Below are 288,358 nucleotides of genomic sequence, written 5' to 3'. Positions count from 1 at the left end.
CTTTTAAGACACTGTCATGTGACTCTTCTGCTTTCTGCCCTGACTGAGATGCTCTGATTGTTGTGTGATTTTACTCTAAAAGGGTGTATCTGGTCCTAAAATATGTTAAGTGTCCAGAGCTTTCTTACTCATCCTAGGGGTCCTTTTTTAAAAAAAAAAAAAAATTGATTCAGCTGGATAGAGCTAAAGACCAGGCAGGGGGCAGAAGTGAGAATTAGTCCATTTTTGGTTTCCAGGTGAAGTAGAATCACACACTCCAGTATTCTTTTCTCTGTCCCTAAATTTGAATTCAAATGAAGATGGTCTATTGAATAAGTAAGTCAGAGACCTGAGACACAAGGTAGACTAGTGGTTCTCAAAGTATGGCCCTTGACCAGCAGCCTCAGCCTTACCTGGGAATGTGTTAGAAATGCCCATTCTCAGGCCCCACCCCAAACCTACTAGACTCAGGTTCTCTGTAGCCAGGGCTCGGCAACCAGTGTGTGAACATGCCCCCATGTGATTCTGCTACAGGCTGAAGTTTGAGAAGCACTGGGTTACAGTCTAGATAACTGTATTAGTCAGGGCTTTCCAGAGAAACAGAGCCAGTGGGCTATATATAGATATCCGTAAGAGGAATTTATTACAGGAATTGGCTCAGCAGAGATGGGGCTGAGAAGTCCCACAATCTGCCATCTGCGAGCTGGAGAACCAAGAAAACCAGCAGTGTAATTCAAACAGAATCCAAAGACCTGATAACCAGGGGGCTGATGGAGTGAGTCCTGATCTGAGCATCATACAGATTTATTCCTTTCCCTTCATTGGTTCATGCAATCACTGTTTCATTTCATCAATATTTTATGGGGGATTTGCCAGATATTGTTCTATATGCTGGGATGATAAAGCAGTCAAGGTTTCTGCTCTTACACAGAGTTGCAGATAAAACACAGGATGCCCAGTTAAATTTGAATCTCAGATAAACAATGAAAACATTTTTTTTTTAGTAAAAGATTGTTCCAAGTGTTGCATGAAACACTCAAAATTATTGTTTATCTGAAATTTGAATGTAACTGGGTGCCTTGTATTTTTATTTGCTAAAGCTGGCAGTATTACTCTTGGGGTACTTATATTCTTGTGGGGAATGCAGACCAAAAAAAGTACACTAATTTAAAGAAGCAGTGCTTTTCAGTGGTGATGTGTCCAATTGAGAAATAAAAATGTGTAATATGATGGAGAGTAGCTTGGTTAAGCTAGTTAAAGAAATCCTCTCTAAGGAGCTGGTAGCCAGTTACGTGTAGCTCTGAGGGGAGAAAATTCTAGAGAAAAGGAACAATTTAGTGCAAAGTCCCTATGACAAGAAAGATCTTAATATGTCCTAGGCATTGGCTAAAAGACAGCATGGATGAGCATAGTGAGGGAGAGAGGCCAAAGATGGGCATGGAGAGGCAAACAGGAGCTCATCCCAAAGGGCTTAGCAGCCAGAGTAAGGAGTAAAATTTACTCTCTCACTGAAGAATGTTTAAGCACAGGGGAGTTGCAAGACTGGCTTTGTGATTTTAGACAATATCCTAGCTTCTGCAAGGTGAATGGTTTGTAGAAGGAGCAAGAATGGGAAGTAGGGACGTGAGTCAGGAAGGGCTTGTTGAGGTCCAGGGAGGAGATGGTACCAGTTGTGACATGGGTGGTAGCAATGGATATGGGAAGAAATGGACAAATTCAGGATAAGTTTTGGAGAGGAGTTGACAGGACTTGCTAATGGATGGCATGCAGTGGGTGGAGGGAAAGGGAACAACATGGGTGATGGTGCTTTTTACTGAGATGAAAGAAGAAGACTGGGGTGGGCAGGTTTGGGACAGAGGAAACTGACTTTCTTTTTGGACAGGTTGCATTTAAGAAATCTATTAGCTATTCAAGTTAGGAAATTGAATGCATGATTTCAGGGCTAGAGATATAAATCTGGGAACTATCAGCACATACATAGTATTTAAAGTATTGGACCAATTAATACTTTGGGATTAATACTAAGGGAGCATTTGTAGATAAAGGGGCAAAGAGGACACTCTGACACTTAAAGGTCAAACCAACGAGGAGACAACAAGGGAGCTGAGGTAGGACAAAACCAGATAATTATGTTCCTTAAAAGCCAAGGGGAAAAATCCAAGAGTAGGTGGGAGTGGTCATTTGTGTTAAAAAGTCAAATAGAATAAAGACAGAAATGCGATCATTGGATTTACAACATAGAGGTCAGTGCAACATTTAAAAGAGCAGTTCTGATGGAACAATGAGGTCAGAATCCTATTTGGAGTAGGTCGTGGGAATGAATGGAGATGAATAGGTAGAGGCACCCATTACGGAGAACTCTTCAGAGAAGTCTTACTGTGTAGTGGAGAGAAGTAGTGTTGATAGTTGGAGAAGGATTGAGGAACAAAGGGAAAAAAATAGCAATGAAAAACTAGGACATATTGAATGTTGACAAGACTGATCTAATAGGAGAGAAATTGATGCTGCAAGAGAGAAGAGAAAACGCAGGAGTGAAATCCTTGAAGAAGAGGGGATAAGATTTACAGCATCAGGAAGGAGTTGCCCTTTGATATGAACAAGGTGGGTTTATCTGTTGTAATAAGAGAGAAGGCACAAAGAATAGATTCCGATGCAGGTAGATTTGGAGGACAGTAAGGAAGTCCCAGGTGGAAGTACTTTTTATTCAACATCAGCTTCATCACAAAAATTGTGCTTGTGAAGAGTATTGTGGCTCTGCGTATATATATTTGCAAATTATGTCAACTACCACTTCTGTTGAATTGAAGACTATCACACCTTGATTGGATGCAATTACAAATTCTGTGTTTGCCATGAATGATTTCAAATATATTTTTGCTCTATTCAGCTTCTTTAAAAAAAAATGGTTTTAAAAATTAACCATAACATTGAATCTACTTTCTTAACAAAATGTTGTGTATAGTGTTAACTATATGAACATTGTTGTCAAGCAGATTTCTAAAACCTCGTGTTAGATGAATGAAATTTTTTGCCTATTGAGCAACTCATTTCCCCCACTCCCAGTCGCCAGGAAGCACTATCGTATTCTCTCCTTCTGTGAGTTTGACTACTTTGGCACCTTGTTCAAGTGGAATCATGGAGTATTTGTAGTTCTGTAACCAGCTTATTTCATTTAACATAAAGTCACACATTGCAATATTTCCTTCCCTTTTTAAGGCTGAAAAATATTCCACTCTATGTATATACCATCTTTGGTTGATCCTTTCACCTGTCCACGGACATTTGAGTTGTTTCCATCTCTTGGCTATTGCGAACAATGCTGCAGTGAACATGGGTTGGAAATATCTCTTTGAGATCCTGCTTTCAGTGCTTTAGGATAAATACTCAGAAGTGGGATTGCTGGATCCCATGGTAGTTCTAGTTTTAATTTTTTGAGGAACCTCCATCCTGTTTCCATAGTGGCTGCACCAACTCACATTTCCACCAACAGTGTACATTCCAATTCCTCCACATCCTTATCAACGCTGATATTTTCTGTTTATTTTGTAATGGCCATTCTAATGGGTATGAGGTGATAACTCATTGTGATTTTTTTTCTTTTGTTTGTTTGTTTGTTTTTTTGGGGCGCATCCACAGCATATGGAGGTTCCCAGGCTAGGGGTCAAATAGGAGCTATAGCCACTGGCCTATGCCAGAGCCACAGCAGCACCAGATCTGAGCCACATCTGTGACCTACACCACAGCTCCTGGCAATGCCAAATCCTTAACCCACTGATCAAGGCCAGGGGTCGAACCTGTGTCCTCATGGATGCTAGTCAGATTCATTTCCGCTGAGCCATGAAGGAAACTCCCTCATTGTGATTTTAGATTGGCATTTACCTCATGATTAGTGATGTTGAGCATCTTTTCATACACTTATTGGTTATTTGCATGTTTTCTTTGGAGAAATGTCTATTCAGCACCTTTTCCCATTTTTTAAATTGGGTTATTTCAGAGGCTTTTTGGGTTTTGTTTTTGTTTTGTTTTCTTGAGTTGTAGGAGTTCCTTATATTTTTTGAATTTTTTTTTAGGGCCACACCCACGGCATATGGAGGTTCCCAGGCTAGGGGGTTGAATTGGAGCTGCAACTGCCTGCCTACACCACAGTCACAGGAATGCAGGATCTGAGCTGGATCTGCGACCTACACCACAGCTCATCATAATGCCAGATCCTTAACCCATTGATCAAAGCCAGGGATCGAACCCACAACCTCGGATTCGCTTCTGCTGCACCACAACGGGAACTCCTATATTTTCAATTTTAACTCCTTATCAGATACATGCTTCACAAATATTTTCTCCCATTCTGTGTTGCCTTTTCATTCTGTGGATTGTTTCCTTTGCTGCACAGAAACTCGTTAGTTTATTATAGTCCCACTTATCTATTTTTGCTTGGTTGCCTGTACTTTTGGTTTCATCTGAGAAACCATTGCCAAGACCATTTGGCTTATTACCAATATTAAGGGTAAATGTATTTTTCATGGTGCAGTACTCCTCCAAAAATTAATCTACATTTTCCCTGCAAAAACAAATCTTTTTTTAATGATGATCTCTTACACTGAATTTACAATAGAATTAGCAATAACATCAAACATTCCATCTTTAATAGAATAAACTACTAAAATTTACACTGATTCCATGAATTGTATGAAACAATAGCAACAAAAACATCCATTATTGGACTAAACTTTTCTTTTAAAACATGATGACACTACATCAAACTACTGTCATTAACCATTTGCAAAGTCTTGCTGCTGCTAATGGAGCCAACAAAAATGATGATTGCCTCATCTCTCATATCTGCAGGAAAATTCGAAATAAAAAGGAGCGAAATTAGGAGAACAGTCATTTGATATAAACAAAAAGCCATGCTTCACAGAGTGACGTAAATGAAGCTGCATATGTTGTATTGGTGTTTTGGGGTAATAACTACTTAAAGTCACTTCTTAAATAGCAACTTGAAAGAGTTGCTGATATTTCTTCAGTAGGTTTGTGCCTTCTGGTTTTTGTTGGTCAGTGACAGAATGGCAACTCCCAAGGTGGATGACAGATGTTAACAAACATTTTGACCAAGCCGTTTAAGGGGCCCACTCCCTGGGTTACTAATGAGACCAGTGTTTCTTATTCTGGTCCTTATATGTTACCTGCTTATTCTCTCTGAAAGCTTTTCAGATTTTTTTTTTTTCTTTTCAGGGCTGCACATGCCCTAAAGTTCCCATGCTAGGGGTCAAATCAGAGCTACAGCTGCAGGCCTACACCACAGCTCACAGCAATCCCACTGAGCAAGGCCAGGGATTGAATCCTAATCCTTATGAATACTAGTCGGGTTGTTAACTGCTGAGCCATGAAGGGAACTCCCTTTTTTTTTGTTTGTTTGTTTGTTTTTTAGGGCCAAACCCAGGGCATATGGAAGTTCCCAGGCTAAGAGTTGAATCTGAGCTACAGCCCTGGCCTACATCACAGCCAAGCAGCTTGGGATCTGAGCCACCTCTATGAGCTATACCACAGCTCACTGAAACACCAGATCCTTAACCCACTGAGGGAGGCCAGGGATTGAACCTGAATCCTCATGGATGCTAGTCAGACTTGTTTCCCCTGAGCTACGATGTGGGAACTCACAGATTTTCAGATATTTTTTTAAAAAAATCTCTGGTATCTTAAATTTTATAATGCTATGGTTCATTGTGAGCTTTTTTTTTTTTCCATTCTAGCTGCTCAGTGGGACCTTTAAATTTGGGAAGACAAGCTTATTTCTGTAGTTGAGATTGCCAATTGCCTACCTTATACATCTTTCCTTCTTTCTTACTAATGGAATATCTGTGCACAGGATGGCAACATGCCTAATTAGAGTTCCCCAGCCATACTTGTTGGCAGGTGCAGTCATGTGACACAGTTCAGTCCCCTGAGATGGAAGCTGGAGTCATAGATGGCATGAATGATTTTGCCTCTCTTTGTCTGGAGACAAACACAGCTGCAAGGACTGAGCTGGGAAGAGCATGGCAGCAGCTAACCAGTTTCCCCTGGGCCTCCTTGTTGCCGGGCTCTGGGGAACACCACTCACACTATATAATCTGTGCAATGATGGTTTCCTAGAGTCTGCAGTGCAGTAACCCTGCAGAGAAAGCCATGCACCAGTGCACTGTCTCAGGGGGTGAGGAGCAGTTGCCTGTCTTCTATGGCTTCCAAGAGTCTTGTTCTTTTCTGTGTGGCTTTGTAGTCTTCCCTCTACTGTGCTTCGTGTCTCCTGGATTAGAGTATCTATGGTTAAGCCTCCTCAGAGGGCAAGTCTGTCATCTGCTGGGTGGTAGAGGACTAGTGGACCTGGCTGTGGGGCCGGGGAGAGGATCCGGGGTCTAGCTCCTTCTTATGTGTGAATCCTCTTGTTTTCAGCCCCATCCCCCTCCTGGGTTCAGAGATGTCTGATGCTTCCAGATCCTTAGCCTTTTGAGGATTCATTCTGGATTCCACTTATGGTTTATTGACTTCCTCAGGCATAGGCACTTCATAGAGTGGAGAAAACTGAAACTAAACCAGATGCCATTATTATCTTCCAAAATTTTGTTGATTTGGGGGGGGGGGCATTTCCCCTCTCATTTGCTTCCTCTTCTCTCATTCCTTAATGGATCTTAGTGGATGTGAGAGGGAGTAAAGATAAAGGTGTGCAGCGTTAACCTGAGGTTGACAGGTGCAGGTGAGACGGCAAGCCCAGGTGAGTCCTTCTCAGCATCTAAGCTGAGAAACCTCAGGCTTATCCCACACCCTAACCATGTGAACTAAAAAGGAATAGTAAGTTATGAAGAAAAACATTAATTCACAGTTTTGTCGAAAGATGCCTAAGCCTAAAGAAACAACAGTCTAAAAGAGTTACCAAGTTTCCTCTTGAATGATCAATAAAGCAGCTGTATGGAGTTAACAACAATAAGAACAATAAGAACACTCTACTCAGGGCTACCGGTCTCCCAGCCCATTGTCTTTCCATTAGACCCACATTGCCTCACAGATGCTGCTGCTGCTGCTGAAGATGAAAATGGTGGCAATGAAAGCTGACACTGACATGGCACTTAGCATATACCTAGCATGTTTAATATTTTAATCCTCACCACATCATTTCCTACTCTTCTTATACCCAACAGGATAACAAGGCACAGAGCAGTTAAGAAACTTGCACCAGTTCACATAGCTAGAATTGTTCAAATAGAATAAATGGTTAATGTTTTAATGGTTCAAAGCCAGGTTCTGAACAAGAAGTCCTTCTCTAGGGGCTCTGCTTGTGCAAATGCACTACAGACAAAAATACTTGAATTTATACATCACCTGACAATGTCGAAAGCAATCTCACTTGATCTCATCTAATCCCCTCAGTCCCACTGTACAGTTGAAAAAACTGAAGCCCATCTGACTTCAGATAGTACTAGTAAGGTGATGAACTATTTTAGCTAGTGACACACTGATGTACGTTGTTTTGAAGATTTCCAGAGTCTTGTAGCCCTCAGCTCAGTTCTTTCATTGGCTCATTTTGATGATTGTGAACATTCATTTACGCAAAATTCCAAGAAGAGGCATTAGAAAGGCAATATGAGTACTCAAGTGCAAGTCGTAAATTGTTGGGTTAAGCCTCAGAAAGTATTTACCCATAGAAATAACATGAGTCACGGTGTGTAAGTGGTAAGTAGGTGCGTAAGCAAACCCGCTAGTGCCAGAATGTTATTCCTGTTACCAGAGTCACTGCAGCACTCCAGGGCCTGGGGTAAAGAGGAGCCCAGGCAGGAAGAGGAGGGCCTGGTGGCAGTGGCAGCGCACCCCCTGGACTGATGGAGCATGGAAAAGCCAATTCCAGCCAGGCACACTTTACCCATAATGGTCCCACACAGACCCATGCCATGTAAGTGCAGGCGATTACAATTTGCTGTTGAACCAAAGAGATTTCCTGGAATAACACACACATACCCCGCATCTAAGGGGCATGGAAACCTTCTTTCTAGGCTGAAGGAACCAAAGGTGGAGAGAGGTCAAATGACAGGGCAGAGAGCCATTGGTTGAAGGAACACTTTGTCCAAATAAGGCTGATTTCCCAAAAGAATTCTGCTTCTTTGCCTCTAGCTGTGGGGCCCATAGTTTTACTATTAACCTCCAAACCTTGTATAATTAGAGGCTCTGTTGTTCCAGGGTGACATTAGGAGAATCTCATATTCTGAGCTAATGTCATCCATCATCATAAGTAGAGAGTTCCGTGTTTCATAAGTTAGGGATGTTTTGGGGATAAAGCACTTACCATCTTGACCCAGGGTAAGAGCTGGGCATGATCATGCTTTAAGGGATTAATTTGATTAATTATAGCCCTAATTGTCACTCATTCATTCTGTTATTCATCTATCTCCTTTGCTCATTCTAAAAATTATGTGAAGTAAACAAATATGAGGATGGTGATGGTGATGATTTGAGTTCATGGATCCCTTGCATCTTCTGCAGTTGTAGGAGAATAAGCATTTCTGTTCAGCAGGCTAATTCTTCCTATTGCCAGGGCTCAGAGATTGTTCTATTTTACTTTGTATTTTTTTCTGAGAGAGATTAAATAGGTCTTACAACCCAACCTGACTCCTGGCCCCAAGTGTCCCTTATGTTTATTAACAGAGGGGATCTGAGAAGAGATCAGCCATCTTCAATTCTAGAAGATTTGGAATGACTGGCAGAAGTGATCAACATAGCCTTCAGGGCCCTGCAGCTGCAATGTTGAGAGACTAGTATGTTTCAAAGTCTTCGAATAAGCAATATCCACTTGAGAGATTTTTCTCCTTCTTTTTATTATTTTGGCCATATGCACAGCACATAGAAGTTCCCGGGCCAGGGATCCAACCCATACCACAGCACTGACCCCAGCCACTGCAATGACAATACTGGATCCTTAACCTGCTGCACCAGAGAACTTCAGATTTTTTTTTTTTTGTCTTTTTGCCTTTTCTAGGGCCGCTCCCGTGGCATATGGAGGTTCCCAGGCTAGGGGTCTAATCGGAGCTGTAGCTATCGGCCTACACCAGAGCCACAGCAATGCCGGATCCTTGACCGAGGGATCGAATCCGCAACCTCATGGTTTCTAGTCAGATTTGTTATCCATTGCGCCACAATGGGAACTCCAGATTTTTCTTATTTTGAGCTCAAAACAAACCACAGAAAATTAGATGCACTTTGAATCATTTGATCCCTGCTCAGGAGTCAAACTGAGGGCTTCATGGTCCTTCCCTCCAAGATGAGGTTGCTCAGTGACAAGCCATTATCATGGTCCAGGCCATCCATCCATTCTCACAGCATTACCAGTAGTGACAGCTGGTAGGCTGCCCAAAGGGAGATAGATTCTCTTTTTACTTCGTTGAGATAATTGAGGACAAATTTTGTCACAAAGTGTTTCCTTCTACTTCTTACCCTTTCAGGCTATATAATGTTCTACATCTAAAATCTGTCCTGTCTTTTTGTTTGTTTGTTTCAAGGACAACATTTCCACCCATGTTCTGTCCCTCAATTCTTTCAACTCCTGCAAAAAAAAAAATTTAACTGAGGTGAAATTCACATAACATAAAATTAACCATTTTAAAGTGAACCATTAGTGGCATTTAGTACATTCACAAAGTTGTTTAACCATTCCCTCTATCTAGTTCTGAAAATATTTTTATCACCACAAAAGAAAACCCCATACCTGTTAAGAACTCAACAGCAATTTCTACCTCTTCCTAGCCCCTGGCAACCACCAGTCTGCTTCCTGACTTTATAGATTTACCTATTCTATATATTTCATATAAATGAAATCATATTATAAGTGACCTTTTGTGTCTGGCTTCTTTCACTTGGCATAATGTTTTTGAGGTTCATCTTCATTGGAGCATGTATCAGTACTTCAATATTTTTAAAGGCTGAGTAATATTTCATTATATGTATATACCATCATTTGTTTATTCATTCATTAATGGACATTTTTGATTCTACCTCCTGGCTGTCATGAACAATGCTGCTATGAACATTCCTGAACAGTATTTAAGTATTTGTTTTATTTTTTATTTAAAAATATTTAAAGTATAGTTGATTTACAGTGTTATACCAATTTCTGCTATACACATATATGTATACATTTTAAAAAATATTATTTTCCATCATGATCTATCCCAGAAGATTGTATAGAGTTCCCTGTGCTATACAATAGGTACTTGTTGTTTATCCATTCTAAATGTAATGGTCTTCATCTACTAACCCCAAACTCCCAGTCCATCCCAATCCCACCCCTTCCCCCCTTGGCAGCCACAAGTCTGTTCTCCATGACTGTGAGTCTGTTTCTGTTTTGTAGATAGGTTCATTTGTGCCATATTTTAGATTCCACATATAAATGATATTATATGGTATTTGTCTTTCTCTTTCTGACTGCACTTAGTATGATAATATCTGGTTGAATCCATATTGCTTTTTAAAATTCTTTTAAATATATACCTAGGAATAGAATTTCTATGTCATATATTAATGCTATGTTTAACTTATTAAGGAACCACCAAAATATTTTCTACAGTGGCTGAAACGTTGTACATTTCCACCAGCAATGTACAAGTGTTCCGTTTTCTCTACATCTTCATCAGAAATGAAAATTTTTAGGTCATTCTAGCTAAAGATTGTCAGTTCACCATTCTTTTTAAAGAATTAACTTTTGGTTTCACTGATGCTCTGTTATGGTTTTCTTATTGCCTACTTCAATGATCTCTGCTCTAATCTTATTTCCTTCCTTCTATTGGCTTTGTGTTTGGCTTGCTTTTTTTTTTTTTTTCTTCTAGTTCCTTAAGGTGAAAGTTAGGTTATTGCTTCGAGATCTTTTTTATTGTAGGCAATTATGGCTACAAGTTTCCCTCTGAGCACTGCTTTCACTGCATCCCATAAGTATTTGTATGTTGTCTTTTTGTTTGCATTTCTTTTAAGGTATGTTCTAATCTCACATGTGATTTCTTCTTTGACCCCTTGCTTGTTTAAGAGCATGTTGTTTAATTTCCCCATATTTGGGGATTTTCCAGTTTTCCTTCTCTTACTGATTTTTAACAGTATGCTGTGGTCTGGGGAGCTACTTTGCGTGATTTCAGTCTTTTGAAATTTGCTGAGGTTGTTTCTGTGGACTTATGTATAGTCTATTTTGGAGAATGTTCCATGTACACTTGAAGAATATGTATTCTGCTATTATTGGTGTAGTATTATATAAACTACACTTGGAGCCAAAATAAACAAACACACAATTTCCTAATTGTTCCTAAGTTCCTAAAGAACTTCTCCAACTCTGCCTTAGCCTTCCCCTTGCTAGTATGGAGCCCAAAGATCAGCCAGAATTGCAAGGAATTGTTCATTCAGTTCTTTTCTGAGCATGCATCTGGCCCTGGGCTTGTGCGTTGTGCTTCAGATTCCCCAGTATAAAGTAGCCCTTCAGAGTATTGCTCTCCTTCTTTCCCCAAGAATCTTCCTTCTTGGCCTCTTCCTTCCCAGTCTTTGGGTTTGTTTGCTGCTTGCCTGGTCCTCCTTCCCTCGGCCCAGACATCTACACACTGTCTATGTGTTTACATGTTTTTTGCCATTTCTGTGATGTCACTCACCTGCCTGTTAGATTTTGATCCATCCCTTCATTTCTCTAATTTCCCTCAATATTCCCCTTTCCTCTCCTATCTTTCTTTAGATGACAAATGATTCTAGTCTCACGCATTAAAAAAGACAAACATCTCTGTCCAAAGTCTCCCCTCTCTGAAGAGTTGCCTGCATCCTCTCTCCTTTTCAACATCCTTTTACCCCACAAACATCTGCAATCTGGTCTCTATGAAAACTCTGCTCCTTAAAGAATACACGTGACTTCCCAACTGCTCTGAGTAAGAGTGCATTTATTTATTTATTTATTTATTTTTGGCCAAGCCTGTGGCATGTGAAAGTTCCCTGGCAAGGGATCAAACCTGGGCCACAGCAGCAACCCAAGCTGCTGCAGTGATGTCAGGTCCTTAACCCACTGTGTCACAAGAGAACTCCTCCTTACCATGGGGTGTCTCAGTGTCTTTTTCTTTGACTGGGTTGAAAGTTTCTTGTATAACCGTCACTTGGCTTCATTCCTTCCTCATTGTTGATCCTCAAAGTTAATGGCATGAATGAATAAATAATGGCATACAGATCCCTGCCCCCCCTTCCTGGGGGAAAGGACTGGGAAAGGAGAAATTAGAGGCAATAATTAGAAATAATTATGAGAAGTGTTTCAAACAGAAAACATTATACTGGTAGTTTTCTGATTTTTTAATCACGATATTGGAATTATTTTTAAGAGTAGTATTTCACCTTTATGGAATTCTAAAATGGAAGGGACTATCAGAAGTCATCTGTACCAACCTCCAGTTTTTAAAATACAATAACTTTTTTAATGGTCATTTAAATAATGCCTTTAAAAATAGTTTCATGTTAAACCATCATTGGACAGTGGGCTTTCTAATATCCAGACCAGCTGAACTAAAACTGTTGAGCTGAAATGCCAAAATAAGTTTAAAGGAAAGGACTGAAGAAGGTTTGGTGTGGAGAAGATATGTCATTGCCTGGTAACCTACCAGCAGTGTTTGCCATAGGCTTGCCCCTGTTGCCCGACATTGGAGATAGCTGGGAGCAAGGAACCTTGCTTGTAGAGGTACTCTTAGCTCTGTCACCAGGAGGACATCTATTTTATTTGCCTTCCTCACTCCTGCTGTTTATCAGATTAGTTAATAATGATTTTAAAATATCCAAGATTGGTAATCACTATTAAATTTCCAACACACTGGAAGGAATTTTACATTGTATGGAGATGCAGAGGGTAGAGGAGAGAGAGAGATTAGACACAAACAAAACAAATCATTGTACTCCCTAGTCTGGTGAAAGGAGAAGGAAGAGTGATGTTTAATCCTCCCTGGATAGCTAAGAAAGAACAAAGAAAGAGCAACAGGTAGAAAGACACTTGGTTTTTTTGCTGCTGAGGATGAAATACTAAGGCATACACATAACATCACCTGTTAAGTAACCAAACTCGAAACCAGAATTGGGCCACCAAACATCACCATCATCATCAGAATGAATAATGAACCAGGTCTGGGGGTTCCCTGGTGGCTCAGCGGGTTAAGGATCTGGCATTATCACTGCTGTGGCCAAGGTTTGATCCCTGGCCCAGGAACTTCCACATGCCATGGGTGGGGCCAAAACAAACCCCCAAACCCAAATCTGTCATACTGGCCAGAAAGTCATTTCCACATCTATGTAGAAGTAGCAGAGGGGAGAAAGCTGTCAGAGTTGGAATTGTGGGGATGGCAGTAAAATCGTCCAAAGGATGGATGTAAACAAAAAATTGAAAATGGTAGTAGAGGAGTTCCCGTCATGGCTCAGTGGTTAATGAATCCGACTAGGAACCATGAGGTTGCGGATTCGATTCCTGGCCTTGCTCAGTGGGTTAAGGATCTGGTGTTGCCGTGAGCTGTGGTGTGGGTCATAGACACGGCTCAGATCCTGTGTTGCTGTGGCTCTGGTGTAGGCTGGTGGCTATGGCTTCGGTTCCTAGCCTGGGAACTCCCTATGCTGCGGGAGCAGCCCAAGAAATGGCAAAAAGACAAAAAAAAAAAAAGAAAATGGTAGTAGAAAAAAAAGTGAAACATTAATATGACACAGAGATTCTTAACCAGGAGTGATTGCCACTGGAGGGACATTTGGCTATGTCTGGAGCAATTTTTGGTGGTCACAACTGTGTGGGGACAAGGGATCTGGTAGGGAGAGGCCAGGGACACTGCTCAAATCATACAATCCAAGGGGTAGAGAATCATCCAGTCTAAAACGTCAGCTGTGCTATGGTTGACAAATCCTGACCTAAGGCAATAGTTCAACCTCATAACCCCAGGGAGACTGAATTTACCAAGAGCCACAGGACAAGTTTCCTCCTTAACCTGATCAAGTAGTGAGGCCAACTTGAGCCAGTTTACAAGATGCCGATTCCACGTCCTTCAACCTCACATTTGTGGCTTGAAATAGGTGAGTTATACTGTGGAAGTCGGCACATACCACAAAGCAGGCAGGGCTTTGTGCCACCACACTCCAGACCCTGGAAAGTTGATTTTAAACATTTACTACTACATCACTGCTTCTGAGCTACTGGAGGAATGAGACTAACCCTCTGGCCTTCCTATCCACCACCCCCCACTTCCCCCGTCCTTCCTTCCTCCCTCCGTCTTCCTCTCTCCATTTTTCAAGGGTACTCCCCTTAAACACACATGAGAGTCTCTAAATCCTTAATTCTCATGTTCCAGCCTGAGGTGCCCAGAGGAGAACATATATCAGTATCACCTGGAGGTCTTGTTAAACTGTAGATATGGGTCCCACATTGAGTTTCAGATTCAGTAGTTTTCTGGGACCCACAACTCAGCATTTCTCATAAGTTCCCCAGGTGAATTTGGTGCTCGTCTGGGGACCATGTTTTGGGGACCACATTTTGAGGACCACGCTCCATACCCTTTGAGAACAGCCTCGCTGACTCCCATCACTCTGTCTCTGGGAAGCAGTTCAGTGGGATTTAAGGAGTTTCCACTTTTTTCAAATACTTGACATAAATGTAACATTGCAAGATGAGAACCATCACCTTGGTTGGGCTGCCTGTATTTTTACTCATTTTATTTTTCTGGCCTTGGATCCTTTCAAGATGAATCTTGGGATTATCATGCATGGCAGTGAAATAATCTCCAATGTGGAAGGCTAAGTAATAGGGAGAGTTTGCAGGCTCCAGCCAGAGCCTCTCTATGCCTTGTGACCACCGGTTCAAGGAACATAGAAACCTTTTGACAAGGACATTTTCTAAAAAATATGAAAAAAAAAGTTCAAAAGTGGAATAACTGAAAAAATATAAGTTAAAAAGTTTAAGATAGGGGAGATCAGAAAAAGATGGATTTTCAAAGTGCTGGTGGGAAGCGATTGTGGCTGTCACTGTCACAGGTGCCACACATCCCGGATATGGCTGTCTTTACGGGCACCCTTTGTTCATGCTCCAGACCAGCTTCAAAGCTGGGCTCTGCTCCTCCCCAGTTCCTGTGGAGAAGATGCCAGCCTGAGGCAGGAGTGAGCTGTGCAAAGTGTGCAGACTGTGAGAAGGGTTTACATCACATACCACTCAGCGTTTCACTCCCCACGTTCCCCAGCCGTCATCTGTTTCCCAGTTTCTCTGCTTGGCTTCCAGCTACCGAGCCTTACTCTCTCTTCAGCCACTCTCTCCGCGCAGCCAAGTGGAAATCACGGCTGCCCTTTTCTTGGTGATGCTAAACAGTTTTTCCAGCCCTGCCACCAGCTGGCCCAGGCTCACAGAAGACTCAGGAGAGCACCAAAGCAGGCCACTTGCAGAGGGATTTTATCATGAGTCCCAGCAGGAACAGATGGAGCACTCTGGGGTAAATTGAGGAGAATTTAATTGAGGGGCCATTTACAAAGGCGTAGGCAGGGTTTCTGGGAAACAACTCTGAGGTAGGAAGAGTGGGCTGACTTACTGCCCTGTGGCAAGCAGAATTCTACGATGCCCTCCAGTGAGTCATGGCCTCGTTGAGAATCTCCTGCCCTTGAATGTGGACAGACCCTGTGGTTTGCCTCTAGCCAGCGGAATACAGTAGACGCGAAGGATTTCGCTCTTGTGGTTAAGTTATGGTGTGAGGCTCTATCTGGCCATTGGGGCAGAGTCTCCTGCTGGCCTGGAGGAGGTGGGCTGCCCTGTTGGGAAGGGCCACATAGCAGGGAAGCGGGGGTGGCCTCTAAGTGCTGAGAGGGGCCCCTAGCTGACAGGCAGCAAGAAAGCAGGAACCTCAGGCCTATAACTACAAGAAACTTAATTCTGTCAATAACATGAGAGCTTAGAAGAACACACCAGGCTCCAGAAGTAGAGTCTGGCCCACACCTAAGTTGCTGCCTTGGGAGTCCCTGAGCAGAGGACCCAGCTGAGCCAGGCCCAGACCCCTGACTCTTAGGAACTGTATTATGGACTAAATGTTTGTCCCAACACCTTGGTTCAAATCCAAGTCCTAACCTCCAATATGATGCTGTTAGAAGGTGGGGCCTTTATGAAGTGATCAGGTCAGGAGGGTAGAACCCTTGGGAATGGATTAGTGCCTTATCAAAGAGGCCCGGAGAGCCCTCTTGCCCTTTCTGCTCTCTGAGGACAGTGAGAAGGCAGCCCCCTGCCACTGGAAGAGGGCCCTCAGCAGAAACCTCCACACAGGCACCCCAGCCTCAGACTTCCAGCCTCCAGAGCTGTGAGCAAAGACTTTCTGCTATTTATAAGCCACTCTATCTCTGGTGCTTTGTTATAGCAGCCTGATTGGATTAAGACAATGTGAAATAATGAATGCATGTTGTTAAGGCCACTGCATCTGTGATGATGTGTTAGGCAGCAATAGATAACTACGGCATACCCTGGAGACCCCCAGAGGCAAGGGGAAGGAGCAGTCACCCAAACTCAAAGAGAGGCCAAACTGATGAGAGCTGTGGCCTTCATAGGCACAGCCAACCAGTGGTGGCCTGAGAGAGGGACAGCTGGGGGATGAGGGCCCTGACCTCACCTTTGCCCCCCTCCCTCCGGGAGTTCTCCCATTAGCAAACGCAGCCAGAAGGCAGCAGGGCAGAGACAGGTGGTACAGTCTGACGGCTTGGTGTCTTGTGGCATAAAGCATGTGGAGACGGGGGTACTCAGAGTCAGAGGGGCAAATGGAAATACAGCTGGCACCAGGGCTTCTTAGGCCGGCTATGGGAAAAGAAGGGCTTTCCTTCATCTTGTTACCTATATAAATGGACAGAAACAAAAACAAAACAAACAAAAAAACACTGAGAGTTAAGGTTTTTGGTTCCATGGTAGAATTAGTAAATAAAAGTATCCTAAAAACTAAAATCACTTAAATCTTGACTTTGTTAAGGGGGCTAATCAAAGCATATCTTTATATGACTTACTTTACTCAAGAGACCTCATATTATAATCACATTTTAGACCCTAGCATAGTTTAAGGTCTGCAAAGAGAATTCACGTAATAAGGCTGGTTGTAAATCACACAGCTGTGTAGTTACTGGGTAAATGAGATGGTCTCCAGAGAACAGTTACACTGTTATTATTTTTTTTCCTAGTTATTATTCCTTAGAAGATACAATTTATTCACTGCTCTGTTAAGAAGGGATTTGTTTGTTTAAATTTATTCACTGCATCTTTATAGCTGTAGAGTGGAAGACTTGTTTGAGTTTCCTAGGGCTGCCATGACAAAAGACCACCAACTGGACATCTTAAACAACAAAAATGTGTTTTTTGCACAGTTCTGGAGACCTCAAGTTCAAGACCAACACATCCAAAGGGTCATTTTTTTTTCTGAGGGCTGTAAATGGGGAACGTGTTCTATGCCTCTTCCTGAGCTTCTGGTAGCCTTAGGCATTCCTTGGCTTCACTTTGCTTTCTCTCTACAAGTGTCTGTCCCTATGTCTAAATTTCTAGTGTTTTGTTTTGTTTTGTTTTTCTTATAAGGACAGTTATATTGGATTAGAGCCCACTCTGATGACCTCATCTTAAGCTAATCATCTGCAAAGACCCTATTTCCAAATAAGGTTACAGTCACAAGTACTGGAGATTAGGAGTTGAATAGCTTTGGAGGGGGAAAAGTAATTCAACCCACAAGAGGATCTAATTCCAGCCTACAGTTTAAAAGCAAAGCCTTCTTCAAGTAGCCAGTTTGAAGACCCCAGTGAATCCTCATTTGTTGCTGGTGAGAAATTAAAATGGTACAACCACTTTGAAAAACAGTATAACAGTTTCTTAACAAGGTAGACATACACCTACCCTGTTTCCCAGCTGTTCCATTCCTAGGGATCTACCCAAGAGAAATGAATGACATAGGTGTACACAAATCTCACATATAATGCTGTACACAACAGTGTCACTCATGACAGCCCCAAACCGGGAACCCTTGAAATGTCTGTCCCCGAATGGACAGAAACTGTATGGTATAACAATGTGATGGAATATTACTCAGCTGTAAATAGGAGCAAACTTTTGACACGTCATGACATGCAGGAACCTCCAACACATTATGATAAGAGGATGAAGCCCTTTACAAAGACCATACCCTGTATGATTCCATTTATAGGAAATGCCCAGAAAAGGTGAACCTATAGAGACAGAAACTAGATTAGTGGCTTCCTGGGTCTGGGAGTGGGAGTGAGGCATATCTGTAAACAGGCAGGAGGGATCTTATTGCTGAGATGAAAGCATTCAAAAACTGGGTTACAGGAGTTTCTATCCTGGATCAGAGGAAACAAATCTGACTGGTATCCATGGGGACACAGGTTCAATCCCTGGCTCTGCTCAGTGGGTTAAGGATCCAGGATTGCCATGAGCTGTGGTGCAGGTCACAGATGCAGCTGGGATCTACTGTTGCTATGGCTGTGGCGTAGGTTCCTCTAGCCTGGGCACCTCCATTTATCATGGGTGCAGCCCTAAAAAGCAAAATAAAACAACAAAAAACTGGGTTGCAGTGAGGGTCGCACAAGTCAGTAAGCTGACTACAAACCATTTAATTGTAGCCTTAAAATGAGTGAATGTTATAATATGTAAATTACATTTCAATACAGTTGTTTAAAGGGAAAACTCTCAGCATCCATAAAGTTCAAATCATACTCTTTTATCATTTATGGGATATTCTTCAGCAGCATGTTAAATATACCAAAGTCCTCAAGTCAAAACAAAACAAAACACAAGGTCCAAGACAGCATGTTTGTGCTTGTATGTGCATAGACATTTTTTCTGGAAGGTAACACAAGGGATTGGTAATAGTGGTTTTCCCTGAGGAGTGGGAATGAGCTGAGGACTTTTCCCTGTAAATCCGTTGGTATCTTTAGAATTTGGTATCATGTATATTTTCAAAAACACGAGTTATTAAACATCAACATTTTTTTAAAAAGTATCAGTACACCACAAACCAAAATATATACTCAACATCAGAAATGACCTTCCAGAAAATAAAAATTGTGGCTTTTTCTCCCCATGGACAAGGCTGTTCCTTAATAAGTGATCCTTCCAGATCTGATATTTGGCCCTTTGTGCTAGGAGTAGTTTATTCATCTCTACCAATGAGCTGTTTTCAGCAGGGGGCTACATTTTAATTACGTGGTCATGCTCAATATCAGAGATTTATGTCTTTCTGGTCTGCTCTACTCACTTTATCCAGGGAAATTGGTAAATATCCTTTCATGCAAACTGTTCCAGGGAAAGATACTACATAAACATTAAGTCATTAAAATAATAAATGTGATTGGGAGGTAGGTGGAGAGGCCCTATGTTTGCACTCTTTTTGTTGTACTTGAAGAGCCAGAGTTAAAAGGGGAAAATAATGTTACATTATTTGCTTTTCTTTTTAACAATGTTGGCTGCTATGGAGGACCTTATGTTACTATTTATTGATCTCTCTTTATTCCCTCTTTGTTGTTGTTCTAAGGGTAAGAACAGGTGTATGTTTTTTCCTAAGTGCAGTAAGATGGCATCATAGAAGAGATTTCTATAATGAAGCAGTTGATTTAAAAAAAAAAAAAAAGGAGTTCCCGTCGTGGCGCAGTGGTTAACGAATCTGACTAGGAACCATGAGGTTGCGGGTTCGGTCCCTGCCCTTGCTCAGTGGGTTAACGATCCAGCGTTGCCGTGAGCTGTGGTATAGGTTGCAGACGCGTCTCGGATCCCGCGTTGCTGTGGCTCTGGCGTAGGCCGGTGGCTACAGCTCCGATTCGACCCCTAGCCTGGGAACCTCCATATGCCATGAGAGTGGCCCAAGAAACAGCAAAAAGACAAAAAAAAAAAAAAAAAAAAGACAGAAAACCGGAGTTCCCATTGTGGCTCAGGGGTTATGAACCCGACTAGTATCCATGAGGAGGCAGGTTTGGTCCCTGGCCTCACTCACTGAGTTAAGGATCCAGCCTTGCTGTGACTTGTGGTGTAGGTCACAGACATGGCTCGAATCTGGCATTGCTGTGGCTGTGGTGTAGGTCGGCAGGTGCAGCTCTGATTCAGCCCCTGGCCTGGGAACTTCCATATGCTTCAGGCGCAGCCCCCACCAAAAGGCAGGGGGACTAAACTGACCAGTCTTAGAATACTTTAAAGACTCCAAACACATCAGTCATTCCTTCCTTCCCAAGCTTCCTTCTGAGCTGTGTGGTCCTGGTTGCTGTAGGCTCTGTACAGAATGAGCTCTTTGTTGTCAGACTCCTCTGCTGAAATAATATTCTGTAATTGCTCAGTCCTCTATGGCCTGAGAAAACTCACCAGCATCACATTTGGGAAACTCTTGCCTCGTCCAGCTCATCCTCATATCTGGCCAGTCAGACAAGCAGACAAAAGGCATTAGGGCCTTTGCATGGAGCAGTTCTAGTGCACTTACAGAGGTGTGTACTTGGGAGTGGGTAGGGGAAGGTGTTATTATTTTCTGAAAAATTTGTTTCTTTAAATTCAGTGCTTTTAAAAATGAGATTTTTATTCAGATTAGTTTCAGCCAAAGGAAAGAAAGTACAGAGAAGCATTCATTAATGATGAGGCTTCCTGCTGGTCTCAAGCAAGTCTCTTTCTAAAGCAGGAGGCACAAAAATTGATCCAGCCCTAATGTGCCCCAGTTAATTTTCTAGGGCATTATTTATTTGCTTACTGATGTGCTGTCATATGATTCTTATATGCAGTCACCAAAAAGTAAAGATGCTAAAACTTCTAGTTTGCAACTATGATTTCTACTTCAGAGAACATGGAAAAATAGCAGTTAACAGGTAAGGACATCTAATCGCAGTCAGACCTCACAATTCCTATTTAAGCTTTCCAATTATCTGAACTGTTAAAATTAAATGTTCCCCTGAATAAATTGATGTATATGAATCCGTAAAATATATGTGGGTAAACTTAATCATCTACTTTTTTTTTTATAAAACAAAATATATTGGTAGTTCACATTACCTATTGAAATAACCTGGTAACATTGTTTTAAAGTAAATTCTTCCCCAGGTTTTTTTTTTTTTTTTCCCCTGATCCTTTCTGCTCTAAGTATTTTGATTACTGGTTTCTAGTCCTTGTCCCAACAATGGATAACTATTAGCAGCTCTGAAATAGAGGAGTCATGGAAAGGGGGTGCCAGCTCAGTCAAAGATGTAATCAGATCCATATCTAGCTTTTCTTGCTTTCTGTCTCCAAACCCAAAGTCATGTGGCAAATAAACACAGGAGCTGATTCCAACTGGCTCTCTTGCACTTGACCTGTGCACTTGACCAGTGCACTTGACCACTGTGCTCTAGTGATCAAGTGTGACTCCTTTTTGCCACCCTTACTCATTCTGGAAATTATTATTTTGCCAAACATTTGCAAACCTGTGGTGTGAGATGGCATGAGGGTAGTACCAGAGGAGATTTAAAAGCATTTTCTCTGTGCCCTCCTTCCAGGTGAAACACGCTGACTGATAACTGGTGCCTAGGAAAGCTTGTGACCCCCAAATGTGACAGGAATAATAAGTGCCCATGTTGTTTTCCACTGGGAATAGAGTTATAAGTAACAAACAAGTAAAATGTTGAGGGCTACAAGTCCTTGCCTAAAGTGGAAACTGGGAAATAATTTCCCAGGTCCAATGCCCCCACTGGAAATGGATCACTTAAAAATTTTTTTCCACGGAGTTCCTGTCATGGCTCAGTGGTTAATGAATCCGACTAGGGACCATGAGGTTGTGGGTTCGATCCCTGGCCTCGCTCAGTGGGTTAAGGATCCAGCGTTGCTGTGAGCTGTGGTGTAGGTCGCAGATGAGGCTCAGATCCTGAGTTGCTGTGGCTCTGGCTAGGCCAGGGCTACAGCTTGGATTAGACCCCTAGCCTGGGAACCTCCATGTGCTGAGGATGCGGCCCTAGAAAGACAAAAAGACAAAATAAAATAAAAATTTTTTCCAGTGTTTTTCAATAACACATTTTATGCTTTTTATATTCCAAATAAGACCTCAAAATCATTACATATTGCAGTTTGGAGAAAGCCTCACCTTATCTTTGAATTTAGGAAGACAGAGAACTTTACTATTAAGACAAAGAGAAATACAATTATGTGAATAATGTGGGGTAAAATTCTGTATATAAAATGAATATTTACTCAGGATTAGTGGAACTAATATTTATTCCACAGATCAGCTACATGCAAATGAATAAAAGGTATTTAGGCGGAAAGACTTCTGAGCTTGTGTGATTGATAGAATTTTATTGTTTATGGAAAAGTTAATTTTCTAATAAAAGTTAGTATGCTTGCACTGAGAGAGTGAACAAAAAAGAGAGAAAAGCATGGCCACTATAATCAATATAAAAAGAACTGAGTTTGATGTCTGCAAAGCTAGGAGGTAATAACAAATACCCAGAGAGGAGTTCCTGTCGTGGCTCAGTGGTTAACGAATCCGACTAGGAACCATGAGGTTTCAGGTTCCATCCCTGGCCTGGCTCAGTGGGTTTGGGAACCAGCATTGCCATGAGCTGTGGTACAGGTCGTAGACATGGCTCGGATCCCGCGTTGCTGTGGCTCTGGCGTAGGCCAGCGGCTACAACTCCAATTAGACCCCTAGCCTGGGAACCTCCATTTACCTCGGGTGTGGCCCTAGAAAAGACAAAACAAAAACAAAAACAAACAAAGAAAAAACCATAGAATTAATCTCCATATGTATTCTAGTTGTTTGCTCAGATACAAACTCTATACTACTTGGAAGGATAGCTATATTACCTCATGGATTTTAGAAGAGATTTTAAAAGAGAAAAGTTGGCAATAAGAGTCTGCACGTGTGGCAAAAATTTGATGGTTTTTAGAAGCACACCTGCCTAAAATCCCAAATCTCTTACTTATTAGCTAGGTGAACTTAGACTCAGTGGAACCATAATGAACTTCAGTTTCCTCATCTGTTGAATGGGAACATTCACTCCTCACTCAGTCATTTAACAAACACTTATTATATGCTGCCAATGTGCCAACCACTGTTCTGGGCACTAGAAACACAGAAATAAAGAACAACAACAACAGCCCAGCCTTAAGGACTATGGATCCCAGTGGGAAAAGAGAAAGACAACAAATTCACCAATAAATAAATACATAATATGTCAAGCGATAACAAATGCTGCCTTAGTTTCCTTGGGCTGCCAAATACAACAAACTGAGCAGTGTGAAAAGGCAGAAATGTGTGCTCTCACAGTTCTGGAGTCTGGAAGTCTAAAGTAAGTGTGTTGGCAGGGCCAGAAGGTTCTAAAGAGCCCTTCCTGGAGTTCCCGTCGTGGCGCAGCAGAAACGAATCCAACTAGGAACCATGAGGTTGTGGGTTCAATCCCTGGCCTCACTCAGTAGGTTAAGGATCCAGCGTTGCCATGAGCTGTGGTGTAGGTCATAGACACAGCTTGGATCTGGCATTGCTGTGGCTGTGGCGTAGTCTGGCAGCCATAGCTCCAATTGGACTCCTAGACTCCTAGCCTGGGAATGTCCACATGCCGTGGGTATGGCCCTAAGGAGACAAAAGACCAAAAAAAAAAAAAAAAAGAAGAAGAAGAGCCCTTCCTTGCCTCCTCCCATCTTCTGGTGACTGCTGCAATCCTTGGCATCCTTGGGCTAACACCTATATCTCTCCATCTTTGCTTCACAGTCACATGACCTTCCTTTATCTCTGTGTGTCTTCTTATAAGGACACCCATCCTACTGGATTCAGGGCCCAACCTAATCCGACATAACCTCATTTTAAAAGCTGCCCACATCTGCAAAGACCATTTCCAAATAAAGTCACCTTGTGGGTGGACATGAATTTGGGGAGAACACTTTTTTAAAATTTTTATTTAATGGCTGTACCAGCAGCATGTGGACGTTCCTGGGCCAGGGATTGAATCCAAGCTGCAACTGTGACCTAACCCACAGCTGCAGCAATACCGTATCTTTTAACCCACTGCATCAGGCCAGGGATCCAACCTGCACCTCCGCCTAGACCTGAGGCCCTGCAGTCAGATTCTTAACCCATTGTGCCACAGGAGGAACTCCTGAGGGGACACTCTTCAACTCAGTACAGAGGCTAAGAGGGGGAATAAAGCAGGTTCAGGGGTCAAGCACAGGGGAGGTGCTGTTTATTGGGGGGGGGGGGGGGTCATTTGTGAGGAAGCCGTCAGGCAGTGAGTGAGGGAGTCTTGTCGCTCCTCCAGGACACAAGCACCCAGACAAAGGACAGCACAGTAGTGCAGAGTCCAGAGGGGGAGCCTATTTGGTGGCTTCAGGGGACACTCAGGATCACTGGATGGCTGGGGCAGAGTGAGGCAGCAGGAGGTGAGACTGTTAGAGGGGAGCTGGAGGGCAGCCAGGAGCAGGGCGCTATATCCCCTGGTAGACCAAGAGGAGGATTTTGGAGTAAGCCTACCTTCCAGGAATTTTGCGAGGATGAAGTGTGGTACTTTGTTAAGCACTTAAGAGTACCCAGCATGCGGAAGTGTCGCTTCTCCCCCATGGGGCTTGTCTTACCTTCCCCACTCTCAGCACATTGAGAAATTTCTCTCTGGGTTTGGTTTGACTGACTCCTCTCCTCCAGCTGAGAAGTTCTTTTCTACTTAGCCAGTCACCTGATAAGGGATCTGACATTTTCTCATTGCTGAAGGGATGGCATCTCAGGGCTGGTATCAGTTAAACTCCAGCAAGTAACCTTTCCTAAGGAGGACACCTGCTAAACCAGGATACCAGCAGAGCAAGTTTCTACCTGCAAAACCTGCAGAGCAAGGATAGCCACTCTGGTTGGAAATAAACCTCCTGTCCTAGATTCTGTCTTCACCCCTAGCCTCTGAAGATTCTCCATGCACACTGGAGAGGAGCACGGGTAGATTCTAGCAAAGCATCCTGTGTCTTTTATTTCCAAAGTGGCCCAACGACTGACTTAAGTCAGTGCACCTTGGATGTCTACATATCATTTAAAACTGGTCTTATCATTGTACTTTTTGGTTGAAAACCATTTTAATAAGTGAAAAGGGTGTAAGGTGATGTTATGTGTGAATCTATTGCCCACAGGTGAATCCCCATCCTACCCCTAGGACTGTCTGTCAAACATCAAAAACATTTGCAAATTTCTAATTCATCTGTGCCAATTTCATCCCTCCCTTATTTGTGTTTGAAATATATGTATTGGAATGATGTTTCAGCTACTCACTGCTTTATAGAAGGTCCCATGATTTGTTTGGGAAAACAGGCATCTAACAGTGGTGTTAGGAGGCATTCTACTGCTGCACTCCAGAAACTCTGACCTGGGGACTCAGGAAAAACTTCTTCCCTCCCCCCACCCCCTCCCACTCCCAGATTATTAATTTGGTTGACACCTCAGGGAAGAAACTGCTAAATATACTGGCACAATTTTTTTTTTTTTTTTGTCCTCTTAGGGCCGCACCTGCAGCATATGGAGGTTCCCAGGCTAGGGGTCTAATTCGAGCTGTAGCTGCCAGCCTACGCCAGAGCCACAGCAATGCCAGTTCCAAGTCGCATCTTCGACCTACCCCACAGGTCACGGCAGTGCTGGATCCTTAACCCACTGAGCAAGGCCAGGGATCGAACCCGCAACCTCATGGCTCCTAGCCGGATTCATTTCCGCTGAGCCACAACAGGAACTCCCAAAAGTGTTTTTTAACCAGGTTCTTTGGAGCGTCATTAATGGACCTGAGTGAGCTTTTCTGAATTCCATATTGAAACTATTCTTCTAACCATTTGTCTCTCTGCTACATCTGTGAGGGAAATGTCTGGAAGACAGCAGTAACTGAAACAAGCAAATGGGGAGGCTCAGCAGGAAAGCGTCACGGTGGGCTTTGGAGAAACATGAAACTAGACCTTTTGTTGTCTTGCATCTGTTTGGAGAGCGTGGAAGTGTGTAGCAAAATCTCTGCTAGAAAGAGGAGATCATTTGTGGAGTGATTAGGGAACATTTGCTACCAATTATGCTTTTTGCCCTGAAGCCAAGTCCTGAATTTGACTCAGCAAAATGAAATAGTGAACTCTTTCACCAAGGTTGCTTTCATCTTAAGATAGATTAATATAACATTTGCTATTTCTAACGTAGCCTTTGACATGCCCAACAAGGAGAAGCAGCTTCCTCTCGTTAGTGTTCTTGCGCTTCCGTCTTGTTGGGGAATGCCAATAACACCAAAGCCTGGGATGGGCAGCCAATCACCGGGGAAGTGCAGCCAAAAGGAAGAGCCCGGCCAAGTCCTGAACTTCAGTTTAAACGCTCATCTCTGACACAGACAATGCCATCCCTTGTGTGGGAAACAAAACAGGGACAGGGCTTTGTATGGGATTGGGAATGACAATATGCCCTAAGATTTGCATTCTTATTAATGCAGGGTTTGTGTGACTGCTCCATGAAAGACAACTGTGTACTTACTGAAAACAGGGTCACAGTCATTGTGTAGTGTCCTGGAAAAATACAGGATCCTTCCAAACCCCCCCCCCCTTTTTTTTTAAATTTAAGGCTCATTAAAGTGTGTAAACGTAACTGTTAGATTAGAATACTTTTTTTAGAAATTTTTCATTGTTTATTCTAATGGTCCAGGCTTCTTTGACCCCCCCTGGGCACTTGACCGTGATCACACTTCCCTTCCCCCCCTTAATGAAACTCATATTTTCCTTGGTTTTCTTGGTTGCTCTTTTAATGGAGTCTCTTTCTCCTCTGACACTCTAAATGGCATTTATAAAATGTTTGTCTTCAAGCCCTCTTCTCTTTTTTTATCCCTCAGCATCCTTTTTCTTATAGAGCTAATTCTCTTCCAATCTAAACAGATGCAAAATCTGTCTCTGTTCTAAACCTTATCTTGTCTCCTGAATACTGATGTCTTATTTCTCATCGCCCTAATATCTTGCTTCAACTGTAACTGAAACTTGATTTTTTTTTTGTCTTTTGTCCTTTTAGGGCTGCTCCCACAGTACATGGAGGTTCCCAGGCTAGGAGTTGGAACTGCCGCCACCGGCCTATGCCAGACCCACAGCAATGCCAGATCCGAGCCACGTCTGTGACCCACACCACAGCTCATGGCAACGCCGGATCCTTAACCCACTGAGCAAGGCCAGGGATCACACCCGCAACCCCATGGTTCCCAGTCAGACTCGCCTTCACTGCGCCACAACGGGAACTCCTGAAACTTGATTTTAAATCACCTTATTTCCCCTCTTTCTCTCTGTCCAGAAGAAACTATTGCCCTTCTGATTTTTAAGATTAATTTTTGTTTTCATCAGTGTTCTGCAGAATGAGTCCTATCTTCATAACCTGGCAGTTCCCTGTTCCTCATTTCCTTCTCCAAAAGCAAATGCTTTCAATCCTTTTAGCTTTCCCCCCATGGTATTTCCTCCTTGTCCCAACCTGTCTGTGTTGCTGCTTCTTGCGTTTTTCCATTTTAGGGATGATCTATCTTATCACCACCACATATGTGCACACTCTATCCATGTATCCGTCTCAAATACTTAAATCACAGTTTTGGTTAGACCGATTTTCAATGAGTCTTTTGATCATAGACCTGCATGCTGCTGAGTAATGTAGTATTTTTAAGACTATTTTTCTTTTCTTCTAAAACTTTGTTTTCCCTGAACTTAACAATTGTCTCAGTTTTTCATTTGCTTGGTTGTCTTATTTAACTACAGGAATTAAACCCCAAACTCTCCACCAGAAGAACAAATATCTTTTCATTGTGTTGGAAGCCACCAGGCGTTTTTGTCAACTTTATCCTGTGGAAGCATCTTCTGAGGAGCTTTCTGACCTTCTCTACCCCAGATCTCAGAGGCTCCCTTCACCATCAACCGAGGGACCCTCTTTCCCATCCTTGAATTGGTATCTGTGTTTTCTGGATCCCCTAATTTCCTATTTCTTGGCTGACATCTTCATTTCTTTGTAGCAAATTCTTCAGGAGGTTCCTGAGACAAAGAAAGACAAAGAAACGGATAAGTCAAGTTTGAGGGACTTTGCATATCTAAGTGTCTTTATTCTACCCTAACTCTTTTTAGTTTTCTCCCTCCCTCCTTCCCTCCCTCTCTCTAACTCTCCTTTCCTTTTTTTCTTACCTTAACTTATAATTAGTTTTTTGACCAAGCAAAGGTTTCTAAGTTGAGAGTCATTTCTCTTCAGAGATGTAAAGGTATTATTACTCCGTTGTCTGCTCTTTTGCTCCTGAGGAATCTAAAGCAACTCTGATTCCTCAGACTTTGACTATAACTTGTTTTTTCCCCAATGGAAACTTCAGATTTTTTTTCTTTGTCCCTAATATTCTGAAGTTTCATGATAATGTGCTTTGATCTAGATCCTTTTTTTTTTTTTTTTAAATCTACTATGTTGGGACTGTGTGGGCTCTGGAATCTAAAAACTTATATCCTTTACTTCTAGAAAAATTATTTTTTATGACTTCTATTTCCTACTCTTTGGATATTGACCCTTCTGCTAAATTTCTTCTCTGCCTCAACTTTTCTCCCACAGTTTCTATTGAAATTTTCATTTCTTCTATCCCATTTTAATTTTAAAAAGCTCTTTCTTCTCCTTTCCTTCTGTATACCCTCTTGTTCTTGTTTCATCCAGGCCATGTTCTCTCTTTTCTGAAGACATCATTGAGTAGTTTTCAAAAGTCTGTTTCCTTCAAGTTGCCTTTTTTAGCTTGATTCCCCTTAACTGTGAACGGTTTTCCTCAGGTTTCATTCTGGAGGGTCTGCTCCTCCTTAGGGGTGAAGCTGTGTGCACACAGCCCCCCAACTGAGGGCTTTGCAGCAGAGTAACCAGGCTGGGCTCTTGGTGGGTGTCCTGAGGAAGGCTGACCACATGCCCCTGAGAGGGACCTTTTATGAATATTGTGAGTTTGGCAGCGAGAGCCCTGGGCAGGGCCACTACGAGTCCATGCCAGGCTTTGTGAGAACTATTACACGATGCCTTGTCTGGGAGGCAGCTTGGCAGGACCAGGGCTTGGTGATCAGATGTTACCTTCTGGAGAATGAGGAAAAGGTGCCAGAGCCTGCACCAGGGCCGTAGCTGGTGAGGGAGCAGGAGCTGAGTCTGGGGTCCACTCAGCCCTCAGCCAGTGCCCTGTGCAGCCCTAAATGTTTGCAACTGCGCATGACGGTTTGGGGCCTGGAGGCTGGGGAGAGAAAAAGGATGGGGCTTGTAAAATGTCACTTTAATCTCAACTTCAATTGTGCTTCGTGTCCCCATCCCAACACTCTCCATTTTAACTGCTTTTCGCAGAGAATAAACCCTGAAGTGTTTGACGGAAGGAAGCCGAAGGTTACAGGAGATCTAGCCATGTCATTGCTTCCTAAATGGATCAGCAGCCTCCTCTTTTTAAGCCCCACCTTTACTTCCTTCAGAAGAGCCTAGTGTCAGGGTTCCTGTGTCTGTAAAAAGTTCTATCTTGCAAAGGAGGCATCCTCTCAGCTTTCCCCTCTGCTGCCTCAGAATCCTGTTTCTTGCTTCTGTCCAGTCACCACTCATTCTGCAGGTTTTCAGCTTCCAATATATTTTTGAGCTTCTTCATTCTTTCTTCCTATTGTCTATCTATCTGTCATCATCATCATCATCATTTTTAAAGTCCACGACCATTTTTTGTGGAATATCTTGAGAGATCAGTTAAATATTTCACCCTGCTTTCTTTAGCCAGAAAGTTGTCTTGTTATTAATAGAAGTTGTGTATAGGATGATTTTATGACTGTTTTTTTCCTCAAAGTTTCTCCCCCATATTTTTCCTTCACCATTTCTCCTTGGTCTTTCCCTGGTCTTTTCCCAGGGTTAACACGGTGATAACCAGTTTCTGGGGTGTGTGTACACATGGATAGTTGTTCTGTCGTGTTGAATCGTGCTGCAGACATTCAGTGTAGATGACCTGTTTTTCTTGCACACCTGGACTCCTTGGCCAGTTTACTAACTTTCATACCGTCCTTGAAAAACTGGGACTCCATCATTCTTGGAGATGGACATCACAAACTTTGCATTTCTGTGTTAGCAGATTGGAAGGAGAAGACATTAAGACGCATCTTCCAACAAATAGGTAAATGCATTGAGGTGCCTCTGATGTTTTTTGTTGGATGAGAAGCCACAAGAGGACTGAACTTTGTTGGTGACAAGCAGGATGATCTCTGATTTTTTTGTTGTTGTTGTTGGTGCACTTGGACACCCAGCATAAAAAAATGGAGTCAAGGCATCATGGATTTGTATAGATGAGAACATGAAATCCAGAGAGGTAAATATCACACAGTAAGTTAGCCGTCTGCTCTGCTATGACTAACTTCTCCTTGTCCCGCAGGACCCAGTTCAGCTTGACCTCTTCTAGGAAACCTTCCTTCACCGCCAGCTCTCGCTTGTGGGTTCATTTGGGCATCTATATCAGATGCTCCCAGAACAACGTGTACTTATCTCCATTACTGAAGAGACCATCTTTTTCCTAGACAAAGTGGGTCAATGCTTATTCTTTGGCTCCCTTCCGATGATAACAGTCCTTCTCATAAGACCTTCTTTGAGACAGTTATGTTACCACACATTGACAGAGCTGCAACACACTATAATCACTTTGGTTGAACTCGGATAATTTTTAGGTCTCTGTGGCAATATAGTTACATCCTAGTATGGGGTATTTCTACAAATGTTTACTTTCAATTATTCTTTTGTTTCAGGGATTTTGTCTTCAAATTCTGTGAATGGGAGCACTTAATTAGAACCTCCTCCATCCTGTTGATGTTTGTCACTTATCTGTCTCCTGGATTTGTTGGGAGAATCAGGTGAGGTGAGGTGTACATAAAAATCCTTCATCAATAGGAATGTGCTATAAAGATACAAGGCATTATTTTTGCAACACATTCTATACTATATTTATAGTCCAACCTGAAAGAAACATTTGGTGGATTAGAAAATGACCTTTAGGAGTTCCCATTGTGGTGCAGTGGTTAACAAATCTGACTAGGAACCATGAGGTTGAGGGTTTGATCCCTGGCCTCATGCAGTGGATTAAGGATCCGGCGTTGCCATGAGCTGTGGTGTAGGTCGCAGACGTAGCTCGGATCTGGCATTTCTGTGGCTCTGGCGTAGGCCGGTGGCTACAGCTCCGATTAGACCCCTAGCCTGGGAACCTCCATATGCTGTAGGTGCAGTCCTAGAAAAAGGCAAAAAGACAAAAAAAGAAAAAAAAAGAAAAAGAAAATGACCTTTAATTTGGGAAAAAACTCAATACTTTAATAGACCTTTATATATAATTTTAATGTAAGGTATCTTTTTATGTATATAAAAGAACGATAGCTATAGTTTTATTAGTTTTTCTTTCCTTCAATTTTTAGTGGGCTTAAGATTTTTTCATTTCAAAGTATCTATCCAATGTTAATAAATAAATCAAGCTTGTTTTTGCTCAGTTTATATAAATATTATGATCATTTTGCAACTATAATTTAAAATAGAACTGAAGTAGACTGCAGATACCATAACATACTGTGTATTAATTGATGTTTATTCTAGAAATTTGATGTAGTTTCCTGAGTCTTTCAATCTTGGATTAGAGTCTCCAACCTTTAAAAAAAATTAAATATATTAACTAAAGTTTGTTTTTTCCTCACTGTGTTTTGGTATCACTATTCATTATAAATCTTTTCAATCGCCTTTGATTATAATAGTATTTATGTACTTACATTTGAGTTGGGAAAATATAAATTAAGCTTTCTTACTCTATTATCCTTCAGTGCCCTTTGCCTGATTTAAATCTAATATGCATTAATTTCACAGTTAGGTTTTTATACTTTTAAGCACCAGAAGCAAAGTAGGTCATAATTCTAGAAAATCTATGTTAATATTAGTATTAACCTTTAGAATACCAAAAAGGCATAATGATAAAATGTTCATTCTTTGTAATATTCTGGGGGCAAAAAAACCCTATTGTCAGATTTTGAGTTTTTCTTATTTTTTAAATTTAAAAAACAATATTCCAATTCAGTGGAATAGTCAGCTCCCTTCTCCTGTCTTTGCTGCCTCTGTCCTTCTTTCCACTTCCAGATTATGCAATTCTAAAAGACAGAAGGCATTCCAGTTTAAGTTGACTGCTGACGAAGAGTTGAGTGCATCTGCTTTTATAGGAGCAATGCTTCTTGAAAGTGGGCATTTCCTCTTCAAAAGCTATTAGATCCAAGAGGAGAAAGTCTGTGGATGATGTGGCCATCACCCTATTCCTCGTACTTAGCAAAGTGCCTGGCACATAGTAGATGCTCAGTCAGACTTTCTTGAATGAATTAATCTGCATCTGGACCGTCACAATAATTTGGATCATATTATTGTATTGCCCAGGGCCAATCAATACAACGGATTTTAGGTCCAGATCTATAAGTTCACATGGAACTCAAAACAAGGAGACACACATCCTAGTCCATGTGCTTTTGTACAAAATATTTATCTTATAGGAAAAATGTAGAAATTAAGACTCATGGACGGACTTGCAAATTAAATGCCATTCTACTGCTCTTCCAGCTTTTGCTGCCAATTTTCACATTGTCTCCATATATTCACCCCAGCTTTGTCCTTCCCCAGCCCATCCTACCCAACAACCCCTTGTTTCCTGTCCTACATGACCAGAGCCCAGAGTTTTAGGCAACGAACATGTTAAATAAATCCAATGTTCCTATGTCTTAGACAAAAAGACAAAACCTTTTATTAAAGATTATGCATAGAGTACAATGAATTTATACACCTTCAAGCCACAATCAGATTGAGAAATAGAATATTTATCAGAAGTCCAGGAGCCCTTCTAGTCACTGTGCCAGGCCAAGGTGAACTTCTAGTCTGATTCTGTCATATTAGTTTTGTTTATTGTTTTTTAAAAATTGTGTTAAAATGTACATAATGTAGAATTCACTGTTCATATTTTACTTGTTATTATTATTTTTCTAATTTTTAGGGCTGCACCTGTGGCATATTGAAGTTCCCCAACTAGGGGTGGAATCGGAGCTACAGCTGCCAGCCTACACCACAGCCACAGTAACACCAGATCCGAGCCACATTTGCAACCTACACCATAGCTCACAGCAACGCCGGATCCTTAACCTACTGAGCAAGGCCAGGGATTCAACCTGTGTCCTCATGGATGCTAGTCAGATTCATTTCCCCTGAGCCAAGATGAGAATTCATATGTTTCTATTTAAGTGTTAAGTATATTTACACAGATGTGCAACCAATCTCTAGAATTCTTGTCATCTTAGAAAAGTCAAGACTGTAATCTTGAAATAATAATTTCCCATCTCCCCTTCCCTAGCCCTTGGCAACCACCATTCTACTTTCTGTCTGTATACATTTGACTGTTCTAGATACCTCATAAAAGTGAGGTATAGGAGTTCCTGTCGTGGCGCAGTGGTTAACTAATCCAACTAGGAACCATGAGGTTGTGGGTTCAATCCCTGCCCTTGCTCAGTGGGTTAAGGATCCGGCGTTGCCATGAGCTGTGGTGTAGGTTGCAGACGCGGCTCAGATCCCACGTTGCTGTGGCTCTGGCGTAGGCCGGGAACTACAGCTCCGATTCGACCCCTGGCCTGGGAACCTCCATATGCCGCGGGAACAGCCCTAGAAATGGCAAAAAGACACACACACACACACACACAAAAAGTGAGGTATATTTTTGTCTTCTGGCTTATTTCACAGTTTTGCCTATTCTTAAACTTGATTCAAATACATAGGGTCATATAATATGTGCTCCTTCATGTCTTTTTTTTGCTCAACATAATGTCTTCAAGAAGCATCCCTGTTGCTGCCTGTTTCAGTAACGTGTTCTTTTTCACTTCTAGGTAGTCTTCCATGGTATTATTATATGCCACAATTTATTTATCCATTCTCCTTTGGTGGACAGTTGGGTTGTTATCCATATTTTGGCTATTTATGAATGAAAATACTATACATATTCATATTTTTCTACTTATCTTTTGGTGGACATATTTACTCATTTCTCTTGGGCATCATGCCTGGGAGTGAAATTTGGCATATGTTAAGCCTTAATAGATACTGTCAGTTTTCCAGAGTAGAATGCAGGAGAACACGAATTGCTCTATAATCTTACCAGCATTTGGCAGTGTCATTCTTAATTTTAGCCTTTTTAAGATGTGTACTAGTGTCTAATGCAGTTTTATTTTATTTTGTTTTTTTGGCTGCATCTGTGGCATATGGAAGTTCCTGGGCCAGAGATCTAATCAGAGCCTCGTCTGCAAACTATGCCACAGTTGTGGCAACACTGGATCCTTAACCCATTGTGCTATAGCAGGAATTCTCTAGTTCTATTCTATGGCAATTCCAACTTACAGGCATGGTACATTCTGCAAAATTACAACTTTCTAAAGGTTGGAGAAAAAATCAAAAACTGGATTCTCCTTTCCAAAATGAAAATGCATCCAAGTTAAACAGGCAAGGAAGACTTTATTTAAGGCTATAGCAATAATGGAGACAGATCAGAACTCAGTCCGAACTCAAGTCCGTTGCAGCAGAGGGCAGTAGGGTTTATAAGTGTTGGGGTGAGCAAGTGGAAAAGTACTGGAGGATCTTAGGCCATCTGTGTCAGCTAATTGACTTTATCCAGAGGAAAATAAACTTCTTGTATTTGTATGAAAGGAGGCAGTTTTGCAAGTTGGAGCAAGACATCACTAGAGTTAGGCTCCTCTTCTCCCATGGGAACCAGGAAATATCACCTCACCTCCTTTGAGGATGAAATTTCAAAGGGGTGGCTCCCAGGTCTTTTAGAAAGATATATCTGAGTTCTAAAACTGGCAAAAGCCTTATTAAAAATTTACATCTATCTCAGATGAGTAGAGAATCAATAATCATAAGTTTTCTAAAGAAAATGCTCTACATAAAGGAAGGTCAGGGGTTGCCATCAGGAAGAAACTTTATGAGGCTGAATCCAGCTGAGGTTGAATCCAACCTTAGGGTTGTCTTGGTCACCTTCCCTGAGACATAGTGAAGATGTACTTTGTAAATTCACGCTAGAGTTGCTGCCTCCTCCCTGTGCTGACTAACTTATCTGCCTGCAAGTGGGTTGAGCTTTGCAAGAGTGCCAACTTGGCTAGGATGCCAGCAGCTTGAGCTGCTTTGGGGGCTGATGGAACACAAGCCCAAGGCTATCAGAATTTCAGGAGGGCAAGTACAGCTGCTAGTAGTTGTCAGCTGCTGGGTGTGAGTTTGACACCTCCTTCCCTCGGTGCAGCAGAAAGAACTTCCATTCGGCTGTGGTTCAGAGCTAGATGACACTGGCCATATATGTTTGCCTGGAGTGAGGACTGGGGGCCTCCATGGGTGACATTGTGGAGGTCTGTGTTTTTCTCCAAGGTATAAGGTACCACATACCTCACCTGAGCTTTTCATAGAGCCACTTCCATGCAGATCTCAGGAACACAGCCGGATCTGGGACTTGTCATTTTTCCTTGTTTCAGCTCCTCTCTGTCTCCTGCACCCCCGTCCTTGCAACAGTGCTCCCTCTGGCACCTCCTCATTCCAGGCCTAGGAAAGTTTCACATTCTAGGCAAGAGAAATAGTGAATCTGGGGAGTTCACCAAATGGCTTGTCTGGAAAGAATCTGCATGTGTCAGGAAGCGAAGCAGCAAGGCTAAAAGGGATCAACAAGGAGAGGCAAGAGAGACAATTCTGGTAGTTCCGGGAGCCTAGCTGGTGTCGTGTTCTGTGTTGGGGTTGTGCCTGGACAGAAAGATGAAGATAACTGTGGTCCTGTTTTCTCCCAGCCTCCAGGGGAACCATTCCCAGAAGGTTTACCCTTTATTTATTTCATATTTAAACAAAAATATGAAAAAAATAAAGCCCATCAGAAACCAAATACCCAACACTCCTGGGGTTTCTAGGAGTGATTGAAACAAAATTGTCTCGCTTGACCTATTTGTCATCAGAAAGTACAGCTGTGGGGAAGAGGTAAGGGAGGGGGGGTGTGTCAGTGAAAAGCTTCTTTTCTTGGGCTGCATTCTTTTGTTGTTGTCTTTTTAGAGCCGCATCCATGAAATATGGAGGTCCCCAGGCTAGGGGTCAAATCAGAGCTACAGCTGCTGGCCTACACCACAGCCACAGCAACACGGGATCTGAGCCGTGTCTGCAACCTACATCACAGCTCATGGCAACACCAGATCCTTAACCCACTGAGCGAGGCCAGGGATTGAACCTTCATCCTCATGGATGCCAGTCAGATTTGTTTCCTCTGAGCCATGATGGGAACTCCCAGCTGCATTTTTGAATCATGTTTGGTAGCTTGGCCCTTTCACCTGGGTCCGGTACCCAGTTTTTAAAAATATTAATACTCATTTTTTAACATAACAATACAAAGGAATGATGAGCAATTTTTAAAAAGAATCAACGGCAGCAAATGAAATCCCCAAACACCCTCTCTCACTGAGGGAGAGTTTGGTCCATGCTACCCAAGCTCTAGGGATTGGGCCACCAAATTTGTTGCCCTAATCTTGGTGTCAGAAAGCTTAGGCTTCTATCTTTGCTTAGTTCCATTCTAGCTGTGTGACCTTAGAAAAGATACTGAATCTTTCTGAGCTCTTTACAATGGGAATCATGTATAACTTGTGAAGGGGTCAAAGGGAGTAAATTAGAAAATATATGTGACAGGTCTGGCAGTGCCCCTGGCATGGGGCTGTCAGATAAAATACAGGACACAAGGTTAAGTTCAAATCTCAGATAAACAGCAAATTTTTTTCCATAAAAGTATGTCCAAATATTGCAATTACTGGATGTCTTGTATTTTATTTACTAAATCTGTCCACCGCATCCTAGGATGTTATAGGTACTTGATAAATGTTTCCTCATTTCCACTTCCTCACAAGCTCATCTAAAAAGGACTTCAGACACCGCCTGATTTAAATGTTGCTAAATTGTGGTTGAAGGATGGGGCGACAAAGAAAGATGACTGTAGAAAAATCAGCTATAACCGTGTTATTATTTCCACAAGGAGAGCAGTACCAAAAATAGCACAAAAATACTGCAGACCAGCGTATTGTCCTACCTGATCATTCATTCTTTATGCTGTGCTTAAATAAATCATGTTTTCTAAAATGATGCATTTCTATCCAGAAATTTAAGTTAGGTTTATGATGTGGTTTTGAATGAGAAGAACAGGATAGAAGATTGTAATTACATTTTGATCTCCACTACATTAAAATGCACAGAAAAAAGTCTAGGAGGAAATATGCGAAAATACCTCGGAGTCATTGGATTTTTTTGCTCCTCCTTGCATCTTTTTCCTCCCATAGTTTTGTGTAGTTGCATTGTTTTCTCTTTTCTTGGTCTTTTTATGGCTGCACCAGTGGCATATGGGAGTTCCCAGGCTAGGGGTTGAATCGGCCTACACCACAGCCACAGCAACGTGGGATCTGCTGAACCGAGTCTGTGACCTATACCACAGCTCACTGGCAACACCGGATCCTTAACCTCCTGAGTAAGGCCAGGGATTGAACCCACAAGCCCGCATCCTCATGGATTCTAATAGGGTTTGTTACCACTGAGCCACAATGGGAACTCCTATTTTTTATGTTTTAATTAAAGTATAGTTGATTTACAATGTGGTGCCAATTTTTGTTGTACAGCAAAGTTAACCAGACAGGCAGAGAGACAGACAGACAGACAGACAGACAGACAGACAGACACACACACACACACACACATTCCTTTCTTATATTTCCTTCCATCATGGTCCACCACAAGAGATTGGATACAGTTCCCTGTGCTATACGTAGGACCTCATTGCCCATCCATTCTAAATGTCGTAGTTTGCATCTACTAACCCCAAACTCCCAGTCCATCCCATTCCCACCCTTCTCCCCCTTGGCAACCACAAATCTGTTCTCGATGTCTGTGAGTCTGTTTCTGTTTTGTAGATAGGTTCATTTGTGCCATATTTTAGATTCCACATATAAATGATATCGTGTGGTATTTGTCTTTTTCTGACTTCATTTAGTATGATCGCCCCTAATTGTATCCATGTTGCTGTAAATGGCATTATTTTGTTCTTTTTTATGGCTGGTGGTATTCCATTGTATATATGTACCACATTTTTTTTTTTTTTTTTAGGACTGCACTTGTGGCAAATGGAAGTTCCCTGGCTAGAGGTCAAATTGGAGCTGCACCTGCTGGCCACAGCCACAGCAATGCAGAATCCAAGATGGATCTGTGACCTACATCACAGCTTGCAGCAATGCCCGATCCTTAACCCACTGAGCAAGGCAGGGATCGAAGCTGCATCCTCATGGATACCACTTAGGTTCTTAACCTGCTAAGCCCCAATGGGAGCTCCTTATGTGTATCATATCTTAATCCATTCATCTGTTGATGTACATTTAGGTTGTTTCCATGTCTTGGCCATTGTGAATAGTGCTGCTGTGAACATAGGGATGCATATATCTTTCTGAATTGTAGTTTGATCTGGATATATGCCCAGGAGTGGGATTGCTGGATCATATGGTAGGTCTATATTTAGTTTTCTGAGGAACCTCTATATTGTTTTCCATAGTGATTGTACCAATTTACATTCCCACCAACAGTGTATCCTCCTTACATCTTTACAGTTTTCAACATTGCCCAAATATTCTATAATGAACTGATTACTCTTAGAATAAGTAATGCTTAAAGTTCTTTTTAAAATTAGATTAGGTTTATAATTTATCAATTATATTAAATTATAAATAAGCATTTTAATGAATTCAACAAGAGGTAATAAACAACCTAAGTTTAAACTTTTAATTATGGACAAAACAGAAATTCAGATTGTAACAAAACCATAGAGTCGATCTTTAAAAAAGCTTTGTTCTGAAGTATAAAACAAACAGGAAAGTGTACAAAACACAAATGGACAGCTGAACACGTTTTTAAAAAAAAAAGACCTAGGTACCCACGTAGGTCAATACGCAGAACATTGTTGGTGTCCCAGATGCCCCTCCCCCATCATGTGCCTTTTTCCACTTGCTTCCATCAGTTGGTTTGTGTTGTTTACTTCCTTTTCCTTGTATTTCATATTTACCACCTAAATTGTATCCCTAAAATACATAGCTTAGTTTGGCTTGTTCCTGAACTTGATATAAATGGGATCATATGGCAAGTATTCTGCTGTGTCTGGCTTCTTTCACCCAACATGCTTTTAAAGTTCGTTCATATTACCTAGCATTGTAATAATTTATTCATTGTTGTTGACTTGATATTTTTGTATAGGACTATACTACCACTTAGATTTATTTATTTTGCTGTTGATGGCCATTCGGGCTGATTCCACATCTTAACGCTGTGAACTGCTATCACTCCCCTTGTCTGTGCCTCCTGGTGCACGTGTGCTCACTGGACTAAACTGCTAACTTCTGTGAGCTGACTTTGTGCCAAGGAGTCTCGTACTTATCCGTGACCATAGAAGGAAAAATGGATAAAGACCCTAGAATTTAGAAGTCTCAAGCTGGGGATTTTATGGTCATGGATCGGCTCCTATTCGTGACAAATTCCTATTTCAAATGACTGAAAACCCAGCACTTTTCTTAAATGTCAGAATAAATCTGCTGTTATTTTTAATGCATTAAAAATTCCTTTAAATGGCAAGAATCAGTCTTAAAAGCCTTTTTCTTTCAAATTAACATCTTCTAAATGTGAAGGCTTCTGCTTTGTGACTAACAAAAACATTCGCCAATATTCCAAATTAGACTTTTGCTTTTAGACAAAATCAGATTTTTTTTTTTTTTTGAGCTGGATGAGATTTTAGAGACACTATCTGGTTCAACTCCTTCATTTTATAAATCAGTAACTGAAGCCTCCTTGAGGTCAAATACCTTCCGAAGGTCATAGTTAACTAGATAGAATAGAACCAGAACTAGAATGAGGACTTCTGACTTCCAACCTTGTGTATTATCACACTCCCCCAAAGTATTATACAAAGCCACCTTCCAAACTATGGGATGTGTAGAAGACTGAGAATGTTATTTGGCCCTTGGCACCATCGTTATATCTGACTACCTGATCCCCTCTGCCTGATTTTCCTGGCATCCCATTTTTACCGCAGAGTTATGGTAAGATTACACATAAATCTTTGGCACTGGTGCAGTGGTCGGTTTTTATTATTTTGATCCATCTGGCAACAGATGGTTGTAAATTGTAAAATTCCTGAAAGTCACAGCTCTGTATTTACCATAAGCATTTATTACTGCCAGTAGAAGGGGTGGGGAGGGGCAGTACTGGAGATAGTAACTCTTTGCAGACTCTACCACTGTGATTCCCAGATGCCATTCTGAGATCTGGTACTGGTTTGGGATGGTATTTTTCTTTCCTTGCTTTTTTTTGGCTGTGCCCGTGGCATGTGGAAGTTCTGGGGCCAGGAGTCAAACCTGTGCCGTAGCAGTGACCCAAGCTGCTGCAGTGACAACACTGGATCCTTGACCTGCTGCACCACAAAAGAATTCCCAGGGATAGCATTTTTCTTGATCCGTGGTAACAAGAGAGAGAGAGAGAGAGAGGAAAAAAAAAAAAAAAGAATATGGTAAACAGTTTTTCATAAGATTATCTTTGTTCAATTTAAAGGGTCTACCTTTTATGCCAAGATAAGTCTTTCCTACTTTTTTGTTTTAAATGTATTCTTATGGTATTTATGGTTTCAAAATGTTTTTGAGGGCAATGCTTACAACTGTTTCAGTTCCTGGCATGGTGCCTGACATAAAACAGGCACTCAAAAAATACTTACATGAGATGGCCAAAAAACACATGAAAAGATGTTCAACATCACTCAGTATTAGAGAGATGCAAATCAAAACTACTGTGAGGTACCACCTTACACCAGCCAGAATGGCCATCATCAAAAAGTCTACAAACAATAAGTGCTGGAGAGGGTATGGAGAAAAACAAACCCTATTACACTGTTGGTGAGATTGTAAATTGGTGCAACTGTGGAAAACAGTATGGAGATTTCTCAGAAAACTAAACATAGAACTACCATTTGATCGAGCAATCCCACACTTGGGCATCTATCTGGAGAAAACCATGACTCGAAAAGACATATGTACGCCAGTGTTCATTGCAGCACTATTTGCAATAGCCAAGACATGGAAACAACCTAAATGTCCATCAACAGAGGAGTGGATCAAGAAGATGTGGTACATATATACAATGGAATATTACTCAGCCATTAAAAGGAATGAAATATCGGCATTTTTAAAAGCATGGATGGACCTAGAAATTATCATGCTAAGTGAAGTCAGTCAGACAATGAAACACCAACATCAAATGCTTTCACTGACATGTGGAATCTGAAAAAAGGACACAGTGAATTTCTTTGCAGAACAGATACTGACTCACAGACTTTGAAAAACTTGTGGTTTCCAAAGGAAACAGTTTGGGGGATGGGGGGAGGCACTGGGGGTGTGGGATGGAAATCCTATAAAATTGGATTGTGATGATCATTGTACAACTATAAATGTAATAAATTAATTGAGTAATAAAAATAAAAAAATAAAATTCCATTCCTTTAACAGATATGTGGCTATTCATTTTTAAAACGTGCCCTTGAATCATGCTTGCTAAATGTGTTTTTCAAAGAAATGCATCCATTTCAATTAAGTTATTGAACATATTTTTATAATTTCTTTATTATAATCTCTTGTCATAGCATCTCTAGTGATCAGTATTCTATTCTCTGATAATGGTAATAAATGTTTTCCCCTCCTTTTTCTTGATTATAATCAGCAGGGATGCATCAGTTCATTTTTTTCATAAAAGAAAAAAATAAACTTTGACATGACATTAAAAAAAAAACTTAAATGAGTGAGTAATAAGTAAATAACCTTAGTTTGGTCACTAATTTCTTTGGTGGGGGGAACCCTGTGGGGGGAGGATTTTACAAATCTAGAAGTCTGATAAATTTCAGATTTTCCATCTTGAGTAGCAAAACAAAACACCCAGTGTACTGGAGTGTCCCCCCAAAACTGGCATTTACCTGGCACCTTGGAAGGTAACTTTATTTAGAAATAGGGTCTTTGCAGATGCAGGCAAGTTAAGGTGAGTTCATAGTGAATTAGAATGGGCCCTGGTTCAGAGACTGGTGTCGTTCTTAGAAGAGGGATATTTGGACATGAGACTCAGGGAGAAGGTGTGTGATGACAGACAGCAGAGGAAAGAGACTCTAGTAAGGTGGCTCCAAGACCTTACTTGGAGGAATGCTGGCAACTACCAGAAGCTGGACCAGGCAAGAAAGGATCCCCTCACCCCAGCCCTAGCCTTCAGAAGGAGCATGGTCCTGCCAACACCTTGATTTTAGACTTTCAGACTGTGAGAGGAGAAATTTTGGTTGTTTGAGCCATCTGGTTCCTGGTACTTTGCTATGGTAGCCCCAAGAAATAAAGAGATCCAGGAGTTCCGCTGAGGGGAAATAGAGGAGAAAGAGCAGGATTCCTAGGGATTCAGTGTGTCTCCTATAAATCTATTTTTGGGGAAAAAAAAAAAAAAAACCACACACACGAGAAACCCAGGGTATAATGAATGACTCTAAGTATAGGGGAATCATCTGGAGGATACCTTTCTATTTTTAACCATGGACAGTTTAGGGGGAAATGCTTTGGGATGATATAGGAAGGATTTTTGCTAGCTATGAATCTTGATGGAAAGAGATAGTAAGCATTTGTTAGAACCAAAAACGGGTTTCTAAAACCTGGGCAAAAATTTACACTTTTTTTTTTTTCTTTTTAGGACTGTAGTCTTGGCATATGGAAGTTCCCAGGCTCAGGGTTGAATTGGAGTTACAGCTGCCGGCCTATGCCACAGCCACAGCAATGCCAGATCTGAGCCACATCTGAGACCTACACCACAGCTCATGGCAACGCCGAATCCTTAACCCACTGATGGAGGCCAGGGATTGAACCCAAATCCTCATGGATACTAATCGGATTCATTTCTGCTGTGCCAAAACAGGAACTCCTACACATTTTAAAATGTATTAATGTTATGAAAGCCCAGTGTTTAAAACAATTGTATGATGAATTTATATGAGAAAAAAATAAAGAATACTTTGGGAAGAAATATTTATACCCTAATATGTAATTTAGATTTTCACATATCCCATTTACCTAAAATAAGAACCATCTATGTAAAAGAAGAGAATAGGTCAATTTTAACTAAATCTTTAAAAAAATGACAATGCCTGTAAGTAAGCTTCCTTAGGGTAGGTGTTTTTATCTATATTATTTACTGGGGGTAAATGGTGCCTACATATAAAAGTTTAATAAATACTTGTTGAATGACTGTCCCAGGTATTTTATATTGTTCCTGGAAGTGGTGGGGGTACATATCTCTATTTCTCAGTCTAATACTTCATTATTGTGATGAGTAACACTTCTGTTTATTTCTGTGAGGCAGGATATGAGGAATAAGAAAAAAGACAAAGAATTATGGGATTAAAAAGGGTTCACTAAAATCTGAAAAGTTATCAAGCCATAGCTATAAAGTAGACGACCTAAAATGATTGTGGCAATCTAAGCTCTGGATAGAGTTCAGATGATAAGTTTGCGAGGGAGGGGTGAGGCTTCAGAGAGCCCAGAAGGTCTTGTCCTGCCAATGAGCAGGGAGCATATGAGTTCAGTTTGGCCACGTGGGGCCCATTTAGTGCACTAGAGCAGTAATTTGCTAAATGGGTCCCTCATAGTAAAAAAGAACGCGTAAATAGTGAGCAATTTAGGGATGGTAAACCACTAGTAGCTCAAAGGATATAAAAATGTGAAACTATAATTAGATTCCTTGTTCATAATGTACTAACTAAATGTATTACATTGTGTATTGCATCTTTCTCAGTTTATTTCTGGACACAGCTGAGCCCTTAACAATTCAGACTGAAACCATCCCCCCATCAATTCATGCCTCCATTAAAATTCCAACTGCTTATATTAGGAAAAAAAATTCCAAAGATGGTTTCTTTTATCTTGGATCTAAGGATGCAAACAGGGATTAACCTAGATACAAAACATAGCAAGTCAGTTATAAATCACAGAGCATAACATAAACTGTGGCAGTAAATTGAAAATTATGTTCTCTTTTTCTATACTTAGCTGTGAAAATATTTTAACAAGTTGGCATCAGGGTTTGTAACTTTTACATCTGTTGCTTCTTTGGGGGATTATCTTTTAGCATTTGAAGATATGATTCTTTGAAAAGTGTGGCTAGTCAGAAATGTGTTATTAGATTGTATATTTGGAAAATTTTAAATTGGGAGGGGGGCTTGTTTGTGAGTTACCTGGTTTCAAGATATTGGCCTATTCCCCACTCTGCTTTCAAGAGGGAGAAGCCACTATCTGGAAAATATTTGTCCCTAACTGAAATCTTTTTCTTGTTCAGAGAAACTGTACAGTGTAGGTTGGCTTGGATGGTCTGGATGATGTTTCATGATACTAGCAAACAAGTTTCATTGCCCTTATCATTGTTATTTCAACTACGAGGTTCCAGTTGGTGTTCAAGGGACTGTCTATCCTTTTTTTTTGAAATTTGTTTTTATTTTTATTTTTTGGACATTTATTTGTTTCTTTTTTGGCTGCCCCTGGCAGATGCCATTCCCCAGTCAGGTGTCAGATCCAAGCTGCAGTTGTGACTAAAGCCACAGCTGTGGCAACACCAGATCCTTAACCCACTATGCAGGGTTGGGGATGGAAGCTGCGTCACAGTGATCCCATTACACCACAGTGGGAACTCCTGGACTGTCTATTCTTTATGAACTCTTCTTTCTTTCTCTCTTTCCTCTAACACCCAAGTTTAGTTAATTTATTGAAGGTTTGGAGGTAAAATGAAGGATGGATCACACTGTGAACCCTTGTTCTTCTGCTCTTTCTTCAGCTCTGGTTTTTGTTATTTTAGATACAAGCAAATATAATGTCTTTTAGATGAGTGTCACTAAGCCTGAAATAGTTTATTATATTTTAAAAATTATATTCTGGGAGTTCCCGTCGTGGCGCAGTGGTTAACGAATCCGACTAGGAACCATGAGGTTGCGGGTTCGGTCCCTGCCCTTGCTCAGTGGGTTAATGATCTGGCGTTGCCGTGAGCTGTGGTGTAGGTTGCAGACGCGGCTCGGATCCCGCGTTGCTGTGGCTCTGGCATAGGCCGGTGGCTACAGCTCCGATTCGACCCCTAGCCCGGGAACCTCCATATGCCGTGGGAGCGGCCCAAGAAATAGCAAAAAAAAAAAAAAAAAAAAGACAAAAAAAATTATATTCTGCATTCTTCCTCTTCACCAAAAAACTTCTCCCAAACCAAACTCACTATTTTCTGAGGCTGGAATATATTTCCTTTTTCTTCGTGTTGAGATACCTTAACATTATTCATTATTCCCTTCCTCCTGCCAATTTTGTAATCCCTCAAACCAAGTCTAACAGGTGTGCATGATGACTCTCCAGCTCCTCCCCCTCTAATATGTTGAATACTAAATTCTCCAGGCAATGTTTTTACTTTCATTTTCCCCCTTGGGGGATTTTTTTTTGGTTATAAATTTAAGCATAAACAAAATTCCTAGAGGCAAAAAGGGCAGCATTGTGGCAACTGTGTAAAGCTAAACAACAGAATGTGGAGTTAGATTGAGTACAGTGTTATAATTTCTTAGAGAGGATGCAAATGGACATTGTGCCAATGATTACAGTATTTACAATTAGAACAAACTTCCTTGAGTTTGTTACATTAGCTGAATAAATATAACTCTAGAAAGCAAATATATGGGAGTTAATATATATTTCTGAATACAGAAAAAAAGAGGTTTATTGGAAATCAACTAAGGAACTAACCAATATAAAGAAATATAAATAGTTCATGTTTTAGTACTGAAACTGAATGTGCTCTTTGTTTTTTTAAACCTTTTAAAAGGAAGGCTAGGAGTTCTCGTCGTGGCGCAGTGGTTAACGAATCCGACTAGGAACCATGAGGTTGCGGGTTCGGTCCCTGCCCTTGCTCAGTGGGTTAACGATCTGGCGTTGGCGTGAGCTGTGGTGTAGGTTGCAGACGAGGCTCGGATCCCGCGTTGCTGTGGCTCTGGCGTAGGCCGGTGGCCACAGCTCCAATTCAACCCCTAGCCTGGGAACCTCCATATGCCACGGGAGCAGTCCAAGAAATAGCAACAACAACAACAACAACAAAGACAAATAAATAAATAAAATAAAAGGAAGGCTAAATTTAAATACCATTTTTTTTTTCATTTTTAGGATAGTTTGGGTTATGTGCTACTCAAGGTAATGAAATGCATTGGTGCAGTTGAAATTCATCTTTAATATTACCTCTTTCTCTGCCTCTTTACTGTCTTTCAGACACTGATCCTTCAGCAAGCAATCAGTTTCACTCATTCCATAAAATTTTATCCAAAGTGAAGTCTCTATTGTTGGACTTCCCAGACTAGGTTAGTTCCCCTTGTTTTATTTTTGCTGCTTCCTATGGAATCCGGTATTTTTCCCTCCTCTACATCCCTCTCACTGTTGAATGTCTTTCTTCCTTATCTGTAAGCTCTATGAAGGCAAGGACAGTATCTGATTTATTCACCTGCTGTAATAGAATTCCTGGCATATGTTTATAATTATTTGCATTCTCCCTAATTTAAAAAATGTAACTTTGTGCTGTTCATTGAATTGAAATGGAATAATTATTAGTTTCATGAGGACAAGAGGAAATATAGAATAGAAAAATATGGAAATTCATTCAAAATAAAAACATAGAAAATCATTTTCAGGAACTTCAAGAATCGATACTTATTTTTCATCCTCTTCACTGAAACTGTGTAGATTATCTAAGTACAACTTTCCCTGCGCTTATTAGTTTGTTCTTTGAGCTACAATTTCCAGTTTCTCTCTCTTTCTCCTTCCCTCTCTTTCTTTCCCTTCCTTTTTCCTCAACACCCGCCCCCATCCCCAACTCATCCCCAAATTTAGTAACTTCAATGAAATTAAGGTAGGTTCCGGATAGTATGCAGTTGAAAAAGGCGCATGCGTAGTAAACTCAGTTTATAAAACAGTATGGAGAAATGGTAATTCAATTTAAACGGTTTACTAAATTCTTTTTAATAATAAGCTACCCTAGTTACTTAAAATACTGTTTTAACTGACAGAGAATGCAGCTTTTTAGCCCACAACTAAACACTGTAGCCGTAGAAGATAATTTTTTCTGAATACTGAAAGAAAAAAAGAAAACTTTAAGAACACACAGGACCTGCCCATCTCCTATTCCACCGTGTCTCCATTCCAACGTTTCCTCTACTTTTAATCGTTTTCTGTGTCATGAAGTTACTTCAGACCTTAAGATCAATCGGGAAAAGTGAGATCCCAGCCCCTTGCCTTTTTTCTCCTCAGATGTAGGATCGGCTCGGAGTTGCACGATTTCCACCAGGCACGTTGAAAGCATGGCCAAGTTAGAATTTGCTGACACTGCCTATCTTCCCTGGCCTTGAATACTTGGGGGGGTAAATAATTGGCTTTGACTGCCAATTATCTTGTGCTGTGGATGTGTATTTGTATCTCATACAATGGGTGGTGGAGATGAAGACAAAGGACCTGGGACCTTCGTACAGTTTAGAGTTTCTCAAAGTCCTCTTTCAATTAGCAGGAAAAAACAAAGTCTCTGGGGAGTGGGAGTAGGCGGGTTAGATATAAGTTTATGAACAAGAACATTCCGACCACCGAGTTCAACAGCAGAGGGCACAATACCCACTGTCCATCGCCAGCTGCTGTTTGCAAGGAGGGACTTAGTCTAAGGATCTCTGGGGTTTGTAGTTCGCCACGTTCCCCTCGGGCACATCCATCAGCGCACCAGAACCACAACTCCCAAGGTGCACTGCGCGCCCCTGTCTTGGCACCGCCCCTTCTCTAAGGCCCGCGCAGGAACCTCCCGGGAAACTGCTCCTCAGCCCCGCCCTCTACGCACGCGTCACGTTTGTTTACCCTGAAGCCCCGCCTCGCCGCCGTCCTATGCTCTCCCCTGTCCTCTCTGGAATGCCGTCATGCAGGCGATGCATATTCATGAAGACCCCGAGGAGCTCCCGCCCCGCCCGCCTCCCCGCTCCCGGCACGTGATTAATATTCAATGAGCCCACTTCGAGGCTGGTTATCCAGGGTGAGGTGGGGGAACGGGCGGGGCCTACGCTGGGGAGCCCGCGACCGGGGCGGGGAGGGCGTGTGTGTGTGTGTGTGTGTGTGTGGTGGGGGGGGGGGCGGTGGCGGTGAGGCCAGCGGGCGGGCGCGCGCGCGGGATGGAACACCGAGACACCGACGGAATGCTCCGAATTGCCACATAATCCTCTGGAACGGCCGTGCCGAACGCCATTGGACTCTCACTTCTCCCCGCTCCGCCGCCGTCTCCCACCTTCGCCTCCCCGCCTCGCTCTCCGCCCGCTGCCTCCGGAGCTGGGGGGGAAGCGCGAAGCCCCACTGCAATGGAGCCCGCCGCCGCGGCTACGGCGCAGCGACTCCCAGAGACCAGCAGGGAGGACCAGGCTCCGGCGGCGGCGGCGGCGGCGGGAGCCGGGGGCTGCCGGAGCACGGAGCCCGCGCTGACCCTGGCGGCCCCGAGCGGCGGTGCGCGGGACGAGGCCCCCGGCGAGGCGCAGCCGGGGCCGCTGCCTAGCCGGGCGGGAGGCACGGGTCGCAGGAGGCGGCGGGGCGCGCCCCAGCCCACCGCCAGCGGGGCTGCCCCGGTGCCCGGGGCCGGTGGCGGTGCCAACTCCCTGCTGCTGCGGAGAGGGCGGTTGAAGAGGAATCTGTCCGCGGCAGCCGCCGCCTCGTCCTCGTCGTCGTCCTCCTCGTCGTCGTCGTCGTCCGCGGCTGCCGCCTCGAACTCCCCCAGCACTGCCGGTCTCCCAGCCTCCTGCTCGGCCTCGGCGTCGCTGTGCACACGGAGCCTGGACAGGAAGACTCTGCTCCTGAAGCACCGGCAGATGCTGCAGCTGCAGCCGTCGGACCGGGACTGGGTGCGGCACCAGCTCCAGCGGGGCTGCGTGCACGTCTTCGACCGCCACATGGCTTCGACCTACCTGCGCCCTGTGCTCTGCACGCTGGACACCACGGCGGGAGAGGTGGCCGCCCGCCTGCTCCAGGTGGGCCACAAAGGCGGCGGAGTGGTGAAGGTGCTGGGCAAGGGGCCCCCCGACGCCGGTTCCCGGCTCCCGACAGCGGAGCCGCGGGACTTGGGGCCCCAGCGCGGAAGCAACGGGCTGGCTGCCGTCGGGGGGTCGTCGCGCGCGCCTCCAGCCGACCTGCCGCTGCCCAGCGCCCGGGACGGGTGGGAGCGTCACGCCTCCCGCGCCAGTCCCGCGCCCTCGGACTCCAGTCCCGGCGAGCCGGGTGTCCCGCGGCCCCTAGATTGCGCGGCCACGGGCCCGTCCTCCGACACCGAGAGCTTCAGCCTGAGCCCCAGCGCCGAGAGTGTGTCGGACCGGCTAGATCCCTACAGCAGCGGCGGCGGTTCCTCGTCGTCGTCGGAGGAGCTCGAGATCGACTCGGCTCCAGCCCCGATGGGGCCTCCGGGACAGCCCCGCCTGCCTGGCCGCTCCGCGCACCCCAGGCATGGAGGGGGCGCCCGGCCACCTTCCCTGTTGGCTTCGCCTCCGTCGCAGCCGAAAGCCTCGAGGGGCGTCGAGGGCCCGGTAGCTGCTGCCCTCGATCCGCCTCGGGAGGAGAATGTGGTGGCAGCGGCGGCCCTCGGCCGCCCCCAGTCAACCTCGGGAGGGGACGGGGAGACCTCGGAAAAGGCGCCTCCGCCGCCCACCCTGTACGTGCAGCTCCACGGAGAGACCACTCGGCGCCTGGAGGCGGATGAGAAGCCATTGCAGATCCAAAATGACTACCTCTTCCAGCTGGGATTTGGGGAGTTGTGGAGGGTGCAGGAGGAAGGCATGGACTCGGAGATCGGCTGCCTCATCCGCTTCTATGCAGGTAAGGAAATCACCTGCACTTTGGAAGTGGGAGGATAAGCACTTCCAGGTCCGGAGAAACGTCTGCTCAGACCCGGAGACAGCGCGGGCCCTCGGGAGTCTTTGTTACTTTCCCCAGCTTCACGTGCCGTCTGTGTAATAGTGAATTGAGCAGATTTAAAATCCGTGAGGTTTTGTCAGTTTCAGGGCTCCGAGGTTGAGAAGCAACGTGGGAGAGGTGGAAAGGCAGCCACCAGGAAATACAGGAAGCAGACGCTCCTGAAAGAGGCAGTGGGGCATGTAACAATGAAGGCGCTTCCTTCGGGCCTCTGCCCACGGGCTGGTTGGGTTTGAGGCAGTTGGGGATTTCAGGTGAACTATCACGTGCAAGTAATACCTAGAGAGGAAAATGATTCTGGAACACACTCCCTTACGTCTGCCTGTCCGCAGCTTGCCATTCCATCCTGGGAGCTCGCCCCTCGTCAGGTCAGCGGGAGCCCTCCTTCACTTTGCCCATTTTGCCCTCTTAGTCCTGGATAGAGCTTGGCAGATAGATCCACTTTACTTTTGCTCAGTGCTTTGTGACTTTGTTTCCTCTGCAAGTTTGATTCTTGCATCAAAAGTGGGTTTGTCCATTTCTGTTTCTTTCTTCTATCCTTGATAGCCAGCACTGACCATAGCTTTGTGACTTGCAATAGGGATGTAGAGAATTGCCGTGAGATTTTAAGTGGCCGTTGTCTCTTTAGTGTGATCTAAAATCCTCCTCATTCTTTTTTAATTTCAAGGTTAAAAGTCTTTAATTTTTTTCCTAGGATTTATTCCAGTTTTGTTGAGATATAATTGATATATTAGATCAAATTCTTGACTGGAGGGACATGTTTCTCTTTTGGTTAAAGACTTGGTACTAAATTAGGGAGCTATAGATCCAGGTTATTTTTGAGCTTAATAAGTTGTTTGCATCCTTTTTCTCCTCTGTTTCAAGAATTACGTTCTTAGTGATAAAGAATTTTATTTAAAACCAAGTTAGCATAACAAAATTAAATCAGGAAAGTAATTAGATTCCCCATATTTACTATTCTAGGTTGTACGTGGTGGTGGGAAAATAATCCGCACTTGTAATTTCATTAATATGAAGCCATTCTTTCTATTTCAATAGACTTTTGTGCCAACTTGTGTTCTAGTAGTTAGTTTGAATGAAGAAATCTTTACTCCCTCGTTGAAATATGCACGACTGGAGCATGCCTGGTGAGATGCTCCTATACATTTAATTGAGGTTTTTCTGTAATTCAAGAGGATTTTGGATGGATTTTTGCCTCCTAAAGAAAACTGTATCACAATACAAGAGCATATGTAGTAGCTGAAAATAATAATATCCCAACCATGGGACAAGCCTTGAAAAGTTTACGGTCTAGAAAATAGGTGGTTTTTTTTTTTTTTTTCATGTAGGAGCAACAGTTATATCCTGTATAGCTCATGTAATTTGTAAAATACTGTTATTTTTACAATGGCATTAATGGTAATCACACTTGGAGTGAGACTATTCTGTTAACATGAGAACGATAAATGCCCTTGTAACCCATTACATTGAAGGAAATTTATATAAAGCAAGCTACATGTTCAAAAAGCAGTATTGAACATACTTTGCATAGAAAGAGCTCTGCATCTCTTCTTTTCCTCATAATGGAATTGTTGATCACGATAAATATCCATGGGCAGGGTTTTAAGTGTCATAGTCATGACATTTAAATCTTTGCTTTTCCTTGGTTGTCTCTTCAAGTGTGTCTAAAATGTTCTAAGCGGATAATTTATAGGTTTGTTTTTTTAAAAACTTATCTCAATATAAAGGTGACATCTTTCTGGTTAAATCTTAAATTTCTGGTGTGCTCATTTTAATCTTTTTGTTTTGTTCTTTATGAAAAGCAGTAATTGTTACTTCATTCTGAACTTATTTGATTTATTTCTATATGCACAGCGTAAATACATAACATAACTCTGAATATGCTCATAAAAATAATAAAATGGGGAAGCCACACACAGCTCCAACCTGTTCTTGAATAATGAAGGCAGTTTGCAGGTCCTAGAAGGAAGACGCCTGATTGTCATAAAGATGCCTACTTGCTTATTTTATACAAAGCTGAGTTTATTTTAGGTCTAAGTTAATACACTGAACTTCTTCGCTGTGTTCATTCATTTGCCATAGAATAAAATTTAGCATATAGTGAGTCCACTTGTACTTTTGCATAGAATTTTAGTTATTGATGGACAAAAGGACTTTGTTATAAGGTGGTCCCACTTATCATGGGAACATTGTCAGGACTTCGAATGTAGTGAAGGTTTGCACGAAGCTGGTGGAGATTCCTAGAAATTACCATTGTGCTGTATTGGAATGTAGGACACCCAACAGGAAAGTGTTCCATTTTGGTAGTAATTCTTTTTCCTTAAGAGAGTGGACATTTGTTTTAAGAGGGTGTTGTGTACTGTGTTCATTTTTTAATAATTTTATACGTAACTTACTCTTAAAAGTACTGCTGCATATCTTTTGCTTATCTGTATAGTTGGATTTAAGGATAGATTAGGAAGTTGCCTTTGAAGACTTTTGAATATTCTCCTATATCTGAGTTGAGCTCGTTATATGTTGTCTATCTAGTTTATCTGATTTATCAGCTGCTTTTTTTTTTTTTTTTTTGAGAAGTTCTTATCCAGTGGAGAGCTTTCACTCTTGAGGGTCACCTTCCAATTAAATTTTAGTATTTATAACCTGGCCCAAATATTCTTAAAAGGATTTGAAAGCCATTTGTGGTTGCTTTGAATATTTAAATGTTTATTTTGGTAAAGTGAAAGTCTTTAATGAGCTAGAAGTCTTTGGACAAATAGTATATCTAATTGCAGAGCTGATGAAAACAGTTTAAAAGTTGTTACTGCACCTTGCAAGCAACCATTCTCTTAGCTGATTTAAAATCTGAAAATATTTAATTATGGCTTTATCTGAAGTGACTTGTATTAAGTATGTTAGATACATTAACATTTATTTTCCCTTTAAGATCAGCCATCTTAAATTTTACCTGAAACAGTAATTTTAGGCTAAAAAAATTCAAGAATTTAGGTTGCTTGACATTAAGTGATGTACTGCAAAACGTTAATGAGTTTGTTATGTTTTGGACTCCTGGTGGTGGAGGGATCTGAGTTCTTGATCAAGGGCAATATTAAACTATATTTTTTATATTTTTTGACTCTTTTCTATTGCCTTTTAGATTTAATCACCTAGATATTTAGTTCAAATTGTAATAGTGGGAAAGGATGTTGACAGAGTGGAGAGTACACCCACTGTGCCTAGTGGACCTTGGGTAAGATGCTTTTATATGTGACTTCTCAGGATGGCTCAAGAGAATGGACTCCTCACTCTCTCATATTTCTTCTCTTTTTCTCTTCTGGGTATGATCAAACCTTACATGGTTTTCCTACATGGAAGCCAAGAAGGGGTGGTTCAGCATTAAGCTGTAATATTGACGAGCAGTCTCTTAGTACTATAATTACAGCAGTATTGGGTAACGTTGTATGAACATGTGACCCCAGTGTGTGCTCAAGCAGTCCTGTTAAGAATAAAGGATTCGACTTTTCTCTTTGTTGCTTTTCGTATTTAAATTTATTTATTGTTTTTGATGTAAAAATGCATGCTGTCTTGTCCTTCGTAACTATGATTTGATAATGTCTTAATATGTTGGGTTTATCATCTTCAAAAATCTTGAAGGGCGTTCACATAAATTATCTCATTTATCCTTTCAGAAACATTATTAGGGAGGAGTTGGTGTCAGTCCTCTTTTCAGATGGAGAAACTGGTGCATAGAGAATTTTGATTCTTGCTTGTGGTTTTTCAGTTCTTGGCAGAGTTGCGAAGAGAGAGCATGGATATTCTGTTTTATAATTATATTATTTTCCATGAATCAATGCTGAATTTCATTTACACTTGAATCTTTCATATGGTTAAAAGCATTCAGAAAATATTCTTTTTGTTGGTAATGAGGTGATAGTATCCTCTAGTCCAAAGAGATATATATTCCTTGTGAAATATGGATGGATTTATTTTTATCGTGCTGCCTTTAAAAACGTAAAGAAAACATAAAACATAATAGAAGCAAGACTGGTAAATAGACAATACAGGAAGAATACTAAAATGTTCTAAATATTGTGGTTGCAAATAATCATGCATGCATTTGAATTGCTAAGAAATAAAGTTTACCTGATGATTCTTTATTCTTTTATTCAGGTATGCCTCAGTTGTTAAGCTATAAATATTCATTGCGTACAGAGCATTAACACCTTATCTGAAAATTGGATAACTTTTGAGGATGGAGGTGTGACATTTCAGTTCCTTTATAAAATATAGCTGTACTTGTAAAGTATTGAAAATACTTGTAAAGTATGGAAAATACCTAAAATGAAAGGATTGTGTAAATATTTCATTTTAAAGCAAATTTATTTGTACTTTAGTGATTGGTAGTTCTTTATTAATGTCACTGTGCTATTCAGCTTTTATCATTCATATCTCTTATAGATCTAGAGAGTAAGCTATTCTCCCTGAATTTTATAATTATCCCTAAATGATGTGTTTTTTATTGTGCTCATTGAAATAATCGTGTTGAGAGGAGATGAGTGTAAATAAGTTTATAAAGTTTCTGGTTGAAAGTTTTATCTTTTTGTTCTTATAAGATTGTTAAAACAACCACCTTCAATTATTGGTTTAGCCAACATTTTTACTATTTTTTTAAAGTGTAAGGTGCTTTTGTTGTTTCATTCTCTTTTTTAAGAGTGCTGAATTTGATTTATTGGTAATATAAGATTCATCGACATTGTATATGATCCAAGGCTAGTATAACACTGGGCATTTTAACATTTAACATTTGTTGAACTGAATTTGTGGAATTTTGTCAAGCAGCTGGTGGTATGTGCCCTGCATCTTCAGCCTTCCTTCCTGTTTGGGTCCCCAGGGATTGTGTTAAACACACAGCCGTACAGAGGCATTTCTCCCATGGCAGGAGATTTTAAGATGCACTACACACTATTAATATCTTTTCTTTCACATGAGTGAAGCTGTATGTGAATTTTGAGAGAGTTCTCAAAGTTTTCTTAGCGTTAACAGGTGTTTTTTCCCCTCTTTTCAAAGGCATCTCTTACCTCAACTTTGAGGTGGATTTAATGAGACATCTGTCAAAGAGGCATCTTAGATTTAATGATTTTGTTATGTGCCAGAGTTGAACACGGTTCAGTCTTTCTGGACAGGAGAAGGGTTTAATTCTTGTACTGTGAAAATTGAGGGGTCCTGAAACCACTCAATAGAAAAGCTTTTCCTTTAAAGATGCCTGAGATTTTGAAAAAGAGAAAGAGATGTTATCAAAATGTCCAAAATAGTCTGGGAAAATGAAGCCTTTTTTTAAAAGTCCCACCTTCCAAAACCTGTTCCATCCCTTTAATCCCAGGCGTCTGGTACAGCACTGGTAATGAGGGGTTTTGAATCTGGGCTCATGTCCTTCTGCTTTGGGGGCAAACTTTTTTATACTTACCTCTGGTTTTCTAAAGATAGTATAATTAAAAAACAAAATTGACTGTATGGATTCTTTAGGCATATTGAGTATTTATAACGTAAGTCTTTGTGACTTGTGTTTCAATTTGCTATAAAACTTCCAGTTCTAGACTTTGGAAAATTTTGATAAATTGAAACTCACAGGTCTGGGAAAAATGGACTTTAATGTTATTTCGATTAAAGAATAAGGGGGTATTTGGTTAACTATGAAATAGCAGCTATTTCAAGTTGTGTCATAATTGTGCGTTAGAATCAAGAATAACAACAGTAACTGGATTATTGAAGTGTTATTACATGTTGATTTGGAGGTGGAATGGTTCTGTTATATAAATAGAGAATATATACTTGGTATCCCTTTTAATATGTTAAATGAAACAAAGCATAACCCCAGCTCATAATGCCACGTTGATGCTGAAATAATTGTTTCCCTGCTGTATTTTTACATTTGAGATTGCTTTAATACATTGTAAAAGGTATTTAATGATAAAGCGTCGTATGAAGGTAGAAGTCCAGTGGCTTTGTGAATTTGGAGCCTAGGTGGTCTATGTGAAATGGAGTGAAATACTCTATTTATTTGTAGCTTGTACGCATATTATGAGTTTGTAAATATCAGTGCTTAAGCAAAAACAAACAAAAAAATCCAGAATTGTTGGCATATATTTTTTTCAAATGAAGCTTGCTAGAAGTAAATTAGTTTCATTTCCAGTTGTGTGAAAACATTCAGTTGAAGACTGAATGAAATTTGAAATAATTTGGTTTTGGACCATTTCAATAATGAATGAAAAAATCTAATTAGAAAATTGAGATAATTTGAATTGGTTGGTTTTGTTTTTAGTTCTTTTCCCCCCAAATTCTTTTCAAGCAGGAAGAGTTTTGTTATTTGTTGCTGTCTGTTGCTACTGACTCATACATCTGATGAAGAGCAGGGAGGAGAATGAATCTTCATATACCTACCTGCCTCCACTAATAATATGTTAGAATGTTTGGGCTTTCTTTTACCATATGAGGCATGTTTTAAAATACAGCGAAAGAAAGTATGAACTATACTTTTTCATTGCCTATTTCGTAATTATAATCAGTTCACTCCTGACACATGGTCCAAAGAGCTAAATTTTATGCACAGGAGCAGTTTCTGGGCTTCATTGTCATGTATTAGAAATATACATAAATGTATATAAAGAATTCTTTTTTTCCCCCTATCCATTTATTTTGAGAGCTTTTTGACTATACTTCAGCACTTGAATGGATGCCATCTATCTCTTATGATTTTTTAGTTTGGCGGATGTTTCCTGGGGTCAGGTGAAAGTAATTGTTCTTTTCAAAAACAACTTTGGAAGGAATTTGTACCGTTTTAATCTTACACTCTGATTGAGAGAAAATGGTCTGTAATTAAAGAAACTAGCCTGAGAGTTGGGAAACTTGGTATGACTTTGGGCATTCATTTTAACCTATCCTAGGCTTTGATTTCCTCATCAGTAAATGATGAGCTTGGACTAGAGTAAGTCTAAGATCTCTTCCAACCTGTACCCTCTGGGGCTCCATTAGAGAGCCTGTTCTTCAAATTAGAAGGACTAAAGTTTGCAGTTGTTTTAAGTTCTGTTAGACCTATCCATGGGTTTGAAAGCAGTCAAATCCCCTGCCTTTTGCCATGGAGAAAGGAATGGGCTTGGACCTGCTAGACACAGGTCAACCTGAGGTTGCCAACCAACACAGAATATCTTGGGACTAATGGCAGAATAATGTTTGATTCACCCTCTCCCACATAGCCCTACTCTTCAAAGAGGAATTTAGCACAGATAGAGATTAATTTAAAGAAATATATCTTTTCAAAAGTTAAAGTAAGATTCTTTTCTTAAGTTGACTTATAAAATAAGACACTTTTATAATCCAGTTTATATAGTTTACTGTAGTGATAACTCTGTCCTGAGGAATTCAAATATGCAAATATGCTACTGGATCATTAGCTTTAATTCCTGGTGAGCTCTATATGCCTGTCGACTTGTGCCTGGAGTCGGTAGAAGAAAAAGCACTTAAAGAAAATGAAATTTTTGTGTTATTTTGAGAAGAGAATTTAAGATCCCAGAGAGCTCCTAACTTCTGTATTTTTATAGATGAGGAAAGCAAGCCCCATAGAGGTTAAGGGTCTGATCCAAGATTGCTGATCACATCAGTTTCAGAGTTAGGAATAGCACCCAGGGGCTTGTCTGTCTGTCTAGGGTTCTTATTTTCCCACACTGTGTATACTTACTTTCTTTGGATCCTCCTTTATTTGGTATTCAGAATGGAAGCTTAAAAATTGAGTGTGCTTTGCAAATTTGGTGCTTTCTCTATTACTTCAGGGTGTTGGTAATTTCTTTTCATTCAAATCAGTGCTTTTGAGAGGTTACATATCACTTTGACAGATTACGGGTGGGCTTCTAAGGGTACAGTTGGATTTTTTATTCACAGAGAGGAAATTAGATTTCATCGGTGATGTTACCCTTTGGGGGATTTATAATAGAACTTTAATCTAAATTTTAATCTAAACTAAATTTATGATAGAACATTGGCTGAAAAGAGTTACAGTGCTAGAAAGTCAGAAACTCAATGGTGATTTGTACTTTAAAGTTGAAATTATTAGAAGAATGGAAATGTTGGAAAAAAGCAATCATTGAATTCTTAAAAAAATATTTGGAAGAAAAATTTAAGAATAGATTATGAAAAAAAGTCCCATTCAGAGGTGTGTTCATTAAAAAGATTCAGCTTTCATTATGTTCTTTAATTTTTTAAGAAGCAGGAAAGAACCAGTTGTCCCCACACTTTTTGTTGGATAATTGAATATTTCTTCAGTGATTTAAACTGTCAATTTTAAATCAATTTATGCCTCTTTTTAAATGGATAGGCATTTATATCATCCTTACCATATGCTAGGCACTCTTGTAAGTGATTTATACATATTAACTCATTTAATCCTTATAACAAGCATTTGAGGTAGGTAATATAACCACCGGAGGGTTACAGATAGAGCAACTGAGTTACAAAGCAGTTTAATTTAAGTACCTTGTGTGGATTTGTCTATCAAGCAAGGCACAGGCAGAATGCAAGTCCAGGCATTTACTGCTAGAGTTAACTAGTTAACTATGTAGTAATAGCTTGATTTACTGAATGTTGAAAAATGTGTCCTTAGTAACCTTCTGGGGCTAGTTTGGGCATATTGGCACTTGGGAAACATGGACTTTGAAGTAGCTGAGGCTTCGGCTTGTGTTCTGCTGATGCCCCTGACCCCAGAGCTCTACTTCCCTCTTCTCCGTAGAAAGAGGTAATACCTATGTGCTACGTAGGGCTGTTGAGAAGATCAGATGACATGAGGGGAAGTGCCTAGGACAGCAGGACTGGGTATAAACCAGGCTCTTGGCTTTGGGTGGAAAGAGCATTGATGGAGGAACTAGGACCCAGATTTGATTGTGGGTTGCTTCTTTACCTGATGTGAGACCTATAATGAACCCCCGTAATCTCCTTAAGCCTCATTTATTAGAGAGAGAGAGAAAGGTGATTAAAACAAAAATCTGTCTCAGAGAACTTTGTGAGGTTCAGATTTGATGATATATGTGCAAGTGCTTTGTAAACTGAGATGTTATACAACTGTAGTCTGGTGTTGTTATTTTTAGCAATGGTTAATTGCCACAAATGTTAATTAGAGGTACTTAGGGCTCATTAAGGAAGATGGGATATGCTGTTGCTCAGTCACACTGGCAAACTATACACTTTCACTCATTCATTCATTGAATCCAGTAATTATTATGAGTACCTACTGTGTCAGAAATGCTTTTGATTCAAAGATGACTATTTTACTATTCTAGGATCCCTTGAAATATTTGTAGATACGAGGGCATGTTTGTGGAAACCAAAAAGCCAACGTGTTGAATATAAAGGTGGAAAGTGTTCTGATAGGGGCAGTGGGGGACACGGATGACAGCAGCGGCAATAAAGGAGAGGCTCCTGACTCCATTATCCCCAGAAGGCCCCTGAGGCATCTTGAAGGACCAGATAGAGTAGATTCTTGCTATAGTTATGGAATCCTGAATTGTCTGAGAAGCAACCATAAATTACTAAGTAGTTCAGAGTCCAGTCATACTGAGTTTAGGATTAGTAACTCTAGCTTAGTCCGTTAAGATTGACCAACCCTTTCTATCTAGGCCTTTTTATCCATTTGAATCATTTGGGCTTCATTAGGTATCACAAGTTTGTGAGGGTCTAAATTCTGGGTTATGCAAATAATTTTTGCTTTTTTGAAAAGAAAACGCACATGTGCACATGCTCAAGTTTGCCCTGAAGCCTGCTAGGGGGCTTGCTGTACACTTGAAAGACATTCTCCTCTTTTTGTAAGGCCTGTGAGGGTTTTCTTTCTTCAGATTATGAGGTTTATGGGAAATGCTATTTATCTTCTGAGGATGCAGGTACTTTCTTTTGGTTTAATGTCATGTAGACCAGCTACATTCATGTAAAATTTGGAAAATGATGAATTGATCATAACCTGGGTGTATTGTTTTTGTCTTTGCCCATCTACTATCTGGGTGAAGAAATTTTTTTTCAAAAACTTCTGTGTGGATTGGGAAGAAACACAATTCTTAAGTGTTCATATAAATATAACTATTTTATCCATGGCTGTAAAACGTGTCTACACCAGTGGCAAGTTAAGTCTTTACTGAAGGCCTGTTTACAAATTTCTTTTACATGGAAGGCAAATGTCTTTGTGAATTATTGTCTCTTGTAGTAGTGTGCATCACAATGCTGGAAAAGATCTTTATTTTGCTTTTAAAGTTAGTTTTAAAATTATGATAAACATCCTGTTAAAAAATTATGCAGATCCTGTCTGACTAAAATGTCATGGTTCTAATTCAAATGAAAATACTTCTGATTCAGACTAATCAACATTCAGGTTAATTACCTGCCAGTGTGTATTTTCCACGGTCATTTGCACCTTTCTGCCCTCTGTGGCAAATTTTTATAGAGATCTCAGTTAGCTCATTAGAGTAATATCAACACTGGACAAGGTGATTTTCATGGATGATATTAACATTAATGTTAGCATCAGTGTAATCATAAGAAAGTTACTAGCCTTTGTGTTTATAAAATAGTTGCTAAAAATCCCTTGTAACTAAGTCATAAGAGGAACTTGGTGTTTTTAACCAAAATCTGAATAGTTTTGTCCTATTGATAAATATAATGACAAAAGTTCTATGAACAGACATCTTGGAACTGCGGAAGAAGATAATGTCCTTATGACAATACTACACAAAAGTCCATTTCTGAGAGTAGGGGTCATCTTGTAGTCACTATATTTGGAATGCTTGTTATCTAACTCAAATTGACTTGCACCTGCTAATAAAGAATTGGGAGTTGTCATTGCCTTCTGCCTCTGTAGATGTGCATAAGATGCCCCACCCCATCACCCCAACCAAACAACAAAATGATCGATAGCTTCTTTGTTCTAAGAAAATAATAGACTAATCCAAGTGGCATTAACCTCCAGATAACACTGATGGATCTAGGGAAGTGGTGTTCGTTTATCTTTAAGGTACTGTCATAAGCGCAACTCTATATACCCCCTTGCATAGTATCTTCTTTATCTTTTAGAAACATTTGTAATATTGGAGTAGACTAAACCAGAAATATCTATAGATAGCTGCTGATAGCTGGTGAATGCAATAATTGACATAATACCTGCTAGGATATAGCTTTGCCAAGCCTCACAGGTGAAAGATGGGTGACAACATCATGGGTATCTCAGGAAGAATATAGAATCCGAACACTGGCGGGGACCACGAAGCATCTAGTCAGTTTCTTCCCTAGCACAGAAATCTGCTTAACCATTCCTGGTTGATGGTCATCTGGCTTCTGCTTGTTGTCTCTTGCTAGATACTTTATTCCAAGACAGCACTGAGTGGAAATCTTGTTCCTTGAAATGTGATCTGTGGACCAGCATCATCAGTGTTTCCTGGGAGTGTGTTGGAAGTGCGGACTCTCAGGCCTCATCTCAGACTTACTGAATAATGGGCATTTTAACAAGCTCCTTAGATGATTTGTTTGCACAGTTCAGTTTAAGAAGTGCTAGTGTTGGATGAAATAGGAGTGAGAGAGATTAGAATTGGAGGAGGGAAACCATTAGGAGCTTGTATGGTTCACTGAGATACTGAGGGCTTGAACTAGAGCAGTGGAGAGAGAAAAGGAGACAGATGTTTTCATTATCCTAGGACTCACTAGCTAATACAGAAGCTTGTAGATGACCTTTGTACTTTGAGTGATGGGAGAATTATGGGTCAATTCATGAAAGTAGGAAGCAGGAGTTGTGTGGGGGTATCACTGATTAATTCAGTCAAGCCTGGGGGTCAGGTACTCTGGTTAGAAGTTGGTGATATGAAAATGAATGAAGGTGTGTCTCCTGCTCTTGATTATTTACAAATATTTTGCAGTTGAAGATGGATTTTACTGAGGATGAGTTTGAAATGGTCCTGTGCTTTAAGCTAACAATGGTCATTCATTTATCTGGTAAATGGAGCTGGCTCACCATCCAGCTTCCAAATCTCCGTGGGCCCTTTTGCTTTCTACTGTTTATTGTATATATGGCAACTCTCAGGAAGGTGATACAAATATTATTTATTTACTTGGTTTTCTTATAAGAGCCTTTTTTTTTCCACACTCAAATGCTAATGGGGCTATAGCCATGGATTGAGGTGAAGAGGTCTAATGAGTGATTATATTAAAGTTTTGATGTTCTTGGGATGAATGCCTTTTGAATGTTGAGGCTTTCCTTTCTGGTGGTATATATCGGGACGGAATTTGCGTAAACGATTACAGTAAAACTTGATGCCTTAATGAAGGCATTTACAGAATACCAAGTGAGCCCAGAAGCCAATCAAACCAACTCTCCCTGGAATGTTCAGGAAAGGCTTCCTGAACAGGACTCCCTGGGTGAATGGGGGACTAGCAGTGCATGAAAAGGGCATGTCAGGAACTAAAACAGGAATGAAAGGGCACGATGTGTGTAGGGATGGGGGGTAATTGGAATGGCGGGATGTTAGGTGATGAGATTAAAAGTGGTAGGAGATGAGGTTTAAAAGGAGATTGGGACCAGATGATGAAAGGCCTCATATGCTAAGAACTTGACTTGATAAGCAGTGGGAACTTCTGAGCATTTTCAAGTGGAGGGTGACATGATTAGATTTGTATTATACAGTATTAACTGGTAGGCAGCTGGAAGATGGATTGGAAAGAGTCAGGGGGCCTTAGTTAGTTAAGGGGCATTTAGTAAACATTTAAAACACTCTGTTTGGAGCTGGAGATCCAACCAGAGAATGGCCTTGCCTCTAGGAGTTTAGCCTAGTAAGAAAGAAATAATTGTAATGTAGAGTATGCTTTTTTGAGGTTTGTACAATGTGGTTGTCGTACCAGATAAGGAATTTATTGACTCTGCTGCGGATGGGGTAGTGGGAGGTGATTTTGAATATCAGAAAGAGTAGGCCAGGAGTAGGGATGGGTGAGACCAAGGGTCTGTATGTGGGAGGTCTTGACTAGATCTGGACTTGGTCCCTGCGGGCATGGCAGTTGTTTAGAACATAGAATTCTTGGGTTGGGGGAGAAGAAATAGTTCATGATTTGTTATTCATTCCTGAAGTAACTTGAGTATGTCTTCCACGTCAGGAAGTGTGTCACTGTATTCCATGCCAGAGATACAGTGTGAACAGGACCAATAGGGTTTTGTGTGTCAGGCTGCCTTGGAGGTTTCTAGTTTGCTTGACTCTAATCCCATCAACCACAGGCAGAATATAGGAGCAGGAATTGGCTTTGGGTGAGGGGGAGAGATGGAGAATTAGATTTTAAATGTGTTAAATTTAAAGTACCTGGAAGATATCCAGGTATGTCTGAAGAGCTCAGGAATTATCTATTTAGGAGTTGTTCAATTCTTTGGATTGAATGCAATTGCTCAATTGATCACATGGGCAGCATGAGGAGAAGGCTGAGTAAGCAACTCTGAAGAATGTCTATTTTTAATATTTTTTTGGCTGTACCTGCAGCTTGTGAAAATTCCCAGCCAGGGATCGAACCCATGCCACAGCAGTGACCCGAGTTTCTACGGTGACAATGCCAGGTCCTTAACCCAGCGAGCCACGAGGGAATTCTAAGAATGTCTATATTTTTAAATATAGTGGTAATAGATTATGTTGGTGAAAGAATTCAGATATAAAATAGAGACACTGTATGACATTTATATGAAGAACAGGAAAAACTAATTTTTGGTGATAGATCATAATAGTTGTTACCTTTCAGGAGGTTATTGATGAAATGATTAATGATGGCTTGAGCCATCTGCTGTTGATAATGTTCTTTGTATTTTTCTGGGCTTTATTGTTCTAGGTATAAGTCTATACAAAATTGTTTTGACTGTACCCTTATGGTTTGTGTGCTTTACTGGATGTAAACTATACCTCAGTAGAAAGAAGGGAAGAGGCCCTGAAGGAGGAAACTTGAGCATTGTTTCTTATATCCTGAAGGGAGAAAGTGAGAGCAGAAAGGCTAAGGATGATGGATGGAGAGGGAAAAGTAAACAAGGGAAAGTCCTGCGAGAAGAGAGATGGGCAGAATCATGAATACCCAGTGGTGTTAACCATGGGCAGGAAGAAGGCCACCTTCTTCTTCTTTTCCTCCTTCTGCTTGTTCTTCTTCCTCTTCTTTTTTCCTTTTTTTTGGCTGTACCTGAGGCATGTGCAAGTTCCTGGGCCAGGAACTGAACATGCACCACAGTAGTGACAGTGCCAGATCCTTAACTCTCCTTAATGTGCTGTGCCACAGGTCACTTGTTTCTTTTGAGACAGTTTAGGAAAACAGGTGAAGATAAAGATTCATTTAAGTGATATTCAGGAAGTTGGGTCTTAATTTTCTTAGTTGGAGAAGGTAAGGAGAAGTCAAGTTTCAATATTTACTGTAATAAGCTTTTTTTTTTTTTTTCCAGCTAATCATAGTCTATACTGTTTTGTTTTTTTTGTTTTTTTTTTGTGTGTAATTTCAGTCTACACTGCATTTTCTGTAGGTTGATCCTTTCTCAACTATTCTGATGTATCTTAGTGCATGGGAAGGGCAGGGTGGATGGAAAACTAGAGGTGGAGGAAATGATTGCCAAACTCAGTTGTACAGGTTTGACTATGCTTGCATTGGGCAGGTTTGTTTTGATAGCACAGTTTAGGTTCCCTCCTCTCAATTTCTAAGTGTGTGTTTGAGGTGGGGGTGGGAATGGTGTGTGTAGGTGTGGAAACATGATGGTCAAAAACCTTCAGAAAAGTTACAGCTTTGATAAAGCTGGGGCCTAACTTCCTTTGTGTCCTTTTTCCTTTCTATTTAAAAATCATTACAGAGTAATAAAACTTATGAGATAGTTTTTTTTTTTTTTTCTCTCTCATGACTGTTGATACTTACAGATATAAAAGCTGGTTTTGAAGAATGTGTTTTCCATTCTTGGAATGTCAAAATGACTTTCGGCTTGAATCTGTTTATAAAGTGAGCATGAAAATGATAAATTTTAAATTTCTAGATATAAGTCATATTATATAGAGGACAGTTGTTCTTAAATAAGAAATACTGCTAAGAAACCATGTTAAACCTATCATTTTTCTCTTGTAATTGTGATTATGAAACAAATGAAAAACAAGCAGTTGGATTGTTCTTAATACTATAATTGCTTAAATATTTACTGAAGCATCTAGATCATCTGGTTATATTATATTCCAGTTGCAAAGTTGGTTTCTCTAAATTTTTTATGATGTTTTGGGGAATAGGATAGAAACTTTTGAGAAAGAAGCAATTGTTAACTCTTCATATCAAATATGGTGAATTGTCAAATAGCATTAATGTTGGGGATTTTAAAAAAGGACTTGTTTTTGGAGAGCCTGGTGGAATGGCAGTAGAGTGTCTTTTTGTTTTGTTTTGTTGGCTTTTTTTACTTGCCTGGGATCGTATTTATTGGACTGGCAGCGTTGGCCCCGAATTTTGTTTATGTTCAAAAGTCACTGATCGATGTGATTGAATCTGTTTTTCTATCATCAGCCTTGTCAATTCAAACGTTACGGGGTGCTTCCCTTCCAAGGCATAGGTGTTGAAAGGTTGAGGGGAAAGTTGAGTCAGACAGATTCTCCGCCTCTTCAGAAGCTTTAGTCAAACTGAACAAGGACAGATGATTGTAAAACAGAGCAGAGAAAGACAGTACAAAGGAGTTTTCCCTCCTTGCTTTCTTACAGATAGCTTTTGAACCTTGTGTCTGTTAACACGCCAGTCTGTGACAAGACAGTCCCTGCCCTCATGACTTTACAGAAAGGAGGAGACTTGTCAAACAAATCTTTATAGAAATAATCATTTAATTGTGATCGTATGGCGTGCCATTAAGGAAAAATGCAGCGTATTTTATAGCAGTGAACCCTTGTCGTTTAAGCTGAGGTCTGAGGGATGATTAGTGCTTGAGGTATAGGGTACATGAGAGTGTTCCAGATTGGGGAACGGTAAGCTTGAAGGCCCAGAGGTAGGGAGCCCAGCATGTTTAAGGACTAGGAAGGAATCCTTTGGGTATCGTGTAGGGAGTGAGAGTTTCACGAGGCAAGGCTGGAGAAATAGTCAGGGCCAGGTTGTGGGTGTGTGTGGTCTGGAGCCAAGTTCAGAGTGCTTTGGTCATCATAATTCCTTCCCCTCCCCCCACCCTTTAAGTGAAATTCAGAGTAGATAGATAGATATGCACATTTGATTCTGTCTGGCTGTAAGAGCCTTAAGGCCACAGTTAGTGTTTTGGAATTGATTTTTTTTTTTTGGTCTTTTTTGTTGTTGTTGTTGTTGATGTTGCTGTTTCTTGTTTCTTGGGCCACTCTCGTGGCATATGGAGGTTCCCAGGCTAGGGGTTGAATCGGAGCTGTAGCCACCGGCCTACGCCAGAGCCACAGCAACGCGGGATCGGAGCCGCGTCTGCAACCTACACCACAGCTCACGACAATGCCAGATCGTTAACCCACTGAGCAAGGGCAGGGACGGAACCCGCAACCTCATGGTTCCTAGTCGGATTCGTTAACCACTGCGCCACGACGGGAACTCCCTGGAATTGATTTTAAGAATAGTAGTAAACCATTCCGTTGAGTTAATCAAACATTTAGATTTGTCTCTTTGACAGGTGCCATGACTATCATTTTATAACTTCCTTTCATTTTATCAGTAAGAGGAATAAAGGTAGAATAAAAGTAACTCTGTCTTTTCTGTATTTGCTAAACTGTTCTATTCTGGACACCTGAGAACAGCCATTTCTCTGTCCTTCCTGAATACACTCCCTGCATGTGCTGTCATCTCTCTAGCTTTACCTGGCCACCGAGGGCTCCACCTGCTCCGCACTGGGAGTCTAAGATGGGCCCAAATTACATGGGGCTGTGGTCTGATAATAAAGGCATAGCCTTTTTTTTTTTTTTTTTCTTTTTACTGGCCTTACATTAATTTTTAGAGAAGGCTTTATTTTCCCCTCTTTTTTGTTCCACCCCAGCCCACTTATTTTCCCTTTCCTAGAAAAGGAAAATTACTATCTCTCATTGAATGAGTATATAAACATTCCCTGTTGTATACCCCAGCTTCCCCAAATCACCCCCAGCAATTAAGCCGCGTTGAATATCAAGCATGTTTGATTGGGGAAATTAAAAAACACCAATTCAGTGTGTTCTCTTGGCGCTTTAGGAGCCGATTTTCATTTTAATGAAGTTGAAGTTGGGATACAGTGTTAAAATTTTTATGTCCTGTTAGGGAGACATTCAGTGAGATTATACCTTCTTAGGATTTCTTTTTCGTACACTTTTTATCCATAAATGAAAGAGATCCTAGGGTCATTTGTGCACAAAATCAATTATTTTTCAATTAAGGGCAGGTTAATTAGTTTCTTTATAGTTATTATTGAAGCTATTATTCTCTCTTCTCCCTTTACCCTCTTAGTCATCTTTTGAATCATTTTCATACTTTTTATGGGATCAAGTGATAGTATACAGGAAAGAGGTAAAAACAGATTTTTTTTTTCTTCATTTTTATGGTTGCACATGCAGCATATGGAAGTTCCCTGGGTAGGGGTTGAATCAGAGCTGCAGCCACTGGCCACAGCCACAGCCACAGCAACACTGGATCCCTGACCTACTGAGCGAGGCCAAGGATCAAACCCATATCCTCCTGGATACTAGTCAGGTTAGTTACTACTGAGCCACAAATGGGAGCAGTTCTTTACTGTAGGATTTTTGTTGTTCCGGAAAATCATTTTGAAAAGTAGGCAAAGTAGAACTCCTTAAGTACTCATTGCCCAGCATCAGCAGTCACCTACTCAAGGCCAGTCTTATTTTACTTCAAACCCCTCCTGCCTGGATTACTTTGAAGCAAATCCTAGACATCATATCATCTCATCTGTACATTTCTCTAAATCTGAATATCCCTGAAACATAAGCACTCCTCTTTTTCTTTTTATGGCTGCACTTTTGGCATAGGGACTTTCCTGGGCTAGGGGTTGGATTGGAGCTGCAGCTGCTGGCCTATGCCACTGCTGGCCTCTGCCACTGCTATGGCAACACCAGATCTGAGCCGCCTCTGTGACCTGTGCTGTAACTTGGGGCAATTCGGGATCGTTAACCCACTGAGTGAGGCCAGGGATCGAACTCTTATCTTCATGGGTCCCTAACCCGTTGAGCCATAATGGGAACTCTAGCATTCTTCTTTAAAAACAACCATGATACTGTTGTTTTGTTTTAAAAAAATTAATGGTAATTCCTATTTTTCAACAGAGTTAGTATTCAGATTTCCAGTTGTTAAATTGTTTGAATTATGATCCAAAGGTGGTCACTATCTTGTGATTTTTTTTTTTCCTCTTTTAATTTTAGGTTTCCAGCTCTCCCTCCTTCCTTCCCTCTCCTTTCTCTACCTTCTCTCCCCACTCCCTCTCTTTCACTTGCAGTTTACTTGTTGAAAAAAAAGAACGGGTTATTTGTTCTGTAGAGTTTCCCATAGGCTGAATTTTTGTGACTACATCTCTGTGGTATAAACAGAAAGTTTGGGGGTATATGCTGTTTTTTGTTTTTTCATTTTTCCTTTTTCCGTAACTTTTACAGACTTGACCAAGAAAGATAAATTGGGTCATCTTTTGGAGGACTCAGGACAGTAGTCCAAAACTAGTAGTTCACATGTTGCTCACAGACCTGTTGTGTTTGATGGACATGGTTAAGGTATTTTCAAATTAATTGTTACCGGTTCAACATTGTAAACTTTCTCATAAAAGTCTAGATTTTTGTTTTTCTTCTTTTTCTTCTTTTAATCAGAAAATCCAGGCTTTCTGGGCTTCTGCAACGATGCCCGCAGGTATAAGCTGATAAGTGGTGGCACCTCCCCCCCGAAGGTGCCTGCCCTCTCTAAGGACCTGAGTGCTTCACTCATGTGGGCTTCCCCACCTGATCCCAAAGGGCTGGTAGGGTTTGTGAATCCTACTTTAGAGCAAAAGGAGTCACTTGTATCTGCATAGTCTCACTTAAATTCTGTGCATGTTAATTTACTTCTAATTTTTTGCTACATGTTTTATAAGCTAGTATTTCGGCTGTTTTACTGTCTAACAGTGTTTATTTAGGTAAAGGTCAGAGTGCCAGCTGATATTCCCACTGTACTTTATATATCTAAGACTCATTCAGTGCACCGTAAGAATTTATTCTCATGCCCTATAAAAATTGGTGTTTATAGTTTTAAAGCCTAACAGAACGCTTGGTATATAGTGTGTACTTAGTGAATTCTTGTTGAATGAGTGAAGGAAGAAAGGAACCAGTAAGCAAAGTACCAGATAAAACATGGGAAGAGAAAAGAAACTGTAATACATATCTACATTTGAATCTCAGTGGTGTTTGTCCCTCTACTTGATTAGCATATATTATCAGAAAGTGATCATAATTATGGTGTGTTATACTGCGCTATACAATATTAGAAATAACTTTTCTGTAGATTTGCAAATGTTTTCCCATAAATTAATAACAGGTAAATCAGGCATAGATTTATTAATAAGAGATTTCAATTTATTTGTGGTTTGGAGAACACCCTCGCTGGGTTTTCCTATTGTGCTCTGAGAATTTGGATTTTAATCTTCCCTGTGGTTTGTGTCCTGTGTTAACAAGGACTTGTAGCAAGTGTGAAAAAGAAAAGCAGTTCTTTATGGACAGAACTTACAGACTTGAGGATCCTTTATGAAGTGTATCTGGCATAATCTGGCAAGGTTTTTAAACCTGGCAATTGGATATTACTGTAAATAATAATTTTAAAATGCTGTTGTGTTTTAGGGTTTAATAATCTTCATTTATATTAAACTAACACATAATTTAAAAAGCCTGCTTGAACTTTTCCTTGCTTACTGAGAGACACCTTTTATAAAGAGTGTAGGTGAGATCAAGTACTCTGCACTTTGCCTCCAGAAGGATATTTAATTTGTCAGGAGTAAAAAAGAGCAAGAAAAATAAAGATGTGTTATCAGTAGTATGCTCTAGCACAGTCTATAGTCTTAGTACATAGTGATAATTAATGAAAATGTAGTTTGGGAATTTGTTTTTCCATTTAATTTGATTTATTTCTAATTGATAAACTTTATAAAGTTAATGCTATGAGAAGTTTATTTTTGAAATCATGAAAGGAGTATCGATTTACCGATTACTTTTCTGTACGTAGAGATCTTACAGTGTTGTTTTTTTCTCCCTTTAATCTGTGGAATGTGTGATAAATTATATATTTAGATTTTTCTGATGTTAAGTGATCCATGCATTTTCTTTTCTTTTCTTTTTTAGCTGTGCTGTAGCATATGGAGTTCTTGGGCCAGGGGTCAAGTCTGAGCTGGAGCTGCAGCCTGTGCCACAGCTGGCAACGCTGGATCCTTAGCCCACTGGGCCTGGCTGGGGATTGGACCTGTGGCTCTGCTAGCTACAGAGATACCATTGATCCGTTGTGCCACAGTGGGAACTTCATCCCACAGTGGGAACTCCATTCATGCATTTTTGAAATTTAAAGAATTATCTTGCTGAATTCAGTTAGCTAATATCTTATTTAGTAGTATTTTATTTGTATTATGCAAGTGGAATTTGCTTAAACTTCCTTTCTTGAATTGCTCTTCCCTGTTTTGGTTTCAGAGTTAAACTGCCTCAGAAGGCAAATATTCCCTCTTTTAATTTTTTTGGGGGGGAGGGGATGAATCTGTTATCTGTTAGTTCCTTGAATGTTTTGTAGAACTTGCTTGAACTTTCTGGACCTGGTAGCTTTTCTAGTGGTGTTTCCATTTATCTAATGGTTATCGCTATATTCAGGTTTTGTAATTCTTCTATAGTCAGTTTTGGGAAGATAGCTTATTAATTTCTAGCCTTTCTTTTCTAAGACTGTATTTTAGTCAGTTTGGGCTGTTATAACAAAGTACCATAAACTGGGTGGGTTATAAATAACAGAAATTTATTTCTCATGGTGCCGGAGACTAGAAGTCTAAGATCAGGGTGCCAGCATGGTTGGGTTCTGGTGAGAACCCTCTTCTATAACCTTCCATGTTATAGACTACTGACTTCTGTTATATCCTAAAGGGGAGAGGGAGCTATCTGGGTTGTTTGTAAGGGCTGTTCCCGTTCAGGGGAGGTGTACCATCCTGACGTAATCATCTCCCAAAGGCCCCCACCTCCTAATGCTATTAGTTTGGAGATTAGATTTCACCACAGGAATCTTGGGGGGTGGGTGGTGTGGAAACCATACCAGTCTATAGCAGACTATGAATATCTCTTTAATAAACTGCTTCAGTTCATCCCACACATTTTATTTTATTTTATTTATTTATTTCGTCTTTTTGCCATTTCTTGGGCCGCTCCTGCGGCATATGGAGTTTCCCAGGCTAGGGGTCTAATTGGAGCTGTAGCTGCCAGCCTATGCCAGAGCCACAGCAACGCGGGATCGGAGCCGCGTCTGCAACCTACACCACAGCTCACGACAATGCCAGATCATTAACCCACTGAGCAAGGGCAGGGATCGAACCCGCAACCTCATGGTTCCTAGTCGGATTCGTTAACCACTGCGCCACGATGGGAACTCCCCACACATTTTAATATGAGGTATATTAGTTTTCATTTGATATGCAGCTCAGTTCTAAATATTTTGTAATTTTATTGTGTTCTTTCCCTTTATTTTGAAGGGCATTTCAATGTTTTCAAATACATCAGCATTTAAAAAGTCTAAAATGTATCATTTATTTCTAATTTTGGGGCATACTTGTCAGAGAGAGTGCCTGTATGATTACTGATTCTTTGGTATTTGTGGAAGTTGACATTGTGCCCTGTCAAAAATTGGTTACAATATGAAAAAATACGTAGGAGAAAGTATAAGTTCTAGGAACTTAGGGATAACATTTGGTTAACTAATTTCTTTCTTTCAATCTTTCTCTTTCCTTACCAGCTTTCCTCTTTCCTGTTGCATTAATTTCCTAGTGCTGTCATAGAAAAATACCACAGACTCGGTGGTTTAAACTCCAGACATATCTTTTCTCACAGTTCTGGAGGTTAGACGTCCAGGATCAAGGGCAAGTTTGGTTTCTTCTGAGGGCTCTCATCTTGGCTTACAGAGGCCGTCTTCTTGCTGTGTCCTTACATAAGTGTTTTCTCTGTGCACTTGCAACCCTGGTGTCCCCTTGTGTGTCCAAATTTCCTCTTATAAGTATGCCAGTCAGTTTGGATTAGGGCCCACCTTAATGGCCTCTTAACTTAATCACCTCTTTAAAGAACCTCATCACCAAATACAGCTAAGTTCTGAGGAGCAGGGTTTAAACCTTCAAAATATGAATTAGGCTGGGGGTGGGGAACAGTGGGGACACAGCTCCTAATACCCATGATACCCATCTTCCAACTTCTTTTAGTCAAAGGGTCTGTTGATTGCCACTATGTGCAGATGTATGTTCACTGGGGATGTAGTTGGGAATGAGACAGAGGTAGTTCATGTTCTCATGAGGCTTACAGTCTTAGAGAAATTTAGTGATAATTTCTCTCCTTCCTTCCTTCCCCCCACTTCTTCCCTGCACACACACACACACACACACACACACACACACACACACACACACACACTCTCTCTCTCTCTCTCTCTTTCTCTCTCGTGCTCGCGCACATACATGCATTCACTGCATTTGTTTTTTGTTTGTTAGTATAATCACTCTATTTTACATACGGAGAGAAAAAATCTTTTATAGGTTGGAAAACCTGGGACTTCCATTTTTATCATTTTTCTTAGTGCTGTACTCATTCAACTCGTTTCTGAATTTCTGACTATTGAATTTTTGTCTTTTGCATTTATTACTCTCTTCTTTTTCCTGTATTTCCAGGTACTGGTGTGACATGTTGCTGACAGTTTTAATCATAGCAGGGTGTATTTCTTAGGGTTTTATACATTGCTGGGATCCCTACTTTCTTCTGCAATTCATTAGTACTTTTTTGGGAGGGAAGTAGGCTGCATCTCAGAACTGTCTCCTCTTCCCTTTTTAAAGTTTTAGATCTCAAGTCACCACATTTTGGTTGGTGAGCCTAAGCAGAATGAAAAGAAAGAAAAATTGAAAAGGTTTGTTATTATTTCTTAGGTACCCCTGGTTCCTCTGGTGCCCAAAGTGAGAGCTGTGGGTTTTTTTTTGTGATTGTTTTGTTTTGTTTTTAATGCAGCGTTAACTCCCATTTGATTTTTGAGTACTGCAGCTCAGGTGAAGGTGATCCACTGTGAATCTTGGATTGATTCTGAGAACAACTGCACACCTGACTGAGGTATGAATAAAGCTCTTTCCACTACTTAGTCATAAGTCTAGTGGGCAGAATTGGTCTAGAAACACTTTCTAGTATTATTATTAAGATTTTAAAAGTAAGTGTGAAGCATATGGGTGTTTGTGGAAGGAAGGGAGTTGTCTTTCCGTTTGAACAGTCTCGGAAATTACTTCTGTGGGAATGTATAAAGGAACAAAACTCCAAGGTGCCTCAGAATTTGGGCAAGAGAGAATTTGCACTTCTTGAGGGTGGGTTAAATTATTATATCTAGATAACTTCCTCATGAAATGTTTGTCTAAGAGTAAGAACAGCATCAGCTCAAGGGGAGAAATGGGGAGCATGTAAGGGAGAGTCGTCTGGCCTTGTTAGTGCAGTCCTTGGGAAAGGCTTTCATCTGTGTGCTGCCTAATTATACTGTAAAATAAAAGACTGAATCTATTAAATAGCCCGGGCCTTTGTGTGGCTCCTGAATTCCTTTAATTTAGTGGCTGCATAGAAGCTTTATTCAGAGCATTCATAGTCCTGTACTATCTTTCCTGTCTAGATGCCAGGTCCTATTCATGGTGTTCTCACTGCAGGAAGTTCTCACATTCATTTGGGGTGGATGAGGAGGGGGAGGGAAAAGATGGGGGGAGGCAAAGGACTGTGAGGATCTTTTTTTTCCCCGTCTATTTCCTGCTTTGCTCCTTAAAACAAAACAAAACCTCAAACAAAAAGCAAACTCAAGAAGATAGCTATAAAGGAAATTCTCAAGTGACTCAATGGATTGATAACTCCTGGTAAATCACAGCAAAGTTGTTCTGCCTCTGGCATCTATTTACAAATAGTACTAGAACACCCAGAAAAAGCGTTTTGGGTCAGATGAGGGTAGGAGGCATTGGAAGAATAGATGGCAGTGTGTTCCAAAGGATTTATTTCCTTCAACTGAATATATTTTAAAGGATTCTTTTTTTTTTTTTTTGTAAAGAATAGCTCTAAGGTTGTATTAGCAGTCAAGTTGGGAGCTGACACACAGAAGCAAGAAAGGAGTTCAAGTGAACATCTGAAAATCTAAGCAGGGGAATATAAAGAGGCCAAGGAATGCCTTTTATCCCCTCCTTGTGCAGGTTTTTAAAAAATTAAGTATTATTTTAGATTTGGTTTGGATATGTGACCTTTGATTATTAGATGGTGAGTTGTTGCTTATGTTTCCATTTTTTAAAAACAGGTATGCATTTAGGGAAGAGAACTGGAATGATCTGGGTTTTGTTTTGTTTTGAGAGACTAGTGAGGGTGGAAAACAAAGTAATGATGAGTGTAGATGGACTCTTGAGAGTAAATAAATAGTGTGCCAGTTCTGAATTGCCAGGATGTTATCTTAGTTAATGGGTAGTTCTATAAACCAGTTTGATCTTGTTGAGTTTTTTTTTTTTTGCCTAGAAATCTTGATAAATGAAATGGAGAAATTATCAGAGGGTGGTTCATGTTAAATTCTATTCTTGTTACACATGTAGTGTCTTTTTCAGGACGTTTGGATATGTGGTATCATTTTAAGTTTTTGATATGTTGTCTCAATTGGTCCTTATCATAGCTGACAAGGCAGTTAAAAAATAAAATCAAACAACTCTTGATTGTTTTACAATCTCTGTAAAGCCTCCAGTGGAAAACAGGAGTGAATAATTAGATGAGAACTAAGGGAAGGTGGAGAATTTAGTTGCTGTACTGTGTTTTGTACTAAAAATAAATTTAAAAAAAAATTATAAACACACACAAAAAATAGCCAGGGATTGAATCTACATCACAGCAGTCACCTGAGCTGCTGCAGTGACATCGCCAGATCTTTAACCTGCTGTGCCACAAGAGAACTCCAAAGGGCCTATTTTCTTTTTCTTTCTTTTTTTTTTTGTCTTTTTGTCTTTTTAGGGCTGCACCAGAGGCATATGGAGGTTCCCAGGCTAGGGGTTGAATTGGAGCTGTAGCCACTGATCTATGCCAGAGCCACAGCAACACTGGATCTGAGCCACGTTTGCAACCTACACCCCAGCTCATGGCAACGCCGGATCCTTAACCCACTGAGTGAGGCCAGGGGTCGAACCTGCGTCCTCATGGATGCTAGTCAGGTTGGTTAACCACTGAGCCATGATGAGAACTCCCCAAAGGGCCTATTTTCATTTCTCATACTTGTATGTACCTTCTGGGGTGTTCCAGGCATTGTTAGGCACAGGGAGAGGATGTAAACGTGAAAGACTGGGCCCCTGCTGCTCAAAAACCCCCCTTGGCCATACCTTGTACAGGTATTGCCTAAGAGTGGTGTGTGCCAGATGCTGTGGGGCACAGAGAAGGAAGGAACCACTCAGCCAGGGGAGGCAGAGAAGCCATCTTCACAGAGACATGAAATTAAATAAGTGAATGGTGTGAAATTAAACTCATAGAGGATGTCTAGAAGATAGTGGGGTTTTACCAGATGAAGGAAGTTGGGATGCTAGCATTGTTTTAGGCGGAGGGAGGAAACTTGTACAGAGGCTCTGGGGCATTGCATTGAGGGAGTGTGCAGAGTTTGGGAAAGTGGTCAGTTTCATGTGGCAGGAACGAAGACTGCACTGGAAGGGATGAAATGTTGGAGTCAGTTTGGTAGAAGCACTCATTATGTGAAGACCCTGTGTGCTCTGTTATGTAGAGTGTGGGCTTTATTTTGTAGGCACGGGGAAACCTTGTAGGTGAGTGGCAGAGTGAGGAAGATTACTTTAGGGCAGACTAAGGACCTAAGGAGATGCTTTAGAAGGTTGGCTGTTGAAGTGAATTTGAGAGAGAAGGAGGCAATGAGAATGGAAAAGGAGATTAAGGAAATGAAGTTCAGAGCCGCTGAGAAAAAGAGCATACAGATTTTGGTGGAGGTAGGATGAGGACTTAAGAGAAAAGAAAAGAAAATTGAGACTGGATTCCAGCTCCAATGGAAATGAAGAAGACTAAAAGTGCAAGATTGAGGAGGTATGGGGGGGGGGCATTTCTGTGTTTTCACTTGCTCCTGAGGCTCAGAAAGATCAAGAATCTTAAGTTCATACAAGTAGGTTTGTGGCAGGGTGAGTATGCAACTCTAGTCTTAGACTGCGCTGCTGAATATGGCTTTATGGGCTGTGCACTGCACACCTTCGGGGTGGGGTACATAGATGAGGATATGAATTCTAGAGCTGGGCTGCTCCTAAAACAGAAGAGGCATAGATGCTTTTGATAAAATTTCAATAAAACGCTATTTTATTTAATCCTTGTAATAACATGTCTAGATGGTATAATTATTTTAAAGAACCTGAGTGGTTAGGAAATTGATGTGTTCCATTTTGGGTATGTTGAACTTGTTGACCACAGTAGTATATTTGGAGTTGATCTTTTACTGAAGAAGAGAAAATGCATTGTTAGAAACTAGATTACGTATTTTATCATTTTTAACTGGTCCAGATAGATACTGTTCGAGGATTAAAGAGGAAGCACTTAGCAAATTTATTCTCAGATGAAGCAAGACTTGTTTTATGGTAAAAGCTCTCTTAGCTGACCTCTGTCCACTTTCTGTAGCACTGTCTCAGCAGTGTAGGGAGGCTATTTACTGGTATGACTGTGGTTCTCTCCTGCCAATTGAGTTGAATTATATTGGCTCCATCTTCAAAATATGACCAGGATTTAACTTAATCTCCACGGTTGCCTCCTCAGTTCACGTCTTACCATGTCTCTCCTGGATTTATTATAATAGCCTCTTAATATCCTATCTCCCTGCTTCCCAACCAAATGAACCTGATAGAATTAAAGTTAGATCATGTTCACTCTTCTCCAAACTCTAAAGGTTTCTATCTCAGAGTAAAGGACAAAGTCCTTACTAATTCCTAGAACAGTGCTTGGCTTGAGCTGGGCACTCAGCATTTGTTGAGTGAATGAATGGCTCCCACTTTAAAGAAACAGAAACAATGTTTTAGATAATGCATTATGAGTTTATACTTGGCTATGCATCAAAAGATTGATAAATTAATACACATTTATATTTTATGTTAAAATGTATTTGTTTTAGTATATTCATATTATTGTAAATCTTTTCATTTTATAACATTTATCATTTAAAACAAAAAGGCCTTTTTATTGTTAATCAACTGGGTCTCTATAAATCATATAAAACTTACCATATATATGTAGAGTTTGATTAGAGGAAGATAACTGAGGTTTTTTTTCAATAATAATTAGTATGATAGCTATCATGTTTTGAACTGATACAATGTCTCATAGGCTTTGCGAGTATTTTTGCTATCTGGTCCTGTTCCCTGACAGATGTCTGAATCCTTTATTCACTGCCAATAAGAATTTGATCAATTCTGTGTCAAGAAATGTGTGTAGATTCATTCAGGTGCCCTGCTCAATAAGTGGGGCTTGCAAAGTTCATTAGGTACTGATAATAGCATAAACATTGAAACAGGACACATCATACCCATGTCATTGAACTTCACCTTACTCAGGACTTGGCGTCACTTGTTTATATACCTTCCAATTAGAGTAATAAAAGAGTAGTTTCCTCAAGATAATGACTTTACAAGTTTGGCTTTTTTTTTCCCCTCTGCAACTTTGCTTAGTGAAATAGACTGTTTTGTAAAATTTCTTATCATGGGTAAGAAAAAAATACACCACAGTGATTTTTGATGCTCTGGGATTGAGGCTTTTGCTTGAAGTACTTTTGCTTGAAGTCAGGTTTTTAGAAGTTGAGTTGATTTCCTTGAGCTGTCCCCTATTTCTGATTCTCCATGAGGGCTGTGTGGTAGCAGCTTCTTGTAGCCTTTGAGGCTGCTGGTCCCACCCTCCCTCTTTCCTAATCAAGCAGCTGTTCTTATGAGCCGGTTTCCCATCTCACCTCCAGGGCAAGTATGCCCATCGTGCTCTGTTGCAGATATGGGCCTCTCCCTGTGCCTGAGCTGCTTGCTCAGCTGTTCCTGTTTTGCCATGGAATTCCTTTCATCGTTGTACAACAGGCATTCCCCGTCACCTGTCACTCTGTCAGACTGTGCTTGGGGCCAGGGCCAGGCGGTTGTTGTATATAAATGTTGGGGTAGCAATAGGGTGTATCTGTGCACACATGAATGTGTCTAGGGTCTTGTCTGCAAGTTTGGTCACTCCTAGAGGTGTGGCGGCTTCTGCCTCCATACTTTCTGAACTGTTTTTTCACCAGAAGTCTATGTAGTAAAATGTGTTTGGCTGTGGAAGAAGGCTTTCTGGTGAGAGGGATGAGTTTTGCAGATATGCCCAGAGAGGGGCAGGTGCTTTGTAGAGTATGGTGGAATGCACCAAAAAGTGTCAGAGTTAACAGCCTACTTTAGGTTGACAGATACTGTCAGAGGTAGGGCCCTCCTGACAGAAACATCAGAAGGCAGGGCTGCTCAGCTGTTGCATCAAGGGGTAATGGAAGCTGTTATTTGTCTTCTAATTTGCTGTAAGGGTAACTTAATGACATACTCAGTGTACCAAATTCCATGGGTAAATTAAAAGAGGAAAAATGCAAGTTGAGGTGGTGGTTTTTTGTAATGTGTGACAGAAAGCATCAAATTGTTGTAGCTTTTCTAGGATCCCTTTTGGGCATTTAGGACCAAAATAGGCTTCTTAAAATTAACAACTGACAGATTCTTGTTTTTGAGTTAGCCAGCTAGCGTTTTGAAATAACTGATGTAGTCAAATGAGCTGATAATTGTTTTTTTGTAGTCTAAAAAGGTTTAGACATTTTATATTCATTTATTGTCCTCTGGATAGATGATCATTATGATCCTTTCACTCAGTAGATATGGAAAAGTTGCAAAGTGCTTTATTTTGTGGCTGTCTAGAATGCCCCGTTAAGTTCTGTCAGCCCCTTTGGCTCATTCTTTTCTTTTTTTCAGGTTCTTACCAATACCAGTTTTATCCATAAGTAATTCCTTTCCCTGGAATGAAGAAGGGGGAGTTTAGATAGAAAGTTGCTTTGATATTAATTTGTAACTAGGTTTGTTTTATGGAACTGGGTGCTTACTGCTTGGAGTTTTGTAGAAGGTATTATTCTCTCTTCAGGCGCAGTTCTATCATTTTCCCTTAGCCATCTCTTTTTGCCATTTCCTTACATCTTGATAGGCAAACAGAAATATGATTTGTGAGTTTTTTGTTTTCCTTTTTACTTGTGCTAACTGGGAACTCAGGTTAATGTTTCTTTTGTTTGCTTTAATTTTTATTTTAAAATAAAATGTATTAGACTAGCTTATGTTACACTGAACATTCCCAGATGATTTTAGTGGCTTAAAATATAAAGGTTTAATTCCTACTCATGTTATATTTACTCATTGTGGCTTGCCAATGGGTGGGAGTGAGAGGGGATCTGCAGATTATTACTCAGGCATCCAGGCTGATGGAGCAAATGCTGCAATCTGGAACGTTGCAAGCTGCCATGCAAAGGGAAGAGAGAGTTCTGGAGGGCTTCATCTCTCATGGCTTAAGTGACATGGCCCCACCCAACCACAGGGAGCCAAGAAAAGTAATTCTGTCAAGTGCCCAAAAGGACAGGCCCCATGGTATGGGTCATTTAGGATGCCTCTGGCTGCCAGTAATGGACAGCTTGAATCAAGACAGCTTAAAACATAAGAGAATGTAGTATTTCACAACACTGAGAATCTAAAAGTTGGTGGGGTCCAGACAACAGGTGGTATGATCAGGAACTCATTGATAAATATCAAGGACTTGAGTCCTTTCAGTCTCTCACCTCCACCAGGTAGGCTTCCTTGTTGGTCAGAAGCTACTTTAGCAGTTCCAATTAGCATTTCCAGAAATGATAATGTCTGTAGAAGAACAGAACACAGGAGGAAACCCTTTTTTTTTTTTTTTTTTTAATAGGAATTCTTCCCAGAAGCCCCCAGTTAGATTTTCTCATGTTTCATTGGGAAGAACTGTTGTCACATGTCCATTCTAGAGCAGTTACCATGATTGGTTTAGAATCACACTCTACTTGTTGGAGTAGAAGTAGGGTTAACTTTCCCCTGAAGCACGTGACTATGGGCAGGAGAGGTGGATGCTTAAACAAAAGTGGCCTTAGGTCAAGAAGGGGGATGTAGAATGAGTCACTAACAATGTCTGCTACATTCTGTGCAGCCTGGATGTATATGGTGGAGGCTTTCATTCCTAGAAGTGATGAGAGATAGTCATTTTAGTCTTTTTTTTTCCTTTTTTTTTTTTTTTTTTTTTTTCTTTTAGGGCCACACCTGCAGCATATGAAAGTTCCCAGGCTAGGGGTTGAATTGGAGCTGCAGCTGCTGGCCTACACTGCAGCTTGTGGCAATGCTGGATCCTTAACCCACTGATCAAGGCCAGGGATCAAACCCACATCCTCATGGGCACTATGTCAGGTTCTTAACCGGTTGAGCCACAACCAGAACGCCCATTTTTGTCATTTTTTTTTTCTTGGTGTAAAATGGTTACATAGAAGAGAGATTTGAGTGGACAAGGGATAATCTTAACTTTAAAACCTCTTTTTCAAATAGTTCAGCAGATATAAAGTAAGACTTTTTTTTTTTAATTTTAAACAAAAGTCAACATTGAATGCATAGCACTGTGAGAGGTGCCAGGTGATATATTGTAGAAAAGACAAGGCCTAAAATGTGTCACCTGTCATCAGTTTATAGAACTCCCACCTGATCAGACACCTACATGGAGCAAACTGGAAATGGGCCATTGCTTCTAGTATCTCTAAAACTGTTCATTTTTCTTGGATGAGATAAAACTCTAGTGTAAAGTTAATTAGTTTTTATTTCATTTCTTATTCTCTATAGAGATGTATCAGCAATGTTGTAGTGATTTTTCCTGCTGTGTTTCAAATAAGGCTTGATTTTTTTTGAGGTTTTGGAAAAGATGTGTTCCAGTTTCTCCTTATCTCTCTTGTGCAGACTAGACTGGTGATACTTCCACCCATTTGTATGGGATGGCCACATTTTAACTTCTGAAACCCTTCTTTTCTGCTCTCATAGTTGAACATCACTCTTCCATCCAGCATCTGAGATACCCAGAAAGGGTGCTGATCCCTAAAGCAGGCAATGTGTTGGTGGAGGTGTGCTTTATCTCTTAATAGCTTTTTGTTTGTTGTTTTCTTTCTCATTCTTTAGCAGAACTCCAGGGCTCCGGCCTGCTGTTCCTCTACTGGTAAAGAATAACTACCTGTGACTGCCTTGGTGCTTGCGATGGGCCACCCTGTGCTTTTTTCCAAATTTGCCTTTTAGCTTTCAGCCCTCCTTCTTGGCTCACTCTTTCACCTGCTTGTAGACCTGTAGGAACAGATCAACCTCTGAGTAGTACTTCCTGCAAATACCTTTTCATCTTGCGTATTTGGCTCTAGACCCATAAAGTATTTGTTTTTGTGAGCAAGGCCTTTTTCATTTGTGTGTTTAGGGTTTGAAAGAAATGTGTTCCATTAGTTTTCATCTGGAAAATTCCAAATTATGGACACTTCTAAATAAATCCTCATAGATTATAGAATGATGGAGTCAGCTTGCATTTTGACCCCATGAATTGGTTTCATAGGTGTAAAGTGCCTTTTTTCCTCAGTACTTGAAAATTATTCTGCAAATGTGAAGTCTGTTATTATCAGAAAGCTATTATCCTTTTATTCTTTTTCCCTATTCTAAGAAAATTTATTATGCTTTGAATGGTAAAATTACTTGATTGTAGTGGTGAACTCTTTTTTTTTTTTAACCTTTTAGGGTATATTTAGCAAAGTAAATCATACCCTTTTCATCCAGTAGTTAATAACATAGCTTAAAAAAAAAAAAAAGGCGGAGTTCCCGTCGTGGCACAGTGGTCAACGAATCCGACTAGGAACCATGAGGTTGCAGGTTCCGTCCCTGCCCTTGCTCAGTGGGTTAACGATCCGGCGTTGCCGTGAGCTGTGGTGTAGGTTGCAGACGCGGCTCGGATCCCGCGTTGCTGTGGCTCTGGCGTAGGCCGGTGGCTACAGCTCCGATTCAACCCCTAGCCTGGGAACCTCCATATGCCGCGGGAGCAGTCCAAGAAATAGCAACAACAACAACAACAAAAAAGACAAAAGACAGAAAAAAAAAGGCAATGGACCACCTCATTCAGAGCCAAGATGAGAAAATGGGCATAGAGAAGCTAAGTAACTTAAGATTTTGCAGCTGGTAGATGGGTAACTTTCTGTTTTCAGTCATGGTATTATGCTGCTAGTCTCTTCATATCTTCCTATAGCTTTTTTTTTTTCCTTGTTCTTTTTAATGTTTTTTCTTTTCATATATTTCATTTCTTGTTTAGAAAAGATGAGGGGAAGGTCAGAACCATGTATTTCTTCTACATTTTCACTCTTAGGCTGGTGACTATTAGAACTCTTTTTTTTTTTTTTAAAAAAAAAAAAAAAAAAGCAGATAAGACAAAAGCAAAACCTTTATTTCTCTGCCTTTTTGGGTAGCTACAGATTCCCATAATTACCAAAGGAAAAAAACTAGGTTTTTTTGCTATGATAAAGAGCCTCTGGTATCTTAACTTTCTAAGTATTATTTAGTGAATTCATCTGAGGCAGAGATGAAACATCTTCTTAAGTTTATTATTTTCCTCAGTAAATCTATTGCAGAAAAAATTTCAGTTAATGTCCACACTTGAATTTTACATGTGGAAAACCTCTGCCACTGAAAGGAACTATTTTCTTAAGAGTTTTTTTTTTTTGTTTTGTTTTGTTTTTTAATAACATCTTGGAGTTCCCGTCATGGTGCAGTGGTTAACGAATCCGACTAGGAACCATGAGGTTGTGAATTTGATCCCTGGCCTTGCTCAGTGGGTTAAGGATCCAGCGTTGCCATGAGCTGTGGTGTAGGTTGCAGACGCCGCTCGGATCCCGAGTTGCTGTGGCTCTGGTGTAAGCCGGTGGCTACAGCTCCAATTAGACCCCTAGTCTGGGAACCTCTGTATGCTGCGGGAGCGGCCCAAGAAATGGCAAAAAGACAAAAAAAGAAAATAATAGTAAGATCTCCTCTTTCCGTCTCATCTCTGAAAATTCTTTCCTTCTGAGGATAATGAATGCAAATTAACTTCTTTTCGTACAGTGATTTCAGTGATAATGGGGTTGTAAGGTTAAAGCTCTGTGCTGAATGGAGGCTTTCTTTGAATCCCCTTATTTCTAAACCAAAAAAGAAGTAAACTTTTACATCTGATACCTATGTAATGTTTATAGAACCGACTGTGATGTTCGTGAGTCAGTACAAGATTTATATGGAAATGTTTATTGGTTGAATTTTTGAGTCTCCTTTGTGGGACATGTCAAGGGCGGAAAGAACAGTCCTTAAGATAATTTACAGCTGCTTAAAAAAAAAATCACCTAAATGACAAAGTGTTTTAGTTGATGTGATAGGATCCACATTAGGGGTTTGAGTGCTTTTAACGGTGTGGAGCGTACAAAGTGGCCATGTCATTTAGTAGGAACATTCCTGTAGAAGAAGCAGAGGGGAAAAAAATTATTTTGAGACCTCAAATAAAGCTTGGAAAAGTGTTTTCCTTTTTTTCAGCAAGCTTAAAGAAAAAAAATATTGCCATCTACCTGTCAAATGAAAACATCTTTTAACTCCTAGGCCATTTTGTACTTTGAGATTCTGTTGTGTTCTTTGACGGTGCAACAGATTGGGAGTGCATTTAGAGGTGGGAAGAGTTACCTATACTGGATATATTCTCATTGTATCTTTTGCTTAAATAATGTTAGTTAAAATCTCTTAAACATATGAAATATTTTTGTTTTAATTTCAGGATCTTAAAATATAACACATTGATATGCTTACTTGGCTATGTTTTGTTGCATAAGATCAAGGATTAATCAAAAATGACTAATTGTATACTGGGTTGGCAAACCCACACTGTAGTGTACTGGTTTTGGAGATCAGTTTCTTTCACCGTGATGTGTGGATCTCACTGATGTTTGTTGGTCTTTTGTGACTTATCCTACTTATTTGTTTGTAAACTCTAGACTACTTTCCTTTTGGGCCTATAGGAGAGATGGTTTAAACTAGTGATAGTCCCGTTTTGGTTTTAAAAAATAAACCACTTCAGGTACTTGTGCTTACAGTGAACAGCCATCAAAATACTGAAATAATTGGAAAAAGCATAAGTTTAATCATTCAAAACCTTTTCTGATGTTTTTACCCTGCCCGGTAATTAGATTTTTAGCTTGTCAACATTTAAGCCTCCCAAATATCTAAATGTAAATTACAAAATAAAATTATTTTTCATGTATTGGAAATTTCAGATTTATCTTCCTGTTTATTTAAATTTTTGATGTTGCTTCAGAACTATTGTGTATATACTTGTATGTATCTTTTTAGGAATATCAATTTATTTCCGAGACATATTAGAACTTTATTGACAAGATGGTATGAGCCTGGGATTGCCCACCACTACCCAAATAAATATTACTTGGTTCAGAATTGGTGATATTACAGAGTTTCTATATATACTCAGCGGCTTAACTGAATCACTTAAGAGTAGTTTAATGCCTGGGCATTAAAAATGCTGCTAAATAATTGGTTTGTTCTCCCACCCTCCCTTTTTCCTCTTTTGTTCTCTTGAACTTTGGGAAATTCAAAACCAAAGAAATTGAGAGTGAAACATATTGCTAATACCTTATTTTGGCTTAGCCTAAACAGACTTGTGATTCTTCTCCTTCATAGTCTTCCAGCTGTTCTCAGACCTGTGCCTCACTGCCCTTTGGGTTCCATACCTGTCTATTTCTATTTCTGGTGGAAAAGGTAGTAGTGCCTCCAAAGAGTAGTTGCAGTATAACAGTTCCAAAGGCTAGATGCTAGGGGTCCACAGATTTATATTGTTTGAGCAGGACATGTTTAATTTAAAAAATTTAGTTGTCAGTATTTTTAACAAATGAGTTTATTTTCAATATCTCTCAGAAAGTTTGGCAAACATCAGGCCCACGTTTCTGCATGAAGTGAAGCATAGTGCCTTCTTAGAAAACACAGTCTCCTGTTCCCCAGTTCCGTGAATTCCCTTTATTTTCTATTTCTTGGCTGCCTCCGTCCCCTCCCCCCCACCATGCAGGCATTTCCAAATTGCAATCCTGTTGTAGAAGAATACTCTGGCCACAGATGCTTCCCCCTTTTTGTGGCATTAGATTTTCTACCTTTACTGCTGTTGATTCTGTGCTCACTATGTCTTATAAACTGCTGAAAAAATTGTTATGATTTTGGGAGGTGGATATACTTGGTTTTGAATCCTAGTTTTCCCATTTTCTTAGCTGGGTGTCTCTAGATGAGTTTTACATCACACACCAGATTCCTTGTATTTGGATGGGTGTAGTTACCACCTCATGGAGTGGTTGTGGTCCTAAGTGCACCATTCTTCCTATTTATTACCTTGCTTGTTTTTTTCCTCCACTTCCACTCTCCCCAAACGGTATGTTTTGTATTATCGTTGCTTGTTATTATTAGTGGCTTGCTTAGCAAAACTTAGTGAAATGTGCAACGATACTCTTGGAATGGGTGTCCATCTGATGTTTTTAATGAGGACATATGTGCAGATTGTCTGGAGATGAATAAAGCTAAAGGTGAAGATTTACCTTTAGATAAATACAATATACCATCAATACACCATATCTTTTAATATTCTAAGAAGTATGGTTATTGTTAAATAGTATATATCCTAAGCTAAAAATTTTAGAATGTAGTTTTTTTTTTTTTTTAAATGCGAGAGTATCAACAACATAATGAAAAAGAAATATAAACATTCTGCAAATTTGGAAAAAGAAATAATACATGTTTCTGTAAGCATTTTTAAAAGATTCAGAAAATATTAGGTTCTGTTTTCATTTATTAGATCTAAGACCTAATAAAGAACTAATAGTTTTTACTTAGTATGTGATAACTTAAGTGATAGCATTTATTTATTAACAGTATTGATTCTTAATATATTATAGGTGCTATGAGAGTATTCTTGACTTCTGGCTAAATAGAAGCCTGTTTTTGTTCTAGAAAATTAATTATCTGTGTTTGTAAAGCTGCGATTTTGATGTATTTTGAAGCTAGTCCAACTCATTCATTGATAGTTGAAGAGACAGGAACTTAAAGAGAGGGGCTTGATTGTTTAGGATTCTGCAAGTACAAGTATGTAATTATCAGCTGAACATGAACTATGACTCAGGTCTTCTCCATTCAGTTTATATTTTTCTTGTAACTCCTCATTAACTGGAAAAAAAACAAAACAAAATCCAAGTGTTTTTCTAGAAATCACTTCTGTTTGGATGTTACATGATTTTCACATAGATTTATGCTTTGAAGTGAAGTTTTAGACATTAGAACAGTTTTGTTTTGTTTCGTTTTGTTGTTGTTTTTTTTTCAGGGCCGCACCCGAGGCATATGGAGGTTCCCAGGCTAGGGGTCAAATCGGAGCTATAGTTGCTGGCCTCCACCACAGCCACAGCAACACAGGATCAGAGCCACATCTGCGATCTACACCACAGCTTACACCAACGCCAGATCCTCAACCTCATGGTTCCTAGTCGGATTCGTTTCCGCTGTGCCACGACAGGAACTCCTGGAAGTGACCTTCTTAATGGGAATAGTAATAGTACTTAGCTCATTGAGTTTTGGGAAGGTTTAAATGAGTTAATAGTTGTAAAATTCTTGGAACAATGCTCCTGGTGTGTAGGAAACACTCAGTAGATGCTAGTCTTCATTATTATTTGCTGTTTGACATATCCAGTAATATCTTTGTCTCTTGCCTCCTTTAATTATTGACAGTGTTTGACACCGAGGATCATCTCATCTTTTTAAAATGCTTTTCTCTTCCCTTGGCTGCTGTGACACTTTAATGTTCTTGTTCTTTTCCACTGTCATATTGACCATTTTCAGCTCCTTTATTAGTTTCTGTTCCACTTGTACTTTTTTTTTTGTCTTTTTAGGGCTGTGCATGCAGCATATGGAGGTTCCCAGGCCAGGGGTCAAATGTGAGCTGTAGCCGCTGGCCTACGCCACAGCCACAGCAACACAGGATCTGAGCTGCGTCTGTGACCTACACCACAGCTCATGGCAACTCTGGATTCTTAACCCACTTAGTGAGGCCAGGGATCCAACCTGTGTCCTCAGGGATGCTAGTCAGATTCATTTCCACTGAACCATGACGGGAACTCCCCACTTGTCCTTTAAATGTAAATATTTACCATGGTTCTCTCCATCTAAGTGTCTTGTACTCAGATTGCTGTTTGTGCGTTTTTCTTTTTGCCTAATGCTATTACATTCTCTGAGTCATTCAAGATTGTTACCTTGAAATCCTCCAAAGTTCTGTGTTCTTTACTTTCTTTCTTCAGATCATCCCCAAATCTAACCTTTTTGCAAATCCTCTTGATAGCAACTCTGTCATTGAATGTATAGCCTTGTCATGTTCATTGGCATCGTCCTGTTTGGGGTCTCAGGTCTTTCAACTTTACCCTCTCCATATTGCTGCCAGAGTTGTCTCTCTTAAAGCTTAGCTGTGATGTAACTCCTGTTACCTGAAGTGGTAGGCGCCAAAGAGGGGTGCTTGCCTTATAGGGAGAACGCAAAAAGATATATTTGGATGTGGGGAAAAAATGTTAAAGCTTGTGTTTATGTTTCCATGAAGCTTTCCTAATATTTGATGTATGCATTGACATTAGATCTATAAGTGATTGGGTCCTGTGTCTTGAAATATCCCAAGGAAAGGATGCAGATGAGTTAATAGCCCTGCATTGTTTGTTACTTTTCAGCATTTTGCAGTCTGTTACAGATGATTTGCTTGTACAGGTGAATTTATAGAGTATATCAGTTTTTAATAAGCAAATGTTCTCAAAATGATAAGTGACATTTAAAGTTTTCTACAAAATAGTAGGATTGAAGATAGTATTAATGATGTACGAGTTTTGGATGAGGGGAGAGGAAAAGTGTTTCAGAGAACAGTGTGGGGGACTTGGGAACATCATGCTGGATTTGAGGGGCATGGTCCCTTTGGTGATGTGTGTTGGATGGGAACCTATTTTCTTCTGGTTCTGTGATTGCCTGTGTGGGATAGGCATTCATTAGGATAATACTCCCGACCTTGCTAGGGAACCCTCCCCTCCCCATCCCTAGGGCAGGGGAAATGACTTATGTTTCTGGAGTTTGGAAAAAGGAACAGGGCCTGTCTGGTTCAGCTCATCATTTCCTGCAGAGAGCCTGAATTCTGCCCTGCCCATTCATGCTCTCCCTTTTCCAGGGCAGGCCTCTACAGGAAGGCCTGTGGCTACTGAGCTGTACTGGTGACTGAGTGGATAAATTGGCCTAATTCTGGGCTGAAATAGTAGCAAGACCACTTGACAAACTGACCTAAGCTACCTTATCCAACCAATGTTTTATTAGTAATAAAGCTGATGTTTCAGTCTCCATTTGCCTGGCTTTCCTGTATGTTTCTCATTGGTTCTAAATTTTGCTGGGGTCAGGGAGGGGGTTTGTGTATGTGAAATGAATAGGAATGTTAAGTACTGGACCTCTTTCACTTCAACACCAGAGCCTCCATCTCTAAAAGTAAGTCACTAATCACTAACTCTGAGGGTTGTTTTATGAGGGCAAAAGACATAGAAGTTATTGAAAAATAAACTCTCTGCACATGTATAGATTTATAAATATTCTTGAGAGTAGACAGTAGAAAGTAGAAACAAGCTTGGACCTGTTACTTTTATAATTAACTTCCACAGATTAAATCCCAGCTCCTGCAGCCACCCCCTGCCAAATCTCTGGGTTACTGGAAGGGATGGTAGTGGTGATGGCTTGGGAGATTGGGCGGGGTGGGGGGATGTAGTGGAAATAGCAAATGAAAAAGATCTCACTTCGAGTATAATATAGGTATCAAGCTCTAAATTGTATTATGATATCAGAATATTCGAATGAGGCAATATCAGGTCGAGAAAATTTCCCAACAGAAATGAGGAATGTTAAAATAAATCATTTCAAGGGAAAGTACTAAAGCAGTTTGCCTCAGCTTTCCAAATGTACCACAGTGTTATTTGGCCCTCTCTCTCACAGTGGGAAGTGTGCTTGTTTTGGATTATGAGAGCAAAACCACAATTCCTGCTCCTACTTGAGAAAGTCCTAGAATTTGAGTGAATGCACCCGTTACTATGTAAGATTAGAAGGAAAACCACTTTGCAGTTTTCTGTTGGATTTGATCCTTTCCTCCATACATAAAAAGAATACAGGCGGTTTCCTTGTGGTGCAGCGGATTAGGGACCCGGTGTTGCCACTGCTTTATCTTGGGATGGTGTCGCGGTACCGGTTCAGTCTCTGGCCTGGGAACTTCCATATGTTGCAGGTGCAGCCAAAAACAAACAAACAAAAAACAAAGAGAAAAAAAGAAAAGATACAGCCCGTATATGGCAAAACCCAATTCAGTTTTTGAGAGTTATTATAAATGAAGTGATTTAATGGTTTGGAGCGTGACTCACCTGTGGTATAGGCATGAAATCCTCAGTAATGACTCATGAGAGTTGTTGCTCTCACAGAGTTTTGGAACATAGGGACTGACCTCTGTCTGAAATATGTATATTTAGTTGCATATCTGACTAGTAGGTAAGTAGGTAACAACTGTTTGAATCTGGTGGTAGCATGTGTTTGAGGGCATAAAGGAGAAGATAAGGTGTATGCTTTTGTCCCTCCACCCCAAATCTGGTTTGATAGAGCACGATAGCAAAAACTAATCAGTTCAAGGAGTGGACCCTTTATCCCAGAAGATAAAGAACAAAAGATGCTAAGATGCTGTATTGGCTAGTTAACCACATAGAATGTAGAAAAGGGGGTTGATGTGAGACTCAGGTCGTTTTAGGGCTCCTGGGAGAGGGATGAGAATCAGTAGTACTTCTGTATTTGGGAAGAAGGGTGTTGCCAAGAAGCTCTGTTTTGTAAATTTGTTTAATGTCTATTTTAGAAAGAAACTTACCCAGAGAAGTCTAAAGTTATAAGTTTGAGAACTGCAGCGTAGTCAAGTCACAGCTTGGATGAAAATTTTCAGCTGTTATGATGAAAGAAAAACAAATGAAAAAATTTGCAAAGACAACATTCTCTCCTATCCTTCAAGCCCAAATCAGTGAGTAGACACCTTGAGAACCAGAAATTAGGTACAATGGAGAAGATCCAAAACCAGAACCAGACCTGACCTGTAAGGCAGGAAGTACAGCCTTATTGAGCCTCAATTGAAAACACCTCAACAATGATATCATTGCTGGGGCTGGAGGAGGCTATTTTATAACTCCCTGGAATATGAGTTTAAAAATTGCATTACTCTGTACACAGCAGAAACAACAACAAAAGACTGTTTTAACCTCACTCACATATCTGGATTATAGACAAAAACAGGAAGTGGGCAGAAAAAATTCTCTGAATAGCCCAAATTAATGTCAGTAAGCCTTACTGAGCTCAGATTTCATTATCTTTAAATATAATCCTGCTAAGCTTGGTTTTATAGTTATATTAGAAATATGCAATTGGGAAAGAGACTCCTATAGGCGCTCGCAGTGATAGTATCAGGCAAGTATGTGGATGGGGATGAAAAATTATATTATTACCTAATAATGAAAAAGGAGATGAAAAAATACTGTAGAAGCAAATACAAGGATTTTAAATCTCAAAAGCTGGTTCTTGGGGGATAAGACAGAAATTTTAGGGGTTCCTGCTATGGTGCAGTATGTTAAGAATCTGACTGTAGTGGGTCACTGCAAAGGTGCAGGTTCCATCCTTGACCTGGTGCAGGGAATTAAAGAATACAGTGTTGTTGGAGCTGCGGTGTAGTTTGTAGCCCTGGCTTGGAGTCAGTCCCTGGCCTGGGAACTTCCATATGCTTGGGTGTGGCCATTAAAAAAAAAAAGACAAACATTTCATATATTAGTAATAACCCTTTAGGCATCAGAACTACAATTAAGTTATAGACATCAAGGCAATGGTTTATATGTTGTGTTCTCTAGAGGAGTGGTGTTAGTGGGAAGGGCACTCGTTGGCCATCATGGCTGTGTAAAATGATTGCTAATAATAAAGATAATGGTAAAGATTGAGGGGAAGGATAACTCTGATGTGTAGAAAATCATTAAGGATTGCATAGTGACTTAGCATTCTATGTACCAGAGATGATCATTCAGTTGAAAGAAACAAAGTCAAGTATGATTTGAAGTTGTAGGTTAGAAATACATTTGAATTTTAATGGGCTGTTGGATGTAAATTTTGACTAAAATTTTTAGTGTTTTGGAGTCAGAAGTTTGGAGATAGGAAGGATCTTAACAGAAGATTTCATGTAATCCCTGGTTTCCAGGCTGTTTTACTGAGTTTTGAAGCCTCTCATAAAAATTATTGGCCAGTTGGGAAAAAAAAAAAAGATTCTGATTTTGAAATGAGTAGAATAATTAGCTGTGATTGCTATGAGGGAAGATAAGCAGTCCTAATTTTCAGCAAACTCTTGTTTAATCATGCTAGGATTCAAAAGTATACATTCTGTCTTTCTAAAAGACATTTTTTAAACTTTCACAGAGCTGACTCAAAGCTACTTTATCTTCCATGTATCAGGAAAATTAAATCCATTACTATTTACTATCTGGATTCAATGGCGCCTAAATTTTTTTTTTTGTCTTTTTAAGCCATTTTACAAATAATTTACAGAGCAATAAAAATATAATGAGAAACAGCTTTATTAGGACTTTTAAGTAAGAATTTAAGCGTAGCAAACCCAAATTCTTATTCCATGTTTTCTAGGTTGTTAAGATATGTACATCCAAAGTGGGTGACATTCTCTGAATACAACTAATGGCTCACCATCTGTTTCGCATGAATCTAGAAATAGTAATCTTGTAAATAGAGACTCCATATTTCAAATATATCTGATAGCTCATCATTGCTTCTTGTTCTTTTTGCACTTGCATCATTAAAGGCCATGTTTGAGGAATTTTTTGGAGTCATGGACAACCCATAGTTCTGTTGAAGAGAAGAAGGCTTTACTCCATAATTGCAAAACATTTTTATTCTTAGCCTTCTAAATGCCAATTTTCATGGTCAATCTAATGAATATTTTCATTTCTAAATACATATTTGTGTATTTCCTTCAAGTCTTCAACATGTCAACTTGTGTAATGACTTCTTTTGTCAGTTTTCTTCTCTTTGCCATTATGGGCAGAAAATGAAAAATTCTGGGTTCCTAACTTTTCAATGAAAGGCTAAGAGCAGATGATAAAAAGAGTTAGTGCCTATAGTCTGAAACTCTTGAAAAATCTTGCGGTACTTTGGACAATGTAATGAAAAAACTGAAGGATGATACAGTAGTGACAATTTGGCTTCATTATTATGTCATTCTACTCTAGGTGATTCCACTTTTTTTTAAAGTATAGTTGGGAGTAATTAGTAATATGAAATTATCTGAGGGTGATTTGTAAGCATAGCAGGATGTTTTCAGATACAGGAAAAATAAGATCATTAAGGTTCCATTATGTATCTTAGATTTATAAAATAGTCCATTGGACCCATCTGGTAATTGCAAGGTAATAAATTTTATTCTGTTTTTAAAAATAGTTTTTCTCAGAGTTCCCATTGTGGCTCAGTGGTAACGACCCTGACTAATAACCACAAGAATATGGTCCCCGCTCATTGGGTTAAGGATCAGGGAGTTGCCCATGAGCTGAGGCATGGGTTGCAGATGTGGCTCAGATCCACTGTTGGCTGTGGCTATGGCGTAGGCCGGCGGTTGTGGCATAGGCTGGCAGCTCCAGCTCCAATTTGACTGCTAGGCTGAGAACCTCCATTTGCCACGGGTGTGGGCCTAAAAGAAATTATTTTAAAAAGTTTTTCTGATTGTTCTTTGGAAGACCTCTAAGAAAGAATAAGTCATGAAACACAAGGTTTACAAATAGTTAGAACTGCTTGAAAAAGAAACTCGAAAACTAAACTTGGTCACAGTGGACTGCCTTGGTGATAAGGGCCAGCTGAGATGGTAGGCAGTATGTGATGTCTTCGAGGTGAATTCCAGAAACAGTATGAGTGAGAGACGTCTGAATCTGGTCACACTGGAAATTCTAGGCTGTTTGTGTTCAGAGAGTCTCCTTTCAGTTTTAGTTTCTGTGGTTCTGCTGAGTTGGATCTACTCTAAGATAGTCTACACCACCTTTTAATTAAAACATTTTTTTTGATACTTCATAGGTTTTAGCTGCAAAATTTTAAGAAATACAATGGGACGTATATGTTAGCTAGTCCAGGTATCAGTCAGAGTTAGAACGGCAGGACTTTGTCAAAAGCCTTCAAGACATGTTTTGAGCTTTATGCATCAGCAAATAATTTTTTTTTTTGGCATTTCCTGTAGGCTTTGATTTAATTTTCCTTTATTGTCTCATTGAAATTTCAGAGACCAGTGTTGTAAGAACTTTGGCTATGTGTAATATTTTCTTGTTTATTTGTGTGTCCTCCTTGTTTATGCTTCTTTGTCACCACAAGAAGCCAGATTTTGGGGGAGGGACTATTAAATATTTTTCAGGGAGGAGAGGAGGTGGGTATTCTGTTCCTAGCCAAAATTTAGAGTATTTTAACTCTGAGGAAGCTTAAAGAAATGAAAAGATATTGCTGATGCAGCTGCGAATTTGGTAAATGACACAACCTTCTTGTGACATAGGTATCACTTCACTGGTTCATTCTGCTTGTTGTCCAGAATCTGATGAGCTGGGCTAGATTCAAGGCCCTGTAAGATGTGGTCCCTAGGGAGTCTTTTTTTCTCTTCCCACATATTACTTACTGTAGGTGAATGAAACCGGTTTTGCTTTCTTAAGATATTTCCATACTGCTGGGCACATGACATGGCATGGGGAAGTGGAAGGGATTGGAGTCAGGTCAACTTGATTTCGAGCCGTACTCAGCTGCCAACGGATGTTTAACCTTAGGCAAGTCACTTGGTGTCTCTGAGCCTCTCAGTCGTCATCTATAAATAGATTGCAAAATTGTGATGTTCAATGAGATGATAAATGTGAAAGCTTTTGATAGAGGTCTCTTAGAAAATCATCTATTCTGTTACTCTTGACTGAACTAACACATGATGATCCCTTTTTTTAAAAGAGGCAACACACACACATTTAATAGTAAATTTGAAAGTTGTCTTAACTCTTTGAGATGATTATTTAAAATAACAATTCCACTTGTCTTCTTGATCGCCTGTTTAGAAACCTTGCCCTTCTCTTGCCAATCTGCCTACATTGTGAGCTAATTCTCTCAGGCTATAAAAGCATTCATTTTTTTCTTTGTATAAGTCAAACAAAGTAATATTGCAAGTAAAATAAATAGCACAAGCAGAATTCAAGCAAACAAAAATAACTCCTCAAAAACCCCCACCAAAATGCTTCTTGGTTCTCAGTCTTATTGCTAAACCTTTTTTTTCTTCCTATTTTAAGTAGCTTCTTCAAAAAATAACTGTGACACTATTGTTGCTTTAAAACGTTTCCTTTCCTTTGTAAAACTGACTTCAGTGCAGCTTTCAGTCCTTCTACTACACTGAAACTGCTCTCTCTGAGGTCATGAAAGACCCAGTGGCATAATCCATGGGACACCACAAGGCATTCTTTTCTTGTTATCTTGTTCTCATTCAGTCTGTCCCTGGCCATTTTTTTATTGGTTTTGTGTATACAGCTCCCAAAGCTGCATATGGCTCAGATTTGTCTTTAGAAGCCTAGATTCAGATTCATTGGCTTTCTTGGCATTACCACGAGACATCTCCAATAAACCATAACTTAATTCGATTGAAGTTAAATCCACTTCATCATGTACCTCTTCTTGTATTAGTGATTTCAGCTAATGACACTATCATTCACTCAGTTGCCAAATTTAGGTGTGCTTGATTGAGCTATGACTTATGTACAGTAGACTGTACTCATTTAAAGTATATAATTTGATCAATTGTGACACATAAACACCTGTGAAATGACCAACATGGTCAAGATACAAAATATTTCTACCCCCCTGAAAAGTGTTCTCATGTCAATTCGCAATCACTTCATCCTTCCTTTACCCTGTCCCTAGAAACTACTGATCTTCTTTCAGTCACTATAGACTAGTTTTGCATTTATATAATTTTATAAAAATTAACTCATAGGCCATGTCAGTCAGGGTTCTCCAAAGAAAGAAAATTAAGAGGATGGAGATATAAACATGTAAAAGATTTATTTTAAGGAATTGTTTCACATGATTATAGGGGCTGGCAAGTCCAAAATATTCAGGGCAGGCTGGAAACTTTTGGAAGAGTTATAGTTTTTTTGATTGTTGTTTTTGAGGGCCTCACCTGCAGCATATGGAAGTTCCCAGGCTAGGGGTCAAATTGGAGCTGCAGCTGCCAGCCTACACCACAGCAACGCCAGATCCGAGCCACATCTGTGACCTACACCATAGTTCATGGCAACACTGGATCCTTAACCCACTGAGTGGGGCTGGGGATCGAACCCTCATCCTCATGGATACTAGTTGGGTTCGGTACCCTTGAGCCACAAGGAGAACTCCAGGTTGTTGCAGTCTTAAGTTTGAAGTCTCTATGGCAGCCAGTAGGCTGGAGACTCAGACATGAGTTGCATTATGGCCTTGGGTCTAAAATCTATAGGGCAGGCTGGAAATTCAGACAGGGTTTCTCTATTGCCTTAAGGCAGAATTCCTTCTTCTTTGGGACACCTCAGTTTTTGTTCTTATGGCCTTCAACTCTACGTAATTGGATATCATATGTTGTAAATTTCTTCTTCAGAAAGATCTCCCCCCCCTTTTTTTCCTCCTGGATAAAACTATTTCTTTTAAATTCTTTTGTCTATGTTGAAGCCTTCATTGTCTTTGACCTTCACATTAAAATATCTTTCTCCTTGATAGGCTATGTATGGTGTTTTCCTTCTCCAATCTGTTTCTCTAATGCCACAGATTATTATTCTAAACTTTAATCTGTTCATTTTATTCCCTGCTGAAAAATCCTCAGTACCTATCCATTTTCCCTAAGTTGCCTAAGCTAACTGGTGTCTCCTGATGGAATTTTCATATTTTAGAATATGGCCTGGAGAGAGAGTGATCAGACAGATTTCTACGGAAAGGAATAATCCCCAGCTTAGAGAACTCAGGCATGTCTTTAATTATTATATTTACCACAGTCTGTTTTGTCATTATTTATTTTACTAGCCTGAACATACTGCCTTTGATATTCTCCCAGCTCCTAACAGACCACTGTAACATAGGAGGCTTTCATACTGTTTTTTGTTTTTTTGCTTTTTAGGGCCACACTCTCAGCATATGGATGTTCCCAGGCTAGGGGGTCTAAGCGGAACTATAGCTGCTGGCCTTCACCACAGCCACAGCAACTCAGGATCTGAGCCGTGCCCACAGCTCACGGCAATGCTGGATCCTTAACCCGCTGATCGAGGCCAGGGATTGAACCTGGAACTTTATGGTTCCTAGTCAGATTCATTTCTGCTGCACCATGATAGAAACTCCTGTTTTGTTTTGTTTTTAGGGGATAATCAGATAACTTTAGGAATTAAAACACCAGTGGTGGAAATAATTAAATGGAAGAGAAGATTAGGCAGCCAATAATTTTTGGATGCTATATTATTTTTTAAAATCTTATAGTTTTATATTTAGAAGCCCAGATTTAAAGAGAATAATCAGGAAGAGTAAATATAGTCTTCAATTTAAGAAGTAACTTTTGATGAACTAGCAGTGAAATATTTGTTGAAGAGAATGATGAGAGTATTATTGGTTGATTATTCTGAATTTTTTTCCGACATATTGTGTACTGTGTTCTATCAGGGCCTTGTTTTGGTTTGAGACATAGTTTTCTAAGCAGCAGGATTATGTATTTTTAGAAATGTAGTAGCATGTGTTCAAATTGAGTTTGTTCTTTACAGGATTTTTAAAAATGGAGGTAGCATTAGGGTTTTAACTGGCATCTCCTTAAACTGTTTAAGTTTATTCCATATAGTACACAGGCTAAATAGCCAGGAGATAGAATATTTTAGCCTGTAGAAGTAATGTGTGTTAATACATTGATTTAATGTTTGTAGCTTGACGGTATGGTGTAGATTTCGAGTCATTCCTTAGTATGTTTGCTCGAACTATGCTATGGAAATATTTCGAATTAAACCTTCTGATTGCTGTGGTCCCATGAGGTTAGCAATGGGCTTGTACATTTTTAGTTCAGGGAATGAGAGTTGCTGGGGGTGATAAACTCAAAGGCGTGTTTAGAAATTGTAATGATTCTGTTGTATTCATAAGTAATCAGATCCTGTTGTGCTCCTATTAAGAACCTTCAAGGGTTTCCCATTTCACTTAGAATGAAATCCAAACACCCTACCATACCTGCAAGCTCCTGCCTGCCTCTCAGCCTTGTCTCCTATTCCTCTTCCCCTCATTAGGCTGGCTTCAGTTCCTCGGCTCACTGAGCATGCCACTTCTTTCCCTCCTTGGCCTTTGTACTTGCAGTCACCTCTGCCCGTAATCCTCTTCCCTTAGACCTTTTCCAGTCTCAGATCAAATGTCACCTCCTCCGAGAGGTCTTCACTAGTGTCTCTTCCCCAGTGACCCCACTCAATTTCACTGTTCTTATTGTCTCCACAGTACTTCTCACTGTCCCTCTCGTTGGTCAGTAATTCTCAGCAGAGCCTGCACCTTGCTGTTTGTTACTTCCCTCACTGCCACGTCCCTATGCAGGGAGATACTTAGCAGGTGCTTTGTAAGTGTTCAGAGGAATGGATGTAGTCCTTGTAATTATCCTCACTGAATCAAAGTGGTAAGTTAAAAACATGTGACTGAACAGCTACTAATTCGTACAGTTGTCTGTTTAAATTACTCAATAATTGATTCATCTTTTCATTACGTAGTACGGAATTCAATTATGGTAGAAACAGATACTGTCTATTGTGGCTGGAGCTGGTATGCAGATACAAGCATCTATCTTTTGTTCAATTTGTCGGCTCATGATTTCTTCAGTTCTTTAAGAGAGATAACTGAATAATATGTAGTTTTAAAGTTTTAAGTTTATAGTATAGAGGCTTTCTGGAAATTGCTGAAATGTCATTAGGTCATTTTTTTTTTTTTTAAATTAAGTTAAATCATGGCTAAGGCAAGGTGGTAGATTGAGTGCATACTGCCCTGGAGGTCAGGAGTTCCACGCTCTCGTTTTAGTTCTTTCAGTGGTCAGCTCTCCACATGAATCTTTTGGCCCTCATTTCTCTAATTTATATAGTGATGGGGTTAATTGAAATGGTCTTAAATGTCTGTTATCTTTTTATAACGTATTTGTGATTTCAGGCATGAACGTGTCCTTTTTTCACTTTTGGGCATTTTTATAGGTTGTATGGAAAGTCAGGTTTGTTTAGTTTATCAGAACATTAAAACATCTAAAGTGGTCTGGTTTGTTTCACTTGGTTTTTTTGGCGGGGGGGGGGAAGGTGGCACCAGTGATAAATACTATATGTGACTTTATTGGAAGTATTGATTTTAAAGTGATAGCATTATGTAAATAGATAATAAAAGTATGTCTTTAGAATGCTTATTTTGGCCTTATCACTGTTGCAAGGATTCCATCCTTTTTCTTCTTTGGAAATCATTGAAGAATTTTATAATTGACTTGGCATAATGTGTCCTACTTTAGCATGTCACTTTTATTTAAAGTTCATATAATTCTTCATGGACATTAGATACATAACAGTTTTAAGAAATACTATAGATTATTATATCCTATTCTATATTCTGTAGTTCTCTGATCCTGAAACTTCAGCAGGGGCATCAAAATTGCCTCTAGGATTTCTTATAACAGATTGTTGCCCCATCCTGAGTTTCTGATTCAGTAGGTCTAGGAAGGGACTTGAGAACTTAGATTTCTAACAAGTTTGCAGGTAAAGCTGATACTGCTAGTCTGAAGCCAACACTTTGCAAACTACTGCTGTAGTTAGTTGGTCAAGTTCTTTATTTGTACTTCCTGCCAACATCTTGATCCGGAAGAGTCTGATTCCTCCATATTGTATAGTGATGCATTGCAACAGTTACGGCCTCTTTCCCTTTTTACCTTGTGGTCATTTGATTCCTTGGTATCATAAGATACCTCACATCCTTTCTAGTTTCCTGGTAGGTGTGAGATGTAACAAATGTTGTTAATAGGAGCTGGAAGCCTGAAGGGCAACATTCTGCCAGTAGTTTAACTTTTCAGATTATGTGTTTAAATGGGAAAAACATGCATTTAGAGGTGATAGGCTATTTATTCTTGTTAGTTTGACAGCACTGGCTTTAGAATCAGAAATACTTTGTCTCACTGCTTATTGGCTATTTGAGTTTGGGAAAATGACAAAATTTTTTTTTTTTGTCTTTTTGCCATTTCTTGGGCTGCTCCCTTGGTATATGGAGGTTCCCAGGCTAGGGGTCCAATCGGAGCTGTAGCCGCCAGCCTACGCCAGAGCCACAGCAATGCGGGATCCGAGCCGCGTCTGCGACCCACACCACAGCTCACGGCAACGCCAGATCGTTAACCCACTGAGCAAGGGCAGGGATCAAACCCACAACCTCATGGTTCCTAGTCGGATTCGGATTCGTTAACCACTGAGCCACGATGGGAACTCCGACAAAACATTTTTGAATCTTAGTTTCCTTCTTTCTAAAATGGTTTGATAATATTTGCTTTATAGGATTTTTGTGAGAACTTAATTAAATAAGGTGTATAAAGTACTTCATAGAGACTTAATAACTGGTGGCTTTATGAAAGGTCATGTGTCAGTCTAAATGGCCTTAACATCCATATAGTTTTCTATCAGAGTGCTGTTCATGTCTTGCCTTAATGTGGGTTGTTCCCCCATTCGACTTGCAGGAGCCTGGCCAGGGGCAGCAGACAGAGAATGTCTCCTGTTTGCACAGCTCTCTTACTTGTTTGGAAAGGCTGTGTCTTGTTCCTATCTAACCTGGCCCTGTATCCTTGGGCACTTAGCTCCAGGTTCAAGCCCTTTCTTCTCTGAGGATCTGTTGTGGCCTGTTTCTCTGATTCTGATCCTCACTGTGTTCTGTGTTGATTTTCTGCTCCTCTTTCTGGCTCCACATGAAAATCTATGTATTGGGAGGTATGTAGCTCCACCTTTACCTGGGATAGGATCATTTTTTTGGGTGACAAAGTTGACTCTTCTCATCTTTGAAGATGTCTCTCAAAATGTTTTTGGCATTCCTGTTGTGGCTTAGTGGGTTACAAACCTGACTAGTAACCATGAGGATGCGAGTTCCATCCTTGGCCTTGCTCAGTAAAAGATCCAGTGTTGCTGTGAGCTTTGGCATGAGTGCAGACACAGCTCGGATCTTTCATTGCTGTGGTTGTGTTGTAGGCTGGCAGCTGCAGCTCCACTTTGACCCCTAGCCTGGGAACCTCCATATGCTGCAGGTACAGCCCTAAAAAAAAGGCAAAAAAAAAATGTGTATGATTTTAATTTTTCTAGATTCAAAGAGTCTAGTGCATTTTTTTCTTGTGTGTTTTAAGGTCCAGTTTTCATACTGGATGTTCGGTAGACACATAGCCCAATGAAAAGAACTTTTAAGTTACCATATGTTCTCTTAAAAGATATTATTTCTGACTGTGATTTTTGTTGATTGGAAGTGGAGATCCCTGAGGGAAGTTTTGGCTGCTAACAAATGTTTTGTGAGAAAGTGCCAGTTGCTCCCATCACACATTGTGCTTGGTGACCGTGTTAGGGGTTCAGTGACTTTTCATTGTTGTTTTACATTCTGTTTTTGGATATGACCATGAATTCTCTCTTGTCCTAAGGCCTTTTGTAATGGTATATTTTCAGCCATGTTTATGATTTCATGCTTTTCAGAAACAGAAGAGGTTTGTCTTTGTTATGTATTTATGCAAATACTTTGCTTCCTATTTCTTTTTCAGTGTACCAGTGCTTATCTGGTTGATGTTGGGGGGGGGGGTGTAGTATCTCCGCAAATATATATGAGTCTGACTGAGCAATTGTCTCCTAATCATGATTTTGCTTTCATTTACAAGTATGTGGCAAGACTTAGGGAGAGAGAACTGGAGCATCAGATGTAGACTGCCATTTACTTATGTAGTTTAAAAATGTATATGATAGCTGCGAAGAGCAAGATATAGTAGTTTTACTTATTGAATTGGGATATTTGCAGTCAAATGTTCGAACCCTGAGCAATGTCTCCTGAATTGGGATATTTGAGTATTGGTAGGATAATTCAGGATTTGGAACTGTATTATTGCCTAAAAAAATGTTACTTTTTATCATTGTATCTATGTGATACTATAGTCTAAAGGATTGAATAATACATAGTGGAGCTCTTCCTGCCATTTATATATTCTTGCTTAAAACTGTTTTATTATAGTATATGCATACAATATACAAATTTAATTTACCTGAATTCAGTTAAATATTCACTCCATCTTTTGGATAAACTGTAAATGTTGTATGTGTCAAACAATTTATAAATAAAGGAATTTACAAGGGTAATTTCAATAGTAAGTGCTTTTTAGACTCTTCTTTATGGACTTTAATATCTATCCCTGAGTAAGATGCAACCAAGAGTAGAAGTAGCAAAGATAATGATTTTCAGTGTTGAAAATTATATAGCAAAGAGCAATGTACTAGTAATTTTTGACAGATTAAGATCAGATGGTTTTGGAGCAAAGCGCTATTTGTTTTTTTGTCTTCCAGTCTGCTTTTTGGCATCTGGTTGCTCTGGAATAAAATGAATTTATTTGCTTATATAACATTTTGAACACTTACCATGGCTTGTGTTGATTTCAGCTCATAGGTAAATAGCTTCAGTGAAAGTTTATGAGAATCTTTTAAATAGTTTGGGGACCAATAAAACATTCTCCTTGCCAGGAGATGGAAATAGTACCCACAAATGCTACTCATGCTAAATAAAACTTGATGAGGTAGAATATTTGTTTTTGGAGTTTAAAAAAATTAAAGAAAGGTAAGCTGAGACACCTGTGTAGTTACTCAGTTTTGCTGCTTCTCCTCACAAGCCTTTAGGTAAAGGCTATATTGTAATGGTTATTGAAACAAGAGGCTATTGTACTGCAGTCCTGAAATGAATATCTCTTCTGATCCATGAATACCACCATTATCAACACTTGAAGCCTTGAAAAAAAGCTTTTCTTTTGCCCTTTCTTCTTGGTGCATTTTTTTCCCTTTAGAGCAGCTACCAGTTTACATTTAGGAATACAGCCTAATAACTTACATCTTAACCTAATTAAATTGTCTTTCATATGGGGTGAAATGTGTGACTGTAGGCATAACAGTCCCCATAATGCAAAGGAAAAGGGAATATTTATATTTGTCTTTTAGGAAACTCATACTTCTCAAATTTTCCATCTGATTTCTCATTCGAGGGGCTGAGAATAAGAAAAGGGCCACAGCAAGGAGGAGCATCCTGTCTGCAAGCTAGCTAGTCAGAGCCCAAGCAGCTGGGTGTTCTAGGAACTTCAGACCCAGCCTCATGGTCTTCAAAGTTTTTAATCTTTAAAACTTGAGACAGTGGGAAGACTCTTGACTGATTACGCTTTCCTCTTCCTAGACTTTGTATAGAAGCAGACAAATAGTGGGCTATCTGTAAAACATTTCTCATTTGGGGCAATTTTGCCTTTCAGGACACTTTTTTTGGTTGTCAAACTAGGGGGGCCATTCCTGGCATCTCTTGTCATAAATTTCCTATAATACACAGAGTAGCACCTCAAGAAAGAATCATTTAGCCCCAAATGTCAGTAGTTTCACAGTTGAGAAACCTGCTGCTAAAGCATCATCTCAGAGAGAGAACAGAGATTCTAGTGTGCTCTTCTCACCCCGAAGGGTAGTTCAATGAAAGCAAGCAAGAAGAGATTGTAATTTTAGCTCCTACCTTAGAATGATAGAATAGAAATAGGTGAGCTATGGTTAAGTCATGACACAAGTTTGTGGTCTCATCTACAACTCTTCATCTTAGAGGGAAGAAAAGTTTACTAAGTTCCAGTGCAGGCCACCTTGCAGTTCAGTGAGTGGTGCAAATTCAGAGACTGCTAAAGCCACAGATTTGTCTTTGTGCTGAAGAAAAGAGGGAATCATCACCAAAAAACTCTCACTTGACTTGAAAAATGAGATATAGCCAGCTTCAGTATGTGTTACATTGTTGGATCTACATTTTCCTGTCATTTCATTCAGTCTTAATTTGACTTTTTTCGAGTGAGCTGGAACAGAGCACAGATCTACTTGCACTGACACTTAAATCCACAGAAGATTCCAAGCTCTCGTTTTTTGGAATTTAGTAATTGTGGCTTCCTTTTTGACATAGTTGCCATAATCGAGAAATTGAAGCATGGCCTGCTAAGGGCAAAATGAGTCACTGAAGTAAAAAAAATATATATAGATATTTGTGGAAAAAGATTAATATGACATAAGTGCTAAGGGAAGGGAGAATAATTTGAAAACTCATTATTTATAACTCGAGGGAAATAAATCGTAGTTCCAAAATTATGTTGTTGTAAAACATGGAAAACCAGATAATTGGTATGTTTTTCTGTTTGACTCTCAATTTTAGGGGACTCTAATTGATGCATTGTTTATATTGTTCACTAAATACAGCGTTTGGATGATAGGGAGGGAGTGGAGAATGCATGTGATAGTAGCTCAGAGATGTGCAGTGCTTCTCCCCCCAAACAATTACAGTGCAGCGGCTGCCAATGGTGATGTCACAGTCAGCAGATAAAGAGCCATTTAAGATTCTTTATAACCATCATTAGAAGGACAGAGAGAATTTGTGCAAAATCTGAAGCAGTATTAAGATTCTTATGGTGTTCCTCTGTTTTGTTGCCTTAAGTGATGTTTTCAACATTTATTTACTTATATAATTTATAAATTATGTTTAACATCATCCAGGAAAAGAGTTTTGTTTATAGGGGGCAAAGCAGTTGCTGTCTTTGTTAGAGCAGAAGCAGAAATTCAAACAGTATTTTTGATCTGAATAGAGAAAATAATGGTGGTTTCTAGCACTAATGTGACGGTTAGAGACGGCATTGAGTAAGACTGACCTACCTAGATTGTAAAATTTAATCCAGTTTATAGATGTGTAACATCCCTTGGGGGAGAGGAAAATGGCATTGACATAGACTTAAATGGTGTATGAGGTGAAAAAAGCTTCCATGTAGGTGGGAAGAGGCTAACTTTAAAACTAATTTTCCAAATGCCGAAAGGCCTTCACCATCAGCTGTACACTGTGCTTTTTTTGCTGAGATTTTGGCATGTCTTTTTCCTGGATCGTTTCCTTCTTGCTGGATTTGGAGCTTAAGTTAGAAAGGAGTATGCTGTCTAACATTTCTGTTACAGAGAAGAGGAAACCATGCCTTCGTTTGGCATGGCAGGATCAGGCAGTGCATGGAGAAGAGTGGTGAGTCTCGAGAGCTAGGTAAGTTAGTCCTTGAATTGAATTTTATCTCAGTATCTTCAGTCCATAGCATAGTATATGACCCAAAATAAGGACTTTTAGATGACTTAGTCTAGCCTGATGTGCTTTAGTTTTTCTTTCTACTGTCTTGGTATTCATTTTCTTTCTTTCTCCATCTGTCTGTCTCTCTTAAACTGATGGTCTAAGGCAGAAGCAGTATGAAAAAGAGGGTGATAAAAGATATATTTAAGAAGGAGTAATCTCCCTGTAAATATTCACCTGTCACCACCTATAAATTATTACAGTTACTAAGTCATCTAAAAGTCCTTCGTTTAGGTTTAGAGATGTTGCACAATATATGGTAAATAGTAGAGCTGGGATTTGATCCCAAGTCTGGAGGATTCCAAAGCAAGCGCCTCTCTCTCCTTTTTTTTTTTTTTTTTTACAGTATTCTGCATTTTGTAGTGCCTTGGAATTCTACCAAGGACAAGACTGATGCTTATCTCTGTATCTCCATAATTTAACAAATTTAGTTATAGAGAGAGGCAGAAAAAATGTTTGTTAAAGGATTCGTTTCAGTCTAGAAACGAATTTTCTTTGGAGGAATAGATGAAAAAAAGGAAGATTTGGGGCCCGACTTAGGGATAAGATGGAAGCAGAGAGAAGTTAACACTCGTGGTATCTATGGTGTGTGCCTGGCGCTGGTAAGGCCCTGCCAGGAGGGAAACGTAAATTGAAAATTCGGTGCCTGAGTAGTGAAAGCAGGGCCACTGCTTATAGATGTGTCATCTCTTACTGAACAACCCCACAGGGTGCCGTTCACAGTGTAGTCTGTGAAGGGGCCTCCTGAGTTGTGCAGGGTGTGGCTGGGTGCAGTGTCTTGCATGATGAGCATCTAGGTGTGTGCCTTGAGGGGAAGAGCGGACCTGCTACAGGTGCACATGTGTCTTTCTAGAAAAAGAAAGAGAAGTACTGGGAAGCGTAAAAATCAGAGTTACCATCAAAAACAAAGCAAAAACAAAAAAATCCCAACTCAGTTAAAAATGAGCAATGGATTCAAATTGACATTTCTCTAAAGAAGATATATAAATGGCTAATACGCACATTAAAAAAAATGCTCAATATCACCAATCATTAGGGAAATGCAAATCAAAACACGATACCACCTCATACTCACTAGTACGGCTTCTATAAAACAACAGTGCTGGAGTTCCCGTCGTGGCGCAGTGGTTAACGAATCCGACTAGAAACCATGAGGTTGCAGGTTCGATCCCTGCCCTTGCTCAGTGGGTTGACGATCTGGCGTTGCCGTGAGCTGTGATGTAGGTCGCAGACGCGGCTCGGATCCTGCGTTGCTGTGGCTCTGGCATAGGCTGGCAGCTACAGCTCCGATTGGACCCCTAGCCTGGGAACCTCCATATGCTGTGGGAGCGGCCCAAGAAATGGCAAAATGACAAAAAAAATAATAAATAAAAAAATAAAAAAACAGTGTTGTCGAAGATATGGAGAAATTGAAACCCATGTGCACTGTTGATGAGGATGTGAAATGGTGCCGTTGTGATGGAAAACAATATGGCAGGTACTAGAAAAATTAAAAATAAAGTTACCGTATGATACAGCACTTCCACGTCTGGGTGTATATATACCCAAAAGAATTGAAAGGAGAGCCTGGAATAGATACTTTTACATATCTATGTGTTCATAACATTATTCACAATAGCCAAAAGATGAAAACAACTCGTGTCCATTGATGGATGGATGGGTAAACAAAATGTATTTCAGCCTTAAAAAGAAGGAAATTCTGACACATGCTACCATATGGATGACCCTTGAGGATATGATGCTACGTGAAATGAACTGGCTCCAAAAAGGACAAATGATTCCATTTATATAAGGTACCTAGCATTGGCAAATTCATGGAGACAGAAAGTAGAATAGTGGTTCCCTGGGGGCTGGTGGCGGGGAGGGAAATAGGGAGTTAGTGTTTAATGGATACAGGGTTTTAGCTTGGGATGAAAAAGTCCTGCAGGTGGATGGTGGTAATGGTTGTACAACTCAATGCCACAGAGCTGTACACTTAAAAGTGATTAAGATGGTAAATTTTATGTTGTGTATTTTACTACAATAAAAAAGAAGTAACTCCTCCCATAAACTTTGTTGTCATTTTCTCTTTTTGCCACAGACATTTCATTTAAATATATAATTGTCTTGATCAGTATTAAGGAGAACAGTCATCTATAATTTAAGAATGCAATTTACAGAGTTCCCATTGCAGCTCAGCAGGTAAGAACCCAACATAGTGTCTGTGGGGATTTGGGTTCTATCCCTGGCTTTACCCAGTGGATTAAGGATCCGGTGTTGCTGCAAGCTATGGCATAGGTCACAGATGTTTGGATCTGGTGTTCCTGTGGCTGTGGCTTAGGCCTTTAGCTGCAGCTCCAATTCCATTCTTAGTCCAGGAATTTCCATATGCCACAGGCACAGCCCTTAAAAAAATGCAGTTTATAAACTGAGGTAGAAAATGTTAATGTTGACTTTTCCCACATCCACACTTAAAGAATGCCTGGATCTGTTGCCCGTAATAGCAGTTACATTTGGTAGAATTAATTTGGAAAAATGGCACTCATGGCCTTTTCATTCACAGTCTGTTCTGACTTTTCCTACTAAACAGCCTCCTCTCAAAGTTGCACAGTTTCCAATTGTGTCAAACAAGTGATGACATGTGTCTTTGTGCCTTTTGAATAGTTTGTGTTGAGTTTATTTAAGAAGATTGGAGCTAGTATTTGGGCAGCTGATTGAAAAAGTTGGTTGAAGCAGAACATGAAATGCCTTAAGGTAATGTTTTATACTTTGCTTATACCAAACTGTGTGGGGATATGGAGTTAGGATACCTTTAAAGCAGTGTTTTGAAGAAAGGATCCAAGAGGAACAAAGAGCAGTCATTTCTAGTGTAGTATTCCTAGACAGATAGATAGTTCTAAGAACTAAATCAGGAATAGACTGTCTTTTTAGTTCTTGTCTCAATCAGGGGAGTAGATTTTTTTATTAGTAGCTTTGCTCTTCCTCCAACCCCCATTTACAGTTTGTCCATAAATCTATTTTAATATTATATTGTTAATTTATTCACCTTGTTGAGTTTCTCCAAAGCATTCAGTTTAGTTTTTTGTTCTCATTGTTCTTATTGCTTCTTAGGGCTGTACCTGTGGCACATGGAAGTTTCCAGGCTAGGGGTTGAATAGGAGCCACAGCTGCTGGCCTATGCTACAGTCACAGCAATACCAGATCTGGACTGTGTCTTTAACCTACACCACCACAGCTCACAGCAACGCCAGATCCTTAACCCACTGAGTGGGACCGGGGATTGAACCCGTGTCCTCATAGATACTAGTCAGGTTTGTTACTGCTGAGCCACAGCAGGACCTCCCAGTTTAGTTTTTATAGAAGTAACTTTTCCTTTTATATTCATATTTTCCTATTTATATAAAAATTAATATAATTACAAATACAGTTGGCATTACAGATTTGATTTGAACCTACTACTCAGGTGTGGGTAGAAATGTGCTCTGAGGCCATGGGGGCCTCAGAGTGTCGTGGACTTCACTGGTATGTTTTACTGAAGGAGTAGAACTGTGGTTAATCTGGTGGGTTGGTTAAAAGGAGATTGGTTGAGAGAGTGTTGTTTTTTTTTAAATTTTTTAATTACTTGAATTTTATTACATTTATAGTTGTACACCGATCATCAAGCGAGTGTTTTCTTTGTCAGAGTCTTTATCAAGTCTTTTGCCTTTGGGAGAATGTTTCTAGTTTTATCAGATCTCAGTGGCAATAGTGTTCATTCAGTACCCTCCTGTTATAAACATTTCATGTCTGGTTTATGTTATGTGATATTTTTCCAATAATTTGTCAGTGAAGAAGTTCGGCCAGTAGCATTTCTATCTGTTTAAGGCTGTGGTCTCTTGAGCTCCGCTGAGAGGCCTGTTTATGTTTGCTTTCTTTAAATTCCTTTGAACCAGTTGATTATAGAAGACTCTGGATGGTATCTCTGGGAGGTGGGTGGCTTTTACTGCCCAGGTGTTGTGTCATTTGGCACACTCATATTTTTCTGCATGAGGTGGATTCTGGGAGTGTAGGAAGAAGCCGAGGTAGTAAAGCATGAACTGGAAAAGTGGGAAGAAGGAGGGGTGACTGTCGTCAGAGATGGCCAGGACCAGGCAGCACCCAAGGTGGGGGTGTGATCCTACTGTAGTCACCACTGGTGAGCCTGACATGAAGTCAGCCCCTCCCCTTCTCACTGTATATTGGAAGTGTGCCTTCTGGCAAAAGGTAAAAGCTTTTCCCTTTTGTATGCTATTTATAACAGAGCATCATTTTATATGATTCAAATGAGTTTTCAAAAATACGTGGATAGTGAGAGGTTTTTTTTTTTTTTTTTTTTTTAACCTCAGGGCTGTTCTCATTTCAATCTACTGTGGTCTGTCACCATAAACCATAGTTAAAACTTGTTGTATCTTGTGTTTTAAAACACCAATCTTGAATTTAAAATAACCATATCAAGTCGTTGATAAGGCACAGCTTCTGTTTTTGATACTGAATGGATAAACCTAAAACAGACAGATTTATGTGAAAAGATATTCTGGATTCCAAAGAAAAGATGGTTTATTTAGGGAGTTCCTGTCTTGGCTCAGTGGTTAACTAATCCAACTAGGAACCAAGAGGTTGCAGGTTCGATCCTTGGCCTTGCTCAGTAGGTTAAGGCTCTGGCGTAGGCCAGTGGCTACAGCTCTGATTCAACCCCTAGCTTGGGAAGCTTCATGTGCCACGGGAGTGGCTCTAGAAAAGGCAAAAAGACAAAAAAAAAAAAAAAGATGGTTTTTCTTTTGCTTAGCAAATTGCTCTTGATTTTTGAAGTATGATTAACTCCAATTATCTTTATATAGCCTGTAGGCAAGTAGAAATTTCTAGAATATTTTGACCACTCCTACCCATTCTTTCCTTATTGTCTTTCCTCTTGTAGCCCTTAGTTATTATATGTGTTTGTGGAGTGCAGACTGATGTTAATTTTGGCCTAAGCTTTGGAAAAACCACATTAAAGGATGATTTTCTTTGGAGTATCCAGAATTTTGCGTATCATTCTTTCCTTAGCATTTCTATTAGCATTCTTAATTGGTTGTATGCAGAAACTTCTTTTTCTCTTGTTATTATTTTTTTTTTTACTATTTGTATTCTTATGTCTATTTCTGTAATTTCTGTATTGTGCAAAGGGAACCAGTTCGTTCAGGCTCTTCTATCTTTGTGTTAACAAATAAGGAGAAGTGAAAAACCAGCTTTAACCTACTATTGAGGTAGCTAGCATTATTTCCTATCACGGAGGTGTTGATGGTGTGGCAGGGAAGGCCATAAAACTAAACAAAGCTACATCAAGGCTTGTGTCAGCAGTAAACTAGCCCGGGAGGGCAGCTCTGATACCATGTCAGCTGAACGCATGTGGGAATGTGGGAGAGGAAAATTGACTAAAAATACTTTAGGAGTCTGAACTACACAGTATAATTTCTTTCTGTGAGCATTAGCAAATATATATATAGACTTTTTGTTTTCACAGAAACAAACGTTAGCATTGAACATTTCATATAAGCAGGAAGGATTGCTGTCCTTAGAGATTCATTGCTTCAGAAGTCTGAGATGTGTAGGTGACTGTGTGTGTATGTGTTGTATATCAATCAAATAAGATAGGTAGTTGTTTTTTAGTGAAAGCAAAACAGTGCACTTGTTTTTGAAGAAGCTAACACACAAGCATATCTCAGATTTTGTAAAATCTGAAACCTTTACTAGAATTTTTTAGGCTGTTTTGTTGTTGTTTTTGGGTTTTTTTTTTTTTTTTTGCTGTTTTAGGACTGTACCTGTGGCACATGGAGGTTCCCAGGCTAGGGGTCGAATCACAGCTGTAGCCACCAGCCTACGCCACAGGCACAGCCACACGAGATCCAAGTCATGTCTGCAACCTACACCATAGCTCATGGCAATGCTGGATCCTTAACCACTGAGTGAGGCCAGGGATCGAACCCACATCCTCATGGATCCTAGTCGGGTTCGTTAACCGCCGAGCCACTAAGGAAACTCCAGGCTGTTTTAGAAATGGTTTAATCTAGAAGTGAAATACTGATCCCTGTCCTGAAGGTTACAGGTGCAGGAGGAAAGCACAGTGGCAGTGGGGGCCCACACCTTCTACCCTTCATCAGCGTCTCCTTACTCAGCACCAGACCTTCTGCGTCTCTGATATCTAGTCTCTAGGTACTTCTGTCCTGCTGTCTGGCTACTGGTTCTTCATGCTGTAATTCCCTGATGCTCATTGGGAACATAGCTTTTATCTGTGGCTGCAGAAATTCTGACTCATGAAGATAAATAGTTCCAGGCTGCATTTGAGACCAATTACATTTGTATGCAATGTCTATGCGCTTGTGCGCGCGCCCGCACACACACACACACACACACACACACTCGCGCGTGCGCGCTAAACATACAAACCTCTAGTGCTTTCTTAGTAACAACTTGAATTCTCTGGCTTTTTCGTTTCTTTAGCACATTACATATGCCATTTATTGTTGCTATAGTCCTGTGAGTAAGTATACCTATTTCCCAGCTAATTTTTAAGTACGTTCTGTGTGAGGCTAGTGATTTGGTGATAAAATAGTAAATAGGAATAATAGGACATAGATTGCATACATAATCACTGCCTTCACATTTTTTCAGTTTGGAAAGAATTTTATAAATAAGTTAAATATAGATACTCTCCTGTTTGGTTATCAGGCAGCGTTATCAATTGCACACACAACCTTAAGCCAGGAGGCTAGTAAAGAGCTTCTTAAGCAGCCCAGATAGACGCTATAGAATTTAAGTGCAAGCATTTGGATTATCTCAGAAATAGCAGTGATCAAATGGGAGCCAGCCAGCCTGGGACCTTAGTTTTCCCAGAGGACATTTTTATAAATGCCATTTATTATATTCTTACATACCCTTTAATAATAATGACTCAAGGCAATCAAGAAAAAGTATTCACCATTTATTTGATTTTTGACAAGGCAGAGCAAGTTATGGCATATTCAAAAGTATTGGAATAAAACGTATTGCCAAAAGAAAGAATTTTTGAACATCTATAAAGCTTAGTAAACAGCACTTAATCCCTGGGTTTGGGGAAGCCAAGATATTGTTCCAACTACTACAAGGATTTACAATGTTCCAGAGAATGTCATAAGCTTTACATGGGAGAGGAAAAGGGTCCCAAAGTAACTTTTGATGGAGGAGAATATGCTGGAGTGTGCAGTGGGGAGGAACCCAGGCAGGAGAGGTAGTTAGGCGGCTGTTGACATAATTGGGGGTGGGGAAGAGGAGTGGGGAGTTAAGGTCAGGAACTTGAACCTGGGTGGTGGCATGGGGAGGGGAGTGGAGGGAAGGCTGCAAGAGATACTGTGAAGGCTGCAGGTTGAAGTGATTAAGGGGGTATGGATGACAACAGGTAGGGAGGTTTTAAAGGCGACTCCAGGTTTTGCAGCTCTTGGGTCTGGGAGAATGTTTTCTCCTGTTGCAAAAATGGGACAGCCAGCTGCTTTTGCAGTGAGGGAGACTGCTTTGTTTTTGGTGGTGAGTTGAGGAGCTGGCTGGAGACCTGGCAGGCCTTTGGCCTTGAGGTCCCGTAGCTCTAAAAGGCTCTTTTCAGCCCTTCCAAGACAAGCGAAGACAGGCGTGCTTTCATTGTTGCCTTGGTAAGTACTTAGTAATTATTGGTTGGTTTGTAGTTCTTTTGAGTTTTGTGGGATGATTGGACTTGCTTGAGACAAATTTTGTTCAGTTACATAGTCTTTGCTTTGTAAAAAGTTGATAATTAGGCCTGTTCACGTACTTGGAAAGTGGGAACAGAAACTGAGGCAGGCAAGTGAGCCTGAGTTTGCTGAAAGTCTCAAGTTTTTTCTTGAAATATTATATAAAATTTCTTTTCTAGTCCATGATGTTTATTTTACGTAATTTTAAAAATATAAAAGTATTAATAATTGCCATCAATCCAAAATGATGTTTCCTACCACGTTTCTCTGTAGCTCTGCTTGGTTCTTCTTGGTTCTGCATAAGGATGCTTTATTTGAGCTGCAAAGGGAAATGCAGTTTCCTGTCAACAGTTGACAGCTCTTTTGGTACATCATTGAATGTTCGTGCTGTTTTGTTTCTATGATCTTTGGACAAATGTTCTAAATTAGTGAAGCATTATGAAATTCTGTTAGGAAAACAAGGTAGTACAGCTTATATTATTGAAACTTTCTTGTGGCTGGATTTATAATAGGTTAATAGGAATGACTATTAATTGAAGTGACTAGTTAAGACTTTTTATTAAAAATGGTGCTTTTTATTGAAATGGCTAATTGGTAATTATAGATACTATCATTTAATGGTTAAGAATCCAAGTGGAGGAATACCCATTATGGCTCAGTGGTAATGAACCAAGCTAGTATCCGTGAGGATGTGGGTTTGATACCTGTCCTTACTCAGTGTGTTAAGGATCTGAGCTGCCATGAGTGTTGTGTAGGTTGCAGATGCAGCTCGAATCCCGTGTTGCTGTGCCTGTGTTGTAAGCCAGCAGATGCAGTTCCAATCCTACGCTTAGATGGGGGAACTTCCATATGTGGGTACAGCCCTAAAAAGGAGGGGAGAAGAAAAAAGGAATCCAAATGGATAAAGAAGTGGATGTGAGGAAGTCAGACCTTAGATGACTTGGATTAATATCTTTTTAAAAAATTGCTACCCTGCAAATTAATGAGCACACTGCTTTTTCCTGGAGTGAAACACTTTCTCTCTTTATAAAGAAATCCCCTCCCCCCCCAGATGTAATCAGCTTGGATTCATATAGCCACGGAAAATATTTTTTTTTACAAACTCTAGCATATGTTTTTCTATTCAGAGTGAATAAATCAAATCCATCCTTCCATACTACAACCTTGTTTCAAATGAATGCTATAGAAATAGGAAACTAAACTCAAAGGAAGTGCATAGTTCTGGCTAAGCTTTGCTTCTAGACTTGGAGAGTTTTCCATCTGTCAAAGTGCTGGAGCCTAAAGGCAATTTAGAAAAGAAGTATTTTCTCAGGCATACCTTATCGAACCTCTAATGATTATTTTTCAGTGTTAGAGTAAAACTGTAATTTGCTATCACATTTGTGCTCCATGCAGTCTGATGTGAAATAGTTGATTTTATGCTGATGTTCTTCTTGGCACAACTGATTTTCCGTAATTTTTTCTAATGACATTACTTTTTTTCTGCTTTTTCTCTCTTCTCACTTTCTTCTATCCTACCCCACCTCACTTTTTTTTCTTTTTTTCTTTTTTTAAATCAGTGCATTCTGACGACCTCTCTAAATATGGGCTTTCCTGGATCAAATGCAAAGGAGCATCCTTGATAAAGGAATTGAAAAATGTGTCCTCTCTTTCATTATCAAGCCTTGAGTTTGATTACTTTTTACAGTTGAGCAATCAAGTAAGGTTTTTCTTTTTTTTGTTTCCCTTTTTTCTTACTTCTCTTTTGAAAGTGCGGGTTTTCCCCTAAATTTGATGCTTGTAAGTATCACACAAAGAAATTCTCTTGCAATTAAGAATAAAAATTACCTATCGAGATAGAGATGAAAGCATAATTCCATTAGAAAATCTGTATAAGATATATCCAGTGACTGTACATTACAAGGGGGTACTTGTCATGACCTGCATGTTGCCTAGCTATTTGCATAGAAAAGTCAGTTCTGAAAAATGATTTAATAAATTAATTGGATGGGATTTTACTAAGAAACATGGCTTTTGCACACTTTAAAAGGACTTCCTAACAGTAATCAGTACATATAAGAAATTATATGCACGTAAAATTTTTTCTTCTTTAACTCGGAGATGCTCGCATCTGCCTGCTATAGAGCGTTGACAGCAAATCCTATTCATTCACTAAGTACTGTGAGGTGGAGATGAGTGAGACAAGCCCTGTCTTGGAAAACATTCTCATGCAGATGTTTCAGCCAAGTTTTATAAGAGAAGAAGGGTGGTTAACTTGGTGGAGGAGGTAAGGAGGAACATTCCAAGCAGAGGGACATCTGTGAGACATGAGAAGATATTACGGTGTTTGGGTACTGCAGATGAATCTAGTGTGACTAGAGGGATGGGCGGCTGAAACAGAACATACAGAGAGGTGAACCTGCAAAGGTCAGCAGGGATAGGGTCCTGAAAAACTTCCTTTTTGTCCTGAAAGTTTAGGTGAGCCAGTATTGTCCAGTGGTTAAGAGCATGGCTCTGGGTTGGATCCTAGCTTTGCTTACTCCTGACCTGCTCTGTGACCTGCTCTGTGCTTTGCTCTCTTGCCTTCTCAGTAAATGTGAGCTGAGTAAAAATTTGAGCTCAGTAAAAATGAGGAAGCCAGAGAGAAAATATACAAGGAGGAAAAGCTTCTGGGGTGGGAAGAAGGTGAGTTTAATTTGGATTTGGATTTCATGTATTTGTGGGCCTTCCTGGGAGAGAGGTCCAGCTTCCAGTTGGGTACCAATAAATAGTTCATGAGAGATCTGTGCTACCTTGAGATGTGGGAGTTAAGAGTGAAGTCACAGAAGTGAGTAGAGGTGAAGAGCCTGAGAAGCCAGAGCTGAAAATCACCCACATTTATAGAACCCTCCCTCCCATATTTAGAGAACTTAATGATGGGGACTTCCACAAGAAGGGATCCTGTAAAAAAGATTAGCAAGGAATTTTGAGAAATCAAAGACAACTGAAGAACAAGATGTCGTAGAAATTGGAGGACACAATCTTTAGGGCATTAGCCTGCTGTGGCTGCCTTTGCCTGGCAAAGCAATAAAGCTGGGGTTTTTTTTGTTTGTTTGTTTGTTGTTTTTTCTCCTTTGCCTCCCCCTCCTCTGACCCCCAAAAAAGAATGTCACAGAAATCAGGATGGGATGGAGTGGGGCTGAGGCTTAGGAGAGTGGTTCAAAAGGGAGCATGTTATGGAATAGTGGGGACTAGTACATGGAAGGTAAAGGTTGGAATTGAGTGCTTTTCAAGTAAACTTAGCCCTGGAGGCAGGGGGAGGCTCTTTATATTAAGAGTCCCTGCCCCACTACCTATTGGTCTGTGGTGGAGGCTCTTCAGCAGTCTCCTGCCAAAGCCTCCCAGTAGTTTTAGCTCTACTTGGAATCTTGGGACCAAGCTTGCCCAAAGACCAAGCTCTTTGCCTTGCTTTGGGGGCTCTTTTTCTCCCCCACAAACTCAACTAACTCCTTCCCTTCCTCCTTTCTTCCCTTCCTCTCCCTCCCACATTGAACACCTCTCTGCGTTCCCTCCCAGCACTTACTTGCTTGGAGAATGAGGTTCTACCTTTTCCTTTCAGTCCTCCCTAAGTCTATGAATAAATCTTCTAATGAGTTTTTACCACCTACTGTTGATTCACTCTCGTGTCACCTTGCCTACCTGTTTGAACCATCTCATTCTAATGCCAGATTCATCTGGTGATGGAGCTTGCTCTTTTGGTTGTGTAGCCTTGGCCATTCCAAGTACTGTCTGGTCCTTTGTCCAGTCTCCTATAGTTTGCAACACAGCTCTACCACCACAACAACCATGACCAGTATTTGTTGAACATGGACCTTTATATACATATATTATAACATCAATTTAGTTAACAGTGATTGAATGCTTCCTGTGTATCAGGCGGTCTGCCACATAACTGCAGGTGTGTGATTTAGATGGCATTTTAATGGCATTTTAATCTGTTTTACACATGAATAAACTGAGACTTGGTTTAGTAACTTTTGCAACTCCTCACAGGAAAGGTGAGCCAGCACTCAAACCCAGGTTTGTCTGAGTCCGAAGCCTATTCTCTTAATAGTCGTACCATGTTGACAGTTCCTGCTCTACCTGCTTTGCTTTGGTCTAGTTGAATGTTTCTCAACCTGGGGTCCATTGGCCTATTGTTTGATTTCCATTGCCTCCAAGTCTACTTCAAACCTGAGCTTTTCAAGTTTGGTTTCCTGATACAGTTGGGTCTCTGTTGTTGCTGTCCACATGTACAGTGACTTTTGCCGTAACTAATGAATTTGCTTTCCTGCAAGGTAAATTTTGTTTAAGAAATTTTAAATCAGTATTTTTATTCTGGGCGTAAGTGGCTCTATGCATGATTGTGATAAGCCTTCTTTAAAAACTTAAGTAGAAATGTCAAAAACATACACATGTAATATGTATTTGAAGTGCTTGTTTTTGTTTTGCGTTTCGAGGTGGGAGAGGAAGCTTGAAATCCTTGCCTAGAACTAGATCCTTGCCTAGTATATATACTAGTTTGGTTTTGGAGATGAGAAAGAATGACTTTTCATTCCATAAGCATGTTTTTTGTGTGTGTGTGAAGAATTTATTATTGTTTTAATCTGCATTTCACAATTTAAAGTACTAGTTGTTTTTTTTTTAAACACAACTTACTTGAATTTTATTTATAGATTGATTGTTGTGATGACAAAAACGGGTGAAGGACCCAAAACTGCCCCTTGTTATTTAAATACCCAGAGTGGACTTTGTAGGCCTGGGGTTTGCAATGCTGGGGAGGATGAATTTTTACTGAGTAGCAATACTTTTACTTTCATAATCACATTAAGGATTATTAAGCAAATGAAGTAGAAAACAAAACTATTCTTTTGAGACAACAGAGTAGGAAGTAGAGAAAGTGGAAATGGTGGACTTTACACGGTGTAGCCCCAAACCGCTTCATTATCCATCAGTTCCACCTTATTTTGGAATCTGCCTTAATAGTGCTTTAGGACAACAGTTGGCAATTTTTTTCTGTAGAGGGCTGGATAGGAAATATTTTAGGTTTTCCAGGTTGCATATTGCATATTCTTATTTGTTTTTGTTTTACAACTCCTTAAAATTGTACTTTAAAAACCTAAGAATCAGTCTGAGCTCATCAGCCATACAAAAAACAAGCCCTGGGCTGGACTTGGCCCCGGGCAGTGGTTTGCTGACCCTTGCTCTATGGGAACCTTTTCAGTTAAGCCCTTTGATCACTTGAAATCAGTGTAAGCTCACCTTCCATTCCATCCTCCACGAAATGTAGAATCCCCTTTCCACCTCCAGTATCCTCTTGCTCCTCTGACTCTCAGACTTTTAGTGTAGCCTGTCTAGCCCTTCCTTTCCAGGTTCACCCTGTAAGCTAAACCCCTGTTGCTCTGTTGCCTGGATTATTACAGCAGTTGCCTCCTGTGCAGGTTTTTCTGCTTCTGGTCTTCTACTGGTCTACATTGACCTATACACAGCTCTTGAAGGTATGTTCTGGAAATATTGTATGACACTGAAACTCCTCCTTCTCTCTTTTTGAAAGGTTACCCAGCTTCTCATCACAGAACACTTTTCTTATTTCTTTCCTATGTGAACATTTATATTTATAAAGCAGGTTATATCTTGTGATTACTTTCTGGACATGCCTAAAATTGTTGGTCATAATGGATTTTGTTCAAGTACATTGTTAAATGTCAATTCCAGGTTTGTAAGACTTAGGGGTAAAATTCAGAGGCTCTAATAATAATGGTAAATGTGAAGTGTCAGTCACTGTACTTTACAGATATGTTGGCCTCCTTAGCCTTCACGACACCCTAATGAGGAAGGTACTTTGTTTTTACCATTTTTTAGACATAGAGGTAGTCAGCAGCAGTGGTAGGATTCATGTCTAGGCTCTCTGGGGCCAGAATCCATGTTTTTGAACCAATGTACTATATGACTTCCGCAATGAATTAGGAGTTAAAGGAAAGATTTGAATCTAGTAGAGGAAAGGAAGGAATCACTCAAACAGCTTTAACCTTCATCTCTTTCCCTGCCAAGGTCCCAGCTCTCTTTGTATTTTGTTGTTTTGCCAGATAGTTTGTGAACTTGGCTGAACTTCATAGATGGAAGCATTTGAATGTTTAAAATAGGGAAGAGTTGAAGGTTATCAGAACAGAAAAAGTACAGCTCTCTTCCTGGAGCACAGTCAGGTGCATTTAGATAAAATGTGCTGAAGACTCTCTCCGTAGGCACAGAGAAGAGAAAGCATTTGAACATGATTATTCATTGTGAAAATTTGTTAAAAACATCAACAAAGCACTGTTTTGGTCAGCCATCTGCTGGAAGATAGAAACGAACATGTTAAGAATTTACAGTTATTTCAGAAAACTGTTGATTACTGTTTTTTTCGGGGATTGCATATTGTCATCTGGATTGTTAATTGCTTGGGAGGAGAAATTCTATTTTCTGTTTCTTTTGCAATCTAAGCCCAAATTGCCATTTCTTAGAATTGTGTATATAGGTGGGTGTTCTTTGAATGTTGACCAAGTGAGATACAGTTATCTGATCTTACTGGACAATAGTTAACCCATTCGTTTCAGTTAAATCCTTAGATACTTGAGGTAAAGAAAGCTAATAAATAAAATCCTTACTTTTCAATCTGTTTGGTTAGGAGTAGATTATTCTTTTGTAACTAAAACACTTTTTATCTTAATAAAGCATATCTTAAATATTAGCCAGCCATTCATTTCATGGCTTTATATTGTAGCCACAATGTGTTGGGTGTTGAATGACTTCTCTGCTGTAGGCACTGTTGTAGGTGCTTAGGCTACAGCCAAGAAATAAAATAAAGATTAGTGTCCCCATGAAGCTTATATTCTAAAGGAGGAAGAGATCATAAGTATAATACAGAATTAAATTATATATTAAATAATAGACACAATGGAAAAAAGAAAAAGTAGAGCAGGTAAGGTGTGCCAACACAGGAGGAGGCAGACTGTGGTGGTATAAGCAGGGTGGTCCGAGCAGCCTCATTGTGATTTAAGCAAAGATTTGAAGGAAATGAAGGAATAAGACAAGTGGCTAATTAACTGTAATGCTTGTCACCTCTTATTTTATTACTATTCTTCAGCTTGTTGTAGATGGACCATGATTAAATTTGAGTCCCTATTTTATTTCACCAGTATAATCTGTGATGGCTTAGTGTACATTGTGGAACCCTCTGCCACCATAATCAGAGCAAATAAATTATGGCTTTAGAGCTTGTGTTGCATAAATGTAATTTCTTTGGGCTAACTATAGCTTTTGTGGTTTGATTACTTTTCGCAAGTGCAGTCATCTTTTAGAACTTACTCGAAAATTACTAATATTGTGTACAGTGGGGTCTCACCTTTTTCTTTTTTTTTAACTCTATATTGATCACATGTAGTGCATACAAACTCTCACCTTTAAGATCTTTCATTATACGCAGCTAAAATCTCTCTCATGGGAGGGGACATGAGGATGCTGAAGAATGGGGCGTTTCTGTAGGGGAGCATGTAAAAGAAGGTGGGGTCTCTATTGTCAAAGACAATCTCAGTTTTGATATTTGCCTTGGTTCCAATTATTTGTGGTTTTTTTAGAGTTTATTTTATCAACCTAGGATCCTTTATTGGCCTTATTTTTTTAGAGTGCCTAGAAGGTATTGGGTACTGGGCTGCCTCATCTCGATATTTGCAGTCTCTGCCTTAGTAGTAAGTCTTTGTAAACTCTGATAACATTAATCCTGAGGAATAAGCATTTCTTATCACTGCTGGTAGGAGATGTGCCAGCAGAGAGATACTCAACTGAAGTTTCTTTTATGGAGTCTTTTTATTGTCTGCTTTCACTTAATCAGAAATTTCCCTTCTTGATATTTGTGTACATTGAGTTGAATTAAAGCTAATTTTTAATATAATTATCCAAAGCAATTAATTCTTAACTGTAAGTTTTTCCCAGGTGACATACTTTACTTGGTAGGGTTGGTTGGCACTGAAGAGCTGCATCAAACAAAAACTGTCTTTATATAATAATACAACTTCACTACCAAAATTATTCATTTGGACAAGTGAGACAAATATGTCAGTAAGTAATTATAAAGTACCTGGATAATTTAGTATTTGGGATGAGCTTACACTTGGGTAAGTGTGCCAACATTTAACTTAAAAATAGGATCCTGGGTCTCTAGAGTAAGCTGACTTATGCAGTCTGTTGTAAAACTGTTGAATGAGTCTAAGGATTCTGTTTTGGTTCTCATTTTCCTAAAACAATTTTCTAATACAACTTCATTAGTATTTTACTAATACTAATTAGTAAAATAAAACACTACCATTTGTACTGATGGTGATTGTATTTACTTAAGCCTATAAATTTCAAAACGTAAATTTTATACACAGATTTAAAAAAATTGTCAGCACTATACATTGTAAATTAAATTATTTAAAAATTGTCTTATTGCTAGTAATGCTTGTTATAGCCAGCTGGTGAGAAGAGTACTTCTCTGTAGGTGTGTTCTGATTTCTTTAGTTATTGTATCTGCCGTCTAATAAAAAGCTCACTTTATTAAATGCTTTCTCTGATGCCTGACATTGATCTAAATGCTGCACAGGTGACTTAACTTCACCCTCACAACAATCTGTTTTGATGTAATCTTCATTTTATAGCTAAGGAAATTGAATCCAGAGAGGGTGAGTGTATTCATTCATTTATTCACCTACTATGTTTTGAGTTTATACTATGTGCCAGGCATTGTTCTAGATGCTGTATTGACCAGAGACATGAAAACAAAGAACTCTTTTTTTTTTTACCCTTACCATTAGGGAGCTGTTAAGGAACTTAGCCAAAGTTGCAGGGCTTCCAAGGACAGAACTAGGATTTGGCCCAAGGGAGTCTTGAGTCCACAGCCTGAAGCTATGGGACATACCACTTATTTTTATGGCCAGTTTCCCTTCTTTCTTACCAAGTCTTAAGCATTTACCTTTTCGTACCTATTTCCTGCCTTTTATATTCACCTTTTCTCTCATATTCACGTTCTCATGCCACTGAGGCTGTCATTCCTTGTCTCTAGGAACACTACTGACTTTGTGCTGTTTTGCTTTATGTCTACAACATTTATATTTTTACTTCCTCTGCCTCCCTCTTCCCCTTGCTTTACCTCTTTTCCTTTTCACCTTCTTTTTCCTTTATTCCCCTGACTACCTTCCTTCCTTGCCAGAATGTTTGCTAGCACCTACAGGCAAAGGAGGGCTGGGAAACTAGCAGACCCAGTAGGACACGGAGGGCCAGAGAAAAGTACAGCAAACTCATCAGTGGTTGGTTAGGGAGAGGATAGATGGTGTGTTCTGGTAAAGAGGGAGAGTGCTGGATCTGCTGGGCTGAGGGGCAGGAGAGCAGCTGAGCCAACCTAGAAAGCACATAAGAGAGACCTGAGTCTCCTTGGAAGTGGGTATAGTGGGGAAGGGGACAGATTAAATTCCATGGAAGGAAAGAACAGAGTGGAGCCTGAGCAAGTGGGGATTAAACCTCCCAAATAGAAAATATGGCTTTACTAATTTTAATAATTGAAACTATTCTGAGCATTGCAGTTACAGCAATTGTGGCTCTGGAACATCATTGCATCTAACTAGGTAAGAGAGGTAGCAAGACACAGACTACAAAATGCAGCTGAATTAATTTCATTTCTAATCTCCTAATGAGGGCTAAATGTCATAGATAAAACAAGCCCTTAAATACTGGTTGAACTGAAAGTAATTTGGTCTCTTAGAGTTTTTTTTCCTGTTTTAATGCGTACATGCATGTTTTCATCCATCTTTCTACTGTTTGCCAGGCACTGAGAATGTATAAATAAATGAGACAGTGCCCACTCTAGGCACTTGAAACTTAGTTGGGCAGACATATAAATGACAGCTTTTAAAGTTAGGTGTAAGGAGTTTAAGTAGAAACCTTTAGTTGCTTATATTTCAGGTACACGCCCCCCCATTCTGTGGCTTGTTTTTTCCTCTCACTTAATGGGGTCTTTTCTTCCCCTATTTTGTTTTATTTTATTAAAGTATAGTTGGTTTAGTGTTGTGCCAATTTCTGCTGAACAGCACAGTGATCCAGTTCCACAGACACACACACAGACACACACACACACATTCATTCTTTTTCTTATATTTATGTTCTATCACATACTGTCCCAAGAGGTAATAGTTTGCATCTACTAACCTCACACTCCCAGTCCATTCCACTCCCTCCTCCCTCCCCCCTTGGCAATGTCAAGTTTGTTCTCCATGTCTGTGAGTCTGTTTCTGTTTTGTAGATAGGTTCATTTGTATCATATTTGAGATTCCATATATAGGTGATGTCATATAGTATTTGTCTTTCTCTTTCTTAGTATGAGAATCTCTTGTTGCATTCATGTTGCTGCAAATGGAATTGTTTCATATTTTTTTATGACCAAGTAGTATTCCATTGTATATATGTACCACATCTTCTTAATCCATTCATCTGTTGATGGACATTTAAGTTTCCATGCCTTGGCTATAGTGAATAGTGCTGCAGTGAACATACACGAGTGCATGTATCTTTTTGAATTATAGTTTTATCTGGATATATATCAAGAGTGAGATTGTGGATCATTGGATGGTTCTATATTTAGTTTTCTGAGGAACCACCATACTGTTATCCTTAGTGGTTGCACCAATTTACGTTCCTGCCAACAGCATAGGAGTTTTTTTTTTTTTCTCTGTTCCCTTTCCAGCATTTGTTATTTATAGACTTAATCATGTTTTTCGATGGCTGACATTCTTGATTTTAATATATCCTAATAAGTCCACCTATTCCTTATGATGATTTCTTTTTGTGACCTATGTAAGAAATCTTTGCTTATATCCAGATCATATAGATGTTCTCATAGGTTAATGTCTCCTTATAGTATAAGGTAGAGGTCAAGATTCTTTTTTTTTTCTTTCTTCATTCATATGGATAGCCAGGATTGATTTTTCAGTTTCAAATCATGTGGAATAAAATATTTCAAAATGTTTTATCTAATTCAATCTCATCTACAAATGATTTAAAATGACTTAACATACTCTCTTAATTGAAATAAGGGTCTATTTCTGCTGTAGTATCCAAAATTGCACACAAACTGGTTTTTCTGCCCGCTCATTCACTTCTATTCACCTGTAGAGAACAAAACAAAAACACAAGCTCAAGAGTTTCATGTAGTGTCTTTCCCCTCAGAAATCATATCTTTTTGTTGGACATAAGAAATATTCTCTAACTTTGAGGTCATCATTGTGTGTTCGGATATATAGACAAATGGAGAATAGGTAGATAAAATTTTAGGTAAGTTTATCAGGAAAACTGATTTCTTTTACCTGACTCCTTTCTATTTCATCCTTCTAGACTGATTTATAGTGATTCCAAAAAGGATTTATTGATAGATTCAGGAGGAACTGAAACCTATGTTATTTTTCCTAGTATTTATTATTTATACTTTTTCTGTTCTTCTGCCATCCCCATTTTTGGTCATAAAGCATAAAAATTGTGGTAAGCAAGTATATTAGACTTTCACATTATGGGCTAGTTGATTTCTTTTTTGGTTATTGTTGTTTTATTGGTCTTTAAGATTTTGAGAAAACTTCTTTCTTCTGAAAGTAGATAATGCTCACTTCCAAGGGGAAATATTTTATAGGGAAATAAAAAGATTTTAAATAATGATTTTATTGTGTATACACTATTTCTCTTAGTAGTTGGACTATATAAGTATTGTTTGCAATGCTGAAATGTTATCTTTGAGGATCAGTAACATCTGTTTTGAAATTCATAATTTCCTATTTATCTAAACAGAACTTTGCCCTTAGATCTTAGTCTGAGATTATATCCTTTAACTCTAAAGCTCTTAAGCATAGCTTTATTATCCCTATAAATTTGTTTGGGATTATATGAATTGAAGTGTTGTCTAAAGGAGATAAGATAGAGTCAGTAGTTTTTTTGAAGAAACTCCAAGAAATAAAAATGTTGAGGTGAATACTCAGTTCATCAGGAATCAGTTTGAATTAGTATGTTATCTACTCAAAAGTTGTCAGCTTTTAGTTTAAAATCGTTTTTATAAATAAAAGTTGCTCTTACTCTGTTTCATAATAAAATTTAGTACATTTTAGTGTAAGATGAATTTTAGTGTAGGATGAATATATTATATTAGTGTAGGTGAATATATTAATGTTTTTCAAGTTAATTTATTTTAGAGTAAGATGAACATATTAATCATGTTTTTTCAAGTTAATAATAATTAGGGATTATTGTAGTATACAGCCACTAAACTTTCTTCTTTGTCATATGAAAAGGAAACTCTCATATCTTTATAACATAGTTGTTGGTAAAATGCAAGAGATAGTTTTGATGGTGAAGGAGAGTTTTGTTTTGTTTTGTTTTGTCTTTTTTTTTTTTTGCCTTTTCTTGATCCACTCCCGCGGCATATAGAGGTTCCCAGGCTAGGGGTCTAATCAGAGCTGCAGCCACTGGCCTACACCAGAGCCACAGCAACTCGGGATCTGAGCTGCATCTGTGACCTACACCACAGCTCATGGCAACGCCGGATCCTTGACCCACTGAACAAGGCCAGGGATCCAACCCTAAACCTCATGGTTCCTAGTCAGATTCGTTAACCACTGCGCCACGACAGGAACTCCTAGAGTTCTTATTAAACATAGTCAATCTTAGTTTGTCTACAAAATTCTGTTTTCCAATAATTGTATTTACCCTAAAAGCCAAGGACATAGAATTAAGGGATTAGGCTAAAATTTTAAGTAAATTTTAATTGTATGCATTGATCATTTGTTCTAAGGCTTATGATTTTGAGGGTAAAAGCATAAACAAGAAGATAGCAGTAACATATTCACATAGTTGATAAACTAAACTAGAACTAAGTCATTGTGTATGTGGATTATTCTGAGGTGAGCATTTAGAGGTAATTGGTTCAGCGGTCTGTTCCGAACTCTCCTTCTATGTGGGAGGAGGGGAGTGAGTGAGTCCAGTGGGGTAAAGAGGGCATGCAGTTGTGTAGGATTCCACACCCGGACCACTCCAGCATGCATTCATTTTCAGAGGTGAGCAACATTTTCTTCCCCTGACAGGACTGGATTTCTTCTCCATTCGAACCTGCAAGCTGAATGGCTCAAGTTAAGACTGAAGGTGCAAGATAAGCAGAGGCCAATAAACGAGAACTGATCGAATGAAAAACATTCATTCTTCAAGTCTTGGTGCAAAAAAAGATAGTCATATGACCACAGAGTTAATATCGCTGTTGCAAAGCAGCAGTGTTGGCAATGATATATGTGGGAAATGAAAGATTTTTTTTTAATTTAGTATAAGAAATGGATGGAGTTTGTCACATTCAGAGTCTCTTAGAAAATTTTATGCTTGGTTGTCTTTGATCACTGTAGTGTATAATTTTGTATCCATAACTAGTAATTAGTTTTTCTCTGCTCCTAAAAATGTGAAAGTTTTTAATTTATTATCTTTGTGAAGCACAATTTTTGAATAGACTTGATTGGTTGTAAATCTACACTTCTTTCTGAAGAGTCTGTGAGCTGGATTGTTCTTCTTTGTCTTGTTTTGCCATTATACTGTAAGTAATTGAGAGTTTCTTTTATATCTGGTTTATTATTAGAAAATACCACATATACATTGAATTTTTATCATCACTAGAAGTGTTTTTGTATTTTCTTATCTTCAGCTAGTTCAATTAATTTGTTTAGACTTTTATTGAATGTCTCTGTGTGTTTGTCGTTGGTCTAGGTCATCTGAGAATAAAAAAGTGAATGGCGTTATTTTTGCTCCTGAACTAACAGAAGAAAGAAAGGTTAATGATGTTAATGTTATAGGAATCATGCCTGAAGTATGAAGTATATGTAAAGTGTTATGGGAAGAAGATGAAGGAGAAATTAATTCAGTAGGCAAAGAAAGGCACAGATATGGGCAGTTACGCAGGGCCTTGAAGGATGAGTAAAGATTGGTTTTCTGATTAAAATGCAGACTTTAAGATGAGTGTGTTTTATTTGAATTATTTAGGCCGAATTCCATTACAGCAAACACAATGTATCTGAATATCTGAATACTCCTCTCCTCTCAGACTTTCTGTCAGCAGTCTTCTTAGATTAAAAAATATTGTTTTAGGAGTTCCCATCACGTCTCAACGAAAATGAATCTGATTAGCATCCATGATGCAGGTTCAATCCTTGGCCTCCCTTACTGGGTTAAGGATCTGGTGTTGCTGTTGTCGTGAGCTCTGGTGTAGGTCGCAGATGTGACTTGGATCTGGTGTTACTGTGGCTGTGTTGTAGGCTGGCAGCTACAGCTCTGATTGGACCCCTAGCCTGGGAACCTCCATATGCTGTGGGTACAGCCCTAAAAAAAAACGAACAAACAAAAAAGCTCAAATAATCCTGAGTAAGATTTCCATAAAAGAGATTTGAGCAGACTTGAAACATTTTTAAAAATATGCAGTTATAGTACTGATCCGTACTTTCAGTGTGATTTTAATAAATCCATACTTTTTCTGAAAATAAGTTAATTCATTTTCAGATTTTTTTTAGTTTGTGTGTGTATGTGTTCTCTTGCTATCCTGTTGATTCAGGATTTTTTTTTGTCCTTGCTGTCAGATTTTATCTAAGCTGATGAAACATAATACGTAGATTAATTCCACTGTATGATATAATTTAAAATTTACACTCATTGTAAATTAGTGAATTAACTGTATTAAGTACTGATAGCCAAGAATAATGCCATTTAAAACGGTTTATAGGAGTTCTCTCATGGCTCAGTAGGTTAAGGATCTGGCATTGTCACTGTTGTGGCTCTGGTTATAGCTGTGGCACGGGTTTGATCCCTGGCTTGGCAACTTCCACATACCGAAGATGTATTAAAAAAAAAATTAGGAGTTCCCGTCATGGCGCAGTGGTTAATGAATCCGACTAGGAACCATGAGGTTTCAGGTTCGGTCCCTGCCCTTGCTCAGTGGGTTAATGATCCAGCGTTTCTGTGAGCTGTGGTGTAGGTTGCAGATGCGGCTCGGATCCCATGTTGCTGTGGCTCTGGCGTAGGCCAGTGGCTACAGCTCTGATTCGACCCCTAGCCTGAGAACCTCCATATGCCGCAGGAACGGCCCAAAGAAATAGCAAAAAGAAAAAAAAAAATTAAAGTAAAATAAAACTGCTTATAATTGTTAAAATGGATAATAACAGTTCCAAATTCCAAATGTGAAAAGCCAAAATTAATATAGAAGCTTTTAGGTGGTTAGCCTCAGAAGTCAGTGATTTAGACTAGTGGGTGAACAGAAATAGTCAGGGATAATATTTAGGGGTGGGAATGGGTACAACTAGTTCAGAGGCCTTGGAACAAGTTGGCCTCTGTGACTGGGAGGATATGGGCCAGGGCAAGTGTGATAGGACAGTGGGTTAGAGAGTTAGTACAGGGCCAGGTCAGTAGAACCTGCTAGGCTAGTACAGACTTTGGCTTTTACTCCAAGTGTGATCTGAGCTGTCTTTAAAAGTATGATTCTGAGAGAACAGACTAGTGTGAGCCAAGGGCAGAAACAAAAAGACCAGCTAGCAGGCTGAGGTAAAACCTTCAGAGGGATGGTGGTAACCCATCAGTGTAGAGGGTAACAAAGTTAAAAATAGCCATGTTGAGCTTCTGGATGTATTTCAAAGGTAGGGCATAGGTGGAGCTTGTATTGCATCCGGGGTATGTGAGAGAAGAGCCAAGGAAGATGATGTGGGTTTAGAAGGAAGGATGGGATTGCCTTTTCCAAAAATGGGTTAATCATGAAAAGCAGGAGGAGACGTTCAAGTAGGGATGTACAGTAGAGAGTTGGGCAAAGGAAACTGGAGCTCAAGGGAAAACTGGATTGGAGATACCAATTTGAGAAGTCCACAGTCTGATGTGGTGAATCCATACTTTGAATTCCATTCATGCATGTAATCATGTAATTATCACACTAATTATGTGTAAGCAGATACTTGTTAATAGTTCCCTTATGCTAAGTACCTGTCTAAAATAATCACTTTTGTTTGGAATCAGTATCTGATGTGATTCCCTAATGCACTGTACCTTTTCTGTCATGGTTTCTATCAAATTATATTGTAATTGCCTGGTTATCTTACTAGATTGTATAGTTTTTAAGAATTGGAATCTGTCTTCTTGCTGGGTATAGAGGTGCTCATGTAGATCACATAGAACTCAGTATGTGAGGACTAGAACACTAAGTTTTACTAAATTTGAAGTTTTAGGAATATGTATCTCATGACAGCTAGAAATCACCTTTTTCCATTTTTGCACAAAACTTTGTTTCTGCAAATAAACAAAAACTGGATTTTCTTTACTTTCTTTTCTCCCTGCAGGAATTACCTTTGGGGAGACAGAGCTTGTGTGGTATCACAATGGAAATTAAGTCACAACCATGTAACTTTTTTTTAGTGATTTTTATTTTTTCCATCATAGTTGGTTTACAGTGTTCTGTGAATTTCTACTGTACAGCACAGTGACCTAGTCATACATGTATATACACAATCTTTTTTTTTTTTTTTTCGGCTTTTCAGGGCCAAACCTCTGAGCCTATGGCGTATGGAAGTTCCCAGGCTATAGCTGCCTAATGGAGGTCGAATCAGAGCTACAGATGCTGGCCTACACCACAGCCACAGCAACGCATATATATACATTCTTTTTTTCACATTGTTCTCCATCATGTTCAGTTCCTTGTGCTATACAGCAAGATCTCATTGCTTATCCACTCCAAATGCAGTAGTTTGCATGTGTTAACCCAGACTCCATGTAACTTTTTATTTTTTTATTTTTGTGCTTTTTAGGGATGCACGCAGAGCATATGGAGGTTCCCAGGCTAAGGGTTGAATTAGAGCTACAGCTGCTCGCCTGTGCCACAGCCACAGCAACACCAGATCTGAGCCGCATCTTGCACCACAGGTCACGGCATCGCTGGACTCTTAACCCACTGAGCGAGGCCAGGGATGGAACCTGCAACCTCATGATTCCTAGTCGGATTTGTTTCCTCTGCGCCACAATGGGAACTCCCATGTAACTTTTTAAAGGACTCCAAATCATTCATTTGAGAGAAGTTCACAGTGGCCGTAATGTGGCTATCTTTTTCTATCCAAAGTTGAGTCTTTCTGAAGGATATACATAGAGTGTAGGCACTAGAAAGATTGTAAAGATGAAAATGTCATATTTTTCCTCTCAGCATTAATTATTCATATTATAATGCTACAGTTAGGTGAATAGAAAGGAACATCCTTCTGATCTTGAAAAACTTGATTTTAGCAGATTGCACACAGGAATGATCAATATATTAAAGAGACACATCTGGTGCAGTTCCTCTGTCTTCTTACAGGAGAAAATAGCTCCGGTAAAAGGTAGAACAACATTAAAGGAACTATCACCATTATTTGCAAAAGGAAGGAACACTAAGGAGCCACCCTAAACATAAATGATTCATAAAAACATCTGAGGAATGATTAGTATGTAAATCATAGAAAGCTGGAGTTTCCGTCGTAGCACAGCTGAAATGAATCTGACTAGGAACAATGAGGTTGCGGGTTTGATCCCTGGCCTCATTCAGTGGGTTAAGGATCCGGTGTTGCCGTGAGCTGTGGTGTAGGTTCCAGATGCTTGGATCCCGAGTTGCATGGCTGTGGCATAGGCCAGCAGCTGTAGCTCCGATTGGACCCCTAGCCTGGGAACCTCCATATGCTGCGGATATGGCCCTAAAAAGCAAAAAAAAAAACAAAAAATCAAAAAAAAAAAAAAAACCACCCAGAAAGCTGTAACTTTGTACCAAGAAGGATCCTTAATAATCCAGTGTGTATGTGTGTTTTCTCATGGGAGCTCTTTCTTTAAAGGAAATACTATTCAGATGACTCCCTTTTAAAATAAATAACTGCTTTATTAGGAGTTGGTTGGGGGAAAGATGGGACTTAAGGCAACTGAGGACACAGTTTTGGTAGCCACTGATCTAATCAGATTTTCCTGCTTTCTGTCCCCATTTGAGAGACTAAAGGGCTATAGAAGTAATATGATTTATTTAAAATCTTAGAGCTAGTTAGTGGCAAATCCAAATCTAGAATTCGTGTTTCCTAACTTTCAATTCCATCTTACTTTCTTAATTCTCATTTTAGAGTTTAATATTTTATTTAAAGTAATGTTAATATATGTATCACTAGCCTTTATTTAAAACTGGGAAAGCTGTTCTGATATTAAGTTAAAGACTTTTTTCCTTTATAAATCCATGAGAGGAACCAAAGTCAATCCCCAAGGCATGAACAAAAAGCACATAATTTTGTTTTGGTTGAGTTTTACTTGGGTACTTTGATGTGGACTCAGAGGTCTTGTAGGTGAAAGATTGTACAGAGCTAGCACAAATATAGCAGTAGATGTTTAGTCAATAGCACAAAACTCTGGGATATGCTGCTGTGGTGGAGAGCCTGTTCTGTGCCATTGGACCAAGTCCTGGTGAAAGCATGACCTTGTCTGTCTGTCTTAAAAGAGCTACATGATGTGCTGGCTTTGTAGATTTATTTGTGAAGGCACATGGTATTGATGGGAACTGAAGGGACTTCCACAATTTACAGAAATCAAACTTTTTGCTTTTTTTTAACTGTAATGTTGAAATTGAAGAAAATCTCCACTGTTTTGTGTTTTTTTTTAGCTGTGGCATATGGAAGTTCCCAGGCTAGTGGTCCAATTGGAGCTACAGCTGCTGGGCCTGTACCACAACAACTCGGGATCCAAGCCACATCTGTGACCTACACCACAGCTCATGGAAATGCTGGATCCTTAACCCACTGAGTGGGGCCAGGGATCGAACCTATACCCTCATGAATCCTAGTCAGGTTCGTTAACCACTGTGCCATGAAAGGGAACTCCCTCTCCACTGTTTTTAACTGGTAATTTTGGAAAACTTTATTTCTCTTTCTTCGTTTACAAGAGATAACTTAACGGGAAACAGTAACAAAATAAATTAGGTTTATTTCTGTTTCCTACTTTTTGTCACATTCTGTGCCAGTTGCTAATCTTGAAAGATGAGTAAGACATGGCTGCTGCCTTCAGGGAGTTTACAGTCAAAGAAATTGTGGGTGGAAAGGTAAGGTGGGGAGGGCTGGGGTAAAGATATGGATATAGTGGTATGGGACAAAGAAGCACTTCTGCCCTTGGGAGGTAGGGGTTGGGGAGGGCTTTGCAGAGGAATCCTCATTTCAGCTGGGCCCTGAAAGATAAGTAGGATCTCACCTGGTGGAGATGATAATGGCACAGGAGAAGTGGTTCATCACACACACAGCCCTCTCACCTCCCCTCACTTCTTCAGTCCTCTTTCCTCTCTGTTTTCCTCTACCCTCCTTTTAACAAAGGTGTAATCCCTTACTAGACACCATCATGAGTTTCCTAGGACCATGCTTAGTATGGCAGGGTGATAATGACTCCCAAAGGTATGTCCATGTCCTAATCCTTGGAATTGTGAATGTTATGTTATTTGGGAAAAAAGGTCTATGCAGATGTGATTAAGCTAAGGTTTTTGAGATGGGATGATTATCCTGAATTATCCAGGAGGACCCTGATTCCAATCCACAAGTGTTCTGATAAGGGAGATTTGAGACACACAGAGAAGATGGGAAGACAGAGACTGGAGTTATGTGGCTACAAGCCAAGGAATACTGATCGCTTTCAGAAGCTAGAAGGGACTAGGAACAAATTCTTCTCCAAGACTCTGGAGGGAGCACAGCTCTCCCGACACCTGTTTACTGAGGCTGTTGTAACAAATTACCACAAATTGAGTGATTTAAAACAACAGAAATTTGTTCTTTCACAGGTTTGGAGGCTGTAAGTGCTCCAGTCCCTCTGAAGGCTTCCTTGTCTTCCTAGCTTCTAGTAGTTCTGGCAATCCTTGGTGTTCCCTGGCTTTGCACTTGTCCGTCTCTCCAGTCTCTATCTCTGTTGTCACATGGCCATTTTCCCTCTCTGTGACTGTGTCCAAGTTTCCCTCATCTTCTAAGGACACTAGTCATTGGGTTAAGGCCTATCCTAATCCAGTACGACCGTTTCTTAACTTCGTTGCCTTTGCAAAGACCTTCTTTCTGTGTTAGGTTGCACTCACCAGTACCAGGGGTTAGGACTTGAACATATCTTTTGGGGAAACGCAGTTCTGCTCTTAGCAGAGGAGGTGGATGGCTGCCACAGTGACTGAAAGACCTGGCATAGTGGGTCAAAGGATCCGGCATTTGAGCAGCTGTGGAATAGATCACAGTTGTAGTGTATTTGCAGCTGAGGTTTAGATTCAGTCCATGGCCTGGGAACTACCATATGCCATGGGTATGGCCATTAAAAAAAAAAAAAAAAAAAAAAAAAAGGAAAGATGACAGCTGTTAGATTCAAGCTGTATTTGGGGGATAGAGGTGATTGGATTTGCTGAAAATAATGAGGGAAAGAGGGAAATGGAGGATGATTTTTCTGTGTGTGTGTGTGTGTGTAGTTACTGACCCAAGGTAGTGAGAATGTTAGATTTATAGTGATGACCTTGAATACATTTAAGTGATTAAAAATGTTATCGACGTTTCTCAGCGCAGCTTACAAGTAATTGAGTGCTGGGTACTATTTTTTTTGGTGATTTTTTCATCCTGGATGTTGATTAAATGAATGTGTATGCTGAATAAGTAAGTTCTGTTCAGTGTTTTACAACCAGCATGCACATTGTTTGTACCTTTGTTGACATTTTAGTTCACCTTCCAGTTGGTTTATTTAATTGACGGGTGCCAACTTTATTTGGAGTTGTGAAATTTAACAACAAAAAAATGAAATTGAAAAACTGTGTAAGACTGTGATAGTGTGCAGGGTTAATGTTTGTGGTTTTTAAGTCCTCTTCGAGTACTAAGGGCTTCTCTTGAGGACAGTTAAATAAACAATGAGGTTTGTTTAACTTAGAGGGAAGTGAAGTGCTAACACTGTCAGTCTACTAATGTACCGATTATTGGGTTTCAGCCAAGCCGTGGCCTTCAACAGACAGAAATTACAGAATGCTTCATGTGTTTTTAGTAGTTTTGAGTTTCCAGACTTAATGCTTAGAGACAATACTTTTGTTTTCTGGAGCATTTGCCTTTAACACTTAAAAGTCAAAATGCCATATTGTGCCTTGCAATCTTTTTGGAGCTCTGCTCCAAAACAAGAATTGTTTGATCTTAGGTGATACTACATGATTGAGTTTTAATATGTAAGTTTAATATATCAAAAATATACTCTGAAAATACTAAAAAGGTAGTATAAATATTTAATAATCAATTTTTTTAAAACTATAAAATCAGAGAAAATTAGACTTGTTTAGGTCAGATATCAAAAGTGTAGTAGGAGTCCTCCCAAAATTAATGTCCACTCAGAACCTCAGAATGTGACCTGAGGGTTGTTGCAGATTTAATTAGTTAAGATGGGGTCATATTAAAGTGGGCCCTAAATCCAGTGACTGGTGTCCTTACAAGGAGAGAAGAGAAGACACAGAGAGACACATAGAAGAAGGCCATGTGAAGATGGGGATTAAGGCTGGAATTATGTTGCTCAAGCCAGGGAGCATCAGGGATTGCCTACAGCCACCAAAAACCAAAGAGAGAGGCACAGGGCCTGCTCCCTCAGAGCTTCCAGAAGGAACAGTCCCACTACACCTTGATTTCAGGTTTTTAGACTCCACAACTATGGAAAATACATTTCTGTTGTTTCAGGATATCCAATTTGTGGTAGTTTGTTATGGCAGACCTAAGCAACTTAACACGGAGAGTTTAGGATTCCAAGACCAGTTTTCATTGAAATGAAAGATGGGCATTTGATGTTCTCAGAGCCAACTCTTACCTGGTTTTCCTGATCCTTAGAGTCACTCTTCTTGATGATTGGCCGATATTGTGGTAACTGTAAGAAGTGTGCTAGTGTTTCATCCCCCTGCCCCTCCCAGTGACAGGAAGCGTGACAGATCACAGCCCTTTTCCTTTGTCTCTCAGAAGAAAGACGAAATGTGGCCACTTAACTTATGTTTATTGGTGTTCCCAGGTCTAGAGATTTGCTCATGGGATATGATAGCAGTTTATTTCAGTTCCAGCTAGGGTGAAATTTTGGCTTGAATATAACTGTTAGGGAAGTTTTAGCTACTACAGCAACCAACCATGCTGATCTTATGTTTTAGCATAATAAAAGTTTCCTTTGTTCTCCTGGTCAGTTCCATTGCTGATGTTTCTATTCAAGCAGCTCCAACCCAAGTGACTCAGCAATCTGGGCTCCTTCCATATTGTGGTTCAATCTCCTCTTGAGCCTCCTCAGAGAATTCTACTGGACCATCTTTGTCCGGCTAGCCAGTGGTTCAGGAGCTTGTGAAAGAGCACGTGTGATATAGGTCATGTTTTCTTGGCCAGAACCAGTTGCATGGCTCTACCTGAATTCCAAGAAAGACTGAGAAATGTAGTTATTATGTGTGCCCAGGAAAATGGAAGTGGGATTTATGAATATACAGCCAGTCTTTTCAAAAATACCACATGTAATACATGCTAGCATATGCAAAATAGCATTTTGGTACATTCATAATAAATTATCTCAATGTATTTTGTAACCACGAAGCTTTTATTTTGTCTTATTATTTTGGATGTGGAATTTAGGTTTTTCTGGTGTATGTTGTCATTCCTCTCAAATTCCCCTGGGTATTTTGAGAAATGACATTTTATAATTTCTTGCTCTACTGGCATTAAGACTTCGCTTTTATAATTTAGGGTTGAAAAGTATGATGTACCTGGGATTGCAATATAATTGTAAGTAAATCCATTATAATAATATATTGCTTCTATAAATCATGATGAAAATGAAGAGCTCACTTGTGAATTTCTGATATAAAGTTCCATAGACCTAGAAACCCATGTTTCTCAAGTTTTTGTTCTGCCACTTTATTTATAGTCTGGAGAATGAGCTAGCGAATACTTCTTTCCTATTGTCAGCAAGATTTGGAGACGGATTTTGCTCTCTAATTTCCAGGATGTAAAAATGATAAATGGACATTATTCCTGTTGTAAACATAAACCTTTCATTTATCCTTCTTTCTGATCCTTCTTGGTGTGATCTCTGTTACTCATCTTTTTGTCAGACTTGCTTTGTTTGAATGATTATGTATGTATCTGTTTATTATCAGACTCATAATGTACTTTATGATGAAAATAAGGGCAGGCTATTTTTTCGAAACTGTCTGTATAACTAATTCAGTGGGCTTTCATTTGCCCTTGATAATACCCCTTTTCCTTAAAAAATAAATAAATAAAAAATTCCCTATGTTTCTAGAGAAGCTCCAAATATTTGGCTGATAATTCCAGGCAAATGTTTTTTCCTTTGTAATATAAACTGAAGATTCTTAGAGGCTAAGAAGTTTTTTTTTTTTTTTGCTATTTCTTGAGCCGCTCCCGCAGCATATGGAGGTTCCCAGGCTAGGGGTCCAATCGGAGCTGTAGCCACTGTCCCAGGCCAGAGCCACAGCAACGCGAGATCCGAGCTGTGTCTGCAACCTACACCACAGCTCACGGCAACGCCGGATTGTTAACCCACTGAGCGAGGCCGGGGACCGAACCCACAACCTCATGGTTCCTAGTCGGATTCGTTAACCACTGCGCCATGACGGGAACTCCTAGGAAGTTTGTTTTGCGCCACCACTTTTCTCTCCTGTCCTTTCCTTTTTCCAAACCCATTGCTATAGCCTTGAGAACTGGCTGTTTTCTTTGGCCTAAACCTAGGAGTGATTTCATGTATGCAGCAGGTACTTGTTGAGCACTTAGGTATTCCAGATATTGTGCTAGGCTTTGGACCTGCACGTAGGAAAGAGCCATAGCTAGTAGATTGTGTATCAGCAAGCCAAGGGGAGTTCCCTTCGTGGCTCAGTGGTTAATGAATCCGACTAGGAACCATGAGGTTGTGGGTTCTGTCCCCGGCCTCGCTCAGTGGGTGAAGGATCCAGCATTGCTGTGAGCTGTGGTGTAGGTCACAGACGCGGCTCAGATCCCGCGTTGCTGTGGCTCTGGCGTAGGCCTGTGGCTACAGCTCCGATTTGACCCCTAGCCTGGGAACCTCCATATGCTGCGGGTACGGCCCCAGAAAAGATAAAAAAAAAAACCAACAAAACAAAAAAACAAAAAACAAGCCAAGGGATGTGGTTAGCTGGAGAACTGTAGAGCACAGGAAGACTGGAGCCTTGGGGTTCTTGATCCCTTTAAAAATCAAAAAACTTGTGAATAACTTCCTTGGTTACCAGGGAATTAAATCAGTATCCTAGATCTGAAAGACTTAATAAATAGCTTTTATGAGAGCAAGCATTATAAAATCCACGCTAGTCAATTACAGCTATTTCCTTTTCATTCTAGTTTGGAAATGCATTTTTATCTATTGCTAGATGTTTTGCTGCTCCTTATAGTCACAGTTAGTGAGGTATGGCAGAGTAAGCTTTCCCTCTTTCTCCTATTTGGTGAAAAGCTGTTCCTTTTAGGTGTTGGGAGCAGAGAGGAAAAACAGCGTGGAGTCCTAGATAAAATTAGAATGGTATTTGTCTCTGTACAAATACAAAAGTTTTCACCAGAAAAATTATAGGATTTTTTTTTCTTTTACTTTTTAAGTCTATTTTCTTTTAATCATTTTTTTAAAAAGTAGTGACTTCACATGTATTATTCAAACACAGCTACCGGTATAAACAATGTGAAACCTACTTCCATTGTGGATAATGGATGAGGGTTTATTTTTATTAAAAATATGGCCTAGTGTGCTCTTTTTTCTTTCACGTGTTCTTGGGATGTCTGGAAAGTTTATTCATTCCTTTGGGGAAAATATTTAGTAGTGGAAACATGCTAATTTTTGCTTATTTTGAGTCAGAGTTGCTGGCTAAGAAGGAAGAACTGGTAACATTGAAGAGGGATCAGGAGTCGTAAAAAAAAAAAAAGTCATACATTTAATTTAGCAATTCATAGAATTGAATTGAATTCAAGAATGAACAAATGGGTAAATAAGTGATAGTTTATGGAGTATCTTGCAAGTCCTGTTTTTTTTTTTTTTTTGGTCTTGTTTTTTTCTAGGGCCGCACCCACGACATTTGGAGGTTCCCAGGCTAGGGGTCTAATCAGAGCTGTAGCCACCGGCCTACGCCACAGCCACAGCAACTTGGGATCCGAGGCTTGTCTGCGACCTACACCTCAGCTCACGGCAATGCCGAATCCGTAACCTACTGAGCGAAGCCAGGGATCAAAGCTGCAACCTTGTGGTTCCTAGTCAGATTTGTTAACCACATGCCATGGCGGGAACTCCTTGCAAGTCTTTCAAATAGAAAGGCTGAGAAATTGGGAAAGTATATGATACAATTTGTGGAGGCTAAAGCAGGAGACAGAATGGTGTACATGGTATAAGTATGTGAACAATTTGCAAATTCTTTAAAAAAGTGGAAAAGCTCACCAAAATGTTTATATTGTGAAGCAAGTGGGATTATGTTATTTTTCTCCCATTTCTCCCATTTCTTTTAAAACTTTTAATGGTAAGAATGGTATTTAGAATAATGATTGAAAATAATTTAAGTGGATATGTGGATTCTGTGTGTAGTTCTGATAAAGTTAAAAATAAAGATCTTCAGAATTCTGTGGTGCAGCAGGTTAAGGATCCGCTGTTGTCACTGCCTCGTCTCGTGTCACTGCTGTGGCGAAGGTTCCATCCCAGGAACCTCTGCATGCTATGCTCACTGCCAAAACAAACAAACAGACAAAATTAGAAAAATATAGATCTTGACGTTTCCTGTAAGTAAATCATAGGAATAAGCTAATTGTGGGAGGTTTTGTAATTTTTTAAAAGAAATTTCTAAATGTTGAAGGAGAGTCTGTGATGGGTGAGTTTTTTGTATTTCTGAGGTTACATTTGTACAAAATAGTTTAAGGACAGTTTTAGAACTTCTGAATTTAGACTCAACATCTTTGACATAATCAACCTTGTAGGGAGAAGAGTGAGTAGTCAACTGAATGTTATCTACTTGTGTGGAGAGGAGTGGAAAGTAACATTTTTTTAAGAAATTGTTTTGCTTGTGAAATCTTTGTTTTTGTTTATAAAAATCATGTTATACATTATCATTGTATATTACAAAGTGGAAAGTAAACTCTAACCCCACCTCCTAGAGAGAACTGTGGAAAAGAGTTTTGAATCACATTGCATCTTCTGTGATTGTGTAGCCATTGTTCTTTGTCATCAGGTCAAATTATCTTGGCTGAAGTCTGTTCTTCACAGCAAAGCAGACTGAAATGTCGTTTTGTTTTGCTTTGTTTTGTTTTAAACTGTGTCTTAGGAGAGAGGAATAGTGGTGTGGATTATCCAAAAATTATTCATGCTTGATTTTAGAGTTTTTACTGCTTGTGTGTGTGTGTCTGCTAGAACTTCCCTAACAGAAGCATCTCACAGTGAGCCCTTGACTCAGCAGGAGCTGTGGGGCTGTCTGGCTTCATCATCATGATTTCCACACCCACAGCAGTGTGCATCACCCCTGACACAAGTCACAGTTTGTGTCTACAGGAGGCAGTCAGTATATTGTTTATTCTTTTGAGAGCAGATACAGTAAGTACGGGTATTTTGGACCTTAAGCACTCTCAGATTTAATATTTTGTCACTCCTGAGGCCTCTGAAGCCTCACGATATATAGTAATTTGTAATTTTTCTGAGGCCCAAGTTTGACTCAAGCCTACCCTGAGGCCTGCTGCCCATCTTTGTCATCTCAGCAATGTTCAGCTGTTTCTCCTCACAAATGGTGTTTTGTGCCTTAATGCTTGTGCCTTATGACATTATTCTTTGTGGAGAAGTACCACAAAAATAAAGGCAGCTGGGAAAGCAGGTGATGAAAATTCTGAAGTCTACCAAAGCGATGGTTTTTAGCCAGAAAACAGAAGTTGTAGGTAATTTAAGAATGTTGAATGTGGTAGAAGCCTAACAAACTTATGGACCTGAACAAGCCTGCTATTCATTATAAGGGAAATGACAACAAAAAAGTTAGTGAGACCATTTCAGTGATTGTTTTAGCCAAGGGGGAAGAAATGCTCATCAAATGAGAAAGAAAACTCAAGAAAATGTGAAAAAGCTGTTAAGGTATGGTCTGGTTATTACACAAGAAAGATGAGGCTACCATTTCTGGGAAGTAACAGATGGTGAAGACATTGAACTGACAGGTGCAGGTTGATTTGATGAAATTTTTCAAATATGTGTGTGTTGGGGGCGGGGTTGGTACCAAATATGAAGTTAATAAGGGGAGGCCACACCAGCTAGCCATGTCTTGCTCTTAGAACTGAGCTGAAGAAGCTCATAAAGCAGGGAAAGGTTATAGTCTCTATGAATATAAAATTGGAATGAAACCCACATTTGAAGAAAATATCTTCTCTAAATACATGTTCCAAGAAGAGACATGAGCATCAGATATTCAGACAACTAAGGAATAATTTTGATGATGGAGTGAAGGTAACTTTAAAGGTGCCTGGGAAATGAATCTCATTCCTTGTGAGGACAGAAGGCAGGGGAAGAATGGAGGGAAGAGGAGGGTGTAAAAGGCAACACCTGCTCTCTAGTTCATTCCCAGCTGCCTCTCTTGTCTTCTCCCCAAATTGATTTACCTGCTCCTTTGGTCAACGTTATTCAGCCAGATGCTGGTGACCCACCAGGTCAAAAAGACATTAGTAATTTAATACTGTAACTCAGTGGGTCTCAAATCGTGGTCCTCAGACATGCAGATCAGCAAAATCTTTGGCCCCCACCCAGAATTACTGAGTCAGAAATTCTGCAGTCCATTTATTGCAAGGCCTTCCCAGTGGTTTTGGTACATGCTAAAGTTCAGGGCCCTCCGCTGTAGCTTGTCTTCATGTGGCATTTCCTTCCAGCATTTTAATTTAATATCATTTGTTATATTTTACACACAATGTATACTCACAGTGATCATCTTTGTCACTTCGATTTTTCCGATTTTTTTAATGTATGGCTGATTTTACTGTATATTAGAGTTTGCTTTTGTGGATTTTTAAAAAGAATTACTTTGGCCCTATATTTACAGAATCTGTAGGAGTGTGAAGGGCTAGCTCACATTTTGCAGGCACGGTTTTAATGAGTATTATAGGGGAATTATGAGCTCTAGTCATATGTAGAAACTTAGAGGAAGGTTTGGGGCATGACGTTTCTCAGGGCTAAGGGTCTACCCTAATTTGGGAGATATAAATAAAACTAATCAATTGAGTAGCTGTCAGTAAGAAGCAAGATTTACTGGACAGTTGATTTTATGTATTTTGATCTGATGGATAAATTAACCTCCCCTATTCTATTTAAGCAGCTGGTGGTGGTTGTTTCCATTAGCTAAAAGCAACTAGTCTTAAGTCGGTTTCGAAGCTCCCGCCAGCACACCTTGCTGAGCTTGCTTAGCCTTTCAGCTCAGAGACAAAATTCCCAAGTGCCGGTTCAGTGTGCAGGTCCTTAGACCTTTTTATGGGGTCATCTAAATCCTTCTGCCAGCTCTTGAAATGAGCCTGGGCAGCTAATTTAATTCAGTGTATCACTGCAGGTAGTCAAGAAGGATTTAAGGATTTATTTGCAATAAAGAACATGCTTTAGAACTTTATCAGTCTAAGCTCTAAAAGTAGAGAAGGTGAGGTGAGAGTTGAGTGTTTTCACTTATTCCTGACCATTTTCAGCTCCAGGGAAATTCTTCCAGGGAATTCATGGTGAATTCTTCCATTAACTCTTAGGTAGTAATCTTTTTTTTTTTTCTTTTGGTTTTTAGTTTTTAGTGGCATATTATCGTGAATACTTTCATTCCTTAAAGTTTTGGAAATTGTAATTGCTTGATGTCCTGCTCTTATTCCTGTTTTCGACTTTCAGGTGACACTAGATCATCACTAGGTTAGACAAAGTCCAATATATATTTTTGTAGTTCTTTTTAAATTTGTTTAGGGAAATGTGTTGTTAATGTTTCGCTATGTTCAGTTAAGTAGAACTAAGTGAAACCAACACAGTAGAGTTGTATTAGTTATTGCCTCAAAACAGTGGCTTAAAGCAACACACATTTAAGATCTCATAATTTCTCTGAGTCAGGAATTCTGGAGTGGCTTAGCTGAGTAGTTCTGGCTGGAGGCAGTCATGAAGTCTGTAGCCAAGATGTCTTAGGGCACAGTTCTGTGGGCTTGACAGGTACTGGAGGATCTTTCCAATGTGGCTCGCTCATGTGGATGCCGAAGAGAGGCCTCAGTTCCTTATTGGCTGTTGGCAGGAAGTTTCAGTTCCTCACCTTATTCGCTTTCTCTTAGAGTTCCTGCAGTATCCTCATGACATGGCAGCTGGCTTCCTCAGAGGGAGTGATCCCAGAGAGGACAAGGTGGAAGCTCTTTGCCTTTCATGACCTTTTGGAAGTCATGAGCAGCCATTGATCGGCTACATTCTGTTTGTTAGAAGTGAGTCAAGCAAAAGGAAATGGGATTAGGCTCCACTTTTGAAGGGAAGAATTTTTTAAAAATTGTGGACATATTTAAAAATTACCAGTGATAGACACAATGATATCTTTAGCAAAGACATCTAATTGACAAAAACAATATTGTACTTATTTCTATATTGTTCAGTGGTTTTTTAGTGAAGGCAGGTGCCTCTGCCTGATATGTTTCTGAAACTTCTCAGATTTTCCACAATTGAATATTAAAAGTGTTGATTGGAAAATAGAGTTGGAGAGGGGCAGGACTCCAAGTCTAAGCATCTTTATAGCCAAAATACTAATAAAAATAATGATGAATACCTCAGGAGAAAACCTGGACAGCCTAGGCAGGTAGCTTATTGCTGCTGGAAGTGGTTACCTTAGAGAATATTAAAGATATGCAATAACAGAAGGGTGGAAATGCTGGCTTCTGGGCATTGAGAGGGTGCATTTACTTTATTTTTGAAAGTTATAATTCCACTTCCAATATTCTGGCTCTCCTTGCCTGGAGTAAATCCTTGTGGGCCAATGCTAAGCATATTATACTGACTTCATTCTGCTATTTATGATCATATCTGAGTTAATTGGTATTAATGAAACACAAATTGTAGCAGAACAGACTATGGTTAGTTTTCCTTAAGTAAACACTTCTCCTCTAATCATGTTTATTAATTTGTTTAGTAAAAGTCCCTGCTGATAGATAAAACAGAAGTAGACTTCAATTTCAGAAGCTCCTTGTCAAAACTCTTAAGAAAGTTCCAAAGCAGTGATGTTTTACTATATTCTTCACCGCCCACCCAAGTTGAAATCCTCTCACCTTGAAGAATAACATTTAAGCTTAGGCTTTAAACTAAAGCCTAGAGATGAGAAGGAGAAGAAAGAGAAGAAGAAGAAAAGAAATGAGCAAAACCTCAGAATCTCATTTTTAAAAATAGAGGGGTTTGTCTGATCATTGCAGCAGTCTCTGCTCTTTGATCCAGACTACTATTTATATAGGGCTTGTTAAAACACAGATTACGGACTTCATCCCCAAAGATGCCAATTCTGTAGTTCTAGGGTGATAAGTTTCCAGGTGACTCTGGTACTACTTGTCCTGGGACCATATTTTTAGAACCATTGTATCTGTCCTACTCCTATTTGGGTCAACAAAGAAGGCTATTTTAGAATTCTCAGTCAGTATCTTTCCTTTCTTTTCCTTTCCTTTCCTTTCCTTCCTTTCCTTTCCTTTCCTTTCCTTTCCTTTCCTTTCCTTTCCTTTCCTTCCTTTTAGGGCCACACCCACAGCATATGGAAGTTCCCATACTAGGGCTCAAATCAGAGCTATAGCTTTTGGCCCATGCCACAGCTACAGCAACAGGGAATCTGAGCCACAACTGCAACCTACACCACAGCTCACAGCAATGCTGGATCCTTAACCCGCTGAGTGAGGCCAGGGATCGAACCTTTTCCTCATGGTTACTGGTTGGATTCATTTCTGCCGCACCACAAGAGGAACTCTCCAGTCAAGATTTTTCTATCGAGTAGTTCCATCCATTTATCTTGGCTCTATCTGGTAAGGTTGAAGTTCTGATATTTGTGACAAAGTAGAGAGATTAATGAACTCCACATTATTCTATGTACATTTGTTTTTGAGAGATAGTATAGTGACTTCCAGCTTAACCAGAAGTGAATTGTTAAGAAGCCCAGACTATTTAGATTAATACTTACAAATATGGAAGTCAAGAAGGACCTCTGGGGGTGGGTGGGGGAACAACTTACCACAGAGTATATCCTTTACTTTGAAAAAGGGTGGGGAGCTAACTTTAGGCCTATTGTTTTAGGATTGAATGTAAAATTAGGCAATAAATTAGAAGTTCTTTATATACTCATTACTGTCAATAATTGGAAAAGAAGAGCCAAAGAACTATGTTAATCCTGAAGTTTGTAGCCATATTTGGACAAGGGCAGATAGCTCTTTTAGTCCACTAGTCCCACAGGGCCTCTCTGAATTTCTGAATACAGTAGTATATTGATAATCTACACTCTAAAGAATTTTCTTTTTAAGGGCCACACACACAGCACATTGGAGTTCTCAGGCTGGGGGTTTAGCTGCAGCTGCAGCTGCTGGCCTACATCACAGCCACAGCAACGCCAGATCCAGGCCACATATGTGACCTTTACCACAGATCACGGCAACGCCAGATCCTTAACCCACTGAGTGAGGCCAGGGGTTGAACCTATCCTTATGGGACACTGGTCGGGTTCCTAACCCACTGAGCCACAATGGGAACTCCTAAAGAAAATATTTAATTATGTTAAACATACTTGTATAATTTATGAAAGTGAACAGTGGGTATTAGAAAAAGTTAAATTTAAATACATGGCACTTTGTTCCAGCCAAAACAGAGTAACAGACTTCATTTACTCTTTAAAGGAAGAAACAACTAAAAATCTGATGAAAGATATGAAACAGCTTTTAGACATTGGACATCAGGCAGCACAGGACACAAAACCCTACAATAAATATACCTCTTGGGGATGAGAAACAAAACCCTACAGAAATGTACTCCGTAAGTGATGATGGGAGAGAGTTCCAGGCCTCAGTTTCAGGAGGAGGAATTTGGTCAGAGCCTGATGTTCACCCTTAGTACAGGAGTCGGAGCTGGGAGTCCATTGAAGCTAAAGAGCTTGAGTGTACCGAGTAGACTGTTGTAGAGAAAAAAGCTGCTCACAGAGTCCTGGAGTTGTACAAGGAGTCATCACTGAGCCTTTAGCCGAGTGCCTGCCAATCAGTGCATGTATGTGAAACTATCCAAGGCCTGGGCTAAAAAGCACTGAAAAGGAGCAGAGGGAATAAACCTTGAGGCTCACCCAGGGCCAGGCATAGTTCATGTTCCTACCGGCCAGAGTGAAAAATCTTATCATTTTAAGGGTATCACAGAATTGCTTGCTAATATTGCTGTCATAACTCTAGACTTAAGGCTTATATGACAAACCTTAGAAAGCAAGCCTTATAAAAACCAAACTGTTTTCAATTAACTGTGTCCCAGTACAAAACTCCATAATATTCATATAAAGACAAAAATATCCAGCAGTTAGCAAGATAATGACTAGCATCCAGACAGAGATTACTCAATGTGCAAAGAAGCAGGAAAATATGACCCATGAGAGAAAACAATAAAACAAAACTGACTCAGGAATGATGCGGATGATAGAATTAGTTGACAAGGACATTTAAGCATCTATTATAATTATGTTCCATATATTCATGCAGGTAAAAGAAAGCATATTAAGGAGTGACATGGACATTATATACGTGTGTGTGTGTGTATGTATGTGTGTACCCACATATACTTACATTGAATATCTGGAGATAAAAAGTACACTGGATTGAATTAAAAGTATATTAAACACTGCAAAAGAAAAGATGAGTGAACCTGAAAGAACAATATACCAGAATGCAGCTAAAACAGTGCTTAGAATGAAGTTTATAGCGCTTAAATGCTTATATTAAGAAAAAGAAAAATCCCAATTCAGTGACCTCAGTTTCTGTATTACGAAAATAGGAAAAAATAAGCCTAAATTAATTCTAAAATTAGTGAGAGAAACGAGAATAAGAACAGAAATAAATGAAACCAAAAACAGAAAAAGGGAACAAAACCAAAAGTTGGTTCTTTAAGATGTTTGATAAAATTGGTTATCTTTTAATCAGACTGATCAAGAAAAGATAGAGAAGTTCCCGTCGTGGCACAGTGGAACCGAATCCGACTGGGGACCATGAGGTTGCTGGTTCAATCCCTGGCCTCCCTCAGTGGGTTGAGGATCCTGCGTTGCCGTGGTGTAGGTCCCAGATGCGGTTCGGATCTGGCATTGCTATGGCTGTAGCCGAGGCTGGACATCTGTAGCTCTGATTAGACCCCTAGCCTGGGAACCTCCATATGCTGCGGGTGTGACCGTAAGAAGACAAAAAGACAAAAAAAAAAAAAAAAAAGAAAAGAAAAGAGTCATGTTACCAATATCAGAAATGAGAGAGGTGACATCACTACAGATTTTTATTGATAGTCATAGCATAGAAAGAAAATACTGTAACTTTATGTTAACCATATGAAAACTTAAATGGACAAACTTTTGAAAAGTGAAACTACTAAAGCTTACTCAAGAGTAACTAGATAATGGAATAGCATAAACCTAACTCCAATAAAGAAATTGAAATTATAGTTAAACCCCCAGCACATGCATGTGTGCACACACACACCCATCAAAAAACAAACAAAACCAGGAAAAAAAGACTCCAGGTCCAGAAGGCTTCACTGGGGAATTCAGCCAGATGTTTAAGGATTGAATAATACCAATTCTATCCAAACTGTTTCAGAAAAATAGAGGAAAGAATACTTCAACTCAGTCTATGATGCCAGCATTATCCTGACCCCTGAAACCAAAGCCAGAAAAAGAAATGATGAAAAAAGAAAGTGTGGGAGTTCCTGTCGTGGCTCTATGGTTAACTAATCCGACTAGGAACCATGAGGTTTCAGGTTTAATCCCTGCCCTTGCTCAGTGGGTTAAGGATCTGGCGCTGCCGTGAGCTGTGGCGTAGGTCACAGACACAGCTTGGATCCCAAGTTGCTGTGGCTGTGGTGTAGCCTCTACAGCTGGGATTAGACCCCTAGCCTGGGAACCTCCATGTGCTAAAGGAGCAGACCTAGAAAAGGCAAAAAGACCAAAAAAAAAAAGTGTGATGCAACAATATGTAAAAATTATAGTATGTGACAACTAAGTGCGATTTATCCTGGGAATGCCAAACTAGTTTAACATTTAAGCAGCATTAGATTTATCATGGTCTTCTCAAAGATGGCAGAAGCGGCATTTGAATAATTCTAACATTTCTTTCTGATTAAAAAAACAACTTATTAAATTAGGAAGAGAAGGGAACTTGATAAAAAGGCATCTGTGAAAAACATAATTAGTACTGTTTTATTTTTAATTGAAGTACAGTTGGTTTATAATGTGTTACTGGTGTATGGGAAATATATACACACACGCACACACACAGTTTTTGAGATTATTTTCTTTTTTTTCTTTTTGGTCTTTTTGCCTTTTCTAGGCAAAAAGAAATATATACACACACGCACACACACAGTTTTTGAGATTATTTTCTTTTTTTTCTTTTTGGTCTTTTTGCCTTTTCTAGGTGCACCCGTGGCATATGGAGGTTCCCAGGCTAGGGATCTAATTGGAGCTGTAGCTGCCGCCTACGCCACAGCCATAGCAACTCAGGATCCGAGCCATGTCTGCTACCTATACCAGAGCTCATGGCAACGCTGGATCCTTAACCCACTGAGTGAGGCCAGGGATTGAACCCAAAACCTCATGCTTCCTAGTCGGATTCATTTCTGATGCTCCATGACAGGAACTCCTTGAGATTCTTTTCCATTGTAGGTTATTGAATATAGTTTCCTGGATCAATTCATATTATTTTTAATGGTGAAAAACTGAATGCTACCCCTCTAAGATTAGGAAAATGGAAAGGATGTCTGCTTTCACTAGTTCTGTTCAGTATTGTATGGAAGGTTCTAGCTAGTACTGTGAGGTAAGAAAAAGAAATATAAGACATCCAAATTGCAGGTGAAGAAGTAAAACTAACATTCTTCACAGAAGTGGACTCATACTACTTGATTTCAAGACTAGATTCAATAATCAGGATATTGTGATATTGGCCAAAGATAGACAAATAGTTGAGTAGAATAGAAATAACCGAAAAACCGGCCCACCTAACTGTGGTCAATAGAATTTTAATATGGTTCTTTCTTGGATGAATGGTATGGATAACTCCATAGGAATGATCAGAATGAATGGATAATTCTATTGCTACAGAATGGTTGGGTAATGGATAATCTTTTTAACAACTGGTTCTGGAATAAGTTAGATAGCCATTCATCAAAAAACAGTAACAGAGAGCCCCTGAACTTCTACTTATTTCTTGCTGTGTACAAAAATTTAACTTGAAATGAATCATGGACCTGAATGTAAGAATTAAAACTATAGAACTTCTAGAAGAAAACATAGAAAATCTTAGTGACCCTGAGTTTGTCAGAGTTCTTAAGTACAACACAAAAAGCACTAATTATGAAAGATAAATTGTTGGACTTCATTAAAATGGAAACATTTACTTTCCCAAAGTACTGTCAAGAAAACTGAAAAGCAAGCCAAACTGGGAGAACATATTTGCAAATTATCTATCTGACAAAGGACTTATATTCAGAACCTATGAGGAACTCACTTCAATTAAAATTGGACACAAGATTTGAATTAGTCACCTCAGCAAAGAAAGTATATGAATTGCAGATAAGCTCTTAAAAAAGATCTTCAGCATCATTAGTCATTACAGGAATGCACATTTAATCTAAATGAGATAAATTCCACTTCATGTGCCCTAGAACAGGTAAAAGTGTTGACAAGCAGGTAGGGCAACTGGAACGCTCCTGCACTGGTGATGATCAAGTAAAATGGTACAGCCCAGCCATTGCAGTCCTGCGTGTTTGCCCAAGATAAATAAAAGCATGAGCCCAAGAGTGTTTATACCCATGTTCTTAGTCAAAATAGGCCAAAAATTTGGAAAAAATCCACATGTCCATCAGCAGATGAATGGTTAAACAAAACAGGATAAATCCATGGAATGGAACACTACTCAATAATAAAAAGGAGTGAACTCTTGGCATACTCAACAACAGTGACAAAAAGTGACAAAAAGCAGATCAGCAGTTGCCTGAGCATGGGAGGCCCTAGGTGGGGATGGGAGAGAAGGGGAGAGAAAAACCGTAGCACCAGGAAACTGTTGGGTGGTGATCAGTGTGCTCATTTTCCAGCAGTGGTTTTATAGGTGTATATATGTCAAGTCTTATGAAATCGCCATGTGCTGAGTAAAAGAGAGAAAGTATGTTTTAAATCACTTTCTATTGTGGTCAGGTTTCTCTCTCAGCTTGAAATATTTGCTTGAATGCTTTTGCTGTCCCTCTTTCCTCCTAGATCTTAAATACAAGAAATGCCTTAAACCTATCGGAAATTTCTGAAGTGAAAGCTACAGCAGTGGCTCCAACTTTAAATCGGCAGGCATTGGTTCCTTGTGTGATGTCAGTATTTATTAGTGCATAGGACAATTGGAATTCCTCTGAATTGAGAAGTTTCAGAATTGGCAAAGGTTAAATAATTCTTATGTCATAGAATAAGGAAGTCTGACTTAACAGGTGTGCATTGGGTGATTGCCCAGGTAAATATGCTCAGTCATCTCATATTCCCCAGAAGTCTGGTTGGTACAAGGCCTAGACCTGAGAGTTTGTGCCTGATCTGGAACACCTAGGGAAGGAACAGACAAGGAGGATATTTAAATTCACTCAGAGCAAGATAAGAGGGATTTGATTCAGACTGGGATGTCTAGGATTTTCCAAGGACAGACTCACCTTATCTTTAGGCTCTGAGACTATTCAGCCCCTTGGGAATTTTTCTAACTAGGGAATAAAAAGCCAGTCTCCACTGATGTCTCCATAATTTTCTCTTATGTATCCCTTCCAGCCTTAGTCCTCTCTCTCTGGTGATTTGCTCTGGGGCTTTCTCAAAGATTTTTGTGGAATTGGAGAATTGAAGAACTTTTCCTTATGTACTCCTGTTGTCTTTTTCTTCAGTCTCTAATTACTCACAGATCCACATAAATGTGATGTGTTAACAGTTGAGAATTGAAGCCACTCTCTGATGTGGCTGAATAAAGTGCCTGCTTCTTTGCATTTGTGTGTGTGTGTGTGTGTGTGTGTGTGTGTGTGTGTGTGTGTGCGCGCGCGCGCATAACTCGTTAGATCAGATCTCTTGTTAGAGAATGTTAGTGTATTACAGTCATGGAAATTGGATTTTGGAAATCCAGTTGCTTGTTGTCCATTATTTTTAGTCTTGTACATACCTTTCAGTTTTCTTCTGAATCACTTCTTCTGTCCCACTTCTTCCCTACAGGAAGAGAGCCTATAATATAGAAAGGAGATCTTAGACTAGGAGTCTGGGCATCTTTTTCTGTGGGTGTAAATGAACTTGTGTAGAATGGGACAAGTGAATAAGTGGTCTGATCTATCACTGGCAGCCTTTGGCAAGTTACATCTATTTTGACATCTCCTGGGCCTTCTATCCTTTCGTGAGTGTGTTAGCATTTGGTGGTCAGACAACTCAGTGGATCTCTCTGCTAGCTTATGGTTGTTTGCTGGGCTCTGGTTCAAAAAATTGTTAGACTAGTCTAACTGTTAGACTTTATTCTAGCCCAGCCCCAGCAAATTTATGTAGTGTGCAGTATATATTTTATAAAAAAATTCTGATATATGGGGAGAAAGAGGAAGTGAAATTCAGATCTGCTGGTTTTGTTATTTGCAGACATTTCTGCCCAAAGGTATGCATTGGCAGGGTTGTCTCTGGATTTTCTTGAGATCTGTTTTTGGTGCTGCTGCTCTTGCTGTTTCCTTCTCCAGTAGGTACTTGGCATTTATGTCAATTTTTAATATTCATAAGAGTATAATCTCTTTTAAATCTGTTTCTTCTGCTAGTCCTTGGCAACCAGGCAAACTTCCAAATAAATATAACCCTTCTGACTTTTGACTTGATCGAGGATACATGTCCCCTACTAATTTATTTCAGAGCATGGGCTTCAGTACTCTAATAAATATTAAGTATCTGGAAGTAGGAAACCTTTTCTTCTTGTTTATATACAACTCCATTTCCATCACTTATTAATCATAGTAGTTCTCTCATTCAGTTGATGGGACTTGTCTGAATGTCATCCTGCCAAATTCATTTCCATCTGGGAAATGAAGACTCTTCAGATCTGTCTCAGCTCTCTCTTTGTCTCTGAGTCCCAGTGCACCTTTCTCTGTCTCTGTTCCCTCTGTGGGTCACAAGCACTGCAGCACACCATTCTTCCTAGATTGGTATTAAGTTTGTCTTTGAGGATTTAGCCTGTGTTTATTGAACAGTATTTTCTTACTAGAAAAATCATTCATTTTTAATTGTCTTCTTAAAAGTAAATGCACATTGAATATCTGTAGGAGGAAGAATATCAGCAGCTAATTCCATTAAAACATTAGTTTCATTAAATGCTAGATTTCAAATGTTATCTAAGTCTGAAATATTTTCTTCATAGTGTACTTAAATTACTCTAGTGTTCATGAAAATCTTGAAGTTATTTCATTTTTAAATGTAAAATTAAATTGTGGAATATAGCAGAAAATAAAATGTGGGTGACAACAGAAGAATTAAAATGGCTTTTTCCTAAGGCCTTAAGGAAGAAGCACTGCTTCTTCACCTGATGTTGAAAGGTACAGGTGGAGTAGGTATGGTAGTTCTTATCATGATTGCATTATTACAGGTTTCAGATTCTCTCAGTTATAGATTGTTTCCTTATAATTATTTTCCGTTTCCAAGTAATTTATCTGGTATGCTAACAAGTAGCCAAAAACTCATTTCTTTAAGACTAAAATGTTTGCTTGTGTTTGTTGCAGGAAAACCTCACAGCATCGGTAGCTCTGAACGGATTCAGCTCTCAGGAATGTATAATGTCCGTAAAGGCAAGATGCAGTTGCCAGTGAACCGATGGACCAGACGCCAAGTCATCCTGTGTGGGACCTGTCTAATAGTATCATCTGTGAAAGACAGCTTGACCGGAAAGATGCACGTTCTGCCACTAATTGGGGGAAAAGTAAGTTTAAAACAGACCAAATGCTAACAGGTTTCCCAGCATCAATAAGAAGCTTACTCTGAGCAATTTCTGTAATAGAGGGTGGATGGGTTTTGACCCATCACTCCTGTGTACCTCCACCAGTGGGCATCTTTGGTTGGTGGAGTGGCAACTAACAGTGCCATTGGCTCAAGTGAGACCCTGGTGATGTTAACTTCATTAGTACATACACCTTACCTATGGGACTGAAAAATAGAGCAACTAGAATTTCACTGTTGTATTTCAGATTGTGGGTGATAAATTATTGTTTATGAGAAGACATCTTTTGATGTCGTGAGCATGTATTTTGTAATATAGTCTAGTGATCCCCAAGTTTATGACCTTAGCATCCTTTGGGTGTGCTTATCGAAGATTAGATTCTCTAGCAGGAGTCTGATCCTGCTTCGCTTACCTGTCTATTTGTGTTTAGTGACCAGTGCGGTTAGCACTTTTAGTTTATCTCGATGACTCTTCATGGTTTTTGAAGCTGAAATACTACTCATTTTGGAGAAAACCTGTGATACAGTTGATAGATATTTCCGACACCCCGGCTGCTTTTCTTTGGGCATGTTAACTATTTTTTTCCTATCGTTTATAAGCTAGAAAGAACCAGATTGCTTAGGAAAATGTTACATTCTTTTCTTTGCCAGATTTATTTATAAATTCCAAGCATTGGTAGAGGAGTATCATTACCATGATTATATGTCAGTTTCCTGATTCTTGTTAATAAGGGGGAAGGCAGATTTGGATGAAGAAATAGGTTTTTGGAAATTGGGGGCATATTAAAATTGTTTTTTCTTTGTCACTTTCCCCCTGAATGCGCATAGGAAAGGAGACAGGACATGGAAAATATAAAGAGGAAAAATGATAGGAAACACCCACTTTTGTTAAAATGAACCTTTTTTAATTGGCAAAGGTTTGATTTGTTGGTTCCAGAGATGAGAAATGAAGAAAGAAAGACCAGATGTGTATAGTAATGATGGTTTTGATGTTCAGCTGCCGTGTAGCAAGTTCATTCTTCATTCATACATTTAAACTAGTCTTTCCTTATGAGGAAGTAGCCCATATCATTTTTTTCTGTCAGTTATTTTTTTTTTTGTCAGTTATGTTACTCTTAAGACTAATAGTTGATCATTAAAAAAAATAGATTTGGCTAGTCTTCAAGGTGTGTGTAGGTCTGTTTCATTCATCAGTTTTGAATCATGGCTTCTTTTGTCTGAGCACTGGAGATTTGGTGATAGTTTATTACTGGAGATCTTGTAATAAACTTGATGGATTATTGAAAACTTGGTCATCATCATTACTTCCATAAGTCATCATTAAGAATGCATATTTAATGTTTGATGCCTTGTTAGGTGAACAATTTCTTTCTTCTCTATGATGTTAGGTATTTGCATAGGCAAATTTAATGTAACTATTCATTAAATATCCTCTGCGGGGAAGTCTCTTTGCTTGGTGTCTTAGAAATACCAGGATGAGTAAGTCACCATCCCTGCCTTTCAGTAGCTTATTAATTCACTATCTGGAGATGAAGGATGGACCACAACAATATCTGCCTTATGAGAGGTGCAGAGAAGTAGTATGGGAGATAAGAGGAAGGAGAGATTACATTTTGTGGGGCTGGGGGGAGGGATGGGGGAATCAGATGATTTTATAATAAAGGAGGTTATCAATTATGGTAGAACTTGAAGAGTGAAAAATCTCTTGACAAAGAAGGAGATGGTCAGAAAGATCGATTGTACTCAGAGAAGCAGAGACAGGAAAGCAGAGGAATGTTCAGATAGGGTCAGAAGATCTAGTTATAATTACCATTTTCATTCAGAGCAAGAGACAAGTTCTGTTTCCCAGGCCTCTTATTGGATGCACTTCTGTCATTGAGTGAATTGAAAGTTAATAGCTTCTTTTTCTCACAGACAGACCTTGTGAAACCTGTTTTGTGCTACACCTTTAAGAGTAATTGAGTACACTGAAAAATTGAGTCTTTTAAAACCTGTTGATAACCAAATTAGGAAAAAGTAATTCACTCTTTGCAATCTTGATTTTTTATTAATGTTTGTTCCTTTTCTCATTGTGTTCTGTTGTTAAAAACTGAGAGTAAATAGAAAGGCTTTCTCCCCCGCCCCCCCCCATAAAAAGACCAAGAAATGAGGTGTGAAATAGATGGGTCATAACCCAGCTGTAATTCCTGTGATAGTCAAATTTGACACACCGTTAGAGCATGATCATTAGTTTACATTTTCAAATGTAGAATTCCAAATATGAAGTTAAATAAAGCTCTATTAAAATTTAATTACTGAATGACATTTAATAAATGATTTTATTCATTGTGCAGTAATTTTAATTTGTCATTTAAACTTTAACATAAAATTTTAGGTAACTTATTTTATTTTTATTTTATTTTATTTATTTATTTTTGATTTTTTTTTTTTTTTAGGGCCACACACACGGTATATGGAAGTTCCCAGGCTAGAGGTCGAATTGGAGCTACAGCTGCTGGCTTACACCACAGCCACAGCAATGCAGGATCTGTGCTGTTTCTGTGACCTACCCCACAGCTTGGGGCAACGCCAGATCCCTGACCCACTGAGCGAGGCCAGGGATCAAACCCACATCCTCATGGATACTAGTCAGATTTGTTTCCGCCGTACCACAATGGAAACTCCTGGCTTATTTTAGTAATACTTTAGTATTTGTTAAGTTATGAAGCATAATAATTTGAGTAACTGTTAGCTTACTACTCAATTTAGGAATTAGAGCACATCGATACCAGTGTTTCTACCTAAATTCTCTTTGTATCTACCCCCTTGCCTCCTTCTACCCCAGAGGAGTCCACTAGCCTAGAACATGTATTAATTTTCTTACTTTTTTAAAATAAATTTCATCATATATGTTTTGCTTGGTTTTGATCTACATAAAAATGGTATTGTCCTGCATGTGATTTTCTGTAATTGAATTTTTTCACTCAATTATCTTTTATAATAAGATTCTGTGTTATATGGTTTTCATTTCTGTATAATGTTCCACTGTATAAATGTTCCAAATTTCCATGATTTCTTAAGTGTTTTTTCTTGTTGATGGACGTATGGGTTGATTCTAGTTTTTGGTTATAAATACTGCTGCTGAGATAGCCTTATTTTGATAGGTTTCCTGGTATAGAAATAGTTTTTCTAGGGCAGTAGTTATCAACTCTTGTTACTGTGCCTGAAGGGGACATTTGATGACATGTGCAAGTGTTTTGATTGTCAAATTATTAGATTGATGTAAGCTAAGTTATGATGTGGTAACAAAACCCCCCAGATCTCAGTGACATATCATAATAGTTATTTCTCATTCACACCATTTGTTCAATGTGGGTTGGTAGAGATTTTTTTTTGCAAATAATTATGTAGAGACCCAGCCTGATAGAGACTCTGCTCTTTTTTATTTTATTATTATTTTTTTATGCCTTACTTTATTATTTATTTATTTATTTATTTATTTTTTGTCTGTTGTCTTTTGAGGGCTGCACCAGAGGCTTATGGAGGTTCCCAGGCAAGGAGTCTAATCAGAGCTGTAGCCGTTGGCCTACACCACAGCTTACAGCAATGCTGGATCCTTAACCCACTGAGCAAGGCCAGGGATGGAACCCACAACCTCATGGTTCCCAGGAAGATTCGTTTCTGCTGCACCACAATGGGAACTCCTCTACTCTACTCTCTTTTAATTATAGTATTTGTATCATGTGGCTTCCTGTGTTGCTGAGGGGAAGAGATAACTGGAGGGTTGTTAACTGGCTCTTGTATATTTGGTAGAAGACAGGACACATGCCACTTCTGCCCATGGCTCATTGGCCAGGACTAGTCAGTCACATGACTATACCTTAATTGCAAAGGTTCTGGGAAAAGTAGATAGTGTGGTTAATACCAGTATCTTTTGCTAGAAAGGGACACTGTTGGCATTCATAGGGCAGGGGCTCAGAGTAAAATGTCATGCAAAGTATTAGACAGTTCTGATAATGTACACAAAGAATTATTCAATCCAAAATTTCTGTAATGACATCCTTGAGAAATACTGCTTTTGGGTACATACTTAGGAGTGTAGTCACTGGGCTACAGGGCATAGATACACATTTACTTTTACAAGATGATATCAAATTGTTTTCCAAGGTTTTTGCAGCATTTTACACTCACATCAGGATACAAGTATTCCCTTTTCTCTAGATCTTTACTGACCTTTATTGAGGTATAATTGACATACAGCATAATGCACATTTTGACAACAATTTGATAACTATATTATGCTCCTGTGAGTATAGTTTGATAGATATACACAGCCATTAAACCATCACACCATCAAGATGGTGATCATAGCACCCTCAAAAATTCCCCTGTGCTCCTTTGTATCTTCTGTCCCCTGTTTTCCACTTACCTCTCTCACTTCCCAAAAAACAGCCTGATTTCTGTCAATATAGATCAGTTTAAATAGCATTTTAAAAAAATTATATTTTCTCTTTGGTATATAGAGATGTGGTTGGTTTCTGAATATGGATTTTAAGTCTAGCTACCTTGCTAAATTTTCTTATTTATTCCATTATAATGTCTCTAGATTCTTCAGAATCTGCTATGTAGCAAATCATCTCATATTCAATCAATGATGATTTCCATTCTTCTGTAATACATTTCTCTGTCTTATTGTAATGGCCAGGATTCTAGTATGGTATGAATAGAAACAGTAGATACTTATCGATCATCTTAGAGTGATATCTCATCATTAATGTTGAAGTTTGCTTTAGCTGTTTGATGAATACCCTTTGTTGGCTTAAGTGAGTTATTTGTGTTCTTGGTTTGCTAAGAGTTTTTATCATGAATGATGAATGGATGTTGAATGGTATCAGATGCTGTTTTTGCAACTGTAGGGATCATATGATTTCTTCTTTAATATGCTAATGTGATTAATGACTTTATAGTTCCAATAATGTTAAATCATCTTTCCTTTCCTGAGGTAAATCCAAAGTGTTCTTGATATATTTTTTTCTGTATTACTGGAATCTGATGGAACATATTTTGTTCAATGTAAGTGTTCATGATTAAGGTTGGCCTATAATTTTCCTTTCTTTGACTGTTGTGATCTGTTTTTGGTTACATGGGCCTCATGGAATAGGTTGGGGTGCTTTTTGTTTTTTGTTTGGTGGATGAGTTTGTAAAAGTTTGGAAGGTATCTGGTTTTTGGAATTTTGGTAAAACTCACCTATAAAACCATATGGGCCTGATATTACCTTGATATTTTTTTAAAAATTCATTCACTTTCTTAAATGGTAATAAGGCTATTTAGGCCTTCTGTTTTGTTTTTTTTTCCTTGACTTAGTGTTGATAAAATATATATTTCTAAAAATTTGCCACAGAATTATTGATAATAGTCTCTTTTTAATCCTTGCTTGATCTGAAGTGTCTCCCTTTTCATTGTTAATATTATTTATATCTGTCTTCAGTTGATATCATTGATCAATATCAATTGATACTCAATTTTGTTAGCCTTTTCAAAGAAACACTATTTTGGTTTGTTAATGTTCTCTGTTATATATTTGTTTTTTTTTCATTTCACTAATTTATGCTTTTTACAATCACCTTCACTCTTTGAGTTCACTTAGTTTTTGTTTTCGATATTTTTCCCTGAGTTTTTGAGATACATCCCAATTAAATTAATTTTCTGCCTACTTTTCTAATATGAGTACTTAAAATCTTAAATTTTCTGTATCTGTTTTTATTGGATTCCATTAATTTCTATATATCGTGGGGTTTTTTTTAATGGTTTAGTTCTAAGAATTTTAAAATTTTGATTATGATTTTTTCAAAACTTAGTTATTATTAACTTTATAAACATATATAGATTTTGAATTGATGTCTTTATTATTGATTTGTGACTTAATTTTATTTTGGTCCCAGGACTTAGTCCGTGTGATACTGATCTTTTCAAAGTTTTACACACTGTGACTTGATTTGTGGTTATTTTTATAAACGAAACATAGGAAACATTAATTCTGTGAGTAAAACTTAGGAGTTTGTGTAATGTCGTGATACTTTATTGTTTGCACTTTTTCTCCCTATGAAGAATTTACTGGGAGTGGAAATTTGATTTGACTACATCACTGCATTATTAGGACTTGAAATTTCTCATAGTAGGGTTTTACTTCAGGTTAATCTCAATTTCACAATAAATTTTTAAAAACTTATTTAAGATGCTTGACGACTTTTTTTTTATAGAAAGGTGTAATTTAGAGTAATACAAAAGTCCCCTAAGTAAAAATCCACCTGAAATAAAAATTCTTAAGTAAAAGTCCTCTCAAGAGGAAGTTAGAACCCCAGGGCCGAATTGTGAGGGTATAGAAAGATAAGAAAGGGAAGGAAGAAGAGAATTTCACTGCTGTGGGGAAATCTAAGATAAAACTCCCCCTTTTTGGTGTCCTTCTAATTCAGATTGGTTGGTCTGAGTTAGGAACTTACGTGTCTTAAGTAATAAGAGGAACACATACAGGAGAGATGCAAATCTGTGCATCTAATCTCTAATCTAAGGTACAGTCAATGAGCTATGTAAATGTTATGCTTTCTGACTTGTTTTTGTCACTCTGTTTGTTTTTATAGGTAGAAGAAGTGAAAAAGCACCAGCACTGCTTAGCCTTTAGCTCCTCTGGACCCCAAAGCCAGACTTACTACATTTGTTTTGATACCTTCACAGAGTATTTAAGGTGGCTTCGACAAGTCTCCAAGGTAAGCACTTAAATAAGAATTTTGTTTTGGGTGACTAAAGGATTGCTTCTGCTTTACAAAATATAGTTACACACTTAATTTTTTTTTCAGATACTGCCAGTAGTAATTTTTGTTTTTTTTAAAAAGTTCATTTGGGCAAAAAGTAGCTTTTTAAAAATTGTGTTGTGCTAGTTAAACTTAAAAAAAGAGAGAGAATTCAGTGAGTATCAGTGGGTAGACTGTCATGTCATGTTATAGAGAAAGAACATAAGGTTGAGACTCTTTCAGGGACTGGCCCAGGGTAGGACAACTACAAAACCACAAAATACCCAGAGAATTGTCACAAATTTCCCCTTTTCCTCTGACTATTTTTTCTTATAATTATGTCTAATTTTGTACCATCTCCCTTTCACCTTCTCACCGTCTGCCTTTTGAATGATTTAATTTCTTTTGTCATTTTAATTATTTTACCGTTTTATGGTCCTCTGATTAAATAAGATCACCATGACCCATGAAACAAAATACCTGTGTGTGTGTTGTGTGTAATGGAAAATAGGATAATGTGATAAATAAGATAAATGCTGATATTTCTGGTGCTGTTTTTACATCACATTTGTAGAATTGTGTACAGTGGGTTAGATGGCAGTACTTTGTGCCTTAGTTTTGGGTGTGTTTATGAAATGATGAAATCTCCCTGGGGTACAGAAGCGTTACAATTAAATTTGCTTTCACATTTTAAAATTTATAATCCAGTTTGTTATCCAAGTTCAGTGTGACTCAGGCTCTACCACGTGATATAATTATTTGTCAAGCGAATGAATAAGGAATAACTTTGTAAAGCAGTTAACAGAAAATTAGAAATTATGTCCAAAAAAATCTTTTAAAAATATTTTCTATTATTTATTTGGCCATGCCTATGGTATGCGGAAGTTCCCGGGCCAGAGATCTAACCTCACCATAGCAGTGACAATGCCAGACCCTTAGCCCACTGAGCCACCAGGGAACTACTAGAAAGTCTTTTTGAAATAGTGGTTGCATTTAAATTATCAGGGAAAAATTCTGAAACTATGTTCTCTGATGATGCCGTACACTTAGGAACATTGTTTTTCTTTCTTTCTTTTTTTTCCCCCCAGGGCTGCAGATGTGGCATACAAAAGTTCCCAGGCTAGGGGTTAAATTGGAGCTGCAGCTGCCAGCCTATGCCACAGCCATGGCAGTGCCAGATTTGAGCTGGATCTGCAACCTGCACCACAGCTCAAGTCAATGCTGGATCCTTAACCCATTGATCAAGGCCAGGGATCGAACCCACATCCTCATGGTTACTATTCAGGTTCATTTCCGCTGAGCCACAACAGGAACTCCTATTGTTTCTCTCTTTAGAGGGGAAGCAATGGACAGAGTTTAGGTCGATGGCACTTAGAAGAATGTCCCAACCTAGTAGGCAAATGGAAGTTCTAAAATGTACAGGACAGCACCCCTGCTAGAGAAAATAGGAAAAATGATACTTCTTCAGACTTGGCATGGAGGATTAATGTGATATTAGAGGCAACCAGTATATTTATCTAGTTTTTTTTTTTATATGTCTAGTTGTTTTAAAAGTACTCCTATGGTTGCAAATATGAGCAGATAAATATTAAATAATATTGTATTTTTAATGTTAAGTGGTTGTATGGACTCAAAGCAGTAAGTCAGTGGCCCACACTCTATTCAGAATAAAATGCCAAACTATGATCAAAGTGTAGTTTAAATTTCTTCGTATATGGAGATGTTGATTTTTTTAAAGTAAACTTTTTGTTTTGGAATAATCTTCTATTTACAGAAGAGTGGCAAAGATAATACAGAGAATTGCCATATACCACTTAACCTGTTTCCCAAGCATCTTGTATTACTATGATATATCTGTCAAAACCAAGAAGCCAATGTTAATACATTACTCTGAACTAAACTCTAGAATTTACTTGGATTTCACTAGCTTTTCCAGAATGTCTTCTTACTGTTCCAGGAACAAATTCAGGGCACCCCAGTGTATTTTGTTGTCATGTCTCCTTTTTCTTCCCTGGTCTCTGACAATTTTCATTCTTTCTGTGTTTTTTGTGGCCTTGACAGTTTGGGGGAAGGTACTGGTCAGGTATTTTATAGATTGTCCTGTATGGAGAAGTTCTGATCTTTCATACCAAATGCTGTGTGATAGCTGCTTTACATTCTTTTTTGGAACAAGTCAGAGTTATAAATAGTTAAACAAACATGGATAAAGATATAAGTGTATGTCAGTTAACAAGCTTACCAATGACACATTGTTTTGATTGAAAGAATCATAACAAAAAGATTAAAGGTATTGACTTTAATAGTTTTGTGTATTAAACATCCACACAATTGATAAGTCACTGTTCTAAAACCAGCAAGCATCTATTAAGTGCTTTCTGTATGTCAGGTATATGTTTTATGCACTGGGATACACAAAGAACAAGTCCAGTTCTCTCTGGATAGGGCTACCTTGGGGAGACAGGCAATAAAAAAGTAAACAGAGAAGGAAGAAAATATCAAGTAACCATCATGCTGTAATACAAGGTCACATGACAGAGAATGGTGGGAGAGGAATAACTCTTAAGAAGGGCACATTTAAATTGATACTTCAGTGAAAGAAGTTATCCTGTTTGAGGATCTGGTGGGAGGAGCTTTCCAGGTCATAGGAGGGAGTGTAAAAGCCCTTAGACTAGAACAGGGGATGTGAGGTTAGAGAAAACAGGGATCTTATGTTATAGGACAGGATAAAGAGTCTGGATTTTGCCACTGGAATAATGACAAGCCATTCAAGAGTCCCCTTCCAGAAAGTTGCATAATCTCAGTTATAGGCTGCTCTGTAGAGAATGGATTGGGGAGGGGAAGAATAGAAGCAAGGTGCCTGACTGTCAAGATGCTCTTGTAGTGTATTCTAGGCAAGAGGTGAGGTGGAAATGAAGAGAAGAGGATAGATGTGTTGGGGGACAGGTTTTGGAGATCAAGTGACAGGTTTACTGATAAATTACTTATAGAGCAGGAGGAAAAGGGAGAAATAAAGACTGACTTTTAGGTTCTTTGAATTACTGAGTAGGATATAGCCTCAGTCAGAAACCATAACACGAATTACTCTATATTTGTGCCTTTAAAACTACGGCAAATATGGTTCTTAACTTCAGAGAGCTTCTGTTCCTAGAGAGACAGCAGAGAAGTGAAGTGCAAGATTATAAAATACCTGTTCAATAGTGTGTGAACAATTTTAATTTCTTTTTTTTTTGTCTTTTTGTCTTTTTAGGGCCACACCCAAGGCATATGGAGGTTCCAGGCTAGGGGTCGAATTGGAGCTGTAGTTACTGGCCTACATCACAGCCACAGCAACATGGAATCTGAGCCGTGTCTGCAACCTATACCACAGCTTATGGCAACGCCGGATCCTTAACCCACTGATCGAGGCCAGGGATTGAACGTGCAACCTCATGGTTACCAGTCAGGTTCATTAACCACTGAGCCACAACGGGAACTCCTAATTGTACTTACTTCTTAGTGCTTATATGAAACATGCAAATAACAGTTTTATACTGGCACATAGTAGGTGTGCGTGTGTGTGTGAAACTGACTAATACAAATTCATAAATTTTTAAAAATTTATAATAATTCCTGCCATCATCACTGATTGGCCAGACAATATTTTTTAAAAAATATTATCCGTTTTTTGTTTTTATTTTATTTTTTTTTGTCTTTTTAGGGCTGAACCTGGGACATATGGAGGTTTCCAGGCTGAAGGTCAAATTGGAGCTACAGCCGCCAGCCTATACCACAGCCACAGCAACTCAGGATCTGAAGCTCATCTGTGACCTACACCACAGCTCATGGCAACACTAGATCCTTAACCCACTGAGCGAGGCCAGGAATCAAACCTGCATCCTCAGGGATACTAGTTAGATTTGTTTCCACTAAGCCCCAAAGGGAATTCCTATTATCCATTTTTTATATTTAAGCATGACACACATACGCGTAGTTTATCTGTGAACAAGGAACCTTCTGCTACTCTTAACAATGACAGCAGCCTTTAAAAGTAAAGTAATTAAGAATGGCAGGCATTAGGGAGAAAAGATTTCTTTCTGAAAATTCAGAGGTAGGGGACAGAAGGCAAATATTTTAGTAAATGCAGATTTGAGATAATAGTATCTGCCCTTTCTCCAATCTTAAAGCCAGGTTCACATTTCAGAATTTTTTAAAAGTTGTTATGGTTACTGTGTTACAGGGGAAATGTGTTGTAAGGGGCTATTAAAGAGGTTTGGTATGAGAGAAGGAATAAGTAAGAAAACTTCCTATTTGGGTTATGAAACCCAAATAAAATATGGCCACACTCTTTGACATTTGTATGTTGAGGTTAATCCTATGACAGTGGTTTTTTTCCTTTAACTCAGCATCCTGGGAGGGTAACTTGGGGCTGCTGGAAAGAGGATGAGAACGCTGTCCATTTTTGATAATGTGTGTATGAGAAATGTGGAGTAGCAAAGCTGAAGGTTACAAGCCACTTCTACTTCCCAGCTTCCCCTTTCCATTGTCGATTCTTCCTCATATGTAGGTCTTAGGAAGTTATACACGAGTCACACTCAGGGTTACTATGGAAACAGTTTCTTTTTCTTTTCTTCTTATTGAGAAACAAAGCATTCACAGAATGGATTGTCTACATCTCGATGTTTAAATGAGGATGCATTTTATTAAGTGTCTGAAAGAAAGGCAAACTAACAACAGAAAGAAATCTGATTTTTTAATGACCATCCCCTCCCCAGTCAGGGTAGGAGGACAAAAAGGACCAAATTCCAATGATTTTTAAATTAAAGTGAATTAGGTAATTAACTTAAAATGAAAATTCTTTATTTTCACTTTATGCTTTTAGATCTTGGCTGAAAGAAAAATGTTAATCTTTGTTCTGATTTGTTTGATTTTGTGAAAATTTATAAAAGGTTGTTAATTAGCTGTGTTCTACCAAGACAGGCTCTTATATACTTACTATTTTTTAATCTTAATCTTAGCATTTAGAATTGCTTGCCAAAATAATACCCAAGGCAGTCCCCTTTAGAGTTTGTAATTTGGGGTGGGTGTTAGTGGTGGATACTGTGGAAGAAATTTCTCCTTTGGGAGGATTACAATATTGATTGTAAAGTCATCCCTAAAATATTCATGGACAGCATACTTTAAAAATTCAGTAAACATCGTATTGCATGCAGTGTAAAAACGGACTCATTTTGCTCAGCATGGGTACTTGTGTCCACCGTATTGTCAGAGTGGTTGGAGAGGCAGTGATAAGGCCAGGGTGGTAGCTGAGAAATCAGGAATTAGAGAAAAGCTTGAGTCAAATAGACGAGTAACATTATAGAAATGCTGACCTGGCTGTCCATCTTTGTGGCCCACTTTTTGGAGTGCATTTTTTTCAGTTGATCCTGTGAATTCGTTTCAAAGCTAGTCTTTCATGTGAATCTTTAGCTGAAGTCATTCTTATTTTTAATATAAAGTCTTAGTCACTTGTGTGACACTGTATTGTCCCATTTTAAAGTCTGTTTCTTTACTTCAAGGAAGATTACAAGGGGATTTAGATCACTGATTTGCTGTTGTGCATGAATGTGTTTTTAACTTTTCATTGTGGAAAATGTCAACTATTCAGAAATAGAGATAATACCTACTACCTATGATCCAGCTTCCATAGGTATCACCTTATGGCCGGTCGTGTTATGTGTATATTTTATACAGCCCAGTGATATAAATTCATGCCTCATAAGGCCACTTAGTTTGTCTACATGTCTCTCTGCAGCAACAGTGGCTGTCACAGTGCTTGTTTCTCCAGCTATCTTTCTGCAGTATTAATCATAATATTGTGATTTAGTATTGTAATCTAGTCCATCCTTTTTTGTTTTCCTCCACATCTATGGCATTTGGAAGTTCCTGTGCCAGGGATTGAATCCGAACCTCAGCTACAGCAACGCCAGGTCCTGTAGTCCACTGGGCCAGGCTGGGGATCGAGCTAGCACCTCTGCAGCAACCCGAGCCACTGCAATAGAATTATTAACCACACTGCCACAGTGAGAGCTCCTTTCTTTTTAATGAAATAAAGTCACTGTGTTGAAGTTTCAGTTGCCGTGATATTCTGATTCACCTTTAATGTGCATAGTAAGCAAGTAGGCAAGTCAGGGCCACATCTCAGACTGAATTAAGGATCACGTGAAATGATGACTAAACATCACCCTTTAAACAAGAATAAGATATGGACAAATCACAGTTGAACTTTTGCTTTCATGTGTTTTTTGTTTGTTTGTTTGTTTGTCTTTTGTCTTTTGTTGTTGTTGTTGCTATTTCTTGGGCCGCTCCCGCGGCATATGGAGGTTCCCAGGCTAGGGGTCCAATCGGAGCTGTAGCCGCCAGCCTACGCCAGAGCTACAGCAACGCAGGATCCGAGCCGCGTCTGCAACCTACACCACAGCTCACGGCAACGCCGGATCGTTAACCCACTGAGCAAGGGCAGGGACCGAACCCGCAACCTCATGGTTCCTAGTCGGATTTGTTAACCACTGCGCCACGACGGGAACTCCTCATGTGTTTTAAAAAAAGTATTTTATGGTCGGATTTTACTCAAAGAACACTTCACTAACCACAGAGTCAACTCATTCTAGTGTAATAGGATTGTTTCTAGCAGGTAGATTTGTGTCACTTGATGTAGTTGCAAGGAACCCTTTAAGATCACTTAGTCATCTTTTACGCATGTTTACACATATTTTGCCTCAATTTAAAGTGTAACTTAGGGAATATGCTGCTTTTCGTCAGCATGATTGGTCAGTTTGCTTTTAGAAATTGTGCTCTAGTTGGTTACATTGGCAGTATAAGGGTAAGAAGCTGTGCTCTCAGTTTTGTTCTGCTAAGGAGTCTAGACTTAAAAGGACTTTTTTGGAAACCCTCCCTTTTAAACCCGGTATAAAATTTTATACCCATTCTTTAGATAAAGAATCAAGGGCCATGATAGTCAAACAGGTCTATGATAGAATTTGAAGTAGAATTGAGGGTCTGAGTGACATGAATTTTAGTTTATAAAATGTCACCCCCTTCCAAGAAAATTGCTCTTATACTAATTTTGTAGTGAAGCTATGAGAAAAGTTTGAAAACTCAGTATATGAGGTAGATTGGTATAGGATTCTTTAAGGAGGTAATGAGCAAGCTGAGTCTTGAAGGATGAATAGGAGTTCACCACGAAGACAAGAGGGAAAAGGGCATTTCAAGGAGAGGTCAAATACCTACAAAGGTACAGCTGTGTAAAATGTAAAAATATGGTCACATCACGGATGTCTGAGCAGTGTGAAAAAGGAAAAAAATGGAAAATAGATAAAGTAAAAAAGTGCTGCCCATCTCAGTTGTTTCCTGAGAGTTCCATTTTATTTTCTTGGGAAAATTTGACTGCAGGTTATCAGATATTATAACTAACTTTCCAGTATAATGATTTGTTACCTAAAAATTCATTATTAAGGAATCTTTCCTTGAGATCTAAATAGCAGTTTATGAAATTAGGAATCTTAGAAGATCTGCTTTGAATTTAAACTGAAGATAAAGAATTGGATTACCTCCTAATTTTATTTTTGTTAATACGTGACACTGTGATTAAGTTAGTGAAAATATTAAAATAATCTATTTGCCATTATAATTATGCCTCATCTTATTTCTACATTGCTAATCCCTTCTGTTCTTTTTTTTCCCGTGGTTACTATTGGTTCTGAAATCTTGGTTAATATATTCCTGAAGAAGGGGTTTTTCCTTCATTCTAAGTCATTTCTGTTTAAAACTATTTCATTTTATTTTCTTCCAAGTTGTTCCATCCATGTTTATCCAAATGAAAGTTACCTGGTTTGCTGACGGTATCCTAACAGAGCGGAGTGCTTTGTGCAACAGTGCTGACTCTTGTGCTTAGTGTGTTAATGACTCATCCTACGTGTTTCCATCTTCCCATCTTCCCTCCCCTATCGTCCCCCCCTTCTTTCAACAGCTCTTTTGTTGGGGGGAGGGGGGTAATGAGGGAGGAATGAGAGCATACTTATCCCACCCTTTCTTTGTCCTAGGCCTTTTCCCAGGCTCCACTTCTAGCATCAGGACTTCAGCAAGTGGAAAAAATGTTCCTCATGTGTATTTTATCTGTATGTTGTTATCTTTAATAAAGTACATTTTAGGTTCCAAGGGAGGCACTTACAGCTATGTTTTAAAGTTACAGTGTGTTAATTTAAGACTGAGAAGTGCCTTCTTTTGTTGCCAAAAAGGTAATATTCCTTGTAGTTTTCTGTAATAATTGCCTTAACAATTATTGGGCTTTTTCTTTAAAAGTGTTCTTTAACCATAAATTCTAGTTGTCATCAAGTGGCTCTTAGTTGAGAGACTTAGAATTTAAGATTTGAGAAGGACCTTGTGGACTCCCAGACTTACTTCCCTCCTAAGTATGGCCTGTAGCCTCTCAGACACCTGTAGCGTCTAACAAGGCAGTTCTTCCTTAGAGGTGAACTGGCCTTTTTTTTCCTAAAGCTTTGACTCACTGATCCTAGTTTTGGTCTCTGGTTTAACACAAGATAATGATCCTCCCTCTCCTATTTGATAACCTCCAACTGTTGAAGTTTCTGTGATATCCATGCCCTCCTCCAGCCCTTAAACAGTCTCCTTTCAGGTGAAGCATCTCTGGTAATCACAACAATTCCCTCCTCCCTTGGTTCTCAGATCCTTTCTCTAGCTTTTCCTCTGGGTGCTCTGCAGTTTTTTGATATATTTGCAGATACCATCTGAAGAGCAAGTGTGTGTGATCCTTGTTTTCCTTGCTTTAAACATTGTGTCCAAAGTGAGTTAGTCATTCATTCACGGGTCAAGACCAAAATCAAAACTCTTTGTTCCCCCCTCCAAATTGTTAATAGATATATTGTGTTAATAATAAAATCATTTAGCCTACTTAGTTGATGCAGTAATGGCAACAAGTAATAATAACTAACATTTTGGTAACTTTTCTACATATCAAGCACTATTCTAGATGCTTTAAAGTATCCTTGTGAGGTAGGTGCTCATAACATTCTGTGAGTCTGGGCTTTACGACAAGAGGAAACATCCTTTGAGGAGATAGTGTCATCTGCATTTTGCAGATGAGGGGACTGAAGTATAAAGTACTGAGCACTGCTTTGTATAGGGAGTTCTACTGCCTTGCTCTTTTTCTTTTCTTTTTGTTCCCCCCCCCCCAATTGTGCTTCCAGTATTTTACAGTAGCCTGAACATACAAAGCAAAGATTCAAATAACTGTGAGATTTACTGAAAACATCAAAGGGAAGTACTTCCCATACACAGTTGTTGGTAGGATTCAGGCAGCTCAGCAGTAGAATAAAAGGTGGTTTACCAAGCGGAGTATTGAGTGGGGTGTGTGGGTAGGGACACTCAAACGTAGTCACTACACTGATCATTGATCTTCTTACACGATGACCAAGAGGCATTTAGGAAATCCGAGATGCTTCTCAGTCACCCAAGGTATACTTAGGGAACTTGCTGTGGTCTAATTCTTCAAAAATTGGTTCAGTATTGCTCAATTAGGAATTTAGTATGTATGATTAACCAGATCTCTACATTTGGTCATATTATATTTTGAAGCTAACTCATTTTAATCTGAGTGTTTAAACCAACATAAAAATATATAATATCCTTAAGCAATGACGTCTTACTGTACAGCACAGGGAACTATGTCCAATCTCTTGGGTTAGAACATGATGGAAGATAGTATAAAAAAAGAGAATGTACATATAGGTATGACTGGGTCACTTTGCTGTATAAAAGAAATTGAAGGCACTTTGTAAATCAACTATACTTTAATAAAAAAATATATCTATGTATGATATCCTTAAGAGTGTGGTTTCCATGATACACTTACTTACCTTGGAAGACCCCGATATTTGTAAACCAGAGTATTGGATTATCTAGAACTACCCTAAAGAGTTAAATTCTTCTACCTACTAGTTTGTTTCATAATTTTAAGTAAGGAATAGTGGAATAATTGAAAAAATATCAGTGAGTGCTCTGTTAAACATCTTAGGCCTTATATGTTAGACTAGAACTTAAACATCCAGATATTTGTATCATTTGTATTTTGAATAGGAAACGAGTAGCTTATTTCTAATAGAGAATCATTTAATTGTGCATTTATTTTTTTTGTATTCTTTTTTTTTTAGGGCTTCATCCACGGCATATGGAGGTTGCCAGGCTAGGGGTCGAATCGGAGCTACAGCTGCCAGCCTACACCACAGCCACAGCAAGGCCAGTTCCAAGCCCCATTTGTGACTTACACCACAGCTGAGAGCAACACCAGATCCTTAACCTGCTGAACGAATGCAAGGATCGACCCTGCAACCTCATGGTTCTTAGTCGGAGTCTTTTCTGCTGCACCATGATGGGAACTCCTATTTCTATTCTAATAGAAAGCTAGAATGTAAGTTTTTTTTTTTTTTTTGTGGTTAGCAGTCTTTTCCCTTCTCCTTTGTTGAGGAGATGCCCCCTTGAGGGAATGTGGCCGTGATGAAGCTCAGAGACGCTCACATTCTAAAGACTTTGTTTACACATATTCTGCCAATAAGGAAGTAAAGAAGGAACTCTGAGTTCAGATTTGATCTCCATCCAAGCTTAAGTCTATTTTTCTGTTGTTACTGAGAAACACAATGGGGTTTATGTGTGTGGAAGGGAGATAACTGTTAGAGTGACATGGTTAGTGATGCTGGAAGGCCATTGTACCATCTCTGAGCCTCTCACAGTTGCTTATGACTCAGAGAGAGTGAGGCGCCAGGTCTGCATTTCTAGTTTAGGTGGTACGGCGAGCTCGCTGGGCAGATCCTGCAGCTCTCCCTGCTTTCAGTGGTGGTGTGCAAGTCTCTGCACAAGCACCTGGGAATACCTGTCCACCCTGTTGAGTGAGGGGCCCATTGGTGCTATAACAGCACAGGGGCGCTCAGGTTTCTGTTCTCTGCTCTGTGTGTTCCCACTGCACCATTGCACAGACATTGTTGAATCACATTTGTTTAGGTGTTCATGCTTCAGAGGATCAGTTTTTTGAAGATGAAGTTTGTATCTCTCTAATACCAAGCACAGTGTCTGTTTCATAAAGGCAGATGGTAAATATTTGTTGAAAGACGCACTCATCCCTTCTGTTTACCTGGCACAGAGGTCCGAATACCTTGGAGGAACTTGTAGTATAACCTTTTCAGTATTGTTTCTTCTTTATTGTCATAGCCTGGTGTTTTTATAGTGAGCTGCATGTTTTATTTATTTGTTTGTTTATCTGTTAATCAGACATCTAATTCTTCCCTTTTTTCTCTTTCCTTCTCTCTCATCCTCCCCCTCTGCCTTCCTTCTTTCCTTTTCCAGCCTGCAGCTCTCTCCATATTCGTAATCTTTGGTCCTTTAACTGTATTTTAACTGGGGGACCTATGGTCTTAATAAGTCTAATCTTAAAATCATAGTCCCCTCCCCTCCTTGAATACTTTTGTCCTCGGAGAGTTCCATCTCTCATTCATCTCTCCAGATCTTGTCTTTGTTGATTTGATTACCTCTGGTAATTTAGAATAGTATGTAAATTTGTGTATTTTACTTTTTGGGGTTTTATTTATTTATTTATTTATTTCATTTTAAAGCCATACCTGAGGCATATGGAAGTTCCCAGGCTAGGGGTCAAATCGGAGCTACAGCTGCCAGCCTATGCCACAGCCATGGCAATACCAGATCTGGGCTGCATCTGTGACCCATGCCATAGCTTGTTGCAACAGTGTATCCTTAATCCCCTGAGCAAGGCCAGGGATCAAATCTGCATCCTCACAGAGACAATGGTCTGTGTTGGGTTCTAACTTGCTGAACCACAACAGGAACTCCACTTCTTGGGTTTTTAAATTTTTCATATCGTTTACTCATTTAAGGCAAAGAAATGATACTACAATGCCAGAATTCCTGGTAGAATTTACTAAATCCATAATTGGCAGTATCATAATGCCCCCATTAGAACATTATTAATGCATGTATTGTAATTAATTGTATAGGAAGGTCTTCCGCATCTGCTGTTAAACAGATTTTACAAAATGGTAATTAATACAGGATCAAGAAATTACATATCTTTGTGAAAAGGTCTGGGGTCAAGTTAAGGCATTTCCTGTATTTGTAGAATTTTTTTTTAAAGAAATGATTGCATATTATGGAGCAGTAACAATTAAATTTCATAAATAAAATTTATAAAAACTAGAAATTTTGTTTGATATTAAGTATTGTAAAATTTTATTGATGAGGATGACATTGAAAATAGGTGAAGTTGTTAGAGTGCTTAGCTAATAAAGATGAATAAACTCTATTATAAATTTATATTCTCATACTTCATGCCTTCCCAAAGCATTTTTGGGGAGTGAGGATTAAAGCTAAGTCGGTTGAGGTTATGATATTTTACAGAAGTTTAGTAAACTCCCCAGAGACTATCCCTGTAGCCAGGACATAATTTCCCAAGCCACTAAAAGACTAGGCCAGAGCAATCAATGACTCATAATGTCAGTTTCCAGCAATATTTTACTTTGCACAAGCAGAATTATTTATGCTATTTCAGCTGCTTTGACCAAGCCTTTCAGAGTCATTTTGTTTAATTTTGAGCCTGCTTTGCACATAATAAGGATAAATACCACTTTACTGAAGTATCATGGGGACAGAAAAATCACGATTGTTATTCTGAACTTTCCCTTGCTTATAAAAGATAATTGTCCACTAAGTGAACATCAAGAATAGTGTGAGTAATACAGAGTGCAGTCCTATTGCAAGGGAAGATGATAATTTCAAAAGCATGGAGGGGATAGGTCAGGACTAGGATAGATATATTGGTTTAGACATGTAGCCCAGCTAGACTAGCAGAGACGTTATTGGCCTAACAGTTGGCAAAGAAACGACTGAGGAAAGTGTTGAGCTGAGTAAGATGTTAGAAATGTGTAGAAGCCTATTAGGTAATCTGGAAGGTTTGTTGTTCATGTTATCATTTGTATAGTTAATCTGCAGTGTTCTTTGGGAGAAATATTTTGAGGGCCAAATGAGCTTTTTGTTCACATGTGTTTACAAGTCATTCGGTAAAGAAGACAACCTGAGCCAGAGTTTGGGATTCCTGTTCATTTTTAGTCCATCTCCCAGAGTATGCAGGTTCATAGCGGGGGGCAGGTATCCCATTTGATTTACTAACTCTACATTATTAGCCTAAATCTTTTTCTTTTTTTGTTGTTAATACAAACAAGCACTGAATTCCCAAGCCACAGTGACTTGAACTGGTCTTTTAAAACTTGATTCCATTCCTGTGTGGTTCATCAATGGTCTGTGACTACATAAACAGCGTAATGTTCTGCCTTCATCTGGCTGAGCTTTATCTGTGTGACTTCTTCAAGTCAGCAAGAGCAGTGGCCTGCACTGGGATCCTTGGTTATAGGTGTGTATTGCTTGTAGCTGTGGATGTCAGTGTGGCTTGCAGAGACTCCTTGTTTCTTGAAAATGAGGGAGGTGTTTTTTCAGCAGCAGCAGAACAGAAGCTATGTGAGACAGGAGTGGGCTGAGCCCATGGTGTCAAGGAATGGTGCCCCTGGTGTCTCACCCCTTCCCTGAGGTCTATATGTGGTTTTGGCAGATGATCTCCTCTGCTGCTCTCCAGGAGGGCTCCCACCCATCATTGCCCTATCTTCATTCTGAGACAAGATGATGTCACATTGTCTTTTCTCTGAGCTGGGGGATATGTTTTTATCCAATTGTGGCAGTTAGAGGAACCTCTCTGCAGATAGGACCTGAACTGTGTTCCAGCCCTGACTTGATGGCAGAGTCTCTGATTCACACTCTGCTGCTGCTTTCACCATGTGACCTTGGGCACACCCTTTGACTTGGTTTAACCTTTCTCTTTGAAATGGAGCTAGGTCCTTACTATGCTAAGTTGTTGTGAAGATTAAACTTAATATTATGTCTAAAAAAGAATGCCTGTCACCCCCTAAGAGTGCAAAACACTCCCTAAATGTTAGTGGCTCTTGTTGTCATTACTACTAGGGGGAAAAAAGCTACAATAAAAAGGTCACTTGCTCTCAGGTGTATATAGGTGGCTTTCTGACTTTTTTTTTTTTTTGTCTTTTTGCCTTTTCGAGGGCCACTTCCCGAGGCATATGGAGGTTCCCAGGCTAGGGGTCCAATCGGAGCTGTAGTCACTGGCCTACACCAGAGCCACAGCAACATGGGATCCGAGCTGTGTCTGCACCCCACACCCCATCTCACAGCAACGCCGGATCCTTAACCCATTGAGCAAGGCCAGGGATTGAACCCGCAACCTCATGGTTCCTAGTCAGATTCGTTATCCACTATTCGTTCCCAATAAGTCAGGGAACTCCTGACTTATTTTTATTTCTTATGTTGTAAAGGATCTTAGTTTTAACAAGTGTGATGTAGATAGGTCATAGCCTCTGTGGGTAGTTTTTTCATTTGGAGGTTGAGCAGAATCTCTTGTGGTGGCCATGCCCTTATGGGCTCTGTCCGATCCAGGGGAAGCACTTAAATCTCCCCTTTGTTGCAGGGCTTGGGACTGGGCAGAGGTGCAACCCGTGGTAGCTCTGCTGGTCACCGTGGCTGCTCCCTGCCCCACTGCCTTCACGACACGTTTAATTTCTGTTCTTGCTCTCCCTGTTCCCCACAGACTGCGCTTGCGAGCTGAGCTGCGGCTTTGTTACTCTGCTCTCCTCCCCCTTGTTTCCAGCAGGAACAGCTTGCGGTCCAGAATGAGGAAAGGAATCAAATACGACTTGACATTTAATCATTATCTTTTAGTTGTCCAAAGAGAGTATTTAGTGTGATGCTCAGCTGAAGTGGAATTTGTCCTCTACAAAGCTGTCTCCACGTGAAGGAACACACCAGATGGGTTGGATGCAAACTGTGAAGGAAGGATTAGACAGCAGTCCAGTGGTCGTTCTTCCAGCACATACTTCTTGAGGGTCATACCAAGTGCTGAGCACAGGGCACATTGTAAACAAAATAGGCACAAATCCCTTCCTTCATGAGCTTATGGTCAGAGACAGGCTCTTCTTAGAAACCTTCCCACACTGCCCATTTTGCCACATGAGAAGGCAGTGCAGGGTCTGCTGCCTGCTGTACCCCCTTAGCTTCCTGACCTCATCGCTGTCACTCTCCCCTATTTTACTGCTTCATGCTGCTCTTTGAACCTACCAGGCACACTCTTTTTAGGTCCTTTACACTGGGCTACTTCCTCTGCCTGGAGTGTTCTTCTAGATAAATCCTTTCAGCTGATTTCCTCATGTCCTTCTTGTCTAAATGGCATCTTTTAGGTGAGGTGTATCCTGACCAACCTATTTAAATTACAGCCTGCAACCTTCCCAGCAATCCTGACCTCTTTTTCCTTTCTCTGTTTCTTTCCATTATAGTTGCCAAATTTTAACATATAATTTACTTTTTTTTTTTTTTGGCCTTTGCTAGGGCTGCACACATAGCATATGGAGGTTTCCAGGCTAGGGGTCTTATCAGAGCTGTTACTGTTGACATACGTCAGAGCCATAGCTGCAGCCATGCCAGATCCGAGCCGCGTCTGTGACCTACACCACAGCTCACGGCAATGCCAGATCCTTAACCCACTGAGCGAGGCTAGGGACCGAACTTGCAACCTCATGGTTCCTAGTCAGATTCGTTAACCACTGAAGCATGACGGGAACTCCATAATTTACTTATCTGTAAGATAAGTTTAATGGGGGGGGTCTTTTTATTGTTTACCTAAGTATGTTAAGTGCTTACCTAGATCAGTAATAGGCATGTAGTGGATATTCAATAAATGTGTTGAATGAGGAGTTCCCATTGTGGCTCAGCAGTTAATGAATCTAACATCCATGAGGATGCAGGTTTGATCCCTTGCTAAGCGGGTTAAGAATCTGGTGATGCCATGAGTTGTGGTGTAGGTTGCAGATGTGGCTTGGATCCTGTGTTGCTGTGGCTGTGGTGTAGGCCAACAGCTACAGCTCCAATTTGACTCCTAGCCTGGGAACCTCCATATGCTGCAGGTGCGGCCCTAAAAAGACAAAAAAAAGGTGTTGCATCAATGAAAATGAAAAGTACTTTGGAAAAAATTAAGAAGGGTGGCTGTTGTAACAAATTAACAAAACCTTGATGGCTTAAGACAGTAGAAATTTATTCTCTCACAGCCAGGAGGCCATAAGTCCAAAATCAAGATGTCATCAGGACCAAGCTCCTTTTGAAGGCTGTAGGGTAGAATCAGTTCCTTGCCTCCTCCAGCTTCTGGTGGCTACAAATATCTTCTAGCTTTGCCTCTCTTCTCTCCCCAAACCCCATCTGCAAGTCTCTTACGAAGATGCATGCAGTTATATTTAGGGCCCTTCCGAATAATCCAGGATAAGCACCTCCTCTCAAGATCCTTCAACACATCTTTTGTCACATAATATGATATTCACTCTTTCGCCATATGAAATAATCTTCACAGATTCTGGGGATTAGGATGTGACTTACCTTTGGGGGGCCAATGTTTAGCCCATGGTAAAGCGTTAGGGGATCCTGCAGTTACCAGGGGAAGAATCGTCCCTGGTGTACCATCCTAGAGCACTTGAATGCCAGGAAAGCCAGAATACTGCTCTCATTCATTCCCTCCCCCCCTTTTGACTGAAATTATTTTTGAGATTACATTTTTTTTCCAAATTAAACGCACACGCAGAAGAGGACAAAGGATAACATTACAACGTCCATGTACTGGCCTCCCCAGTTCATATCTTCCATTATTTTAAGTAAATAAACATTGCAGATTACCCCCCCTTATGGAGTGGCAGTCACTATCATTAATTTGGCAAATGACCAATGTATAGTTTGTAGCTTTATTGCACATATAAATATTTGTGTGTAATATGTGGAGTTGTTGTGTGTGTCTTTTATAAATGGCATTATACTGTTATAACATTTTGCAGCCTGCTTTTTTATCAATCCAGGTTGATACATACAAATTGAGTTATGTCATTTTAACTGCAACTCCGAGTGGCAAGTTCTCTCTCCTGATTTCAGAACGTATGTCTCAGAGAAGAGCTTTGATTAGCCTAGCTTGGGCCATGTGCCAGTACCTACTGGATCAATTTGTGGGTTCAGCAATGGGGCTCTGATTGCTCAAGCTGGAAATACATGCCTACCCCTGTAGCTAGGGGGGTCAGCATTCTCACGTAGCGTATTAATTCCCCTCTCCTTCTCCTGAGTATACTCGTTCAAGGTAGAGACAGTGTCTGTCTTGCTGTATTACTACTCAGGAAGTGGAAGGTCTGACACACCATTACGTCTTCACCACACATTTTTGCATGAATGATTCCACCAAGTATAACTTTCAACCTCACTTCCCATGGATGGGTTCCTGCCAGGGAATCTAGTGTGCCTGTTTGCACCTGCCTTTCAGGCCCATTAAATTCTGGCGTTTTTCACATCTTTTTGTTTGTGTGGGTGATTTGGCCCTGTTTGGGATTTTCTTTTTCTTATTTTAATAGTGAAAATTCAAGGAAAGATTAAATTGCTGAATTGCAAACTCAGACTCTTTGTAAAATCTTTTCAAGTGAGTCCTGCCAGGCCTTTTTCAATCCTACTGTCCCCTTAGCTTTTATGTGTGCACAGCAATTTCTTTTTAACTTCAAACATGTGATCAGCAGAATGGTTTTATGCAAATTTACTTTTGAATACCTATTTTTATCATCAGGAGTCTATGGATTCCAATGAATGTAAGAAGTACTGGAAGTAGTAGTAGCAATCATATATGATAATAGCAGCCACCACTCATTGAGTGCTTTTTCTGAGCCAGGCATGTTAGATGTAGGTGTCATCTTTGTGCCCATTTTGCAGGTGAGAAAACAGAACTTGGAGAGCTCAAGTTCTTGCAGCTCCTGGGTGGTGGAGCTGGGATTCGAATTCACACACTGACTCCAGAGCCACACTCCTTAGCACCATGTTCTGCTCCCTTTTGTAATCATGAGAGAGAAAGCTGGGGCTTGGTAAAAGAAAAAGACATCAGATTGATCACAGATCAGGAAAGGAAGACTTTTTTTTGCTATAAAGTTTTGGTAAAAATAAAGAGCATAACGAAGAATCAACCCAGATCTTAGAACAGTAATCCCACAGCCTCAGTGAGGTGTGGGTACTGGGGGCTGAAGCCTCAAAGCATAAACTGGCGCCACATTCCCCAGAATATGGGAGAGAGAAATACACATTGCCCAATGCTTTTTCTGCCTACAGGCTCCTTGGTCTGTAGCCCAGGGACTCTGGCCATTGTAGGAATCATTCAACCAGGAAAGCTTTGAATATATGGATAAACATTTGGATGTAAAAGAAATTTTCACTTAGAATACCTGCAAGAAGCAAAACTGAAACTTTGTTGGAGGGACAACCCGAGAAGTTTATAGCAGGCAGGCAGGCAGTGGAATCTGATTATATGTTATCATTATCATTAATTATATTATTATTAAAGTTATGTAAAAGGCCACTGATTTGTGCTGTTTCAAATCAGTATATACAAGGGCTTTCGTAGGTTCAGTCTAGATCTTAGTGTCCCTCTCCCAACCCTATATTTACTCTAAAGTCTTGAATTATTTACCTCTGAATTCTCTTACCAGGAACGTTTTCAGGAATGTCTCTCCTTCAGCTGAGGAGATTACTCATATCACTCAACTTGCTAGGATGATCTGTGCTCTTTGTAACCTGTCTCCTATACTAGGCTACCATTAAGTACCTTCCAGGGAGGGGCACTATTTCCTGCCTCTGTAATACTTTACTCAGTAAATACTCTTGGTTTATATTTGAATAATGGTGCTAAGTGCATAGTGTGTTTCTGTTCCCAAATGGTTATTTCTATCCTTGGAAAGTAATATATAGGTTGAAGGATGGTATTCCAATTGAACCTGTTTTTTTATCCCCCTCTAGGTTGCATCACAGCGTATTAGCTCAGTGGACCTCTCGTGTTGTAGCCTGGAGCATCTGCCTGCCAACCTCTTCTACAGCCAAGACCTCACTCATCTCAATTTAAAACAAAACTTCCTAAGGCAGAATCCCAGTCTACCAACTGCCAGGGGCCTCAGCGAACTGCAGAGGTGAGCGTGCAGAAACAGGTGGATAATTAGGAAGGGGTTTGTGTGTCAGCTTCTGGTTGTTTTCTTGAATATTCTCACTTTAAAAGCTACAGTGGGTAATCCTTCTCTTTCAGAGGTTAAGATAATAGGACTTTAGTGGTGAAGACATTATCACTTCTCATTCTAAAACATTTTTCAAGGTTCTTGCCTTTGAAATGAATAGTTTATGATAGTCATTTACTGGATATATTTGTGCAAGAAGAACACTTCTCTTTAAATCACTTCTGTTTCTTTCTCTCTTCCTTCCTTCCTTTCCTTTCCTTTCCTTTCCCTTCCCTTCCCTTCCCTTCCCTTCCCTTCCCTTCCCTTCCCTTCCCTTCCTTCCCTTCCCTTCCTTTCCTTTCTCTTTCTTTCTTTGCTTTTTAGGGCTGCACCTGCAGCATATGGAGGTTCCCAGGCTAAGGGTTGAATTGGAGCTGTAGCTGCCGGCCTACACCACAGCAACAGCAACATGGGATCTGAGCCGTGTCCATGACCTACACCACAGCTCACGGCAATGCCAGATCCTTAACCCACTGAGCGAGGCCAGGGATCGAGCCTGAAACCTCAGGGTTCCTAGGTCTTTCTTGCACATTGAATGAATCTTTGCCCATATGTCATTTTATTGCATTAAATAAGTATTGGTCGTTTGGGAAATATTGGTTTGTTAGGTAATAGAAATATTCCAAATGTTGACATATTTCATTATGCAATTTCAAGAAATGACAGTTGCTAATATCATCACTGATCTCATCAGAAAAATCTTTAAGTATTAGGAAGTTGTCAAGCTCACTGTGGAAGCAAGTTTTCCAAAATTTTAAGTTTCAATTGGAGCGTGAAGGCTACCCTGGGCAATAAATACTGCTGTTGTTTTTCCTGAAGTGACTTTCTCACTTCATTGTAGAGAAATCATCTGCCAAATACCCAAGTCTGAATACCGAGTTTGTCGGTTGTTCTTTCAAGTAAAAGTGAACATTGTGATTAGTTTGCCTCACAAGTCAAATAATTGTTCAAGTGTTTTCCTTGAGATAACCATCATACCTTATATATAGCAGAAATGCTTTGTATGTACTTCCCATTTTATCACCCAGAAAATAAAAAAGATATGTGTTCCATGGTCAGGATGTAATACATATAACTTTCATGCATCAGTGAGGACATTTTAAAGTAAAACTTTTTTTATATATTTTTAAAAGAACATTTTGGCTGTGATTGACTTGCAGAGAAGAATACTCTGACAATGGGGACAGCCTGGTGCTGCACTGAATTAGGCTGTAAGGACTCCAGTGAGGGCATTGTCTTCGAGCACTTCTGTATTCTCTGGGGCTGATGAGTGCAGCAAAAGGGAACTTCTTGAACTTAGGTTTTTATATGCCTTAGGTATTGATAATACTGTTTTTTACTGACACTACTGTAATTCCTGTAAGTAGCGTTACATAATTACTATGATTTTTTGCTAAAATGTTATATCATGATTCGGTCTGTTTTGGGTTTGAAATGATTCCTTGAAATATTTTTGTGAATTTCACAGCATTGTAAGCTACCACACTTCCATCACAGAACATCAACAACTTTATATCATACTGTTAAACCCTGTCATCTTAGAACAGAAGGGGGTATTAGAACTTATCCAAAGTAATACTCTCATTTAGAGATGAGGTAGAGGGAGGTGTTATTGTGCCAAAATCAGGTTAGCAGTTACTTTTTGGGAGGCAGGGGCATGGGATTAAGGAATGGTTTGAGGAGAATTTCAATTATATCCATAATATTTATTTTTTAAAAAAAAGACTAGAGGCAAATAGACAAGGTGTTAATATTTGAAAAAGCTGAATAGTGGATACTTGGATGATTACTCTTTTCTGTATTTTTTGTGTATTTCATAATAATCCAAAGTTTAAAGCCTAATTTCTTTTCTTTTGAAAGAAAATCAAAATGCTTCTAATTACATAGAATATGATATTCCCAAGAGTCAGCATTAATGGACTAAATAAATAATTACCGAGATGGAAGGATATTTAGGACATTGCCCTGCTTATTAGTGAGCCACCTAGAAGTGAATTGGGTACTGTGGTCTGTGGGCAGGGCTTCTCCCCATCCAGGGCTGTTGTGGGTGAGCCTCATGGTGTCCTTGGGGAAATTCCAAAGATGGTATCTGTGGATCTTTTCCCTAGGGCATGTAAGTTGGACCTGAGCAGAATCCTTTGGTTTTTTGCCTGCATGGTACATGCCACAATTCAGGGAGCAGAGTAGGGAAGATCTCAGCTAGAATCTCAAGGTTTAGTGTATGAACTTTTATTTGATCCCCTATTTTCAGAACGGTGTTTTCTTCTATGCCTGATGTCTTTGAGCTGTGGACTCTTGGGTTCAGTTTCTTCCAGGGAATAAACTATCTCCTGCTGGAACTGAGGCGAGGATCTGGGTTCTAACTCTTCCTGATATAATCTTTTGAAAGTCTTTTTGTGGAAATTTAGCAAGAACATAGAAAAGGCACAAGTATAAGTATACAGTTTGGTGGGTTTCCACACACTGAACCCATCATGGAACCAGTGCTTGTGCTGAGAAGTAGAAAATTACCAGCACCCAGAAGCCCCCTGTGCCCCTCTCTTGGTACCCTACAGATAACCACCGTCCCCACTTCTAACACTAACATAAATTAGTTTTTCCTGTTGCTGTGCGTAATATAAGTAAGTTGTATATGTACTTTTTTTTTTTTTTAAAAAAAAGCAAAACAGTACAGAACAATATCAAGTTCTGTATTATCAGATTGTATTGTATAGTGGGTGGTATAAAGCCATGACTTTGATTTGTTTAAGGTCAAGCCTTTTCAGTTTTGCACTGCTGCAAACAGTTTGTTATGTTTCTGTTGCTTTAAGCATGAGGGAGATTGGCCCGGGGTAGTTGGTGCATAGGGTCTGAGCACTAGTCAAGATGATGTTTTGTTGCCCTTTGGAAAAAGCTAGGCTTTAAACCAGTATCTTTTTCACCGCATTCTACTATGAGATTTTTGTTCCCCACCCCCATTATCCAAGAAAGATTTTATTGCTGAGTCTTCAAAGCAGTAAGTTTGTTGAGTATATGCACACATACTTCAATGCTAGGAATTGAAATTATATATATTTTAAAACTCATTTCTACTAATTAGCTTATTTAGGGTCATACAGCTAGTATGATATTTTAAAGATATGCTATATATTTATTTGCCTTTTTTTTTTTTTTTTTTTAGGGCCTCACCTGAGGCTTATGGAGGTTCCCAGGCTAGGAGTCCAGTTGGAGCTGTAGCCGCTGGCCTACACCAAAGCCATGGCAACATGGGATCTGAGCTGCATCTGCTACCTACACCATAGCTTACAGCATCACCAGATCCTTAACCCACTGAGCAAGGCCAGGGATCGAACCTGCATCCTTATTAACTGCTGAGCCATGACAGGAACACCATGTATGCCATACATTTAAATTCTTATTTTTAGTTGTATGTGTAAGGAATTTGTGCTACTCTCTAGTGTATATTTCACAGGGAATATGTTAGAGAGGTACCAAAGGGTTATTTATTTTTGTTTTTACCGAAGTCCCAAGGGATGAGTTTTTTGTTTTTGTTTTTTTTTCTTTTTAGGGTTGTACCCACGGCATATGGGAAGTTCCCAGGCTAGGGGTGGAATCAGAGCTGTATCTGCTGGTCTATACCACAGCCACAGCAATGCTGGATCCAAGCCTTGTCTGTGACCACACCACACAGTTCATGGCAATGCTGGATCCTTTACCCACTGAGTGAGGCCAGGACTTGAACCTGCATCCTCATGTATCCTAGTCAGGTTTGTTACCACTGAGCCACAATGGGAACTCCCACAGGGATGAATTTTTAAGTTATAGTGTTAGGGCAGATATCTAGGGAGAAACTTTAAGTACAGTGAGTTTATAACAGATGGGAGTCTTTAAACTTTTTCTCTTAATCACACATGCCCCTAATTTTTCTTTCTATTGCAAATTCTCACCTTAAACAAATGAGCTATTTTCACAGAACATTTAAAATGGTATTTGCAGCAGCATTCTAATTCTGGAAAGATGGCATGCTGATGTACACACACAGGCCAGCAGTTTCAGAGGGAAAACATTGTTCTTGGAACTTCCAATGTTTGTTTTTCCTTTATTGGCATTGGAACTCTTCAAGTTAGTTTTCAAAAATAGAGGAGAGGCAAAATCAGAGTAATTTTTGGTAGTTTCAGTGGCTTCTTTCTTGATTCTGTATGCCACCAATAATTACATTATTTACCTTTATTTTATTAATAGATAGCATTTCACTTATATTAACTGTATCTCTGTTTAGATGACCCAGATGGTATAAATCCTGAGACTGTTATTATTTGCAATGGAGAACTGTTTTTATAAAATGTAAGTTTCTTGAGAGTTCCTCGCATGGCTCAGTGGTAATGAACTGGACTAGTATCCCTGAGGATGTGGGTTCAATCCCTGACCTCACTCAATGGGTTAAGGATCTGGCATAGCCATAAGCTGCAGTGCAGGTCACAGACACGGTTTGGATCCAACCTTGGATCCAGCATTGCTTTAGCTGTGGTGTAGGCTGGCAGCTATAGCTCTGATTCAACCCCTAGCCTGGGAACTTCCGTATGCCACAGGTGCAGCCCTGAAAGAGCAAAATAAATAAATACATAAAATAAAATATGGGTTTCTTTGTAAAGCCAATGAAAAGGACAGATTTTTGCTGGCTTAAATTTAAGGAATATAATTTTCCTTCCCATGTCTTAATTTTATTGTTATAAATACTGTATCAGAGCAGTATAAACTTATTTGTACTAAATTGTGTTGGTGTTTGGTCGTTTTTATTTATTTATTTATTTTTTTGCTTTTTAGGGCTATGCCTGCAGCATATGGAGGTTCTCAGGCTAGGGGGTCTAATTGGAGCTGCAGCTGCCAGCCTGTGCCACAGCCATAGCAACGCAGGATCCAAACCGCATCTGCAACCTACACCATAGCTCACAGCAACGCTCACGGCAACTCAGCAGGTTAAGGATCTACTTAACCTACTGAGCGAGGCTAGGGATCAAACCCTCAACCTCATGGTTCCTAGTCGGATTCATTTCCGATGACCCACAACGGGAACTCCCAGACATTTTAAATATACTTTTTTTTACATTTAAAAGAGCTAAATCTATCACTTATTAAAGTTTCATGAGTAGTAATATTCCATGGACAGACCTAGAGTTTGTGAGGGATAATAATTCACTGAGGTCTTTTATAATGCTATCCAGTACAGTGTTTACACAGAGCTATGTCAAAAACAACTCAGAAGCCAAGTCTGATAGCAGTAGTGTGTGTGTGTATGTGTGTGTGTACTTCTGGTAGCTTTGTCCATGGCACTTAGAAAGTTATCTGATTAGATGTGAAAGTTCTTTTAGCTGAAAAGACCAAGAAAGATGGGAGGGGTGAAAAATTTTCAAATTGGAGAGGAGTGAAGTCCAGTTGGGTGTGCAAGTATGTAGGTGTAATAATGAAAGTTAGGAAGAAATGAGCATTGAGAAACTCGTAATTGTGCTTGGTATTTATCAAGTACTCTTGTCTTAGCTCAATTTTCTACATTTTTAGTCTCCATGAAATGGAAAACAAATGACCTTGTTTCCTACTCTTCTTTTGGGGATCTTGGCATTCCAGAGCTACAGAGTTATTCATTTTAATTACTTATCCTTACAAAATGTTCACATTTCCAGGTTTTTATAGAAAGATTTTAATTTTCGTTTTTATCAGCATTCCTGAAAACTCACTTTTAATAGAAATTGTGATGATTCATTAACATAGTGGGATCAGGAGTGGCAAGCTAAAATATTTTTTCAGCTCATTTGCCAGACATAGATGGTAGTACAGACATAGACTGTAGTACAGTTTCAGCCTCTTTGAAGATCTCTGTCATATAAAAAATATTATACAAGCAAACAAGAGCCACTCTGGAAGGAGGGGTATAACTGATGTGTTCAAGAAAAAACACTTAGCGCAAGCACTGCCCAGGGAGCAACAACCTTGGAAAGGAATTTTCACTACGGCTAAGTGAGGCTTGCCAAACATCTAAGAATGTCATAGACTGTATGGAATGCCCTTCTTCCAGTTAACGCTTCTTCCCTACCTACAAGTTCCTTTCTTATACAGCTTTGTTTTCCTTTAAGATGGAATTTGGTCCTCTTGGGAAGCTTTCCATCTCACAAAATTCCCATTTTCCTTCCCTGAGCGTTTAATCAAAGGAAAGCCTTTACTTGGTGCTTGGGGCACTGATACTGTGTAGCCTTTGGTGCTCTCCTTGACGTCCACTCCCAGCCTCATTTCTGGCAATAACAGCCTGTTTTTTTCTTCTCTCATGCAGCGCATTTAGAAGAGGGAGCTCGGAAAGAACAAAAGATTTATTTATCGACCAGACTGTATTAAATTCAGTTTGCCCTCTTGGCTTCTCGGGATCCTTCAAGATATTCTTTAACTTTTTTTCTCCATTTAAATAAAACGGCGGGGGGGGGGGGGGGGGCGGGGGGGTGGAGGGGCGGTATCTTCGGAAGCCTTGGCCTGAATCCAGTGAGGCTGTTGTATCCCAGCCAATTTTGTTCTTCTGTTTAAGTTGAGCTCTTTGCTGTACTAAGTTTTAACTGTAAGTTTGAAGTTAAAAATAATATTTGTAGAGATTTGCTATTCTGAGTGGTAACCAACTTTTCAGTCTGCCTAGCTGTGGGATAGTGGTAAGCATGAGTGAGAGGGCCAGCAGATGATTGTGCTGTGGTTGCTGATGGGGAAATCTCATCGTAACTTGGGGCTTGGGGACATGATTAACACCATTACTGATGACCTCTGAAATAATGTTTTGGTTGCTAGTGTGAGGATGCTGATGGAAACCAATAATGTTCCTCTTTCTCCCTCTCTCTTCTACCTCATGTCAGACAGAAACAGCTAACTCTAGATCGCCTTCTGACAACACACACATGTAACTCTTGAAAACTAAAGACCCACAAGGGTTTCAGTTTCTCCTAAGAGTTCCTGTAGTTTTGATATCACCCACCATGCTCTCCGCAGTGGTAGAGCTTTGGCTGGGAGGAGTCAAATTCCAGCTGTCATTTCCCCTGGGTGGGTTAGGATGCTGATGCTAGAGCTGGCAGGACTTTTGAAAGAGGCCTCTCGAAAGTAGGGCACACCCGTCCCTCCCTGGTGATGTCTTTGGGACTCATAATTACCAAGACACCTTAGGGAAAGTCTGACTTTTCAAATAGTTGCTCTTTCCTCCAGTTTTAAAATTTCTGCCGGAAGGTTCAGGTTCATCCCACACAGAGAGGGGTGTGTGAGTGTATGTGTGTGTCTAGAGGAAGCACAAGGAGGGAAAGGGAGATGTTACCTGATTTATGTGATACACAAATCCATGTGTTCTAGGATAGATTATTTCATTCCCCTATGAAACTTCTCATAGGTGAATAGCAGTCTTTACCTGGAATTTGGGGCACTCTGTGAATAATGTTGAAGCTTTCTTTAGAACCAAAGGGGTTTTTTTTCTGCTTGACAATATAGTTTGCTTAATGTTTTCCAAGAACACCCTGGAGTTTTTGCCCTCCAAGTAACTGTTTCTCAAAATGTGATTTCTGAAATGCCTGTGTCAGAATCATCTGGGATGTTTACTAGTAACAGAGATACCTGATTTTCATCCCAGACCTGCTGAAACAGAACCTCTGGTGATGGGGCCCGGGAATCTACATTTTATAATGCTTACTAAAGTTTGGGAAACAGCCACACCAGCCTGTTCTCTTTTTTTTGAACGTTCTTTTTTCCCATTTGCCTATTGAACTCTGTTCATGCCCTTTAGATAAAAGTGAGTTTTCTCTTCTGTTAGCACTCATGATGTATTTTTTCAGTATATTTTTATCTTCTGCTTTATATCATAGCAGCTTTTTCCTGGTGGGTGAAAAGGAGGCCTAATTCACATTTGTATGTTTCATACACTTTTGTGCCTAGTAAGAACTCAGAAAATGTTTAGTGAGTGTCAGTCATAGGATCCAAGTTTTATTATACCTAGTAAATTTTGGGTATTAGATTTTTTCCTATTTAACTGCCAGATGTGCCTGGTCTATTTGTGATATGAGCTTAAGCTTTTCCTGTCTCAGAACCTTTTCATGATAAAATTATTCTCTCTGAGTTTAGCCTGTGCTCACCTTCTTCTTTAGTATCCAGTATCCTTGATAGAGATGTTACCTGGTTTTCTTTTTTATATATCCTTGCGTTACTCAACTGGGATTTTATCCATGCATACTGTGTGTCTTCTCTGCTTTGAAAAGTAGACATAGTGATCTATTTTCTGCCTGTTACAGAAATGTTCTTTTTACATTTTGTTATTTGTTCCACTAGTGTGGTGATTAATATTAAACATCTCTTAAATAATGTCACAGTTAAATTGGCTAACTGGGGGCAGATCTGTTGGCGAGAAAATGAAAAAATGTAGTCATGGATAAATTGTGAAGCTATTTCATAAGAGAGATGTTTAACTAATATAACATACTTCTTTTTTGTCTTTTTGGTTATTATGTTGCCAGTTTATAAAGGAATCAGAAAATGACAGATTTCTGCCACTTGTGATTCATTGTTTTCATGAAATTAGTTAGTGCAGAGTTAGTGTTGGTCTAGTGACTGCTATTTCCACATGATTGCCATCTTATGATTTGAAGTGGTTTTCTATGTAATGTAGGTACTTGATTCATGGGAGCCCGCCCCTGCACTTCCCCCATCCCTTCCTGTTGGCTGTTGGATCCATAGGCTTAACTTAGTTTAAGGTCTGGCACAAATTAACCAATAAATGCCTCCTATTTGAATCATTTTAAAAGGGAGGATTACAATTGAAGTTTCTCTCTTTAGGGAATGCTTTAATTTGCCCTTACAGCAACATGTCTATTGTAATTATTGCCAACACTGAGTGTTCTCTGTTTCTTTCTTTTTTTTTTTTTTGTCTTTTTGCCATTTCTAGGGCCGCTCCCGCGGCATATGGAGGTTCCCAGGCTAGGGGTCGAATCTGAGCTGTAGCTGCTGGCCTACACCAGGGCCACAGCAACGCGGAATCCGAGCCACGTCTGCGACCTACACCACAGCTCATGGCAACGCTGGATCCACAACCCACTGAGCAAGGGCAGGGATCGAACCCGCAACCTCATGGTTCCTAGTTGGATTCGTTAACCACTGCGCCACGACGGGAACTCCCTCTATTTCTTGATTATTTCTCAGAAATTATGTCTGTAAGTTGTAGCTTTGATATACCTATTCCGCTTTTTAACATTTGCAGCACATCTTAAGAAAATTTGGCTCAAATCCTTCCGTGGCCATAAATTTTAAATTTTGTCCAAGTAAAATATGCATGTGTTTATTTTTTTTTCCTAGTCATGTGAGAAGGTGATATGCTTGTTTTGCTTATACTCAGAGTCATTTATGGTGATTAGGACTAAGATGGGGTGGTTTCTATTTATCTTGGCTCAAGTATTGAGAAGCTGGTTGTGTGCTACGTTAGCATTTGGGTGCGCTGAACCTCCTAGAAGACCCTGGCAGGTGCTGACTGGGAACAAGGCCAGTGGGCTGCTCAGGCCTTGCAACAGAATGGTATGCGTATGTTCACATGGATTCATTTCAGAAGTTGTAAAGGGACAACAGGAAAAAAGTGCTGCACCAAGAAACAAGAGTTCAATTCCAGGGCACTAGCGTTTGGGGGTGTGGAGGGCAGTGTGAGAGCTGAAAGGAGTTGAGTCATGCTTTCTGAAGGGTAGGTGTTTCTAACAATTATGAAGCAGGCCCAAAGATTCAAATATTTCTCATGCCACCACAACCACAGACAAGTCCAAGAGTACATGGGGCAAAAGGTATTCTTTCTTTTCTTCTCTATCCAGGAGAAAGCTTCTTAAATCTTTTGCAATTTGTTTTGCTTTCTTAAGTAACTATTACAGCATGTATATATTGCTCTATGTCATCCCTGGACTGGGGCAAAAATATTAAAACATGATGTAGAGCTAAGTTTGCAAGCCAGTAGAGTTCCATTCTAAAAGGATTATAATTTGAGGAGTGTATGGAAGACAATCCTGGAAAGTTGCTGATTGATGTCTCTTTCATTCATTGACTTAACTTTGAGAGAAAGTGCATTTAGTACACATTTTAAAAAATATTTTAATACCCTTCCCAAGATTTGTCCTTCTAAAGAGAAAAGAGAAAATGACTCCATCAAACTAGTAATTCTTTTTTTTTTTTTTTGTCTTTTTAGGGCCGCACCCACAGCATATGGAAGTTCCCAGGTTGGGAGTTGAATCAGAGCTGCAGCTGCCAGCCACAGCCACAGCAACGCCAGATCCAAGACTAAACTGCAACCTACACCACAGCTCAAGGCAATGTCAGATCGCTAACCCATTGAGCAGGGGCAAGGGATTGAACTAGTTATGGTAGTAGTCAGGTTTGTTATGCTGAGCCACAACAGGGACTCCAAACTAATAATTCTGTTAAAGCCTTTTGCTCCAAACCAGAAGGTAAGCTCTTAGGAAGAATGAAAATACAGGCACTTGATTTTATGAATTCTCTTGGAAAAAAAGAAGAGGGAAATAAAAACTAAATGCAACTGGTTTTTATCCAAACCTTTCTCTTTGTCTTTTTTGTTGGAATGGAACTAAACTTTCTCTTTTTGTTCTTTTCCCTTAGTGTATGAAATTTATTTAAATTGAACGGAAATTGAAAAGAAATAGTTTATTTAATAAATGGCATTAGCATAATTAGCTACCAAAAATACATAGTTCTCTATTAACATAAAATGTCAGATGAAATAAAGATCTAAATGTAAAAAATAAAATATGTGAACATTAGAAGTGAAACTGACAGCACTAATGCCCTGAACCTAGCCAGAACACAAATTGGGACCTAAACCCACATGCTGGGACTAGAACCCAGCCAAAAGCCAGATTGGGACTTGAACCCACGGTTTTAAATTAGAATTATTCACTCTGCATCTGGGCTCACTGAGGTTCAGATTCTTTATGCCTCCATGCAGAAGGAATTCAGTGAGAGACAAAGTGATAGGCAAGGGACGCTTGTGAGAGATGCAAACAGACAGGCAAAGAAGCTCTGCCCAGTGCTCTGGTGGACCACAGTTGGACCACAGTTTTATCATGGGGGGAGGGGAGGTGTTTGAGAGGCCCGCCTCTTCCTTTCTAGGAGTAGTAGTACCACCTCCCTTATATCTGGTAAGGGTCCCCTTCAAACTCTTGATCTGAATGCAGGCCTCATCCCATCCCCACCCAATGTCCTGAGGTAATTCTCCACCTCCACTTGTTAAGCAAGCTTGCCTTGTTCTGATGGCTTTCTTCAACGTAACAGTGGTTTCCCAACATGTCCCAGGTTTCCCTCTTTGTCTGTGATCTCCTGCTGGGACTTGTATAACCATCTGTGCCTACTCTATCCTTATCAGAAGTATAGGAGAACATTTGTGCCACTTTGGGGTAAGAGTAAGAGGACCTTCTTAAGCAAGATGAAAAACATTGACTCCATGAAGGAAAAAAATTGCCAAATTTGAGCAAATAAAAAATAAAATTAGTGTGTGGCTAAAATCAGCAGTTACAGAGTAGGAAAAACGAAACTGTAGGCTGGAGTGTTGTGTGACACACATGCAATATATGATACCAGGTGACACATAGTATTTAGGGAGCTCCTACAAAGTTACAAGTAAAAAACCAACAACCTAGTAGAAAAAGGGGCAAAGAATATGAATGTGTATTTCCAAGAAGATGAACTTGGGAGTTCCCCAGTGGTCCAGTGGTTAGGACTTGGTGCCTTCACTGCTGTGGCCTCGATTCAGTCCCTGCTCTGGAAACTGAGATCCCACATCAAGCCACTGTACACTGTGGCCAAAATTGAATGAGTGAATGAATGAATGAAGAAATGAATTAATTAATGAGTAAATAATTTTTTTTTAAAAAAAGATGAACTTCATTGAGAAATATCATCTGAAATGTCGTGATACAACTTTTCATCCATTATATTAACAATGGAAAGGATGCTAACATTAAATACTAGTGAAGGTAGCATGGAAAGAAACTCTCCTGCATGACTGATTGGGAATATGAAATCTCCATAACTTTTTGGTAATTTGGCCATGTTGTGTATTAAAATTTACATATGTGGGTAGAAGATCAGGAGATACATACTGTTGGGTATAAGATAGGCTCAAGGATGTATTGTACAACATGAGGATGATAGCCAATATTTTGTAATAACTGTAAATGGAAAGTAACCTTTAAAATTTTTTAATTAAAAAAAATTTAAATTGTACTTACTCTTAGACTCATCAGTTATACCTTTAGAAATATAGGTTCATAGTCCCTTATCCAAAACTCTTGAAGCCATTTGTGTTTCAGATTTCAAAAATTTTCAGGTTATTAAATGTAATACAGTGCATATGCTGTGTATTACTTATCATCTCCCTTAAGGTTTGGGACAGCTCTCCATAAGCAAACACATTCTTATTTATAAAGAGAACAGATGAATAATCACATCAATTTAGATTATTTTGCCACCAAATGAATCAAAAATCTGAATTTTTAGAGTTTGTCAGGTTTCAGAATTATGGATGGCAGTGGGCACCCATAAATACAGTAAAGTAAAATCACTGATGTGCAGATAGGCTGAATCATTTCTTTTTGGTCTTTTTTTTTTTTGTCTTCTTAGGGCCGCACCTGCAGCATATGAAGGTTCCCAGGCTAGGGGTCCAGTCGGAGCTGTCACTGCCGGCCTACACTGCAGCCACGGCAACTCGGTATTCAAGCTGTGTCTGCAACCTAAACCACAGGTCATGGCATCGCCAGATCCTTAACCCACTGAGCAAGGATCGGGATCGAACTTGCAACCCCATTGTTCCTAGTCGGATTCGTTTCTGCTGTACCATGATGGGAACTCCTGAATCATTTCTAATAGCAAAAAACTGGAAGTACTCAATGTCAGTCACTAGCGAGACGGAATAAATGGTGGCACATTTGTACTCTGTGTATTAGGCAGCTGTCAAAAGAGTTAGATTTTAATGTACTGACTCAGATGATTTCTTTGTATTAATGAGAAAAGAAGTTGTAGAAGTGAGTGGTGTAACCCCACTCAAAAACTAGGGAAGGAGGAGTTCCTATTGTGGCTTAGCAGTAATGAACCCAACTGGTATCCATGAGGACGCCTGTTCGATCCCTGGCCTCACTCAGTGTGTCAGGGATCTGACATTGCCGTGAACTGTGGTGTAGGTCACAGATGCAGCTCGGATCTGGCGTTGCTGTGGCTGTGGCCTGCATCAGCAACTGTAGCTCCAATTCAGCCCCTAGCCTGGGAACTTCCAAATGTAGCAGGTGCAGCCCTAAAAAGACCAAATAAATAAATAAATAAATAAATAAAGGAAGGAGGTTATCTCTTCTTTATGCACATATGTGTTTTATAAGGAAAAGCTTTGGAAGAATATACGCTAAACTCTGGACACTGGTTATCTCAGGAGGATGGGATTTGGAAGGAAGTAGAAGAAACTGTTAATCTCTTTACTGCTTTTAGAGTTTGACTTGTCAAAATGAATACATATTAGTTTGGTAACCAAATAAAAGTAGTTTTTCTCTAAAAGCTGATATAGTGTTAAGTGCAGCCTCTCCAGACCATGAGGGAGCCTGCTTTTCATAATTAATAATTAGCAGAAAGCAGGGGGCTAAGCCTGGAGCTAGGCTTACAGCTCTAGCCTTCAAGCAAGTCCTTCATTCATTTCCAAAGTGATTAATGCCCCTCGCCCAGGGAAAAAAACAAGTTAAACTCAGACTATTTCTATGAAACAGAAATCTGGTCACCATGGAAATCTTTTTTTTTTTTTTTAATTGATCCACTTTGGGGAATAATAATAACTCCAAAAAGTAATGCTGATTTTTCTTTGACTTATTAAGACAAATATGGTTTCCTCTTCATGAGTGTAGGATGTGACACTCAATTTAAGCACATTTGGAATATGTTTAAAAATAGAACTAATTCCATGATACTGTCATTTTATTTTACAGTCAGGTTTTCCTAGTGCTTTGCCTTTAGTTCCTGGATTACTAAAGATTTAGATGGATTTAAAGCTAATGTCTCCAGATAGTCATTATGCTATTTATTTGGTTTTACTAACCTAAATGTATAAAGCTATATATAGCATTTGCCTTTAACTCAGATGCAAAAAGAACCTCATACATAAATTTTAGAGTGTGGATAAATTGAGTGGATAATAAATGCTGGGAAAGGAGGAAAGATTAACACGATGACCATGACAAAGCAAGCCCAGAACAGTGATGTGTATGAGAATTGATGGCGTATATGTGTTTATTTTCTCAACTATGATATCTTAGAACATTTACTTTTTCTTTCTTGTCCTTAGAAAACATGGCTTATTTTTTAAGGAGCACTTGCTCCCAAGTCATTTCTTTCTTTTTTTTTTTTTTTTTTTGTCTTTTTGCCATTTCTTGGGCCGCTTCCGCGGCATATGGAGGTTCCCAGGCTAGGGGTCTAATAGGAGATGTAGCCACCAGCCTACACCAGAGCCACAGCAATGCAGGATCTGCGACCTACACCACAGCTCACAGCAATGCTGGATCCTTAACCCACTGAGCAAGGGCAGGGATCGAACCCGCAACCTCATGGTTCCTAGTCAGATTCGTTAACCACTGCGCCATGACGGGAACTCCCCCAAGTCATTTCTTTAGAGGTCAGAATGAAATAAGCTGATGGATCTGTTTTAAAAACTATATATGTCCACATAATAGAGATAGGAAAGTTGGATGAATGAATGTGGTTCTTGAGCAAAGAGTAAGAGCTCTTCCTTTTTGTTGAGTTAAATGATTTACTTCAAAGAGTAGCTTGGAAGATTATGCCTGGAAATGTAGTGATTGAGGGAAAAAAATCCATTTGAAGTTAAGTGTAGGCCATGGTATGTTAGCATGGTGTACTGCTGTCTAGATTAAAAGGGAAGCTAGGCAAGTGCAAGGACAAAACTAATGTTTGCTGTTCCCTTAGGAGCAGCTTTAAGGTGTATGCTATTCCTGCTCTGCTGTTAATTAGTTATGGCTGTGAAGTTGGAGAAAGAAAGGAAAAGGTATGAATACTAATAGATCAAACCCCTGGGGAGTTGAGCACATTTTGTGTCTATGTGGAGTATCTTTAACTCCTATACTTTTTGTTTCATACTGTTAAGTACAGTAGAATGGAAGAAATGTCAATATTTTCTTAGAGCAGTGACATTATCAACTCCATTTCACCACTGTCCCCACTTCTGACCTTCTCTCATCTCAAGGCTCCCACCCTTTGCAAATAGTCATGAACTTTGTTAAATGGTCCTCAGGATACCTGGTTTTGCAAGGGACTTCAGTGTTTCTTTGCAATCTAACACAATTAAAGGTTTTTGTCTCTGTAGATTACCAGATGTTATTTAGTGGATACATACTCTTTTGTGACACCGATATAAAAAAAACAGAAGTGTGCTCTGAAACTTTGGATTAAGTCAGACATGAGTTCTAAACACTCACAATGGCCACTGCCATTGGCTAAATATAATACTGTGCTGTGTGACTTTATTTTAAGAAATAATTAGGATTTCTCTTTGTTGGACTAGATAAATGTTGAGTTCTTTTCCTTCTCCCAACTCTGTTATAGAACAAATGAACATGAGTTTTATGTCTTTTATTTGTTTGCTCTGGAAAGTGAAGTCAGTCTTTTTAGGTTGTTGAGTAGTTTGGGAGAGCCAGGCTATGCCTGAATTTGTTTGAAGATAAATGTACATAGTGTTTAAAATATTCATTGTCCTCCAGGCCCATTAATGCCACCCTCTATAGGGAGAAGTGAAGGTAAAAAAGGAATGCTTTCCACACACTACCCTGAGGCTGTTCTTTGACCTTTGATTTAGAATTATTAGTAATTGATATTTATTTACATTTAACTCTCTAATAAAATGTAGTAAAAGAAAAGTAGTACTGATATTGAAAGGCAGTAGATTCAAGTTGGATGTCATAGTAAACAATTTTTATGAGCCTGGTTTGTCTATGAACTTGGGAAAAGAAAGGCCCCTTCTATTCTCACTTTTATTAACCCTGAGAAACAAGGAAGATATATCCACTTTAAGCAACTTTCTTTAGCCTTGGCAGTGAGTATGTGTGCATACCTATAATAGGTGCTTTTTTTTTTTTTAAAAAAAAACCACACTGGAATTCCCTTGTGGTGCAGCAAGTTAAGGATCTGGCACTGTCACTGCAGCAGCTCTGATCACTGCTGTGGTGTGGGCTCAGTCCCTCGCCTGGGAATTTCCACATGTTGCAGGCATGGACAAAAAAGGAAGGAAAAAAAAACACCAAAAAACCCAAACACACCGTTTCTTGTCCTTAGTTTCTAAAGCATCAAAAAGAATCATTTTCAAAAGAATAATTTCTTGTTACTGCTGAATTGACAACTGTAATTATTGCAATCATCATTAAAATAATTTTTATTCACCTTAAATTTTGTGATGCTCTGATTCTCTTTGACTTACCTATATTGAATAGCTGTGAGGAAATATCTGTAGCCTGAGTGAATATAATGTAACTTCATCTTAAGGTTTAAGAACTGTAAAATTAATTTTAAAAATAAAATTTTTAAAAATATTTCACCTGGAGTTCCTGTCAGCGCAACGGAAATGAATCTGACTATGAACCATGAGGTTGCCGGTTCAATCCCTGGCCTTGCTCAGTGGGTTAAGGATCTGGCGTTGCCATGAGCTGTGGTTTAGGTTGCAGACACGGCTTGGATCTGATGTTGCTGTGGCTCTGGCATAGGCCAGCAGCTGTAGCTCCAATTAGACCCCTAGCCTGAGAACCTCCATATGCCTCGGGTGTGGCCCTCAAAAGACAAAAGACAAAAAAAAATTTAACCAAATATGCATTTTCCCAAAGCCAGCCAAGCTTTATTTTAGAATCTGGGTCTGTGCACATTGGATAGCTTTTCTGCCTCACCTGTTAGCATGACAGAGCTAAAAGGTCTCTTATTTTGTAGGAGACATAGAGACTTCTGTCACCTGACTCTCTCCTCTGCATTCTTTTTGAATGAAGGTAAAAGAAGGAAAGGTCATCCACTTCCCACTTTGATCTCTTATCACTCAACTTAAATATTGCCTTCTGGTATCTGTTTCACCCATTTTAAGACCAGAGGGAAGTGGATTCTAGGTGGACCTTACTCTTATTTTTCTAGGAAGGGGTGTTTTAATTGGCAGACGCCTGTAATTTGACTCCTTTCCACATACATAAAGAAAAAGTGAACCTCTAAGAAGGCTAAGGGTTAGATTTTCCAAAGCAGATGAGTTTTAATGTGTTCTGATCAAGAACTGGACTTCTCAGAAACAATCCATGCTTTGTAAGCTAAACAAGTCTGCTGAACACTGTGTTCTTTTCTGGGAAGAATTTGGGGGATGGGCTGTGCAGGGCTAAGTACAAAGGAGGTGGAGAAGGAGTGAGAGAAACTTAAGATACTTATAAATCAGAATCATCCTTTAAATATGTGGTCTAGGGAAAAAGTATAAATGAAGGCCCTCTGCTACTTATCTAAATACTTAAGTTATATTTAAGCTAATGAACTGTTAAATAAAATACATCCTCTCCTCCTGTCTTGACAAATATATTTTTATAATGACCTCTAGATTCAAATTGAGAATCCTCAGACCCCTTGGATTCGCACTGGATATGGCAGCACAGAGAAAGCTGGCTCAGTGGCACGAATCTCTTCTTTTCCCATCTCCAGCTTTATCTGTGCCTCTTCCTGCAGGACTGTGAGCACACAGCCTGTGTGTCCCAGCTCTGCTCACTCCTGGGGCCTGTGAGTGCATAAGTTATGGGAGGGTGGGCGCAGGGAAGAGGCCCACACAAGCACTGAAATCAGATCTGATGTCACTTGGGCAGGGAATTCCAGGATCCTGCTTGCTTTTAGTATGGAGAGAGTGCTTCTGTAATGGGAATATAATGCAAGCCACATGAGTACTCTTAAATTTTCTGATAGCCACATTAAAAGATGCAGGTGAAATTAATTTTAATGATGTATCTTATTTAATTGAATATATCAGTCGAAATTATGTTCTAAAAAAAGTTTATACCCTTTTTTGTACTAAGTCTTTGACATCCAGTGTATATTTTATAGTCAATTGATTATAATTAATTACATGTCAATTTGGACTAGCCCCATTTCAGGTGCTCAGTAGCCACCTGAGTCTAGTGATGTTGTACCAGACAGTACAGCTCTAGGGGAAAGGAGTACAGCATTTGGCCTGTGCTTATTAAGAGGTTTTTTTGTTTGTTTGTTTGTTTGTTTGTTTTTCCTTCATTTAGTTAAGCTTGTCAACTCCCTTTAATCATTCAGCTCGCTGCTGCTTTCCTTTCTTCTTAGGAGTGGTGTGGTTGTAGTAAATTTGTTTGCATAGATGAATATATCTTTTTTCCCTCTGTTTTGACAGATACTTTAACAAAAGCCACATGCTTCCACTTTCTTTTTGTCTTGTGTTAGATAGCGTCGAAGGGTTTTTCGCTTCCTAGAAGAACTTATTTTTTAAAGTTCAGTTTAATTGAATGCATATTTTAAAACAGTGGCCAGTTCTGCCAAATGAAGAAACAAATCTAGAAAGTAGGGTGCTGTTTTTGTTTGGACTAGAACAGCAGTTTTTATGTATTTCAGGATAGAGTTACCAGATTTAGAAGAAAAAAAAGCATCTGGTTAAATTTGAATTTCAGAAAAGCAAAGAATATGTTTGTATGTGTGCACGTATATATATACATATATATATATGTATATATATACATATGTCTATTAGCATAAATATGTCCCATGTGGCATTGGAGACATACTAAAAAATTACTTGTTGTTTGTCTGAAATACAGATTTAACTGGTTGTCCTGTATTTTATCTGGCAGCCCTATTTCAGGACTCCTTTAAACTCTCAAGAATCGAGGACTCTGGAGTTCCTGTCATGGCTCAGGGGAAACGAATCTGACTGGGACATGAGGTTGTGGGTTCCGTCTCTGGCCTCGATTAGTGGGTTAAGGATCCAGCATTGCTGTTGTAGGCCAGCAGCTGTAGCTCCAATTTGACCCCTCGCCTGGGAACCTCCTCCATATGCCATGGGTGTGGCCTTAAAAAAGCACACACACAAGAACAATTGAGGACTCTGAGCAGTTTTTATTTCTGTGAATTAAACTATTAACATTTACTGTATTAGAAATTTAAACTAAGAAATATTTTAATATATAGTAATTCATTTAGAAAAACAACCCAATTCTTGTTAACATGTCAACACTTTTTTGCGAAAAAATATCTTCTAAAACAAAAAAGTAGGGAGAAGAATGTCATTGTTTTATATTTTAGCAAATCTTTTAACACCTAGCTTAATAGAATATAGTTGGATTCTCATGTCTGTTTCTGCTTCTAATCGGGTATGCTATCACAAAGACATGTAGCATCTGGAAATCTCTACTGAACACTTGGAAAAAATAAGAGTAACAAAAGGCAAATGACAGATTGTTAAGAAAATAGATTTCACCTTGGGAATCTCCTGAAAGGATCTCAAGAACCTATTCCAGGGTCCCCCAACTATATTTGGAGAACCCCTAGGCTAGGACAAATAGCCTATGATTCAAGCTTGTGTTGGATAGATCATAGATGATCAGAATAAAGGATAAGCATTCTTTGTTTTAAGAAGAACTAATGGATCAAATGATAAAAATATAAAACAATTTTTCTTTTTCTCTTTTTAAGTTTTATTGAAGTATAGTTGATTTACAGTTTGTGATAATTTTTGTTGTACATCACGTGATTCAGTTATACGTATATATGTACCCATTTTTTTTCAGATTCTTTTCCCATGTAAGTTATCACAGAATATTGGATATAGTTCCTTGTGTTATATCAAAACAAGTTTTAAAATGATAATTCAGGTTTAACAGTAGTTCTTAATTTTTTTTTATAATTATTTATTATTTTTTTTGTCTTTTTGCTATTTCTTGGGCCGCTCCCACGGCATATGGAGGTTCCCAGGCTAGGGGTTGAATCGGAGCTGTAGCCGCCGGCCTACGCCAGAGCCACAGCAACTCGGGATCCGAGCCGCGTCTGCGACCTGCACCACAGCTCATGGCAACGCCGGATCCTTAACCCACTGAGGAAGCGCAGGGACCGAACCCGCAACCTCATGGTTCTTAGTCGGATTCATTAACCACTGCGCCACGACAGGAACTCTCCTTAAATTTTTTTTTTTTAATTTAAAATTCTATTAGATCTATATTCTGTCATCCAAGAAAGCATCTGTCAAACTGTCAAATAGATACAGTGTTAGCTTTCTATTTAGGATAAAATGTATATGGCTATTTAGAACAAAGCTTTACAATTTTGTATTATAGAATTCAACAAAGATGTCACATGGCAGTTTTTTAAAATACTGATTAGATTGAATTGGGTTTATTTTTAAGATGTGTATGGCTATTCTGGGTATAGTGCATATTGCCTGGTATATAGACTTGGCCAGTTTAAAAAAAAATGGCATAATGCAATAACTAATCTGATTCTCATCTCAAATAGAAAATGTGTAGAGGTTAGCAGTGGGCCCAATGTAAGAATGCACAGAGGGAGTTCCCATCTTGGCGCAGTGGAAACAAATCTGACTAGGAACCATGAGGTTACAGGTTCGATCCTTGGCCTCGCTCAGTGGGTTAAGGATGCAGTGTTGCTGTGAGCTGTGGTATAGGTTGCAGACGCAGCTCAGATCTGATGTTGCTGTGGCTGTGGTGTATGCCAGCAGCTATAGCTCCTATTGGACCCATAGCCTGGGAACCTCGATATGCCGTGGGTATGGCCCTAAAAAGCAGAAGAAGAAAAAAAGAATGCACAGAGAAGTGCCCTCGATGTTACAGATGACTTCTTGAATTGCTTTAATTGCTTGGACAACTGAGAAAGTGAAAGAGCCATTAGCAAAAATAGAATAGGAGGAAGTGCTGGTCTGGGATAAAGATGGTAAGTTCAATTTTGGACTGGAAATGTTGTAGGGTAGGTCAAGAGAGGAGATGGTGTGTGATGATAGGCTCGAGAGAGTTGTCCATGGAGCAGTCACACGGTTTCCAAGGAAGACAATGTAAAGAGAGAAAATAAACTGATAAAGAACAAGTCTGGGAGGAATATCTAACCTTTGGGTAGGCAAGAGGAGATGAGGAAGGAAAAAGAGGGAAACAGGGAGAAAAGGTTTGGAGAGAACTAGGAAGAGGCAAGGTGAGGAAAATGTGGTTAGAGTGAGATGAGAAGAGCTTTTCCAGGAAGGGTGTGTGGTTAGCAGGATCATGTGTTGGACTGAGATGGAGGAGTAGTCATTGATTCTCCAGTTTGGAACACAAAACCGTTTACCTTAGAGAGATTGGGGTTGTGATAAACTGTCAAGTATTTATTATTTCAGGTTTTGACTTGAGAGAAGTGAAGCAGAAAAGTTCTTAACTTGCCTGGGATAACAAAAATTCCAAAGAACTACATCTGTGTTCTTTTCTTTCCTCTCTGGTATCACTCACACGTGTGTTGATTAAGGCGAAGCTAAGACATGCACTCTGGCAAACTCACCTCCTCAAATATTCCACTTTGTTTCAGAGTGATGTTTGTTTTTAAATATAATGTTTATATTTTAGGTACAACACTGGCCTTAGAGCCTGAAGATGTGCACTCCAGACCTGCTGCTCCCTTACCCTCTGTGGGCTCCATTTTCTGCTCAGCTGAATTAGAGTTGAGCTAGATTGTCTCTAAGGCTGTACAAAAATCACGTTAATGTTTTGCCTCTATGACATTTATCTTTCCTTTTGTTTTGTTTTATTATAATAGGTTCACCAAGTTGAAGAGTCTTAACCTTTCCAATAATCATTTAGGGGACTTCCCATTAGCAGTCTGCAATATTCCAACCCTGGCCGAGCTGAATGTGTCCTGCAATGCCCTGCAAACAGTGCCAGCAGCCGTCGGAGTTATGCACAAGTAGGTACTTTGAACCCCACTGCAGAGCATCCCTCAGAAGCCCCCCAGGAGCTGCACTGGGGTCGTTCTTATGTTGGTCTTATAAACCTTGGCCCCAACTATAGAGATCATGCTCTTGTGTAGAGTTCCTTTATGAGCTCCTATACTTCAGAATCTTATAAAAAATTCAGTGTCCTGGTTTAGAACTGCCCTGCAGATGAATGTGTATAAATATGAGCAGAGGGGTTACTTTCTCATTTTCTGAGTTACATTGAATTCTAAGACTTAGAAGTTTATTTTTTATTTATTTATTTATTTATTTGGTCTTTTTGCCATTTCTAGGGCCGCTCCTGCAGCATATGGAGGTTTCCAGGCTAGGGGTCGAATCGGAGCTGTAGCCGCCAGCCTATGCCAGAGCCACAACAAGAAAGAATCTGAGCCGCGTCTGCAACCTACTCCACAGCTCATGGCAACGCCGGATTCTTAACCCACTGAGTAAGGCCATGGATTGAACCTGCAACCTCATGGTTCCTAGTCAGATTCGCTAACCACTGAGCCACGACGGGATCTCCTAGAAGCTTAATTTTTTTAATGACAATGAGAGATGGATATTTGGGCTGATTCACACTGCAGTCAGCTAGCATTTTTCCTATCTATGTCTATCCAAGCTGAGAAAATTGGTCATAATTCTCATTTTTAATAAAAGATTAAGATGCTTATCTCTCATCTTTTCTCTCTGGTGTGTTATTGCCTCAGGCCCTGCCCTTAGCATTTTGCGAAGGATAGTGTGTCTTCTTTTTCTAGTAATATGATCTCTACTTATGGAACCCGTATGTTAATAACAAAAATGTAAAATTTACACATTCTCTTTATAATGCTTATGTTTTCTTTAATAGCTTACAGACATTTTTGTTGGATGGAAACTTTCTCCAGACTCTTCCTGCTGAGTTGGAGAACATACATCAGCTTAGTTATCTTGGTCTTTCTTTCAATGAATTCACTGACATTCCGGAGGTATTGGAGAAATTGACTGCTGTGGATAAGCTTTGTATGTCTGGAAACTGTATGGAGACTCTTAGGCTACAGGCTTTACGAAAAATGCCTCACATTAAACATGTGGACCTAAGGTAATCATTTTAAAGAAATATATCCCATTTGAGTGGCTGGCTTATATTTGGGGGGTAGGTTATAGCCCTTTTGGTGGCATTCTTCTGTCAAGGCAAGCAGGCTAGTTAGTTGCCATCAGGGCCCACTTTTCTGTTTTTGCCCAGAGGGAAGAATAATGATTAATAGTAGGGTCTGCTCATACCTGAAACTTGTTTAAAATTTTTTTCTTAGTGAAGAGTGACCATTATCTTGAAAGTCTTGGCCGGTTTTGCAAATTTGAGCTCAGTTTTAATTAGCATGAATCAATAGGGCCATTGAGTCAGGGAGAGCTGTTTATGGTGGATGAAAACCTTATCATTGAAAGCAAAGTGGATATTTTTCTTAGTCCTCCTTTTCTCCGATCTAAGTACTAACCAGGCCCAGCCCTGCTTAGCCTCTGAAATCAGACAAGATCAGGTGCGTTCAGGGTGGTATGGCCTAGACTTCGTCCTCCTTTTCTGTGGCTTGAGGCAGTTGACATCACAGAGCATCTCTCTTAATTCTTTTTGATTTCCTTGGCTTCCTTAATTTAATATAATGTATTCATTAAATTTATTATTTATTTTAATTTTCTTTTTCTGTCCAGATGGCTCTGCCCTTAGTTTACATGTTCTTTACAAAAATATATAAAACTCATAATCTCTTGTTAGGACCAACTTTGGCTGTAACCTCCTATCCCTTGCAAAATCAGGGAGCCTGCATTGTGAATGCTGATCACACTAAACTCCAACTGAGAACCACTGACGCAATCCTTGCTACATCACAGGTGCCCAGTAATCATCCCTTAGTGTGTAAAGTCCAGTTTGCTTTCTAATGCACAAAGAACCGGTACACAAGGAGGAAGCCAGCCAGAATTTCTCTTTGTTAAGGAAAAAACAAGAACCTATCATGGGCTTGAGTTCCTGCAAAGCCACATATTGTGCTTAAGCCTTAATATTGCCCGTTTTGATACCTTTTCAACCAAACTGACTTCTTCATTACTCAGGGAGTGATGACCCTGTTAAATGTTGGATGAGGTATTTCACTTCTCTGTGCAGCTATGTTCTCACCTCTAAATTAGAGTTCATAACAGAGCCTAATTTGCAGAGTTCTGTAAGGAATAAATGCCTCCCACCCCAGTGAGTGTTACATACTGTTATTATTACCAAATGAGAACTCTCTTCTACTCATGGACCCTGCTCAGCTGCCATTCTTGGCATCTTTTCATCTCTTCATTTGGTGGTTCTTTCCTTACTTTACTACCTGCTTTCCTCTCTGGTGATAACTTCAGACCCTCACTCGGGCCTGTCAAATTTTGTCAGTATAAAGTAGCATCACCTTTTGCTTCCTTTTCATCTCCATTCTTGTGGTTTGGCCCAGGGAACCCATTCATTCCAGTCCCACAGAGAATTGATTGGCTTTAGCTTTCCTCACTCTAAAGGAATCAAGCCTGTTGCACCTGGGGAAGTGTTAGCAGTTTGCAGACCTAGAATTCTTAGTTCAGAGTCTATAAGTGCTTTGAAAACTTTTGGGAATGTCACAGGAAAGGGAACTGAACACTTTGTCTTGTTAACTTTCTTAATTGTTACTATTATTTGCCTTTGAGTCACCTGGGTTTAGAAAAACCTTCATATTCAAGAATTTGAGCCCTTTTAAAATTCAGCCTCTCAGAGGTACAATGATGGTTGTATTGACCTCAGGTAACAAGCAGGAGAGGACCTATGAATTACTTGCTTCATATAAGAAGGCATCATTTTTCTTGATATGAATTAGATTGCAAACAAGATCAATCTAATAGGTTTGGGAATAACTGTTCTTATTAAGAGCTTTGTAAATTCTTGACATTTCTAGTTCTAATTGGATCCTTTTAGATGAGATCAGTTACAGGATATTTAAATACCAGAATAGGCTTTTGTACACTGTAGATGTTGAATGTCAAGCCTCCCTCTAGACCACTGAACTGAGGGGATAGAAATCTGGTCAGATTTGCTTATAATTCTGCCTAATATTTTAAATTGAAGCTAGTGAAATGATTTAAGGGGAATTTCACCTGGTTTCTATAAGCAGAGGGCTGATTTTATTGATTGACTTTTTAATCCTTCAGATGGAAATATTACATCAGGTTAATAATAATAATTCCTCTTCCTCTTCTGTGTGCAAAGTGTGGATGTGACCCACGTCTTTCTCTCTCCTTGGTCACTTCTCTTTGTTTTCTGCCTTGATGGTTGTTGTTTGTACTCACAGGACTTTATCATTTACCTTTTATCTCCATGTTAAATATTACTCAATCTTTCTCTAATCCTTATTTATCTTCTTGTAATTAATTCCACTTCAGCTGCCAGCAGGATAATTTTACCGTACTTTCTCTTCTTGACACACTCATCCAGATTGCACGTGGAGCAGAGTTTAATTTCCTCTTTATTCAACCAGTTCTTTCCCCTGGATTCCTATGTTTGCTGATATCAACACTACTTCATTGGTTATCCAGCCACAAACTTTTTGACCCCATATCTAGTCTGCCACCAGATTCATCAGTTCTTCTTTCACGCTAGTTTTACTTTTTTGTCCCTTCGTTTTTCTTCTCATTGCTGCTATTGTCTCCTAGCTGAGCTGTCTGCTTCCATTGTACAGCCTGTAATGGCAAGCACAGTCTTGCTTAGAGCCTTCAGGTCTCCAGTTCAAGACATTCAAGCTTTCGTATCTGGTTTCAGCACACCAGCCTGTGAGTCTCTTGAGGATCAGGCTCTAGCTCAGAACTGCTCAGAGTGTGGTCCCTCAACCTATGCTAGCAAGCCAACTGCTTGCACCTTTTCTACAACAAGATATGTATAGAAGTTGAATATCCTAGAAACATATAATGACTTGACTTTGCCACACTATCCAAGTAGACTCCTTTAAGCAGACTCACCTTATTGTACACGAAATAGACAGGTGTGGGAGGTGGCAAACTGGCCATGATGAGCCATTTGTGTGGGGAGCTGTGTCCTGGTGTGTGCATATGACTGCACCTCAGTCTGTGATGGATTAGAAGTTTAGAAAATAGGTCCTTCATCCTAGATTGAGAAGCACTGCTTGAGAAGCACTGCTCTCATTTATCCTGGAGTCCCCAGTGCTAGTGCTTTGTAGGCACAGTACTTGGTGAATATTAATTGACTAATCCACCTTTGTAGTCATACTCTCACCCCTCTCATGTACCCTGTGCTTCTGCGGGACTCCTATGCTCATGCCTGAAACTCACCCTGTGGCTCCTCTCTCCAGTCCAGATGCCATTCTGCTCTTCCTCATGGGCTGCTTTCTTCTCCCAGTTACATCTGTTGACTTCTGCCTGCCCTTAGGATTCACATGAGATGCTGCTTCTTTTATAGCATCTTTTTTGACCATCCTCTGTATTTTATACATCATTTATGACATGTATCACATACTTGTATCTTTATACTTCCTATTTTAGAGCATATATGATTTTCCTTACTAAACTACTAAATCTGTTGACAGACACCTTTTTTATTCATGTCTCATTGACACAAAGCCATAGGTCATCGTCGTCATCATCACCACCGCGGCCTTTTCTCGTTTGCAAATCACCAACACCTACATCATTTCATATTCTCAGCTGCCTCGTAGGACACAGAAGGTGTCATCCCCGTTTTGCAGGTTAGAATTAGACTTAATGGAGACTTGAGTGACTTGCTTAAGGTCATATATGCAGTGTTGAGTGGCAGAGTGGAGCTAGACCATTTTCACACTGTCTGTTTGCACATTAGTGCTTGGGAGTGTTTATGAAATAAACAAAGTGCCTGTGTTAGAGGAGGTTATTGGAAGGAAATTTTCACTACCTTTTTCCTCTTTTAAAGTTCATCCTAAATAGTTGTATTATTATGTGAGCCTGAAAACTTTTGGTTTTTGCATCCTGCTAAGACCTGGCAATTTAAAGTGAAAAATGGGAATAACTTCCCTTTCATTATAGATTTTCTTCCATTTCCTCATTAAACCAGCCCTTTAATTATGTTAGTGTTAATACAATTGGGAAAGTGATAGTGCCACATGAAGGTAATTTAAAGTGTAGATTAGGGAGAATATGGAACATTTTTTCAATTCCTGTAGCTTCTTATATCCAAAATGAGATTTGTTTTTGTTTTTGTTCTGTGTACATATTCTAGTAATCTAGTGAGCATTTGGAAATAGGCAAATTGCTGGGTTGAGGCCAGTCTTTTAATCTTACAACCTAGAATAGAAAAGAGAAGGAGGAAAAAAAAATTCTCCTTGGGGACATTTGAAGAGGCCATATGCTGTTCTTACAGGTTGACAAATCCTGGCTTGTTGCCATCTTGTCACTCATCCTTGTATTTCAGTGACTTTAAGATACTGCTATTAAAAACTTAGTTATGTCATTTTATTTTATTTTTTCGAAGGACAGAACATCACTGCAGAGAACACTTGGCTTTTTCTAAGCTCTAGCCTTCGTAGTAATACTCTTCTAACCAAATGCATGATCTCAGCACTCTGTTGGCTTTGTAATGAGAAGTAGAAGCTTCTTGTTTCTTTGTAAAGGATTTGGACATAGCATAGCAAACATGGAGTTGAGATTTTCATCTCTTTCTCCATTTTGAAGCTAGAGGTGTTTTCATTATATTGATTCCTAGTCCCCATTACTACTTACTGTCTTGGCAGCTCATTCGTGGCAACTTCAGTCTTTTTGCTAACTAGTTCTTATGACGGAGACTGTCAGTGTTTCCCTGTGCCCTGCTCTACTCTGAACTTGTTGATCCCCATTGTTGTCCTTTGTTTTAGAATTTCTTAGTGAATCCTACATGCAAAATTTCAGTGGTTTCTGCACTTTGCTCTTTCAACTAGTATTAATAGATGGAGATAGTTTGGGAATTAATCCTTGGTCTGGAACCAGCTGAAAATTCAGATATATTTGCACACGTATCTGGTGCATATGTGGCTCCCGTTCAGTTTTTTTCCAAAGTTTTTCTGTCCTTTACCACTGCGTATTGACCTGCTAACTTACCCTCTCTTCCTTCCTCAAATATTCAGTGTGCTTGTAGTGTGCTTAGTGGTTTATTCTGACTTTTGTGTCTTGTGTTCTTTCAACCACATTCTTTGAAAATAAATGATTTTTTTCTTTTTACTCTTGAAATGAACTAAAGTAAAATCAGTATGCATGTTTCTCTTCTAGCCTTAATAGTCTAAATTGTGTTTCAGAATATATTGTCAAGGTTAAGATCTCATGGATTTGTAGCTAGAAATAGCTAGAGAATCTGGCCAGTTAAAGAAGCCAGATACAGAGATTAAAGAAGTCATGGAGGACTGTGATTATAATGAGACTTGAGTCCTTCTCGTTAGTCACCATATTAGGGTGTGGTTATTTATTTATAGCTTTGCAGTGAATTATAGTTTCTATTTGTGTCCTTTTCCTCTCAAGACTGAACCTAATTAGGAAGCTAATAGCAGATGAAGTGGACTTTCTCCCTCATGTCACTCAGCTTGATTTGCGTGACAATAAGCTTGGTGATCTGGATGCTATGGTTTTCAACAATATTGAAGTTTTACACTGTGAAAGGAATCAACTGGTGACATTAAACATCTGTGGCTATTTCCTAAAAGCACTCTATGCCTCTTCTAATGGTATGTAACACAGATCACAACAAAGTTTCTCTTTTGATTCCAAGAATTTACTCAGTGCCATCATCTCTGCCTCACTTTAATTTTGCTTTCCTCATTTAGTAAAATAAGTGTCAAATTTTGCTACATAAAAATCATCACAGAAGAATGTTGGTTTGGTATTTAAAGAAATCAAAAAGATGATTTTATAGTTCCTATCTTGTTTTTCTCGTATTGTGATATTTAGTTAGGTTATTCCCACCTGTGATTTTGCTCTTCTGCTTCGAGGACAGAGCGGGGCGGAGGTGAACTCTTGGGCCACCTTGTTAAGATAGTAAATCTGGAGAGTGAAAGTGAAAGGGAGGTCTGTTAGGGACTTCATTCAGGTCTCAGATTTCACACTCCAGCAGCAGCTGAACTCACCTTAAAAGAAACCTAAATTATATACCCACAGAGACATCACAGAGCAAGTCTTAGATCTTCCTGAAGTTCCCGTTGTGGCTCAGTGGGTTAAGAACCTAACTAGTATCCTTGAGGATATGGGTTCAATCCCTGGCCTAATTAAGTGGGTTAAAGATCCAGCATTGCCTTGAGCTGTGGTGTAGGTCGCAGACACAGCTTAGATCCTGTGTGGTGGTGGCTGTGGCATAGGCCAGCAGCTGTAGCTCCGATTCAACCCCTAGCCTGGGAACTTCCATATGCCGCAGGCTTGGCCCTTTTAAAAAAATCTCCTTCTTAGAATTTGAAAATCATGGCAGTTCTAAAAAGGGAAGAGTAAAAAAAAAAAAAAAAAAAAAAAAAAGAACTACTATCAAGTAAAATAAAATAAGTAAATAATTATTTTATTTAAGACTTCAGTTCCCTCCCATCAGACAACTGAATGGAAACAGGTATTTACTACCACAAGCTGAGCAAATGTTTATCAAGCCTTCGTTTTATATATAGTGCAAGAATTCTAAAGGATAGATTTGTTTTTTGTTTTTTGTTTTTTTTTTTAATGAGTTTACCGTCTTCTCGCTGGAGAAGCAAACCAAACCGCAGATAGCTCCAGGTCACAGAGGGTTATAGGATAGCCAGGAGGCATGAAGTGGGTGTTGAAGAGGAACATATCTGAATGTGGTTTGGTGGGCAGATGGTAGAAGATGAGGAATTCTGAACTCATAGGTGCCTACTGGAAAGTGGTAAGAAGTACTTCCAAGAAGTATGGCTTGGAGTCAGATGATAAAGCTCTGAAGCTAGTCCAGTCAGTTATAGAGAACCAGTGGAGATTCTTTTTTTTTTTTTTGGCCTTTTTGCTATTTCTTTGAGCCGCTCCCGCAGCATATGGAGGTTCCCAGACTAGGGGACGAATTGGAGCTGTAGCCCCTGGCCTACCCCAGAGCCACAGCAACAAGGGATCCGAGCCGCATCTGCAGCCTACACCAAAGCTCACGGCAACACCGGATCGTTAACCCACTGGATCGTTAACCCACCGAGCAAGGGCAGGGACCAAACCCGCAACCTCGTGGTTCCTAGTCAGATTCGTTAACCACTGCTCCACGACGGGAACTCCACCAGTGGAGATTCTTATGTGGAGGAAGCATGTGATGGAAATGATGGTTTAAGACTGTTAACATGAAAAGCGTGCAGAGTGCATTCATGGGAGACGAGTGGACTAATCCCCTCTTCCACTAACCCAGGTTAATGAAGTGCTTTCCATGTGCACTCGTAGGAATTTGCAGTCAGGACTACAGATGTTGATTTAAGACTCTGCTCAGGGGTAGTACCTGAAACCATGGAAGTAAGGAAACTGGAAAAGAGAAGCGATCTGGCACCAAAAGTAGACTTCCTGAACCCTCACAGTTAGCTGGGGCCAGAGTAGGCAACCAGATAGAAACTGGACCTGTGAAACACTTGCTAAGTATTTAGAGAAGCAGAAAGACATCTTCAAACTACTATCTCTGAGAAATAAAGCCCTAGGTGGGCAGTGGTATCACGTTTCATGCATTTTGAGGAAGGACTTTCAGATTTGTGACCCTCAGGAGTGCTGTGCCAAGAGTGAAAAAGGTAAAAGCCAGGATACATTTGGTTTTATGGAAGGAACTCTGAACGTTTGGGGGAAAAAAAAAAAAAAAGGCCACAGTATTCATATAGTTAATCTTCCAGATCAAACTTAGCATACATAACAAGAGGAGTGCCACAGTAAGTGGATGGGAAGGAGGTAGGAAAGTAGAATGAGTGATTTATTCAGTCTCTGAATAAGGTCTTGTGATTAAATTAGAAGTTCTCTGTACTTTTCCTGTAGTTTCAATGTTGAACAAATGGATGTATTGTACTTCCTAACCTAAACAAACAATGGACAATAAACCACAGTAATGATATTCTACGTATAAAAAGAGTCTCTGTCACTTGAATGGTAATTTTTTTTCTGCCTCCTAGAGCTTGTCCAACTCGATGTTTACCCAGTTCCGAATTATCTATCCTATATGGATGTTTCAAGGTAAGAAGCCAAATTCTAGGGCACTCAAAGGTCTGCTTGAAAATTATTTAGATGCTTCTGTCTGTACTCAGGCATAAGGACTTTTTATGTATCTTGAAATATATAAATTAAACTCAATAGTGTTTACTTATCCTCTGAAAATGTATGTAAATATCTGTCAGTTAAAATATATACTACATTTGTATACTCTAGTTTTACACCGGAAGAATCAAGGAGTTGATGTGGACACACCAATTTGAATGCCAGGCTTGTGCTTGGAAAGAGTAGTCAGTTGAGGGTCATTTAGCTGGAAGGTCCAGTATTTCTTTCATTATATTAACTATATCTTCGTATCTTTCCATGAAATGATGTTACTTTCATTAGAAAAATATATTGTGCTATATTTCTTTGATTTTTGCCCCTTTTTGCACATATTCCTCCTTGTCAAGAACCCTTAAGAAGTGGTGGCTAAGACCGCCAAAAGTAGGACTTCCTTACAGCCCTCCCACTGTTCTCAGCTCTTGTGCCAGTAGCCTGACCATCTCACCTTTTATACAGATTCATTATTGCTGTGTGTCATATTTACTCTGGTACACCCACAAATATTATAGTAGACTTTTTCCTGAAGGCCCAAAGCATGTATTTGCACAAATTTGACATTAATCTCAATACAGTAAATTGAAACTTACTTTTAATATAATTCCAGAGGTAATAACCCAGACTTTTCTGAACAACCTCATACATGGGAATATGTGACTCTTTCAGCATAACAATTGTTAACTCAATTCAGTAAAATCTAATACAATTGCTTCATAATTTGTCAGGTGCAAAGTTTGCCTTTAGTCATAAAAGTGCACAAAACTAGATATTTTAGTAATATTCTCAATTATAATTATGTTAAGTATGTGAAGTAAGAATTATTACAATTAAAATTTTATTAGGAATTTATCTGAGTAGTGCTACATACATTTCCTACTAAATTCATATTAGATGGTTTTGTTTAACGAACTTCAAGTCAAATACTACCTAAGTTCTTTTTTTTTTTTTTTTCTTCTGTAAGCCTTGAATATTGTTATCTTCAGCACTTAAATACGAGTTACAGGAGTAAGGTTTGCATACATGGGTGCATACAAATATCTTGGACAGATTTATTCCAAGAATTAGCCATAGATCGAATCTATTTTTCTTGTATTTCTAGGATGTAATTGTTAAATGGTTTCCATTGAAGCCCCTAAATGAGACTGAATTGGAAACTCATGTTGTGCTTGTTCCTGAATTCTGCACTTAAATGCTATTTATCTTTTTTTGTAACTCTCATGTCCAAAAATCTTCACTATGACATGTTCTGCCTCATCCACCTTCCAAACTGTAGGACTTTCTCTTAGAAAAACTCATGTTGCAACAGAAGAACGGGTGGGGGAAAAAATGTAATTGTAATGTATACATGTAAGGATAACCTGACCCCCTTGCTGTACAGTGGGAAAATTAAAAAAATTATATAAAAAAAAAGAAAGAAAGAAAAACCTCAGCTTCCCCTCGCATAGTCCTGGGTATTTATTTCCTCTCCTCATGTGTGAGTATTTTTATTACCCAAAGGAACTAAGCTGTCACTCCTTATAGTGTTTACTAGGTTCTTGGAGCTCCTCAGGTTCAAAGTTCCAGGTTATTTAATCGCTTAGAGAAGTGTTATTGCTATATATTGAGGCTTATACTGAGGGGTAACTTTCATGCTCCTATCTTGTTGAGATGTTTCAGGGTTATTTACTCTAAAATAAAGTAATTGCATTAATCTGCAGAGCTTCAAAGCCAGAACCGTGTATACTTATATAATCACTGAAGAGAAAATAATGCCTTTTCTATATTTTAATTGAAAAGTTGATACAATAGCAAAAACTTTTACTGTAATATAATCCTTGTTCCACTTATCATGCATTTCACAGACTTGTTTATCTGTTTTTAAAGAATTGTAGGCATAGCATACATATCATTTTAGACTTTTTTGTGCCTGGTCATTTCACATATTTTAAAAAGAAGGTAAAAATCTAATCATCTGTGACTAAGGAGACATTCAAATGTAGTAGATTTACCTAAGAAGTAGTTAATTCACTTAATAATTAAAGTTGCCATTAGTTTAGTTTGTTTCTGGGAATTATAATTACTATCTAATGCCTGAGTAAATATTTTCAAGTAATTGAATAGGTCAGTATATCTTTTCACTGCTGCTTTTTTTTTCCATTTGTCCATGCTCTGCTCTCAGGATACCTTCTGGAGTTGGGAAAATTTTTTCATGTTAAGGGTAAAATGCAAATTGGAAAATAAAACTATTTTATATCATTTGACTATTTGACTGGAAGTGTATATATGTATATATGTATATGTGTATTTGCTTGTTTTCTGAGAAGACATCTTTTCCCTAAACTTACATGGGTTTATAGACATTCAGCATAGTATTTCTGGGTACTAGCCCTTTTTTTTAGACTTTAGATCTAATGCAAATGATGTGACCGTGTCATTTCCTGCTTTTTCTTTATTTCTTACTCCTTATCATATTCCTCTTGCTTCACATATCCTTCTGATTTATATTCACTATAATCATTTGAAGCTTTATTCTATGACATTATTTTGACTTTTGAACCATATTTTAGGCCAAATTCCAATCAAAGAAAAAAAATTTATATTCTTACACCTAGGAACCGCTTAGAAAATGTGCCTGAATGGGTATGTGAAAGCCGAAAGCTAGAAGTTTTGGATATTGGCCATAATCAAATATGTGAGCTTCCTGCGAGGTGAGTATTACAAATTCAGTTAGAGAATCTCAAATTAGATGAACAGTTGAAAAAATGGCTGATTTGGTGTTTAACTTGTTATTGTGAACCCTGAAAGAATTTATTTTAAAACCTTAGTATCTTTTCCCTCTTGTGGTGTCTTCAAGTCACACACTCCGTCATGCAGTAATGAGTGGAATTAGGCTTTGACTCTCAGCCAGATCTTGCAGAGCTATGCGGGAGTTGATGTTTGGTGGAAATTTTCAAATAAGCCAAAAGAAATGTTCGGAGATTTGGCAAACAATGTGATTGATTGGTTCACCTCTGTAATCTTAATTCTTTCAGAATCTTCAATTCTGTCCCTTGTCTTAACATGTCTACCTTACCCACAAAAAATTTTTGGTTTTCTCCAACATAACTTTGAAAAGAAAAAAAAAAGAAAGATTATTAGATTATTAAGCCGGAAAAAGCAAACTAGATTCTGGTTTTCTTGGCATGAAATTTGTGAAGTAGAAGGTTAAAGAACTTCTCTTTGCTTCTTTTCTCTCTCTTAATATGTTGTTATTTTTATTTCATAATTTTCACCTTAATGTCAAGATTTATGAAACAGCCACATGAGGATGTCTAGTGTCAATAGATACAGAGAAGTATCTTCAAGTTTCCTGATTGTGGCATAAATGTTTTTGGACTGTGAGTGACTAGCCATGCAGTTAATAGCCAAAGGAATAGACTATCCCACTGCTGTCCTGTTGAACTTTCTGTGGTGATTGAAACGGTCTGTGTCGGTGCTGTCTGCTGTGCTCTCCACCAGCCACATTCGACTGTTGAGCACATGAAATGTGGACAGTGTGACTGAGGAACTCAGTTTTAAATTTTATTTAACGTTAATTAATTTACATTTAAATAATCACTTGTGCCTAGCAGCTGCCTCAACCCAGACCTGGATATTTCCACTATTCTTCGTTAATCACCGAACAGAGAAAGTCATTCGTTTTTAACTGTATATAATCAAAAATGTCGATGAACAAATTGTAGAAATATATGACTGTTTTGGAGTAAACATTTACTTCAGGTGCGTGATCCTTAAAGGTTTATGATCATGTTCCTCTGTTCTCTAGTAACGGTCAGGGATCATGAAATACACATGCTTGGTAAGCCTAGTAAATGGGTCAGATTTCAGCTCTGCTGTATGATGGACACTAGCCATTAGTCAAGGAGCTATTGAATACTTAAAAAGTGTGACTATTCCTAATTGAGAAGTGCTAAAGTATAAAATCTACACTGGATGCAAAATATCTCAATAATTTTGGATATTAATTACATATTAAAATAATATTTTGAATATATTGGGTCAAATAAAAAGTACTATAAGAATTCAGGGAGTTCCCGTCATGGTTCAGTGGTAACAAACCCAACTGGTATCCATGAGGATGCAGGTTCAATCACTGGCCCTGCTCTGTTGATTAGGGATCCAGTGTTGCCGTGAACTGTGGTGTAGGTCACAGATGAGGCTTGGATCTGGCATTGTTGTGTCTGTGGCCAGCAGCTGCAGCTCTGATTAGACCCCTAGCCTGGGAACTTCCACATACCACAGGTGCAGCCCTCAAAAGAAAAAGAAAAAATTAATTCACCTATTTCTTTTCAGTTTTTAAATGTAGTTACTAAAATTTTTTAAATTACTTATGTGGTTTGCATGATATTTCTGTTGGATAACACTGTGTTAGACTACAGCTTTCATAGAGAAATCCGAGTTACATTTTCAATCCCTGGAAAACTCAATTAATTTTATTTTGTTCCACAGCCATATGTTATACCTGTAAATTCAATCCATTTGAAAATGCTTCTTGCTTTAGAGTTTTATGTCGAGTGAGCATTTAGGTGACCCAGTACGGCCCATTACCATTATCAAAAAGACTTTGGCAGTGTGCCCTGTGGACAGCATTTTGTGTGTGTGTGTGAGAGAGAGAGAGAAGGAGAGGGATGGAGGGGGAAAGAGAGAGAGAGAGAGAGACCCTTTTAGAAGACAAACAGCAAAAATGAAAACAGGCGACCACTAAGGGGGAGAAAATTTGTTGAAAAGAACCTTTTACTGTAATCTTTCTGTTTGTCTCTTCCTCACTCTGACCTCCTCAATTTAACAGACATGAGCATGTCAGCTCCTAAGGCCTCTGTGTCACTGTAGGCTACAACAAAGATATTGTATAAATAAATCAACCAATAAATACAACTGATATTTTATCCAGTTTTCCCCAGAGTTAATCAATCTTTGATTTGCTCTGCATTAGTACAGGCTTTGGGGGATCTAAACAAATACTTATTCAAAGCAAATCCAAATGCTTTATTATCAGATTTTAAAGTGTTTGTTTTTGTGTGTGTTTTTTACACATGAGACAAAAACAATACTATTGTTTTCTTATTTATAGTGTTGTTTAGTTGCAGCCCTATCATTGATTTAATATCCAAGACAGTGGTTCATTAGAAGTTGATTTAACATTCAAGCTTTGTCTGAGTGATATGTGTGAAGTGTTTGACAAAACAAAAAGTAACATTTAGAAGTGGAAATGTATTGAAAGGAAAAAGAAGCTACTTGTAATTGTTTTAATGCTTAGTATCCAGAAGAATTGACGAAATCCAGTCATAGCATTTAATACTCAACCTATAGTTATCAAATCTGCTTTCCTATATGGAAAAATGAAGGTGTAGATTTTGTTACCTGTCTTTCAGTTATACATTTATTTAAGGGTAAAGTGTGTGTGTATGTAATAAATAATCCAGTTCTACTCTCTGGGATTTCTAAATTGTACCCCAGGCCCAGCAAGACAGTAAAATTGGTGGACCAAGTCCCAAATTATTGGGTTGAAGTGAGCTTACAGAGACTGTCCCCTGTGATAATTGTGACTGAATGACAATCCTGAACAATCTGTCTTTTCACACTGATATCTAAATCTGCAAGTCAGGCATGTCAGGTATCTTTAATGGTGGTCCATGGTGTCACAGCATCGACATAAGTTGCTAGGGTCTTTGTGAGCAAAGGATCTAGTTTTGATACTTAAAGTGAGTAAAGTTAAGGCTGTAATGTAGAGTGATTTTTAACAATTTCGGACATCAGTAAGTAAAGTCAGAACGATGCAAAACAGGAGTTAGTGAGAAAGCCTCCTCATTGACGCAGTGTAAATAAATTCACATTCCAGAGTGATCCAGATGCAAATTATAATTTCACTTTCCCACACTCCCCAGATTTCTGTTTTTAACCCAGGACCTGCTTTTCCTCACCACTGTTGAGGCCTCAAGTGATCATAAAGCAGATTTACATTAGATTAACGCATATTAATCATTTATTGCAGTTTTGATAGCCCGTAGAAGAAACACAGTCGGCGCTTCCCAGCAGCTCTTTTAAAGCTCAAAAGAAAATACTGCATAAAGTGCATTCTCTTCTCTTTGGGAGGGAGTCTCTACTTAAGTCAAGGATTAAACAAGAGAAAACAAATATACAGACTTCAGGAAGTGAGGAAAGAGAGAAATAATTATTGTGAAATGCAACTGAGGAAAATCTAACATTTTCTCAGTTGGCATTTGTAAGAGTTTAATTGAACAGAAGAATCCTTATTGAATGTTGATCCTGTAGGAAAAGATTGCTCAACTGCATTTGTTCAGAACCTACTGTGGGTAAAATGCCCTGCGTTCCAGGGCAATGTGGGATGTAAAAGCCCTGCCTCGAGAAGCCTGGAGTCTCTGCCTTGTGAATCTTAATGAGACCAGGCTGCTCCCTTCAGTATCTTCTATGAAACTCATTTATCTTTTTTACTAAGTAAAACTGCTTTGTTAAGTATTCCTTTTCATAGTCTTTCCCACCCTCTTTTTTTTTTTTTTTTTTTAAGGAAAGAAAGCATTGCAATATGAACAGCTCCAACTTTGAGCTTATGTTAAATTTATTTGCAGTTGCTCTGAATGAATTTAAGTTTCTTGTTGAGATGACTTTAAGTCTTTTCCTGCTCCTATTTATTCTTAAAACCTCATCCCAAATGGGCTCTAAGTAAGTTTCCTTCTGTCTCTGTCCCTGTTTGCACAGCTTATTTTGTAATAGTAGTCTCCGGAAACTACTGGCAGGACACAACCAGCTGACGAGGCTTCCTGAAAGGCTGGAAAGAACCTCAGTGGAGGTCTTGGATGTACAACACAACCAGCTCCTGGAGCTGCCACCCAACCTTCTGATGAAGGCCGACAGGTAAAGCCGCATTTGTGTTTTGGTTGGTCATCGATTTGTAAAACGGCCCCTCCTTAGCATTCTCGTCTTATGTGATAGGAGACCATTTGTATGGACTCTGTGATTATCTCTCTGTCTATGAGGAAATGGTATTGTCAGCCACTTCTCACCATTTTGTAGGGGATAGAGGCCGGAATGTCCTGGAGTCTTTCTTGATTGCTCCTCTGCCTTCATGTTGATTCCTTAAGTTGGTTGAGTTGTTCGTAAGCATGTGCTTTTGGGGGTGGGTGTCCATATAAAACAAGGATGAACAATATGCTGTTTGGTCAAAACTTGTGCAGGCTGCTCCAGGCTTAGTTTAATTATCTTAGTGTTCTCCATTCTTGCTTTCATATATTTATGACTTTGGCCAACAGAGAAAGATTTTCCTAGAGTTCTGCTTTGGTTTTTGTGGGTTATTTTGACCAGTTTTTCTTACCTTTACCAAGGTTTCACCCCTGCATTTAAACTATTTTCTTTTTGAACAAACAGAATTTTTCTAAATAACTGGTTCACTAAGTATTTTAAGAAATTGTTTTGCTCTGAAGGGGAGGTTAGTTTAAACATTAAGTGAAATCTCCTTTCTGGGAAGAGTTGCCACATGTAGAACTTTCTTTAAAGAAAGTTTTAAGTAACTGACAGTTAAATTATTCTGGAACATCTTGTTTGCTTCAGAACCCTTGTGCATTGTACTAAAATGCTCTGTAGCCTGGTGGCCTGAACCGTGTTGATCTCTGCAAATGTTTATTTTAGTGAGTGTTAGTGAGTGTCCATAACTTTAGAGCCAGTAAGAGGGATCTAACTTTTACTATACCTCATGGTAAAAACAAGAGAGTTAAGTTTAATTTTGTGCTTCTCTATGAGAAAGAAAGCATGATGGATCTTTTTGCCTTAAAAAATAAATTTGAGGTGTATTTCAGCATGTGCAATTTTTCCTGGGTGAAATAGTGTTTTAGGAACTCTCCTAAACTGAATTACGTAAACAGCAATGTGTCTCCAGGCTCCTGGTGCTTATTCCTCCTGTCATCATACTCACCACACACTGTATTGTTCATCATTTCTTGCATCCTGTCTAAGCTCACACATATAAGTTCGATGAGTCCAATGACTGTGTCTTAATTACAGCTTTATCCTCAGCATCTTTATGACAGCTGAAATACAGCAAAATATTCAATAAATATTTGTTTAATGAAAGGTAGAAATTTTTAAGGAATGTGAAAAACTACCCTTGATCTGGGATTTGGCATTTTTCTCTTTGTCTCTTTTTCCTTGTTTAAAAAAATATTTCAATCAAGGTATAAGGTATAGTCAAAAAAGCATACAACTCTTAAACATACTGCTCAGTGCACTTTTACATGTGCATATATCCCATAACTATCACCCAGTCTTCCTTTCCTTTTCTTCTGTTTTCCTCATTAAAAAAAAAAAAAAAAAATTATACCGTGCACTTAATGTAAGTTACAGTGAATTCCTACTGGAATAATTATTGAGAAATAATGGAATTGTGAGCAAATGGGCTTGTTACATTGTTTGATTGGTGCTTTCTCATTCCTCTGACAGAAAAAAACAAAAAGTTTCAAGATCATTTAAAGGGGAGTTCCTATTGTGGCACAGTGGAAACGAATCTGACTAGTATCCATGAGGATGCATGTTCGATCCCTGGCCTCGCTCAGTGGGTTAATAAGGATCTGGCATTGCCGTGAGCTGTAGTGTAGGTTGCAGACTGGGCTTGGATCCTGCATTACTGTGGCTGTGATGTAGGCCGGCAGCTGCGGCTCCAGTTTGACCCCTAGCCATATGCTGAGGGTGTGGCCCTAAAAAGACAAAAAAAAAAAAAGCCAAAAAGATCACTTAAAGAATTGTTCTTGCTTTTGCATTCATATCAAAGGACAGTGTATACCTTATGGGTGGTTCTGGATGTGTTCATTATTATTATGAACACTGTATAGGCTTGGTTTCCTCCCCTGTGGAGAATTCTACATCATCTGTGGCCTTGGGTTTTCTTTCATAAGGCTAACCAGGCAAAATTTGGGTACAGTTTTATAATGGGAATCCATTTGTTCTCCTGGAGGGCCTACATTGAATCTGTAGAAGCCAATAGGTAGATGGACTCAAGTTTTAGGCTTCTGTGAGTTGAGGTAAAACCATTTCTAAATCTGATGAAGTCTTGTAAGGTCATGCCTAGTAGAGTAGGTAAATAATGCTGGAACTCACCATTAGATAACCATTCTTTATTGATTTCTGAGGATTTGATTTTAAAGGGACACTTGTATGTTTTCATTTTCCAGAGGCAGTCAGTATGCAGTCATTGAGTCTCCCTGGTGCCAGGCAGATCTGACAGCATGTGCCTGAGGGTGTTTATGGGGTGGTCAAGGAGACTGTGTATTCAAGTTGACGTGTTCAGATGAGTTGCGTGGGGCAACTATAATTTAGATTGTTTCACAGGTGATTCTGCTTGCACCCAGGGTTGAGAACTGCTGTGTGGACTGTTGACTTTGTTACCCTGTGCAGGTTTTCCTGTGGTGTTCCCAAATGGAATCTGTATGTTGGAAAACAGATAATGATATGAACTGGAATACTTCTAGTAACACAGTATGGAAAATTTGGGACCTAAATTGAGCTACTGAAAGAGAACATTGCTCTCACGGAGAGAAGAATACAGTAAGAGCAAAAGGCATTTAGGCAGAAATACCCTAGTCTGAATAGACGGGCCTATCCAGAACCAACTGCATTTTGGAAAATAGGGGTTGTTTTGGGGAATTAGGCAGCCCTCTGTAGTCTTGGGAGGAGGGCAGGCCATGCTTAATGCTTTTCTGGCACAGGGAAGTTCTGGAATAAGGGGTTGAGTGAATTAGAGAGAGCAGGCATCTTGCTTTTATTTTATGAGAGAAAAGCAAATGACCAAAAGAGGCTGAAAAGTAAGAAACTTTTCCAAGAAGGCATTCCAGTGCTTTTGCTTTCCAAGCAATGCAATGGCCGCATCTCCAGCCTCGTATAGCAAATGACCTTATTGTCATGACTCTGAGTCAGAAAGGTTAAGAGGTTTGGTTCTCTCGGGCAGATAGGGTTATAAAGAGGGTGGAGTAAAGTCGATGAGATCTTTTTTGAACACCATTCTTGCATTATTTCACTTGTTGGAAAACAAGAAAAACAGAACTATTAAAAACTAAAATACATTTGACTTACAAGATTATATCAGTTTAAAGTGCACAACATAGTGATTTGATACTTTTATAGATTACGCACCATACAAAGTTATGATAAAAACATTGACTCTATTCCCTATGCTGTACCAGACTGTTTACTGCATCTTAAGAATTAATACTTTTCTTATTAATCCCCATTCCCAAACCTAAATAATTGAGGTTTTCTCTACCTAAATTTAGAATAAAAATTTAAATGGAAACATAATGTACATGCAGGAAACTATAGAGGTAGTATGTATTTGGTTTGATTAGTTTGGGGAAGGAATAAACTACTACTGACCATTGTGAGAACAAGTCAACCTAGAAAACATGAAGCTTAAAATATTTTTTTAAAAAAGGATTTTTTTAGGAAAAAAATCTTCATAAGCTTCTTGCTGGTGGTTTTAGTTGTGATTTGTTTTAGTTTACCTGGTTCAGGATGGCCAACATCTTAGCAGCCTTGTAAGTTTAAGTCCCTCTGCTGGGTGCAGCAGGGGATGAAAATGACTAACATCAGTTATTAACCTCAAGAGGCTTACAATCTAATATGGAGTTTAAAGTTACTGCTCAACACATGGTAGTAAAAGGTGAGGTTGAGAGAGAGTAAAGGAGAAGGGAAATGATATGGTTAGTTTTAATTTAGGCTCCTGGTATGAAGAACAGCACTTTGTTGTATAATACTGACGCTATGTATAATAGACACTTTGTTGTATAATGATTTGTGTTTGGCGAGTAGCTCCAGGCAGTAGTGAAACTTTGCTTTAATTTTCCTCCCATTCAGCTTGCTCCATAATACAAATCTTCAAAACACAGAGATGCTCATTTTTTGTGTGTGATAGTAAATTATTGTTTCCAGTTCTGTGTCTAGTTCAATAACTGAAAAAAGGGCCTGAATACAAGTCTTCATAAGTTAAAAATGGTTTAGTTTGTTCTGTAGCACTTGTGCTTAGGAGCCTCATGAGAATTGTCAGAAAAACATATGTTATTGAACACAGCAAAAGGCTAACAAATTTGTTGCTACTAAAACACAATGTCATGATTTTAATCACATGATATTGTCTGTGAGATATTACAGATTTAGAATGATGTATTTTAATTTGCTTTACCTGGTAGCAGGGAGGTATTTGGTAACCAGAGAAGAGGGGGTACTCTGCTGTAAATTAGATGCCTTTTTTTTTTTTAAATGGTTGTACCGGCTGTGGAAGCTCCTAGGCTAGGGATTGAATCTGAGCCACAGCTGTGGCAAAGCTGGATCCTGTAACCTACTGGGCTGGGCCAGGGATCGAACCTGTGCCTCCTTAGCGACCTAAGCCACTGCAGTCGGATTCTTAACCCATTGCACCACAGTGGGAGCTCCAAGATGGCTTTTATTTTATTTTATTTTATTTTATTTTATTTTATTTTATTTTATTTTATTTTATTTTATTTTTGTCTTTTGCCTTTTCTAGGGCCGCTCCCGCTGCATATGGAGGTTCCCAGGCTAGGGGTTGAATTGGAGCTGTAGCTACTGGCCTACACCAGAGCCACAGCAACACCAGAGCTGAGCCCTGTCTGCGACCTACACCATAGCTCACAGCAACGCCAGATCCTTAACCCACTGAGAGCAAGGCTGGGGATTGAACCCACAACCGCATAGTTCCTAGTCGGATTCGTTAACCACTGAGCCACAACAGGAACTCCCCAAGATGACTTTTAATGATACCTTTATCTTCCTCTGAAAACCTGACACCACTTTTATTCAAATTGTTATGACTTGAATCAATAATTTCAGTTTATGTGTTTACTCTCCATATTCTTCTTTGAGTTTCATTTCTTTTGACTTGCTTTTCACTGGCAGCTCAAGAACCATAGACAGATGTGAAATATGTTGGACTATATTTGCTGAGAAGGTGATTTTGTATCTTATGATCAGGGCAGGATTTGGTTCTGTGAGGTAAACTGGAAAATGTTCTTTTTCTTTTTTCTTTTTTTTTTTTTTCCGGAAAATGTTCTAATTTGGATCTTATTGGCCTAGATTTCCCATCTTATCCTTTTTGCTTAGAGTTGAGGATTTTCTTGATGGAAACACCCAAAAGAGTTTCAGATAATCAGTTTTTATCAACAGATGGGCAGGAGTGAGAGTAGATATTCCCCATGGGTCACCAGAGTGGATGGATGAGGTACTACCATCCTTCTGTTCTTTCTGAAATTTCTTGGTGGAGGCCGACTCCCTGTCCATTTGGCATTTGCTCTCTAATGTCATGGCTAGAGAGAGCTGCTCCTGATAAGGTCGGCCTAGTTATCAAAGCCACAGCAGACCCTTTAAAGGAGCATTGTAGATTCCTATTGTAGGTGGCGACGAGGGTCTGTTTTTTATCTCTGGTCGCAATAGAACAAGGTATTTTGAGGGGGTGGGAATGAGGAGAGTGTATGTGCAAATGAAGTACATGGTAATTATTAAATATCTCCAGAGTATTAGTCATATTACAGGCCATAATGACTCAGAACATGTGTAAATATCAAGGGGGCTAAAAGGGAATAGAAAATTCGGGAGAGCGTGATTACTGACCATGACAACTGGTGCCTTTTGGCAAAGATAGATATTTCTGGCATTTTGAAGAGCTGAGTTGCCTACACTGTTTTTCCTAAGTGAAGAGCTATCTTGTGAAGTTCTGATATTTTGATAGCCATAGTGGAATAAAATAGTGTTTTACAAGGTGTGTTCAGAATCCCCTAGATTAGTTATTTAACGTACAGATTTCTGGCCCTTTCTTGGGCAATCATCAAAATTCTTTATTCTATAGATTTTTGAAGCTTACCCTAACCTACTGAATAAGAATACCTGGGAGTTGAAGTTGAGAATCATGTACCTTCTGGAATTAGGGCCCAACACTGAAAGGGCACAACAGGGCTTCTGTGTGTTTTTGCCAAAAAATGCATCACATTATTCTAATGATGACAAAGCATCAAACAAATCTAAATTGAGAGACATTCTACAAAATAATTGTTAGTACTTTTCAAAAGCGTCAAGGTCATTTGAGACAAATAAGACTGATTAGAGGAGACAAATGAGACATGATGAGGAAATGGAACTTGGGATCTTAGATTGGATTCTGGACCAGATAGAGGACAGCAGTGGGCTAATTGATGAAATTAGGATAAGGTCTCTGGATTAATTTATAGTGTTGCATCAATGTTAATCTTAATTATACTTAATTTTTGAAGATTAATTTATTTTGAGTTTGTGTTCAGTAATTTATATCTGTATAAGCTTTGTTCCCTTGCTCTATATAGCCTTATGATCTTTATTGCCCAAGCCAGGTAGATTTTCAGACCTTTCATAATGATAGCGTGTGAATTCTTTTAAGCTATATGCACCTTTTTTTCACATGCAGTCCTCTGGTGGTGTTGCCAGACAATGAAGAATAGTGGTCCTTTTTTCAAACTTATTAGTGAGGTATGTAATTTAGTGGGTTTCTACCAGCACTTAAAAAAAATAAATGGGATAGAGAATATCAGTGCAAGATAGAGTAAGGTTAGGTATTGTTTCAAGAAACTTCTGTTTCATTTATACATGTGATATGTTGCATCTGCACTGAGTGGTCACATAAAATCTATTTTGTACTCTTGCCATTAATGAAAAGTTTGAAAGTTTCTGTCTTGAGAGCTATTGGTTTTGTGAAGATAGATGAAATGGTCAAGTGTTGTGTTGTACAGATAACTGATAAGGAATTTAGAGCATTTTGTTTGACACCTCTGGAACATTTGAGGGCCAGAAATCAGAGGGTTGTATAAAAGGCAAAGGATTTTGCTGCCTTTGGGATCTTATTAACCTTTTGCATTTTTAGTAGACTACAAGTCCTAGTAGTGATCTGCAGGAAAATTATTTAAAGGCGCAATGCCTGGTATGCCTGCAAATAAGTAGGTCTGTTGTGGTACCCAATCCTGCGCTTTGTTTCAAGGACAGAATTTGGCTGCAAAACTTAAGGGTGTCCTGGAAATTACTAAAAAACAAACAAAAACCAAACAAAACCTTAGATGAGCCAGAGCAGATGGACAGAATGTGCCAGGGAAGAACAGAGCAGTTGCTCAAGAAGCAGGAAGTGAATGTGTCTCATTGCTATTGTGGGCAACTTTCCAGATGCTTTAGAGCAGGAGTTGTGTGTGAGCGTCTTTTCTCTACAACTTTTGCACTTTCTGCTGAGAAGAGTTTTTGAGTACTCTGCTGTCTATTAAGTTATTTTAAGAATGGAGTTTGAAGTGCTGTACACATGTGGTCTTCACACCACCCAGCAGGGGCCCTACTTGACCTCCAGCTTTCTTGGAGAAGAGGTTCTATGAAAATATCCTTAGGAAAATATTTTGTTACGATTATTTTTTAACATTTGAATTTTGGAGAATTGTATTAGGAAAGAGTGGACTTTTTAAGATTGATGGGATCTGGGCTTTATTTCTGGCTCTGCCACTAGTTACTATTTAACAACAGCCAAGTATTTGACTTTTCTCAGCTTCAGTTTGTCTTCTGTGAAATATGAGGCGGGGAAGGGGGGGAGGGCGTATGCCTCTGGGATGTTGGGAGAATCAGGTGAAATAGAAAATAGGAAAGAGCTGTGGTCTCTACAGACCACTTTACAAATGAAAAGAAGGCAGTGATTATGTTACTGCTCTTCTCTAATCATTATAGGAGGGTTACATAATGGAGAGGGTTAAAAGGATGAAATTTTCATGGCACATTAAACAAGTCTTTTATACAGTTACTATAAAAACCTGTTAGGGAGAAGCTTGAGGAAGTTATCACATACTGAGTTAAGACTAAACTCAGTGCTTTAGGAATTTAGCTTTGGGGAGGTTTTGAAAGCAGGAGGTGGGGTTTTACACCCTATTTATTGAGTAAAACTGTTATCCATACTGGAGAAATTTTGCAAAATTAATGTAGTTGCTCATTCTGGTGGAAGTACAACACCTTAAACTGTTAAACCACTTAATTTGCCTCCTGCTGAAACATTGTGAAGTCGTGGGACAGGTGTTTTATTTTTAAGAGGATGGATATTGAATTTAATTTCCCTGAAACCATTGTAGTCAAAAAATTTTTAGCCCAATTTTTTGCTCTTTGAAGGTTAACTAACAAGATTATTCAATCAGGCTTTATTTAGTTGAAATAAAATCCTTTGGAACCAGCCCAGTGTAGTCTCAACTTAGTTTCATTTCCTGGAGGGTAGAATGTGGGATTCACCCTTCTCCCTAGTTTTTCATAAAAAGCATGTAGCTACTTCAGTGCAGGCAGATTTCAACAAGATGAGAGAACAAGTCTTTCTGGAAATCACTTTCGTCCCTTCATTCAGATGTTGTGAGAGTTTTTTAAAGTCCTTTTTGCAGTTTTCTAGATGAGCATTCACTTGTCAATCTTTTCTTTTCAAAACAACTTTTCCTCTTTTTCTGTCCTAAAAATATGCAGATATTCATGAATTAGTTTCCTTTCATGTGTCTATAACTGCATATTTCTTCAAGAATTGTACTTTAGTAAGATTGTCAGAGTTTCCCCAACCAACCCCATTCCAAGATGTTTCAGAACAGTACATTTTAATGTTTTCTAATTCTACACTGAAGAAATTCTTAAGAGTATTTAAGTCAGGTGATACAAACGGGACCCAAAGAAATAGATTCGTAAAAATACTTTAAAGAACTGTGCTGCCGAAACTGGTTTCCTTCCTAGTTAAAACCATTTCAGAAACTTCATGAATGACCTTTATTTTCTTCTCTAGCACACACGACTATAATTTCTCATGACTATTTATGGTCTGTACAGCCCTTTTCTAACTTCCTTTTTTTTTTTTTTTTTAATGTCAACGGGATATGTGTTTCTTTAATGGAAAATGTTCTATTTTGGGGGAGCTGCTTTTCCTTAGATAAGTGGTGGAGTTAGGGTGGGTGGGTGGGTGGGTGTGAGTGTGTGGAGGTTGCAAGATTGGAGAGTATTAAATTAGTGGATTGAAAGCTTGGAATGACAGTCCTGGTGATGACTCTCGAGTACAAATTCTTTTTATCCAAGATTAAAAATAACTATACCTAGAAGTTCTCTTGTGGTACATCAGGTTAAGGAATCCAACGTTGTCACTACAGTGGCTCCGGTTGCTATTGTGGCCAGGGTTCAGTCCCTGGCCCAGAAACTTACATGTGCCATGAACATGGCTTCCTCCCAAAATAGACAACAAACAAACAAACAAAAATCTTCTTTTGAAGGAAGATTTTATTCTTTTTTTCTAATTTATGGTAAAACAATCCTGAATTAAATGCTGAATGTATCAAGCCTGGGTTCTGAAACAAGAGAAAGGCAGTTCATTAACAGGGTAGTTCCAGGTCAGGGTTGGGGGGCAAGGCAGCTCGATCTTGGTACCTAGAGCAGGTAAGTCCTATGAGCGGGGCACTCTCCATGCTTGGGCCATTGCAGCCTCATGATGGGCCACACTGTGACGTGGAGGTGGGGGATTGTCTGCCATGCACTGTGTTGTCTATCACCTATCATCCACACCCAGTACTTGCTCTGTCCATCTCTTCCCTTTCCAGTGCTTTGGAACCTGATCACAGCAAGGATTTTGTTTCAGTGCTCCAGCTTCGCATTTTGCATTTATCTGTGTTTCACAGTAACTATGGAAGGATTACACTGTTTTTGACAGTTTTAGTTATCTCAAGTTTAATAACATTCTTCATACTTCATACTTAAGCTCCATCATTTGCATAACTGGTGGCATATACATCTTATTTTAATGTAAATTTTATTGAAGTATCATATAAATACAGAAAAGCAGCCAAATCATAAGTATAGCACCTGATAAATTTTCTCAAAGTGACCAGCACCCAGATCGAGAACCAGAACGTTATCATATTGGAAAAATTAGCTGACTCCTTGACACTGTTTCCCTTCCCCAACTTTTAATACTATAGATTAGTTTACCTGATTTTGAACTCCAGAATTATGGAATTATGCAGTGTACCCTCTGGTATCTGGCTGTTTTCACTTTATTATATTTGTGAGATTCATGCTGTTGATACATGTAGTTGTTCTTTTTCACTACTACATAGTAGTGCATTATTTTACTACAGAGCAAATTATCTCCTGCCATTGTGAATATATAGTCAGTAAAATATGGTTTAGCCATCGTACTAAAAAGGACTTAGTCACTATGTGATTTAGTTGTATTGTGATCTGATGTCTAATTGTTTTATTGCCATACAAGTTCTTTTATTTTAAAATAGGCAGCAGTTTTTCTTAAGAGAAAATATCAACTTTTTCTTATCACTCTCCCTTCCACTCCCTACCAGCTATAAAATTAATCACTTCCTCTCACCTTTGTGCTTCCATAAAAATTGATTTCTCTTTGTAGTTAACTCATATAGAGAGCTATTGTTCCTTATAAATAGTAGGGTTACATATCTATTTGCCTACCAAAGCCAGCACCTATCTTTAAATTCATGTTTGTAAACCCAGTTTCCAGTAGGCCCAGTATCAATCTGAAAACTAGGTTTGTTGAGAATTCTGGACTAGAGCCCTGGCTTAACAGGAGATTTTGTTGCATTTTGTCATTGTAGCCTGAGATTCCTGAATGCATCGGCAAACAAACTGGAAACGCTTCCCCCAGCCACACTTTCTGAAGAGACAAACAGCATCTTACAGGAGTTGTATTTGACAAATAACAACCTCACAGATAAATGTGTGCACTTGTTAACGGGACATCCCCGTCTGAAGATTCTTCACATGGCCTATAACCGACTTCAGAGTTTTCCAGCAAGGTAAAAGAAGATCCCAAAGTGCCGTCCTTCATGGACAGGATGGAGAGGCAAAACCTAAAGTGATTATTTCCCAGATAATGTAAAGCTTGTGCCTCCTGATTCTCTTCACAGCTGTCTTTTATGTAAGCCATCAGCATTCCCCTAAAGAGAAATGTGTTTCTTTTTCTGATATGAATGTATTCAAAGACCCAGTCACTAGGATGTTCTTATGATTTTGAAATAAGGTATGCCATTTAGTGAATATGTTTTTTCTTTTGCTTCTTTTTAACTGGTCAAGTTAATTAAAAAAAATTTAACCTAATATGGTGTGTGGGGATTAGCACATAGACTAGGATCCTGAGGGTTCTTATTTAGCTGTCAGCTTTTGTGTTTGTATTTATGGTATAAAAAGCAGTGGTGGCCTATGCAATCATAGAAACTGACATTAAAAAGAATTAGCAGCTCTCAGGAAATCGCACTTTTAATGCTATTTTAATTTCTGATTTGGGAGAGCAGTGGCATTGTCTCTTGCTTTGAGTGAATCTACACACAGCCTGCCCTGAAGGATTTATGTCATTGGCATGTATCCATTTAACAAGTTAGGTCTTGGAGCTGGTGCCCACATGTCAAAGACGCAGACACTCAGCCCTCTGGTATCCTGCTGCTACTACAACCTAGCATTGGGCCAGAACAAAGACTTGGAACAGCCTCCCTCTGCTGCCATCAGGGATACAGTCTGTGAAACCCTTGCTAAAGAAGGGAAGCCCGAATATGTATTGACTTCAAGTATTGCTCTGTATTTTTGTAGTATACATCTGTTTCTTTAGTTTTTCACTCATTTTGATGTTAATGATTAAACTTTTCTTTTTTTACTTGGGTGTACTTTTAATGTGGAATGATAAGACATTTTTGGAAGAAAACATGGTAGTCGCATAACAGTAATATCTCTGAAAGGGCTTATTGTCCTATTTGAGATGGTGAATGACTGAGCCCAGCTGGAGAGATGATCAACTCAAATTCGGAGGGCGTTCACTTCTACCCCCCAACCCCGGGACTGGTGCCAGTAGTAGTCACTCTGAATACAGAGAATTTGTTTTGACCACCTTCTTTCTATGTTGAAGGATGAAAGCTTCTTTAACATTTTCTTTTTTGGACCTGTTTTCTTTTCATTTCTTTCTTTCTTTCTATCTTTTTTTTTTTTTTTTTTTTGGTCTTTTTAGGGCTGCACCCACAGCATATGGAGGTTCCCAGGCTAGGGGTCAAATGGGAGCTGTAGCTGCCGGCCTACACCACAGCCATAGCAACTCGGGATCTGAGCTGTGTCTGTGCCCTACACCACAGCTAATGGCAACACCAATCCTTAACCCACTGAGCGAGGCCAGGGATCACACCTCCGTCCTCATGGATGCTAGTCAGATTCTTTTCTGCTGAGCCACAATGGGAACTCCCTGGACCTTTTTTCTGTATTTTCAGTTATTTTCCAGACTTCTACCCATTGACTTCTCCATATTTCTTTTCAAAATAGGATGACAGCATATTCAAATAATGATCTTAGAAATTCAAGCTATCATAGATGGATGACTTCATAGTCTGTGTATCTAGTGTTGTTTGTACTATATCCTAATATCATTCTAAACGTTTATGATAGTAAAAGATCTGGTTTACATAAAATAAAAACTTAGTTCTTGTATCTTCAGCATACCTTTATTTTCAAGATAAGAAAATAAAGTAACCTTTATGTTTGAAGAGATGACAAAGAGAAAAGTAATAAAGGGTTTCTTGCTAAATTCATGTGACAGATGAAACCATAGCGAGCAGAGAAGATACTGATAACTAAACCAGATGATTTAAATTTTAAGTTTAAGTTATACTCACTGGGAGTCCTGTCCTTGTTAGACTCCAGCATCATTAATAGTGGGAAAAGGGCCAGGGGAGCAATAGATACATTGTAAGAATGCAAAGGCAGGGGTTTTTTTCCTTCCAGATTTACAGAAAAATAAAAGAATTCCTAGAGTTCCCTGGTGGCTCAGAGGGTTAAGGATGCAGCATTGTCACTGCTGTGGCTCTGGTTACTGTTGTAGAACAGGTTCAATCCCCACCCTGGGAACTTTTGCATGCTTCGGGCGTGGCCAAAAAAAATAAGAAAGAAAGAAACCCTAACTCTAGCATTTTTCTTTATTTGGTTACTATAATTATGGATTAATGTTATTAATATTAACTATAGATTATAGATTAAAATATATAAAAGATACTCTTAAAAGTGTTAAAATATGTTAAGAGATGTTCTAAGGTAAGGTCAGAAAGATTCTCTCTTTGTAGATATTTAGCAGGATTTGAGAGAAATTTCTTCTGGGTATGGATTGAATTTGGTCACTGTCAGAAGGTTGAGAGATGATCCAGATGGGCCTTTCAGCATCCTACTCCCTACCATCACCTTGTTGTCCCAAATGATGTCAGAGAAATGTGAGGAATGGTGTTTTGGGAGAAAGCGTATATTCATATAAACCATACCCTTTTCTACTCCATATACCCTGGGGGTTTCAGTGCTGATACTAAGAAATCATATTCTCTTTTATTGGATTAACACTAATTTTTGACCCATTTAAGTAGAATTTTCACTAGAATTCAAACTAAGCTTCATAGCAAAGTGATTGTTAGGATAATTAATCCACACACAGAACTTTAATAGAAAAAGGACATCCAGGGGTTCCTGCTGTGGTGCAGTGGGTTAAGAATCAGTCCAACTGCAGTGGCTTGGGTCTCTGCAGAGGTGCAAATTTGATCCCCAGCCCAGTGCAGTGGGTTAAGGAATTGCTGCAGCTGTGCTGTAGGTCACAGCTGAGGCTTGGATTCAATCCCTGGCCCAGGAACTTCTATATCCTGTGGGTATGGCCATAACATTTTTTAAAAATGTTTTCAATTTGAAAAGTTGAAAGTTAAAAATTTTTGTTTTGTAGTAGGAAAGGGTATGTTAAAATACTTTGAAATGACTGTTACAAGAGAATTTTTAGAGAATCTTTAGAATCATGGTAAATTACCCTTTGGTTCTTATTGTCTAATATTTTCTTTCTAAATTTCCTTATAATTATTTTGTGACATGCCCACCCTTGGACTTTTTCTTTTTTTAGTAAAATGGCAAAGCTAGAGGAACTTGAAGAAATTGACATCAGTGGGAATAAACTGAAAGCCATTCCGACAACGATCATGAATTGCAGGCGCATGCACACAGTGATCGCGCACTCTAACTGCATTGAAGTCTTTCCTGAAGTTATGCAGCTCCCAGAAATTAAGGTAGGTGGTTCTATTCCTTAAACTCCAAGCTTCAGGTCCGCAGAGAGACTTTCCTCAAATTCGTCAGTTCAGGATATTTGCACCCTTGTTGGAGTCGTCAGAATGAAGACTTCTCAGTTGCCCTTGCTCTCTCCTTTGTAACCACCTGGCTACACTGCTGAGTCAGCAGAGGGAAAAATAAACAGTAAACCAAAAAACTGGACTGGGAATGGGGAAAAGTATATTCTGGGCTCTGTTCCTAACTATGGGGACATGAGGCTAGCCACATAGTCACCTCTTTTCCATCTGTCTAACAATGCTTGTCTTACTTATTTCCAGGGTGGTTATGAGGCTCAAAGACTAAATCAGGTTTGATAGCAGTTTGGAATAGTTAACAGTCCCAGTGCACACCACTTCTCCCGCAGCTCCCCTAATTAATAGCGACCACCACAGCCCCCCAGTTCGGAGTAATTTCTCATATAGATGAAGTCTCACTGATGTTATCATTACCAGACATTCAATTCAATTGACTGAAACTGGGAGAACAAATAATATTCCCATTTCATAGGCAAAGAAACTGAGGTACTAAAAAAGGAAGTGGTTTGAATAAATGAAGACAGCAGATTGGTGGCAGAGATATGCTGCAGTTCCTGGCTCCAAATCAGGGCAGTCTCATGGGACAAAACCAGTTCAGTGGAATGAAAGCTGTCTAACAACTTTTTGTTTTCTTTCTTTTCTTTTTCTTTCTTCTTTTCTTCCTCCCTCCCTTCCTTTCATTAGAACAAGGAGTAAGAAGTTCTTTATGATTACTTTTTCATTTGCATCTGAGCATTTCTGATTATCAGTTTTGTGCTTACTAAAAAATAGCTCTGGTTTGGAGTTCCCGTCGTGGCGCAATGGTTAACGAATCCGACTAGGAACCATGAGGTTGCGGGTTCGATCCCTGCCCTTGCTCAGTGGGTTAAGGATCTGGTGTTGCCGTGAGCTGTGGTGTAGGTCACAGACACGGCTCGGATCCTGAGTTGCTGTGGCTCTGGCGTAGGCCGGCGGCTACAGCTCCAATTAGACCCCTAGCCTGGGAACCTCCATATGCCACAGGAGTGGCCCTAGAAAAGGCAAAAAGACAAAAAAAAAATAGCTCTGGTTACAGACTTGGAGCATATTCTAATCACCTGAAAAGGAACAAAAGTCACCCTCTTTGAAGACACTTTAGCATGAACAATTTTTCACCACAGGAGTTTTTATACATTATATGGTTGGTCTGTGTACAAGACATTTTATAAGTGTGTGCTTGAAGGCCACGAAATATCTTACTTTGAGCACACTGTCATCTCAGACTGTGGCATTTTAGAGCACTTACTGTAAACTAGCAGAAACATTTTACTTTTACTTTGTAGTATGTTATACAGTGGGTAAGAGATAGGGCTCTGAAGAGAGACAGATCTAGAATTGGATCCCACCTAAAAGATAATTAATTGGTCCATTTCCTCATATGTGAAATGAGAGAATTAATAGTATTTCCTTTACACTATTGCTCTAAGGCTGAAATGAAATAATACATGTAAAGCATTTGAAATAGAAGTGGTGCATAGTAAAGACTCCGTAGATGTTCACTATAGTGAACTGCAAGTCGTTGATGTGGTTCAACTCTGATGTTGATTATATGGAGCAACTGTTTTGACTGATGATCAACAAACCTAGGAAATCTGTTCCTTAAGCAAATGCTTCCTTGCCTGCAGCACAGGAGCAATGTTGACAGCTAAGCTTTCCAGGGGCGGCTCTGCTGCTCATTATTGGATGGGGGCCGTGGTATCTTCATCACCAGGGGCTCATTAAACTGGGGTCTGTGCACATAGGCAACCCTCACAAGATCTCAAGACTAACCTCTGTTTGTGGGTCTTACTTTCTGCACCTGTCGTTTTGTCTGTTTGTTTGTTTTTTCTTCCCTTTTTAAGGCTGTGCCTTCGGCGTATGGAAGTTACCAGGCTAGGGGTTGAATCAGAAGTGTTTGTTTTTAGTTGCAGCTGCCACAGCCATAGCCACAGCCACAGCAATGCCAGATCCTTAACCCACCGAGTGAGGCCAGGGATTGAACCCGCATCCTCATGGATACTAGTTGAGTTCATTACAGCGGAGCCACAGCCAGAATTCCTGCAACTGTCTTTTAATGTTAAGTGTCTAGTTTAAAATACAGATGGACATTTAAACATTTCAAGTTTTGACTAGATTTTTGCAAAATATAAATCTTGCTCTTTGAAGACGAATCTTCTTTAGACCTTTGTTTGGATTCCTGTATTCTAAAGGTGGTGCCTTTGTGTTTTCATTTACTTCCTTCCCCTGTTGTCCTCTGTCAATACCCTGCTTCATGCATATTGTATCTTAGCATTTTCCTCATGTTAACAATGTCCAGTCTTTTAAATCCAACTCTTTTATTACCAAGAGATATTTTGTTGTTGAGGTTTTATTTGGGGAGGTGGGAATGTTGAGCAATATCAAGTATCCTTTATGTACAAAAGTATGCATTTTGCAGGCCTGGACAGATAGTGTTATTGAAAAAGTAATAGTTACATTGTTTTAGAACTTTAGGTTGATATTTTAATGCTTTCTCATATGACAATATTTTAAGTTGCTGAACAAGTATTTATACACATTTAAGCCATCCCAATGATAGTAAAATTCTTGGTAAAAATAATTATTGTACCTCAAATGATAAATATCTATGAGACTCTTTACTGCAAACTGAGCCCAAGGGCATGTTTTTAATGTAAAAGAAATCATCTTTTCTAAGTTGAAATAACTCAGCCTTTATTAAAAATGGATCATTAGGGAGTTCCTGTCATGGCTCAGTGGTTAATGAATCCGACTAGGAACCATGAGGTTGCGGGTTCAATCCCTGGCCTTGCTCAGTGGGTTAAGGATCCAGTGTTGCTGTGGCGTAGGCTGGCGGCTACAGCTCCGATTAGACCCCCTAGCCTGGGAACCTCCACATGCTGCAGGTGAGGCCCTAGAAAAGACAAACAAAAACAAAACTGTATTATTGAGTGAACAACTCTAGATATATTCTTACTACTTCTTGAAAACAAAGTACAGTAATTGTAAAGTACTTCAGAAAAGGTATTTAAATCATTGCAATTTCAGAAACTTAGCAAATAACATAATTTAAAGAGGGATGAGATTCTGGTGTATTAACTAATGGATTCTTTACTAGCAGCCTCATCTTTAAGACATTAAAGGAAAATGTTTATTCACAGCTTTGTTACCAAAGCTTTAAAACCAATTATTATATAAGAGGGTAAATAAGTCTCTTCACTAAAATATGTGTGCTAAAATGTCTTTTAACATGTAAAATTAGCCCATTATTCATGTACCCCTGAAACAGACTATATGCATCCTCTAATTTTGTTTTTTTTTGTTTGTTTGTTTTTTGTCTTTTTGCCATTTCTAGGGCCGCTTCCCACGGCATATGGAGTTTCCCAGGCTAGGGGGTCGAATCGGAGCTGTAGTCGCCACAGCAACGTGGGATCTGAGCCGCGTCTGCGACCTACACCATAGCTCATGGCAACGCCGGATCGTTAACCCACTGAGCAAGGCCAGGGACCGAACCCACAACCTCATAGTTCCTAGTTGGATTCCTTAACCACTGCGCCACGACAGGGAACTCCATGCACCCTCTAATTTTGGATAACATTTAAGTCTAGACTTTTCATTTTAGTGCATTCGGTGAGGTGTGATCATTAGGCATCAAACTCTGTACTTGGGCAGGAAGGTCATATAAGTTGTCAATAGGAAGAAGGTGAATTTTTCTGAGTTTTCCAGAGAACTTAAGTGGACCCAAAGTTGTATTTTGTTTCTTAGTATTACTGTCTTCACCTTTGTTTAGCATTTTCAAATTAATCTTCCAGCCCGCACCACCAGTCCTGTGTTCCTAGAGCAGGTTGTGTTCTGTTCTGATTCTAAAATAGAACTCTCTCTGGATACAGATTGACTCTCAGTCGGCTGGAGAGGAAAACTTAATCCCAGAGTCACTGCATAAGCCAGACTTGACTTGCCTGGTCCCAGGCTTAAGTCCACCGTTAGGCTACTAGTGCTGAAGAACCCATAAAGCAGAGGTGGCTGTGGGTGTGGAACTCAGTTCTCTTGCTCAGGAGCCCTTCACCTAACCACATAGTCATCACATTGATAACACAGGAGTTTTGCAACAAAACCCAAGCTTTTAGTTGAGTTAACTTCCAATAGTGACTTTCAAACATTTTTGGAAATGTGGTTTAAGCAGATGAAATGTGTGGCACATATGGTAATGAAATTGAAATCTAAACACCACATATCAGCAACTTTTGTCAAATTTTCCATGTTTCTGTGGTGTTCTGATTCTAATTACTGGGCATACAGCGTCTTTTTAAAGTATTTTAAATTCTCTTCAGAAGGTTATTTTCATGTTTGTGCCATGCACAGTAAATCACTTGTATAAGTTGAGGGACCTCATATCTAGGGTCTGTGTTATTTTCACCAGGAAGTGGAGTTACAGAGTATGTTTAATATGCCACACTCTTGAGAACAATGGCAACAGGAAGTTGAATTTCCCTTGGAATTAAGCCATGTTTGTTGTTGTTTCTCAAGTGAGAGAAAGAGAACCACCTCAGGTATGAAAGACAAAAGAGCATGGGGAAATGGCTGGGTCCCAGTGGATGAAAGAAAAGGGATTGATTCTTTGGAAATAAGGATAGTGGAAATAAAGACCAATAAGGGTCCAGTTGGGTGGAATTGTTGACCTACCAGATTTAAAAGATCATATAAGAGGCAATATCGCAGAACCAGGAACCAATAGCAGTTGTCATTATGATCCTAAAATCTGGGTAAGTAATAGTTAGTTAGGAATTTTTCTAACAGTTGGGGAATCTGGCATCCATTCCTATTTGGGACAAGAGCTTACGAAAAGGGAATGAAGCAGTTTACCAGGAAGTGGTCACTTAAACCACTTTTTTTCCTGCCTCTCTGACAATGGACCAGTAGAAAGCTAGGACTGCATAGTTTGTCTCTCAAATTTGGTGTAATAAATTAACTCAAAACTAATTTGTTTGCTTGTTTATTAACTCTAGTTTAAAAAATATTTCAGCAGATCTTTTAAATATCAGAGCCATTCCCTTTCCAACAAAATACTTCATGCATCTTATGAAGTGGCTTATGTACACATACAGGTAAACCACTGTTCCTCTATGAGCTCATGAATATTAAAAGTATCCTTTTAGAGATGCTCCTGGAGAAGGGAGCACTTGTGATCATGATTCCTCAAAGAAATTACCTGGGAAAGTTACCGTCATGCTGTTCAGCTTCTTCTATCCCTGAGGGTAAAGAGAAGTGAGCTCATCCTCCCAAAAATCTGGGATACAGCCTGGAATCACCTATAAATTTCTTTCAAGTCTCTTTTTGGATCTAAAATTACATGCCAATTTTGTGTTCTACTTTTTACCATTTCTTTTATTTTTATTTTATTTTTTTAGGGCCACACTGGAGGCATTTGAAAGTTCCCAGGCTAGGGGTTAAATCAGAGCTAGTTGCTGGCCTGTACCACAGCCACAGCAACATCAGATCCAAGCCATGTCTGCGACCTACACCATAGCCCATGACAACACTGGATCCTTAACCCACTGAGTGAGGCCAGGGGTCAAACCCACATCCACATGGATACAAGTCAGATTTATTTCCACTGCACTGCAATGGAAACTCCTCATTTCTTTTAGTTTTTATGTAAAAATAAAAGCTCTTCCTCTCCATAATCTTTGAGTAACACTGAAGCTCTCAGAAGCATGGGCCAAGTGTCTTACAATTTTGTAATATACCACTGAGACCTCTCAAGGGCACACATAACCAATTTTAAGAAGTAATGATGTGGACTTCCTGTCCCGGTGCAGTGGAAACGAATCTGACTGGGAACCATGAAGTTGTGGGTTCAATCCCTGGCCTCACTCAGTGGGTTAAGGATCTGGCGTTGCCGTGAGCTGTGGTGTAGGTCGCGGACACGGCTCAGATCTGGCGTTGCCGTGGCTGTGGTATAGGCCAGCAGCTGCAGCTCTGATTAGACCCCTAGCCTGGGAACCTCCATATGCCGCGGCTGGAGCCCTAAAGAGACAAAAAAGACAAAAAAAAAAAAGAAGAAGAAGTAGTGATGTAAAGGAATTGCTTACTTTATATAGGATGCATTTTCTTAAAGTCAAATTTTGCAAATAATTTAGGTTTTTTTTTTTTAAGTATAGTAGATTTACAATTTTGTGCTAATTTCTGCTGTACAGCAGAGTGACTTCATTATACAAATATGTGCGTTCTTTTTTATATTCCTTACCATTATGGTTTGTCCCAGGAGATTGGGTATAGTTCTCTGTGCTATACAGTAGGACCTTGTTGTTTATCCATTCTAAATATAATAGTTTGTGTCTCCTAACCCCAAACTCCCAGTTCATCCCACTCCTTCCCTTCCCCCTTGACAACCACAAGTCTATTCTCTATGTCTATGAGTTGTTTTCTGTTCTGTAGATAGGTTCATCTGTGCCGTATTTTAGATTTCCACATATAAGGGATATCATGATGGTATTTATCTTTCTCTTTCTGACTTCACCTAATATGATAATCTCTAGTTGCATCCATGTTGCTGCAAATGGCATTATTTCATTCTTTTTTATGGCTGAGTGGTATTCCATTGTATATATGTGTCACATCATCTTAATCCATTCATCTGTGGATGGACATGTAGGTTATTTCCATGTCTTGGCTATTGTGAATTGTGCTGCAACGAACATTGGAGTGCATGTATCCCTTTGAATTATTGTTTTGTCTAGGTATATGCCCAGGAATGGGATTGCTAGATCATGTGGTAGTTCTATTTTTAGTTTTCTGAGGAACCTTTATACTGTTTTCCATAGTGGATGCACTAACTTTACATTCCCACAGTGTAGGAAGGTTCCCTTTTCTCTATTTTCTTTGGCATTTGTTATTTGTAGACTTGTTAATACTGCCCCACTGTAGTTTTGATTTGCACTTCTCTGATAATTAGTGATGTTGAGCATCTTTTCATGTGCCTCCTAGCCTTATGACTTCTTTGAAGAAATATCTATTTAGGTCTTCTGCCCATTTTTTGAATGAGTTTGTTTTTGTTGTTATTGTTGAGTTGTATGAGCTGTTTGTATATTTTGGAGATTAAGCCCTTGTCAGTTGCATCGCTTGCAAATATCTTCTCCCATTCTGTAGCTTGTCTTTTTGTTTTTTTGTGAGTTTTTTGTTTTGGTTTGGTTTTTGTTATGGTTTCCTTTGCTGTACAAAACCTTGTAAGTTTGATTAGGTCCCATTTATTTATCTTTTTTTTATTTCTGTTGTCTCAGGAGACTGACCTAAGAAAATATTGGTACAATTTATATCAGAGGATGCTTTACCTATCCACTTTTCCAGGAGTTTTATGGTGTGCGCCTATGTTTAAGTCTTTATTCCATTTAGAGTTTATTTTTGTGCATGGTATGAAGGTGTGTTTTAACTTTACTGATTTACATTCAGCTGTCCAGCTTTCCCAGCACCACTTGCTGAAGAGACTGTTTTTTCCCTATATTATATTCTTTTTCTTTTTTTTTTAATTTTTTTTCTTTTACAAGTTTAAGAATTTATTTTTATTCTTTTTCTTTTTTTGCCACACCTGAAGCATGCAGAAGTTCCTGGGCCAGAGATCAAATCCTGTGCCACAGCAGCAACCCAAGCCATTGAAGGGAAAACAATGGATCCTTAACCTGCTGCACCACACAGGAGCTCCCCCATTTTATATTTTTGCCTCCTTTGTTGAAGATTTTTTGGCTGTAGGTGTGTGGGTTTATTTCTGGATCCTCTATTCTCTATTCTCTCTTTTTTTTCTTTCTAAGGCCATACTTGCTGCATATGGAGGTTCCCAGGCTAGGGGTCAAATCAGAGCTACAGCTGCTGGCCTACACCACAGCCACAGCAACACCAGATCCTTAACCCACTGAGTGAGTCCAGGGATCAGACCTGCAACTTCATGGTTCCTAGTCGGTTTCGTTTCCTCTGTACCACGACGGGAACTCCTGGATTCGCTATTCTCCATTAATCTGTATGTCTGTTTTTGTACCAGTACCGCACTGTTTTGATTACTGTTTCTTTGTAGTATTGTCTGATATCTGGGAGAGTAATGCCTCCTCAAATAATTTGGTTTTGATGTTAAAGGGAATTCACTGTTGGGAGGAATGGGGTACTATTTGGTGGATGGAGGATTTTTTTTTTAAAGAAATTCTTACCCCAATTGTCATTTTTATTAAATTGTTGCCAATAAGGTTTCCTGTTTAAAGTCTAGTTCAGAAAAATCTCAGCTAGTGTATATAAATTTTGTTTTGTTTTATTATTATTTTATTTTATTTTGTTTTATTTTTGTCTTTTTGCCATTTCATGGGCCGCTCCCACAGCATATGGAGGTTCCCAGGCTAGAGGTCGAATCCGAGCCACGTCTGCAACCTACACCACAGCTCACAGCAAAGCTGGGTCCTTAACCCACTGAGCAAGGCCAGGGATTGAACCCGCAACCTCATGGTTCCTAGTCGGATTCATTAACCACTGAACCACGATGGGAACTCCATATATAAATTTGAAAGGAAAGTTCTTTACAAATCAAAGGTCTTCTTTTGCAGCTCCCTGAAAGGTGGGGAGGTTTAAACAATATACATTTCTGAGTAATTATAGACAATTACAATATTACATTGAAAAATAGAACTTCAGTGTTGACAGTAGGGTCTATGTCTGAAGTAAAAAATTTAGACTGGCTCACTTAATTAATAGTGAGCCAGTCTAAATTTTACTTAGATGTGTGAGCATCCTACAGTAATGATGTCTTAGCCTTTTATAACATTAGGAATATATAGTAGTTTAAGTTTTAAAAGAAAATTTGAGTAAAAGTTAAAATGAGAAACAATACATATATGTACATGTATTTTACACTTAAGCTAAAATGTTCTAGTTCCTATGTAACTATAACAGAGGGAGAGAATTCCCACTGTGGTGCAGTGGACTAAGAATTCAACTGCAGTGGCTCAGGTTGCTGCAGAGATGCAGATTTGATCCTCAGCCTGGCGCAGTGGGCAGAAGTACCCAATGTTGCTGCTGCTGCAGTAAAGGTTGAAGCTGCAGCTCATCCAGTCCCTAACCTGGGAACTTCCATATGCTCCAGGTGTGGCCATAAAATTTAAAAAATAAAATAAAGAGAGGGAGATAGTACAGATTACTTCCAAATGAGACACAATCTATAGTTCACCATTCGGCCCCTACCTGCCTCTCCAGCCTTACCTTCTGCTCTTAGGCACCACCATCTCCAGATATACCAACCACCCGTGGTTCATGACCTGATACACCGTGCATTGCTCTGTCTCCTGCCTGGTGCATGTGCTGTTAGCTCTTCCTAGATGCCCTCCTGTCCTCATCTGCCTCAGTATCTTTAACTTTGTTTCTTCACAAAAATCCCCTCCTGGAAAGCCCTTTCTGAGGTCTCAGTAGCTGCCCCTTCTCTGTCATAAATGTGCACACATGTATATCTTGCTGATCATAGCAGCTGGAGGTAGGTAGTAGTGTCGATGTCCCCCTCTAGCCTGGGGATACCTCAGGGTCAGGACTCCTGATGTCTAGCTTATTGTTTGCTGCTTAGTACATGTTAAATTTTTTTTTTTTTTTTGGCTGCCCCATGGCATATGGAGGTTCACGGGCCAGGGATCAAATCCAAGCTGCAGTTTCGTACTACGCCGCAGCTGCAGCAAGACCAGATCTTTAACCCATTGCTCCGGGCTAGGAATCGAACTTGGGTCTAGGCAGTGACCTGAGCCAATACATATACAATGTCGATCCAGCTGTGCCACAGCAGGAACCCCATAAATAAATGTTATTTTGATTGAATATATTTTTTTTCTTTTTATGAATTCAAAATGAAATTAGTGAACCTGTTTAGTAGAGGAAACATAAATCAGCAGCTTTTACCTTGTGTGGGCAAAGGAGTGAAAAAGATGGTTGTGGGTCCCCATTTTGGAACTACAGAGCTGTTGGACAGCAGAGTTCAGGTGGTGGACCAGCTGTGGTCTGAAGAAGGAAGAAGCAAGGGGTTGCAGAATCTCTCAGCTGACTGGCTCTGTTAAGTCAGTTTCAGGGCAGCACAGACAATATTTTGGCAGATAATATATAATACACTGTGGAGTTCCCACTGTGGTGCAGTGGGATCAACAGCATTTGCAACACTGGGATGTGGGTTCAATCCTTGGCCTAGCACTGTGAGTTAAGGATCTGGCATTGCTGCCACTGGGGCATAGGTCACAACTGCGGCTTAGATCTGATCACGGGCCCAGGAACGCTGTAGGCCAAAAAAAAAAAAAAAAAACAAAAAAACAAAAAACAAAAAACGCTGCTATGAAAATTGACGTGCCTGTTTCTTTAGTAATGTTTTGTGAGGAATCATAATAATGATATTGGTGCTCTTGTGATAATTACAGTTAAACTATATATTGGATTGTACTCTCATTTCTTTAAGATACACTTTATTTTTTACACTTTTGTCTAAATGTATTAGCAGTTATTTTCCTTTAAATCATGAGTGCCTTCTCAGCTATGAGTTATCTTTTTCTGAGGGTTGGATAATTGTGCTTTGAGTATTCTTACCAGAATTTTGTATTATAGCAAAGCAGTTTTTGTTAGCTCTATCCTAGAATGAGGCTGAAGGAGAGAAAGATAACATTTTAGACAGATTCAACATTCTATTTAACAATGTATTTCCAAGACATTTTTTTAGTGCATTAAACATAAATACATACATTAAACAACATAGAATATGTTGGGGCTATTTTTTTTTAATCAGGTCATGCCACCAAATTTTCTATTTTCTTATTGGTAGCTGTTGCAGTTATCCAGCCGGCAGGTAAAAGGCAAGGAGAGCTTGAAGAGCTCCATTCACAGAGAATAGCATGTGCAGAGGCACAGACAAATGAGAACATGACGCATGCAAGAATTAACTTCAACATAGCTGAATATGGAATACAAGGGAGCAGGTGGTGAAAGGTGGGGTGAAGGCCTTTGTTGACATGCTAAGGAGTTTGGTGGCCAATTGAAGTGAAGGGCAGCAGGGAGCTTGGGAAGACTAAAGCTAGAGTGTGATCAGATGGAATAAACCACCTCAGAGAATCACCCTGACCGCATTGTGGGGAGTGAGTGTATCCGAGAGGGAAAGGAGACCAAAAGGAGAGTTGGCAGCAGTGAATTAAAGACTGGGTGACTAGATAGGCCTGGGCAGGGGAAGTGCGTAAGCACCATCTGTGAGATCTCATTCCCATTGCCAGCGCTATCTTTGTAAATAAATACCCTACTGACTCATTTCTTACCTGGTCATTCAAAGAATGGCAATTTTACGTCTGCAGAACTCAGAGAGTTTAAATCTTTAGTGGTAACATTAAAAAACGTTGTTAGCCAGTTTCAAAAAAGTCTCTAATGGTTCAGAATGTCTTTAATTTCCACCATAGTGCATGCTCTGACCTCTGAATTTGTTTCTGTCAACCCCTGTGTTCTGTGTTGTCCACACCTGTCAGTCCTTAAGCTCATGTTTCATCACCATCAATAGTTTGTATTTACATCATTTGTTGTTTTTATCTGTACTGATGTATACTGACCAAACTGACAGAATAGCCCATTATTAACCAGTTTTATCAGTGTTTCCTTAAAATCCAGTTGACTATTCATGCAACCATTACTTATAATTAGAAAAACAAAACAAAAAGGAGATGACTATGTCCCTATTATTAACATTTAGGTTAAGTGAATTCCTGAACTTCTCTTCAAAGTATTAAGGTTATTAAAGGTGATGGGAGTGAAGATACAGAATAAGTGAAATGTAGTGAAATGTTATCTACGTTTACGGTTTTTTAAAGTTTTTTGGACATTAAATAATAAAGCTACAAAAGAATAGAATTCTAACACTGGTTGTGTTCAGGTGCTAAATTTAAAGTCAAGTTTTCTAATCCTCATTGTCTAACTTTTTATAATGCGGCTATAATGCTTTCATTATAAAAAGTAGTTGTTTAAAATTACAGTATACTTTTATATCATTGCTACTGTTTTGCAGCAAGGGTGTGAAACAATTTGTGTGGAAACATTGCATTGTTTGAAGTTGTTTGAAAACCTATTTCTCCAAAAATACAGATTTTCATTTTAGTCTCTGTCCCTCTTCAATCCAAAGAAATCCAAAGAAAGTTCTTTAAAGAATTTTCCAGATAAAAATGAATTTGTTGGGAGTTCCCATCGTGGTGCAGTGGAAATAAACCTGACTAGTATCCATGACGATGCAGATCCAATCCCTGGTCCTGCTCAGTGGGTCAGCGATCCAGCATTGCCATGAGCTATAGTATAGGTCGCAGATGAGGCTCAGATCCCAAGTTGCTGTGGCTGTGGTGTAGGCCGGCAGCTGTAGCTCCGATTTGACCCCTAGCCTGGGAACTTCCATATGCCATGGGTGCAGCCCTAAAAAAAAAAAAAAAATTGTCCATTTTGAAACTGAAATTCTTGGATACAGTTTGCCTTTCAGAGTCTTAAGATTTTTAACAGACTCTTTAGTCATTTAAAAAAATTATAAGGTACCAGCTCAAGCCAGATAGTTGAATGCCTTCCTTACCATTCTTCCAAATTGTGGGTTACACATTCTCTTATCAGAAAAGTTGCTGTTTGTTTTCTCTTGTGCATATGATCCTCCTTCTACCCTGGTCCTAGGTTCCATAACGGAAATGTAGCACTTCATTTTAGGATTTACCTCACTTAAGCTTTATGTTTATGAGAAAAGAGGTGTTATTTCCATTCACAGATTTCACATAATTTTTGTTCCAATCAGTAGGCTGACCCTTTTGTGGCCATTTTCCAAGTGAGATCAGGCAGAGCTGTTGGAGAGTCCTGCTATTGCATGTGTGGAAGGCAGGATCCAGTTTTGACTTTTTTCCTTGCATAGAGTAGGCAGGCCCACCTGCTAGTCTTTCACCAATTTCTCGTTTAACTTCTTTAGAATTATCTTTTCATTTTGAATATTTATTCCCTGTGTTTTCCTCCTCATTTTGCATGCTTTTGTTTGTTTTAAGAAAGCCTTTCAAAGTTTCATTTTGATGTTATAGCTGTAACCCTCATGGCCACACTAAGTGCAGCGTTACTTTGAGCAGTATGACAAACTATCTTTAGGATTTTTCAGTTAATGCTTAATTTTTAATGTAGAGATGAACTTAAAAAGATAAAGCTGGGGAGTATAAATAGCATGGATTTTCTGTGTTATTCAAAGAAAATAAAAATTTCAACTGCATTTAGCAAAGTCTGTTTTAAATGTTAATGGAAGAATAGTGGACAAACAGTTTTGGCCTTTGGCCATCATGGTATATAGTGAGGTGTCAGGCTCAGTCTCCTGCAAGAGTAGGAGCACAGGACTACCTGAGCAACTTCTCCAGCCCATCTCTTCTTGTTTCTGCTTGTCTCTTCAGTGCATCGACCTGAGCTGTAATGAACTAAGTGAAGTCACTTTACCAGAAAACCTGCCTCCAAAACTACAAGAACTAGACCTGACTGGAAACCCCCGACTTGCCCTTGATCACAAAACCTTGGAGCTGCTGAAGTAAGTGTTTTGCAAAGTGCTTCAGCCCCATCACTGTTCACTGAAAATGACATTTAGTACTTAGTGAAAACATTAAATGGAAAATGAAGCATCTGTTGATTTACTAGCTTTGTCTACACACATTTGAAGTGAAGTGATTTGTCAGTCTATAGCTCATCAAAGTGGGTGGACAGCCAAACATTTTCAAATAATTGGATACTCATGTGCCCTTTCAGAAAGGTTTTGAGAAAATATCCAGACAAAAAAAGAGATGAGGATGATGAATACAAAGAGGAAAATGGGATTTGAAGAGACAGGAGAGAACAGTAAACATCCTAGACATAAAGTAGTTTTAATGGACCCTTAAATAATATTATCCAAGGATTTAGTGCATACCAAAATTTGAAAATCACTTAAGGTCATTCCTGGATGGAATTGGTCTAATCAGTGCTTGTTTGTTGACATGTTAAGTACTTAATGAGAACATTGATTTCAACATATAATTGAAGAAAACTGCCTAAGTACATTCCTAGGGAAGGGACCTAGGCTCTCTCCACTGTTTGTCAGTATATGAAGCCTTGGCCCAAATCCCTCAGTTTTTTCATCTATAAGGGATCATGATCTACACATTTTCTGAGGGACTTTTCAGAACTAAAACATATTTCATCTTTTTACAGGTAACTTTTGGGTTTTTACAAATATGACATGTAATTTTGTGTTAAAAATCATTATATAAAATTTGTTAATAGGATTTCCCTCATAGCTCAGTGGGTTAAGGTCCAGCAATGGACATTGTCAATGCCATGGCACACAGTTTGATCCCTGGCCGAGACACTTCTTCATGCCATAGGTGGGACCAAAAAATGTGTTAATAAATGAAAGCTGTTTGGAGAAAAATAACAGTTGAATTTTAATTGCACACCGAAATAAATTCCAGTTAAATAGTTAAATGTATAAAATGCAGTTTTTTTAAAGTAACAAGAAATCATATGAATATATTCACAAACCAGAAAAGGACCTTTTAGGCAAAAAAGGATAGCAGGAGTGGGGGGAACCACAGAGAAATCAATATATAGATAGATAGTTAGAGATTGGTTTTGATATTTATGTTATATATATTTGTACATAAAAATAATTTTTTGGGGGGCTACCCCATGGCATATGGACTTCCAAGATCAGGGATCAGAACTGAGCCGCAGTTGTAACCTCTGTGGCAACACAGGATCCTTTACCCCCAGTGCTGGGCCAGGGGTCGTACCTGTATCCCATTTCAAAACACTTCAAAAACACCGCCTATCCCATTGCACCACAGCAGGAACTCCAAAAAAATACTTTTTTTTCACATAAAAGTTTTAAATGTCTATTCCAAAAGCTACCAAAAGTACATCTAAAACACAAATAATAAACTATGAAAAAACATCGCAGAAAATCAAATCATTAATATTTGGTTTTTTATTTTTTATTTTATTTATTTATTTTTGCTTTTTATGGCCATACCCACTGCATATGGAGATTCCCAGGCTAGGGGTCTAATCGGAGCTATAGCTGCCAGCTTACACCACAGCCACAGCAAAGCAGGATCTGAGCCGCATCTGTGACTTATACCACACAGCTCATGGCAACACTGGATCCTTACTCCGCTGAGCGAGGCCAGGGGTGGAACCCGCAACTTCATGGTTCCTAGTCAGATTCGTTTCCGCTGTACCACGACAGGAATTCCAGAGCATTAATATTCTTAATAGAAAATGTTTTTATGAACATTGAGTAAGAGAAGTACTCACTCAAACAGAAAATGAGTTAAGGATATTAAGTGTTAATAACCAAAGTCCAGATAGTTGCTTGAAAAGATCATGTGCAGCCCTATTAGTGTACCAAGGAAATATTAGGTAAAATATTGAAATGGTAATATTTTCCCCCCAAATTGATGCTGCTGGAGGATTTTAAATTGATATAACTTTTTTAAAAAGCTATTGGCCCTGTGTATCAAACTTTTAAAAGTACTTATATAATTAGACCAAGATTTTCTGTGGTAAAAAATTTATTCTAAAAAGTAGTCAGAAACATGGTGTTCATTTTAGGCACAGAGTTAGTCATCAAGATATTTCTAATTATATTTAGCATGAATATAAACATGGGAAACGTTCATGATATAATTAGAAAAAAGATGCAAAACCATATACATATATATATATATATATATATATATATATATATATATATATATAAAATAGAACGACCCCAGATGTGAGGCAATATCTGTTAAATTCTCTACCAAAGGGCGTGTTACTGGAGTGGGCAGAGCTACTCAGGGAAGCACATGTGTCCTGTCAGATTTAAAAAAAAAAACAAAAAGAAAAATTAGTAACAGACAGTGAAATCATAATGCTTGCTCTTAGGTAAAAATGTTACCCTGTGTTTAGTATCCAGAGGGTTGTGGCTCTGTACTAACTCGGGAGAGTTTCTAAAAGAGACTTGCTCTTTTAGAAGGTGGGCACGTTTGTTCTCCACAAGCCAGTGTCAATCCACATAGTGCCTCTTCTGTGTGACTGAGCTCTGGCTCCCAGATTCTCTGACTTATTTTAAGTTGTACAAAAGTCATCATTCAGGCCACTTAGCTCCTCAGTCACAGTTTTTTCAGCTCTGCGGAGAATGAGAAACTGCTGCTTCACTAGAAAGGATTACGAGGATGTTTAAGGATTACTTTTTTCTTTAATAATCAGGCTAGGAGATGGAATTATTTCTTTGAAGACTCTATGGTCTATAAAAAGTAGAAATGTCTGGAAATGAACCTTTCATTTTTTTTCTAGAATTCAGAAGGGTAGCAAAAACATAGTGAGAGCCCTAAGGTTTGCCTTAAAAACCTATTGGATTGCTTGCTGTTACAAGTGGATAAAATTTAGTACCAGGTCATATGGAAAGCAAATAACAGCAGACTATCTTTTTTAGTGCCCCTTTTATTGATAGGTTTGAAAAGAGGATATAAAGCCCGGCTGTAAAATGAGGTATTTGATTTCAAGATTTTCTGTTGGCGTCATCTGTGATTTTTATGTTTTTCAGCTTTTTTAGGATAAAGGGGGAAAGTGAATGTTTGCTGGTAATTAAGAGTAGAAACTTTTCTTTAACAAAATATTTTTAAATTTCAGAGAAATCGCCACCAGCTATTTCTAGAATCAAAGTGAATAGTGTTAGACATTGATTTACTTCTGAGTTGAATGGTTCTTAGGAAAGGTATTCAGTATTTGTTATATTTGGGAGTTAGTGAACACCAACAGATAAATTATTTAAAAAAAAATTTTTTTTTGTCTTTTTAGGGCCTCACCTGAGGCATATGGAAGTTCCCAGCTAGGAGTTGAATCGGAGCTGCAGCTGCCGGCCTATTCCACAGCCACAACAATGCAGGATCTGAACCATGTCTGTGACTTACACCACAGCTCATGGCAACGTTGGATCCTTTTAATCCACTGAGTAGGGCCAGGGATCGTACCTGCGTCATCATGGATACTAGTCAGATTCGTTACTGCTAAGCCACAATGGAAACTCCTGATAATTTAAATTTTGGGGAAAAGTGTTTAGGTGTTATTTAAGTTAAGAGATGATGTGTTTGCTATTTCTCTTGGTTAAGTAATAGGGGGAAAAAACTAATGACAGTTTACAGGTAAGGATTTATCTCACCATGTGGTGGTAGGCAGCCTTTTAAAAACCTGCTTCATATCTGTATGAGCTTCATATCTGTATGATTTCCTGTTTGTGGGCATTGAATGCTTTCTTATAGGCTGGTTTTTAATAAACCCCATTTGAGAGTTTACCCTTTTAATATTTTTGTTTTGGGTCCTGTTTGACCAGTTATAGCATATGAGAGCTGAAGTAGAATTTATGTCCCAGTTTATATATATATATATGTAGTTTGTAAGTTATTGAATACCCCTTGTTTACTTCATGATTTTATGACAGTGTTCTTAGCATAGTTGGCTGTTCAAGTGAGGAACGAATTGGAAAGTCCCCCATGATATTCGTAAAATATTTGAAGGGGTGACTTGGGCAGAAATTGGATTTGAGGATGAATGTTACAGAACTCTCATCATTCAAACATAAAACAGTTGTGGCTTAGGTTTCATTCTTTTCAAATCCGGATTTCATATTGTGAAAATACACCTAACGTAACAGTTAAATTTTCTTTTCTCAAAGCAAGATTGAGACCTGTCCTTTCATTCTTGGGAGAGAGCAGCCATCTAGGGTATTGCATGTGACACTCTTCATCAAACCACCATTTGAAGCTGATAAAAACTAAGTTTCATACTCTGTGTATATGCCCATTTGTTTTCATTGTGATGAGTAGCTAATTCTTACTGCTGATAAATATTTCAGACATGTTAAACATAAGAAGTGGTAACTAGAGAGCTTAGCTGTTTTTCATTTCTCCAATAACGGTAGCAGTTCATACATGATCCGTATTAATGATTCCTGTCCCCTTCATTTCTCTGGTTAGTAATATCCGCTGTTTCAAGATTGATCAGCCTTCAGCAGGAGATGCATCTGGAGCCCCAGCTGTATGGAGCCATGGCTACACTGAAGCTTCAGGGGTGAAAAACAAGTAAGTGGGTAGAACTTTGGCGTGAGATCTGCCTCCTGCCTGTCTCCCTGCTTTAGTGGGACAGAAAGAAACCTGGTGCTAGCACGCACTTTCCCGGTGTCCCATTTATTTGAGAGTGCATGTTTCCCCAGAGTGAAGCCACCTGATGACTTAGGTTGGAACATGAAGCTAAGCCCTGCTTGGCATCACATACTCTCTCTTTGTGAAAAGTGTTGCTAGGATACAGTGTAACTGACACATTATATCTATGTGAAACTCCAGTGTTTGGAGAAGGCCTAAGTATCTAAATGCATCCCTGCTCTTTTGAAAAGCCCCTTTATCTTTCTCTGAAGACTGTTTACCAAGCAAAACAGGGATAGTATTAAAGGGGTAGAAGTAGCCTTGATTGTCTGTATTTGAGATCCCTTTCGTTACTGACAGTCAGTGGCTCAGTGGAACTATTCTTTACAGTGTAAATTAGCTTGTCAGGAGTTCGATGTCCATTCCCTGTAATGTCAGCTGCTTGTCTTGCCACCAGGTCTTGTCCATCTTAATTTCTTTTTCTTCCCTATTTTCATCAGCCTTCCCTGTCTTAGATGCAGTTGTTGATTTCTTGAGAATTGTAATCCAGCTCTTTAGACTGGCTAGAAAAGCAAATCCTATAAATTAAAATAGTTACAATTTAATTACTAAGGTGTAAGAGCACAGAGCAGGGGAGGAACAGGAAGTGGAGAATAATCCCATAGTGGCTAACATGAGTATGCAACCCTGGGTGCATGTTAGAGTCAGTCAGGTGAGGAACTTAACATTCTCCGGAGTTCCCATCGTGGCTCAGCAGAAATGTATCTGACTAGCATCCATGAGGACGCAGGTTCAATCCCTGGCCTAGCTCAGTGGGTTAAGGATCTGGTGTTGCCATGAGCTATGGTGTAGGTCGCAGACGGGGCTCAGATCCCTAGTTGCTGTGGCTGTGGCATAGGCCAGAGGCTGTAGCTCCGATCCAGCCCCTAGCCTGGGAGCATCCATATGCCACAGGTGTGGCCCTAAAAAGCCAAAAAAAAAAAGAAAGAAAAAGAACACTCTTCAACCTAGGCATTAAATCCATATGCTTTAAAATCTTCCCCAGCTGATCCTACTGTGTGATCCAGGATTGAGAACCACTGACTAGCTTGAATACCCTTCATGGAAAAAAAAAAAAGGTGGAATTGTGGTTGCCATGCTGACAGCTTTTTCTTGGACAGAAAACAGAATCAACTCAAATTGTGGATCTGACACATTGATCCTTTCCTCTTTCCTTAAGAGTGTGATATGGTGTTGTGCTGTTTAGAGAAGATATAGCCCCCATTTCAACACCTCTATTCCATTTGCCCAAAAAAAGACAGGATAACCAATGTGCCTGGGCTCTGACTGCTGCATTATTTCTGTGTACTTTGCACTGTACATCATTGTATTTCAGGGAGCAGGGAAAAAACTACATTCTTCGGAGCATTCAAAGTTCCTTTCTACAGATCCTTCTTTTAACATTAAAAGATTATTATGTCTTACTCACAAACACCAGTATGTGAAACTGCTAATTCCAGAACACTGATGTGAAATTCAAGACTGGGTTTTAAACATCTCTGGATATTAAAATATATTACCTACTCATATATATTAATGAGGCAGTAACCAATTAAATCTGTTTTTTTCCCACATAATTCCCCCTTCCCACAGTTACTCTAATTTTTTTTATTATACTGAAGTATAAATAATAAATAAACATATGACTACGAATGGTTCTTAAGTGAACCACCACCTAGATTGAAAAGTAGGACTTGATAAGGACCTCCCTGGCCCTCACTTTGTTTCCTCTTACTTTTATTACCCTTTGTTTTTTTCAGCCGAAGTTTCTCCAGAGTTTTCTTTCTGAATTGTAGATAAAGTTGATATGTAAACAGGGAGCTTTGAAGGAAGGCCAGAATTGTGGTTTTCCCTGCGGCCAGATCTTAACAGATATCTATTCCCTTCCTTCTCTCCCTCCCACTCCCCCCACCTCCTTGCCCCCTGGGGCATTGCTTCCATGTCAGGTCTTTTCAGATCCTTTGGGGAAACCCAAGCAGGGAGCTGCAATTGGATAATTTAGCTTCTTCCTCGGACTGAAAAACACACAGGAAGCTTTAACAGAGAAGAATCACTGTACCATACTTTTAAAACCCATTAATTTTTGTTTGTTTTACATAACCCCCCCAATTCTTTCTAACAAGGGGAGCTTACAGAAAGAAGACAGAATTATAAAATGATTTATTATTATTAAATTCTACTTTGCTACTAATTCTCATATAACTTGGGATGACTTTTCTTAATAAATGGAGGCAAGAATTTCAGAATACTGAGGTAAGAGCCATACTGCCTGGCTTTGAATCTGGGCTCTGTACATTTTTTGTTCTGTGACCTTGGGCAGAGTTACTCGCTTCTCTCTGCCTTTTATTTCCTCTTCTGTAAAGTGGAACTAAAAATACTACCTGTCTTCAGCCATTGTTATAAGGATCCCCTGATTATGTACGTGAAGAATTTAGAATAACATGTGCTATATAATGTACTCTATTGAAATGTTAGCAGTTATTATTGATAATGATTGCTACTATTGTTATTTATCCCCTGGTTCCTTAAAGTCAGAAATTACATTTTCAACTTCATATCTCTGTTACCTAGCCATGATACATATCAGGTGGTTAGTATTGTTTTCTCTTTTTTTCTTCTTTTTTTCTTTTATTTTTCCCACTTTTTAGGGCCGCACCTGCTGCATATGGAGGTTCCCAGGCTAGGGGTCAAATTGGAACTACAGCTTCTGGCCTACACCACAGGCACAGCAACGCAGGATCTGAGCCATGTCTGTGACCTACACCACAGCTCACGGCAACGCCAGATCCTTAACCCCTGAGCGAGACCAGGGATCAAACCCACAACATCATGGTTCCTAGTTGGATTCGTTTCTACTGTGCTACAACAGGAACTCTCCAGGATTGTTTTTTCTTGTGATTAATTTATAAACAGTAAGAAGGTATAATTTATTATAATTATTTTTTTGTCTTTTTAGGGCTTCACCTTTGGCATATGGAAGAGGTTCCCAGGATAGGGGTCAAATCTGAGCTGCAGCCCCAGCCCCAGCAACACCAGATCTGAGCCACGTCTGAGACCTATACCACATCTCATGGCAATGCCAGATCCTTAACCCACTGAGCAAAGCCAGGGATCTAACCTGTGTCCTCATGGATGCTAGTCAGATTCATTTGTGCTGAGCCACGATGGGAACTCCAAAAGGTATAATTTATATTAAGCAGAATTCACCCGTTTTAGTGTATGGCTCAACAACTTTTGATGAAAGAATGCCATGTAACCACTAATGTAATCAAGTTGTGGAGTAGTTCCCATCACCCCTCACAATTCTGCCATGTCCCTCCTTTGTCATTTCTCCCCACTTCCAGCCCCTGGCAACTCCTGATCTTTTTTTTTTTTTTTTTTTCCATTTAGTTTTGCCTTTTCTAGAATGTCATAAAAATGGAATTACACAGCATGTAGCCTTCTTAGTCTAGTTTTTTTCACTTAGCATAATGCATTTTTTTAGATTTATTTATTTTTTTATTTTTTAGGCCCTCACCTATGGCACAGGGGAGTTCCCGGGGTAGAGGTCGAATCAGAGCTGCATCTGCCAGCCTGTGCCACAGTAATGTGGGATCTGAGCCGCATCTGTGACCTACACCATAGCTCTTGGCAACACCTGATCCTTAACCCACTGAGTGAGGCCAGAGATCAAACCCACATCCTCATGGATACTAGTTGGGTTCATAACCTGCTGAACCACAATGAGAACTCCAGTATAATGCATTTCTGATTCATATGTAATGTTGCATGTGTTAGTAACTTGTTCCTTTTTGTTGCTGTTAGTTCATTGCATGAATATACTATGGTTTGTTTATCCAGTCACCATTTGAAGGATAAATTATTTAGATTGTTTCTAGTTTTTAACAAATACAAATTAAAATGCTATAAGCAGGAGTTCCTGTTGTGGTGCAGCAGAAAGAAATCTGACTGGGAACCATGAGGTTGCGGGTTCGATCCCTGGTCTCATTCAGTGGGTTAAGGATATGGCGTTGCCGTGAGCTGTGGTAAAGGGTTGCAGACATGGCTTGGATCCTGCATTGCTGAGGTTGCAGTGTAGGCTGGCGGCTGAGCTCCGATTTGACCCCTAGCTTGGGAAGTTCCGTATGCCACAGGTGCGGCCCTAAAAAGCAAAATAATAATAATAATAATAATAATTTTAAGTATATATAAAATAAAATGCTATAAGCATATAAACCTGCATACAGGTTTTTGTGTGAACATATGTTTTCATTTCTCTTGGGTAAATACAAATGAGAAGGATTGCTGAGTCATTTTATGAGTATATATTTAATTTTATAAGAAACTACCAAGCTATTTCCCCAAGCGGCTGTACCATTTTGCATTCCCAGCAGCAGTGAATGAGAGTTCTAATTGCTCTACATCCTCACCAGTACTTGTAAGATCAGGTGGTGATGGTTTTGGCCATTCTAATAGCAGTATTTCGTTATGGTTTTAATTTTTATTTCCCTGATGACTAATTATTGTAGATTGTATTTTCTCAATGCTTACCATCCATCCATATATCTTCTTTGGTAAGAATTATTCTGTCATACTTAAATATGATGTTAGTTAAAGGTGTTTTTGTAGACTCCCTTTATCAAGCTAAGAAACTCCCTTCTATCCCTAGTTTGCTAAGAGGTTTTTTTTTTTTTTTTTGGTCTTTTTTGTTGTTGTTGTTGTTGCTATTTCTTGGGCCTCTCCCGTGGCATATGGAGGTTCCCAGGCTAGGGGTTGAATCAGAGCTGTAGCCACCGGCCTACGCCAGAGCCACAGCAACGCGGGATCCGAGCCGCGTCTGTGACCTACACCACAGCTCACGGCAACGCCGGATCGTTAACCCACTGAGCAAGGGCAGGGACGGAACCCGCAACCTCATGGTTCCTAGTCGGATTCGTTAACCACTGCGCCACGACGGGAACTCCTGCTAAGAGTTTTAATAATGTATTTCATATTTTATCATAGGTTTTTTTCTTCATCAATTGAGATGATCATATTTTTTCTTAGTCTGTCAATGTAGTGAAGTATTTTTATTTTATTTTATTTTATTTTATTTATTTTATTTTTTTGTCTTATTGGGGCCTCATCCGTGGCATATGGAGGTTCCCAGGCTAGGGGTCTAATAGGAGCTGTAGCTGCCGGCCTACACCACAGCCACAGCAATACCACATCCGAGCTGCGTCTGCAACCTACACCACAGCTCACGGCAACGCCAGATCCTTAACCCACTGAGTGAGGCCAGGGATCGAACCCACAACATCATGGTTCCTAGTCGGATTCATTTCCACTGTGCCACGACGGGAACTCCATGTATACTGATTTTAAAGTGTTGAATCAGCTTTGCATTTTCAGGACAGATTTTGCATGGTCATGATGTATTTCCCTTTTTGTATGCTACCAGATTTAGTTTGCTGGTGATTTGTTGAGCATGTCTATATTCACAGATAGTAGTCTGTAGTTTTCTTGTGGTATGTCTGGTTTTGGTATTAGGCTGATGCTAGTCTCATAGAATGAGTTGAGTATTTCCTCTTCTTTGGTTTTCTAGAAGAGTTCCTGTAGAATTTGTATTAGTGCTTTCTTAAATGTTTGGTAGGATTTACTATAAATTTTTCTGGGCTTGGAATTTTCTTTGATTTTTAACTAAACATACAATATCTTTAATATAGGATTATCTCTTTCTTCTTGAATGAACTTTAGTTATTTGTGTCTTTCTGAGAATTTACCCATTCTCACACAGTTTTCAGATTTATTGGCATAAATTTGATCATAATATCCCATTATTCTCCTTTTAATATCTGTAGGATCTATAGTGATAGCTCTTCCCTCTCTGATTCCTGATATAGGTCATTTGTCTTACCTTTCTATCTTGATCAAGTTGGTTTGAGGTTTAATTAGTTTTATTAACATTTTCAAAGAACCAGTTTTTGGTTTCATTGATTTTTTTTTCCTCTTTTCTGTTTTTATTATTTCCTTTCTGCCTGGTTTGAGTTTGTTTTGCTCTCAATTTTCTTGTTTCTTAAGGTAGAAGTTTAAGTCATTGATTGAGCTTTGGGTATTGATAGTCTGAGCATGTAGAGCTATAAATTTCCTTCTAGGAGTTCCCTTCGTGGCACATTGGAAACGAATCTGACTAGAAACCATGAGGCTGCAGGTTTGATCCCTGGCCTCACTCAGTGGGTTAAGGATCCAGCGTTGCTGTGAGCTATTGTGTAGGTTGCAGATGAGGCTCGGTCCCTCTTTTATGTGGCTGTGGTGTAGGCTGGCAGCTGTAGCTCCTATTTGACTCCTAGGCTGGGATCCTCCATATGCTGTGGGTGCAGCCCTATAAAGCAATAAATAAATAAATTTTCTTCTAGGGAATTTTTCCAGTATCATTGGAGGAAATACATTGAATAACTTGTATCCTTTAACTTACTGAGATGTTTTCTGGCCAGGATATAGTCTGTCTTGGTAAATATTCTGTGTGCATTTGGAAAAAATATTGGGTAGGACATCATTTAGATCAAATTGGTCGATAATGCTGTTTAGGTCTTAAATATCCTTACCGGTCTTCTGTCTACTTTTTCTGTCAGTGACTAAGAGACTATAATTATAGTTTTATCTGTTTCTCCTTGTAGTTCTCTCAGTTTTTGCTTCATGCATTTTGAATCTCTGTTATTAAGTGCATAAACATTCAGAATGTTACAGCTTTGTGATGAGCTGACCCCTTTATCATTATGAAATGACTCTTTGTTTCTGTAATATTCTTTGTGTTGAAATAGGATATTGTAGCTACTCCAGCTTTCCTTTGATTAGTGTTAGGATGGTATAGTTGACCCTTGAATAGCATGAAGGTTAGGAGCACTGACCCCAGTGCACAGTCAGAAATCCACATGTAACTTTTCAGTCAGCCTTTTGTATATGAGATTCCACATCCACAGATTAAACCGACCACAGGTTGTATAGTACTGTAGTAGTATTTAGAGAGAAAAAAAATTAACATGTAAGTGGACCCATGCAGTTTAAATCCATGTTGTTCAAGGATCCCCTATATATCAGTTTTTATCCTTTTGCTTTTAACCTATTTGTCTTTTTATATTTAAAATTGTATGTCTTATAGGCAGCATATAGTTGTCTTGCTTTTATTGTAAAGTTTTATTGAAGTATAGTTAATTTACAAGGTTGTGATAATTTCTGCTGTACAACAAAGTGACCCAGTCATACATATAAATGTATCCATTCCCTCTCAGATTCTTTTCCCACATAGATTATCACAGTTTTACTTTTTTATATAAGCTGAATTATTGTCTCTTTGGGTGGTGTTTAGATTATTTAATAAAATTATTGACATAGTTAGGTTTAAATCTGCCAGATTGCTAGTATTTGTCTTCTGTTTGTCTCATCTCTTCTTGATTCTCTTTTTCCTCATTCTTTTGGATTGAGTATTTTTTATTCCATTTTATCTCCTTTATTTGTTCTTATTAATTGTACATGGGGGGGGTTGTTGAGGGTTTATAGTATAACCTTTACCTTATTAATTACAGTTTACTTCAAGTGATAGTATATAATTTCACATATGAGAACTTTACATTGTGTTACTTCCATTTCCTCTCCTTTAGTCTTTGTATTGTCATGTTTTACTTCAACTTTTGTTATAAACTCCAGAAAACATTGTTATAGTTTTTATTTTAAAGAGTTATTTTGGGAATTCCCGTAGTGGCTCAGAGGAAATGAATCCGACTGGTAACCATGAGGACACAGGTTTGATCCTTGGCTTCACTCAGTGGGTTAAGGATCTATCGTTGCCCTGAGCTGTGGTGTAGGTCACAGACGTGGCTCAGCCCCTCATTTCTGTGGCTGTGGTGTAGGCTAGCAGCTGTAGCTCTGATTTGACCCCTGGCTGGGAACCTCCATATGCCACAGGCACAGCCCTAAAAAGACAAAATAAAATAAAATATAAAGAAATAAAGTTATTTTCTAAAGTAGCACTTCTCAACTTCAGTACTACTGAAGAGCCAGATAATTCTTTGTTCCTGAGGGGCAGGGAAGGGTGGGGAGGTGTCCTGTGCACTGTAGGCTATTTAGCAGCCCCTAACGTATTATCAACACCACCAAACAAAAATGTCCTCTGGGGGCAAAATTTCCCCTGTTGAGAACCACTATTCTAAGGTGATTTTTCAAATAAGAAAAAGAAAATGTTTATATTTACTTATCTGTCATTCCTGAAACACTACTTTCTTTTATGTAGACCCGGATTTCCCTCTGGTAACATCATTTCCTTCTATTTCATATATTTCCTTCTACATTTCTCATAGTTGCCTGTCTTTTGTTTGTGCATCTGAAAATGTCTTTTTTGCACTTTAACTTTTGAAAGCTATTTTCGGTGGTTTAGAAATCCATGTTGACAGTTTTTTCTGTGAGTACTTTAAGGATGTTACTCCACTGTCTTCTGCACGGTTCCTAGTGAGAACTCTGCTGTTACACAGTCTTTGTTCCTCTGTAGGATATGTTGTTCCTCTCTCCCCCACCCCCGCCTTTATCCCTGGTTTTCAGCAATTTGATTTTGATGTGCCTCAGTTCCTTTTTTTTTTTCATTTGCTTTTGCTTATGGTTTGTCGAGCTTTGTGTATCTGTAAAATTACAGTTTTCATCAGGTCTGAAATATTTTCATCCATTAATTCTTCAAAATTTTGTTCTGTCTTTCTTCACTTTTGAAGACTCCAACCCCCCTGTGTGTGTGAAGCTGCCTGAAGTCATCTCACCACTTAGTAATGCCCTGGCTTTTAATCCCACCCCCGCCCCAGTCTTTTATTCATTTTGCACAGTTTATGGGACACAGTTATGATACTTGGAAACAGTTTGGTTAAGTGGAGAGACTCTGCCGGCCCCTAGAGTACCCTGTACAGCTCCCCTCTGCCAGTTCTCCACCTATGATCTCTGCCTGCTCTGTCCTCCCTGAATTTAGAGAGACCTCCAGGCTCCACCTGGGTTTCTCCTCCCTGTGCTGCAGCCCAGAACTGTTTTCCAGGCAGTAAACTGAGCAGGTATGGGCTCGCTCTCTGACCTGCACTTCTTGTCCAATGTCTGAATCCTGTTGTGTTATACTTTTTGCTGCCTTTTTAAAAGTTGAGACTTTCCATATGTTTTTCTATCCTTTTTATGTATTTTACCAGCATTTTAGATGTTAATCCATTTTTGCTCCATGTGGAATTTTTAATAAATGTTTTGTGAATGAATGTGAACATATGCATTCATAATCTGGTATTATTTCCTTTCACTGCCATTTGAAAATAAAAATAATCAGAAATGAAGGGTGGAGGAAGCCATGATGCTTAAATATGTACATATCATTCTTCTTCTTTATAGAAATTAATGATATAAATTATCTGTGGTTAATTTACCTATTCTTACACTACCTAGAGTCATGAAAAAAGACAAGACTGGATTAAACAAATCCAAAAAAAACACAGTTGGTTTGGGCATGGAGGAGGAAAGATGAGCAGGCATAGCACAAAAGCATTCTTGCTTTGCAGGTTATGTGTTGCAGCTCTGTCGGTGAACAATTTCTGTGACAACCGGGAGGCCCTGTATGGTGTGTTTGATGGAGACCGGAATGTGGAGGTGCCCTACCTTCTCCAGTGCACTATGAGTGACATTTTGGCAGAAGAGCTGCAGAAAACAAAAAACGAAGAAGAATACATGGTCAACACATTCATTGTTATGCAAAGGTAAGACTTAAAATACTGCTGTGTGTTTTCTTGCTCTTTTTGAGTGCTTGCCATCTGGTTAGAAAAACAAGTGCCCAGTAATGTCAAAGCATCTTGTTTAATCTGGGTTTTTTGAGATGCCTTCAGGCAGTTTGGTTTTGCCCAGGCATCAGGGCTAGACTGTATACTGTTTGAGACATACTGATGTTCAGACAACTTTGTAGGAGGCCGAATCAGTGATAGGAATTCAGTTTCTCCTAGACCTGGGTTTCTTGAGCCTGTCGTGATTCCAGATTTTCACTAGATTTTTTTGTGACACACTCCCCTTCCCCCAAATCACTTGTGCTCCAGATGCTCTCTAGACCTCCTGGTGTGTGGACTTCTCTTTGAAGTGGACTGTTTCCACCTCAGTTTGTTCCTCCACATGAAATAGCATCACCAATTCGAGAAGCATCAACCTTTGTGAACTCGAGGTGGTCACATTTGAGGCCAGGAGTTAAATGATTCTTTATATATTATTTTTTTCCCCTTATTAAATGTTCATGACAATTTTAATAGTAGAATCCTAGCCCATTCCCTGGAGTTTCTGGTCACTGTGGAAGTCGTGGAATGTTGTTTGTAACTGAGGGCTGAATGTTATGAGCATTCCCTCATTATAAGAATTGCTCACTCTTTTGTCACTTTAAAGGCTTTGTAGGTTGTCAAGGAATTGCCTATTAATATTGTGCTTCAGACACTCTCCAGGAAGTGGAGAGTGCTCTAAAGGTCATGGGAACAATGACGATCTGTTTTCTTTCTCTCCTTTTTTCTCTCCCTTCATAATCTGCCAGAGGAAGTATCTTTACAACAGGGGTAGAGAAAAAAAATCAGATAAGGAATGCTGGTCCTGAGAAACCTCAAAAGTTCCCCTAAGTCATGAATACTCAGTAGAGGCAGGCCCAGTGAGGTTCTTTGCTGCTTGACTCACCTGTCTTTTAGATTCTCAGTGGACATGTGCAGTTGATAATTGATGCTGACAATAGCTGATATTTAGTGAGCCCTTAAATGTACCAGTCATTTTTCTAAATATATTAGTGCCATAAATTGTACCCAGTGAGATAGAATATTACTACTCTTATTTTACTGATGAGAAACTGAGGTACAGGGAGGGGAAACAGCTTGCTCTAAGAGCTAGTAGACGGTGCAGCCAGAATTTGATTCCTGAGAATATTCTACCTATCAGCCATATCTGCTTTTCTTTTGGACCACCATCTTGTTTTAGGAAAAAAGCAAACACATATCATACACACAGACCACACACCGTACACACACACACCCCTAAGAATTATACTCTTTATAACCTTCAAGCGCTAGATAAGAATTAAGAACTTAAGAACATCAAACTCTGATTCCTAGGTATGCTTTTGACAAGTACCATCCTATTTCTGGCTTTTCTGAGAGAAACCATTGTGCCTTTGACAGGAAGAAAGCACTGCCTTGGCAGGGCCTAAAGCCTAATCTGGCCATAGATGTGCGGAAGTTGGATTTTAGAGGCCCAGATTGTCAGCCTACCTCGAGGTCTTTTGTCTGCCTCCTGTTTTCCCTATTGGCTGTTAGGACATGGGATGCGTGGTGATCTTTCCAGTCCTCAGGAAAACTGTCTGTTCTTTGTGCATGACATCCTAAGGCATGTGAACAGGCAGCCCTGGTTTCCATTGCTTGTGTTCTTCTTGCCTCACCTGGACATGATGGGAGCTGACAGGACCTGCAGATCTGCCCTTGTAAACAGAGGAGTCTGTCTCTCTGAATCTTTTGGCCCCCGTACCACTCAGGACCAGTCTGGGAGGCACTGCCATCCGTGGGCCTTGGGATAGGAATTCTTAGCTCCTTTTGATTATTGGAACTTGCAGGTACATTGTGTATCCAGTAAGTGTATGGACTAATGGGGAGTAAAAGCTCTTTGGAGCTTGATTACTAGAATGTCTCTTCCATGAATGTTCATCCATGAATAGACATCACTTGTCCAGAAAGTCTTTGCTGTATAGGACAAGTACATGAATGGTCCAGTACTTGAAAGCTCAAACCAGCAAACATCCTAATAAAGAGAGAGGGTGATTAGGACATTCTGAAGTGTCAGTGGGTGTAATGTGTCATACCTGCCTCTGTGAAGTTGTCCCTCCAGCTGTCCTCTCAGCAGCAGAAGGGCTTTGAGAGGTGGGTAGGGAAGGAAGCAGTCATCCCTGCTGTCTTTAGGGTGCCCTGACACAGGAGTAGCAGGCTGGATGCAGCAGGAAAAGGGCTCCTTTATCCACGTCAGCTCCTAGGGCTTTAGTGGTAAAGTTGACACTCACCCCACTTGTGAGAAGACACCTCTCTGTGTGCATGTGTGTGTGTCAGATTCCACAGGCTCCTTTCCTGAGTTGAGCAGTGCCCACTTCAGTGAAAGGGGCCAAGTGGAACCCCAAGTTCTGTTTTTCTTCCTAGCCTCGTCCAGGGGCAGAGTCTGGCACAATGACACATGACAGCTGTGTGTGGGTTTTTGCCCTCTCTTCATACCCTAGGAAGCTCGGAACTGCTGGGCAGAAACTTGGAGGTGCTGCTGTCCTGTGTCATATCAAGCATGATCCTGTGGACCCAGGAGGACCCTTCACCTTGACCTCCGCTAACGTGGGCAAGTGTCAAACAGTTCTCTGTCGGAATGGGAAGCCGCTGCCTCTGTCCAGATCGTATCTCATGAGCTCTGAGGAAGAACTGAAGAGAATCAAGCGGCACAAGGCCATTATCACTGAGGTGAGGAAGAGCAGTTTTCCTCAGGATCAGGGAGGACAGGGCCAGGTTGTGGCAGAAACCAGCCGGGGAGCATTTCCCTCTAAAGAACATTCATTAAACATTGAAGTTGATTTAAAATTAAAATTCCAAATCCATAGTGTCACAGAGCACACTCTGTGTGTGATATGTCTGAAGACGTTATAATGTACAGAATAATAAAGCACTTACCGATGGCCTCCTCGGGTCAGGGGCTATGCCAGGTTCATGCCACTGCACCATCTGAACCTCACAGCCGCTCTGGTGGCTGAGGTTTCTAGCCCTGAAGTCACGCTGCTGGTCCTCCTGTGCTTGCTCTGGCGCTTGTGGGCTGCAACCTTTAAACCTCTACTCCTGTCTCCTCATCTGTGAAGTGGGAATAGTGATGTATCTGGCCTGTCTTAACAAAGCTGGGGTGTGTCAGTGTAGCCAGTTATTATTTTGGTTCACACCTCATGCTCCACTTGAGTAAGTGATTCTCAACCAGGGGCCATTTCCACCCCAGAGATAGTTGGTAACATCTGAGTACAATTTCACTTCACAGCTGGGGTGGAGAGTGGGTAGAAGCCAGGGGTGCTGTTGAATATCCTGCAGCGCACAGGACAGCCCCATGACAAGGAGTTATTTGGCCCAAGATGTCAAAAGTACTGCTGTTGAGAAACCCCGGAGTCAGTGTAATTATACAGGATTGGTTACAGTGCAGCTTCCAGGATGGGCTCCAGGAGTTCTGCTCCATCCATCCTGCAGTGTCCATCACCTCTGGGTGCCTGAAAAGTGATGTGGGGGTGCAAAAGTGATCCCTGCAAAAAAGTATCTGCCTGCAAGATGGGGTCCAGTCTTGTCTTTAAATCCCGTGGAACCATGCATAGCTTGGGTAGATGGAGGTAAACGTTCGCAATTCAGTAGACAAAGGGGCTGTGATTCCAGAGAGGTAAAGGCTGTGAGACAGAAGCTCAGGATCCACCATGAGAGTCTGGGAAAGGAAGTCTGTCTTGATTTTAGCTCCCTGCCTGTTCTAGGAGCAGAGAGGATTAAAATGGATGCTTGACCCTAATTAGGGAGCAAAGACAGTCTAAGATGGGACAGAATGTGCTGAATTAAATGTGCACCATCACACCATGCAATGATTAACCATTTCTACTACATAACTGCATCATAGCTTGTGCTTCAGGCGTTTTTTTCCTGTTTTCTCTGCTTCCTTCTTCCTCACTTTGTCTGCATCACTGCATTGGGTTTTTTGGATTTTTTTTTTTTTTATTTCTCTACCTTGAAGTTATGCCCTCAATACATCCATGTAAATCTGTATGCAAAACCATTGAGTCTGATGGGGTGAGATCTAAAGGGTTGAGCAGAACAGCAAAGGTAATTTTTGCCAAATGCCACCCTTTGGGGAAGAACAAATTATATGAGGAGAATTGAAGTTGAAAATCGTGCTTGAAGCCCTGTTTTAGTCATTTTACTTGTAAGCGCACTGCCTGCTGGTATGAGTGGCATGGCAGGGTTGTGCGAGGAGCTGGGGGAGGCATGCCTGGATAAAGGAAAAGTGCTAGTGTTGGAGAGGAAATGGGTATTTTCTGGAAGAAAGGCTTGTTTCAAAAGAGATTAGTGAGACCATCTCTGTCACCTCATCCCAGACACACATAAAAGCTGTATTTGTCCTCCTCTGGGAAAGGTTTTACAATAGGGGCACATAGAGGCACAAGGAGACCCGAGAACCTCAACTCTGAAGAATAAAGCACAAGCAGGTACACAGGGTTATCCCCCTGCACCCCTCCAACCTCAAAGTAAAGGCCCTTTCACCCGCAAATGGTCTGAAACTTTGTATTTCAAATGGTGTGAACCCAGCTGGGCTGAAGCCAGAGACCGTCTTCTCCATGTGCCACTGGAGAGATGTCAGGGAAGGGGTGGGAGCTTTATTGGCTACCTCCTTTAGTCTCCTTTAGTGGCTACCTCTCCAAATGAGAGAGATTCCTACCCAGCTTAGTCACACCAAGATTTTCCCCACCATTTTGTTTAACCTCCTTATGTTTAAAACAGTGTCCCTCTCCTCACTTCGGGACCCTCAGGCACTGCCGCACCGGTGGTTGATGTGTTTTGGAGAGTGACCTCAGACTGAGACGTTAGTTCAAACCATACCTGCCCCAGCATCTGCTCAGCACCAGCTTATTTAGCAAGGCCCTTCGGGCCTCACTCCTATGGTTCCAGGAGAAGCTCATCTACTCTGTGGGCATCAGGCCAGATGATGGTTTGCCTTGGAATAGACGGGTCCCAGTAAAGGGAATAACTGAAGAGCTTTCTTTTTTGTTTGTTTTTTTTTTGTTTGTTTTTTGTTTTTTGTCTTTTTGCCATTTCTTGGGCCACTCCCTCGGCATATGGAGGTTCCCAGGCTAGGGGTCTAAGCGGAGCTGTAGCTGACAGCCTACGCCAGAGCCACAGCAACGCAGGATCCAAGCCGAGTCTGCAACCTACACCACAGCTCACGACAATGCTGGATCGTTAACACACTGAGCAAGGGCAGGGATCGAACCCGCAACCTCATGGTTCCTAGTCGGATTCGTTAACCACTGCGCCATGACGGGAACTCCCTGAAGGGCTTTCTAATAGCAGGTGGACATGAACCACTCACGGGCGGGTGAGCACCCCTCCCCAGGGACCTGACACTCCCCTCGTGGTCCCCCAGGCAGGGGGCCCCAAGGAAGCTGCGCCTTACCTCGTGTGCTTCATGTTAACGTCTGCTTGGAAACCCCTCTCTTTCCAGGATGGCAAGGTGAACGGGGTGACGGAGTCCACACGCATCCTAGGCTACACCTTCCTCCACCCCAGCGTGGTGCCCCGCCCCCACGTGCAGTCGGTGCCCCTGACCCCGCAGGACGAGTTCTTCATCCTGGGCAGCAAGGGCCTGTGGGAAAGCCTGTCCATCGAGGAGGCCGTGGGGGCCGTGCGCAACGTGCCCGACGCCCTGGCCGCTGCCAAGAAGCTGTGTACGCTGGCGCAGAGCTACGGCTGCCACGACAGCATCAGCGCTGTGGTGGTGCAGCTCAGCGTTACCGAGGACAGCTTCTGCTGCTGCGAGCTGAGCGCCAGTGGGGCCGTCCCGCCGCCCAGCCCCGGCATCTTCCCGCCCTCCGTCAGCATGGTGATAAAGGACCGGCCAGCCGACGGGCTGGGCGTACCATCGTCCAGCAGCGGCATGGCCTCGGAGATCAGCAGCGAGCTCTCCACGTCTGAGATGAGCAGCGAGGTGGGCTCCACCGCCTCTGACGAGCCGCCGGGTGCCCTGGCCGAGAGCGGCCCTGCCTACCCCAGTGAGCCACGCTGCACGCTGCACCCCGTCTGCCTATCCAACTCCTTCCAGCGCCAGCTGTCCAGCGCCACTTTCTCCAGCGCCTTCTCCGACAACGGCCTGGACAGCGATGACGAAGAGCCCATCGAGGGTGTCTTCAGCAATGGCAGCCGGGTGGAGGTGGAGGTGGACATCCACTGCGGCCGGGCCAAGGAGAAGCAGCAACACCTGCTCCAGGTGCCCGCCGAGGCCAGTGATGAAGGTATCGTCATCAGTGCAAACGAGGATGAGTCAGGGCTGCCCAGGAAGGCTGACTTGGCCACCGTGGGAACCATGGGGCGGCGCAGGGCGAACGGCTCCGTGGCACCCCAGGAGAGGAGCCACAACGTGATTGAGGTGGCCACGGACGCGCCGCTCCGGAAGCCTGGAGGTTATTTTGCAGCCCCAGCTCAGCCAGATCCTGACGACCAGTTCATCATTCCCCCAGAGCTGGAGGAGGAGGTCAAAGAGATCATGAAACACCACCAGCAGCAGCAGCCCCCGCCACAGCTCCACCTGCAGCAGCCGCAGCGGCAGTGCCCGGTGGACCAGCTGCCAGACTACTGTGACACACCACTATGACCCACCCAGCGCTATTTAAAAATAAACTAACGAGAAAGACAGTGCAAGAGTCTCCCAGGCTCGCATTAAACCAGGGGTTTACTCCACACCCTTCTCCCAGACACTTTCCTAGCCTGTCTTTGCAGCTAGTCTGTAGGTTCCCATTCTTTTGGTCCTTTTTTTTTTTTCTTTTTTTAATAATCACCACTTTTCTTCTAGTGATGCTTTACTAGTATGATTTAAATTTGTTAACTTCTACCCCTAACATATCAGATGTGTAAAGACAAAGAACAAAAGGTTTAATATATTACAGAGAAACAGTTAATGATAATGTAATATTTTTAAAAATGGCTCTTTGTTGTTTTGTTTGTTTGGAAGGCAGGGCAGGTTGCCAGTGCTAAATGATTTAATATTGTAATTCTGTATTTCTTTGGGGGGGAGGATTTTTTTTTTTTTTTTGTCTTGAAAATGATAGACATTTGTAGAATATGGAGACTAACTCCTAGGAGTTGCTTTACTCTGTCAGGTGACTTAAGTCACTGGGATTCACTAATTTTCTCTGAGAGAACAGTTGATTGAGAAATTTCTATTGTAAATAGCTCAGTGTTGTATAGTGATGCTTCAGATGTTTTGTAGTTTTGGCATAAGGGACACAGCCCAAACAACTGACTTCCTTCCTCCCCCTCTGGTGCACCCTCCTGCCCACACCCACCTCGACCCTCACCTTTTTAGTTCTTTAAATGATGAGCCTGAGCAGCTAAGAGCATTGCTGTTCAAATAAGGTGGATCCTAGACCACTGGAAAGGAACCTGTACCTGAGAGGCCTCTGCACCTTTTTTCTTCCTTTCCTGTTCCCACCCAGCCTCTTGACTTTTGCAGACACTTTTTAACTGTGTTCCTTACTGCCACCACAATCAGCATGATTGTATAGAGTTCAGTTAGATCATTTACATACCAAGAGTTATATTATGGCAGAATGCACAAATGAACATGTCATAATTTTTGTTATAATAAATATAAAATTTACAAGTACTGGACCCATCTGCTTTTGTCTCAGGAGCCAGATGTGTCTTGCAGATGATCACAGCTTGGGTTGGGAGTGAATGCATGGAACTTTGGGGTTAGCACATAACTTTGACTTTTCTTTTTTTTTTTTTGGAGGGAAAACACCCACTAGGTTAACTGACATTGAAAGAAGGTAGTGAAAAAACCCTATGGTTAACATTATGCATAGCTGATTTTACAACCTATTTCTTGTCATTATTGTGTAGGATAGATGTTAGCAGGGAGCAGATAGAAGTTGCATAGAGGAGATTCCTGGAAAACTTCTCCCACAAAGCCAAGTTTGTCCCCAGTTCTCTCAGGGGTCCCTCAATCATGTGAACAGATTTATAGATCTATATTCGAACCATGAAAATCAGGAGCCAGTTGCCTCACTCTCTACCCCTAGTAGAAATAATGTCTGTGCAGTGGGGTCCACTAGAAAATCCTGTATTCCTAGTTGACATACTGGCCCCATTTACAGACTGTAGCATCGCACCCCTCACCCCACCCTGCATCTTGGGAACCACGTGTTGAAGATGCTGTTGGTCTTCTGTCTTGTGTGGACCAGCTTCTTTCAGTCTGCCCCCTCAACTGGTACCTGGCTGATTGAGTGACAAGACATGGCAGTTGGTCTTTCTTGTAGACTCGGTAATGGGCTGTCTTTCCCTTCACTGGGTGGCCAGATCGATGGACCAAACTTGTCTTGGTGATGTCCTTTCTTCATTATATGTCAGGCTGCTTGTACACTATGCACTTTGAAAACCACTAGGCTTTGGAAGACTGAGCTTATCTCAGCCCCGGAAGGGGCCTAGTGACCAAAGGACAAGTGTGCCAAAACCCAGGCAGAGCTCTCTGCTCTAGACCAGGAGCAAAATCATCTCAGGATCCCTGTGCCCAGCCCCCTCCTCAGCGCCCTGCCCTCCTCAATATCAGTGCAGACTTGGAGGGCTCTGGGTTTTCACCCCAGTGCCATGGTCACTGCACCTCTGGCCTGGCTCTCTGATGTCCTCGGATCTTAAATCTCTCAAGGGGAAGGCTCCCCTGTTGGCACATGCAGGGCCTATGCAGACTGCCAGTGTGGACCTGATTCCGCTGCAGCCCACTTGCAGAGGAGTCAGCATTTCTGCCCGGAGTGTGGCCAACTGAGGAGCTCACAATGGGCCCCACAGCAACTGCTTGTGCCCACAAGTCCCATGTAGCTGATTGGGAGAAGGGCTCGAGCTTGGCATTGGTGTTTTCCTAAGGCCATCAGTTCGGTCAGTGCTGGCTTCTCAGGTGGTTATATCATTCAGTCACATTGAGCACATGCCGCACAGAAGGTTCTATGGAGATAAGGGAGCTGGGGTAAATAGGCATGTGGATGAAAAGAAACAGATGAACACATATTAAGTAGCTAAAGAGACAGAGATCCACCAAATAGGCCTGCTTGCTTTTGCCTCGAAGCCTCCCAGCTATTTCCTGAGGAGCTCCTCTTCACTCTCACCAAGGCAGCGTCTAAGAATGTAGAATTGCTTATAAAACTGTCGTGCATAATATTTGAAGATCTCAAAGCCGTGGGCTCTCCAAGGTGAGTATGAAGGTGAAGGGCATCCACCTACAGCGTTCTCTCTTTCTTGCCGGGAGGGCCAGTGAATTTAACTGGGAGAGGGCAGGGTGGGAGGTTGGAGCGGAAGCTCAGAGGCTCTGACAAGGCTTGTGGCCTTGCTGATAGACTCAGCGATCCCTGCTGAGGACCCTGGAAATTGTCTGGTGTTGGGTCAGCCAGGGGCTGCCACGTGTTGCCCACAGGATCCTGATTTTGCAGAAGGCAGTCTCAGGAATCCGGACACCAACTGGTCTGCTGTGGTTTCTGCAGATTGCTTTTGTCACAGCACCACCTGCTGGTGAGATTAGATTTGGGGTGGAAATGGGCATAACTTTTTGCTCCTTCCTGCCCTCTTCCAAAAGAAGGAAATTTCAGGTACTTATTCTTTTCCTAGACACATGACAAAAAGCAAGCCCAAGCACTATTAAAGTAGTCAGAGAAGCTGCATTGAGCCTTATTCCTATTCCCCCTGGAGATCAGCTTTGTGAGGTAGTACAACTGACGACTGACTCCTGTTGTGGGCAGTTTTTCCGTGGGAAACTGATATGCAGACATATCAAGAGGTATAACCAGGATTGTAGCATCAACCTGGGAAAAAGAAGTCCGTTTCCAACATCCATCTAATCCTCTATTCCCCGTGGTGAAAAATAAATGCACAAAAACTTATAATATGCTTTGGATCTTACAGGACAGTATGAGTCAGCTCTTTGTTGGCACTGCCCAGTGGGGAGAAAAAGAACAATTCCCATGTGAACACACATCAGGAGTCATTTTGAATTCGGTCTGACACATCAGGAATAGAATTTCTATAAAGTGTGGGCTCTGTGGTATCTGCCCTCCTACCTCCCCAGTGATCACACCAGCTAATCTGTAGATAGCAAAGCCTTATCTAAGTGGAAATTGTGTCATTGCTGTAAACGAAGAACTTAAGGTGGTAAAATAGAATATAATTGGGAACATAGCAAAAGGACTTTTTTATTTTTATTCTTTGTCTTTTTAGGGCCACACCCACGGCATGTGGAGGTTCCCAGGCTAGGGGTCTATAATCTGAGCTGTAGCTGCCCGCCTACGCCAGAGCCACAGCAATGCAGGATCCGAGCTGCATCTGCAACCTACACCACGGCTCACGGCAACGCCCGATGCTCAACCCACTGAGCAAGGCCAGGGATCAAACCTGAAACCTCATGGTTTCCGCTGCGCCACGATGGGAACTCCAAAATGACTTTTTTAAAATTAAAAACTCCTAGAGAAACACCTGTTGGAACTGTTACAGGAGGGAGAGATGAGGGAATGGTAGAGAAAATAGGCTTTTCTCATTTCTTGACATTGAGGTTCATTTTCTTGCAGTTCATCCCCCAATGCATTTTGTGCAACTGAATCTTTACAAACTTCCACTCTTGTTCACTGGTTATGAAATTACTCCTTTTGCTGCATATTTGAAAAGTGCCACTCTTACTGAAATTGCAACCATATTCAGACTTAGTTTGGCAAATCCATTGCCCTGATCAGTAAGTGAAGGTAGGAACTACATCTGGCAGGCAGAGCTTTGGGCGAGTGAAAGAAGCAAGCTCCACAACCACTTCACACCCAATTGATTCACCATGTCCATTCACTCTGCTGTGTTCAGCTCTGGGTCTTCTGCTAGGGACCTCAAATGCAGTGGGGCTTGGGTGCGATGGTGGCTGTGCTGACCTCCTGAGGTCTTGGTCTGAGCCAGCCCCCTCCATTCTAGAAGACTAAGCTTGAACCCTTGACAGGAAGAAAGGGGCCAAGGGGCCCACGAGGCCACCTTCCATTTTCCAGGTTGTGTGTTTAAATACAAAGCCACACTGCCCCGACCCCAGTTTAAGGGCCCGTAAACAAGTGCTACTTTTGCTGGGCTCTCGCTCATTAGTCCCTTTGTTTTCTTCTCAATCAGAAAATGATTGTTCTACTCCATTCAAAGGAGGAACAGTGTTCTGTCCTCTTCAAAAGGGGAACAGCGGAACACTTGGAGAATTTTCTCCCATCTGCTTATGTCTAGAATGGCTCCCACTGTCATTTCTCTTTTTCTAAAGCTGCAGAAGTAGACCTGGCTTTAGACTGAGATTTCAAGTACTGTCTAATCATAATTATTTCTTAGGTCTTATTCCAATAAACTGTATTCCCACTAATTTCTAATCTATTGGAAGAAAGCCGAAATGGCAGCTAAGATCCTTTTCCCCAATGGTGCATCTCAGCTGTTGCCTTTTCCTGAACTCACTTATAGGAGTTCATTTACTCATTTCCATCAAGTGTGAGCGTCATTTACAGGTCATTGGCTTTTCCCATTCTTTAAAACTGCTTTACAGTTAACATTTGGAGGTTTTCAAATCAGTTTTCCACTTAATAGAAATTGCCCTATAAGCCAGGAATTAATCATACACACAAAACAGTCTTTTACATGTTTGATGGTCTACACTACATTTTATTATTTTTTGGTCTTTTTAGGGCCGACCCTGCAGCATATGGAGGTTCCCAGCTTCTAATTGGAGCTGTTGCTGCTGGCCTACACCACAGCCATAGCAACACTGGATCCGAGTCACGTCTGCGACCTACACCACAGCTCATGGCAACGCCCGGATCCTTAACCCACTGAGCGAGGCCAGGGATTGAACCTGCAACCTCATGGTTCCTAGTCGGATTTGTTTCTGGTGCGCCACAATGGTAATTCCTACACTACATTTTAGAACTACTCAAATACTCCTTTTCCTAGAGCAGTTCAATAGGCTAGAGATAGTTCATTGAAATATGTCCCATCCCCACTTACTCTCAGCACAGTCATTGACCCTTTTCCTCAGAAGCTGAAGCCATTATCTCTCACAAGTAAACCCATCAGCACTTTTTTTCCTAGATAGTTCCTTGGGCATGTATTACAATGCTGTCTGCATATGATTTGCATATAGTTTTCATGTAAACATTTGTATGAGTCTTCCAATTTTCAAATTTAAAACCTCGTCATGAGATTCCTTGGATTACAATGTGCTGGGTTTTGTGTTTACGCCTCTGTTACCACCACATGTTCTAAGGGATGAGATGCTGGGTGGGAGGAGAGCGGGGAGAAGGGGCTGTGGGCAGGAAAGCCCAAGCCTGCCAGTGTGACCAGAGTGTTGGCTTTCCTCTCAATTTCCATCCAGCGTGAGCATTAAGGAGCCCACATGCCACCAGCAGCTCCACACTAAAGCCCAGATGGGCTTCCTTCCTGCCACTTCTACCCTGGGAGGTCGCCACAGACACAGACTCTTCCAAGTGTGCTGAGTGCAGAGTGTGCACGAACAGAGGAGGTGGAGGCTGGGCCTGCACTTACTGAGCTTTGGATTCACACTCCTTGGGTGGAAAAGAACAGAAGGACCAGTGGTCCTTTGCTCTGCCCATCAAACACCATCAAAACCAACTGTTTTTCTTGAATAGGCAGGGTTTTATTTTGAGCAACTTTGAATTCGACACACTTGTGGTAGACGGACATGGCAGTCGTCTCTAGCACCCTGGCCTCAGAGCTGCTTTCTGCTTCACCTTTAATCCTTTATCTGCAAACTGTCCCCGTGGATCATTTCTTAGACACACATGCCCATTTGTTTAAAAAAAAAGACAAAAAAAAACCCCGACTTTGCAGCCTTTTTCCCTCCTACTCCAACACACTGAGGAGGGGCTTCAGGGGTTAGTAAAAGGCGGAGGGCTCCGCGCATCCAGGGGTGAAGATGGAGGAGGTTTGAGCAAGCCCTCAGGGGTCTGACCTGTCCCCAGGTCAGACAGGCCCCTTGGCCTCCACTGGAAAATGCTGCCTTGTTAGAAGCATCCTCAAGATCTACAGGCACTGGTCCATGAGAACACAACCCTTCACCATTTCGCTTCCATGTGGGCCATGAAGCCAGAAAACCACTGGTTCCTGCAAAGGGCACTGACCCACAGTTTGTAGCTTCCAGCCCAATCTGAGCTCAGCACTGCTCAGTCACCCTTCACCTTCCCTGGCTCTTCCTCCCACTCCTCACAGAAACTTTCCTAAACCTTCAATATTCTTCCAAGCCCCTCACTCAGTTCCCTGCCTCTCACCTATAGGTTGAAACTCCCTCCTAGACAGCCCGCCAGTCCCTCTCTCTCAGGGAGAGGAGTTTATTCTCTGCTGCCTGCGCCCTGCTGCTCTGTGACCTCACAGCTCTGTTCCCTGCCTTTTTCCTGGAAGTTCTCACAATTCCTAAGTGCAGGCCTCTCTTACTTAAAAAAAAATAAAAGCGGAAAATCCCCTGTCCCCAGAAGTGCCTGGCTCCATCCCTTTTGTTCTGTCTGCCCCGTCACCCCTCCACCCCATTCAGGCCACTGCTCACCATAGTCACAGTGGCGGGGAGGAAGGGGTTGGGGGTGGGGGTGGGCATGACGACTTCCAGCAACAAAAACGCTGCATTTGCCACAGCTGATCACTTCCTTGTTCAAAACTTCCATTTTGACCCCCATCCCTCTTGCTTTGCCTCTGCGCTGGCTTTGAGCAGCTGCTTCTCCGCCACATTTTTCAGGCTCTTCTGCTGGATCCTGAGTTGGGCTCCATGCTCCTCCCTTTGCCTCTCACTCTCATTCAGGGCTTGTTCTGGGGGCGCTCAGCATCCCCCAACCCCAAGTCCACACCACCTCCTGGACACCTCCCTCCCAGGACTCGGGTGCCACAAACCCAGTGTGCCTCAAACCTGCACCCTCTGCAAGCCTGACGTGTGCAGAACCTGTCATCTGTCACCAAGTCCTGTCAGCTCCACTTTCTAAACCCTCTAGACCCAAGGAGCTGATAATGAATAAGCAAATCTTTAAATATGAACATGATTATTTCAGACGTGTGGGGAGGAAACTGTGAAGAAAACAGGAGAGGGAAATGAGATCAAGAATGACTTTGTTGTTGTTGTTGCTTTTTAGGGCTGCGCCTGTGACATTTGGAGGTTCCCAGGCTAGGGGTCCAATCAGAGCTGTAGCCACCAGCCTATACCACAGCCACAGCAACAGAGGATCTGAGCCACGTCTGCAACCTACACCACAGCTCATGGCAACACTGGATCTTTAACCCACGGAACGGGCCCAGGGATCGAACCCACGTCCTCATGGATCCTGTCCGTTAGTTACCGCTAAGCCACCACTGCAACTCTAAAAATGGTATTTGATGTAAAACCTATTGAAAAGAAGACAAGATAGGATCTGAAAGATGAAAATTTCAGGCAGAGGAAACTGCAAGGTCAAAGCCCTGGGGGCAGGGGGAGTGTTGGAATATTGGGGGAGTGGCCCCTAACAGCATCCCTGTTCCTTGTCCTGCTTCCCAACCAAAGACAAAACAAGGCAGAAATAAGTAGAAAGATTTACTTACTTTTACTTTACTACTTAAAGCTGACAAAACTGAAAATGTGACTTATGTCACCGGGTGAGTGAGCTTCTGACTCTTGAACCCCATCAGCTCAGCTCCCAGCCCAGCTTGGCGGAGGCTGACCGCTCCTAGCTCTGGGGAAGTCCGCCTCCCCTGCGGCGCGGGGCAGCAGAGAGCAAGGCTCTCAGGAGGGCGGGGCGGCAGGCAGGGCTGCACATGCTCAGTGTGTCCTCCCAAACTCCCCCAGGAGGGTAGGGGCGGTGCTGCCAGACTGGTAGGTACCCTGGCTGCAAGCCTGGTCCTTTTAGGGTGTCCTCGTGGTTAACGCTCGACGCCCCAGGGCCTGAGGGTGTGAGATGAAGCCGCAGACGTAGGCCAAGCCCGGGGGATGACAGAGAAGATCCTTCTTTCAGAAGGTTGGCATAAGGCAAGTGCTCACTAAATAATTTCTCCTGTGTCTTCAAACTCAGGCGACGTCCCCACTCCCCGCCTGAACACGCAGCTGTACGGCTCTCAGACGGCCTCTGGGCCCCATCTGGGCATTTCCCGTGGGTTTCAGTTATCATAAATGTCAGGTCCACCCAACAATGAACGAAAATCCCACTTCACCTGATTTCAGACTTTTGGAAGAAGTGACCCTCTCTCACGGGTCATTCTTGATGTTCGGGGTCTCGATTGGGAATCTGTGGTAGTGACTGAGTTTCGAGTAGCCCAGGGCTTTGAGCAGCACAGGAGCTCAGTCTTTACTGGATAAAGAGTCACTCTTCTGCAGGCCTCTGAGACTGAGGTGTGAGGCCAGTGGGAGGAGGAAGGTCACCAAAAGTTTGGGATCATCACCCACCTTCCCCAAGAAACTCCCCAGGATGTCAGGTCCTCCTCGGGCTGTGTGAGCCTCCACTTCCTGCCCCGGGCCCCGGGACTGGAAAGGAGCGGGAGGGAAGAGCTTTTTAAGCCGAGACTGTCATCCAGCCTTCCTCCGGGTGGCTTAGGATGTGTGAATTCATTTATTTCCTCTCCTATTTTGGGGTGCTTTTGCCGCAGGGTTATGACAAATAAAGAAATGCAGGGTGCTACTTGCCCTGGCAACCTCTTTGACAGTGTCAGAAGCAGAACTAACTACGAGTTTTGAAATGTCTGATATTCAACAAAATTTTGATTTTCCTCCCTGGATTGATTAACATGACTTGTGTTAATTCATTTATTGCAGGAGCTGAAAGACCTCGTGGGGCACCACCATTTCATTGGTCTGCAGAGTCCCTCCCTTCGCTGCTGTTGGCATTTCATTCATCCCCTATCGGTACAGGTATGAGGTGGAACTGTTTTCACATGTTTGGGGGGGACAAAACATTGGCTCTGTCGCCTCAGTTTCCTGTGGTTCGGCTTAGTTGATAGGGTTCTTTGGAGCTGTGAGAGATGTGTGGCAAGCTGGCCCCACATGCCTTCTGTCCAGGGTATGCTTGTGAATTGCCTGGGAACAGATGACTTTGGCTGTGGTCAGGCAGACCCCTGTATCTCTTTTAAATTGCTGATTTGGCCCAGGACAGGCCATTTCACATCCTCCATGATCCATAAATATCAAGTAAATTGTCCAAAACCAAGTAGAAGCTGCAGTCTGGATAATGAGCTGCTTTATGCCTTTAATGAATCTCTGCCATTGTCACTACAGTGGGCAGCACCGGGAGCTGGCTGCTTTCATGTCATTCTTCACGAACCTATGACAAAGTGCGACAGGCACTCTTTGGGGTTTTCTCAGGGAGCAGGACTCTTCTCAGCAGATGAAAGAAATGTGGCCTGATTGAATAAGATTCCGCTAGGACCCACTGCAGGGCCCTGGGGGAAGGGGTGTGGACAAAGCTGGTGCTGGAGGGGCACCAGCACCACCAGCACAAAGCCTTGTGAGAAGGTGTGTTTCTGGCCTCTGCTGGCTGAGGAGGGAGCGTGGAGGATACTGCTGTCTCCCCCGGGGTATGTTTTCAGGGATGTGCCAGAGGAACTGCTGGGTGTGGGGAGAAAATATCCAAACTTCCCTTTTAGTTTGTTTGCATTTCTGAAAGTTGTGAGAGTTAATATTCACACACTGCTTTAAAGTAGCGTCACCACTTTATTTTAGTGGTTGGAATAATCTTGACAGTAGCTCTAGGAGGTGAAGGCTATTATAATCCTCACTGACGCAGGAAGCTAAGGCTCAGACATTCCAGAGCTCAGCCCAAGGTCAGGGCACTGCCAGGAGGTGGCAGAGCAGGCCGGCTGGCTCCAAAACTCTTAGCACCTTTTACTAACCATTTCGTGGATGAGACCATCTTTATCATGTTGTACATGGTGAATACACACACACGCACACGCACACACACACTCTGTAGGCTCCAGTTTTGTTTTTCACTGTGAGGCTCTGACCAGCAGTGGGAATTCAGGCTAGTTCCTTGGGCTCTGAGGCCTCATTTTGAAACAGACAGCTATGGATGCAGCGACCCTGAGTCCTTTCCAGCTCTGTCATTCACCACTCCCAGGACCATGGTATGGCAGGAGACTAATCTCCCCTGATTAGTCCTTAATCAAACAAAAGCTTGAGTTTAGGGTGAGGAGCAGTTTTCCATGGCATTTAACTGCCTCTTTCACTGGGGATGCTTCAGGGCTTGTCAGCACTTCGGATAGTTTGGGACCTTTCCATGCTAGATGGATCAGATCTTGCAAAATTTAGCTTAAAAAGAAAGGGAGGAGGGCTTTGGATTTTTGTTGTTGTTGGAAGTTTTCTGTTTTGCTTTGGTTTGGCTTGGTTCCTGTGGAGCTATTGCTAGACAGAATTGTGGCCACACTCCCTTAGTGAAGAGGGACTGCCCAGGAGAACAAGGAGCTGGTCTCTTCTTGGGGAGGATCCAGGATGTCACAAACCAGATGATAGCACTGGAGGGGTCTTGTGACTGTGAACGGAAAGATCTGTCCAGAACAGTGCAATTTATGGATAGGGAGCTGCTTTTTATAGGAGGAGGAGATATAACTCTGAAGTAAGTCTTGGGCACAAATCATGTTCAGGAAAGTACTGGTGTGTTCCATTATCTTCCTGTGGAGTGAATTGGAAAGGGGGCATTACAGCCAAACCTTCAGAAAGTCAGATTTGCAAAATATATTTGGGACCCCCATTTAGGTTATCACTCTTTTACATTTGGTTGATTGTTTAAATCACTAGATAGGTTTAAAAATGGTGATAAGAAGAAAGTATTCATCTTCAAGGATTTGGGTCCACCTTTTGTTTATACAATGTCTTCTCATTCTAAGATTTTAAATGGGCATCTCTCATCTTGTAAGCTCCTGGAAGGAGAGACCCTACCTCACTAATATCTGTATTTCAGGACTTGCTCTGCACCTGGCACTTTATAGGCTTTCAACATATTTTTATGCATAAAAGAATGCACCGACTTTGCAAACACCTTGTGGGCTTTTTAATTGGTACCCTTCCTTTTCAGCACTAGAAATGACTAACTATCTTTATATAGATGCCAGAAATGGAACAAAGCCTTCTCTCACCCCAGAGGCCATGGACACATTTTAAAATATAGCCAATAATATCTTTTTTCTGACTATAATGTAATGCACACACAAAAGCTGGAAAAGTTAGAAACCTTAATGAGGAAAAAAGATGACCCATGATCTCATTAACACATCACCATTATTTTATTTCTTTCCAGTATTTTTTCTAAACAGTATTTTTTTTTTTATGGCTGCACCTTTGATACATGGAAGCTTCCAGGCCATGAGAATGAATGGGAGACGCAGCTAAGATAATGCTGGATCCTCTAACCCACTGCGCCAGGCTGAGAATTGAACCCACGCCTCCGCAGTGACCTGAGCCAGTGCAATTAGAGTTTTAACCCACTGTGCCACAGCAGAAACTCCTCTAAGCAACATTTTAAAATACACATTGTGTTTATGCTATATTCAGTATCCTTTTTCCCATTATGTTTTAAGTATCTTCTCTAATTAATAAAAATTCTTAGAACATATATATATATATTTGTCTTTTTGGGGCCGCACCCACGGCATATGGAGGTTCCCAGGCTAGGGGTCCAATTAGAGCTGTAGCCGCCAGCCTACACCAGAACCACAGCAACACAGGATCTGAGCTGCGTCTGTGACCTACACCACAGCTCGTGGCAATGCCAGATCTAACTTAACCCATTGAATGAGGCCAGAGATCGAACCCTCATCCTCGTGGATGCTAGTTGGGTTCGCTAACTGCTGAGCCATGACAGGAACTCCAGAAAACATTTTTAAAAGCTGGTAATATTCTGTCAAGTGAATGTATGTATTTGATCAAATATATCAAATGGTGGTCATGTGGATGGTTTCTAGCTTTTTTCTGTTGTAAATAACACTGTAGTGAACATCTTTGTTGTTATCTGCATTAATACTTATGAGCAGGAGTTCCCTTGTGGTACAGCAGATTAAGGATCCAATATTGTCGCTGCTGTGGCTGGGGTTATTGCTGTGACAAGGGTTCAGTCCCTGGCCCAGGAACTTCCATGGGCGTGGCCAAAAAAAATTATGAACAGTTGAGCAAGAGGTGGGGAACTAAGCTGATTCCTTAATGTGGGAGGATGCACCTTGGTTTCCAGATGTAGAGTAAATGCAGCCCCACAGCAATGGTGAGCGTTAGGGAGTGGGGCAGTGTTGCCTGAGGGACAAAGCACCTGCTACAAAAGGGAAAAGTGATGTATTTTTTTCATCCTGGAAAAAGAAAGGAAATTCAGTGAAGAGAAATTTCTGATACAGCTTTGGGCTAATTTTTAAAGAGTTAAACATCGAAGCTTTGAGAGGAAAAATCAAGATTTTCCTTTTCCTCTCTGTGAAATGTTCCTTCAGTGGCTGGTGGTTGACAACAGATTTCAGTGGCCTGGGTTGTAAATGCCTAGAAACTGAAATTTGTAGCTGTGATTTCATGGTAGGATTTCAGATGTCAAGACCACTTCTAGATACATTGTATTTTGTAAACATCTGACACTTGGTATTCACTGTGAACACACAGCTTCGTTTAATTTGTCCTTCAAGGACTTGACAGTCTCGTGGAGGAGAGAAAAACCACTGAAAAAAAAATAGGAGCAGAAGTTCTGGAGCAGGCAGCCTGGCTCTGCCTGTGATTAGCTGGGTGACCTTGGCAATTTCACCTTCCAGGGCTTTAGTCGCGTGGTCTGCAAACTGGGGTTTATAGAACAAAGTCATAGGACTCAATGAGAGGATGCGACATTAGCACAAGCCTGGCTTCTGGGAAGGACATGAGTTCAAGTGTCTCAAAGGCACAGAAAAGGGCAGCCACTTGGGTCAGGAACAGACACAGCTTCACAGAGGGGCACCTTCCTCCATGGTCCTCGGGGATGCTCGGGAGATGGCTCATGGGAAAGTGGGCTAGCAGCATCCCTGTATCAGGAATGTGAGGTTGGAGCACCAGCAAGAAGTTCAAGTTCTCTGAGCCCTGATTCTTAACTACTTTTGCTAGATCATTCTGTATTTGTCAAGATCTTATTTGATCACATTGTCTTTTTAAAAAATTATTCGTCTAAAAATCTTGTCTTCTTAGAACTTTATCAACTTTTTCTATGTAAACTGCATGAGGACATTGTTTCCTCTTTTATTCCTTTGGTAGGTATTGAATTTAGTATTAGTGTTTAAGTAGTCTAATATAAACCAGCACACAATTGATGGATTTTAGTGTATCTTCTCTACTTTAAATACCATCTCTATGGTGATAGCCCATCTTCTGTATGTGGATATTTAGTAAGTGTCACAAACTCATCCCATCCAAAAACAGAGCTTCTGGTTTTCTACCCCACACAAATCCTCTCTCAGTCTTTCTCATTACAAAAATGTCAGAAGTAACTGTTCTGATGCTCCAACCAGAATCTCAGGAATTGGAGTTCCCACTGTGCCTCAGTGGGTTAAGAATCTGACTGCAGTGGCACCAGTGGCTGGATTGGGGTGGGTTAAATCCGCAGCTCAGGGCAGTGGGTTAAAGGATCTAGTATTGCTGTAGTTGTGCTGTAAGTCACAGCTGTGGCTTGGATTCAGTCCCTGGCCCCGGAACTTCCATATGCCGAGGGTGCAGCCATTAAAATAAATAAATAAATAAATAAATAAATAAATAAATAAATAAATAATCTCAGGAATCATGCTTGATTCCTCTTCCCCTCACCACTCCACACAAGCCAGTTCACCAAGAAAACAGTTTTATCATGAGAATGTATCCCAAACCATCTATGTCTATGCATCTCCCCTCTTGTCCAAGCCACTCTTGTCTCATCCCCATTTCTGTACAGAGTTCTGAGGCAGAGCTGCCCCCATCCATTTTCCACCAGCACCATCCTTCACAATGTGGAAGATAATGCCAGGCTCTGGAAGAGAAGGCTCTGATGGCCTCCATCATGCTAGAGTGACCCCAGCTCCTCATGAGGCCTGCAAGCCCCTGTGTCCCGGCATCCTCCCAGCCCACCTTTGCCACATTTGCCCTCGTGTTTACCTTCTAATCTCAGTTCCACGGACATTGGTCCAGGTAGCTCTTCATCATGGGTGGCTATCCTGTGCACCATAGGACATTTAGAGTCCTTTCTGGCCCTACTCTGGCTGCCAGGAACACCCCCCAACACTGTGGCAACAAAGATGTTTCCCGACCTTGTCCTGTATCCCCTGGGGAGCAAAATCGCCCTGTTGAGGGTCACCAGTCACGTCACACTGACTTCCTTCTTGCTGAACATATGAGTATATTCCTATTTATGTCTGTTTTATGCTCTTCCTTAGTCGATCTCGTGTCTACCTTCTTCTCTGTACTGATGTCGGCTCAGGCGTCACATCCTCAGAAGGGTTTTCTTGACTCCCTCAAACTAAGGTGGCCGCTTAAAAGTCTCCCTGACCTACATTGCTGCATTTTTTATTTCTTTATATCCTTTGTCAATATCTGAAACAAGCTTGTTTATTTCTTTGTTCACCTCCCCTTCATTACATTGCAGGCTTGGAGAGTAGAGGCTTGTCTGTCTGCATGAAGTGTCCCAAATACGACCAGCAGTACCAGGCCCACAGCAGGCAGGTGACAATGGCAACTGTCAAACGGACACATAGATGTCTTCCTCTTCCTTCACTGAGACTTTCTGAAGGTGGAGGAGCGGTGGCGTGAGGGATTACAAAGTGCTTGGGATAATTCCAGGACATGATAGTTGGAGAAAGTCCTGGAAGACTTTGTTTTGACTTCATTTTTCAGCTCAGCTTTCTGTCTGGTGAACTAGGTCCTGGGGGTCCCAGGTGAGCAGTCTCATGAGTCCAATCTTACTGAGGAGGTTCGGACAAAAAGGTCACTTCTGGGACAACCCAAGCAGAAGCCTGGTGGGTGGAGAGTATTAAGGTCATGGAGAGGATGTTGACATAAAGGGAGCGCTGACTTCCAGGAAAGGGAAGGAGCCCTGCCAGGAGCCAAGGTGTGTGTGGTGGGATAGGGGTCACGTCCTAGGAAGCTGGGAGCACCCCACCCTCCCTGAGCAGCAGGGCGCCCAGTCCCATCCTCCTGACCACCCCATAGTCACTCACACTCCTCCCTCCGTCTCACAGGATGTGTTTTCAGGGCTCCAGCCAACCTCTTGACTCTCTTCTCTTTGTTAAATACAAGGGCCAGTTCTGTCTCCTCTGCCCTCTCTGAAGCTGTGGATTCAGTGAATCACTTTCAATCCTCATTGTCTTCCCAGCTCCTGGCAGGCTTCCTTATAGGAGAAAAAAAAACAAAAAACAAAAAACCTTTGCAAGATTAATATTGACCACAAACTATATGTTTTTCCAGTGTTTTTTTTTTTTTTTAACATCTCATTTTTCAATCTCAATTGATTCAACTTGTGGCAGCTACAATACGTTACGGTTAAACATTAGAGGCAGGAGCTGGGGACAAAAAGCGATATTGATAGAATGTATGTTAAATATTGATGCTTTCAAGATAAAAATAAGTCACTTAATTATTTCATATAAACATGCAACTGCTCAAAACAGCATGCTCCCAGGTGCAAAGGTATCGATTCACATGTAACACGTGTCCCCAGGATTGAGCTAAGCATCCAGCTCTCTCTGTGGCTTGTGTTCCCTAGAGGGAGAAACTCAAGCAAGAGTACTTGGTTCTCTTTCTAACAGGACCAGGGTGTGCAGGGCTGGGGTATCTGGTGTCGGACTCATGAGAATTTGTCATTTTTATGGCTCTTCTGTGAGCTCATGTTGAGGAAGGATCTGCCTCCAGCTGCTGTTCCACCTGGATGGCACTTGGTGATGACAAAATAAACTGGAGAAGGAACTGGAGAATTACTGTTTGAGGGCAAGTTCCAGGCTATTCTTCCAAAGGCTAGTTGGTAGCCCCACCCTCCCACCCCCCCACTCACACTGGATGTTGCCCTGGCTTGGTAGAATATACTGAATTCTAAAACCTGCTGGGACACTTTTGTCTCAGGAAGCTAAAGTGGTATGTCATTTTTGAGGCAGGCTGTAATACCAAATCCACAAGTGTAAAGAATGGTTTTGTTGTAGACAAACCATGAAGTAAGCTCAGTGCATGTGTTTAGAGTAAGGACGGAATCTTCTGTCTGAGATTATAAAGCTATATAACTAACGCCAACAGCACATCACCCCTGTATGATTCTGTGTTCATAGGCTCGTCTGATGATGACTGTCAGCATGTAGATCTCTTTTTATTAAACAATTTGAGATATAGAATAACCTCCCCTTTGTTGTTTAAGCCAATTAGATTGCATTTTGGTTGTTTACATGCATGAGCATCCTAACCTGTAGAAACTCACTAGGAGGAGAAACTGAAAAGGCCAATCCTGAGTTTACCTCTTGTCTTCATTTCCTAAAGCTCCCATAATAAACCATCACAAACCAGGTCACTCAATGCAACAGAAACTCATTCCTCCACAGGTCTGGAGTCTAGAAATCTGAAATGAGGTGTCAGCAGGGCCACACTCCCCCTGGGGGTCCTTCCTCACTCTTGCCTCTTCCTGGTGGCTCCTGGCGATCCCTGGGGCTCCTTGGTTCACAGCTCCTTTGCTCCAGCCACTACCTTTGTCGTCACCTGGCCTCCTCCCTGCATGTCTGTGTCCAGATTTCTCTCTTCTTATAAGGTCACCAGCCATATTAGATTACAAGCCCACAGTATGACCTCATCATAGCTAATTTCGTCTGCACCAACTCTCCTTCCAAGTAAGGTCACGTTTGCAGTCCTGAGGGTTGGGACTTGTGGGGGACATATGAATTTGTGGGGGACACAATTCAGTCCATAACAGCCTTTCCAAGGCCCTCTGTGACACTACCCTGATTGCTCTCAGAATCAACCGCAGGGAAAAGTGTGGGGAGCCAAGAGATCCAGCCACTGCCCTGCCCTGGCTGTGATTGAATTGTTCAGGCACGTGGCAGACCTGGATGAGTCTGCACCAGGAACTGACTGTTGCTCTTCGAGCTTGTTCTAGTTCAAGCAGGTGTCACTTGCAGTGACACATTAGAGCCCAGGGATGGGCTGGACTGTCAGGCGATGCCTGGGGTCTGGGACTGTCAGCAGGAGGCTGGAAACAAGCACCCTAACTGCAGCTCTCACCCCTCAGATAGCTGGAGTGCACACCCTGGCTGGGCTGGGTCAGGAGCAGATGGTGGGCAACAGGAATGAGGCCAGGGCCCCACCCTAGAGGTGCTTGGTGTTCTTCCCACCAACGCAGCTCCAGAGTTCGTGCAGACATCGGGGTGATGAGAACTCTGGGCTGGGCACTTTTACATCGTCCGTGTCAGCAAGGGGCAAAGTGTGCATCTGTGTTTTTGCTGGAAACCCTGTTGGGGGTGGGGGGGGGGAGGGAAGGGCCTGGTGAAGGGCGTGCAGAGCAGGCTTTGTCTGAAGCCAACACAGCACTTCTGAGGCTCCAGAAACCAGCCCACAGATTAGGACAGGAGGCCAGGCGGCTCAACTCAGCGTCTGGAGTCAGACTCAGGGCCCAGGGACTGGATCTTGTGCTGGGAGGGGCAGAGGCCTGGAGGGGTGGGAGCCTGAGCCACTCGGAGAAACAAAGGGCGATCAAGTATTAGAACCACACTTTCGATGGGGCTCTGCATTATCAGGACTGTTGGTATATTTTCCCCACAGGGATTCACAACCCTGGCCCCACATGAAGATATTTGGGGAGTGTAAAAAAGTACTGATGCCAGGGTAATACTCCAAGAAATTCTGATTTAATTGGCCTGGGGTGGGACCTACATGAGTATTTTTGAAAGCCCCCGAGGTGACTTTATTGTGCTTCCAGAGTAGAAAATCACAGCTTTTGAAGGACTGGAGGAGAAAATGGAGAGTTCCTTTTCCAACTCAGGGTGAGGCAAGGACTCAAGCACCCCATTTAACACAGAGCACTAATTATTCACAGAAAAGCAAGTTCTGACAGATTCCTTCACCTCTGGAGCCTCCTTCAGAGAGAGGAGGATGGATCCTGGCAGGGCCACCAGGTCACCGCACAAGCTGGCCTGGAGGGCGAGGCCTCTCCCTGGGTAAATGGCTGCTTCCTCTCAGAATTCCCACGTCTGCAAGGGCGGCAACACTGACAAGACCACGGCCAGAAAACTGCACCAGCCCCGGAGTGGCACCAACCAATGTCCCAGCAGGAGGACAGATGGGCCCTGGGGCAAGGCCCAGAAGGCACCACTGGCAGAACATTACAGGGGTGCCTTTGGCTAGACCCTGAGGGTGACGTGGGGGATGATAGTTGGGGCCGGTGGGGTGAGCTCTGCTCCTGTGGGCGGATGACCCCCAGGAAGAGAGCATCCCCTGTGTGACTTGTGCTCAGAAGGAGGGAGCGTGGGGCGTCCACCCAGTGCCTCTAAATTTTAGGCCTGGCTCTTCCATATGGGCGAAATAATTAACTTTTCAGCCTCAGCAGGGTGAGAAAATACCAAGTCACCTCAAAGGCTCTCCTAAGTTTAATTGTTTCCCATTTCAGTGCCTCCGTGACAGCACTGAGGTCCGTCAACACATAGGGTCTCTTTCCCGCCCTGTTTCCTGCACCCTTCCTTCAGGTACTTTCATATTCTCTTGAGTTCACTTTCAGCTATCTTAAATGGCACAGCTGGCTTAAACACAGAGACTGACATTAGGAAAGCACCAGCATCTTTATTCACATTGGTTTCTTTCACCAAGTTAAAAGTCCAAGGCAATGTCTATGAGTCAGCATCTGTTCTGCAAAGTTCAGTCTGTCCTTTTTTCAGATTCCACATGTCAGTGAAAGAATTTGATATTGGTGTCTCATTGTATGGCTGACTTCACTTAGCATGATAATTTCTAGGTCCATCTGTGTTGCTAAAAATGCCGGTATTTCATTCATTTTAATGGCTGAGTAATATTCCATTGTGTATATGTACCACACCTTCTTGATCCACTCCTCTGTCGATGGACATTTGGGTTGTTTCCATGTCTTGGCTATTGCAAATAGTGCTGCAATGAACATTAGAGTACATGTATCTTTGCGAGTCATGGTTTTCCCTGCTGAAATTCTTCATCATTTTTAAACAACGTGCCTTGCATTTTCATTTTGCACAGGGCCCTGCAAATTTTTTAGCCTGTCTTGCCTGGGAACTTCTTTAAAATGAAGAATCTTAGCCCCTACCCTGGACCTTCTGAATCAGAATCTGTGTTTTAACAGTATCCTGAGTTGATTCATATGCATGTGGAAATTTGAGAAGCCCTGCTTTGTACTCATTTCCTAGAGTTGTTTTCCCAGAAGTTAGTATCAAAAGATGTTATTAAGATGAGATAAAAACATTTTTGAAAAGGGCATATAGGACAATGAAAAATTTGGCAACCTCTAGATCTTTTTTTTTAATAGTCTTAAACTTAACATCTTGGAATGTGTACTATCTCAAGTCATTTCCGGAGACGCACACCAAACAGAGACCTTGTCATAGAAGGTCAGCAGGGAGCAGGAACCAAGTTCTGCTGTAACTCAGTTCCTTCGTTTCAGAGTCATAGCCAAGTGGTCCACACCCTGTTTCCTGGCCAGGACTGCAGGGGAATTCCTGAGAGAGAAGGGGAACCATCCTTGGGTTCAGTTTCAGTAGATGCCACAGGAGGGCTTACTGGCATTGTAACTCTCCTGAAGTCTGGGGCGGGCCGAGAGCCCGTAGAGTTTGGAAGTTGGCTGGGATTACCATGTAAGCCCAATACACCCAAAGGGAACAGCTGTCCCATGGATTTTATATATTTTCTGGCTCTTTGGGGAGGTGGGCGGGAGAAGGATGCACATACAGATGGAAAAGCTCCAAGCCCCTGCCATGCCAGCACTCACCCAGCTGAGAATCACTGATGGAAGCATTGGTCAGTGTCTTCCCGGCTTGAGATCTCCTAGTCCGTGATGATGTCTCTTGGTGGAGCTGGCCCACGGGGTGAAGTGCCCCATGGAGGCAATGCCCTGGCATCACCTGCAGGACAGGACTGTCACAAATGGTAACTTTCTAGCTCTGTCATCCCTTCTGAAATGAGTGGCTGGAATTCTATAAAAATAAGCTTTCCCTCATGAGGCTCTTGGGCTTTCCTGAATTCAGTCTGCCCAGGAAAGACAGAATAGATGACACCCTGTGCTCTCCAGTGGTGACTGATTTTTTTTTTAGTATAATTATAAATTCATGGATTTTATATATTTTATGGGTTTCCATCCATTGCATTCATTATTCTTTTAAATGCTCAAATTGCTCACACTTGGATCTGTGGGAGCCCTTTCAAGTTTTTGACTCCATGGCCAGTTTCCAGTTATCTTGTTCTTTCCTGTCTTTAAGGCATATGCCACCAGGTATGTACAGTCAAAACAATGCACTGCAAAGCCCACTGTGTCATTCTTTCTCAGTGAGGTTCTGCCAGCTGTTTAAGGTACATGACTTTTATTATACATTTCTTTCTATTTCTGTATTTTGACAATTCCATAATATAAAGTTAAACACATGACCTCTAGAATCCCATGGAATTGAAAGGTACAACGTATAAGGCTGTTATAAGTAAGAATGTTTATTACAGCACTGTGCAGTGACTTGGAGTCAAGAAAAAGAGTATGCCTGTTAATAATTTTGTGTTTATTTATGTAAATACTCCCATGACACCAAAGTGAAAACTATGAAACAAGGGACCTCTGAAGAGGTCTAGCTTCTCCTCTTGTTTCCCTCATGCGATCCCTCCTTCCCCTGTACTGGCCATTTGTATTAGTTTTCGTTATCCTTCTGTTGTTTCTCTTTGAAAAGATAGGCTCAAAAGATGATATACTACAACCACTGTTCTGCACCTTGATTTTTTTTTCACTTAGCAGTGTATCTGGAGATCTCTTCATGTCAGTACTTAAAGGTCTGTCCTGTGACTTCTTAGGGTAGCATGCATCATGCTTTATGAAGTTAGTTTTAGTCAGTCTGTGGGTGGATATCTGGGTTGTTTCCAGTATTTTGCTGTCACACATAAGGCAACCATGCCTTGCACAAATGCCATTTTGTTTTTCTTTCCAATGTCTCTTTGGAGTGGTTTCTATAAGTGGGATTGCTGAGTTAAAGGGTAAATGCATAGGAGTTTTCAGTAGGCATTGCAAATTCCCCTTCCTAGAGGTCATGCTGTTTTGCATTTTCAACAGCAGTGAATGAAAGTGCCTCTTCCTTATTATATGTATGAAATATTTGCCAATCCATTAGATGATAAATAGTATCACAAGATAGTTTTAATTTGCATCCTTTTTTTTTTAACTGTGAGTGGAATTTAGTATCTTTTCATGCATTCAGGCCATTTGCATTTATTTTTTGTGAATTAGCTATTGTATCTTTTGCCAATTGTTAGTCCCATTCTTCTCAATTTTTTGGCTCTTTGTATGTTCAGAATATTACTCCTTTGTGATGAAAGTTGCAAATATTTTTTTGGTCTTTGACTTTGCTTATTTTTTTTAATTAATATGTTTTATTTCAAGAGCAGTTTTAGGCTTAAAGAAAAATTGTGCAGAAAGTAGACCCTCGAATACCCTGTCTCTCTCGCACAAAGTTTCTCCCATTATTAACATCTTATATTAGTGTTACAGTTGATAAGCCAATATTGATGCATTGTTAATTCACTACAGTTCGTAGCTTACATCAAGATTTATTCTTTTGTTGCACAGCTCTTTGGGTTTTAACAATGCATAATGTCATGTATCCACCATTATAGTATCACAGGGAATAGTTGGACTGCTCTCAACATCTCCTGTGCTCCTCCTATTACTTCTTCCTGCCTTTGCCCTGAAGCCTTGGCAACCTCTGATTTTTTTTTTTAACTGTCTCTATAGTTTTGCCTTTTCCAGAATCTCATATAGATGACATTTGTGTGTAGCCTTTTCAGACTTACTTCTTTCTCATAGCAATATGGTTTTAGGATTCCTTCATGTCTTTTACTAGCTTGATCGTTCATTTATTTTTATTGCTGCGTAATATTCCATTGTATGGCTGTACAGTTCATTTATCCATTCACACCTGAAAGACATCTTGGTTGTATCCACATTCTGGTAATTATGAATAAAGCTGCTATCTATGTGCAGGGTTTTGTGTGGACATAAGTTTTCCACTTCTTTGGGTAATACCAATGTGTACTGTTGCTGGATTACATGGTAAGAATTAAGCTTTGGCTTTGTAGGAAACTGCCAAACCATTTTACAAAATGGTTGCATTTACATTCCCACTAGCAATAAATGAGAATTCCTATTGCTCCACATCCTTATCAGCATTTAGTGTTGTCAGTGTTTTGGGTTTTAGTTATTCTGATTAGGTATGTGGTGGAATCTTACTGCTTTAATTTGAAACTTTGCCCAGTTGCATGTAATGTCATGCCATCTTTTCATTTGCTTATTTGCCATCTGTGTATCATTTTGATGGTCTGTTCATATCTATGCCCACTTTTTTGGTTGGATTGTTTGTTTTTTTCATTGTTGAAGTTTAAGTACATTTTGCATATTTTGGATATGTCCTTTATCGCATATGTGTTTTGCTAGTATTTTCTCCCATTCTGTGACTTATTTTCTCATTCTCTTGACAATGTCTTTTGCAGAGCAGAAGTTTTAAATTTTAGTAATATCTACCATATTGGTTTTTTTTTTTCTTTCATGAATCATGTATTTAGTGTTGAATCTAGAAACTCAGTCACTAAACTCAAGGTCATCAAGATTTTTCTCCTATACTATTTTATAGAAATTTTAGAGTTTTACTTTTTTATCAGGTAAGTCTGTGATCCATTTTGAGTTAATTTTTGTGGAAGATGTAAGGTCAGTGTAGATTCCCCACCCCACCCCTTTTTTTTCTTTTTTGTTTATGGTTGTTCAAGCATCATTTTTTTGAAGACTAGCTGTTCTCCATTGAGTTGCTTTTGCTCTTTTGTCAAAGATCATTTGACTGTATTTGTGTGGGTCTCTTTCTGTGTCTGTATTCTGTTCCACTGATCTGTCTAGTCTTTCACCACTACTGCATTGTACTGATCATTGTAACTGTATAGTAAGTCTTGAAGCCAGGTGGTGTCAGTCCTCTGGCTTGGTTCTTCTTCAGTATTGTGTCAGCTAGTTTGGGTCTTTTGCCCTTCTGTATTTTAA

At 40.1% G+C, this 288,358-nt stretch overlaps 1 protein-coding gene across 1 annotated transcript; it reads left to right on the top strand.

The window, feature by feature from the left end:
• Window positions 1–48,224: 48,224 nt before the first annotated feature.
• On the top strand, window positions 48,225–265,797 carry PHLPP1 (PH domain and leucine rich repeat protein phosphatase 1). Its single transcript, XM_047767008.1, has 17 exons — window positions 48,225–49,954; window positions 151,553–151,749; window positions 158,385–158,510; window positions 177,483–177,649; window positions 199,553–199,699; window positions 200,575–200,805; window positions 206,229–206,431; window positions 208,826–208,886; window positions 211,556–211,651; window positions 215,700–215,855; window positions 226,625–226,825; window positions 229,933–230,095; window positions 243,595–243,725; window positions 248,191–248,295; window positions 257,925–258,119; window positions 260,639–260,867; window positions 263,641–265,797. Exons 1-17 carry the CDS (start codon window positions 48,457–48,459, stop codon window positions 264,784–264,786), a joined length of 5,052 nt encoding a protein of 1,683 aa, XP_047622964.1. The 5' UTR covers window positions 48,225–48,456; the 3' UTR covers window positions 264,787–265,797.
• The last annotated feature ends 22,561 nt before the right edge of the window (window positions 265,798–288,358 follow it).

This window comes from Phacochoerus africanus, chromosome 2, assembly GCF_016906955.1.
Source record: "Phacochoerus africanus isolate WHEZ1 chromosome 2, ROS_Pafr_v1, whole genome shotgun sequence".
Lineage (NCBI taxonomy): Eukaryota > Metazoa > Chordata > Mammalia > Artiodactyla > Suidae > Phacochoerus > Phacochoerus africanus.
Note: the sequence above shows the minus strand (reverse complement) of the source record. Positions and strands in the feature narration are given on the sequence as shown.

What these genes read in the sequence shown, in the direction of transcription:
- PHLPP1 (XM_047767008.1), top strand. Translation starts at nt 48,457, where the DNA reads ATGGAGCCCGCCGCCGCGGCTACGGCGCAGCGACTCCCAGAGACCAGC. An exon ending in GCCGTCGGAGTTATGCACAA is followed by an intron (nt 199,700 to 200,574) that starts GTAGGTACTTTG and finishes TTTCTTTAATAG; the next exon opens with CTTACAGACATTTTTGTTGG. An exon ending in TGCAGCTCCCAGAAATTAAG is followed by an intron (nt 230,096 to 243,594) that starts GTAGGTGGTTCT and finishes TTGTCTCTTCAG; the next exon opens with TGCATCGACCTGAGCTGTAA.